General features: G+C 40.7%; 9 protein-coding genes and 1 pseudogene across 13 annotated transcripts in view; 1 reads left to right on the top strand and 9 right to left on the bottom strand.

Moving 5' to 3' along the window:
- The window catches only part of LOC307184744 (uncharacterized protein), a 49,608-nt gene extending 44,973 nt beyond the window's left edge, over positions 1-4,635 (bottom strand). For 2 of the 4 annotated variants that reach the window (XM_079918462.1, XM_079918459.1), the window contains exons 1-3: positions 4,495-4,635; positions 3,277-3,493; positions 673-717 (exon numbers count right to left, since the gene is read on the bottom strand). Coding sequence is in view for 2 of the 4 variants with exons in the window: in XM_079918459.1 (XP_079774585.1) it covers positions 673-690 (18 nt within the window). In the remaining 2 variants the exon portion in view is untranslated. The remainder of the gene's footprint in view (positions 1-672; positions 718-3,276; positions 3,494-4,494) is intronic. The other 2 variants (XM_079918463.1, XM_079918460.1) reach the window with 1 other exon arrangement.
- Positions 4,636-30,332: 25,697 nt separating this feature from the next.
- Positions 30,333-47,542, bottom strand: LOC307183606 (uncharacterized protein). The gene is made up of 4 exons (XM_079916327.1): positions 47,414-47,542; positions 34,404-34,530; positions 34,144-34,204; positions 30,333-33,762 (listed from the first exon to the last, which is right to left on the bottom strand). Exons 1-4 carry the CDS (start codon positions 47,414-47,416, stop codon positions 32,352-32,354), a joined length of 1,602 nt encoding a protein of 533 aa, XP_079772453.1. The 5' UTR covers positions 47,417-47,542; the 3' UTR covers positions 30,333-32,351.
- A 64,265-nt stretch (positions 47,543-111,807) lies between these two features.
- Positions 111,808-144,289, bottom strand: LOC307183228 (uncharacterized protein). Its single transcript, XM_079915446.1, has 4 exons — positions 144,248-144,289; positions 117,127-117,253; positions 116,862-116,922; positions 111,808-116,455 (listed from the first exon to the last, which is right to left on the bottom strand). The coding sequence occupies exons 1-4, from the start codon at positions 144,248-144,250 to the stop codon at positions 114,469-114,471; spliced, it is 2,178 nt and encodes a 725-aa protein (XP_079771572.1). The 5' UTR covers positions 144,251-144,289; the 3' UTR covers positions 111,808-114,468.
- Positions 144,290-147,649: 3,360 nt separating this feature from the next.
- LOC307184961 (uncharacterized protein) lies at positions 147,650-172,997 on the bottom strand (the record flags this gene model as incomplete). The annotated part of the gene is made up of 4 exons (XM_079918704.1): positions 172,796-172,997; positions 151,331-151,457; positions 151,055-151,115; positions 147,650-149,213 (listed from the first exon to the last, which is right to left on the bottom strand). The coding sequence occupies exons 1-4, from the start codon at positions 172,826-172,828 to the stop codon at positions 147,650-147,652; spliced, it is 1,785 nt and encodes a 594-aa protein (XP_079774830.1). The 5' UTR covers positions 172,829-172,997.
- A 113-nt stretch (positions 172,998-173,110) lies between these two features.
- Positions 173,111-185,289, bottom strand: LOC307184960 (uncharacterized protein; the record flags this gene model as incomplete). Its single annotated transcript, XM_079918703.1, has 5 exons — positions 184,626-185,289; positions 175,827-175,953; positions 175,562-175,622; positions 173,595-175,171; positions 173,111-173,172 (listed from the first exon to the last, which is right to left on the bottom strand). The coding sequence occupies exons 1-5, from the start codon at positions 184,626-184,628 to the stop codon at positions 173,111-173,113; spliced, it is 1,830 nt and encodes a 609-aa protein (XP_079774829.1). The 5' UTR covers positions 184,629-185,289.
- A 6,064-nt stretch (positions 185,290-191,353) lies between these two features.
- Positions 191,354-216,146, bottom strand: LOC307184959 (uncharacterized protein; the record flags this gene model as incomplete). The annotated part of the gene is made up of 5 exons (XM_079918702.1): positions 191,354-192,674; positions 193,059-193,119; positions 193,321-193,447; positions 205,694-206,023; positions 216,072-216,146. 5 exons carry the CDS (start codon positions 216,144-216,146, stop codon positions 191,354-191,356), a joined length of 1,914 nt encoding a protein of 637 aa, XP_079774828.1.
- Positions 216,147-223,761: 7,615 nt separating this feature from the next.
- On the bottom strand, positions 223,762-240,439 carry LOC307183232 (uncharacterized protein). The gene is made up of 4 exons (XM_079915456.1): positions 239,882-240,439; positions 229,775-229,901; positions 229,338-229,398; positions 223,762-228,951 (listed from the first exon to the last, which is right to left on the bottom strand). Exons 1-4 carry the CDS (start codon positions 239,882-239,884, stop codon positions 227,895-227,897), a joined length of 1,248 nt encoding a protein of 415 aa, XP_079771582.1. The 5' UTR covers positions 239,885-240,439; the 3' UTR covers positions 223,762-227,894.
- Positions 240,440-245,516: 5,077 nt separating this feature from the next.
- Positions 245,517-246,991, top strand: LOC307184957 (ETS domain-containing protein Elk-4-like; annotated as a pseudogene). The gene is made up of 2 exons: positions 245,517-245,626; positions 245,672-246,991. The product of its transcript is annotated as an ETS domain-containing protein Elk-4-like (transcript).
- A 13,594-nt stretch (positions 246,992-260,585) lies between these two features.
- Positions 260,586-272,700, bottom strand: LOC307183231 (uncharacterized protein). The gene is made up of 4 exons (XM_079915455.1): positions 272,573-272,700; positions 265,110-265,236; positions 264,844-264,904; positions 260,586-264,167 (listed from the first exon to the last, which is right to left on the bottom strand). The coding sequence occupies exons 1-4, from the start codon at positions 272,651-272,653 to the stop codon at positions 262,691-262,693; spliced, it is 1,746 nt and encodes a 581-aa protein (XP_079771581.1). The 5' UTR covers positions 272,654-272,700; the 3' UTR covers positions 260,586-262,690.
- Positions 272,701-273,662: 962 nt separating this feature from the next.
- LOC307184956 (ETS domain-containing protein Elk-4-like) lies at positions 273,663-282,776 on the bottom strand (the record flags this gene model as incomplete). The annotated part of the gene is given in 7 exon segments (XM_079918698.1): positions 273,663-273,720; positions 273,722-274,016; positions 274,019-274,647; positions 274,649-274,985; positions 279,275-279,421; positions 280,073-280,182; positions 282,475-282,776. Coding segments are annotated over 7 exon segments (1,878 nt in total).
- Positions 282,777-288,358: the final 5,582 nt, after the last annotated feature.

Genomic DNA, 288,358 nt, shown 5'->3' with positions numbered 1-288,358 from the left:
TGGCTTGTTTTTATATAAAGAAACATTAACAGGAAGCTCAAGAAATGATTAAAACTTTGTATTTGCAGTGGCTGGAGTAACAATGCTGGAGGGGACCAGGATAGGTGGGCAGTGACTTTGCTTAAGTTAGGCTTTTGTATCTCACAGGTTTCTTGAAAATAAGCAAAGTATATACACCCCGTGTTACTATTTAATAGTCTTTCTTTAATTTTAACTTTTGTACATAGGAAACTATTGTTAAGATCTAATTCCTTTGAACACTAATGGTTACAAAAGTATAAACCATAATTTTCAAATCCCTTGCTAACTAAAATGACAAGGTGTATCCTAGTTTGTCCCTTCCCTATATCTCACCTGGGGGAGGGTGGTATTTTCAGAAATCAATATAACATTATAATGCAACAGGGGTTTGGGTTTAGTTCTTTAAATGCAGTAGAATTTTCAAAGATGTATGTAAGCTTTGATTAGCTGTCCTCACATCAATTGCTTTAGCTTTTCTTTTTTCTTGGCTGTGCTGCACGGCTTGCAGGATCTTATTTCCTTGACCAGGGATTGAACCAGCAGTGAAAGCCATGAGTCCTAACCACTGGACTGCCAGGGAGCTCCCTGCCTTTTAAATTTCAATTTCCCCTAAGGACATGCACAAACACTGATGTAAAATGAAACACATACCTGAAAACGTAAACACATTCATCTCACATCTTGAGGTTCTCTTCCCTAAAAGGAACAAAAATTCTATTTAGTTCCACAATTTTCTTGTTACCAACATCGTATCTCTCAATCAACTGAGATTTTTCTTTAAGCCCAAGAAACTAAAAATGTTATTTCCCACACAGGGAATTAATTACAAAGTGCTAAGGGAAACTACAGCCAAAGGGCTGCACTATTCAATGGATGAAAGAATCCAGAGGAAAGAGACACAAATATTGGAATCAGCACAGATAAGCAGTCAGCCGTCTCACAGGACAGAAGGAGCCTGTTTGAAAGTTTAACACCCACTAGCCTCTCCTGGTTGAGATAGAACCGCTGGACCAGGTCAGTCCCTGGTGAAGGAGGGTGGCGGCACCTGAGCAGCCACAGGGATGGACTCTGGGAGCGTCACACGCCCTCCTCTCCCTGGGGAATAATGGAACCACTCCCTTTTTCAGGCTTCCATTCCCACAGTGAGAAAACTCTCAGTAGAATTCAATTTAAGATTCTGACCCAAAAGAACTCCCAAATTCATGACCCCTAACCCAGGACACAGAACTCCTGTCACAGACTTTCTCAATGTAAACAAATTACACTCTGAGCGCAGCTATACTGTGGATGTAAAAGTCCAACCTAGGGCTTCCCTGGTGGCGCAGTGGTCAAGAAACCACCTGCCAATGCAGGGGACAAGGGTTTGAGCCCTGGCCCGGGAAGATCCCACATGCCGTGGAGCAACTAAGCCCATGCGCCACAACTACTGAGCCTGCACTCTAGAGCCCGCAAGCCACAACTACTGAAGCCCACATGCCTAGAGCCCGTGCTCCACAACAAGAGAAGCCACTGCAATGAGAAGCCCGTGCACCACAACGAAGAGTAGCCCCTGCTTGCAGCAACTAGAGAAAGACCACACGCAGCAACAAAGACCCAACTCAGCCAAAAAATAAATAAATAAATTTATATTAAAAAAAAAAACCCAACAACTCCAGCCTATACCTAGAAACAGACCTGCGGGAACCACAGTTACAACCTCAAAAGGGGCATCACCATCCCATCTCCCCCAAAACCCTTTCTGCCATGTGCAGTTGTTATCCCCAGCTTTCCAGGGCTCTGTAGCTTCTCTCAGCTTAAAGGCTCCTTCCATGGTGGGTGTGAGCAGGTAGGACACCTGCTGGGCTCTCCAGGAAGAACCAGCTGGGCCTTCAAGTACTTCCCTTTGCAGCCTCAAGGGGGCCTCACCCTGAGTCACTGACCTCAGGCCTCTGCTCCCAGTCACATTGCTTTGGACCACAAGATGCTATTTTAAATGACCCCAGTGGCTGAAGAATCTAGCAAAATCACACAAACCTAGTGTTTATGTAGAAAGGAGGGGAAAATTGTAAGGCTTTTTTCTAGTTCAACAAGAAAACGCATAAGTATCTATTACTCTCAGAAAATAATGATATTAATTAATTATTTCCACAGCAAGAAATTGTTTTATAAAAACATAATTGGGGGGGTAAATTAGGAGTTTGGGATTAAAATATACACACTACTATATATAAAACAGATAACTAACAAGGACCTACTGTATAGCACAGGGAACTATACTCAATATCAATAACCTGTAATGGAAAAGCATCTAAAAAGTATATATACATATATTCACATATAAATATACACGTATATATGTATATATGTGACTGAATCACTTGACTGTACATCTGAAACTAACACATTGTAAATCAACTATATTTCAATAAAAATTTTTAAAAAACTGTACTTGAACACCTCAAGCCTAAGCCCTGGAATTGCATTTGAACAACCCCCCGCCCCCCCCAAAAAAAACCCAAAACAAAAAGAACAGACCTCAGGATATTACTACGCCTGCTCAGGGAGGGAAGAAAAAAGAAACAAGAATTTTTAATGCAATGTAATACAAGAATATTTTCTTTTTTCTGAAACTCACCTATTTCTTGCCTCTTTGGAAAATGCTATCGTTCAAGTTCCACTGCTTACATAAATTTTAATTTTTTGAATAACTGAGGCTTACATACATGAATAAATCTTTCCAGGGTGACAAACCCAGGGAGGGGAAGTGATTACAGGAGAGAACACCCAGGAACGATTCCAAAGAAGAAACTCTACCTAAAGGACTACCCATAGGATGTCTGTGCCCAAGAAAGATCCTCGAGGAGAGGCACAAGGATTTCATACAATGTAGTTCTGAAACAGGAGGGAAGGGGACACGGCACAACCTTTAAAAGAATGACATAGCCTGAGGACATGACATAAACTGATTAGAACAGAATAGGTCCAAGATGGCGGACAAGTTGACTTCCACTAGACCTTGAGCCTCAGTATACACTCATTGTAACACACTCACAGGTGCCATGACAGTTCCAAGGCCGAGCATAAAGGTCAAAAAGTGGGCAGTGGCCCAATTCCTGGAAATCCCCACCCCTTCTCCAAAATAGCTGGAATACCCCTCCCACTCATTAGCCTATGAAATTATCCACCCCTATAAAAATGGCCAACCCCACACCCTGGTGCCACTCTCACCTTCTGAGGTGGCCCACACTCTGTCTGTGGAGTGTGTCCACTTCTTACCTATCGCTTTGTCTCTCACTGAATTCTTTCTGCGATGAGACATCAAGGACTTGAGCTTCATTAAGTCCTGAGACCAGGTGTGAGATCTCAGTTAAAAGACCGTGGGTTCAAGCCCCAATCTGAGTTATACGGTTTCAGTTCCAGGTGGTTGGTTTCAGTTCCTGGTGGTTATTCTCAGATTTCCTCTCATGGAAAATATCCACAGCAAATATAAATCCTTAAAAAAGAGCCACCCATGACTCTTTAGAAAAAGGATAGTGGCGCAGCGGTTAAGAATCCTCCTGCCAATGCAGCGGACACGGGTTCGAGCCCTGGTCCGGGAAGATCCCACATGCCACGGAGCAACTAAGCCCGTGCGCCACAACTACTGAGCCTGTGCTCTAGAGCCGGCGATCGACAACTACTGAGCCCGTGAGCCACAACTGAAGCCCATGCGCCTAGAGCCCATGCTCCGCAACAAGAGAAGCCACTGCAATGAGAAGCCCGTGTGCCGCAACCAAGAGTAGCCCCTGCTCGCCGCAACTAGAGAAAGCCCGCGTGCAGCAATGAAGACCCAACACAGCCAAAAATAAATAATTTTTTAAACAAAGAAAAAGGATAAACAATTAAAATATTGGGTCTGTTTGAAATACACCAGGGAGAACGAAGAGTTGATAATGATGCTCTGAATTGAAGACGGAAAGTTGGCTGTGGGAATGAGGGAGGGATGTGGAAATTTAGGGATTTATTGCCAGTTTTAAGAAGAGCTAATCTGGAAATTAGTCTGGATCCTGGATTTGAGACCCTGCTCTCCAAACATTTGGAAAACTCAGGAGAAAACGGGTGCCCCCTGGGGAGAAAGGAGGGACTGGGACCCCACAGGCCACAGCTCCTCCCACGCACGAACCACGGAGACGGAATCACGATTGTCCCCTGATAACCCTCCCCATGGTCACCACACATTCTAGACGAGTCGCGGGGCTGTGGGCGAAGAGCTGCCCAGAGAGGCTCCAGGCTTAAGTCACCGCCTGCAGTGACGGGACAGGACGCCCGGGGTCCCGGCTGCCGACCCAGCCCCGCCACTGCGACAGCCGGAGGGAATGAGGTCTGAACGGCGCCCCCTGCGATTCTGGGTCCGCAGACTCCTGAGTTTATCGCGTCGGGAGGCCCACGTCCCGCCACGGCCAGTACAGACTGTCCCTCCTCCCTGTCCTGGGACACCTGGCCCAGCACACTCACCATTTCCCGGCTTTGGGCTCCTCCGGCGTCTTCCCATAGACTCCCGCGGCCCGTGCAGCACGTATTTACGTTGCAGCAGACACACCTGAGACAAGTAAACGCAGACGAGATTCCACGCAAATCGTGGCCACGAGCGTCCACGCAGTTTGCAGAGCGTGGCCCACCCACTTTCCCCTGCTGCGCCCCTGATTGGACAGTTCGCAAGCACCCGCCCCCCTTTCTCCTGGGTGACAACGGGTCAGGAGGTCACATGATTGAGCAGAACCAGTTTCCACAGGCGGGCAGGAGCTTGTCCCTTCCAAAGACTTTTTTTTTTTTTCGGTACGCGGGCCTCTCACTGTTGTGGCCTCTCCCGTTGCGGAGCACAGGCTCCGGACGCGCAGGCTCAGCGGCCGTGGCTCACGGGCCCAGCCACTCCGCGGCATGTGGGATCTTCCCGGACCGGGGCACGAACCCGTGTCCCCTGCATCGGCAGGCGGACTCTCAACCACTGCGCCACCAGGGAAGCCCCAGCGACGTTTGCCTTTAAACCACACTTGTCACTGGCCCTAGCGGGACAGTGGCGGCTTCCTCAAATCTTTCAGAATGTGGGGACACAGGTGTGCTCAGGGAATTCCCGAGTAAGATTCCGGAACAACCGATGTCCTTATCCAAAGCAAGAGGGGCGCCCTGGTCAGGCCAACTGGGAAAAGAGGGTTTGCGGACCTCCACAGGGCAATACTTGGCATAGACTGTGAGGCCACTCAGGATACTGTGACCCTTGTTTACAAACACACTGAAAAATGACCTCACCATGTGTAATAAAGAGTCTGGCTCCATTTTTATCTTTGTTGACAGCGTTGAGGCCGTCACTTTTACCTCTCCACACATGTGGTATTTTAGCTAGAGAATCCCCTGGCCTCCCAAGCACTTGACTCTGGTGGGAAGTTTGAACCCTGCAGCCCTTGCCTGGGAACAGGGACTCTTCTCCCACCAATCATAATTTGCGAGATGTGTTCAACAATACTCTCAGGTATACATTTTACACTAGAAGGAAATTTATTTTAGTTTCAGAGTGTGTGCCTAGAAATTTTGAAATGTAAACGGCTATGATATCCCTAAGGCAATCCAGTTACTATTTTTTTATAAATTTATTTATTTATTTTTGGCTGCATTGGGTCTTTGTCGCTGCGTGCAACTAGGGAAGCCCCTAGTTACTATTTTTACCAATATAACAAAAAACAGTAAGTTTTAGGGGCTTCCCTGGTGACACAGTGGTTAAGAATCCACCTGCCAATGCAGGGGACACGGGTTCGATCCCTGGTGCCGCGGAGCAACTAAGGCCCTGCGCCACAACTACTGAAGACTACCTGCCACAACTAGTGAAAACCGAGCGCATAGAGCACGTGCTCTGCAATGGGAGAAGACACCGCAGTGAGAAGCCCGTGCGCTGCAACTAGAGAAAGCCCGCGGGCAGCAAAGATGACCCAATGCAGCCAAAAATAAATTAAAAAACAAACAAACAAACAGGGGCTTCCCTGGTGGCACAGTGGTTGAGAGTCCGCCTGCCGATGTAGGGGACACGGGTTCGTGCCCCGGTCTGGGAAGATCCCACATGCCGCGGAGTGGCTGGGCCCGTGAGCCATGGCCGCTGAGCCTGCGCGTTCAGAGCCTGTGCTCGGCAACGGGAGAGGCCACAACAGTGAGAGGCCCGGTACCGCAAAACAAAAACAAAAACAAAACCAAAATAACCAAACGAGGTATAATTGACATCGAACATTATATATATATAAAACACAGTAAGTTTTGGAAATGTGGGATATACTTGAAAACTTTTAATATTCTTAACACATTGGTTCAAAACTTCTAATGCATTTATTTATCTGAATAGTTTTATTGAGGTAAAATACACATACCATACACTGCATCCCTTTAATGTGTACAAGTCAATGTTTTTCAGTACATTCACAGATATGTTCAATCAGCACCACAATTTTTGAACATTTTTGTCACCTCTAAAAGAAACCCCGGTACCCTTTAGGTATCACTTCCCTATCTTCCCATCTTCCTCCTCCAAGCCAGAGTTGTAGGCAACCTCTAATCTTTCTGTTTCTATAGATTTCCCTGTTCTGGAGTTATATACGAATGGAATCATATGAAGTATTATCTTTGTAATTAACTTCAGTTGCTTAGCATAACTTTTTCAAGGAACTTCTATGTGGTAGCATGTATGGATACCTCATTCATCTTTATGGCTGAATAATATTCCACTGTATGCGTAAAACACATTTTATTTACTCATTTCTTAATGGACATTTAGTTTGTTTCCACCTTTTGGCTATTATGAATAACGTTGCAATAAATTTTCGTGTACAAGTTTTTGTTTGGACATATTTTCATTTCTATTGGGCATATACCTAGGAATGAAGTGATGGGTCCTATGGTAATTCTAGGTTTAATTTCTGAGGAATTGCCAGATTTGTTTTCCAAAGTTGTTGCACCATTTTATATTCCCACCGGCAGTGGTTGAGGGTTCCAATTTTCCCATATCATCCACAAAAATTTTATTATCTCACTTTTTTAACTCTAGCTATCCTGGTGGTTGTGAAGTGGTATCTCATTTTTTAAAATATATTTATTTATTTGGTTGCACCGGCTCTTATCTGCGGCAGATGGGCTCCTTAGTTGTGGCATGCATGTGGGATCTAGTTCCCTGACCAGGGATTGAACCCCAGCCCCCTGCATTGGGAGCATGGAGTCTTAACCACTGCACCACCAGGGAAGTCCCTTTCATTGGGGTTTTGATTTGAATTTCTCTGATGGCTAGTGCAAGCATCTTTTAATGTGTTCTTGACCATTTGTACATTTTCCTTTAAAAATGTCTATTTACATTCTTTCATATTTTAAAATTGGGTTAGTTGACTTCTTACTGAGTTATTAGTGTTCTTTATATACCTTCAATACAAATCCCTTAGATATTTTATTTGCAAAACTTTCTTCCATTCTGTGGGCTGTGTTTTCCTTCTCTTGCTTTAAAATTTTAACTTTTAACACATACTATGAAGTTTACATCTTAAATGTCCAGTTCAGTAGTGAGAAGTACACTGACATTGGGAAATCAATCTCAGAAGTGTTTTCATCTTTCAAAACTGAAAATCTAAACATATTAAACAACATCTCCCACTTCCCTTTCCCCCAGGCCCTACCAACCACCATTCTACTTTCTGTCTCTATGAATTTCACTATTCTAAGCACTTCATACAAGTGGATTCATATAGTAGTTGTCCATTTTTGACTGGCTTATTTCACTTAGCATGATGTTCTCGTTTCACCCATGTTACAGCATATGTTAGAATTTCCTTTCTTTCTAAATCTGAATAAAATTCCATTCTATGTATATACTAAATTTTGTTATCCATTCATTTTTGATGGACATGTGTTGCTACCACCTTTTGGCTCATGAATAACATTCCTGTGAACATGGGTGTAGAAATATCTGAGTCCTGGGAGTACATACCCAGAAACAGTATTGCTGGATCACATGGTAACTTTGAATATAATTTTTGAGGAACTGCTATACTGTTTTTGTTTGTTTGTTTTTGTGGGGATTTTGTGTGTGTGTGTGTGTGTGTGTGTGTGTGTGTGTGCGCGTGTTTTGGTCGCATCGCCCGGCTTCCAGGATCTTAGTTCTTTGACCAGAGATAGAACCAGGCCCCGAGCAGTGAAAGCGTGGAGTCCTAACCACTGGACTTCCAGGGAATTCCCATGCCATACTGTTTTCTAAAGTGGCTGCACCGGGCTTCTCTGGTGGCGCAGTGGTTAAGAATCCACCTGCCAATGCAGGGGACACAGCTTCGAGCCCTGGTCCGGGAAGATTCCACATGCTGCGGAGCAACTAAGCCCGTGTGCCAGAACTACTGAACCCGAGTGCCACAACTACTGAAACCCGCGTGCCTAGAGCCCGGGCTCCACAACAAGAGAAGCCACCACAATGTGAAGACCACACACCGCAACGAAGAGTAGCCCCTGCTCGCTGCAACTAAAGAAAGCCCGCGAACAGCAAGGAAGACCCAATGCAGCCAAAAATAAGTAAGTAAATAAATTAATTAAAAATAAATAAATAAAGTGGCTGCACCATTCTATATTCCCACAATAGTAAACTTGGGTCCCAATGTGTGTTTTCACCTTTTTGATAGTATACTCTTAAGTACAAAAGTTAATAATTTTGATTAAATTCAAGTTGTCTTTTTTTTTTGGTGTCATCTTGAATAATTTTGTGCCAAATCCAAGGTCATGAATATTATCCTCCATATACATATATATTTTGGCCGCGCCACTGGTCATGCGAGGATCTTAGTTCAAGGACCAAGAATTGAACCTGTGGCCCCTGCAGTGGAAGTGCAGAGTCTTAACCACTGGACCTCCAGGGAAATCTCTACATTTTTTCTAAGAGTATTAAGTTTTAACCTCTTATGTTTAGGTCTTTGATCCATTTTGGTAAATTACTGTATGTGCTGTGATGTAAACATCCACTTCATTCTCTTGCATGTGGCTATCCACTCGTCCCAGTGCCAACTTTTAAGAATAATATTCTTTTCCCATTCTTGGCATTGTGTTTGAAAACCAGTTGACCACAGACGGATGGGTTTATTTATGAAATCTCATTCTATTCCAATGATTTATATGTCCATCCCTGTGTCATTACCACACTACCTTCATTACCACTGTTCAGCAGAAAGTTTTGAAATAAGGAAATGTGAGTCCTCCTACTTGATTTTTGCTTTCATTGTTTTGGTTATTCTGGATACCTTGCAATTCTATCTGAATTTTTGAAACAGTTTAACAATTTCTATAAAGAAGTCAGTTGGGATTCTGACAGAGATTGCACTCAATCTGTGGATCATTTGGAGGAGTATTGCCATCTCAAAATATTGTCTTCCAATGTACGTACATGGGAGGTTATACCATGTAATTAGATCTTTAACTTTGCTCAACGTTTTGTGGATTTTGGAGTTTTTGCTTGGTATTTCTTTTGTTAAATTTAGTCCTAACTATTTTATTCATTTTTATTGCGGTACAGTTGATTTACAATGTTGTGTTAGTTTCAGGTGTACAGCAAAGTGAATCAGTTATACATATACACATATCCACTCTTTTTTTAGATTATTTTCCCATATAGGCCATCACAGAGTATTGAGCAGAGTTTCCTGTGCTATACAGTAGGCTTTTATTAGCCATCTATTTTATACATAGTAGCATTTAAATGTCAATCCCAATCTCCCAATTTATCCCTCTCCCCTATTTTATTCATTTTTATGCTCTTGTGAATGGATTTGTTTTTTAAATTTCATTTTCAGATTTTTTGTTGCAAGTGATTAGAAATAGAATGTATTTTTATATATTGATCTTGTACCCTACAACCTTGCCAAACTCCATTATCATTTCTAATATTTTTTTTAAAAAAGTGGATTCCTTAGAGAGTTTTCTATTTACAGGATACATCATCTACATGTAGAGACAGCATTACTTTCTCTTATCCAACCTGGATTCATTTTATTTCCTTTTCATTCATTTATTCATTGCACAATTGTCCTGGCTAAAACCCCCAGGGTATTGTCAAATAGAAATGATAAGAGCAGATATCATTGTTTCCTTCCTGATATTCAGGGGAAAGCATCCAGTTTTTCACCAATTAAATATAATATCAGCTGTGATGTTTTTCATCGATGCTCATTTTCATGTGAAGGAAATTTCTATCAATACCTGGTTTGCTGAGGGTTTTTATCATGAGAGGGTGCTGTAGGTTGTCAACTACAGCTGACCCTTGAACAATGCAGGGGTTAGAGGTGGTGTCCCCAGGCAGTCAAAAATCTACTGACTATTGACTCCCCCAAAACTTTATTAATAGACTACTGTTGACCAGATAACATAAACAGCTGATTAGCACATATTTTGTATGTAATATGACTGTATACTGTATTATTACAAGAAAGTAAGCAAGAGAAAATAAAATATTAAGAAACTCATAAGGAAAATACATTTACAGTACTGTACTGTATTTATCAATACCATAAGTTTGTCTTCTGTTTACAAGATGAATTGTCTATCAGTACCTCCATCAATATTGTCTTATATGATACAAAACGCTGTGATGTTATATGTATTACTAACACGACATCAAAAATGAAAAGATAATGTGAAAAAGAAATTCATAATTATAATGATTCATGCACTGATAATGAAGAAATGGCAGTATGATTGCTTTATGGTAGCCTCGTGTAATGGATACAGTTGCTTCATGGTATCCTAGCCTATAACTAATGAATAAATCATTATAAAATTTTTATCATGTATTATGGTCATATTCATAATACAGTATTGAAAACATTGTTCCATTTTTTGAAAAAACCACTTACCTGTGATCATAGGCTGATATGCAGTTTCTCCAGTTACGAGAGAGAAGCATACTGTATGGTAACGTAATTCTTTGAAAGCAAAGTTATAAAACAGTAATAAAATTTACACATCACTAATTTTATATTAAATATCACTCACTTTATACCTAAGTAAGGATAGGCTTTCCACTTCCTTACAAGTCTTGCAGATGATAATAATTAAGAGATGATGACAATAATGACACAAAAACATCTCATAGAGTTCTTGCCACACAGTTATTAGATTTTCACATGAAGTCATTCACACACATATACAATAAAGTTGATTAACTGTACAGTATGATGAATATTTACTATTCATTAAGTAGAAGTGAATCATCATAAAGGGTCTTCATCCTTGTCTCCACATTGAATAGACTGAATAGGAGGGGGTGGTCTAGCTCTCTGAGGGATGGCAAAGGTGGAAGAGGTGGAGAAGGTGGAAGGAAAGGCAGGAGAGGTGTAATTTTATGGAAATACACTATAATTTCTGTCTGACTCTTTTGCTTATTCATTTCTCTAAAAATGTTTCATTTCTCTAAAAATATTTCATTCATTTCTAAAAAAATGTTTCTATAGTACCAATTCTTCTTCCACCATTTGCTTTAGTTTCAGTGCCTGTATTATAGAAGGGTCCATGTCAAAAAGAAGTCAAAAGCAGTCTTTTTTTTTTTTTTTGGCTGCATTGGGTCTTTGTTGCTGAGCGTGGGCTTTTCTCTGGTTGTGGCGAGCAGGGGCTACTCTTCAGTGCTGTGCGTGGGCTTCTCAATGCAATGGCTTCTCTTGTTTTGGAGCATGGGCTCTAGGCACGGGGGCTTCAGTAGTTGTGGCGTGCAGGCTTAGCTGCTCCGCAGCATGTGGGATCTTCCCAGACCAGGAATTGAATCCGTGCCCCCTGCACTGGCAGGAGGATTCTTAAGCACTGCGCCACCAAGGAAGTCCAAAAGTAGTCTTGAATAACGGAAACTCTTTGATTGTCATTAGACATTAGTTTTTTTCTGGCACTGCTTCTATATCTTCATCGTCTGGCAATGATTTGGAAGCACTCATCTCCATCAATTTATCTGTTAATTCCTCTGGTGTGGTGTCTACTAGATCACGAATTTCTCCAAAATCCGTATCTTGAAACCCTTCACCACCCCACCGAATTTTTTTTGCCATACCCACAATCTCTTTCATGATTTCCTTGATTTGCTCTGTCATAAATTTTGTGGGGTCATGCACAACATCTGGACACAGTTTTCTCCAGCAGGAATTTATTGTTTGGGATTTCACAGCTTTTTCTATAACAAAGATGGCATCTTTGATGGTGCAATACTTCCAAGCTTTCATGATGTTCTCTCTTTTGGAGTTCTCCTCCATAGCATTGACAATCCTTTTCGTAGAGTGGTGTGTATAATGAGACTTAAAGGTCCTTATGGGGACTTTCCTGGTGGTCCAGTGGCTAAGACTCCGTGCTCCCAATGCAGGGGGCCTGGGTTCGATCCCTGGTCAGGGAACTAGATCCCACATGCCACAGCTAAAGATCCTGCAGGCCGTAACTAAAAGACCCTGCATGCCGCTATGAAGATCCTGTGTGCCGGAACTAAGACCTGGCACAGCCAAATAAATAAATAGACATTAAAAAAAAAAGTCCTTATGACTGCCTGATCTAGAGGCTGAATTAGAGACCTTGTGTTTGGGGGCTAGTAGACCACTTTGATGCCTTCAGTGTTGAACTTGTGGGGTTCTGGGTCATCAGGGGCATTCTCCAATACCAAAAGAACTTTAAAAGGCAGTCTTGGGACTTCCCTGGTGGCACAGTGGTTAAGAATCCACCTGCCAATGCAGGGGACATGGGTTCGAGCCTTGGTCTGGGAAGATCTCACATGCTGCAGAGCAACTAACTCGTGTGCCACAACTACTGAGTCTGAGTGCCACAACTACTGAAGCCCACGTGCCTAGAGCCCGTGCTCTGCAACAAGAGAAGCTACTGCAGTGAGAAGCCCATGAACGGCAACAAAGAGTAGCCCCTGCTCGCCACAACCAGAGAAAAGCCCACGCGCAGCAACAGAGACCCAATGCAGCCAAAAAATAAAATAAAATACAATAATAAAATAAATTTTAAAAAAAGTATTTCATAAAACGTGCAAGATTTCCATACCTGCTGGCATAGTGGCAGCAATGGCTTAAGGAATACCCTTCTCTCTTTTTTTTTTACTATGATCCTTATGTTTTGTATTTTTTTTTGTATTACTAGTCTTTTTAAAAAAATTTATTGGAGTATGGTTGATTTACAATGTTGTGTTAGTTTCAGGCGTACTGCATAAGTTTTGATAAGTTTTAACATTTTATAATAGATGTGTGTATATTTTGTGGTAGTAAATGATAAAATAGACTAGTATCTACATTTAATAGATTCGTGACATATCTAGCTTTTCCTTAATTTTTTCAATATTTCCAGGCTACATGGTTCATCTGCAAGTTTTTTCAAATTGTTGCAAATCTCCAAAGTTTTTTCCAATATATTTTTTGGAAAAGATCTGCATATAAGTGGACCTGTGCAGTTCAAACTTATGTTGTTCAAGGGTCAACTGTACTTGCTATGAGTCTACTGAGGCGATCATGACATTTTTGCTTATTACTGTATTAATACATTATATTGCCTAAGTTGATTTTGAGATATTAACACAACCTAGCATCCCTGAAGTAAATCCAACTTAGTCACGCTGTATATTTGTGGTTAGATGATGCTGGATTAGGTTTTCTAGTATGGTTGATTTTTTTGGCATCCATTTACACAAGGAAAATTGGTTTCTTCATTTTTTAATAATACCTTTGGTTTTAAAGTAAGAGTAATACTGGTCTGATAGAATGAGTTTGAAGTGTTGTGTTGATTCTATTTGTGGGGAGGGTTTCTGAAGAATCATATTAAACCTATGAATGATATGGAGAATTCTATGGTGAAGCCATTTGGGCCTGGGCTTTCCTTTTGAGTAGTTTTTGCTTAGTAATTCAACCACGTCACTCGTATAGTCAGAAACTCTATTTTTTTCTTGAGTTATTTTCTGCAGGATGTATATTTCTAGGAGTTTGTCTATTTCATCTAAATTATCTAATTTGTTGCCATACTGTTCATTGAATTCCTTTATAATCCTTTTTATTGCTGTAAGGTTGGTGGAATAGTCTTTCCTTTTGTCCGATTTTCAGAATTTGAGTCTTCTTTTTCTTTCAGTCAGTTTAGCTAAAGATTTGTCAATTTTATTAATTTTTTTCAAACACCTCACTTTTGATTTCACTGATTTCTATATGCTGTTTCTATTCTCTATTTTCTGCTCTTTTTTATTTCCTTCATCTCATTGGGGGGTGTGTGTGTGTTGGTGCCCATCCTTTCAAGTGTAATAAGGTGGAAGGTGAGATTATTGGTTTGAGACATTTCCTCACTTCTGTATGGATTTCTTCTTTGACACATTGGTTATTTACGAGTATTTTTTTTCATATTTGAGATTTCTCCAGTTTTTCCTAAGTTATTGATTTCTAATTTCATTCCATTGTTGTCACAGACCATAAAAGTATTTATTCTTAGTATTTTAAATTTAGTGAAGTTTATGTCCTAGCATTTGTTCTACCCTGGAGGTTTCATATGCACTTCTGAAGAATATATATTCTGTTGTTGTTGGGTGCAGTGTTCTGCAGACATGTAAGGTGTACTTAATTTATAGTGTTTTACAAGTCTTTTATTTCTGTGTTGATATTTTGCCTAGTTGTGTATATAATATTCAAAGTGAGATACTGGAGTCTCCATTTACTGTTGTTTTTCCCTTCATTTCTCTTTTGCTTCATTTATTTTGGCACTCTGTTATTAAATGCACATATAAATGTTATAGCTTCCTGATGAATTGACTTTTTCATGATACAGCCTTCTATATCTCTAGCAATATTTTTTCTTTTAAAGTCTTTTTCCCTCCTGGTATTAGGAGAGTCTCTCCAGCTTTCTGGTGGGTATATTTACATATATATCTTTTTCTGATCCTTTTACTTTCTATCTTTTTGCATCTTTGAATTTAAAAGCATTTCCTATGGAGAGCATATAGTTGCCTCTTTTTTTTTTGTCTTAAACATACGGTGATAATTTCTGACTTTTTTTTTCTGACTCTTGATTGGATTATTTTACCCATTATATGAGTATTTATATTACACCTGCATTTTACCTTTTTTCCCCCAACAGTTCTCATGACATTTCAGTCCCAACTTCGCTTCTTTATTGATTTCTTTTCCATTAGGTTGAATATGTTGAATGTAGTATTTTACTTTTTAAAATAAATTTTTCGTAAACAAACAATAGGACAGGCTTCACATAGTCCCTGAGGCTTAGGCCAGTGAGTGGGGTTGCAAGGTCTGGAGAGGAGAGGTGAGGAGGTAGGTAAGCCAAGCCTGGGGAACAAGTCTAGAGACAGCCTTAGAGTCAAAGGCACTGCTTTGGAAAAGGTCCTTTATGAACACAGGAAAATGGACAGATTTAGTGCTGTAAACAAGGAGGAAAGAAGCTTAGGGCTTTGTGGCATTTTAGGGTCCAATGGGGTCTGTGCAGTCCTGTGGATTTTCCCCCATGTTTTATTATTGTGGTAAAACACACATAACATAAAATTTACCATCTTAACCATTTTCAAGTATATAGTTTATTGGCATTTACATTTATACTGCTGTACGACTATCACTACCGATCTCCAGAACTCTTTTCATCTTCCAAGATTGAAATTCTATGTCCAGTAAACAACTACCCCCTCCATTCTGCTCGCTCCCCTGCAAACCACCATTCTACTCTCAATCTCTATGCATTTGACTTCTTTAGGTACCTCATATAAGTGGTATCATACAGTATTTGTCTTCATATGAATGGCTTACTTCACTTAAAATAATGTCCTCAAGCTTTATCCATGTTGTAGCATATGTTGGAATTTCCTTATTTTTTAATGTTGAATAATATCCCATTGTATGTATATACTACCTTTGATTAGCCATTCATAAGTCTATGTACATTTGAGTTGCTTCCACCATTTGCCTAGTGTGAATAAATGATGCTAAAAAGATAGGTTTACAAGTATATCTTAGAGATTCTGCTTTCAACTGTTTTGGGTTGAAAGTGAAATTGCTAGATTATATGGTGATTCTGTTTTTAATTTTTTGAGGAACTACTTATCTTTTTCCATACTGATTGTACCATTTTTATATTCCTACCAACAGTGCACAAGTGTTCTAATTTCTCCACATTCTTTCCAACACTTCTTATTTTCTGTTTTAGTGTTTTCTTATATTACTTATCTTAATGTGTGTGAATATACCTTTATTTTAATAGGAATCATTACTGTTGCCCTCACAAATGCTGGATGCTGTCTGTATCACACCTACTATTTATATTCATACCTGAGCAATTCCTGAAACAGTGTTAATTTAATTTGTATTAGACGGTGGCAACATAAATAATTCCTGATGACATCCTTAATCATGGAGACCTCTACCCTCCATAGAGGAAATACACAACACACCTCTGGTTCCCCTGTTATCTTACATTCATTGTGAACTTTCCTTCAAAGCTCTTATTTCTGATTGACTGACTGATTGATTGGATGCTGTTTTTTTCTTTCCTTTATTATGCTTCCATGAAAGGGAGAGCAATAGATACAAATAAGGCCATGTCTATAAAGCTAAAGACAAATTGAACTGGCTCCAAAAATTCATTTTAATGACATTGCAACAGAGTCAGATGTTCAATGGGGCCATAACAGTCCATCTACATGTTTTCATAAGGTTTTTGCCCAGGGCTTGAAATGGGAGAAAGAAAATATCACTGGTTTTAACAATAAATCTCTTCCAAATGTAACTTCTTTTTTAAAAAATTAATTAATTAGGTTGCATCAGGCCTTAGTTACAGCAGGCGGGCTCCCTTGTTGCGGCTTGCCAGCTCTTTAGTTGTGGTATGCAAACTCTTAGTTGAGGCATGCATGTGGGATCTAGTTCTCTGACCAGGGATCAAACCCCAGCCCCCTGCGTTGGGAGCACGGAGTCTTAACCACTGTGCCACCAGGGAAGTCCCACAAATGCAAGCTCTAATTCCCTCTTTTTTTTTTTTTTTGGCGGTACGCGGGCCTCTCACTGTTGTGGCCTCTCCCGTTGCGGAGCACAGGCTTCGGACGCGCAGGCCCAGCGGCCATGGCCCATGGGCCTAGCCGCTCCACAGCATGTGGGATCTTCCCGGACTGGGGCATGGACCCGTGTCCCCTGCATCGGCAGGCAGACCCTCAACCACTGCGCCACCAGGGAAGCCCTAATTCCCTCTTTTAAGTAGCAAAAGGTATTATCTCCTTTTACTTTCTACTCCTAACCAAAAATATCTAAACAAGTTGTAATTACTGATAACCCCAACTGTATCATGCAGACAGACAATGCAATGACAAAATCCCAGCATCCACAGAAGCTTCTGAGCAAACCAGGTTCTTCCTCACCCTTAAATATGCACAGACCCTCACAAGATGTTGCCAAATGTCAAACGTTATATGGGAGTCAGAGTATTTTACTTTCAAATAGGAAAAGAGATGAGGCAAAATATTAAAAATGAATATTGTATGTGGGGATACTGAATCTTTTAATATCTTACTTCAGATTTATAAACCAAATTTTATTGTTTGTTAACAGTATTTCTTTCCCCACAAACCTAAAAGCACCAGAATTGTAAGAACTTGTTTCATGCTACTATATCCAGACCATAGAGTGCCTTGATTAATTTTGTGCTTAATTACATAAGTTTTGACGCTAGAGTGCTGGGTAGAAGAGGGATGGTCAAAAGTTAACACTAAAGACTAGGTCCCTCAGCACTGGACAGCTACATGTAAAACAATGAGATTAGAACATTTCCTCATACCATATACAAAAATAAACACAAAATGGATTAAAGACCTACATTTAAGATCTGAAACCATGAAACTCCTAGAAGAGAACATAGGCAGAACACTCTCTGACATAAATTGTAGATATATATATTTTTGGATTTGTCTCTCAAGGCAAAAGAAATAAAAACAAAAATAAACAAATGGAACCTAATTAAACTTAAAAGCTTTTGCACAGGAAAGGAAACCACCAACAAAATGAAAAGACAACCTACTGAATGGAAGAATATTTGCAAATGATATGACCAACAAGAGGTTAATATTCCAAATATATAAACAGCTCATACAACTCAGTATCAAAAAAACCCAAACAACCCAATCAAAAAATGGACAGAGGAACTAAATAGACATTTCTCCAAAGAAGACATACAGATGGCCAAAGGCACATGAAAATATGCTCAACACCAGTAATTATTAGAGAATGCAAATCAAAACTACAATGAGGTACCACCTCACACCAGTCAGAATGGCCATCATTAAAAAGTCTACAATAACAAATGATGGAGAGGGTGTGGAGAAAAGGGAACCCTCCTACACTGTTGGTGGGAATGTAAGTTGGTGCAGCCACTATGGAAAATAGTATGGAGGTTCCTTAAAAAACTAAAAAGAGAGCTACCATATGATTCAGCAATCCCACTCCTGGGCATATATCCAGAGAAAACTCTAATTTGAAATGACACACATACCCCAATGTTCATAGAAGCACTATTTACAATAGCCACGACATGGAAATAACCTACATATCCATCAACAGATGAATGGATAAAGAAGATGTGGTACATATATACAATGGAATACTACTCAGCCATAAAAAATGAAATAATGCCATTTGCAGCAACATGGGTGGACCTAGAGATTATCATACTATGTGAAGAAAGTCAGAAAGAGAAAAACAAATACCATATGATATCACTCATATGTGGAATCTAAAATATGACACAAATGAACTTACCTATGAAATAGAAACAGATTCACAGACATAGAGAAAAGACTTGTGGTTGCCAAGGGGGATGGGGGTGTGGAGGAGGGATGGATTGGGAGTTTGGGATTCGCAGATGCAAACTATTATATATAGAATGGATAAACAACAAGGTTCTACTGTATAGCACGGGGAACTATATTCAATATGCTATGATAAACCATAATGGAAAAGAATATATATATATATATATATATATATATATATATATATATATATATATATATAAAACTGATTCACTTTTGACTTTTGGTGATTTCAGCAGAAATTAACACAACATTGTAAATCAACTATACTTCAATTAAAAAACCCCCCAAAAAACAAAAAAACAAAACCCCCAAAGAAACAGCCTGCTTTCCTCAGCTACCGCTAAGGTGGCTCAGCCCTTCAGAGGAAGCTAAGGTCCACATTGGGGACCAGCAACTAGCATCACACCAGGCAGTACCACACCTAGCACTCACTTGCACTGTGGCCTCCACTGCCTTGTAGCCCACCTGCACCTACTCCTGCACCTACTCAGCCCTCATCCTGCATGACAATGAGGTGAAGATCACGGAGGATAAGATCAATGCCCTCATTAAAGCAGCCGATGTAAATGTTGAACCTTTCTGGCCAGGCTTGTTTGCACAGGTTCTGACCCATGTCAACATGGTGAGCCTCATCTGCAATGTAGGGGCTAGTGGACCTGCCCCCTCCACCACTGCCACCCCAGCTGAGGAGAAGAAAGTGGAAGCAAAGAAAGAATAATGTGAGGAGTCTGATGATGACATGGGCTTTGGTCTTTTTGACTAAACCTCTTTCGTAACATGCTCAATAAAAAGCTGAACTCTTAGAAAACAACAAAAACAGCACAATCAAAAAATGGGCAGAAGACCTGAACACACATTTTCCCAAAGACATACAGATGGCTAACAGGCACATGAAAAGATGCTCAGTATCCCTATTTATTAGATAAATGCAAATCAAAACCAAAATGAGATATCACATCATACCTGTCAGAATGGCTATTGTCAAAAAGTCTACAAATAACAAATAGGATGTAAAGAAAAGGGAACCCTTGTACACCGTTGGTGGGAATGTAAATTGGTGCAGCCATCATGGAAAACAGTATGGAGGTTCCTCAAAAAATTAAAAACAGAGTTGCTATATGATCCAACAATTCCACTCCTGGGTATATATCCAGAAAAGACAAAAACACTATTTTGAAAAGATACATGCACCCCAATGTTACAGTAGCACTGTTTAAAGTATGGAAGCAACCCAAGTGTCCATCAACAGACGTATGGATAAAAAAGATGTGAGATATATATATATATAGATAGATAGATAGATAGATAGATAGATATATATATATAAATGGAATATTACTCAGCCATAAAAAGAATGAAATTCTGCCATTTGCAGAAATATGGATGGACCTAGAGAATATTATGCTTAGTGAAATAAGTCAGATAAAGACATATACTGTATGATATCACTTATGTGTGGAATCTAAAAAATAATACAAATGAACGTATATAGCAAAACAGAAACAGACTCACAAATGTGGAAAAAAAACTAGTGGTTACCAGAGGGGGAGGAGAGGGGGGAGGGGCAACTTAGGGGTATGGAATTGAGAGATACAAACTACTATGTATAAAATAGATAAGCAAAAAGTATGTATTACATAGCAGAGGGAATTATAGACATTATCTTATAATAACTTTTAATGGAATATAAACTATAAAAATACTAAATCACGATGCTGTACACCTGACACTAATGTAATATTGTAAATCAACTATACCTTAAAAAAAAACACTGGTCCCTCAGCAAGAAAGGCCTGATTTGAACAGTGGTCAGTCTTTGTCCCTTGCTAGCACATATGTCTGACATTTAATCTAAACGCATACACCTCAGTTGACTAAATGTGTTAAAATAATCAAAGAGAACAGTTTAGTTGATCTAAGCAAATTTATTTCGTACATCATGAAGCAGGTGGTCTCTACTTTCAAGAGTCCAGAGAACTGCAAACCAAGGAACAGGGCTGCAAGCTTTTGTAGAGAAAGGCATTCAGGGAATAAGGAAAGAGTATGTGTGTTCAGTTCATTGGCGGAGGTTGCATATCTGAACTTATATGGAACAAAGTAATCGTTATAGATTCTTGGCAGTTAGAGATTGGCTGGCTGGCTGTACTGCATTTCCAGTCAGGTAGTGCATTTACAGGGACAGGAAAGTTATCTCAGTCTTGGTTTATGTTTTGAGGTGGCAGCTCCAAATTGGGCCTAGAAATTTACTTCCACAAAACATAATGAAAGCACTATGGAGTCTGCTAAGGAGTGAATTTGTATATTATGCCTAAGCTACTGTTTGGAAACAGTTAAAAAGCGTCAACTACACAGTAAGAAACGTCTAAATGTTTAGATAACATGTAAGGAAGGAAAAACAGCACTGGACTGGCCCACTCAACAGTAAACCAAGTCTTACTCTGTTGAAGGGAAAAAAGTCACAAACCTCCACCATCAGACAATGCTGTTGTGTGACCATGCTTGATGAAACAAGATCAAGGAAACTTTATAATCATTTCTCTAAAATGGTAAAAGAGAACATAGTATCTACAACAAAGATGACCAAATTCTCAACGATTATGATCACCAATCACAGAATTACATTTACCTTCTCACAGCATCCAATAGAGAGCAACGTCTTGCTTCATCAAACATCAAATCACTAACACTAGTCCAAATGCTATAAGGGTGCTCAAGGCACCCTCTTACCTGTAAGCCCAGTCATTTATTGGTTGTGGTCATGCCTATTACTACAAGTCAACACATAACTCTCTGTGACTACAGGTGTGTCCTGGTTTTCTTTGGCAAGAGGGTACTGACAGAAACGTGTCTGTGATATTATGAGTGAATGAGAAGTTAGGTTAATCACAAAAATTTAAACTATATAAGAACAAAAATAAATTTTCCTGAGAATAAATTTCCCGAACTTGTATTACATGCTAGTATTGACTCAGAATGTGTAATGATTAAATGAAGAAAATTAGAGTGGATCTTAAAATCCATAATTGAAGGGGGATATTTCAACATATGCTCCCAGTAAGTGAAAAATAAAGATAACATTTGTTAGTATACAGTAATTTGTAAACACAGCTAATAGAATATTTATAAGAAACATCCACATACGGTTTTGACCAAAAAATTTCATGTTGTTATTGGTGTTTTTTACAGTATGAGAGGTAAGTTGAATTATTCTTATGATTTTGAATTTTGTCCCAGGCTTTTTAAAAGTTTTTTCTTGCATTTTTACTTATTCATTTATTTACTTTTACTTTTTTTTGGCCACACTGTGTGGCATGTGGGATCTTAGTTCCCCAACCAGGGGTTGAACCCATGCCCCCTGCAGTGGAAGTGCAGGGTCCTAACCACTGGACCACCAGGGAAGTCCCTCAGGCTTTTATTTTTGCACCTTATCTGCTTATAACGTTTGAAGCAGATATACATTTTCTCTTCAAATGCAGATGTACATATAAAATGTCTATCTTTAATGCTCAGATCCAACACTTACCTGTCTTCTGGTTGAAATTCAAAGGTTCAGATAATGTCTGATCAGGGAACTTGAAATTTGAATACTGTTTATGTAAAATAAGATGAATATGGTTTATGGAAAAATGAAACCAAAACAATTTTAACAAAGTGAAACCAAAATGTTTATGGTTTATGTAAAAATGAAACCAAAACAATTTTAACAAAAAAGTGAAACCAGGGAGCACATGTTATTTAATTTCCACGTTTCTCAATTTTCACAAGATTTGAGGTAAATAGGCCTTCAGTGTGACATTCTTTTTTTTTTTAAATAAATTTATTTATTTATTTATTTATGGCTGCGTTGGGTCGTCATTGCTGCGTGCAGGCCCTCTCTAGTTGCAGCGAGCGGGGGCTACTCTTTGTTGCAGTGTGCAGGCTTCTCATTGCGGTGGTTTCTCTTGTTGTGGAGCACGGGCTTGGTTGCTCCATGGCATGTGGGATCTTCCCGGCTCAGGGCCCGAACCCATGTCCCCTGCATCGGCAGGCGGATTCTTAACCACTGCGCCACCAGGGAAGCCCCCAGTGTGACATTTCTTAAATAGGAATTTTAATGTTTGCCCTAGCTGTAGGTTGGGGTCTTTAATATCCTCCAGTGTCCTTGTGTTTTTCTCCCCTGCTGTGTCTGGGTATCTCTAGAAACTCATTAGTAAGTAGAGTCTGGGTTTTGCATCTGTTTTTTTAATCCACTGTTTTTCTACTGGAGCCTTGTTGATATGGTGGGAAGGTATGCGGGTGGGAAAAGGTTCTTTTATGTTAGGATTAAATCTGTAATGTTTTGGTGGGACAGAATCCCTGGACTATGAACTTCAGAACAGGCTCTTAGCATGTATTCCTCCTTTTTGTCAGAGAAGAAACCTGAAGGGTCAGGGAGTTGTCTGACTGCTCTTTCTCCAATCAGATTAGGCACTGGCAAATCAGTTTCCTTTGAGGAACCACATAAGTTACAGAGAATGGAACGCTTTGTGAGTATATCAAAATGCTTCCCTCCAATTCCTGCATGAGACAATTTTTGCCAATCTTCTCAGGAGAACCTATTTGGACTCCTGCAAGAAAAATTCACAAACTTTGTGTGGGGGGGAGTGGTCCCTTAACTTCCTCCTCTTAGAGCTCAAGCTAGTTCATATTGTGTCCAGCAATTTATCTATTACAGTTTATATGTTCCCAGAGGATGCTGGCTCCAGTGGCTTCTCTTCTCAGTAACATAATTCTCTATATCCACCAATCACTTGTTTTTGGAGCACTGGTTTGCCATATAACCTCAAATATCTCATGGATATATGAAGAGGTGTTGATTTTCAGTTTCTTCAGCATTTTTTCTTGTTCTAAAGATGAGAATGTTGACTCCAAGGTCTTTACTTATCAGAACAGAAACCATCCATTCACTTGTGTTGCTCTGTATTTTTCTCTTGTGAGATGATACCATTTTCACATAGACTGTACTGCAAGTGACCACATAGGTGGTTTCCTTTGTGAGCAATGCATTCAAAAACATTATCACACTGGGATCTCTGCATTTGGATGTCTTATCCTCATCTTCTCAAAATTCCCTCTCCTGTCACCTCTGCATCAATAAAGACATTTTCCATGGGTTACCTTCCGTTTTACCATTGCCCTTTTGGGGGTCAGGATTAATACCCTACTGAAAATGTCACCACATGCTGCCACATCTCATTTAAATGATTTTGAATCTGAATATTAATTAAAAGTACATTAATATGTACTTGTATAAAGCACAAGTACATATTACAATTAAGATGACAAAACTTCAAAAGAACATTTGAATCCAGTTGTCCCAGTGTACTGGAGAGATCCAGTAAAGTGTTCAAGTATGATTCCAGAACTACATTCAACTATTTTCATAAGGTTATTTAATTTGTCTCATTTGTTGTGTTATTAGTGGCACCTTGCCAGTGTAGCCAACATACACACTGCAAGCAGCCCTTTTAGGGCAACAGAATTCTCTGGCTAATAAACAGTCCAAAGCCAAGTGTTCATCAGCTACCATGGCTGCCAGAGAGCTGTCCTTCATGGAAAACATCTCAAACATTACCTGTATGCTACATGTATTTTGAATAAGTTTTGGACATTTCACGATTGGCATTAACAATGTATTTGATATCATGTGTGCATAGGTCAGTACCAGTGACTCCCATGACATTGAGCATGTGAGTACAAATGGTAGGAAAACAGCACATTTGTGTTGGATGGGCCAGAGTAGTTTTAAAGGAGTGTGCCCAAAATGAAATACTGACCTGCAGGGTACATGATACAGGTGATGCTGGGAGTGGGATATAAATGTGGTGGCCAGGGTGCACTATTACAATAAAACAAAGACAGAAATGTCTAGTATAGAAGGGCCTCTACTTCTCTACTTATAAGGTGCCAGTAGATTTAATGATCAGAATGAAGTAGTTGGCTCCAAAGACTTGGGATTGAATGTAACTAAAGCCTAGCGCAGCAGAAAGACCTATTTAGAAGTAAGATTTGTCTAGGTAAACTATTAGGCCATCTTCTGAGGGTTGTAGCTGGGGATCTTAAGAGAGGTACAAGGTCCACTGAATACTTTTTTCAAGAGCCCAGTGCTTTGTATTTTGAAAAAATGAGTTGATACTATCAGTATTTTCTAGAGTGTCTTGGTGAGTCCTTAGGTTTTGGCTTCAGCAGGTTATTTATAATAGAATGAATAATTTGTCTATATACAGTTTCTTAAATGGTCCCATCATAGCAAGTAGTCCAGCAGAGGGGGTAAGGGGCCCTACAGAGTCTATTTGCTGTCAGCTGTAGGGAACACTTCCTCAGCCTGGACAGTAGATGCATCAAAATTATATTAGCAGTGGTGCCTTTTCTTTTTTTTTATTGAAGTAGAGTTGATTTACAAGGCTCTGCCAATCTGCTGTACAGCAAAGTGTCAGCAGTGGTGACTTTTCCTACATCAGGTGCATTAGTCAGTCACTAAGTTAGCCATGGCAAAGGAGGGAAGTCCCTTGAATTTTTATTTATTTATTTATTTAATTTATTTATTTTTGGCTGCGTTGGGTCTTCACTGCTGCACAAAGGCTTTCTCTAGTTCTGGTGCGTGGGCTTCTCCTTGTGGTGGCTTCTCTTATTGCGGAGCATGGGCTCTAGGTACGCGGGCTTCCGTAGTTTTCACTCGCGGGCTCTAGGCGCACAGGCTCAGTAGCTGTGGTGCACAGGCTTAGTTGCTCCGCGGCATGTGGAATCTTCCCCGACCAGGGATCGAACCCACGTCCCCTGTACTGGCGGGCGGACTCCTAACTGCTGCGCCACTAGGGAAGTCCCGTCCCTTGAATCTTGCTTAAACTTTATGCTAGAGACCTCTAAATGGTTACTGATTACAGGAGCTCACAGGGCCAAGATTAATACCGTAAGATCTCAGGTGTAGGTATGTGTCTCAGAAATATGAGTCAATTTGTCATCCTGAACAATGAAATGAGCCTCTGCAGACTGAGGCAGTATGTGTAGCGTAAGCAGTGACCTTGATTTGTACTTAGGTATTTGAGGTGATATAGTCCCAGAGTTCTTTTGCTCAAAAGGGTGACCTTGGATAAGTTGTTGCTATTGGATGGATGAGACAGCTAGATCATTGTCAATGGCCAAAGAATCTGTAATAATGTGCAGATGAGTTTGATTCTTGGCCAGGGAATTCTCTAGTGCTAGTGCAATGGCCTGGAGCTTGACTAATCCATCTGATGCTTGGGTCCAGTTTTTGATCACAGGTGCCTCTTTGATCTAAAGACAGAACACAGCATCTCTGTAGTAGACTCCATCAGATTTGGTGGCAGCACAATGTCCATAAAAATATGAACTCCATGGTAACTCATGGGCTTCTGACTGATTCTCAAAGACACCAATATATCTAGAAAGGTGACATCTTCCAGAATGGATTACATCAATCAGAGGACAGGGGAACACACATCCTCTTCAGGTGGGATTATGTTGGAGGTGCCAATTTTGGCTCTGTTTTGTAAGTATCAGGTTATGTTCAGTGAAGAGGCTTCTGGTTAGAAAGCATGAGGGGTCCTGCATTTATGACCCAAGGACAAGTGAAAAGCTGACTTTGGAGGATCAACTCCGTTTACAAAAAGACTCTGTCAGTTGCTAGTAGTGGCTTCTGTACTTGTGTGCAGCACTGGCTGAGAATAGTTTCTGGTACAAGAATGCCTTTGGCAATTTAAATCCACCATGGGTGATTTAAAGACTCTTAGATGCATAACAGGAGGCTGCAAAAGCCTCTATGGTAAAGGAGTGTGGGGAGCGAGACAGGAATGAACTGTTAAGTTTGAAAAATACTAGAGCCATTTATTTCCCAACTGTAAGTGTTTGTGAACAAGTAAGCAAGCATATCTGATAAACATGCGATGCCTGTGGTCTCTGTGGCTGATGGAATGTGCCCATGACATGGGTTCTGCCAATTGCTTCTGTCACCCTCGCAACTCACAGCCCCAGGTATTGTCTCAGATAAATTTTCCAGAGTGGAATACGCATGGATTTCTAAAGATGTTTCCAAGTAAGCAGGCACAAGTAGGCTTGAGTTGGGAAACAATGATCTGGAAACGGTCTATGGATGGCCAAGGAAGGAAATCATGCTGGTTTACACGAATGAGGATGTCCCCAGGCAGATCCCACTTGGGACACACCTTTATGTTTCAGAACCACAGTATTTCCAAAGATCTGTCTGAGGAATCTGACTTACTCAAAGATAGATGTGGGAGCCCTCTCTCTTCACTCTTAGTTATGTGATGAGGTGATGAGAGGAGGATGGGTGCAGCCCTAGTGGGTGTTAAGACAGGGTTGTAAGAAAGGCCTGTTGTGGCCCATGTCCTTCTTCCCCAGCCCTTCAATTCTTCCTGGAAGGATCCCAGAATGGTGGGGAAAAAGGCTGAACACATAATCAAAGTTCAGGAGAGTTTAACCATCTCCTAGCATATGAAGGCATTTGTGTTATTCATTTCCTCCCTCCCTCCCATCTATCAATCTATCTATTTTACATATCACAGCTATTACTTTTTTAAAATTGAGGTATAGTTGATTTGCAACGCCATGCCATCTCTGCTGTACAGCAAAGTGACCCAGTTATACACATATAGACATTCTTTTCCATCATGGTTTATCACAGGATATTGAATATAGTTAGGACCTTGTTGTTTATCCATTCTAAATGTAATAGTTTGCCATCTGCGAACCCCAAACTCCCGGTCCATCCTCACAGCTATTACTTTTGTCTCCTACTCTTACACAACACATGCTGGAAGTCTAAGCATATGGAAATGAAACCTCTGAATAGCAAAATGGGCCAATGGATCACTGATACACAAGACTTCCAACCACTCCTGCAATAAAAAGACATTGGAAAATTTCTCATTTCTCCTTTTATACTAAATTAGGATATTACCCAAAATAATACCCCCTCTCTACAGCTCACCTCAATTATTCCTTGGATGACTGCCTCTAAACATCCACAGCTTTTTTTCATGTTTCCACTCTGAAACCACAGCAGACTTGCACAGTTATCACTCTACTCATAGGATAAAGTCAGGATGGGCTAGAACAGTGCAGATGAATGTGTTTCCCTAAATGGGAGGAACTCCATGATTTAATGGGGTAAACATTGTGTTGCTTAGTGTGTAAAGGAACAAAATGAAAATGCCAAATACTGTAACATTTTAGAAAATGTAAAGGTAAATGAAAATTCCCTCAAATGACGTGGCCCAAATCAATAGGAAGTCCCAAGATCCAGGTGACAATGTCCAAACTCATGAGCACATATTCTATAAACAAAATGTTTAACAGTTGCAAAAACAAAGATGAACCATGTCTGTATCTTTATCTTTATGGGGAATCTTTACTGTGAATCACAGGAATACAGGATTTCTATACTGGTGCAATCTATTTAATTACACAGCCAAGCAGTTCCTGAAAGAGTGTTTAAGATGTATTATATGGTAGAAATTCAGTGATCAATAATGACATCATCATTCACTGAGGCACCTACCCTCAGAGAAAAGATATATACACACCGCAGGTTCCCTATTTTCTCACATTATTGCCTTACATTCCATCAAAGCCCTTATTTCCATCTATAAACCAAAGCTTTACCATATCTCTTTTCCCACAAAAATATAAGCACCAGGAATGCAAGAACCTGTTTGTCTCATGCTGCTGTATCCAAATCCTACAGTGCCTTGATTATTTGTGCTAAATGGGGTATACTGACTCTAAAGTGCATGGCAATGAGGGATGTTGAAACATTAGCATTAAGAGTATAGTCGACCCAGCAATCCCACTACTGCACATATACCCTGAGAAAACCATAATTCAAAAAGACTCATGTACCACAATGTTCATTGCAGCTCTATTTACAATAGCCAGGATATGGAAGCAACCTAAGTGTCCATCAACAGATGAATGGATAAAGAAGATGTGGCACACATATACAATGGAATATTACTCAGCCATAAAAAGAAACGAAATTGAGTTATTTGTAGTGAGGTGGATGGACCTAGAGTCTGTCATACAGAGTGAAGTAAGTCAGAAAGAGAAAAACAAATACCGTATGCTAACACATATATATGGAATCTAAGAAAAAAAAAAAAGGTCATGAGGAACCTAGGGGAAAGACGGGAATAAAGACGCAGACCTACTGGAGAATGGACTTGAGGATATGGGGAGGGGGAAGGGTAAGCTGGGACTAAGTGAGAGAGTGGCATGGACATATATATGCTACCAAATGTAAAATAAATAGCTAGTGGGAAGCAGCCACATAGCACAGGGAGATCAGGTCGGTGGTTTGTGACCACCTAGAGGGGTGGGATAGGGAGGGTGGGAGAGAGGGAGATGCAAGAGGGAAGAGATATGGGGATATATGTATAGGTATAACTGATTCACTTTGTTATAAAGCAGAAACTAACACACCATTGTAAAGCAATTATACTCCAATAAAGATGTTAAAAAAAAAAGAGTATAGTCTCTGAGAAAAAAAGGCTTGATTGCAACAGTGGTCCTGTCTTTCTCTCTTGCTAGGTATGTGTTCTCTCACAAATTACCTAAATTTACAAAGTTGAGTCATAAATGAGATATTAAAAGAGACTTGAACTTTATAGTAAAGGGTGTCTAATACACTGTAGGAAGTACACCAGTGTTTGGATAACAAGTAGGAAACGAAAAGCTGTTCCAGAGGACAGGGAACTGGCCTGCATTCTTTGCAAGGCCAAGTCTTTTCCTGGTGAAGAGAAAAATGTCACACACCACCTCCATCAAAGGTATTCGTTGACTATGATGGACCAAGACAAAAATTAGGGTATTTTGTAACCATATCTCTAAAATTGATAAAAGATAAAGCTCCAAATAATAAAAATGACCAGTATAGCCCTCTTCTTTCTAATGTAACTGGGGCTTCTTACGAATTAAGTTTAGCTCCACTACACTGTTTTTGCCTTCTAGAAAACAAGGATTATGATAACCAACGAAAGAATAAAGTTACCCTCCTCACGGCATCCAATACAGAAAAACGTCTTGCTTTCTTGGGTAGAAGTCAAATCCTCTAAAGCCAAACTCCTATAAGAAGAAGTCCTTCTGAGCATCCTGTACTATTATACCTCACATCACTTAATGGTTTGTGCTCATTCTTATTAGAATTCATTACATTCCTCTCTTTGACTACAAGTGCAATCCTGTAGGTCACTGACAAGAGGGCGCTTAAAAAAAAAACATGATTTAAGTATCTGGTACTAAGAATAAATGAGAAATTAATTTCATAATAAATATCGTAACTACAAAAGAATAAAAAGTAAAATTTGCCTGAGGAAAACATACCTGAACTGTATGTACATAAAATTGACTTAAAATATAAATGATTAAGTGAAAGAAAATTGCAAAGTTTATCTGAAAATACATAATTATAAGGGTATATTTTAATATATCCTGTCAGGAAATGAAATGCACAATAATATTTGTTAGCATTGGACAGCTTAGAAAACAGTTAATAATATATTTCCATGAAAGAACTATAGAAGCATTCCTGTAACAAAAAAATATACATAGTTTAATCACATACAATCAAACAAAATTGAAAACACTGAGGTATTACATTGAGCTCCAAGAAACAAGAAAAACTCAGTCTCCTGACAGGAGAAAGGTTCTTATTCTCACATGGAAAGACCAAGTGAAGGCAGCCAGTGAACACTGCAGTAGAGAAAAAACTCCCATGTCATTCTTTTTGATTACACCATTGCAGATGTCATGGTGAATCAGGAAAACATACTCACTAGGACTGTTAACAGTACAAGGTGTTTCCTACACAAATCAGACCTTATATGGATATAATCTAGAGAAGAGGGGAATCAAAGAATACTCCCAATCACGACAATCTGATTAGTTTCCTGGTGGACAAGAGACCCTGGAGAAGCTGGATTTTTGATGTGGATCTTGGGAAGACATCAGTTGAAACCAGAGCTCTCAGAAAAATTGATATCATACAGTTATTTGTGGTTTTGAGGATACTCTTGACTGGAAGGGCAAAAAATATGGAAAATGGGCTGGAAGATGGTATACCTGAAGCTCCTGTGCATCTGTCTCTCTATATGTAAAATCTGACTACTGCCTTCCTCACTTCTGCCTTCCAAATCTCATGCAAGTCAGATGGATTCTAACAAGGAACCACAAAAGGGATGAGTTCTGGAAAATCTAGTTCCTAACATTACCTACAGGGGGAATAACTCCAGCTCTAGATTTTGTTGTCCTATCAGGCCTCTCTTCTTAATTCAAAGTCTATTCACCAAATTATAGTCAGAAGGAAGGACATAAAGCAAAGACCCAAATATGAAAATAATAATTCACATGGAAACTATATTCTTTTATAAGTGAGGCATACATAAATATTTATTCAACTGTTTATTAGTATGGAAGACGGAAAAAGGCTCTTATACTCTTCACCCCCAAAAAGGAGCTTTGTCGGTAAGAAAGATAAATATATATTCTGGACTAGGATATCCAAGAACTGCCACAAGGCCATTAGGAAAATCCAAATACCAAACTGTCATTTTTCAGTGGCCCCTTAACACAGAACAAATAAAACATTATAAAACAATGTTAACCTAATTGCATTATTAGAAATATGCTTCAATTCACCTATGATCCAACAGGTTTCAAACAGGAAAGAGAAAATATTATTAACTGATTTAAAGAAAAAGCACTACCTATTAATCTTATGTACTGCTGTGGAAACATATGACTTATAAAATCATCTCACCTTGTATTCATTTCTGAGAGTAATTACTAGAAATCCACCATCCAATGGTGCACTCTAAGAAAAGAGGCTTGATAAAGACAACATATTTACAACTTTAATAACAACTCTTTCCTATTTTCTGGAATGTTATACATAGATTAGTTTCCGTCAAGCTTTCTCATGTTACTTACATTTATATTCTTTTTCACATGTAAAGATGTGGGCTCACTGAAATCTTTCCCAGGCTGTTTAACTCAAGAGTTTTTGTCCAGTGAGTCCTTTCATCCTTTCAGAACTGGGATGACAAGGCTTTCCAACATTCTTTACACTTATATGGTGTCTCTCCAGTGTGTGTTCTCACACGTCTTCAAATGGTTTGTGACAAATGAAGGGTTTACCACATTCCCTCCACTCTGATCTTTTGCACATCTTCAAAAAAAAAAAACTCTGATAACATCTGAAGGCTTTTCCACATTCCTTACAGTCACAGGGTTTCTCTTCACTATGAGCTCTTTTGCGCGTTTCTAATGAAGTGTAATCTCTGCAGGATTTACCACACTGCTTACAAGGTTTCTCTTCTATGGGAGTCCTTTCATGTGTTTTCAAGCTTTGAAAATATCTGAAGGCTTTCCCGTCTTGTTTACACTGACAGGCTTTCTCTCCAGTGTGGCTTCTTTCATGTTTTCAAAGTGAAGTTGATCAACTAAAGGCTTTTCCATATTCCTATTCACAGAATTTCTTCTCAGTATGAACTCTTTTGTGCTTTTGGAAGGAAGTGTAATATCTGAAAGCTCTACCACATTGTTCACATTCATAGGGTTTCTCTCCAGTGTGCAGTCTCATGTGTACTCTTAAGGTCTGGTGATGGGAGAGGGCTTTCCCACATTCCTTGCATTCATAGGGTTTCTCTCCAGTATGAGTTCTTCCATGTGACTGTAAGGAATTGTAATAACTGAAGGCTTTACCACATTGTTCACATTCGAAGGGTTTCCCTCCAGTATGAATTTGTTTGTGTTTGTGAAAGGAAGGGTAGTATCTGAAGGCTTTACCACATTGTTTACATTCATAGGGTTTCTCTCCAGTGTGCAGTCTCATGTGTATTTTTAAGGTTTGGTGATGGGAGAGGGCCTTCCCACATTCCTTGCATTCATAGGGTTTCTCTCCAGTATGAGTTCTTCTGTGTGATTGTAAGGAATTATAGTAACTGAAGGCTTTACCACATTGTTTACATTCATAGGGTTTCTCTCCAGTGTGAATCCTTTGATGTATTCGAAAAGAACTAGGAGAAATGAAGGCTCTCTCACATTCCTTACATTTATAAGGTCCATCTCCAGTGTGAGTGATCATGTGTGCTCGAAGGCTTGAGAGACCTCTGAAGGCTCTCCCACATTCCTTACATTCATAAGGCTTTTCCCCAGTATGAATTCTTTCATGTTTTCGAAAAGAACTGGGACAACTGAAGGCTTTACCACACTGCTTACATTCATAGGGTTTCTCTCCTGTATGAGTCCTTTCATGTGTTCGAAAAGTATGATAATATCTAAGGAATTTCCCACATTGTTTACACTGATAGGGTTTCTCTTCACTGTGAGTTGTTTCATGTGTTCGCAATGAAGAGGAACAATTAAAAGCTTTCCCGCATTCCTTACATGTATATGGAGCATCTCCAGTGTGTGTTACCATGTGTCTTCGAAACGCTGTGCTCCACATGAAAGCTTCCCCACATTCCTTACATTCATAGGGTTTTTCTCCTGTGTGAATCCTTTCATGTGTTTGAAAGGATGCGCGGGAATGGAACGCTTTTCCACATTCCTTACATTTATATTTTTTCTCTCGATTGTGATTTTTTTCATGCGTCTCCAAAAACTGGAGATAGCTAAAGGCTTTACCACATTCCTTACATTTATATGGCTTCTCTCCATGTTTCTGATACTCATATGGTTTACGTTCAGTGTGACAGCTCATGTGTCTCTTAAGGGATGAATGACGCGTAAAGATTTTTCCACATATACTGCATTCACGTGGTTTCACTCCAGTAGTTTTCTTTTTCAGATTGAGATTTGGAATAAGGCTGAAGTTTTCTCCACATTGACTACCCTCTTTACTTTCACAGAGTCTCTCTACCACATGACTTCTGTAAAAAACAAGGAGTATATTATCAATGAGGTCTTTATTAACAATTTTATACTCAATAGTAGGATATTTGAAGTACATTTTTATCACTTATAGCAATAGTGTAGGTTTTATGCCTTGTCTGAATTGTTTCAAGTTAAATATAAGAAATGCTCTTGCAATCATCAAAACAGTGACATTCATATAGAGTTTATCTATAGTGTTGAACTATTTTGCAAACACTGAACATCTATGTCATATAAGAAAGTAATTTTGGTGAAAATTTTCTAAGAATAACTAAATTTGGAGCATGCATTATTTCTTTTATTTCCTTCTTTTAAAACTGCATAACATAACAGGATATTCACATGAGGCACTATTTTATATTGTGAGTGTGACTTACCTTAGTTTTCTCCCCTGGTTTTTGTACTGATCTTCAATGTCATGATCTTCCCATTTTTCTCCTAAATTGCAGACCAAGAAAAATGATTCCAAGATATTAGAAGTTATAGAAAAACTATCTAAGTCCATTGTTGGCTGTGACCATGCCTAGTTTATTTAGCAACATCCTGCATTTCCACATTCAACATCTTGGAACAATGTTAATGAGCAAGAGACATGTGTTCTCTAATTGACAAAGTAAAGGTAAGTTGTCATCCTCACCTACTGAGGCCAGGTTCCTCAACGTTTCCCGCATCACATCTCTGTAGAGTTTCTTCTGTGAAGGATCCAGTAAAGCCCACTCCTCCAGGGTGAAGCTCACAGCCACATCCTCAAAGGTCACTGAGTCCTAAAACATCCCAGATATGTGTATAGTAGGATGTGTGAGACTAACAGAACTGGACATCTGTACACCATTTATACGAAGGTTATGTATGATTCTGTCATCTCCAAACATTTATTCTATGACTTGGTCATCAGAAACTTACTCTCTGTCCACACTTCCTAATAAGTTTAACAGCATCGTGAAAACATGCAAATTATTTACACAGTTTTATTGTGATTTCGTCACATCTTATTTCTCTCTAATTGCAGGGTCCACAGCATGTTGGGAAATGACAGAAATGCTACACACATGAAACAAATATCATTTTAAGATCATGGATTCCTCGTGAGGAAAACTCTTTCCTTGCCCTTCTTATTACCCACCATTTACAGCACACCATGAACCAAAGGGTCAAATCTGCATAAGATTTTACTAAATAAAAACATAGTGAAAACTAAAAGCTTTTACTTCTATTCCTATCACCAAACATGAGAATCCAGAACACCTGTAGAAATCCAGCTTTTAATAAGGTCCAGCTGGCTATTTCGTCCCTAAGTACTCCAGGCCTTTAGAAGTAGTGTGGTATGATGTAGCTGGTGGAATGAAAATATCCTTGTCAGGAAGTATTGCTTTTAACTTGTGTAATACTTACCACAGGCTCAGTTTTCCCTTTCTCTCTCTGGTTTGATGGACTAGAAAGTTATTTGGAACTTAGAGTTCAGATACTAGGAAGAAGATGTCACAACTTAGACCACAAAGTCCCTATACTTGTGCACCTTGGGGCTGCTTAGAGGCACACAAAGTGCTGTAGTATGCCAGAAGAGCTCTTTATGGCAGAACCAGAACACTGGGCCCTGTGCCTTGTTGACCTTGAGGAACAGCTGCAGACTACAAGTGTGTTCACTGAAAATCACAATGGATTCATGGCTAATTTGCCCATAAAATATATGAAGGATTCAGCAGTGCTTTTCTCCAAACAACTCTAAAATCTCCATTTTCAAACAGCAGGAAGAAGTGTTTCCCGACCAGCCATTCTAGAGGTTCTTCTCCCAATTTCTCTAATTCCCAAGCTCCTTTCTGGTCTACAGAAGTATGATGGCTTGACCACTGAGCATACGAATTCCTTAGTTGATGACACCACATACTACCAATAGTGAATGAAAGGGTTTACTTCCATAATTGAGGTCTCTGGGGAAAGTAAGGCATACTTCTCCAGCTGCCATGAAATGGCTTGAGAGAGAAACAAAAGGTGCCTGGACTTTTTTTTTTTAATTGAGGTTAGGGGGTGGGTTTAGGTGAGGGTTCACACACAAGAACAGGATCTTATGAGGACTGACTGTTTTGCTACTGCCAAAGGAAGGAGCACCAAGGCACTCATCACTTTGTATAGATGTGGGTCAAAGAGAAATGAGGGGGGATGAGACTTTAAGGTTATCAGCAGCCAGTCATCAAAAACCGGAGTCAGAGAACTCTGGTTTCTCGTTTTGGATGCCATCATTCCCAACCACATAGAAAAAAGTGAAAACACTTGAAATCAACAACTCTTCTTAGTTCCATCAGAGCTCTGAAGTCACAGGAAACCACTGGTTTCAAAATTGGGAAACAGAAAATAAAGATACAAAGCCTATACTGAAAACAATCTATTTCACCAGAAGCTAGTTCAAAGACAAAAAAGAGCAAACAATGCAGAACACAATATCCATGAACTGTAGGACAATGACAGAATGTTTAAAATACACACAATGGAAATACCTGAAGGAAAAGAAAGACAGAAAGGAACAGAAGAAATAAGTGAAATAATAATAACAGATTTTTTTCAAAAATTAATCATTGATGGCAAACCACAGATCCAGGAAGCTCAGAGAACACAAAATGAAAATGCTGAAAAATGTACACCCACGATGCAGTGGTTAAGAATCTGCCTGCCAGTGCAGGGGACACGGGTTCAAGCCCTGGTCCAGGAAGATCCCATATGCTGCGGAGCAACTAAGCCCGTGCACCACAACTACTGAAGCCTGAGTGCCTAGAGCCCGTGCTCTGCAACTAGAGAAGCCACTGCAATGAGAAGCCCACGCACCGCAACGAAGAGTAGCCCCCACTCGCCACAGCTAGAGAAAGCCCACACAGAGCAACAAAGACCCAATGCAGCAAAAAAATAAATAAAATTAATTTAAAAAAAAGCACACCCAAGTATATCATATGCAAACTGAAGAAAAAGAATATATTGAAAAGAGCTAGCAGAAGAAACACCTTAGTGAGCTGAGAAAAAAAGATTAAAAAATTTTTTTATTTTATTGAAGTATAGTTGATTTACAATGTTGTGTTTTTTTTTAAAGACTAGTCCTTTGTTTTATAAATTTATTTATTTATTTTTTCTGTGTTGGGTCTTCATTTCTGTGCAAGGGCTTTCTCTAGTTGTGGCAAGCGGGGGCCACTCTTCATCGCGGTGCGTGGGCCTCTCACTATCATAGCCTCTCTTGTTGTGGAGCACAGGCTCCAGACAAGAAGACTCAGTAGTTGTGGTTCACGGGCCTAGTTGCTCCGCGGCATGTGGGATCCTTCCCAGACCAGGGCTCGAACCCGTGTCCCCTGCATTAGCAGGCAGATTCTCAACCACTGTGCCACCAGGGAAGCCCAATGTTGTGGTTTAAAATATATATATATATATTTATTATTTATTTTATTTATTTACTTATTTAGGCTGCACCGGGTTTTAGCTGTGGCATGCATGATCTAGTTCCCTGACAAGGGATCAAACCCGAGACACCTGCATTGGGAGCTCACAGTCTTACCCACTGGACCACCAGGGAAGTCCCTACAATGTTGTGTTAATTTCTGCTGTACAGCAAAGTGAATCAGTTATACATATATATTCTTTTTCATATTCCTTTCCATTATGGTTTATTACAGGATATTGACCATAGTTCTGTGCTATACAGTAGGACCTTGTTGTTTATCCATTCTATATATAATAGTTTGCATCTGCTAATCCCAAACTCCCAATCCATCCGTACCCCACTCCCTCTTGGTAGCACTAGTCTGTTCTCTATATCTGTGAGTCTGTTTCTGTTTCGTAGATAAGTTCATTTGTGTCATATTTTAGGTTCCACATATAAGTGATATCATATGGTATTTGTCTTTCTCGTTCTGACTTACTTCACTTAGTATGATAATCTTTAGGTCCATCCATGTTGCTGCACATGGCATTATTTTATTCTTTTTTATGACTGAGTAGTATTTCTGTTTGTTTTTTTGGTATGTGTGTGTGTATATATATATATGTATGTATGTGTATATATATATATATATATATACACCAATCTTCTTCATTCATCTATTGATGGACATTTAGATTGTGAATAGTGGCTTGGCTATTGTGAATAGTGCTGCTATGAACATAGGGGTGCATGTATCTTTTCTAATTATAGTTTTGTCTATATGTCCAGGACTGGGATTGCTGGCTCATATGGCAACTTTATTTTTAGTTTTTTAAGGAACCTCCATACTGTTTTCCATAGTGGCTGTATCAATTTACATTCCCACCAACAGTGTAGGAGGGTTCCCTTTTCTCCACACCCTTTCCAGCATTTGTTATTTGTAGACTCTTTAATGATGGCCATTCTGACCAGTGTCAGGTGGTACCTAATTGTAGTTTTGATTTGCATAGAGAAAAAAAGACTTGAATTAAATCAGACTTGTTTTCAGAAACAACACAAGGAAGAAGAGAGTGGAGTGAAATACTGTATAGGCAGGCGTACTTCATTTCACTGTGCTTCACTGTATTGTACTTTGCAGATTTTGTGTATTTTACATATTAAAAGTTTGTGGCAACCCTACATTGCCAGATGATAGTTAACACTTTTTAGCAATAAAGTTTTAAAATTGAGCTATGTAGATTGTTTTTTAGATATAATGCTATTGCATACTTAATAGACTACAATATAGTATAAACATAACTTTTATATACACTGGGAAACCAAAAATAAGTGTGACTCACTTTATTGTGGTGGTCCTGAACAGAAGCCCCAATCTCTGAGGTATCCCTGTATTTAAAGTTTTGGGGGAAAAAAAAACACTCTCTTGGGACTTCCCTGGTGGTGCAGTGGTTAAGAATCTGCCTGCCAATGCAGGGGACATGGGTTTGAGCCCTGGTCCGGGAGGATCCCATATGCCATGGAGCGACTAAGCCCATGCACCACAACTACTGAGCCTGCGCTCTAGAGCCCGCGAGCCACAATTACTGGGCCCGTGTGCCACAACTAATGAAGCCCGCACATCTAGAGCCCATGCTCCACAACAAGAGAGGCCACTGCAATGAGAAACCTGTGCACCACAACGAGGGGTAGCCCCTACTTGCTGCAACTAGAGAAGCCCACACGCAGCAACGAAGACCCAACATAGTGAACAATAAATAAATAAAATAAATAAATTTTAAAAAAGAAAGAATAAAGTATGGTTCTTTAAAAAAAAGACCCAAAACTCTTAGTTTTCAAATCCCAAAGCTAGTCCTTTGAAAATATTAATTTAATAAAATTGATAAACATCTAATCAAGACAACTGAGAAAAGAAGAAAAACGGAAATTACTAAATCAGAAATAAAAGGAGGAGGAAATAACCATGAAAAAAGATTTGACAACATCCAACATCCATTTATGATAACAAACTAGAAATTGAGCGGAAGGCTCTCTTAAAAAAGAACAACTACACAACACCTGTAGGTAAGATCATACTGAGTCGTGAGACGCTGGATGCTTTACTGTTAAGAGGGGAATAGGGCAAGGAAGTTTCCTTTCACTGCTCCTATTAAACAATGTACTGGAAGGCCTAGCCAATGCAGTAAGGTAAGAAAAAGAAATAAAAGGTATACATAGTGGGAAACAACAAATAAAACTTTGTTCCTTATGATACAATTGTTTATGCAAAACATCTGATAGCATCCACAACAACAGAGATAACCCCTGGAATTAGTAACAGTGTATAGCAAGGTTGAAGGATACACAAGTCAATTGGTTTCCTATAGACCCAAGCAAATACAGTCAATTGATCTTTGACAAAGGAGTAAAGGCAATTCAACAGAAAAAGTAAAGTCTTTTCAACAGTGCTATAAATAATGGATATTCACATAGAAACACACATGAGCATAAACAAAATGAAAGTCGACACACACCTTACACCTTTCACAAAAATTAACTTAAAACAAATCATATATCTAAATGTAAAATGAAAAAGCAAAAACATTCTAGAAGATAACATATGAGAAACTACAGGTGACCTTGGTTTCGGTAATAAATTTTTCAATAAGACACACACACAAAAATCCCCAAGAGAAAAAATGCTAAGTTTCACTTCATTAAAATGAAAAACTCCCGTTCTGGAAAAAGTGTTTAGAGAATGAAAAGGCAAGTCACACACCAGGAGAAAATCCTTTGTAAAACACTTATCTGATAAATGACTGATACCCAAAACAACTAAAGAACTCTTAAAGTACAACAATAAGATTACAGATACTCCAAATAAAAATGGGCAAAAGATGTGAACAGACAAGTCACCAAAGAAAGACAGATGGAAAATAAGGAATTTGAAAACATGCTCAACATACATCACTGGGGGATTACAAATAAAACAATGAGCTATCACTACATACTTATTAAACGCCAAAAATTTTGAAACACTCAGAACACCAGCCATTGGTGAAGACGTGAAGCTATAGATAATCCTTATTCATTGTTGGTGGGAATGAAATTTGATATGCCTGTATTGGAAGACAGAATTTTCTGTCAAAACTAAATACACTCTTACTTCTCATACTAAGATCCAACAATCACACTTGTTGGTATTGACCTAAATGAGTTGAACTCACGATCTCACATTTTCACAAAACCCTACATATGAATGTTTGTAGGAACTTTATTCATACTTGGCAAGGGTTAAGAGTTAAGCAAGATATCTTTCAAGAGTCAAATGGATAAATCAGTGGTATATCCTTACAATGAAACACTGTTCAGTGATAAAAGGAAATGAGGTATCAAGCCATGAAAACACATGGAGGAACCTTAAAAGTATACTGCTAAGTGAAAGAAGCCAATCTCACAAGGCCACACACTGTATGATTCCAAGTGAATAACACTCTGGAAAAGACAAAACTATGGGCCAGTAAAAAGACCTCAGGCTGTGAAGGATTTGAGGGTTGGAGGGAGGGATGAATGAATAGGTGGGGCATAAAAGATGTTTAGGGAAGTGAAACTACTGTATGTGATACAGAAATGAAGGACACAGGTCATTAAACATTTGCCAAACCCACAGATCTTATAATGCAGAGTCAATGCTAATGTAAACCATGCAATTTACTGTATCAGTGTTTGCTGAGCAATTTTAACAAATGTACCAGTTAAACAAGAAGTAAAAAATAGTGCAAACTGTGGACGCAGAGGGGTTATGTGGAAATTCTCTATACTTTCTGTAAACCTAAAACTACCCTAAAACAACTGAAGTGTATTAGAAAAAAAACAGATGAAGACAAACGAATTACAATTCACCCCTGATTTGACTGACTGATGACTGAAACAGGACACCTTTCATTCAACTGACTTGAACTTATTCAATAAGGCAGTATGGTGCTCCATGAGCCTGAGACCAGTAAGAGAGGTAAAACTTCCACTGAATGCCATGTTGAAGAGAACTGCACTGCATATTCTGAGAAGTGCCATGGTTACTATCAATAGTGTCTAGAACTCCAACATGGATGAGGATTGTTCTGGCAAGACCGTGTGTTCTGGACCTAGGGCATGTTAGACGAGATTTACCTTGATTTATATTTTTGGTATCTCTTGAGTTCAAAGGTTCCTAAAATTCTTCTACCACAAAGGGGCAACTCTTAGACAATCGTCCAAAAGTCTGTGAATACAAGTAGATGAGGCCAGTTTTGGTCAGTAGTAAGACGACTGCCTGATGTTTGGTTTGTGTGACCCTGGGGTTTGGTCATTCATCAGGGATATCACAATTAAGGGATGAAGAGCAGCAACTCTCCACAGAGCTCATCATGTAGGAATGCATATTGTCATCCTTAAAGTCTGTGCACTCCCAAAAGCTGTGCATTCTGTCAATCCCAGGGAAGCCTCCATCTGGGGAAGTGGTGACCTTTTCCAACACCAAAGCAACTTTCAAGGGACTGAATAGGGAAGAGGCCACCCTCCTGCAGGAGGCATAGGCCAGGACAAGTTTGACTCCATCATGTCACATGGAGGTGTTGGTAGGCATGCCGACCCGATGGGGTGCTATTTCCAAGGTTAAAGGCATAATGGGCAGCTCAGCAGAGGATCGCATGCTCAGCACTTGTGAGAGCCTCTATTTTCAACAGAGCCCGGTACATGGTGATAATTGAAGTTCTAAGGCAGTTCCTTGCACCAGAAGCCTATAGATAACTTAAGGCCATCATGGGTAATTCCAGGAGGCATTAGCCTCTATACTGAGGGAGACTCCAAAGGAACTAACAGGAATGCCTGTTGTATGGCCATTTAAACATAGTCCAGAGTCTTCTGTAGTAGAGTTGCCCTCAAGGTAGGGGCCAATTTCCAAGTAATAGTAAAAATGGGCTCAAGTAAAATTCATAAATAAGGAATATGCTGTCTCCCCAACACCAAAAGAACCTACTAGATCTTGTAGGTGCTGAGAGGGATTACAGATATTTCTTCACATTGTCAGGGAGGGAAAAGCTGTCTAATTACCAAAAAACATTCAGAAACTTAACCAAGGGCCTCACATATGTGTGGGGTCAATGGCCCATACACTTTTCGCAAGCTCCTTTTTTCAGTAATTTTATGTTCTGAATGAATGAGAAATGAATGTCCTCAGAGGAGGATGTCGTTAGCGTGATGTCATACCTGTGCTCCTGGAACAAAGTGCATGCAGTTCAGATCTTCCTGCAGAGACTGTGGGATGGCCAAGCTGCTGAGGTTCCCTGAGGGTAACCAGGTAAACGTGTATCATGTCCCTTCAGAGGTGAAGGCAACTGCAGCTGAGAGGGTGTTGAAATAGGCACTGAACGGAACAGACTTATCAAATCTGTGAGAGCAGGGTATTTACCAGCCGCTGATTGGATGGAGTAAGTAATTTCCATAATGTTGGAGACTAGGAATAAGGGCTAATTTGATGCAACCACAACTCGGGTTGCTGTAATCCACTATGAGGTGTCATTCATCCTTTCCAGGTTTAAGGGCAGACCAAATAAGGCTATTAAAGAAGAAAATTGGCGGTAAACACTTCTCCCTAAATACATTTCTTATAATGGTTTTCAATAATTCAAGGCCTTGTTTAATTTAAATCAGGCCATATTAACTAATTTAACTGATAGTTAAGGTCTCTCTCTGGGGTCTCATTTTGTCTAGCCAATTTGGAAGTAGAAGACAATTTAATTTTACTTAATGAACCATGGGTCCAGAGCTTTCCTGCTCACTATGGGATATTTTGGGACAATGGGCGATATGACTATGAGAAATTTAGGCAACATGAGAGTTCTGCTGCTGAAGGCAAATTATACCTATTTGTCCTTTATATTATATTCAGTAATTCTTCCTAAGATGATGAGGTAAATTGTTTAAACTTAGTGGGATCCCCAGGTATACCTGTAATTTGAAACCTAGTTTGATTAATTACATGAAGTTTTGTGAATTAGTGCAGTACAGGAGATGTTAATATTAAATCAAACCCATATTATAGAGGACCAAAAGCTAAGCAGGCCCCTTCCATCTTTTGCTATGCAAATTTTTTAGCATAATTGCAAATTATGCAAAAATGCAAATTTTTTTCACAGTTGAGTGAAATTGTGTTCTTTATTTCAGTACCTTTCTTCTCTTGTTCCCTCCCTCCAGTTCTTCCTTGTTTTGCATCTTAGGTCACTAGATATACTCTGGGGGAGAGGGTGTCCTCTCTTCTCTTGTATTGATAATTTTTTTCCTCCAGAGAGCCTCACTACAGTGCCATCAGGGTCAGAGGCCTCCTTCATGATAACTGGTTACTTTATAGAAATTAAGCACCACATGCCGCGGAGCGGCTAGGCCCGTGAGCCATGGCCGCTGAACCTGCGCGTCCGGAACCTGTTGCCCCCGCAACGGGAGAGGCCACAACAGTGGGAGGCCCGAAAAGAACAAACCCAGGTAAGAGAAACACGCATTCGCACTAGCTTCTTTTTATATAAAGAAACATTAACAGGATGATCAAGAAGTAATCAAAAACTGGTATTTTGAGAGTGGGTGGAGTAAGAGTACAGGAGTGGAGGCGGATATGTAGGTAGGGAGTCTTCTTAAGTTTCTTATTTTAGGAATATTTTTTAACCCTCTTGTGCATCATTTATTTAAAATCAGGAGAGAAATTGATATGCGTCATATTTTCCCATGCTTAATCATTATTTTAAATTAATTTTTGTTTTTTAAAATTAATTTTAACTTTTCTACATAGGAAATCACTCCAAGATTTAATCCTTTAAATGCTAACAGATATAAAACTGTACACCGTCAAAGATTTACAAATCCCCTTCTAACTGAAAGGACAAGAACATTATAGTTTGTCCCTCCACTACATTTCACGCTGGGGATATTTTCAAGAATGAGTGGCATAATGAAAAATATTAGGGGTTTGCAATTAAACCCTGAAATAGACTAGGAATTTAAAAGATGTATATAAGCTTTAAGGTGTTTTCTTCATATCAACAGAAATATAATATCATATATTATATCTTCATATCAACAGAAATTATAATTTTTTCCTCACATCCATTAAAATAAGACTTTATTTGCTTTAGGAATAGCATGACCTTTTTAAATGTCAAAGTTCCCTAGGGACAGGAGAGCATTATGCTAAATGAAATAAGTCAGAGAAAGATAAATACTTAATAACTGTAAATGGAGTATAACCTTTAAAAATTGTATAATAAATAAATAAATTTTTTTAATGGAAAAAGCACCTGAGCACTTAAATACACCCATCTCATGTTGAAGTTCTTTTTTTTTTTTCAAATGGATGCTTCTTTTATTTATTTATTTATTTGTTTGTTTATTTATTTTTGCGGTACGCGGGCCTCTCACTGTTGTGGCCTTTCCCGTTGTGGAGCACAGGCTCCGGAAGCACAGGCTCAGCAGCCATGGCTCACGCGCCTAGCCGCTCCGCGGCATGTGGGATCTTCCCGGACCAGGGCACGAACCTGTGTCCCCTGCATCGGCAGGCGGACTCTCAACCACTGCGCCACCAGGGAAGCCCCTGAAGTTCTTTTGTCTAAATGGAACAAAATTCTAATTGGTTCCACAATTTTCTTGCTTTACTCACATCGTATCTCTCAATCAACGTACACACTAAAAGCCCCAAAGCTAATGGAAACTAGAGTCAAAGAACTGCAATCTTCAGTTGAGAAAGAAATCCAAAGAAAGAAACACATATTTGAAATGACTGTGTGATTTTGAGGATTCCAGTATTTATGTGAAAAATTTAACAATTTTTGCAAAGTACTTGGAAATTGATATTGGCTTATTAAACCTCCTTAAGGTAGAATTTTAAAGCTTTGTACGCATTGGAACTCTACCTGGTTTTGGACCAACCCCAGAACAAAACAGAGCCACCTCTTACACACACACACACACATACACACACACACACACACACACACACACACACACACACACACGACTGCAATAAACCTGGAGAACTTGTATGAGGGAACTCACCTTAAAAGGAGAAATTGTATAGTTTTTAAAATTGTATAAAATAAAATCGTTTGCTCTGCTATAAACCACCATTAAAAATCACAGTGTTTCAATTTGGTACTCAAATACCATTTTTGGATTAAAAATTGTCACGGAAGTAATAAATGATTCCAACAACAACAACAACAAAAGAAACACAAATACTGGAATCAACACAGATAAGCAGCCTTCTAGCTACAGTTCAGAAGAAAAACCCACTTTCAGAAAGATGACCAAATTCCCAGACTTGGGGTCTAAGATATAACCCCTAGAGTGGGTTAGTCGCTGGAGAAGGAGGGTAGGGACAGCTGAGGAGCCACATGAATGAATTCTGGGAGCTCACACGCCCTCCCTCGTCCTGTAAGCATGGAAGTGCTACCTACACTAGGTTCTAGTCTCACAAGTGAGGAAACTCTCAGCCTCATTCAGTTTAAGGTTCTGACCCAAATTTATAAACCCTTTGTCCACAAGACAGAGGATGTGATCGTAACAGACTCTCTCAATGTGCACAAATTACACTGAGTGCACCTACACTGTGGATGTACAACTCAAACATGACGTCTAGAAATGTCTAGGCCTATGGAACCACAACTACAACCTCAGAAAGGGAATCAATCCCACCTCCTTGCAGGTGCACCCCCAGCTTTCCAGGGCTCTGTAGCTTCTCTCAGCATAAGTCTCCTTCTGTGATGGGTGTAAGCAGGTAGGACACCTGCAGGGGAAGCTCCCCAGGAAGAACAACTGGGCCTGCAAGTCCTTCTCTTTACAGGCTCAAGGAAGCGTGGATCACTGACTATAGGCCTCTGCTCTGCACTGGAGTTGCTTTGGAACATGGTTGATGTTTTAACTGACACAAACCTGGTGTTTGAACAATCCAGCAAAATAATTTAAACCCATCGTTTATGTGGAAAGGAGATAAGAAAATTGTAAGCCACTGTTACTAGTTCAACCAGAAAACACAAAATAGCTACTCGTTTCAGAAGAAAAGATGTCAGTTAATGATTATTTCCAAAGCAAGAAACCGGTTTGAAAATAATAAATCGCACTTGAACACTTGGTCTGCAAGTCTCAGCAGACAGCACACAATCTGAGAATTTCATTTGAAATCACCCAAAAGTAAAGAATAGTCCTCAGAAACTTACTACACACGCTTGGGGGAAGAAAAAAAGCAAAACAAGAATTTGTAAATGGAATGTAATCCTGGAATATTTTATTTTTTCTGAGATTCACCACTTCTGCTTCTTTGGAAATATTTTATACTACTGTCTTTGAAACTGTATTGATTAAATACATTTTATCTGATTGAAAAACGATGCTTAAATACATGAATAAATCTTTTAAAGGTGACAATCCCAGGGAGGGCCAACGCTGACAGCACATATCACCCAGGAAAGTTTTAAAGAGGAACCTCCACCCATAGGATGTCTGTGCCCAGGAATGAGGCTGGGAGGAGAGGCACAAGGATTTTGAACAACCTAATTCCAGGTTATTCTTTGCTTTCTTCTCATGGAAAACACCCACAGACAAAAGTAAACTGAAAAAAAGGGCCATCCAGGGCTCTGGGGGAAAATGATAAAGTTAAAATACTGGGTCTGTTTGAAAGGTACCACGGAGGACAAATAGTTGATAATGATGCTGTGAATCAGAGAAGGAAAGATGGCTTTGGGAATGTGGGGTGGATTGTGAAAATTTAGGGGTTTATTACCAGCCCTAGAAAGAACTAGGCTGAGGGGACAGGGTCGTGGACTTGAGACTCTGCTACCCAAATAATTGGAAAACTCAAAGAGAAAACGGGTGCCCCCTGGGAGAAAGTAAGGACTGGGGACCCCCCAGACCACAGCTCCTCTCACGCACGAACCACGGAGACCGAGTCACGATGGTCCCCTGATGACCCTCCCGGTGGTCACCACACAATCTGGGGCGGACGTGGGGCTGCGGGGCCGGGGCCGAAGCCGCGGCTTGCAGTGACGGGACAGGACACCGGGGTCCCGGCTGCCGGCCCCGCCCCCACGCGGCAGGACGGAGGGGACCGAGGTCCGAGCGGCGCCACTCGCGTCCTCAAGACTCCGGAGTTGACAGCGGGGAGGCCCGGTACCATCACAGCTGGTTCGGATCAATTCCAACCAACGCCTCCTTCCCTCCCGCTCCAACTCCGCACCCGGGTAACCCACACTCACCATTTCTAGGTTTCCTGGGTCTCTCTGAATCCTTCCTACGACTCCCACGACCACCGCAGGTCACAGCGCGACAGACTCTGAGGTACTGCCACCTCCGTCATTGAAGGATAGGAAACCGGATCGCTAGCCTGGCCTGAGGGAGTGAAAACGCCCGAGCTAGAGCAGTGCGTCGCCCCACCCACCTGCCCAAGCGGCGCCCCTGATTGGACAGTTTGCAAGGCCGCATCCCCCAGTGCTTGAGTGACAGCTGGGCGGGAGGACGTGTGACTCTTGGAAACTAGCTTCCGCCCCGCCCCTGCCCCGACCCGTGCTGAGGGCAGCGGGTGGGGCGGAAACCTGACCCAGCCTGATTCCTTTGCGTTGAAACAGAACTTTTTCGCCCAGCTCTATATGAACACATGAGCGCAGGGAATTTCTGACTGAGTTTCCCAATGGAGCAACTAAGCACAGAGCATGAGGGTAGCCCAGGCAGGTGTATGACCAGGCCACCCAAGATGGCTGTTCTCTTGCTCTCTGTACATCCCCTGCTCTACCATGCCCTGCTTCACCTACACCCTATTCACATGACTGATCCTCCCTCTTAATCTTAGAGCCTAATCAGTAAATGCTTAGGTACTTGCCCCTGGCTACTGATTGTTCTAATCTTCACATCAGACTATCTCCACTTTCATAGCTTATCAAAGGGGTGGTGAGGTTTCATGGTAACTGATGAGCCAATCTGAGGTCAGTTTCCTCCATTATTGGTAACTCCCACCCAACGAAGACCGTTCTGCCTGACATGTGCTGTCTACAGTGGGGTGCAGCTCCAGGGGCCTTCTGCTTCGGACATGTAAGATCCCCTATCCGTTAAACCATTGATTTCTCTACGGCTGATTCCGGGCTCTTTCTTTGGTCTTGAGACTGGGCAGTTAATGGGTTTGCAAACCTGCAGGGTGCAACCCAACACCTGGCCACACTGGAAAAGAGGGTCTTGTGTTCTCTAGGGGCCAAGGGTGTCGACCAAAAAAAAATTCACCACCTAAAAGTTGAGAGTTATGTTTTATTCGGCAGACATACTGAGGACTTCAAGCCTGGGAGGCAGCATTTTAAGCAACCCTGAGAAGATTGCTCTGAGGAGGTGAGGGGGTAGCTAGGATATATAGGAGTTTTGCAACAAAGGGCAGGTAGTAGGAACAAAAGATTACTGTTAATAAAAGAAAACTAGATATCTCAAGTTAAGGAATTTAGCACTTTTCTATCTATGGGAAGATGCAAGAGTGTGAACCCACTGAAATCATTCCTTTGATGTGTACCTCAGCTACAGTATCCTACGTTTTCACATCCTGAGTTTCTTCAGGGCTCACCACTGTTGGGAGTGGCTGCAGTCTGATGGCTGCTAGATGGCAGGTATTCTTTGTTTCCTTCCTGAGTTCCCGCAGGGTTCCCTGGCTCACTGCAGTTGCTGATAAATGTAACATCCTTTGTTTACTGACATGGCAGGCAGGCAGTATTTTATTTCTCAAGGGTTTGGTGTAAGGCTGGGAGGCCACTCATGGAACTGTGACCCTTTTTCAGAAACTGAAATGTGACCTCACCATCTGTAATAAAGAATCTGCCTTCATCTTAATCTTCAGTTTTAAGTTATTTTTTATTTTTTTAAAATTTGGCTGCGCTGCGCAGCTTGCGGGATCTTAGTTCCCTGACCAGGGATTGAACCTGCACCCTCGGCAGTGAAAGTATGGCGTCCTAACCACTGGACCGCCAGGGAATTCCATCCATTTTAATCTTTGATCCTTGACAGTGCTGAGCCTTCGTCCATCCATCCGTGGTCCAACCCCACTCATTTGGTACTTAAGAGACGGAATCCCAAGCACTTGGCTCTGGTGGGAAGTTTGAACCCTACAGTCCCAGTTGGGCTCAAGGACTCTTTTCAGTCTAAGCATAGGGTGTGAGATGTATCCATTAAATTCTCAGGTAAGGAAATTTATTTTAGATTAGTTTTTGCCTTTGTCCCTAGAGAACTTGAAATGTAAGTGACTATAATATCCCTAAGACAACTGATTCCTATTTCACTAATATAAGAAAACAATAAATCGTTATGTAAATTTGAGATGCACCTAGAACCTCTTCCCCCGCCCCCAGATTTGTTGAGGTATAATTGATTAATAAAATTGTCTATATTTAAAGATTACAATGTGATGATTTTCTGATCTACATATACTATATTGTACATTTGTTAAGACAGTGGATTAAGAATTCTCACCACACATACACACAAACAATGTGAGGTGATGGACGTGTTAACCTGGAAACTCCAAGATGCTGAAGAGACTGGATTGCAAAACTCTTGCATTGCAAAGTGCTTAATGCATTTATTTACTTATTTCAACGGCTTTATTATGATATAATGTACATACTATACACTGCACCACTTTAAAGTGTATAATTCAGTGGTTTTTGGTATATTTACAGATAAATGCAATCATCACCACAATTTTTGAACATTTGGGTCACATCAAAAAGAAAACTGTCTCCCCTTTATCTGTCACCCCCAATTGTCCCATCTTCCTCCTCCAAACCCCAGCCTTAGGCAATGCCTAATTTACGTTCTGTCTCTATAAATTTCCCTTTTCAGGGTTTTCATATGAAAAGAATCCTAGTATCTAGGGTTTTTGTGACTGACTTCATTGATGTAGCATAATTTTTTTAAAAGGGACAACCGTGTTGTAGCAGGTATCAATTGTTCATTCATTTTTGTGGCTGAAATATATTCCATTGGATGGATAAAACATGTTTTGTTTACATATTCGTCTGTTCATGGATATTTGGTATGTTTTCACCTTCTGGCTACTATGAATAACATTGCTATAAATTTCATGTACAAGTTTTTGTTCCAACATGTATTTTTCTTGGGCATATACCTAGGAGAGGAACTAATGGATCATATGATAATGCTAGGTTTAATATTTGAGGAACTCCAAGACTGCTTTACAGAGTGGCTACACCAGTTTATATTCACACCATCAGTTTATGAGGGTCAAATTTCCCCCCATAAACCTGAAATTTGTTATCTCACTTTTTGATTCCAGCCATCCTAGTGGGTTTTTTTGGTTTGTTTTTAATAAATTTATTTATTTATTTATTTATGGCTGCGTTGGGTCTTCGTTGCTGCACGCGGGCTTTCTCTAGTTGCGGCGCGCCGGCTTCTCATTGCGGTGGCTTCTCTTGTTGTGGAGCACAGGCTCTAGGTGCACGGGCTCTAGGTGCACGGGCTTCAGTATTTGTGGCGCGCGGGCTTAGTTGTTCCATGGCATGTGGGATCTTCCCGGACCAGGGCTCGAGCCCGTGTCTCCTGCATTGGCAGGTGGATTCTCAACCACTGTGCCAACAGGGAAGCCCCCTAGTGGTTTTGAAGTGGTATCTCCCTGGGGTTTTGATTTTCGTTTCCTTGATAACTAATGATGTCCAGCACCTTTTCATATACTCTGGGCCATCTTTGTATATCCTTCTTGGAAAAATGTGTGTATTCAATCCTTTGCCACTTTTAAATTGACTCATTTGACTTTTTATAATTAAGTTATAAGAGGTATTTAGATATTTTCGAGACAAGTTTCTTATCAGATATATGACTTGCAGACTTTTCCTCCATTCTGTGGGTTGTTTCCATTCTCCTGCTTTAAAATTTTTGCTTTTAATTCTGGTAATGTACACATGCCATAAAGTTTACATTTTCAACATTTTAAAACTGTACAGTTCAGTGGTGGGAAGTAAATTGACATTGTGAAACTAATCTCCAACTATTTTCATCTTGCAAAACTGAAACTCTTTTCCCATTAGAAAAAAACCCTCTTCATTATCCCGTTACCCGAGCCCCTGGTAGCGGCCGTGGCTCACGGGCCCAGCCACTCAGCGGCATGTGGGATCCTCCCAGACCGGGGCACGAACCCATGTCCCCTGCATCGGCAGGCGGACTCTCAACCACTGCGCCACCAGGGAAGCCCACAACCACTCTTTTTATTTCTATAAATCTGACGACTCTAGGTCCTCATACAAATGGAATCATACAGGGTTTAACCTTTTTTGACAGGCTGATTTCACTTAGCATAATGTTCGTAAGGTTCATCCATGTTGTAGCACGTCTGAATTTGCTTTCTTTTTAAAGCCAAGTAACACTCCATGGAATGTTAAGTGCCACATTTTTTTTTTTTTAATTTTTAAAAAATTTTACTTTCTTTAGGCTGTGTTGGTTCTTTGCTGTGGTGCGCGGGCTTCTCACCGCGGTGGCATCGTTTGTTGCAGAGCATGGACTCTAGGCATGCGGGCTGCAGTAGCTGTGGCACTTGGGCTCAGTAGTTGTGGTTCGTCGGTTCCAGAGCGCAGGCTCAGTAGTTGTGACGCACGGGCTTAGTTGCTCCGTGGCATGTGGGATCTTCCTGGACCAGGGCTCAAACCCATGTCCCCTGCATTTGGCAGGCGGATTCTTAACCACTGTGCCACCGGGGAAGCCCCAGTGCCAAGTTTTTTTTGATCCATTCATCTGTTGATGGACATTTGGGTTACTTCCACCTTTTGGCTATTGTGAATAATGCTAATAGACACACGAGTGGACATATATCTTTTTGAGTTACTGCTTTTAATTCTTTTGAGTACTTACCCAGAAGTAGAGTTGCTAGATCAAACGGTAACTCAGTTCCAAATTTTTGATGAACTGCCGTGTTGTTTTTCATCCTGGAGACACAATTTAATAGCCTTAGCAATAGCACACAAGGATTCCTAAGGATGTTTTCACTCTCTGGTGTCCTTTTTCTTTCTTTGGCCGAGCGGCATGCGGATCTTAGTTTCCCAACGAGGGATCAAACCTGTGCTCCCTGCAGTGGAAGATCGGAGTCCTAACCACTGGATGACCAGGGAATTCCTTGATGGTGTCCTTTGAAGCACAAAAGTCATTAATTTGATGAAGTCCAATTTACCTATTTTTCCTATTCCTACCTACTATTTCCTATTTCCTACCTATTATTGCTCTTGGTGTCATATCTAACAGTATTTTGCCAAATCCAAGGTCATAAAGTGTTCCCTATGTTTTATCAAAGTATTTTATATATTTATTTTTTAACATCTTTATTGGTATTATATTGTTTTATGTTTAGGTCTTTGATCTTTTTTGGTAAATGATTGATTATGGTATGATGTAATGGTACAACCTCTTTCTTTGCATATGGTTGTCTAGTTGGCCCAGCAGCAATTTATGAAAAGAATATTCTTTCCCCATTTTTGGTACCTTTGTCAAAGATCAGTTGACCACAGATATAGGGGCTTATTTCTCAGTTCTCAATCTGTTCCATAAATCTTTATGGTCTAGCCTTGTGTCAATTTCATACTATCTTGATTACTTTTGCTTAGTATAATGCTTTTGTAACAGGGGAGAGCCAAATCTGACTACACGTGGGATCTATTTCTTTTACTTTAACCTTTGTTTTCCTCTGCTTTTGTTCACTAAAAGGATACTGTCTTTTTCTTTCTGACTTACTTCACTCTGTATGACAGACTCTAGGTCTATCCACCTCATTACAAATAGCTCAATTTCATTTCTTTTTATGGCTGAGTAATATTCCATTGTATATATGTGCCACATCTTCTTTATCCATTCATCCGATGATGGGCACTTAGGTTGTTTCCATCTCCGGGCTATTGTAAATAGAGCTGCAATGAACATTTTGGTACATGACTCTTTTTGAATTTTGGTTTTCTCAGGGTATATGCCCAGTAGTGGGATTGCTGGGTCGAATTTAAGAAAAAAAAATGTCATGAAGAACCTAGGGGTAAAGCAGGAATAAAGACGCAGACCTCCTAGAGAACGGACTTGAGGTTATGGGGAGGGGGAAGGGTGAGCTGTGACAGGGCGAGAGAGAGTCATGGGCATATACACACTAACAAACGTAGTAAGGTAGATAGCTAGTGGGAAGCAGCCGCATGGCACAGGGATATTGGCTCGGTGCTTTGTGACAGCCTGGAGGGGTGGGATAGGGAGGGTGGGAGGGAGGCAGACGCAAGAGGGAAGACATATGGGAACATATGTTTATGTATGACTGATTCACTTTGTTATAAAGCAGAAACTAACACACCATTGTAAAGCAATTATACCCCAATAAAGATGTTAAAAAAAAAAAAAAAAGGATACTGTCTATACATAATGGCCTGCCTTGGGGAACCCTGCCCCTCTGCCTGAATGTTGAACCAAAGTGCCTTTGTTCAGGGAAACATCTGAAACCTGTCCACCTGTGGATGGCTACAAGAAAGAAGAAATTAACACATCCCCTCCGAGGCTGGCCATTCCAGGTGATATTTGCAAAACTTATGGCCTTTTTACTTTATTTCCTCATCTCCACCCCCTCTCTGTGTTATAAAAGAAACTGGCATCCAAACCCCAATAAAATGGTTATATTGAGACTTTGGTCTGCCATCTTCTCCATCGGCCGGCTTTCCTTGTCTCAACACCTCGTCTCCGATTCATTGGCTGTTGTGCGGCGAGCAGAGCGAGAGCTTGGGCTCGGTAACACTTTGATGTCAGGAAATGTTAATACTACTACTTGGTTTTTCTTTCTTTTTTTTTTTAGGCCGCACTGAGCAGCTTGCGGAATCTTATTTTCCTGATGAGGGATTGAACCCAGGCCCTTGGCAATGGAATCTCGGAGTCCTAACCATCGGACCACCAGGGAATTTCCTGTTTATCTTTCTCAAGATTGTTCTGGCTAATCTAGTTCCCTTGAAATTCCACATAAATTTATGAAACAGCTTGCCAATATCTATAAAGATTACAGCTGGGATTATGATAGGTATTGTGTTGAATCTCTAGATCATTTTGTGGAGTAGCAGCAATTCAACAATGTGAAGTCTTCTGAACCATGAAATTGGGAGTTTTCCCATTTATTTATACATTTCTTAATTTCTTTTACCATGTTTTGTAGTTTTCAGAGGATTTGTTTTGAGTTTGTTGTTCTTTTTCTAGTTCCCTGAGGTGTTAGGTTGTTAATTTGATATCTTTCTTTCTTAATATAGATGTTTATCACTATAAACTTCCCTTTTACTACTACTTATACTGCATACGAGTGTCCTGTTTGGGTATCCCTAGAAAGCCTATCTGAAGTAGCCTGTGTCTAGCAACTCTGTTTCAATTCACTCTTTATACTGGAGCCCCGTTGATATGGTGGGAAGGTATTTGGGTGGGAAAACGTTCTTTTATGTTATGATTAAACTTGTAATGTTTTGGTGGGACAAAATCCCTTGACTATAAACTTCAGAACAGTTTCTTAGCAAAAGATTTATTCCTTATCTTTTGTAGAGAGGAAATTTGAAGGGTCTGGGAGTTATCCTCTTTCCCCAATAAGATAAGGTTTTAGCAAATAAGTTTTCTTTAAGGAATGGTCTAAGTTACAGAGAACAGAATGCTTTGTGTGTTTATCATTTTCTGCATGAAGAATGAGGTCATTTTTTTCCATTCTTCAAGGTGAGAACCTGCTTCGGATCCTGCAGGAAAAATTGATGAGTTTGTGGGGTTCCTTAAGACTGAACTCACTAAAGCTTTTAACTCTCAAGCAAGTCCAATCTGGGTCTCCAGTAAATTCATTGTTAACAGTTTCTGTGCTCCTAGAGTTTGTGGACTCCAGTTGTTTCTCCTCCAGGTAAGTGGTTATTCTCTGTATTCACCTGTCTCTCATTTTTGGGAGCACTGTTATGCCATGTAATCTCAAATCTCTCTTAAATCTAAGAACAGGTATTGCTTTTCAGGTTCATCAGGTATTTTCTTGTTGTGAAGACAAGAATGATCGCTCTGAGTTTTTATATATTGGAACAGAAACCATCCATTCACTTGTGTTGCTCACTTGTGAGACTACAGCATTTTTACTTATTCATTCTACTGCCAGAACCACGTAGGAAGCTTCAAAGGTTTTCTTTTGTGACCAATGCATCTAAAAACATTATCATACGTGGATATCTGTATTTGGATTTCTTTTCCTCGTCTTATAAAAATCCCCTACCCTGAATGTGTGTTTATAACCCCAAAGACATGTTCCATTGTAACCACTTTCTCTTTTATCACTGCCCTTTGGAGGCAGGATCAACCCCCTACCTAAAATGAATCAGATGTTAAGACTGCTGTCGCCACATGCATCAAGCAAAGTTTTAAAAAATTATTACACAAAGGTACTTTCTAAGGAATGTAGGGTAAGTGGTTTGAGGTGGCTTGAGCAAAGGTGGCTTGAGCAAAAAATTATTACACAAAGGTACTTTCTAAGGAATGTAGGGTAAGTGGTTTCTAAGGAATGTAGGGTAAGTGGTTTGAGGTGGCTTGAGCAATGGGTTGGTCCTTTAATGTGTACAGGGGTAGAGGCTGTGGGTTTTCAAGTTTGGATCATATTACCTGCTGACACAAAAAAGACAGGGGCATATGTCAACCTTCCTAACTTGTTTACCCATTGTGGGCCAGGCAGGGTGAGCAGTTGTCTCAAGCAGATTGAGTCAGATATGAAAAATGAAGTCAGTGTCTTTTCTAATGTTTACTCCTTAGGTTTACTGACTGAATGACGACACATCTCTGTAAAAAATTAACAAATAGAAACCACAATTAAAATAGAGTTGAGAGACCAGAAGGGGGAGTTCTCACACTCTAGGACATAGCCAAGCCCAACAGGAAAAAAAAAGACTCCTCTTGGTTCCTGGCGAGGACTCATTCAATGAAAAGCCATGGACTCTTTGTTTCCTACAGCCCTCCCATCTTCCTTTCCCTCTCTCTGAAAGTGTTCTGTCCTTGCTGTGTGGGGACTTGCCTATGGCTTGCCATAGTTCCAGACCCTGAATTGTGGTCCTCTGCTGATCCCAAATAGACCCATCTTTGCTGCAGAAATATGTAGCACAAGCAACAGAATTCAGATGACAATGCCTGAAGAAAAGATTTGAATTCAGTCATCCCAGGGTGTTGGAGAGAGCCAGGAAAGTGTCAGTATACTTCCAGAATTTGTTCAAATATTTTAGTAATGTAATTACTTATTTTGTTTTTTGCCCTTTAAAAAATTTTTTTTATTTTACATTAGCATACAGTTGATTTACAATGTTGTGTTAGTTTCAGGTATCAGCAAAGTGATTCATTTATACATATACATATATCCATTATTTTTCAGATTATTTTCCCATATAAGCTATTACAGAATACTGAGTAGAGTTCCCTGTGCTATACAGTAGGTCCTTGTTGATTATTTTATATATAGCAGTGTGTATTTGTTAATCCCAAACCCCTAATTTATCCCTTCCCCCCCCGTTTCCACTTTAGTAACCATAAATTTGTTTTCAAAGTCTGTGAGTCTTTCTGTTTTGCAAATAAGTTCATTTGTATCACTTTTTAAAGATTTCACATATAAACGATATCATATGATGTTTGTTTTTGTCTGGTTTACTTCACTTAGTATGATAATCTCTAGGTCAATCCATGTTGCTTCAAATAGCATTATTTCATTCTTTTTTATGACTGATTAATATTCCATTGTATATATATATATATATATATATATATATATATATATATATATATATATATATATATATATATACCACATCTTCTTCCATTCCTCTGTCAATGGACATCTAGGTTGCTTCCGTGTCTTGGCTATTGTAGATAGTGCTGCAATGAACACTGGGGTGCATATATCATTTTGAAGTACGGTTTTCTCCGGATATATGCCCAGGAGTGGGATTGCTGGATAATACAGTATTTCTATTTTCAGTTTTTTAAGGAACCTCCATACTGTTCTCCATAGTGGTTGTACTAATTTACATTCCCACCAACAGTGTAAGACGGTTCCCTTTTCTCCACACCCTCTCCAGCATTTACTGTTTGTAGACTTTTTGATGATGGCCGTTCTGACCGGTGTGAGGTGATACCTCATTGTAGTTTTGATTTGCATTTCTCTAATAATTAGTGATGTTGAGGATCTCTTCATGTGCTTCTTGGCCATCTGTATGTCTTCTTTGGATTTAGATCTTCTGCCCATTTTTTGGTTGTTTTTTTTTTTTCGATATAGAGCTGCATGAGCTGTTTGTGTATTTTAGAGATTAACCTCTTGTCAGTTGCTTCGTTTTGCAATTACTTATCTTAATTTGTTGTCTCATTTGTTGTGTTCCTGGGGCACCTTGCTAGTGGAGCCTACCCACATGCAGCCAATAACGCTTTTAGGGGAACAGAACTCTCTCTGATGGCTAATAGTCAAAAGCCAAGTGGTCATCAGCTACCATGACTGCCAAGGAGTTTTCCTTCAAGGAAAACATCTGAAGTATTAGCTGTCTGCCACCTATAATTAGAGTGTTTTGGACATTTCACGATTGGTATTAATGGTGTGTTTGTTGAATGATATCATGTGTGACCAGGTCAGTGCCAGTGCCTTTCAGTACAACGAGCACCTGAGTGCAAATGGTAGGAAAACAGCACATTCATGTTGGATGAGCTGTAGGGATTTTGAAGGAGGGTGCCCAAAATGAAATACTGACGTGCAGGGTACACAGATTACAGGTGATGTTAGGAAGAAGAGCAGGGAGTGAGATAAAACAGTGGTGGCCAGGGTGCACCATGACCATCAACTGAAGACCTGCATGAGTGACCAGTCTGACAGAAATGTCTGGTATAGAAAGGCCTCTACTTATAAGGTGCCAGTAAGTTTGATGATCAGACCAAGTTATTGGTCCCAAAGACTGGGGGAGTGAATCCAAGTAATGCCTCAAGCAGCAGGAAGACCTAACTCTAAGAAAGCAAGGTTTAAGTGGGCATTAAGATAACCTATGAGGGTTGTATACTAGGGTTGTAAGAGAGGTACAAGGTCTACCAAATGCCTTTTTCAAGAACCCAGTGTTTTGTTTTTCATAATTCAGTTGATAATATCAATAATATATAGAGTGTCTTGGTGAGTCATTTCATTTCGGTTTCAGTAGGTTCACGTATGATAGAAAGAGTAATTACTCTATATAAGTATCTACCACAGTCAGAGCATAGCAAGTAGTCAGTAGAGGGGGTGAGGGGCCCTAGAAAGTCTGTTTGATTTTCTGACTTCCCTGGTGGCGCAGTGGTTAAGAATCCGCCTGCCAATGCAGGGGACATGGTTTCGAGCCCTGGTCCGGGAAGATCCCACAAGCTGCGGAGCAACTAAGCCTGTGCGCCACAACTACTGAGCCTGCCCTCTGGAGCCCGTGAGCCAAAACTACTGAGCCCACGCGTCACAACTACTGAAGCCCACACGCCTAGAGCCCGTGCTCCGCAACAAGAAGCCACCGCAATGAGAAGCCCGTGCACCGCAACGAAGAGTAGCCCCCGCTCGCCGCAACTAGAGAAAGCCCACGTGCAGCAATGAAGACCCAACGCAGCCAAAAGTAAATAAATAAAATAAATTTATAAAAACAAAACAAAAAAACAATGGATCTCCATTTCCTTAAAAAAAAAGAAAGTCTGTTTGCCATCAGCTGTAGGGACCCTTTCCTTGGTCAGGAAAGTTATGTCCCTTGATTATATTATCAGTGTTGTGTTTGTTCACATCAAGTGTATCATTGGTCGGTCACTAAGTTAGCCATGGCAGAAAAGGGAAGTCCTTTGCTTTTTTTGTTTTTTGTTTTTTTTTTTAACATCTTTATTGGGGTATAATTGCTTTACAATGGTGTGTTAGTTTCTGCTTTATAACAAAGTGAATCAGCTATACATATACATATGTTCCCATCTCTCTTCTCTCTTGCGTCTCCCTCCCTCCCATCCTCCCTATCCCACCCCTCCAGGTGGTCACAAGGGAAGTCCTTTGAATTTTGCTTAAACTTTAGAAGTCTCTACATGGTTATGGATTACAGGGGCTCACAGGGCCAAGGTTAATACCATCAGATCTCAGGTGTAATGATATGAGCCTCTGCAGACTGAGGTTTAATATGTGCAGTATAAGCAGTGGCATTTGATTTGTACTTCGGTATTGTGAGGCAAATTATTCTCAGAGTTCTTAATGCCAAAGGGGGCGACTTTGTTTTTATTGGTGAGACCAGACAGGTAGATCATGGGCAATGGCCAAGTGATCTGTAACACTGTGCAGGTGAGTTAGATTGATTCTTGGGCAGCGACTTATCTATTGCTAGCATAGTTGCCTGGATTGTGACCAGTCTCATGCCTGGGTCCAGTCTTAATCATGGATGGCCCGTTTGATCTCGGGACAGAATGCAGCATCTCTGCAATGGAACCCATCAGAATTGGTTATGGCACATTGTCCATAAAAAATATCAACTTCCTGGTCATTCATCTGCTCCCAAGTGACTCCCAAAGTGGATAATGTGCCTAGAAAGTTGGCCTCTTCCAGAATGGATTGCATCAGACAATACGGGAACACACTTTCTTGTCTCGGTGGGATATGCCAGAGGTGCCATTTTTGACTCTATTCTGTACGCACCAATGGATATTTAATGATGAGACCTTTGGTTGGAAAGTCTGAAGGGTCCTGCATTCATGACCAGCCCCAAGACCACTGCAGCCCCGCAGCCTTCTGTGGCAGGACACAGCCCACTCACTAGCAGGCTGGCACCAGCCCCAGGACTCCCTGGGCCCCGGCCCTGCCCACCAGAAGGCCAACACCAGCTTTGAGCCACTTTGGGCCCCTCAGCCAGCTGCCACGGGATCCAGTTCCACCCACCGGCAGGCTGACACAAGCTTTGGAGCACCCTGAGCCCTGCAGCCAGCTGTGTGAGGAACCAGCGCTGCCCATCAGCAGGCTAACACCAGCTCCAGGACCCTCAGAGCTCTGCAGGCAGAATTCCCAGGATAGGGCTCTACCCACCAGTGAGCCAGCACTGGCCCCAGAAACCCTTGGGCCTTGGCCCTACCCACCAATAGGCTGACACTAGCTCTGGGACCCCTGGACCCTTCAGCCAGAGACTCCAGGATGAGCTCTGCCTCCCAGTGGTCCAGCACCAGCCCTAGGACCTGACTTCACCCCCCAGTGGATGGGCACCAGCCCCAGGATCTCCTGGGCACTAACCCTGCCCACCAGCGGGTAGACACTAGCACAGAACTACCATAGTCCTACAACATGCTGTAGCAGGGCCCAGCCCACCCACCGGCAGGCCAGCACCAGCTCTGAGACACCTCAGGTCCCTAAGCCACCTGCCCAGGGATCTGGTCCCACCACAAGCTGGCTGACACAAGCTTTGGGAAACCCCAGACACTGCAGCCAGCTGTGCCACCAACTGGTCCTGCCTACCAGTGGGCCAACACCAGCTCTAGGATCCCCAGGGCCCTGCAACCAGAGATCCTGGGACCTGGCTCTACCCATCAGTGAGCCAGCAGTAGCCACGGGACACCCATAACTATATCTACTTGCTTTAGACTGTCGTATAAAGTCAAACATATTCTAAAAGATGTATTAATACATTTTTTACTGCCCTCCTCCACATTTAGTGATTTTGATGTCCTATTTTACATCTTCATGTTTACCCTTTTGCTGTTGACTGTAGTCATAATTGCTTTTACAAAAGTTTTTTGATTGTTTTTTAATCTACGTACTGGCTTATTAAATGACCTTCAATCCCTTTGTATATTTGCCTTTCCTATGGTGATTTTCCCTTTCCTATAGATTCATGCTACTTTTCTATTTAGAAAAGACCTTCAATATTTCTTTTAGGTTAGGTTTAGTGTTGCTGTATTCTTTTAGTTTTTGCTTGTCTAAGAAATTCTTTATTTCTCCTTCTATTCTAAATGGTAATCTTGCTGGGTAGAGTATCCTACGTTACAGGTTTTTCCTTTTCAGGATTTTGAATATATCATGCCACTCCTTCCTGGACTGCAAAGTGTCTGCAGAGAAATCAACTGATAGCCTTATGCAGGGTCCCTTGTAACTGACTCTTTGTTTTTCTCTTGCTGCCTTTAGAATCCTCTATCTTTAACTTTTGCCATTTTAATTATGATATGTCTTGGTATGGGTCTGTTTGGGTTCATCTTGTTTAGGACCCTCTGTGCTTCCTATACCTGGACATCTATTTCCTTCTTTAGGTTTGCGAAGTTGGCAGCCATAATTTCTTCAAATACATTTTTCAATCCCCGCTCTCTCTTTCTTCTGGAACCCCTATGATGCACAGGTCGGCATGCTTCATATTATCCCATAGATCTCATATGTTGCTTTCATTTTTTAAAATTTGTCTTTCTGTCTGCTGTTACGATTGGGTGATTTCCATTATTCCATCTTTCAGATCACTTATTCGTTCTACTGTGTTATTTACTCTGCTATTCATTGCTTCCAGATTGGTTTTTATCTCAGCAATTGAGTTGTCTAATTTTGACTGTTTCCTCTTTACAGTTTCTAGTTCCTTGCTACAGTTATCTGCATTTCTATAAGTAATCTTTCTTAATTCCTTTAGCATTTTTATTACCTCCTTTTTGAACTTGGGGTCTAGTAGACTAGTGAGATCTGTTTCATTCTTTTTTCTTTTTTTTCTTTTTTTTTTTTTTTTTGCGGTATGCGGGCCTCTCACTGTTGTGGCCTCTCCCGTTGCGGAGCACAGGCTCCAGACGCGCAGGCTCAGCGGCCATGGCCCACAGGCCCAGCCACTCTGCGGCACATGGGATCTTCTCAGGCCAGGGCACGAACCCGTGTCCCCTGCATCGGCAGGCGGACTCCCAGCCACTGCGACACCAGGGGAGCCCCATGTTTATTGTTTTTGCAGTTTATCTCTTTACAGTGTTTGAAGCATAAAGAAACCTATTTTTTATTCAATTACTCAGCCATAAAAAGGAACAAAATTGGGTCATTTGTAGAGATGTGGATGGACGTAGAGTCTGTCATACAGAGTGAAGTAAGCCAGAAAGAGAAAAACAAATATCTCATATTAACGCATATATGTGGAATCTAGAACAATGGTACAGATGAACCTATTTGAGGGCAGGAATAGAGACGTAGACATAGAGAACGGACATGTGGACACGGTGGGGAAGGGGAGGGTGGGATGCATTGGGAGATTAGGATGGACATATATACACTACCATGAATAAAATAGATAGCTAGTGGGAACAAGCTATAAAGCACAGGAAGCTCAGCTCCGTGCCCCGTGATGACCTAGATGGGTGGGATGGGGGTGGGGAGGGAGGTCCAAGAAGGAGGGGATATAGGTATCCATATAGCTGATTCACTTCATTGTACAGCAGAAGTTAACACAACATTGTAAAGCAATTATACTCCAATTAAAAAAAAACTATTTCATGTTGTCTTCAAATGTGCATGTACATGGAAAGATATCTATCTCTCCTGCTCTCAAATCCAACATTTACCTGTTTTCTGCTTGAAATTCCCGTTGGCTAATACCTGACCAGGGACCACGAGACTATGGAAAATATTCAAAATGCTTGCTTATGGAAAAATTAAACCAAAACAATTTTAGCCAAGAAATGAAACCAGGAAGCACATATGTTATATAAATTCCAGGACTTCCCTGGTGGCACAATGGTTAAGAATCCTCCTGCCAATGCAGGGGAAAGCCACAGCTACTGAGCCTGTGCTCTAGAGCCCGCGAGCCACAGCTACTGAAGCCTGCGTGCCTAGAGCCTGTGCTCCACAACAAGAGAAGCCACAGCAATAAGAAGCCCGCGCACCGCAACGAAGAGTAGCCCCCGCTCGCCGCAGCTAGAGAAAGCCTGTGTGCAGCAAAGAAGACCCAGCACAGCCAAAAATAAATTCCAAATATTATGAGTTTTCACAATAAGAGCTGAGGTAAATAGGCCTTTAGTGTGATGTTTCATGTTTCCTTGACTACGAATTAGACTGTTTTGTGTTTTTGCTTGTGTGTTTGTTTGCAGGATGTTCCCCAACCAGGGATTGAATCCAGGCCACAGCAGTGAGAGCACCGAGTTCTAACCACTAGGCCACCAGGGAAGTGCAGAATTAGACTATGTTTAATATTTGCTGTAGTGGTTAAGTGTCAGGGGCTTCAATATCCCCTAGTATCCTTGTATTTTTCCCTGCTACTGTGTTTGGGTATCCCTAGAAATTCATTTATAGGTAGAGTCTGTGTCTGGTATTTGTTTTAATCCACTCTTTTTATACTGGAACCCTGTTGATATGGTGGTCAGGTGTGTGATGGGAAAATGTTCTCATGTTATGATTAAACCTGTTATGTTTTGCGGGGAGAGAATCCCTGGACTATGTATGTCAGAGAGGTTCCTGGCTTTTATTCCTTACCTTTTGTTAGATCAGAAACCTGAAGGGTCAGGAAGTGGTCTGGCTGCCCTTCCCTCGTCAGATAAGACTTCGGCAAATTAGTTTTTCTTGAGGGATGACCTCAGTTACAGAGAACAGAATGCTTTGTGTGTGTATCAAAACGTTTTCCCCCCATTTCCTGCATGAAGCGTGAGTCCATTTTTCCCAATCTTCCCACTGAGAACTTGCTTGGGCTCCTGTAGGAAAAACTAATGAATTTTGGGGGGCTCCAGAAGACTGGCTCCTCTTAGAGCTTTTAACTCTCAAGCTAGTCTGTACTGTGTATCCAGCAATTCTTCTGTTAAACTTTATGACTTCCTAGAAGTTGCTGGCTCCAGTGGCTTCCGCTTTCAGTAATTCTCTATACTCAACCAACTCTCATTTGGGGGGCACTGGTTTACCATATAACCTCAAGTATCTTATGGAGGGAATTCCCTGGCGGTCCGGTGGTTAGGACTCCATGCTTCCACAGCTGGGGGCATGAGTTCGATCCCTGTCAGGGAACTAAGACCCCACATGCCATGCGGCATGGCCAAAAAAAAAAAAAAAATCTTATGGATCTAAGAAGGGGTGTGGATTTCTGGTTTGTTCAGTACTTTTTTGTTCTAAAAAGGAGAAGCATGAACAGAATCCATCTACTCACCTCTGTTGCTCTATACTTTTCCCTTTTGAGACTAAATCATTTTCACTTATTGATTCTACTGCTAGTGACCATGCGGTTGGTTTCAAAGTTTTTCTTTTGTGACCAATGACAAAACAATATCATTGGGATCTTTCTATTTGGGTTTCTCTCCTCATCTTATAAAAATTCCCTACACTAAACACCTGTTTGTCACCCAAAAGACATTATCCATTGGTTACTTTCTGTGTTACCACTGCAGTATTTGGGGGCAGGATTAACACCCTACCTGAACTGGGATCTGTTGTCCATAGTAATGTTGTCACATTCATCAGAAAACAGAAAAAGGTTTATTACTCGAGTACTTTCAAAGAAGAGTAGGGCAAGGGTAAGTGGGTGCAGATGGCTTGTGCAAAGGAGAATGGGCTGGCCCTTTAATGCGTGTAGGGGTAGAAGCTGCAGGTTTTCAATGTTTGGCCCGCCTACCGGCTGCCACAAAAATAAAAGGCTCATGTGTCAACCTTTGTAAATATTTAACTCACTGTGAGCCAGGCAGGGTGAGCAGGTATCTGAAGCAATTAAGACTCCAATATCAAGTTGAGGCCAATGTCTTTTATTAAAGTTCACTCCTGAGGTTTATTGACTGAATGATGAAACATCTCACTTAAATAAATTAGAATATTAATTGAAAAGCCATGTGTAAGGCACAAGAACATATTACAATTAAGATGACAAAGCCTCGGGAATTCCCTGGTGGTCCAGTGGTTTGGTCTCTGTGCTCTCAATGCTGAGAGCCTGGGTTTGATTCCTGGTTGGGGAACTAAGATCCCACAAGCCGTGTGGCGCGGCTAGAAAAAAAAAAAAAAAGATGACGAACCCTCAAAAAAAAAAAAATTGAGTCTAGTCATCGCAGGGTGTAGTAGAGATACAGGGATGTGTCAGTAGGACCCCAGAATTCTGTTCATATATTTTCAAAATGTTATTTTTTAATTTGTTGTCTCATTTGTTGTGTAATAGGTGGCACCTTGACAGTGTAGCCTACCCACGTGCAGCAAACAGCTCTTTTAAAGGAACAGAACTCTCCCTGGCTGGCTAATAAATAGTCCAAAGCCAAGTGAACATCAGCTACCATGGCTGCCAGGGAGTTGTTCTTCATGGAAAACATCTAAGACATTAGCTGTCTGCTACATGTATTTTGAGTGTCTTGGACATTTCATGATTGGCATTAATGATGTGCTCGTTGAATGACATCATGTGTGCACAGTTCGGTGTCTGTGTCTCCTATGATAATGAGCATGTGAGTGCAAATGGTAGAAAAACGGCACATTTGTGTTGGGTGGGCCAGGAGGGTTTTGAAGGAGGGTGCCCAAAATGAAATATTGACACACAGGTTGCACAGACTACGGGTGATGGTAGGAGGGGGACCAGGGAGTTGGATATAACAGTGGTGTCCAGAGTGCACTATGACAATAAACCAAAGACCTGTAGAGGTGACCATTCTGATAGAAATGGCTAGTATAGAAGGGCTTCTACTTATAAGGTGCCCGTAAGCCTGATGACCAGAACAAAGTAATAGGCTCCAAAGACTGGTGATTGAATCTAATTAATGGCTCCAACAGGAGGAAGACCTATCTATAAGAAAGCAAGGTGGGGGCTTCCCTGGTGGCACAGTGGTTAAGAATCCGCCTGCCAATGCAGAGGACATGGGTTCGAGCCCTGGTCTGGGAAGATCCCACATGCTGCGGAGCAACTAAGCCCGTGCACCACAACTACTGAGCCTGTGCTCTAGAGCCCACGAGCCACAACTACTGAGCCCGTGTGCCACAATTACTGAGCCCGCACGCCTAGAGCCCGTGCTCTGCAACAAGAGAGCCACTGCAATGAGAAGCCCGTGCACCGCAACAAAGAGTAGCCCCTGCTCGCCGCAACTAGAGAAAGCCCACACGCGGCAAAGAAGAACAAACGCAGCCAAAAATTAAAAAAGAAAGAAAGAAAGGTGGGACTTCATGGTGGTCCAGTGGTTAGGACTCCATGCTTCCACTGCAGGGGGCACGGGTTCAATCCCTGGTCGGGGAACTGAGATCCCACAGTGTGGCAGAAAAAAAAAAAAAAGAAAAAGAAGAAAGCAAGGTATAAGTAAGCCATTAGGCCACTATGAGTGTTATAACCTGAGGTCATTAGGGGAGGTCCTCTGAATGTCTTTTTCAAGAGCCCAGTGTTGTGTAGTCCCAGAATTCAGTTGATAATATCAATAATTTCTAGGGTGTCTTGGTGGCTCCTTGTATCTTGGGTCATGGTGACAGCATAACAAGTAGCCAACAGAGAGCATGAGGGTCTGTTTTTCAAAAGCTGTAGGAACCCCTTCCTTGCTCTGTAAAGTAAGTCCATCAGTTATATCACCAGTGGTATGTTTTTCCACCTCAGGTGCATTGGTCAGTCACTAAGTTAGCTGTGGTAGAGGAGGGAAGTCCCTTGAATTTTGCCTAACCTTTCGATTAGAGGCCACTTGGAACTTCCCTGGTGATCCAGTGGTTAAGACTGTGCACTTCCACTGCAGGGGGCACGGGTTCGATACCTGGTTGGGGAACTAAGATCTCGCATGCTGTGCAACGCAGCTGAAAAAAAAAAAAGATTAGAGACCACTAAATGGTTATAGATTACCATTTACTCACAGGTCAAATTTAATACCATTAGAGCTCAGGCACAAGTATGTGGTCTTAAAGTTGAGTAAATTTATTACCCTGAACAGCGAAATGAGCCTCTTCAGATTAGGGTTTAATATGTGAAGAGTAAGGATGCCACTGATTTGTACATGGATTTTGTGAGGCAAGTTAATCTCAGAGTTCTTTATGCCAAAGGGGGAAACCTTGGATAAGGAGTTGTTATTGGTGTAATCAAACAGGTGGATCATGGGCAATGGCCAAAGGATCTGTAACAATGTGCAGATGAGTTTGATTCTTGGCAAGGGAATCCTCTACTGCTAGCATGATTGCCTGGAGTTTGACTAATCCATCTGATGCCTGGGTCCAGTCTTCCGTCTAGGATGGCCTGTTTGACCTAGAGACAAAATGCAGCATCTCTGCAGTGGACCCCGTCAGGTGTGGTGACGGCACACTCTAGATAAAGTATGTGAGCTACCTGGTCACTAATGTGATCCCAAGTGACTCGCCCAATGGCCAATGTGTCTAGAAAAGAAGTGACCTACTTCAAAACAGATGGCATCCATCAGAGAACAGGGCAACACACTTCCTCCTCTGGATGGGATATGCCAGCAGCACCATGTTTGGCTCTATTCTGTAAATACCAATATAGGTTCAAAGAGAAGGCCTCTGGTTAGAAAGCCTGAGGGGCCCTGCATTTATGACCCAATGCCCAACGGGAAGCTGACTTTAAGCGATCATCAGCTCAGGCCCTGGGAGGTCCTCCATTACACAAAGACTCTCAGCTGCCGGCAGTGGGGTCTGTATTTGTGCGCAGTAACAGCTAAGAATAGTTTCTGGCATAAGAATGCCTTAGGTAACTTATGTCCACCATGGAATGTTTAAAGACTCTTGGATGCATAATAGTAGGCTGCTAACGCCTCTATAATAAAGCAATGTGGGGAGATAATGTTGAGCGTTATTTTGAAAAATACTACAGCTGCTTGTTTCCCACTTCGAGGCCAGTTAGTTTTTAGTGTTGTACGAATAAGTAAGCAAGCAGATCTGGTAAACATGTGATGCCTGTGGTCTCAGTGGCTGATGGAATGTGCCTGTGACATGGGTTCTGCCAATTGCTTCTGTCACCCTTGCAACTCACAGCTCCCTGGTGTTGCCTCAGAAGAATATTCCACAGTGAGACGTGTGTGAATTTCTAAAGATGTTTCCACGTAAGTAAGCACAGAGTAGGCTTGAGAGGGGGAAAGGGTCTCTGGATGGCCGTGAAGGAAATGATGCTGATGCATACAAATGAGGATGTCCCCAGGAAGATCCCACCTGGGATACACCTTTCTGTTTCAGAACCACAGTATTTCAACAGATTTGTCCAAGGAACCCGATTTAAACTCAAAAGAGATCTGGGAACCCTCCCACTTCACTCCTAGTTAAATGCATGAGGCGAGGCAGGTGTAGCCCTAGAGGGTGTTTTTTCAATTAACCAGGGTTGTAAGAAAGGCCTCTTGTGGCCCATGTCCTTTCTTCCTAAGCAAGATCCCACAGTGGTGGAAAAAAAGAGTTGAACACATAATCAAAGTTCAGGAGAGTTTAACATTCTCCTAGCATATGAAAACGTTTGTTATATAATTTTAAGTATACTTGTTGAGTTTTCACAAATGTATAGTAATGCTGTCATCAAAAGATGGAAAATATCCATCACCCCAGAAAGAACACTCTTGTGGTACCCATTTTAATGAAACCCCTTCAATACATAAGGTAACATTTTTTTTAAAAAAAGGAAAAGGTTGAATTTCCTTCACTGTTTTAAACTTCAAAGCTGTTACTGTTGTTTCCCACCTGTGAATAGCAAAACAGGCTATGGATTGTGGATCACTGAAACAAAAGAACCCGAGCCACCCGTGCGATGGAAAGACATTGAAAATTTCCCACTTCTCCTTTTAGACTCCTTTAGGGTATTACTTAAAATGATATGCTCTCTCCCTCTGCAGGTCATCTCAATTATACCTTGAATGATTTCCTCTAAAGAAGCACAGCTCTTTTTGGTGTTTCCACTGAGAAGTACAGTGGAAACCTACTCATAGAATAAACTCAGGATGGGCTACAATGGTGCAGAGAAATATAACTCTTTCTCCAATTGAGAAGAACTCCACAGCTTAATGGGGTATACACTGTGTTAGTCTGTACAGCAGTAAAAGGAAAATGCCAAATAGTACAATATTTTGAATATTTATATAAAAGTGAAAATCCTCTCAAATGATGTTAAACACAACCCTAACCCTAACCCTAACCTAGACTGAATGGTGGAAGTATCTGTGCCCAAATCAACAGGAAGTCTCCAGTCTCAGACAACAATGCCCACACTCATGACCACATATTATACAAACAAAATTTGTAATGACTGCAAAAATGAAAATGAACCACATCCATATCTTTATCTTTATGGGGAATCTTTATGTTAGTCAAGGAAAGCAGGATGTTCTATGTTGCCCCCTCTACTTCCACACTCAAGCAGTTCCTGAAGAGTGTTTAATATGTATTACACGGCAGAAACATAAGTGATCAGTAATGACATCTTCATTCACTGAGCCCCATACCAGGATAGAAGAGATACGTATACACCTCAGCCTTTTATACCACATGTCATTTTTCACTTTCCTTCAAAGCCCTTATTTCCATCTTATAAACCAAAGCTTTACCATTTGTTAACCATCTCTCTTTTCCCACAAAAATATAAGCAACGGGACTGCAAGAAGTTGTTTGTCTAACACAGCTATAACCAAATCATACAGTGCCTTGATTATCTATGCTAAATGAGGTACCTTGACTCTAAACTGCATGGCAATGAGGGATGTTGAAACATTAGCATCAAAAGTATAGTCTCTGAAAGAAAAATACCATATGATATCACTTATATGTAGAATCTAAAATATGACAAATGCACTTATCTACAAAACAGAAACAGACTCACAGATACAGAGAACAGACTTGTGGTTGCCAAGGGGGAGGGGGTCGGTGAGAAGGGAAGGATTGGTGTTTGGGATTAGCAGATGCAAACTATTATATATAGAATAGATAAACAACAAGGACCTACTGTATAGCACAGGGAACTATATTCAATAACCTGTAGAATAGATAAACAACAAGGACCTACTGTATAGCACAGGGAACTATATTCAATAACCTGTGATAAACTATAATGGAAAAGAATATGAAAAAGAATGTCTGTGTGTATACATATATATGTATATATGCAAATAACTTTCCTGTACAGCAGAAATTAACACACTGTAAATTAACTATACTTCAATAAAATAAATTCAAAAAGTAAAATTTCCTTAGTATATGAAAATAAAAAAAGAGTACAGTCTCTGAGAAAGAAAGACGCGATTGGAACAGAGGTCCTGTCTTTCTCACCTGCTAGGTTTATGTTCTCTCACAATTTAACTAAACTTATAGATCTTAGTTGAGTCATAAAGGAGATATTAAAAATATTATGTGGTATACTAAGAAGTGAATTCATGTGTTTTAACTGAGGTGCTTTATAGTAAATGGTGTGTAATACGCTGTGGGAAACACATCAATATTTAGATAACAAGTAGGAAAGGCAGAAGCTGTTCCATAGGACCGGGAGTTGGCCTGCATTCACTGCAAGGTCCAGTCTTATCCTGTTGAAGAGATAAGGTACACAGTGACCATGACAAATCAAGACAAGAATAAGGGGGTTTTGTAGCCATGTCTCTAAAAATGATAAAAGTGACAATTCCAAACTATAGAAATGACCAATATATCCCTCTTCTTACTAATATGACTAATTAGGGCTTCTCATGAATTAAGTTTAGTTCCACTACATTGTTTTTGTCTTCTAGAAAGGTTTACGATTACCAATGACAAAATAAGTTTACCTCCTCATAGCACTCAGTACACAAAAACATCTTGGTACCTTGAATAGCAATCGAATCATCCAATATGAGCCAAAATCCTTCAAAACTCCTAGCAACCTTTTATGTTACACCCTGCAGTCACGTGTACTTGTGGTCATTCTGCTTATTAGAATTCATTACACCCGCCTCTTTGACTTTAAGTATGATTCTGAGGATCAATGGAAGGATGATACCGAAAAAAACCATGATCTATGTTTTTGGTATTAAGAATGAATGAGAAATTAGTTTCATGATAAAATTAACTAGAAAAGAATAAAAAATAAAATTTGCCTGAGGGAAAAAATACCTGAACTTATATGTAAACAATAATATTGACTCAATGTATAATGATTAAATGAAGAAAACTGCAAAGATCATTTGAAAACCTATAATTAAAATGAGATATATTAATATATCCTCTCAGGAAATGAAAATTTGTTAGCATATTATGGTTTAGAAAAGTTTCATTTCCTGAGAGGATATATTAATATATCTCATTTTACATATGTTTGGCATTTGTTTGACAAAAAAATGTACATACTCTTAATCACATACAAACACAACTGAAAACATATTGAGGGATTATATTTAGCTATAAGTAACAGAAAACACCCAGTCTTCTCCATATGAGAAAGATGCTTATTCTCACACTGAAGGACTGAGTCAAGGCAGCCACTGCACAATGCAGCAGAGAAACAAACTCCCATGTTGCTCTTTTTGGCTGCACCATTGTGAATGTCATGGTGAATCAGGAAAATATACTCACTAGCACTGTTAACAACATAAGGTGTTTCCTATACAAGTTAGACTTTCCACAGACATAGTCTAGAGGACAGGGTAAATACTCCCAACCATGAAAGCCTAAATTAGTTTCCTGGTGGATACATGAGGCCTTACAAAAAAAATCCAAACTCTCATGAATCTTTGAGGTGGAACTAGTGAAGACATCAGTGGAAAGCTACACCTCTACGAAAATGGAAATGAAATAGCTGGTCATCGTTTTGAGTACACTCTTCACTGGAAGGAAAAAGAATCTGGAAAATGGGCTAGAAGATTGCTTTCTCAAAGCTCCTATGTATCTGCTCTCCCTCTGCTGGCTACAAAGTCTGAGTAATGCCTTCTTTGCTTCTGCCTTTCAAATCTCACATAGGTAAGGCTATTGGGAAATTCTGACAAGGAACCATTAAGAGGATGGATTCTGGAAAATCTAGTTCCTTAAATTACTCTGGATATCTCCAACTCCAGATTCTTTGTCCCATCACAGGCCCTCTTCTTTTTTTTTCTTTGCCATGCTGCATGGCTTGTGGGATCTTAGTTCCCTGACCAGGGATTGAACCCAGGACCATGCCTGGGTTCACTCAGTGAAAGTGCCGAGTCCTAACCACTGGAGCACCAGGGAATTCCCACAGGCTACTCTTCTTAATTCAAAGTCTATTCACCAAATTATAGTCAGAAGGAAAGATATAAAGCAAAGGCCCAAATATGAAAATAATAATTCACAGGAAGCTATATTCTTTCATAAATGAGGCATACATAAATATTTATTCAACTGTTTACTAGTATGGAAAATGGAAAAAGACTCTTATACGTGTCACCCTAAAAAAGGAGTTTTTCAGTAAGAAAGGTAGACTATACCCAATAAACTAGAGACATCAAGGAACTTTCACAAGGCCAGTAGGAAAATCCCAACAAATACCACACTGTCATTTTTCAGTGGCCACTTAACACAGAACAAATAAAATGTTATTAAAAAATTAAACCTAACTGCATATTGGAAATACACTTCAATTTACCCATCAGTTCAAGAGGCTTCAAAATACAAAGAGAAAATATCATTAACTCATTTAACAAAAAAGAACTACCTATTAATCTTATGTATTACTATTGAAAGGCAACTCACAGAATTACCTCACCTCAATCACCATTTCTAAAAGTAATTGGTAGGCAGGTATAAAATAAGCTACAAGGATATATGGTACAAACAAGGAATACAGTCAATATTTTATAGTAACTACAAATGAAGTATAACCTTTAAGAATTGTGAATAACTATATTGTATGCCTGTAACGTATAATATTGTACAGCAACTATACTTCAATAAAAATAAAATAATAAAAACAATAATTGGTAAAAATCCACAGTCCAATGATGTCCTTTAAGAAAGAGGCTTAGCAAACATATTTAAATTTTTATAATTCTTTCATATTGAAATTTTTCTTATGCTTTATACATAGATTAATTTCCAGCAAGTTTTCTAATGTTACCCACATTTTTTTTTCTTTTCCATGAGAGTTTTAACATGTAGGGATGGGGTCAAATGAAGTCTTTCCCACGTTGTTTACATTCAAGAGTATCCAGTGACTCCTTTCATGCCTTTGGGATGAACTGGGACCACTAGTCTTTCCCACATTCTTCACATCTGTATGGTTTCTCTCCAGTGTGAAGTCTCATATGTCTTTGAAAGTTTGTGTGATAAATGAAGGCTTTCCCACATTTATCACATTTAAAGGGTTTCTTTCAGGACTTCCCTGTTGGCACAGTGGTTAAGAATCCACCTGCCAATGCAGGGGACATGGGTTTGAGCCTTGGTCCAGGAAGATCCCACCTGCTGCAGAGCAACTAAGCCCGTGTGACACAGCTACTGAACCTGCACTCTAGAGCCCACGAGCCACAACTACTGAAGCCCACACACCTAGAGCCCATGCTCTGCAACAAGAGAAGCCACTGCAATGAGAAACCCGTGCACTGCAACGAAGAGTAGCCCCCGCTCGCCACAACTAGAGAAAGCCCACGTGCAGTAACAAAGACCCAATGCAGTCAAAAATAAAAGAATAAAAATGTTTTAAAAAATAAATAAATAAAGTAAAGGGTTTCTCTCCAGTATGAATTCTTTCATGTACTTGCACATAACTGGAACAACTGAAGCCTTTACCACATCTTTTACATTCATAGGGTTTCCCTCCAGTGTGTCTCCTTTCATGTATTTGAAATGAACTGGGAGAAAAGAATGTTTTCTCACATTCCTTACATTTATAAGGTCCATCTCCACTGTGAATGATCATGTGTGCTCAGAAGCTAGAAAGAGAAAGGCTTTCCCACACTGCTTACATTCATAGGGTTTCTCTCCTTTGTGAGTCCTCTTGTGTGTATGTAAGGAACTCTGGTATCTGTAGGCTTTCCCACATGCCTTACATTGATAGGGTTTCTCTCCAGTATGAATTCTTCCATGTCTTTGAAGAGAACTGGGGCAGCTGAATGCTTTGGTACATTTTTTACATTCATATGGTTTCTCGCCACTGTGATTTCTTTCATGTATTTTGAAACCTAGATGAGAATTGAAAGCTTTACCACATTCGTTACATTTGTAGGGTTTCTCTCCAGTATGATTTCTTTCATGTATTTTTAAACCTCAAAGGGAAATATAAGCCTTACTACATTGCTTACATTCATAGAACTGCTCTACTGTGCCAGTTCTGTCATGTGTTTGATATCTATAAGCTCTTCCAGAGTGTTTACAATGATAGGATTTCTCTTCAGTGTGAGTTCTTTCATGCACTCAAAGTGTAACTGGAGGGCTTCCCTGGTGGCGCAGTGGTTGAGAGTCCGCCTGCCGATGCAGGGGACACGGGTTCATGCCTCGGCCCGGGAGGATCCCACGTGCTGCGGAGTGGCTGGGCCTGTGAGCCATGGCCGCTGAGCCTGCGCGTCCGGAGCCTGTGCTCCGCAGCGGGAGAGGCCACAGCAGTGAGGGACCCGCATACCGCACAAAAAAAAAAAAAAAAAAAAAAAAAGTGTAACTGGAACAACTGAGGGCTTTCCAACATTCCTTACATTTATAAGGAGCATCTCCAGTATGCGTTATCATGTATCTTCGAAGGGTTTTGAGACACATAGTAAAAGCTTTCCCACAGTCTTTACATTTATACGTTTTCTCTCCATTGTGATTTTTCATGTTTTTTAAAACACTGCAGATAACTAAAGGCTTTCCCACATGCCTTACATTTATACGTCTTCTCTCCATATTTCTGATACTCATATGGTTTGTGTTCAGTGTGCCACCTCATATGTCTATTAAGGGATGAATGACATGTAAAGATTTTTCACATGCACCACATTCATGTGGTTTTACTCCAGTAGTTTTCTTGTTCAGACTGAGATTTGGAATAAGGCTGAAGTTTTCTCCACATGGACTACCCTCTTTATTTTCACAGAGTGCCTCAACCATATGACTTCTGTAAATAATGAGAAGCACACTGTTAATTATTTCTTTATTAATGATTTTATACTTATTATATTTATTATGATTTATAGGGATAGTGTAGAGTTTCTCCCTTGCCTGAATTGTTTGAAATTGAATATACTGAATGCTCTGCAAGAGAACTTCACCCTTGAGACTATTTAAACGGTAACATTCATAGGTAGGGTTTACTAATACTGTTTCCAAGAGAAATATTTTGCAAACACTCAATGACTATGTCACATTTCAGACAGTATTTTGGGGAAATTTTTTCTTTCTTTTGTTTTTGTTTTTGAAAAATTTCTAATAAATACATTTAAAGCAGGGATTTGTTGTTTGCTTCTATTTATTTATTTATTTAACATCTTTATTGGAGTATAATTGCTTTACAATCGTGTGTTAGTTTCTGTGTTTACTTTTTTAAAAAATATCATAACGTACTAGGATGCTCACATGAGATACTGCTTCTCATTGTGAGTGCAACTCAGCTTAGTTTTCTCTCCTGGTTTTTGTACTCATCTTCAATGACATGATCTTCCCATGTTTTCCCTAAAATGTAGACCCAGAAAAATAATTCCAAAGTATTAGAAGTTACAGAAAAACTATTAGAGTCTAGGTCCATGCCTAGAGCTGTGACCATGTCTAGTTTACTTACCAACATTCTTCCTTTTCCACGTTCCACATCTTGGAACAACGTCGGTGGGCAAGAAAACTCATTCTCAAACTGACAAAGTGAAGGAATGTTGTCATCCTTACCTATTGAGGCCAGGTTCCAGAAGATTTCCAGCATCACATCTCTGTAGTTTCTTCTGTGAAGGATCCAGTAAAGCCCACTCTTTCAGGGTGAAGTTCACAGCCACATCCTCAAAAGCTACTGAGTCCTAAAAATATCCCAAATAAATGTACAGTCAGATGCATGACACTGACAGCACTAGACATCTATACTCCATCTATAGGAGGGTTATGTGTGAGTCTGTCTTCTCCAAACATTTATCTATGACTTTTATCTAACTATGATCATCAAAATCTTACTCTCTGTCCACACTTACTCCTTCATAAGTTTTTTGGGTTTTTTTTTCCCGCCATGCTGTGCAGCATGCAGGATCTTGGTTCCCCGACCAGGGATCAAACCCAGGCCACCTGCAGTGGAAGCACAGGGTCCTAACCACTGGACCAATAGGGAAGTCCCACTCCTTTTTAGAGTTTAATGGCATCATGAGCACATGCAAATTATTTACACATTTTTACTGTGATCACATTTTTTTCTCTCTAACATCTCATTTCTCTCTAACAGCATGGTGCGCAGCATGTTGGGAAATGGTTGGGAAATGCTATAGGAATGAAACAAATATTATCACTTTAAGACCACTAATTCCTTGTGAGAAAGATTCTTTCATCTTCTTCCTTACCACCCCACCATTCACAGCACTCCATTAGGCAAAGGGTCAAATCTGCATGAGGTTTCAATAAATAAAAACACAGTGAAGAACTGGAAGCTTTTTCTTCTAGTCCCATGACCCAACATGTGAGTCCAGGAGGCCTGTAGAAATCAAACTTGTAAAAAAGCCCAGCTGGTCACACTGTCCTAAAGTCATCCAGGCCATTAGAAGTAATCAGAAACAGCTGCCTGAATGTAAATATTCCTGTGCGGAAGTGTTGCTTTTAACTTGTGTAATATTTGTCACAGACACAATTCTTCACTTTTTCCCCTGATTTGATAGGTTAAAACATTATTTGAAACTTAGAGCTCAGACATGAGGAAGAGGCATGACAACTTAGAATGAAAGAATCCCTAAACTCATGTGCCTCGGGGCTGCTTCCAGGCATTTTTTAGAACAGCTAATGAGATGATGTACCAAAAGGTCTCTTTCCAGTCAATCCTGAATGGTGCACCCTGGTCCTTGTTGCACTTGAGGAACAGGTTAAGAGCTGTAGATTGCAAGTTCACTGAAGTCCACAATGGCTTGATTGTAAATTAGCCCACGATTATAAAATATGTAAAAATGTCAGCAGTGCTTTCCTCCAAAAGAATATAAAATCTCCATCCTCCAATTTCAGGAAGAAGCTATTCCCAACCAGCCAATATTGATGGTGCCCTGCTAACTTCCAGTCTGGAATTTAGGGAACTTAGAATATGTCATTCTCGGTCTCACTAGAAGAAAATGAAAGACCTTGAAATGAACAACCCTTCTTAGATCCATGTGTGCATTGAGGTCAAAGGGCAAGCCAGTGTCTCCAAAATTGGGAAAGAGAAAAGGAAGATGGAATTTTGAAATGTGCCCAAATATTGTTCCTAATAAAGCCTATACTGACAAAAAAGTCTATTTATTTACTAGGCCACAATCTAATACAAAGACAAAAAAAAAAACCCCAAAAAAGACAGAATACAACATCCATGAACCCCAGGATAATGTTCTTGAACAGAATGCTTAAAATACACATAATGCTAATACCTGAAGGAAAAAACGGAAAGAAACAGAAAAAATAAGTGAATTAATAAACACCAAAATTTTGGACTTCCCTGTTGGTGCAGTGGTTAAGAAACTGCCTGCCAGTGCAGGGGACATGGGTTTGAGCCCTGGTCCGGGAAGATCCCACATGCAATGGAACAACTAAGCCAGTGTGCCACAACTACTGAGCCTGTGCTCTAGAGCCCGTGAACCACAACTACTGAGACTGCGTGCCATAACTACTAAAGCCCGGGGGCCTAGAGCCCGTGCTCCACAAGAGAAGCCGCCACAATGAGAAGTCCGTGCACTGCAACGAAGAGTAGCCCCCACTCCCCGCAACTAGAGAAAGCTCGAACTCAGCAACAAAGACCCAACGCAGCCAAAAAATTAATTAATTAATTAACCCAGAAAAAAACAACACCACCAAAATTTCCTAAAACTAATGACAGACTGCAAACTGTAGATACAGAAACACTAAATATGAAAACATCAGAAGTGCACACCCAAGTACAGTAGACCCTTGAACAACATGGGTATGAACTGTATGGGTCCACCTATATGTATATTTTTTCAATAAATATACAGTCAGCCCTCCATACTTATGGATGTGCATCCCATGAATACGGAAGGCCAACTATGGGACTTGAGCATTCATGGATTTCAGTATCCGTGGCAGATTCTGGAACCAATCCCTCAAGGGCACCAAGGGACGACTATATATCATATTCAAACTAGTGAAAAATCAAAGACAAAAAGGATGTATTGAAAGAAGCCAGAGGGGAAAACACTTCTTAGGTTCAGAGAAACAAAAATTTTAATTAATCAGACTTCTTTTCAGACGTTGTGCAAACAAGAACAGAATGGCACAAAATATTTAAAGTTTTGAAATTAAAAAAAACACTCTCCTAGAACTTTTAAAAATTAATTAATTAATTTCTGGCCGTGTTGGGTCTTCATTGCTGTGCGCGGGCTTTCTCTAGTTCCGGCAAGCAGGGGCTACTCTTCGTTGCGGTGCGCGGGCTTCTCATTGTGGTGGCTTCTCTTGTTGCGGAGCACAGCTCTAGGTGCATGGGCTTCAGTAGTTGTGGCACGCAGACTCAGTAGCTGTGGCTCGCAGGCTCTAGAGCGCAGGCTCAGTAGTTGTGGCACACTGGCTTAGTTGTTCCATGGCATGTGGGATCTTCCTGGACCAGGGCTCAAACCCATGTCCGCTGCATTGGCAGGTGGATTCTCAACCACTGCACCACCAGGGAAGCCCACTCTCGTAGAATTGTGTCAAGCAAAATCATTCTTCAAAAATAAAGAAGAAATAAGGGGGACTTCCCTGGTGGTCCAGTGGCTAAGACTCCATGCTCCCAATGCAGGGGGTTTGGGTTCAATCCCTGGTCAGGGAACTAGATCCCACATGCTGCAACTAAGAGTTTGTATGCTGCAACTAAAGATCCTGCATGCCGCAACTAAAGATCCTGTATGCTGCAATGAAGATCCCATGTGCCGCAACTAAGAACCGACGCAGCCAAGTAAATAAATATTTTTAAAAGAAAAATAAGGACCTTCTGAGACAAAAATTGAGGGAATTTGTCATTAGTACACCTATTTTGAATGAATGTTCAAAAATTCATCAGAAAAAATGTAAATGACAACAGTGGAGGATTATAAAAGGAATAAAGGATGGTAAAGTATCTTTGAGGTTTACTGTCATTAATGTAACAGATGGTACTTTGTTTAAAATAATATTAGCAACAATGTATTTGGTAATAATAAGCTTATAGATAAGTGAAATAAATGACAGCAATATGACAAGGGACAGGAGAGGGGGAATTGGGAACAATGTGGTATGAGCTACCTGTACAACCAGTGAAATGGTATAATGGTACAGACACACCTTGAAGTTATTTTGGGCGTGGTTCCAGACCACCGTGGTAAAATGAATATTGCAGTGAAGTCATTAACATGAATTTTTTGGTTTCCCAGTGCATATAAAAGTTATATAAACACTATACTGTAGGGAATTCCCTGTTGTCCAGTAGTTAGGACTTGGTGCTTTCACTGCCAAGGGCCCAGGTTTAATCCCTAGTCGGGTAACTAAGATCCCACAAGCTGCGTGGTGTAGCCAAACAAACGAACAAATGAAAAACTATACTGTAATCTGTTAAGTTGCAATAACATTATGCCTAGAAAAAATGAACATACCTTAATTAAAAGATAATGGTGTTAGGGCTTCCCTGGTGGCGCAGTGGTTGAGAATCTGCCTGCTAATGCAGGGGACACGGGTTCGAGCCCTGGTCTGGGAAGATCCCACATGCTGCGGAGCAACTATGCCCATGAGCCACAACTACTGAGCCCGTGCGTCTGGAGCCTGTGCTCCACAACAAGAGAGGCCGCGATAGTGAGAGGCCCGTGCACTGCGATGAAGAGTGGCCCCTGCTTGCCACAACTAGAGAAATCCCTCGCACAGAAACGAAGACCCAACACAGCCAAAAATAAAAAAAAAGAAAAAGAAAAAGATAATGCTGTTAGAAAAATGGTGCCAATAGCTTGCCTGCCAGAGTTGCTACAAACGCAATATCTGCAAAGTGTAATAAAGCAAAGCACAGTAAAATGAGGTATGCCTATACTTGACAGAGAATGTGGCTTAGTTGTAAATGTACACTGCAAACTCAAAGGCAACCACAAAAAATATTTTTAAAAAATGTGTTATTGATATGTTAAGAGCAGATAAAAAAAATGAATCATGTAAATTGCTCAATTAAAGCCAGAGAAGGCAGGAAAAAGGTGGAAGACAGAAACAAAAAACAGGGACTTCCCTGGTAGCGCAGTGGTTAAGAATCCACCTGCCAATGCAGGGGACACGGGTTTGAGCCCTGGTCCGGGAAGATCCCACATGCCATGGAGCAACTAAGCTTGTGCTCTAGAGCCTGCAGGCCACAACTGCTGAGCCTGTGTGCCAAAACTACTGAAGCCTGCATGCCTAAAGCCGGTGCTCCACAACAAGAGAAGCCACTGCAATGAGGAGCCTGTGCACCGCAACGAAGAGTAGCCCCTACTCGCCACAACTAGAGAAAGCCCGTGTGCAGAAGACCCAACACAGCCAAAAATAAATAAAAATTAAATGAACAAACAAACAAAAACAAGGGCAAGAAAGAGAAAACAGTAACAGGTGTGGTTAATATTCATCTGACCTGATCAACAACTTTAATCATCAATGCTCTCAATACAGTTGAAAGACAGATGCAGTAATATCAGATATAAAAAATCACAGTTATATGTTGCCTATAAGAAACCCACTTTAGGGATTTCCCTCATGGTCCAGTGACTAAGACTCCATGCTCACAATGCAGGGGGTCCGGGTTCGATCCCTGGTCAGGGAACTAGATCCAACATGCTGCAACTAAGAGTTTGCAGGCCACAACTAAAGGTTCCACATGCTGCAACTAAAAGATTTGGCATGCTGCAACTAAAAACTCTCACATGTTGCAACTAAAGACCCCACATCCCACAACTAAAGATCCCGCATGCTGCAATGAAGATCCCATGTGCCGTAACTAAGACCAGGCGCAGCCAAATAAATATTAAAAAAAAAGAAACCCACTTAATTTTATTTATTTATTAATTTTTTAATTTTTTATTTTTGGCTGCATTGGGTCTTCATTGCTGTGTGCGGGCTTTCTCTAGTTGTGGTGAGCAGGGGCCACTCTTCCTTGCAGTGTGTGGGCTCTAGGTGCGCAGGCTTCAGTAATTGTGGCATGTGGGCTTAGTAGTTGTGGCTCACAGGCTCTAGAGCGCAGGCTCAGTAGTTGTGGTGCACGGGCTTAATTGCTCTGCAGCATGTGGGATCTTCCTGGACCAGGGCTCGAACCCGTGTCCTCTTTATTGGCAGGGGGATTCTTAACCACTGCGCCACCAGGGAAGCCCAAGCAACCCACTTTAAATATATAAAGACTCAGATGAAAGGTAAAGGAATGGAGAAAAATGTCCCACGCCAACACTAATGAAGGAAAGCTGGTGTAGGCGTATGAATTTCAGGCAATGCAGATTTCAGACCAAGGAAAACTCACAGATGAAGAGGGCATTACATAAAGACAAAGGGGCCCATTCTCCATGAAGGCATAGCAATCCTTCATGTGTACATGCATAACAACAGAGGGGCATTAGAATGCAAGGAGAAAGGAGCTGATAGAATGCAAGGAGAAACAGATGAATCCACTACTATAGTGGAAGACTTCAATGCCCCCTTACCATAAATTATAATTTCCAACAGGAGAAAATCAGGACAGTTAAACTGATCAGCACAATAAAACAACTAGATTTAACTGTGATCTATGGAATACTTAAGGCAATAACAGCAGAATATACATTCTTTATAAGTTCACATGGAACGTTCACCAAGACAGACTACATTTTGTAACACAGAACACACCTTAATAAACTGAAAGAAAAGAAACCATATGAAATATGCTCTCAGTCCACATTGACATATTCTAGAGATAAATGACAGGAAGATAGCCGGAAACCCCTAATATACATGGCAATTCAATAACAGAATTCTAATAATATGTGGAATCACAGAAGAAGTCTCAAGAGAGACTATTTTGTGACTAAAGGAAATGAAAATACACCTTATTAAAGGCTGTGGGATGCAGCATAACTAATGTAAAGAGGGAAGTTTAGGCTATCAAGTTTCTAGGCTACACGAGAAGTTTCTAGGCTACACTAGAAAAATCCAAAGATCTATATTCAATAACGTAAGCATCTAACTGAGGAAGCAATAAAAATAACAGCAAATTAAAATGGGAGTAAGCAGAAGAAAAGAAACATTTAAAGTTAAAAGAGGAATCAGTGTAATTATGGGAAAGCAATAGAGAAAATTAACAAAACCAAAAGCTGGTTCTTTGAAAGATTAATTTAATAAAATTGATAAACATCTAGTCAAGATTACCAGGCAAAGAGGGAAGACAGAAATTATTAATATCAAAAATGAAAGGAGAGGGAAATAAAAAATGAAAAAAGATTTGATACAATCTAACATCCACTATGATAATAAACTAATAATAGAAGGGAATTCTCTGTTCTTAAAAAAAAAATCTACACAACACTTGTAGTTAATATTGTACTTAATGGTAAGAAACTGGATGCTTCACGGGGAATATAAGAACAGGGCAAGGAAGCATCTATCCAACATTGTACTGGAAGCTCTGGCCAATGCAGTAAGACATGAAAAGAAAATAAAAGGTACATAGACTGGTAAGCAAGAAATAAGACTGTCTTTGTTCTATATGACATGATTTTCTATGTAAAACATCTGATAGCATCCACAACAAACAGACTCTGGGAATTAATAAAAGTGTACAGCAAGGCTGAAGAATATAAATATCAATTGCTTTCCTGTAAACACACAAAAAATGTATTCAACTGATCTTTGACAAAGAAGTAAAGGCAATTCAACGGACACAAGAAAACTTAAAAAAATAGTTATGGAAATAACAGATAGCCACATACAAAGCACACACACACTCACATATGTACATACAAAAGGAAGGTAAACACAAGCCTTTCACAAAAATTAACTCAAAATAGATCAGAGATCTAAATGTGAAAAGCAAAAGTAAAAAATCCTAGATATAACATAAGAGAAAATCTAGGTGACCTTGTCTGTAGTGATGACTTTTCAGATACAACACCAAAAAAACAAAAAGTCCATAAAGAAAAAAAATGTTATACTTCTTTAATATGAAAAACTTGTGTCCTGGGAAAGTGTTAAGACAGGTCACAGACAAGGCTAAAATCTTTGTAAATATCTGATAAATGACTGGTATCCAAAATATACAAAGAACACAAACTCAACAGTAAAAATACCAACAACCCAGTTAAAAATGGGCTAAAGATCAGAACAGACACCTCACTAAAGAAAATACACAAATGGGAAATAAGCAGTATGAAAACATGCTCAACATATGTTCTTGGAGAATTACCAAAAAAGAGAGAGAAAGAGATGTCCCTACACACTTATACATGGCTAAAATGAAAAGACTCAGAACACCAGATACAGCCAAGACGTGAAGCTGCAGGTAATTCTCATTCACTGCTGGTGGGAACAGAATTTGGTATGCCTACGTTTGAAGTTAGGAATTTTATGTCAAAACTAATTATACTCTTATATAGTAAGATCCAGCAATCACACCTTGGTATTGACCTAAATGAGCTGAAACCTTATATTCACAAAAAACCTGCATATGAATGTTTGTATGTACTTTATATTCATAATTGCAAGAGTTAGAGGTAAGCAAGATATTCTTCAAGAGTCGAATGGATAAACAATCAGTGGCATATCCATACAATAAAATATTGTTCAGTTAAAAAAAAAAGAAATGAGGTATCAAGCCATGAAAACACATGGAGGAAACACAAAAGCATATTGCTAAGTGAAGGAAGACAATCTGACAAGGCTATATACTGTATGATTTCAAATGTAAGACATTCTGAAAAAGACAATTACAAGCTAGTAAAAAGATCTTTGGTTGACAAGGACTTGGGGGTTGGAGGGAGGAACGGATGAACCAACAGGTGGAGCTTAAGGGATTTGACGGAAATGAAACTACTCTATATACTACAGAAATGATGGATATATGTCATTAAACGTTTGCAACCCCAGAGAGCATATAACACAAATAGTCAAGAATAATGTAAACTGTGGACTTTAACACACGAATATGGGTTCAGTAATTGTAATAAATGTACTGTAGTAATACAAGATATAAAAAGTAGTGTGGATGCAGAGGGGTTATTTTTCTACTAAGGAAAAGAAGAATTACAGGAACACAATATTCAATAGATAAAGGAATCCAAAGGAAAGAAAGCAAATATTTGAATCAGCTGAGATAAGCACACCACTTCCCTACAGTTCAAAACAAAAACCCACATTCAGAAAGTTAAACATGTTCTTAAAATTGTGGTCCAGACACTCCTGACTGAGATAGAACCCCTAGAAGTGAGTCTGTCCCTGGTGAAGAAGGGTAGGGACCCAAAAATAAAACTGGCAGCAGTACATACTCTTCTCTTGCCTGGCGGTATGCAAGCCCTTCCTCCCCCAGGCTTCCATTCTCACAAGTGAGGATTTCTCAGCAGGTTCCAACCCAAATGAACTCCCAAATCCCTAAACACTTTGACAAGGAGACAGAACACCAACCTCCACAGACTACCCTGTGCACAAATTACACTGAATGCACCGACATTATGGATGCAACACTCAAAAAAAATAATGTCTAAAAATGTCTAGGTCTAAGGAAACCACAACTACAACCCCCTCGCCCCCATGTGCACTTGCTTTCCCAGATTTCCAGGGCTCTGTAGTTTCACTCCTTCCATGGTGGGTGCGACCAGGTAGGAGGTAGGCTCCCCAAGAAGAACCAACTGGACCTTCAAGTACTTCCCTTTGCAGACTTAAGGAGGCATTAACTTGGGTCGCTGACCACAGTCCTCTACACCCCACTGGAGTTGTTTGGGACCTACTTTTACATTTTAAACGACACAAACCCAGTGTTTGAACAATTCAGCAAAATCATTCAAACCCAGTATTTTTGCAGAAAGGAAGGAAGAAAATCATAAGGCACTTTTACTAGTTCAACCAGAAAACTCCAAATATCTATTTATTTGTAAAAGAAGATGTCAGTTATTATCATTTTCATGGTAATACACTGTTTTGTAAATAATTAACCACACTTGAACACTTCTGATTTTCAAGTCTAAGTCCTGGAATTCCTATTGAAATCATCCAAAAATAAAGTACGCACCTCAGAAACTTACTACCCATTCTCAGGGGAAGAAAAAAGTGAAACCACAATCCTTTCCTTTTTTGAGAAAAGAAAGCATAAAGCGCTTTTATTGCAATAATAAAACTTGAAACTCATATGTAGTGTAGGGGGTGGGGATAGGGGTGGAGGAGTAGGCAGAAATTTCTCTCACCAAATCGCTACACCGGACAGCAAAGGGGTGAGGGGGGGAAGGCAAAGCCAGGAAACTCTGAGATCAGCAGGCGGAGATGAGCATCAAAAAACAAGAGATGCTGAAGCTGTGATGACCAACATCATTTTCTTAAGACAACACTCAAGGATTTGTCATGATGTCTGGGGTTTCATGGGTGTTAAGTGTCTACAAACAGCAACTTCAATTTAACTTTCAATTAAAGTTCTTAAAATTTACAAGTGGAGCTTGGATAGCTATGAGATTACAAAAATCCTGAATATCCATTAGAAAAACTACAGGATGAAAAAAAAAAAGCCAGGCCATGAAGAAAGCTTCAGAGGTCCCTGCTGGCCCAGGGACAGACACCTGTAGTGTCCAACATCTCAGTGAAAATGATCTGCTTTCAAAAGGCAGAGGGTGTAAGGGGAGGGTGAAGGTGGGGCAGTGGAGGCAAAGACTCTCCCCCTTCCCACTTTAGTGAAACCACAATTCTTAACAAATGGAATGTAATCCTGGGATATTTTCTTTTGGCTTAAATTCACCTCGTTCTTGCCTCTTCGAAAATCTCTTACATTGTCTTTCAAGCTCTATAAATTAGATACATTTCACCTCTATTGAAAGAGAGACTTAAATAAGTGAATAAATCTTTTCAAGGTGACAAACTCAGAGGGGGTAGTTCTTACAGGACAGTTCGCCCAGGAAAGTTCTAAAGAAGAACCTCATCAAAGGATTTCCCATAGGATGTTTGTCCCTAGAAAATAAATTTGGAGAAAAGATTTCATACAACAAATTCCAGGTGGTTATTCTCTGCTTTCCTCTCACGTAAAATACCCACAGACAAAAAAAAAAAAAAAAGCCAACCATGGCTCAGTGTTAAAGGATATACAGTTAAAATATTGGACCTCTTTGAGATGAACCCCGAAAATGGACAGTTGGTAATGCTGTTGTGAGTCAGTGTGGTGAAGAGTGTTTTGGGAATGCGGGAAGCGATCTGGAAATTTAGGCACTTGTTGCCAGCTACTCTGGGGGGACAGCATCGTGGATTTGAAATCTTGCTTCCCAAACAGTTGGAAAACACAGGAGGAAAGTGGTCCCCGTGTCAAAAAGGAGAGGCTGGGAATCCACAGACCACAGATCCTTCCATGCACGAACCCCTGGAGACCTAGTCAGTACTGTCCCCTGATGACCCTCCCCGTGGTCACCGCACAATCTGAGGGATACGCGGGGCTGCGGGCACAGAGCTGCCCAGAGAAGCCCCGGGGTCAGGGCCCCAGTCGCCGCGCGCAGGCCCCGCTACCGGCCCCGCCCCCACGCTGCGAGCCGGAGGGAATGAGGTCTGAGCGGCGCCGCAGGGGTGGACTCGGTCCGCAGACTCGGGAGTTGACCGCGGGGAGGCCCGGGTCCCGCCACGGCCGGTTCCAACCAGCCTCTCCTCTCCGTCTCCGCACGCCAAGGGGCAGCACACTCACCATTTCTAGGTTTCCTGGGTCCCTCCTAACGACCAGTGCAGATCACTGCGCTACAGAGACTGTGGCAAAGGAACTAGCAACGGTGAAGGGCACAGAAGAGTCGACCCTGGGGTGGGCCAAAGCGAGTGGATAAAACCAAGTCGGGAAGCTGTGTAGCACCACTCACCTGGCCCACCGGCGCCCCTGATTGGATAGACGTATGCTGCACCCCTTGGAGAAAGCTTTGCTCTGCAGAATTCTCTGTGGCCTGTGGGGAGAGCCTGTCTCCACCTGGCACATTTGATTTTTTTTTTTAATTTATTTATTTGGCTGCCTGGGGTCTTAATTGCCGCATGCGGGATCTTCCGTTGTGGCATGTGGGCTCTTTCATTGCAGCTGCGTGGGCTCTGTGTTGCAGCGTGCGGGCTTCTCTCTAGTTGTGGTGCGGGGGCTCCAGAGCGTCTGGCCTCTGTAGTTGAAGCACGGGCTCTCTAGCTGTGGCATGCAGGCTCAGTTGCCACGCGGCATGTGGGATCTTAGTTCCCGGACCAGGGATGGAACCCGCGTCCCCTGCATTGGAAGGTGGATTCTTAACCATTGGACCACCAGGGAAGTGCGGGTACATTTGATTTCAAACCGAACTTTTATCTGGTCTGGGCTACTTTTGATTGTGGTAATATACATGCAATAAAAATTTACATTGTCATTATTTTTAAAGTATATGGGTAAACATTGTGAAATACATTAACATTGTGAAACCAACCTCCGGAACTATTTTCGTCTTCCAAAACCACAACTCCATACCCACTAGACAACAACTCCTCATTCTCCCCGTCACCCAGCCCCTGGCCAAAAGCCATTCTACTTTATGTCTTTATGAATTTGACTATGCCAGGTAACTCATACAAGTGGAATCATACTGTTTCAACTTTTTTGACAGGCTGATTACAATTAGCATAATGTCCTCAAGGTTCATCCATATTGCAGCAGGTGTCAGATTTGCTTTCTTTTAAAAGCCTAACAACACTCTGATGTGTGTATGTGCCTCATTTCTTTGATCCATTCAACCATTGATGGATGCTTGAGTTACCTCCACCTTTTGCTTATTGGGAATAATGCTGATATGAACACAATTGGATATGTATCTTTCAATTCTAGTCACTGTTTTCAATTCTATTTCAATTCCCTGAAGTAAATTTGCCAGATGGTAACTCAGTTGAAATTTTTTGAGGAATCGCCTTGTTGTTTTTCATACCATCAACAAGATTTTATATTCCCAATAACAGTGCACAAGGGTTCTGAAGGGTGTTTTCACTTTCTGGATGGTTATCTTTGAAGCACAAGAGTCATTAATTTTTTTCTTCCAGTTTCATTGAGATATAATTGATATACACCACTGTGTAAGTTTAAGGTGTACAGCATGATTTGACTTACATTCATCTTGAATCGATTATCACAATAAGTTTGGTAAACATCAATCATTACATGTAGATACAAAATTAAAGAAATAAATTTTTTTCTTTGTGATGAGAACTCTTGGATTTACCCTCTTAACAACTTTCATTATATATATCATATATTTATCTATTGTATATTACATTCCTAGTAATTACTTATAACTGGAAGTTTGTACCTTTTGACTACCTTCGTCCAATGACGCCTCCCCCATCCCTACACCCCTGCATCCCCCACCTATGGTAACCACAAATCTGATCTGTTTTTCTGTGAGTTTGTTTGTTTTTGAAGTATAATTTACCTACAACACTATGTTAGTTCCTGTTATGCAACATACTGATAGATATTTCTATACATTTCAAAAGGATCACTGTAAGTCTAATTACCAACTGTCGCCATGCAAAGATTTTACATAATTATTGGCTGTACATTTCATACCAGTGACATTTATTATTACTATTTTTTAAATTATCTCCCCTCTCTCTTTTTTTAAAGATTTTTCTTTTGTGATGTGGACCATTTTTTTTTTTAAAGTCTTTATTGAATTTGTTACAATACTGCTTCTGTTTTATGTTTTGTTTTCTTGGCTGAAAGGTATGTGGGATCCTAGCTCCCTGATCAGGGATCGAAACTGCACCCCCTGCATTGGAAGGTGAAGTCCCAACCACTGGACCGCCAGGGAAGTCCCTATACCAGTGATATTTATTTTGTAACTTAAAGTTTGTACCTCTTAATCTCCCTCACCTATTTCTCTCCTCCCCTCACTTCCCTCCCCTCTGGCAATCACCTGTTAGTACCTGTATCTATGACTCTGTTTTTGTTTAGTTATGTTTGTTCATTTGTTTTTTAGATTTCACATATAAGTGAAATCAGTATTTGTCTTTCTGTGTCTGACTAATTTCACTTAGCATAATACCCTCTAGGTCCATCCATGTTGTCTCAAATGACAAGATTTAATTCCCTTTTTGGCTGAGTATTATTTCATTTTACATATATATACAGTCTTCTTTATCCATTAATCTATTGATAAGTACTTAGGTTGCTTTCATATATTGGCTATTGTAAATAATGCTGCAATGAACATATGGGTGCAAATATCTTTTTGAATTAGTATTTTCACTTTCTTTGGATAAATACCCAGGAATGGAGTTGCTGCATTGTATGGTAATTCTATTTTTAATTTTTTGAGGAATCTTCATACTGTTTTCCATAGCAGCTACACCAATTTACACTCCCACCAACAGCACACAACAGTTCCGTTTTCTCCATGTCATCACCAACACTTGTTATTTGTCGTTTTGAAAATGGTCATTCTGAAAGGTGTGTGGTGATATCTCATTGTGGTTTTGATTTGCATTTCCATGATGATTAGTGATGTGGAGCATCTTTTCATGTGCCTGTCGGCCATGTGTATGTCTTCTTTGGAAAAATGTCTATTCAGATCGTCTGCCCACTTTTTAACTTTTTTTTATGTTGAGTTGATTGATTTATTTTTATATTCTGGATATCAATCCCTTATTGAACATATCATGTGCGAATATCCTCTCTCATTCTGTAGGCGGCCTTTATGTTTAGTGGATAGTTTCCTTCACTGTGCAAAAGCTTTTTAGTTTGATGTGGTCCTATATGATTATTTTTGCTTTTGTTTTCCTTGCCAGAGGAGATGTATCCAAAAAAAATATTGCTGAGACCAATGTAAAAGGTCAGAATGACTATATTTTCTTCTAGAAGTTTCATCATTTCAGGTCTTACATTTAAGTCTCTAATCCATTCTGAGTTTATCTTTGTATATGGTATGAGAAAGTAGTCCACTATGATTCTTTTTGCATGTAGCTGTCCAGTTTCCCCAACACCATTTTATTCCCCTATTATATATTCTTTCCTCCTTTGTCATAGCTTATTTGCCTATGTAAGCATAGGTCCACCTCTGGGCTATCTATTCTGACCCATTGATCTATGTGTCCGTTTTTCTGGCAGTACCATACTGTTTTGATTACTGTAGCTTTATAGTATAATTTGAAATCAAGACGCATAATACCTCCAGCTTTGTTCTTTTTTTTTAAGATTGTTTTGGCTCTTCAGGATCTTTTGTGTTTCTATACAAATTTTAGAATCATTTGTTCTAGTTCTGTGAAAAAATGTCATTGGTATTTTGATCGGAATTACATTGAATCTGTAGAATGCCTTCAGTGGTATGGTCATTTAAACACTGTTAATTTTTCCATTCCATGAGCACAGTATATCTTCAGTTTCTTTCATCAGTGTCTTATAGATCTGAGTCAGGGCTTTTCCTCCTTAGTTAGATTTATTCCGAGGTATTTTATTCTTTTTGATTCAGTTGTAAGTGGGATTGTTTTCTTAAATTCTCTTTTGGATACTTTGTTGTTAGTGCATAGAAGTGCAACAGATTTCTGTATATTAATTTTGTAGCCTGCAAATGTATGCATTTATTGATGAGTTCTAGTAGTTTTTTGGTGGTATCACTAGGGTTTCCTATGTGTAGTATTATGTCATCTGCAAACAGGGACAGTTTTATTTCTTCCTTTCCAGTTTGGATTCCTTTTGTTTCTTTTTCCTGTCTGATGTGGCCAGAACTTCCAATACTGTGTTGAATAAAAGTGGTGAGAGTGGGCATCTTTCTGTTCTTGATCTTAGGGGAAACTTTCAGCTTTTCACTGTTAAGTATTTAATATTAGCTCTGGGCTTGTCATATATGGCCTCTATTATGTTGAGGTATGTTCCATCTATACCTCCTTTGCAGAGAGTTTCTATCATAAATGGATGTTGAATTTTGTCAAAAGCCTTTTCTGCATTTGATGAGATGATCATATGGTTTTTATTCTTCAATTTGTTAATGTGGTGCATCACATTGATTGATTTATGATATTGAACCATCCTTGAATCCCTGGGATAAATCTCACTTGATCATGGTATATTATCTTTTTAATGTATTGTTGAATACTGTTTGCTAATATTTTATTGAGGATTTTTGCATCTGTGTTCCTCAATGATATTGGCATGTAATTTTCTTTTTTGTGATATCTTTGATCTGGTTTTGGTATCAGGGTGGTGCTGGTCCCATAGAATGAGTTTGGAAGCATTCATTCTTCTGAAATTTTTAGAAATAGTTTAAGAAGATTAGGTATTAACTCTTCACCTGTGAAGCTGTCTGGTCCTGGATTTTTTTAAATTAATTAACTAATTTATTTATTTTTGGCTGTGTTGGGTCTTTGTTTCTGTGCGAGGGCTTTCTCCAGTTGCGGCAAGTGGGGGCCACTCTTCATCGTGATGCGTGGGCCAATCACTGTCGTGGCCTCTCCCATTGCAGAGCACAGGCTCCAGATGTGCAGGCTCAGTAGTTGTGGCTCACGGGCCTAGCTGCTTTGTGGCATGTGGGATCTTCCGGACCAGGGCTTGAACCCGTGTCCCCTGCATTGGCAGGCAGATTCTTAACCACTGCACCACCAGGGAAGCCCTGGTCCTGGATTTTTGTTTGTTGGGATTTTTAAAAATCACTGATTCAATTTTTTTACTGGTAATGGGTCCATTCATACATTCTTGATTCAGTCTTGGGAGAATGTACATTTCTAGGAATTTGTCCATTTCTTATAAAAATTAGCTTATAATTGTTCATAGTAATCTCTTAGGATACTTCCTTTTTTTTCTGTGGTGTTGGTTATAACTTCTTTTTCATTTCTGATTTTATTGATTTGAGCCCTCTCTTTTTCTTTTCTTTCTTTTTTTAAATTTATTTTTGGCTGTGTTGGGTCTTCATTGTTGCACACGTGCTTTCTCTAGTTGTGGCAATTGGGTGCTACTCTTCGTTGTGGTGCACAGGCTTCTCATTGTAGTGGCTTTTCTTGTTGCAGAGTATGGACTCTAGGCATGCAGGCTTCAGTAGTTGTGGCACTCAGTCTCAGTAGTTGTGGCACATGAGCTCAGTAGTTGTGGTGCACAGGCTCTAGGGCATTCAGACTTCAATAGCTGTGGCACATGGGCTCAGTAGTTGTGGCATGTGGGTTCAGCAGTTGTGGCTCAGGGGATCTAGAGAGCAGGCTCAGTAGTTGTGTTGCATGGGCTTAGTTGCTCCATGGCATGTGGGATCTTCCTGGACCAGGGATTGAACCCGTGTCCCCTGCATTGGCAGGTGGATTCTTAACCACTGTGCCACGAGGGAAGTCCCACTCTTTTTTTCTTTATGAGTCTTCCTAAAGGTTTATTAACTTTTTATCTTTTCAAGAAACCAGCTGTTAGTTTCATTGATCTTTTCTATTGCTATTTTAGTCTCTATTTCATTTATTTCTGCTCTGGTCTTTATGATTCTTTTCCTTTTACTAACTTTCGGTTCTGTTTGTTCTTCTTTTTCTAGTTCCTTTAGGTGTAAGGTTAGGTTGCTTAGTTGAGATTTTTCTTGTTTCCTGAGGTAGGCCTCTATCACTATAAACTTCCCTCTCAGAACTTCTTTTGCTGCACCCCATAGATTTTGGATCTCTGTGTTTTCATTTTTACTTCTCTACAGGTATTTTTTGTTTCCCTCTTTGATTTATTCAGTGACCCACATGTTGTTTAGCCTCCACATGTTTGTGTTGTTTGCATTATTTTAATTGTAGTTGATTTCTAGTCTCATAGCTTTTTTTTTTTTTTTTTTTTTTTGTGGTACACAGGCCCCTCACTGTTGTGGCCTCTCCCGTTGCAGAGCACAGGCTCTAGATGTGCAGCTTCAGTGACCATGGCTCACGGGCCCAGCGCTCTGTGGCATGTGGGATCTTCCCGGACTGGGGCACGAACCCGTGTCCCCTCCATCGGCAGGCGGACTCTCAACCACTGCGCCACCAGGGAAGCCCTCTAGTCTCATAGCTTTGTGGTTGGAAAAGATGCTTGCTATGATCTCAGTCTTGTTAAATTTACTGAGACTTGTTTTGTGGCCTAGCCTGTCATATGTCCTGGAGAATGTTCCATGTGCACTTGAAAGGAATGTGTATTCTGTGGCTTTTGGATAGAACGTTCTAGATATAGCTATTAAGTTCACCTGCTCCAATGTGTCATTAAAGGTCAATGTTTCCTTATTGATTTTCTTTTTTTCTTTTAAAAATATTTATTTTGGCTGTGCTGGGTCTTAGTTGCAGCACATGGGATCTTTGTTGCAGCATGCGGGATCTTTAGTTACAGCATGTGGGATTTTTTTTTTAGTTGTGGCATGAAGGCTTCTTAGTTGTGGCACGAGGACTTCTTAGTTGCGGCATGTGGACTTCTTAGTTGTGGCATGCGGTCTTCTTAGTTGTGACGTGCAAAGTCTTAGTTGTGGCATGCATGTGGGATCTAGTTCCCCACCCAGGGATCGAACCTGGGCTCCCTGCATTGGGAATGTGGAGTCTTACTCACTGGACCACCAGGGAAGTCCCTTGATTTTCTTTTTGGATGATCTGTTCATTGATGTAAGTGGGGTGTTAAAGTTTCCTACTATGTTTGTGTTTCTGTCACTTTCTCCTTTTATGTCTGTTAATATATTTAAAAAATATATTTAGGTTCTTCTATGTCAGGTGCATATATATTTACAATTGTTATATCTTCTTGAATTGATCCCTTGATTGTTATGTAATGTCTTTCTTTGTCTTTTGTCCAGTCTTTGTTTTCACGTCTATTTTGTCTAAGTATTGCTACCCTTTTTTGTTTGTTTGTTTCCATTTGCATGTAATACTTTTCCATCCCCTCACTTTCAGTTCATGTGTGTATTTAGATCTGACGTGAGTCCCTTCGAGGCAGCATATATATGGGTCTTGTTTTTGTATCCATTCACCCATTCTATGTCTTTTTATTGGAGAATTTAGTCCATTTACATTTAAAGTAATTGATAGGTATGTACCTATTGCCATTTTGTTATTTATTTTTGGATTTTTTTGTAGTTCTTTTTTGTCCCTTGCTTCTTCCTTTGCTCTCTCCTCTTGTGCTTTGATGACTATCTTTAGTGTTATGTTTGAATTCCTTTATCCTTTTTGTGTGTGTATCTATTATAGATTTTTGGTTTGTGGTTGCCATGTGGTTTATATGTAGCCATATAAGACTATTTTAAGTTGCTGATCTCTTAAGTTCAAATGCATTTTAACAACCCTGCATTTTTACTGCCCCCATCAATGTTTACTGTTTTTGACATCATACTTTATATCTTTTGTTTTGTGTATCCCTCAACTACTTACTGTGAATATAGATGATTTTACTACTTTTGTCTTTTACACTTCCTACTGGCTTTATAAGTAGTTCATCTATTATCTTTACTGTATATTTGCCTTTGCCAATGAGATTTTTCCTCTTGTAACTTTCATATTTCTAATTGTGGTGTTTTCTTTTCCACTAGAGAAGTCCCTTTAACATTTCTTGTAAAGTTGATTTGGTGGTGTGTTGGGGAAGCTAGTAAAGTAGTCTTATTCAGGCTTCAGAGGTGGCACTACACCTCTCTCTGACCGGGCAACAAGCCTAAAAACTGGTTATGTGTCAAGCTACATGCAGGCCAGCAGGGGTGGTGCCAGCACACCTTGTAAATCATTAGATAAGATAGGGAGTAAGTCTGGAGGCTTCTTGAACGCTGAGGGCCTGGCCAGCCCCAGGGGATCAGAGAACACTCCAAGACTTTATGAGTTAAGACCAAGGCATTTATAACAATAACCAGAGCTGCAAATTTGCACGTAGGCCGATTGTTATCACTCTGGGCCTGGTGCCAGAAGTGGGACTCCTTTGAGTAACAAACTGAAGTTTCACCTGTGGGGTAGACACACTGCTTGGGGCTTTTTCCCACATGGGACTCCAGATTGCTCTTCCAGGGACTTCCCAGTGCTGCTTGGATCTGGATGTAGGTGCTTCACCAATTTGGTGATGTATAAACGTCTATTATTCTTTCTTAATTAGTTATAATACTCTTTTCTTAATTGATATACTGTATTCTTGTGTTAATCCAATAAACTCTTTAAATTTTTGCTTAACTTAGTGTGGAGTGGTTATTTGCCAGTGAATCCTATTAACCTGAAATGAAAGTAAAACTTTCAGCAAAACATGGTGCTAAACCCTTTTAGATTTTTCTTCTCTACAAAACTTTCGATCTCTTCATGAAATTTAAATGAAAGCCTTACCAGGTAGAGTATTCTTGGTTGTAGATTTTTCTCTTCAGCACCTTAAATATATTGTGGCACTCCCTTCTGTCCTGCAGAGATTCTGCTGAAAAGTCAGCTGATAGCCTTGTATGCAATTTAGAGCTTTGCCCTTACTGTTTTTAATATTCTTTTTAAGTTTTTCCATTTTAATTACAATATGTCTTGTGATCCTTTTTAGGTTAATCCTGTTTGGGACTCTCTGTGCTTCTTGAACCTGTATGTCTGTTTCCTGTCCCAGTTTATGGATGTTTTCAGCTACTATGTCTTTAAATACATTTCTGCCCCCTTTCACTCTCTTTTCCTTCTGGGACCCCTATAATGTGAACATTAGTAGGCTGTATGTTGTATCTTATACTGTCCTTATTTTAAAAGATTTTTTTGTTGTTTTTCTGTTCAGCTCTCTCTTCCAGTTTGCTAACCTGTTCCTCTGTATCAACTAAACTACTGTGCCTTCCTTCCAGTGTATTTTTTTTCCAGTTATTGTATTTTCAGCTCTTTTTGATTCTTTATATTTTTTTGCCTTTGTTAGAAAATTCTAACTTCTCACTGTGTTCACCCATTCTTCTCTGGAGTTCTTTGAGCACCATTATGATTATTACCTTGAACTTTTTATCAGGTAGATTGCTTATATGAACTTCACTTAGTTCTACTTCTGGGGTTTTATTTTGCTCCTTCATTTGGAAAATTTTCCTCCATTGCTGCATTTTGCTTAATTCACTGTTTTTATATCAATGAATTTGGTAGGTTGCTTATGTTTCCCAATCTTGGAGAAGTGGCCTTATGTAGAAGACATCCTGTGTTGCCCAGCAGCACACTCCCTTCTGGTCACTAGAGCTATAGGCTCTAGGGGTGCTATCCATGTGGGCTGTGTGGGTCTTTCTGTTTTAGTTGGATGACTACTATGGGCGTGTTGGTAGGTATGGCTGGCCCATGGTCTAGTTGGTTGCCAGGAAAGCCTTGTGCAGAGAGGTTGATAGCTGCTGACGGTTGAGGCCAGGTCATGGCACATCCAGGGGAGTCTTGGTCCTGGCCCATTGGTGGGCAGGGTCAGGTCATGACAAGACTGGCTGTGGAGCCCATGGGTTCTGGGGGCTAGTGCTGGCCCACTGGTTTGTGGAGTCATGTCCTGGGGTGCCTGGCTGCGGGGCCAGTGTTCTTGGAGCTAGTGTCAGCCTGAAGGTGGATGGGACTATGGCACAGAGAAGGGGTCCTGGGGCTGGTGTCAGCCTGCTAGTGGTTGGTGCTGGTTCCTGAAACAGCTGGCTGTGTGGTCCAGGGAGTCCCAGAGCAGGTCTTGGCCTTCCAGTGAGTGGGGCCATGGCCCAGGGAAACCCAGAGTGGTACTAGCCTGCTGATTGTAGGCCAGGTCTTCACACAGCTGGCTGCAGTGGTCCTGGGGTTTGTATCTGCCAATTGGTGGGTGTGGCTAGGGCTCAGGGTTTCTCAGTGCTGGTGCCCACCCTCTAGTGTGTGAAGTCAGGTCCTGGGGCTAGTATCAGCCCATTGGTGGGTGGAGCCAGGTCCAGAAATCTCTGGCTGTGAGCCTGTAGGAATCCTGGTACTATTTCCAGTTCACCGGTGCATGAGATTGGGTCTTGGACCCTCTGGTGGGTAGGGTCAGGTCTCAGGGCAGCTGGAGGTTCAGGGGGTCTTAGAGCACCTGGCCTGCTGGTTGGTGGGGCTGTGTCCCTGCTTGGCTAGCTGCTTGGCCTGGGGTGTGCTAGGACTGGTGCCAACCAGCTGGTATGTGGGGCCAGGTCCTGGCACTAATAAGCTAGAGGGAGGATTCCAAAATGGTGTTCGCCAACACCAGTGTCGTCATGCTAATATGAGCCCACCAAAATGGCTGCTGCCAGCGCCTTGTCCCCAGCATGAGTCCCAATTGCCTCCTGCCTCTCTGGGAGACTCTCCAATGTCAGTAAGTGGGTCTGACCCAGGTTCCTTTCAAATTACTGTGTCTACCCTGGGTCTTGGAGCATGTAAGATTTTGTATAAGCCCTTTAAGACTGGTCTCTCTTTCCCACAACCCTCTAGCTCTCCCCAAAGTAAGCCCCCATGACTTTCAAAGACAAATGTTCTGGGGGTTCTTCAACCTGGTGCAGTATCCCCGGGCTGGGGAGCCCAATGTGAGGATTGGACCCTTGCTCCTTGGGAAGAACCTCTGAAATTGTAATTATCTTCATGTTTGTGAGTCATCTATCTATGGGCATGGGTCTTGACTATACTGCATCTCTGCTCTTCCTACCCAACGTGTTGTGGTTTCTTCTTTATATCTTTAGTTTGTAGAAGATCTTTTTTGCTAGTCTTCAGGTTGTTCTCATCAATAGTTTCTCTGTAAATACTTGTAATTTTGGTGTGCCCATGGGAGGAGGTGAATTCAGGGTCTTCCTACTCTGCCATCTTTGCCAAACCCCAAAAGTCATTGATTTGATGAAGTCCAAACTACCTATTTTTCCCCCATTTTTGCTCCAGCACTGCTCCCCTTTGGGGCAAAAGTGCCAATACTGAGGGGGGGAGAGCACACACTTAGAGGGAATGGAACCAACTTGAACTGGACCCTGAGGGTTTCTGCTCCAGTACCTTTGGACGTGATCCCACCCTGATAGGGCAGTATTGTCTACTCAGCATATGAGAAGCCCTGGCTCACACTCAGCTCTGGCTTCAGCCCCTCTGCCTCTAGCCCCATTGACCACCAAGGTGATAGCTGCCAACACACCCTGAGGTGACGTGATGAGATAAAACTAGTGGTCACTTCAGGTCCAGCTCTCAAACCAAAGCCACTGGGCACACAAGAATGTATAGGGACTTTCCCACACAAGACACACATTTAACCTTGGGATAAGTAACTGTTTCACCCAATATCATAGAGACAGAGAAAGTTAAGCAAAATGAAAAGACAGAGAAATATGTTTCAAACAAAAGAACAACAACAGAAAAGAAACCCCTGAAAAAACAACTAATGAAACAGAGATGAATAATTTACCAGTTAAAGAGTTCAAAGCATTAGTAATAAGAATGCTAACTGGGGACCTCCCTGGTGGCACAGTGGATAAGACCCCATGCTCCCAATGCAGGGGGCCTGGGTTCAATTCTCACGTCACAACTAAGGAGCCTGTAAGCCACAACTAAGGAGCCCACTTGCCACAAATAAGACCCAGCACAACCAAAAAAAAAAAAAAAGAATGCTAACTGAACAAGGAAAAAGAATAGATGGACAGATGGACACAGTGACAATTTTAATAAGGAGCTAGAAAATATAAAAAAGAAGCAGTCAGAGCCAAAGAATACAATAACCAAAATGAAAAATACACTAGAAGGAATTAACAGCAGACCAGGTGATACAGAAGAATGGATAAGGGATCTGGAAGATAGAATAATGGAAATAATCCAGAACAGCAAAAAGAAAAACAAATTAAAAAAATAAGAACAGTAAAAGGGACCTCTGAGACAACAAAAAGCATACTAAAATTTGCATTATAAGAGTCCCAGAAGGAGAAAAGAGGGAGAAAATGGCCACATATGTATTTGATAAAATTATGGTTGAAAATATCCTGAACCTGAAGAAGGAAACAGATACCTAGGTACAGGAAGCACAAAGAGTCTCAAATCAGTTGAACCCAAACAGACCCGCACAAAGACATATCATAATTAAAATGGCAAAATTTAAAGATAAAGAGAGAATTCTAAAGGCAGCAAGAGAAAAACAAAGAGGGGACTTCCCTGGAAGTCCAGTGGTTAAGACTCCATGCTTCCACTGCAAGGGGTGTGGGTGCAAACCCTGGTCAGGGAACTAGGATCCTACATGCCACACAGCATGGCCAGAGAGAGAGAGAGAGAGAGAGAGAGAAACAAAGAGTCACATAAAAGGAAACCCCTGCAATGCTATCAGCTGATTTTTCTTCAGTAACTTTGCAGGCTAGAAGGGAGTAGCAAGATACATTTAAAGTACTGAAAGGAAAAAACCTACAACCTAGAATACTCTACCCAGCAAGATTATCATTCAAAATGAAAGGAGAGATAAAGAACTCAGACAAGAAAAAACTAAAAGATTCATCAATATTAGACTGATTCTAATAGAAATGTTAAAAGATCTCCTCTAAGTGGAAAAGAGAAGGCTGATATAAGAAGTAAGAATTCATAGAAAAGGAAAAATCTCTGCAGTAAAAACAAATATACAGTAAAGGCTGTGGATCAACCACTTAAATAAGCTAGTATGAAGATTAAAAGAACTTAAATGACTATCAGTTTAAAACAAGTAGATCTAGTTAGCAGTCAACATATATAAACTCCATGGTAACCACAAACCCAAAATCTACAAAACACAAAAGCTAAGGAGAAAGGAACACAAGTATACCACTAAAGAAAATCATCAAACCAAAAGAAAAAGAAAAGAACAGAGAAGAACTACAAAAACAACCAGAAAACAAGGAACAAATGGCAATAAGTACATACTAATCAATAATCATTTTAATAAAATAATGATTTAAACGTCAATGGACTAAGGCTTCAGTCAGAAGACATGTTATCTGATTGGATAAAAAAACAAGACCCATCTATATGATGCTTACAAGAGACTCACTTAAGATCAAAAGACACACAGGACTGAAAGTGAAGGGACAGAAAGATATTTCATGCAAATGGAGACAACAAGAGAGCTGGGGTAGCAATACTCATATCAGACAAAATATACCTGAAAACAAAGTCTATAACAAAAGACAAAGGAAGGCATTATATAATGATAAAGGGTTCGATACAAGAAGAGGATATAACACTGGTTAACATATATGCACCTAATATAGGAGCACCTAAATAAATATAGCAAATCTCAACAGTCATAAAAGGAAAAATTTACAGTCATACAATAATAGTAGGGGACTTTAACATCCCAGTTACATCAATGGACAGATCTTCCAGAGAGGAAATTAATATGGAAACAGTGGTCTTAAATGACACATTAGACCAATTGAACTTAATAGATATCTACAGGACACTACATCTCAAAATAGCAGAATACACATTCTTTTAAGTGCACATGGAATGTACTCCAGGATAGATCACATGCTAGGCCACAAAACAGATCTCAACAAATTTAAGAGAACAGAAATTATATCAAGCATTTTTTCCTGACCACATGGTATGAAACTAGAAATTATAGGAAGAAAAATGGGAAAAACACAAACACATGGAGACTAAACAACATGCTACTAAAAAAAACAATGAATCAATGAAGAAATCAAAGAGGAAATCAGAAAATACCTCAAGACAAATGAAAATAAAAAGACAACTTGGGAATTCCCTGGTGGTCCAGTGGTTAGGACTCCACGCTTTCACTGCAGGGGGCACGGGTTTTATCCCTGGTTGGGGAATTAAGATCCCACAAGCCATGTGGTGTGGCACCAAAAAAAAAAAAAAAAGAAAAGAAAAAAAAGACAACTTTCCAAAATCTATGGGAGCAGCAAAAAGAGTTTTAAGAGGGAAATTTATAGTGATATAGGCTTACCTCAAGAAACAAGAAAAATCTCAAATAAAAAACCTAACCTACCATCTAAAGGAATTAGGAAAAAAAAAAACCCAAAGTCAGCAGGAGGAGAGAAATGATAAAGATCAAAGAGGAAATACATAAAACAGAGAGAAAAAACAAGAGAAAGAAAAATCAAGCAAGAGTTGATTTTTTGAAAATATAAACAAAATTGATAAGCCTTTAGCCAGGCTCATCAAGAAGAAAAGAAAGGTGACCCAAATAAAATAAGTAATAGGGCTTTCCTGGTGGTGAAGTGGTAGAGAATCTGCCTGCCAATGCAGGGGACACAGGTTCAATCCCTGGTCTGGCAAGATCCCACATGCCGTTGAGCAACTAAGCCCATGCACTACAACTACTGAGCCTGCATTCTAGAACCCATGAGCCACAACTACTGAGCCCACGTGTCACAACTACTGAAGCCCACATGGCTAGAGCCTGTGCACTGTAACAATAGAAGTTACCACAATGAGAAGCCCACACACCACAATGAAGAGTAGCCCCCGCTCGTCGCAACTAGAGAAAGTCATGCGCAGCAACGAAGACTCAACACAGCCAAAAATAAATAAATTTATTTAAAAAATTAAGTAATAAAAGAAGAGAAATTACAACTGATATCACAGAGACACAAAAATATCATAAGAGAACACTACAAACAGTTATATGTCAAAAAATTGGACAACACAGAAGAAATGGATAAATTTCTAGAAACTTACAATCTTCCAAGACTGAATCAGGAAGAAACAGACAATCTGAACAGACTGATCACTAATTGTGAAATTGAATTAGTAATTTAAAAAACTCTCCTAAACCAAAGTCCAGGACTGTGCAGCTTTAAAGGGAAATTCTACCAAACATATGAAGAAAAGCTAATAACTATCCTTCTCAAACTATTCCAAAAAATTGAAAAGGTGGGAACACTCCCAAATTCATTCTGTGAGGGCACCATTACCCTGACACCAAAATCAGAAAAAGACATTACAAAAAAATTTACAGGTCAATATCACTGAGGAATATAGACACAAAAATCCTCAACATAATATTAGCAACTGAATTTAACAATGTATAAAAAGGATCAAACACCATGATTAAATGCAATTTATTCCAGGGATGCAAGGATGGTTCAATATCTGCAAATCAATCAGTCTGATACACCACATTAACAAAAGGAAGGATAAAAATCATGTGATCATCTCAATGGAAGCATAAAAAGCATTTAATAAAATTCAACATCCATTCATGATAAAAACTTTACCAGAGTTGGTATAGAAGGAAATATCTCAACATAATAAAGGCCATTTATGACAAACTCACAGCTAATATCAAACTCCGTGGTGAAAAGCTGAAACCTTTTCCTCTAAGATCAGGAACAAGACAAGGATGCTCACTCTCACTACTTTTATTCAACATAGTACTGGAAGTCCTTGCCACGAAAGTCAGAAAAGAAAAAGAAATAAAAGGCATCCACACTGAAAGGGAAGAAGTAAAACTGCTACTATTTGCTGATATGATACTTTACTTAGAATACATTAAAGTCTCCACCAAAATCTATTAAAACTAAGAAATAAATTTGTAAAGTTGCAGGATTCAAGATTAATATACAGAAATTTGTTGCATTTCCATACACTAATAATGAAATATCAGAAAGAGAATTTAAGAAAACAATACCATTTACAATTGCATCAAAAAGAACAAAATACTTGAGAATAAATTTAACCAAGGAGGTTAAAGACCTAGAGTCTGAAAATGATAAGACAGTGATGAAGGAAATTGAAGACAATACAAATAAATGGAAAGATACCACATGTTCAAGGATTGGAAGAATTAATATAGTTAAAATGTTCCTATTATGGCAAGCAATCTACAAATTTAACGCAACCCCTATCAAAATACCCATGACATTTTTCACAGAACTAGAACAAATAATCCTAAAATTTACTAAAATTAATAAACTATTAATAGAATAAACGTTAAAATCTAAATGATCATCTCATTAGATGCAAAAAGCTATTGACAAAGTTCAGTACCCCTTGACGAGGAAAATGCAATAAACTATGACTAGAAGAGAATTTCCTCGACATGAAAAAAGGCATCATTAGAAAGCTCAGAGGTAACAACATACTTCACAGTGAGCCTGAACACCTTCTCTGTAAGATCAGAAGCAAGACAAAGATGTCTGCTCTAACCAGTTCTATTTAACATTGTAAGGGAAGTGCTACCAGGGAAATTAGGCAAGAATATGAAATAAAAGCATTCCAGATTTCATAGGATATATACACATAACTCCACAGGCAGACACACAAAATCATACGGATGTTGTCAAGGCACATACAGGAGGACACACGCAGACACAGACCCAAAATCCTCAGAGTCAATGGCTCAGACACACAGATGCTCCCATAGACACATGGATCTCAAGCCCTCTGCACTCCTCCCCAGTTTTCTTTCTCTGTTTAGGACTAATCACAATCAGATATGCTATAATTTTACTTAGATATCTTCTTTCTTCTCTATTAGAATGTCAGCTTTTAAGCACACAGGGATATTTCTTTGGCTTTGTTCATCACACCACCTACTAGTAGGGCACCCACGCTTCTATAATCACTTCCAGAAAAGCACCGGTCACAATGTGACCGTTCCTCACTTTATTTTCCCATTGGAAGCTCACGAGGGCGACAAAGGTTTCTGTGTTCTCACTCGGCCTCCATGTCCTTGTCCTCTGAGAGGTCTCCTCCGTACGGTATCCATCACCCCCCAGGTCTCACCTGCCCACTGAGGTCGCTCCGGTCCGCCTCACAGGCCGTCCCCACCGAGCCCTTGATCGCTGTCCCCTACTTGAACTTCCACTGATGGGGAGAGAGGCGGCCTCCAGACCTCGGACCCCAGGTTTCCCAGCCACACAGAGAGCACTTTCTGGGACCCTGGAAAGCACTGAAAGCTGTTGCAAGAGCAGGTGGGGACATGGCTCCGCCCATTTCTGCCTCTTGAGAAACCTGGAGCTTGTCCTCCGATTAAGGAGGAGGCACCACCTCCTGCGCCTGTGCACTTCAGGGATCCCGGGCGTTTCGCGCATCTTATTTGGAGACAGTGTCGCGTTGCATTCTAGAGTTCTGGGAAGCAAAGGGGCCCCAGAGGCGGAGGGTCTGGCTGAGATCACCATTTCCCACAGGCCACGGGTCAGGAGTTCTGCAGAGATTTTCCTGCACCAGGAAAGGGTAGACACCAGCCTCAGCAGCAGAGAGCCAACTCTCTGTGGAGGCAGACACTGAGGTGAGGAAGCCGCGCGTGGTCGGTGCATACGCTGCCGAAAGCACGGGGTAGTATGTGCCAGAGAACAAAGGGAGGGTGGTTTGCTGACAGTGGGGTCTGCCTGAGTGATTACTTGACTTAGGACAAGGCAGGGTGTCCCTTTATGACATTATTGTTTTGAGACTATTGTGGAACCATGCTTGTTGGTGCAACGCTGTTGTTTATGTGACAACGGGGAATATTGTGTCTGAGGGCGCTGAGCTTCATGACATGGGTTCTGGGTTTTGTCACTGCTTCACCTCACAGTCACCTGGAGTTACAACAAAGAAAACTGCCAGAGTGAGACAGTGTTGCATCTAAACGTGTTTACTGGTAAGAAGGTGCAGAGTATGCTAGAGATGGGAAATATAAGCTGGAAATGGTCTCAAGACCAGCTCTGGGAACACGTGATGTTGATGTCCAAGGATTAGATTAGGACACACCCAGCCATATTCCACTTGGGGAGGTCTGTTACATGCACCTTTCTGTCAGGCCACAGCATTGCCAAGATATGACTCGAGAAACCTGGAGTCAACTCAGAGGTGGACTCCGAGAGCTCTATTACTTTCTCACCAGTTATGTGAATGACAGCGAGAGCAGACGTAGCCCTGGAGCGATTTTCCTAAATCAGATTTGGTACCAAGAAAAGTCCTGTTGTGGCCCATTCCTTTCCTAGTCCTTCCATTCTTCTGAAGAACGATCCCAGAGGGTAGAAGAAATTGTGGAACATGTAAAAATCATGGTTTCGGAGAGTTTAACATTCTCCTAGCACGTGAAAGCGTTTTTGTTGCTTTCTATTAGTTATTAAGTAGTATACACTGTTGGGGCCAAAATGTGCCTCAATTTTATATTGATTAATTTGGATTTTTTTTTTTTTTGGCCACACCATGCAGCATGCAGATCTTCCCCAGCCAGGGATCGAAGCTGTGCCCCCTGCATTGGGAGCAGGGAGTCTTAACCACTGGACCACCAGGGAAGTCCTAATTTGAATTAAAGTTACTTAAGAAATGGATAGGGGCCTCCCGGGTGGCACAGTGGTTAAGAATCTGCCCGCCAATGCTGGGGACACGGGTTCAGAGCCCTGGTCTGGGAAGATCCTGCATGCCGCGGAGCAACTAAGCCCATGTGCCACAACTACTGAGCCTGCGCTCTAGAGCCCGCAAGCCACAACTACTGAGCTCACGTGCCACGACTACTGAAGCTTGCGGGCCTAGAGCCCGTGCTCCGCAACGAGAAGCCACCACAATGAGAAGCCTGCGCACCACAACAAAGAGTAGCCCCCGCTTGCGCACAACCAGCCCCCCCCACAGCAACGAAAACCCAACGCAGCCAGAAATAAAAAATAAATTAATTAATTAAAAAAAAGAAAAAAGAAATGGATAACGCAAGAGGGATACTCTGACTCTTCCTGAAAGCAGGAAAGAAATCTCTTACGTGAAGGGTCTACTGCTTGCATATGGAGGTAGCAGGATACCCTTATGACCCAAGATAGAGAATTCTGGTGAAGAAGCCTATAGAAATGAACCCTGTTACTTCTTTAATTCCCTACCCCAAGCCCAAACTCTGTTTAGATTCTTCACTAATTGGGCACCCAAAACCTAAGTTTCTTTGTCCTGTCAATTCCACACAAGTTTATTATTTCTTTGTCCAAAAAGTATAAAAGCTGCCTGCTTTGGCTACTTCTTAGGTCCCATTTCTATGGGACTTCCATGCGCGTGAATTAAAATGTTTTCTTTTCTCATGTTAATCTGTCTGCTATCAATTTTATTATTAGTTTAGCCACAAGAACTCAACACAGGTAGAGGGAGAAATTTCCCCCTCCTAACAATATATATACTATGTTAAGTGTAGTTGTTAGTTTTCACAAATGTATAGTTATACCACCATCAAGATGGAGGACACTGTCACCCCAAAAGAACTCTCCTGTTTGTACTGAACCTTCCCACCCTTAACCACTGATCTGTTTTAGCTTCCTATACCTTTGCCTCTTCCAGAATGTCATACAAATTGACCAGCATATTGCCTTGAGTCTTAATGGAAAATTTGACTCTGTTATCTGTAAAACTGCATATTGATACAAACTTTGTGTTCTTCTGAGTTTGCGATTTTTGGCATTGCCCAGAAGAGTGGCACACATTATGCTTTCAAAACTGAGAGATTTCATTGTTATCAGCTATATGAATTAAGTTAAGACCCCATGCTTAACTTTCTTCATTTGTATGTGGGAGGAATGATGGGGACAGATCAAATGAGATACTAATAATTGTAAAGTCACATGTCAACACTGCTAAGAAAGCATAAATTAGTACTGAAAAATAAGGGGAGCAAGTTTGAACTTCCACCGCTGTCTAATGAAACCAAACTGTCACCTTTTACCCTACCTTCCATAACATGTGAAAATGTAAACACGGATATGATCCCTGAAAACAGAAAAAAAAATGAGCTTTGAGGGCTTTGTGCATAAACCTCCCAGCTACTCCTCTTATAAGAAGGCATAGAAAATATCCTAGTTTGAGGACGTCAAATATACCTCTTTTCCCACTCCATTCAGATATTACTCAAAATGATACCTCTGATTGCAGCTTACCTCATTTACTCCTTGGATAATTGCCCTCTAAACAGCCATAGCTATTTTTGGTGTTTCAAGGAGGAAATCATATTGGACTTGCACAGATATCACTCTACTCATAGGAAAACTAATGATGAGCTACAGCTGTGCAGATGACCTTTACTCAAACCCAAAGGAACTCGAAAGTTTCATGGGGTACAAATTGTGTCCGTCGGTCTAAATAGCAGCAAAATGATAATGCCAAATCAAAAGGCAATTTCAATTCCCTTCAAATGCTAATCAGAAGCATAAATACTATGAAAACTGATAGCCAAAAGCAAAGGGGAAACTCACATCCCAGATACCCATGTCCAAACTCATGATCAAACAGCACATGCACTAAAACTTTTAACCATGGCTAAAATGAAGATGAACCATGTCTATACCACCCATTGCTGCTAATCCCAAGAACGCAGGACTGAAGTATTGTTTACGTCCACATCCAAGCAGTTCCTCAGTATTTTAAGATGTTAGATGGTGGAAAAATGATCAGTGGTGACATCCTCACTCACTGAGGCCACTACCCTCCATAAAAAAGATATACAACATACCCTCCCTTCCCTATCATCTCACCTGTCATCCTTTCCTTTCCTTTCACACACTTATATTCTTTTATAAAAGCAAAGGTTTCTTATTTAACCATCTCTCTTTTCCCACAAAAATATAAGCACCCAGAAGTTCAAGAACTTCTTTTATACTTCCATATCCAGAGCCTAGAGTGCCTGGAAAATTTTTGCTAAACTGGATATGTTTTCAGTCTACACTGCCTGGCATAGGAGGATGTTGAAAAATTAGCATCAAGAGATTAGTCTCTGAGCAAGAAGGTTTCACTGGACCAGGTATCCTGACTTTTTCCTTTGCTTGGTTTGTGTTCTCTGAAAATTTGTAAGCTTCACTTGACTCATAACGGAAATAACAAAAGAAAATCTAATTTGCTAAGGAGTTTGTCATTACAAATATATATTTTAAGTGTGTACTTCTTTTAAAATCATCCAGTACACTGCAGGAAATATTTCAGTATTTAGACAAGAAAGGCAAAACCTGTTTCAGATGACTGGGAGCTGGCCTCACACTCCCCACAAGGCCTAGATATATCCTGTTGAAGAGAAAAATGTGACACACATCCATCATCAGACAAAGCTACTCTGTGACCATGATGGATCAAAATGAAAACCGTATCTCTATAAATAATAAAAGAGAACAGATTCTAAAGTTTTTGTTTTGTTTTTTGCTTTTTCTGGCCACACCAGAAAAACAGAATCTTAGTTGCAGCTTGCAGGATCTTAGTTCCCCAACCAGGGACTGAACCGGGGCCTTCTGCAGTGAAAGTGCGGAGTCATAACCACTGGACTGCCAGGGAATTCCCTAAAGATTTTAAATGACCCAAATTCCCCTCTTCTCACTAATGATGGGTACTTCTTAAAAATTAACTTCAGGGCTTCCCTGGTGGCACAGTGGTTGAGAGTCTGCCTGCCGATGCAGGGGACACGGGTTCGTGCCCTGTTCCGGGAAGATACCACATGCTGCAGAGCGGCTGGGCCCGTGAGCCATGGCCGCTGAGCCTGTGCGTCCAGAGCCTGTGCTCCGCAACGGGAGAGGCCACAACAGTGAGAGGCCCGCGTACCGCAAAAAAGAAAAAAAAAAAAATTAACTTCAGCATCACGCCATTCTTTCTGCCTTGTTAGATAATAACTATTATGATTACCAATGACAGAATTTGGCTCACTTCCTCACAGCATCCAATGTAGAATAATGCCTTGCTTCCTTGAATAGCAATCAAATCATCTGACACAAGTCAAAATCCAATAGGAAGTCCTCAAGTGCACAGTTACTGTTACACCCCCCATTTTGTGGTCATTCCTAGTATGAGAACTCATTACACCCCTCCTTCTCCTTGACAACAGACGTGATCATGGTGGTCTTGGCAAAACGGGACAGAAAACACCATGATTTAAGTGCTTGGTGTTATGAATGAATAAGAAACTAGTCTCATGACAGAAATTATAAGTATAAAAGAATAAAAAATAAAAAGTGCCTGAGGTAAAAATACCTGCCCTTGTATGCACAATAATATTGACTCAATGTATAATGATTAGGTGGAGAAAATTACAAGTTGATCTGAAATTCCATAATTACAACGGGATATTTAATATACCCTCTCAGGAAATGAAAAACACAGTTATTTCCTAGCAGATGAGTGCTTGTTTCTAATAAATATTTCTAAGAAAAAGCTACAAAAGCACTCATTACAGAAATTAATGCACATGCTTTGAATCATATACAATCAAAGAGAACTGAAAACATATTCAGGGATTACACTCAGATGTGAGTAAAAGGAAACACTGAGAATCTGCCTGATATGAGGAAGGTGCTGATTCTACATGGAAGGACTGGGTCTGAGCAGTCACTGCACAGTGAAGAACAGGAACAAACTCACAGGCAGTTCTTTTGGACTGCAACACAAAGGGGAATCAGGAGCACAAAGTCAACAGCAGTTATTAACAGACCAAGATGTTATTACAAATTAGAGCTTATATGAATACAGTCTAGAGAACAGTGTTCAGAGGATATTCTCAACCACGACAGTCTAAATTTCCTGCCAGACGGACACAGTGGGCTTGCAGGAAAATCCAAACTGTGCTGAATCTTCCATGTTGAACTTTGGAAAACGCTGTGGAAGCCTACAGCTCTGATCAAATGGAAGTCAAACTGTCTGTGGTGGTTTTGAGGATATTCTCTTTTTTTCCAGTTTTATTGAGAAATAATTGACATACAGCAGTGTATAAATTTAAAGTGTACAGTATGATTTAACTTATATACATCGTGAAAGGATTATCAGAATAAGGTTAGTGAACATCCTTCACTTCATATAGATACAAAATTTTAAAGAAATAGAAAAAATTATTTTCCTTTTGATGAGAACTCTTAGGATTTACTCTCTTTAACAACTTTCTCATGTTGTACATTACATCCCTAGTACTAATTATTTTATAACAAAGTGTGTACCTTTTGACTGTCTTCCTTCAATTTCCCCTTCCCCCCACACCCTGCCTCTGGTAATCAGAAATCTGATCTCTTTATGAGTTTGTTTTTGAAATATAAATGACCTACAACACTATTAGTTCCTGTTACACAACATGGTGTTTCGATATTCCTATACATTTCAATATGATCACTAATATAAGTTTAGTTACAATCTCTCACCATACAAAGATATAATTATTGACTATATTTCCCACACCTTACACTTCATACCTGTGACTCATTTTGCAACTCTAAGTTTGCACCTCTTCGTCTCCCTCACCTATTTCTATCCTCCCCTACCTCTTCTCCCTTTGCCAACTACCTGTTTGACACAGTATCTGTAACTCTGTTTCTGTTTTGCTATGTTTGTTCGTTTGTTTTGTTTTTTAGATTCCAAAAGTAAGTGAAATTATACAGTATTTGTCTTTCTCTGTCAGACTTATTTCACTTAGGATAATACCTTCTAGGCCCATGCACAATGTTGCAAATGGCAAAATTTCATTCTCTTTTATGGTTGAGTAATATTCCATGATATATTATAATATAAATATATACAATTAATATGGATTAGATTGGTCCTTTTGGGACTGTAATTCCTGAACCTGGATGTCTGTTTCCTTACCAGGTTACGGAAGTTCTTGGCTATTATGTCTTCAAATATGTCTTCCGCCCATTTTCTCTCCTTTCTTTCTGGGACTCCTATAATGAGAATGTTAGTATGCTTCTTGTTGTCTCAGAAGTCTCAAACTGTCATTTAAAAAAACTTCTTTTTCCTTATTTTCTGTTCAGATTGAGTGATTTCCACTACTCTGTCTTCCAGTTGCTGATTCATTCCTCTGTATCATCTAATCTACTACTGATTCTTTCTAGTGTATTTAAAAGTATCACTTATTGTATTCTTCAACTGTTTGGTTCTTTGTATTTTTTAAATTTTTGTTAAAAATGACAAATTTCTCACTCTGTTCACCCATTCTTCTCCCAAGTTCTTTGAGCATCTTTATGATCATTACCTTGAACAAGCAGATTGCTTATTTCTGCTTCCTTAGTTCTACTTCTGGGGTTTTATCTTGTTCCTTGTTTGGAACATATTCCTGTCACCTCACTTTGCCTAATTTGCTTTTTAAATTTCTATGTATTTGGCACATTGCTTGTTTCCAGACGTTGCAGAAGTGGCCTTTTGTAGGAGACGTCCTATGTGTGCCAGCAGTGCTCTCTCCTCTGGACACCAGAGGTATATGCTCTAGGTGTGCCCCCTACGTGGGTCCTTCTTGTGCAGTGGGCTGACTAGGTGTGGCTGCCCCTTGGTCCACTTGGTTGCCAGGTCCTGCCTTGTGGGGAGGTTGCTGACTGTTAGTAGGTAGGGTCAGGACATGAGGTGGCTGGCTATAGAGCCCCAGGGGGTCTGAGGGCCAGTGCTGGCCCACTGGTGGGTGGAGCTAGTTTCCAGGGTGGGAGGTCATGGGCTCGGGATCCCCAAATCTACTGTCAGCCTGGTGGTGACTGGGGCCAAATCCCAGGGTGGCTGGCTGAAGGGTCCAAGGTGTCTTAGAGTTGGTAGGTGGGGCTGAGGCCCAGGGGGTCCTGGGGTTAATGCCAGCTCACTGGTGGGTGGAGCCAGATCCTGAGGTCTTTGGCTACAGTAAGCTGGGGGTCTCAGAGTTGGTGTCAGCCCACTGGTGAGCAGGGCTTATTTCTGTCACAGACGGCTACAAGGTCTGGGGTGTCCCAAAGCTGGTACTGGCCCACTGGTGAATGGGGCTGGATCCTGGTGTAGGCCCACTGGTATATTGGGTTGGGCCCCAACAGCTGGCTGTGGGGCCTCAGGGGTCCCAGAGCCAGTGCCAGGGCAACTGGGGTCTCAATGTATCTTAAGGCAGCTGGCCATATGGTGAGTGGGCCAGCTGCATCCCCACCTGGCTAGCTGCTTGGCCTGAGGTATCCCAATACTGGTGCCAACAGGCTGGTGGGTAGCGCAGGTCTCTTGTGCTAATAAGCTAGAAGGACAATTCCAAAACCACACTTGTCAGAACCAGTATCCTTGTGGACAGCCCCAAAAGGGCTGTCACAGTGTCTATGTCCCAAGAGTAAACACCAGTTGCCTCCTGCTTTTCTAGGAGTCTCTCCAAGATCAGCAGGTGGGTCAAACCTAGGCTCCTTTCAAATTACTGCTTTTGCCCTGGATTTTGGAGCACATGAGATGTTATGTGCATCCCTGAAGAGTGGAGTCTCTATTTCCTACAGCCCTCTGACTATCCTGAAAGTAAGCCCTGCTGGTCTTCAAAGCCAAATGTTCTGGGGGCTTGTCTTTCCAGTGCAGGGCCCTTAGGCTGGGGAGCAAGATGTGGGGTTTGGACACCCTTGCTCCTTGGGACAACTTCTGCAATTGTAATTATCCTCCTGTTTGTGGGTAATGGGTCTTGACTGTAACATTTCTCCACACTTCCTACTGGTTTCATTGTGGGTCCTTCCTCCTATCTTTACTTGTAGAAGATCTTTTCTGCTAGTGTTCAGGTCTTTCTCATCAATAGTTGCTTGGTAAACAGTTGTAATTTTGATGTGCCCATGGGAGGAGGTGAGCTCAGTGTCTTCCTACTCCACTGTCTTGGACTCTCTTCAGTTTTGAGAATATTCCTGACTGGCAGAGCAAAAAATGAGGAAAATGAGCTGGAAGCAAGTGTCTGCAAAGGCCCTATGCTTCTTGTGTGTCTCTTTCCATACAAGTGGCTCCAAAATCTACCTAATCCTATTTCACATCTGCATTTCAAGTTACCTGTAAATTAGGCTTTGGTGAATTCTAACATGGGGCCATAAAAGCAACAGTCTAGAAAATGTAATTCACAACATTACTCACATTGACGTAACAGAGTCAAAAAGGGTCATCTCCAACTCTAAATTTTATTGTCCTCTCACAGGTCTCTCTCTCTTTTTTTTTTTCAGTACGTGGGCCTCTCACTGCCGTGGCCTCTCCCGTCACGGAGCACAGGCCCCGAACATGCAGGCCCAGTGGCCATTGCTCATGGGCCCAGCCGCTCCGTGGCATGTGGGACCCTCCTGGACGGGGGCACGAACCTGTGTCCCCTGCATTGGCAGGTGGACCCTCAACCACTGCGCCACCAGGGAAGCCCTCACAGGTCTCTCTTAATGCAAATTCCATAGCCCAAATCCCAGCCAGAAGGAATGACAAGTAACAAAGGACAAAAGATGAAAACAATAATTCACATGAGAGTATATGATGAACTTTGCATACTTACAAATATATGCCAACTCATTGTTAGCAAAGAAATGGAATAAAGCTCTTCAGGCCAATGAAAAGTTAGTTTTCTCTTAAGAAGTAAAGGTGGAATATGTATATAATGTATAAGGGATGTTGAGTACTTGCCGCAGGAGGCCAGTACAATAAACAAACAAGTACCAAAGTGTCATTTTTCAGTGTTCTCTTATTTGCAGAAGAGTATTATATAAAAATTAACCCCACTTACATATTAGAAGTGCACTTCAATTCACCCATGGATCAAAGAGTCTTCAAAATAAAAACAAAAATTTTACTGAGTAAAGGATAAAATTACCTATTAAACTTAGGAACAATTGCCTAAAGAGTACCTACAGAATTATCTTACCTCAATATTTACTTGCAGAAGTAAGTACTACTCCATACTACAGATAATAACTTTAAGAATGTGCCACTGATAAGGACAATGTATGTTTAAAGTTTATAACACTTCTTCCATACTGTAACTTTGAGTATTCTACATGAATTAATTTGTACCAGGCTTACCCATATTACTTACATTAACATGAGTTTTTTCCAGTGCAGTTTTCACATGACTACAAAAATATGTGTTTCAACTGAATAGTTTGTCTTACTTTTCAGTTACTTGGTATCTATCCAGTGTACATTCTCACATGGTTTTGTAAGGATGTAGGGCAAATGAAGGTTTTCATATATTGTTTATATTTAACAGAATTCTCTCTAGAGTGAGTTCTCTCCCAAGAAAATGGGACTGAAAACTTCCCCAATTCCTCATGCTTACATGGTGTGCACCGTCTTGTGTCCTTAAAATGTTGTGTGATAAAGGCTTTCCAATATTCCTTACGTTCAGTTTCTGGTAAGAGTTCTTTCACATATTTGAACATAATAGGAAGTGTTGAGGGCTTTACCATACATTTTGCATTCACAGGGTTTCTCTCCAGTGTGAATTCTTTTTTTGTATTCAAAATGAACTGGGACTACTGAAGGTTCTCCTACATTCCTGACATTCATAGGCCTACTTTCCATTATGAGGATTTTCATGGTTTTGAACAGAACTGGGACAATCGAAGGCTTTCGTATAATTTTCACATTCGTGTGGTTTCGCTCCAGTGTGAGTTCTTTCATGATTTCATAATGAACTGAAAAAAATCGAAGGCCTTCCCACATTCCTTACACTATTAGGTCCATCTCCAGTGTGCTTCACCACATGTCTTGGAATTTCAGTGACAGAACTGAAGGCTTTCCCAAGCGCTACTCTCCAATATGAGTTCTTTCATGGTTTCGTAAAGAACGGAGATGACTGAAGGCTTTACTACAATTCTTACATTCATACGGTTTCTCTCCAGTGTGAGTTCTTTCATGGTTTTGTAATGAACTGGGACAATCGAAGGGTTTCCCACATTTCTTACATGTATAAGATCCAACTCCAGTGTGCTTTATCATGTGTAAATGAAATTTTGAGAGAAAAATGAATGCTTTCCCACATTCCTTACATTCATAAGGTTTCTCTCCACTATGAGTCCTTTCATGACTTCGGAGGGAACTGAGATAACTGACGGCTTTACCACATTGTTTACATTGATAGGGTTTCTCCCCAGTATGACTTCTTTCATGTTTTTGAAGGAAACTGGGATAACTGAAGGCTTTACCACATTCCTTACATGCATGAGGTTTCTCTCCAGTATGAGTTCTTTCATGTCTTTGAAGGGACCTAGGAGTACTGAAGGTTTTACAACATCCCTTACATTCATAGGGCTTTTCTACACTGTGAATCCTTTCATGACTTTGAAAGTAATTGGGACAATCAAAGACTTTCCCACACTCCTTACATTTATAAGGTCCATCTCCAGTGTGCTTCATCACGTGTCTTTGAAATTTGATGAGAGAACTGAAGGCTTTCTCACATTCTTTACATTCATAAGGTTTCTCTCCACCATGACTTCTTTCATGTTTTTGACAGGAATTTGGACAACTGAAGGCTTTACCACATTTTTTACATTCATAAGGCTTTTCTCCACTGTGTCTCCTTTCATGGCTTTGAAAGGATCTGGGACAACTGAAGGCTTTACCACATTGCCTACACTCATAGGGTTTCTCTCCACTATGACTTTTTTCATGTCTGCGAATGGAAGTGGGCCAATTGAAAGTTTTCCCACATTGTTTACATTTATAAGGCTTCTCTCCTGTGTGAGTCCTTACATGTATTTGAAATGAACTGGGAGTAATGAATGCTTTCTTACATTCCTTACATTTATAAGGTCCATCTCCAGAGTGACTTATCATGTGTGCTCGAAGGCTTGAGAGAAAAATAAAACCTTTTCCACAATCCTTACATTCATAGGGTTTCTCTCCAGTATGATTTCTTTCATGTTTTCTAAGAGAACTGGAATAACTGAATGCTTTACTACATCTTTTACATTCATAGAATTTCTTTCCATTGTGATTTCTTTCATGGTTTTGTAATCCTACACGGGAAATAAAAGCTTTACCACATTGCTTACATTCATAGGGTTTCTCTCCTGTGTGAGTCCTTTCATGTGTTTGAAAAGTTCGACGATATCTAAAGGCTTTTCCACATTGTTTACATTGATAGGGTTTCTCTCCCATGTGGGTTTTTTCATGTATTTGTAGTGCACTTAAAAAAGTAAAGACTTTCCCACATTCCTTACATTTATAAGGAGCATCTCCAGTGTGTGTTATCATGTGTCTCCGAAAGGTTGTGAGCCACTTAAAGGGTTTCCCACATTCCTTACATTTATAAGGAGTATCTCCAGTGTGCGTTATCATGTGTCTTTGAAAGGTTGTAAGCCACATAAAGGATTTCCCACATTCTTTACATTCATAGGGCTTTTCTCCTGTATGAATCCTTTTATGTGTTTGAAAGGATGTGCGAAAACGAAAAGCTTTCCCACATTCCTTACATTTATAGTTCTCCTGTCCACTGTGTTTTCTTTCATGTTTTTCAAAACACTGAAGATAACTGAAGGCTTTACCACATTCCTTACATTTATATGGCTTCTCTTCATATTTCTGATACTCATACAGTTTGTGCCCACTATGACGGTTGATATGCCTATTAAGGGATGAATGATGCATAAAGACTTTTCCACATGCACTGCATTCATGTAGTTTCACTCCAGTAGTTTTCTTCTTCAGACTGAGTTTTGGAATAAGGCTGAAGTTTCCTGCACATTGACTACCCTCTTTACTTTCACAGAGTCTCTCTACAACATGACTTCTGTAAAAAATGAGAATCACGTTAGTAATGATTTCTTTACCAACAATTTAATATTAGTAGGATATTTGAACTACATTTTTATGATCTATAGCAAAACTGTAGGTTATCTCCCTTGTCTGAATTGTTTTTGATTGAATATAAGAAATGCCCTGCAAGAAGACTTCACTCTTGGAATTATCAAAACACTGATATTCACATACAGGGCTTGTTAATACTGTTTCCAAGAGAACTATTTTCCAAACACTAAATATCTATGTCACATATTAGAAAGTATTTGGGGGAAAGTTTTTCTGAGAATAAATAAATGTCAAGCAGGCATTATGTGTTTAGGTCCCTTCTTTTAAAATTTCATCACGTACCAGGACCCTCATATAAGGCACTACTTTCTGTTGTGAGTGTGACTTACCTTAGTTTTCTCCCCTGGTTTTTGTACTGATCTTCAATGTCATGATCCTCCCATTTTTCCCCTAAATTGCAGATGCAGAAAAACGATTTCAAAATATTAGAAATTATAGAACAATCATTAGATTCTATATTCATTGTTGGTTGCGACCAGGCCTAGTTTATATACCAACATCCTCCCTTCCACATAGGACATCTTAGAAGACCATCATTGAGCAAGAAACATTTGTTCCCTAATTGACAAAGTAAAGGAAAGCTGTCACCCTTACCTACTGAGGCCAGGTTTCTGAAGGTTTCCCGCATCACATCTCTGTAGAGTTTCTTCTGTGAAGGATTCAGTAAAGCCCACTCCTCCAGGGTGAAATTCACAGCCACATCTTCAAAGGCTACCGAGTCCTAAAATATCCCAAATATGTGTATAGTAGGATGAATGACACTGACAGGACTAGAAATCTATACACCATTTTTGTTTTGTTTTGTTTTGTGTTTATTTTTGGCTGCTTTGGGTCTTCCTCTAGTTGCAGCAAGCAGGGGCTACTCTTCATTGCAGCGTGCAGGCTTCCCATTGTGGTGGCTTCTCTTGTTGCAGAGTACAGGCTCTAGGCGCGTGGGCTTCAGTAGTCGTGGCACGCGGGCTCTAGAGTGCAGGCTCAGTAGTTGTGCCGCACAGGCTTAGTTGCTCCATGGCACGTGGGATCTTCCTGGGCCAGGGATCGAACCCGTGTCCCCTGAATTGGCAGGCAGTTTCTTAACTGCTGTGCCACAAGGGAAGCCATATACACTATTTATATGAAGGTTATGTATGATCCTGTCATATCCAAACATTTATTCTATGACTTGATCATCAGGAACTTACTCTGTCTCTACTTCCTCACAAATTTAGCAGCATAATGAACATGGAAATATTTACTCTGATCACATTACATCTCATTTCTCACTAACAGCAGGGTCCAGAACATGTTGGGAAATGACAGACATGATATACAAATGAAACGAATGTTACCATTTTAAGACCATCAATGCCTTGTGAGGAAAAACTCTTTCATCTCCTTCCTTTTTACATACCATTTATAGCACTTATGAGGCAGAGGGCCAAATCTGCACAAACTTTTATGAATAAGAACATAGTGCTGAACTGGAAGCTTTTTCTTCTATTCCCATCACCAAACAAGAGTCCAAGAAAACTGTAAAACTTTTAATAGGATCCAGCTGGCCAATTTGTCCGTAAAGTAATCCAGGCCTTTATAAGTAGTCAGATGTAGATGACAGAAAAAAAAATATTCTTGTGGGGAAATAGTGCTGTTAACTTGTGCAATATTTACCACAGATTCAGTTTTTCCTTTCTCTTTGTTTGATCTGATGCACTAGAAAGTTAATTGGCGCCTACAGTTAATTGGCGCAGACAGTAGGAAGACAGCATGAAAACACAGACCACAAAATTCCTATAGTCATGTGCCTCAGGGCTGCTTAAGAGGCATACATAGGCACACAGAGTGAGACAATATGCCAGAATAGCTCTTTATGGCAGATCTAAAACACAGTGCCCTGTGCCTTTCTAACCTTGAGGAACAGATTAAGAGTTGTAGATGGCAAGTGCATTCACTGAAAATCACAAGGGTTTGATGGTGAATCTGCCCAAAAGTATGAAATACACAAAGGATTCAACAGTGCTTTCCTCCTAAAGAACATAAAATCTCCATTTTCAAATTGCAGGAGGAAGTTATTTCCTGACCAGCCACTCTAGAGGCTGCCCTGCCAACTTCTCTAATTTCCAAGCTCCCACAAGGTTTACAGGAACATGACAGCTTGACCCCTGGGGATAGGAATCCCTTTGCTGATGACAGCACACGTTGCCAATAGTGTATGAAAGGTTTTATTACCTAAATAATTGAGGTATCTGAGGAAAGTAAGGCAGGCCTCTCCAGAGCTTTCAAGAAATGGCTTCACAAGCAAGGAAAGGTAATTGGACTTTTTAAAAACTGAAGTTAGGGGCTGGGTTAGGATGAGGGTTCACACACAAGAGCAGGATCTTAAGAGGATTGAATCTCTTGCCACTGCCAATGGAAGAAGGACTAAGGCTTTCTGATCACTTTGTATAGATGTGGGTAAAAGTGTAAAGAGGATGAATGAGGTTTTAAAGCAGTCAGCAATCACCAAAAATTGAAGACAGAGACTTACAGGTTCTAATCTGGCATTTAAGAAACTTAGAAGTCATCATTCCTGGCCTCAAAGAAAAAAAATGAAAAAAACTTGAACAAGTCTTCTTAGACCCATCAGAGCATTGAGGTCACAGGCAAAACACTCTCTCTAAAACTGGGAAAGAAGAAATAAAGATGGCATGTAAAAATAAGCACCAGGGACTTCCCTGGTGGTCCAGTGGTTAAGACTTCACCTTCCAATGTAGGGGGTGCAGGTTTGATCCCTGGTTGGGGAGCTAAGATCCCATGTGCCTCGCAGCCAAAAAAACCTAAACATAAAAATAGAAATAATATCGTAACAAAATTCAATAAAGACTTTAAAAAATGTCCACATCAAAAAAAGTAATAATAATAAAAAATACCAAATACTCTGTTCTTAACAAGGCCTGTACTGAAAACAATATATTTCACCAGAGGCTAACACAAAGCCAAAAAAACAAAAACAAAACAAACAAAATAGAACACAATATCCATGAACTGTACAATGACAGGTTTAAAATACACAAAATGGGAATATCTGAAAAAAAAAAAAGATACACAGAAAGGAACAGAAAAAATGAAGTAATAATTATTGAGATTTTCCTAAAATTAATCATAAATGGCATGCTGTAGATCCAAAAAGCTTAAAGAACACTAAACGTCAAAAATGCATACCAAGGCTTCCCTAGTGGTGCAGTGGTTGAGAGTCCGCCTGCCGATGCAGTGGACACGGGTTCGTGCCCCGGTCCAGGAAGATCCCACATGCTGTGGAGCGGCTAGGCCTGTGAGCCATGGCCTCTGAGCCTGCACGTCCGGAGTCTGCGCGTCCAGAGCCTGTGCTCCGCAAGGGGAGAGGCCACAACAGTGAGAGGCCCGCGTACCGCAAAAAAAAAAAAAAAAAAAAAAAAAATGCATACCAAGTATATCATATTCTAACTAGAGAAAAATCAAAGAGAAAGAGAATATAGTGAAAAAAAGCCAGAGGGGAAACCCACCTTACTTATAGAGAAAAACGATTAGAATTAAATCAGACTTCTTTTCAGAAACCATGCAAGCAGGAAGAGAGCAGAGTGAAATATTTAAATTTTTGAAAGAAAAAACTACTCTTCTACTTTTCAAAACCAAAAGCTGGTCCGCAGAAAATATTAATTATAATAAAATTGACTGACGTCTAGTCAAGATAACGGAGAAGAGAAGGCAAAACAGAAATAATATCAGAAATGAAAGAAGGGGGAAATGAACATAAAAAGATTTGATACAATTCAACATCCATTTATGGTAACAAACTAATAATAGAAGGGAACTCTCTGTCCTTGAGAAAAATATCTACAGGACACCTGCAGCTAACATCATACTTAGATACAACACCAAAAACAAACAAACAAACCATGAAGGGAAAAAATGATAAGTCTCACTTTATTAAAAGGAAAATTCCTGTGCTGGGAAAGTGTTAAGAGAATGAAAAGACAAGTCACAGACTAGGAGAATGTCTTTGTAACACACATATCTGATAAATGACTGGTATCCAGAATATACATAGAATTCTTGGGGACTTCCCTGGTGGTGCAGTGGATAAGACTCTGTGCTCCCAATGCAGGGGGCCCGAGTTTGATCCCTGGTCAGGGCACTAGATTCCAAATGCATGCCATAATTAAGAGTTCACATGCCACAACTAAGGAGCCCGTGTACCGCAACTAAGGAGCCCTGGAGCCACAACTAAGAAGTCCTGGAGCCACAACTAAGAAGCCCATGTGCCACAACTAAGGAGCCCATGAGCTGCAACTAAGACCCAGTGCAACCAAATAAATAAATAATTTTTTAAAAAACCCCAAACAAAATATATATATATATATATATATATATATATATATATATAATTCTTAAAACTCAACAGTAAGAAGACAAACAACTCAATTAAAAGTGGGAAAAAGATCTGAATAGACACCACACCAAACAAGATATACAGATGGGAAATAAGCAATATGAAAACATGCTCAACAAATGTCTTTGGGAAATTATAAAAAAAACAACAATGATATGTCACTACACACTTATCAAATGGCTAAATTCAAAACACTCAGAACACCAGATATTAGTGAAGATGTGAAGCTGCTGGTAATCCTCATTCCTTGGTGGTGGGAATGAAATTTGGTATGCCTACATTGGAAGATAAGAATTTTCCATCGATACTTAATATACTCTTATACATATAGTAAGATCCAGCAATCACATTCCTTGGTAGAGACCTAAATTAGACTCTACCAAGCCTACACATGAATGTTTCTAGGTGTTTTATTCATAATGGGCAAGAGTTAGAGTTAAGCATGATGTCCTTCAAGAGTCGAATGGCTAAACAATCAGTGTCATTCCCACTGTAATAAGATGAAATATTGTTCAGTGAAAAAATGAAATGAGGTATCAAGCCATGAAAACACATGAAGGAATCTTAAAAGTACATTGCTAAGTGAAAGAAGCCAATCTGACAAGGCAACACAAGATTCCAAGTATTGGACATTCCGGAAAAGACATTATTATGAGCCAGAAAAAGATCTTTGGTTCTGAAGGATTTGGGGGTTGAAGGGAGAGATGAATGAATAGATGAAGCATAAGGGACTTTGAGGGAACTGATACTACTCTACAGGACAGAGAAATGATGGATACGTTTCAATAAACATTTACCAAAACCCATAGATCCTATAACACAAAGAGTCATTGATAACAAAAACTGTGGACTTTAGTGCATCACTATTGGTTCAGTAATTGTTATAAATGTACTGTGGTAATACAAGATGTATAAAACAGTGCAAACTGTGTGGATGCAGAGGGGTTATGTGGGAACTACTAAGGAAAAGAATTACAGGACCACAATATTCAAGAGATAAAGGAATCCAAAGGAAAGAAAAGCAAATATTTGAATCAGCTGAGATAAGCACACTGCTTCCCTACCGTTCAAAACGAAAATCCACATTCAGAAAGTTAAATACATTCTTAAAATTGTGGTGCAGACACTCCCAACTGAGATAGAACCCCTAGAAGTGAGTCAGTCCCTGGTGAAGAAGGGTAGGGACCCAAAATAAACTCTGGCAGCTGCACATACTCTTCTCTTGCCTGGCCACGTGCGAGCCCTTCCTCTCCCAGGCTTCCATTCTCACAAGTGAGGAATTTCTCAGCAGGTTCCGACCCAAATGAACTCCCAAATTCATAAACCCTTTGTCAAGGAGACAGAACACCAACCTCCATAGACTTTCCTGTGCACAAATTACACTGAATGCGCCAACATTATGGATGCAACACTTAGGCATACATCTGCACCTGAAGAAACCACTATTACAACTGCAGAAAGAAATCACCGTGTCTCCTCCACCTACCCAGGTGCACTTGAACCCCCATCTTTCCAGGGCTCTGCACCTTCTCTCAGCATAAAGGCTCCTTCTGTAGTGGGTGTGAGCAGGTGAGAAAACCTACAAGGAGAGGTTCCCCAGGAAGAACCAATTGGCCTTCGCTTCTACCTCTCTGTGCACGCTCAGAGAGGGCCTTGGTTTGGCTCACCCACCACAGGCCATATTCAACACTGGAGTTACTTGGCACCACTATTACATTTTAATGACACAAACACACTGACCAATCCAGCAAATTCACTCAGACTCAGTGTTTATGTAGAAAGGAGGAAAGAAAACTGGAACGTACTTTACTAGTTCAACCAGAAAATCCCAAATATATATTCCTTTCAGCAAAGAAGATGTCAGTTAATTATTATTTCATGGCAAGACTTGTAATTAATTAATCATACTTGAACACTTCTGGTTTGCAAGTCTAAACCCTGGAATTTCATTTGAAATCATCCAAAAGTAATGAACAGCCCTCTGAAACAACTACAGTCAGGGTAAGAGGGAGTGAAACCAGTATCTTAAGAGAAATGCAATACTGGAACCTTTCTTTTCACCCCTGAAATTCACCACTTTTTTTTGCCTCTTTGGAAATGTTTTATGCTATCTTTCGAGCCTATTGATTAAATAAAAATGTATTTACCCCTACTGAAAACGAACACTTAAATAAAGCAATAAATCTTCTCAGGTCAACAAAAGCAGGGAGGGGCAAGGCTGACAGAACAGATCACCCAGGAAAGTTTCAAAAAGGAACCTCCAACCAAAGGATTTTCCGTAGGATGTCTGGGCCCAGGAAAGATCCTGTGACGAGAGGCACAAGGATTTCATACAACATAGTTCCAGGCGGTCATTCTCGGCTTTCCTTTCATGTAAAATACACACAAAAAAATAAAGCTTTCAAAATCAGCCCATCCGTGGCTCTACTTAAGAAGGATAAACAATTAAAATATTGAGGCTATTTGAAATGTAGCACGGCGGACAAACAGTAGAATATGTTGTGAATCAGAGAGAGGAAACTGGCGTTTGGGAATATGAAAGGGATTTGTAAATTTAGGGATTTATCGCCAACCCTAGGAAGAGCTACGCTGGTAAAACAGGGCTGTGGATTTGAGACCCCGCTCCCATCAAATCTGAAAAACTCAAGAGAAAACGTGTCGCGCTGGGGAGAAAGGAGGGAATGGGGACCTCACACACCACAGCTCCTCCCACGCATATAGCCCTGACCCCGAGTCTAACGACCCTCCCGCGGTCACCGCACAACCTGGGGGAGACGCGGGGCTGCGGGCGCAGAGCTGCGCAGACAGGCTCCGGGGTCAGGGCCGACGTCGCCGCGCACCAAGGGACGGGACAGGACGCCCGGGGTCCCGGCTGCCGGCCCCGCCCCGCCCCCACGCTGCGAGCCGGAGCGGACTGAGGTCCGAGCGGCGCCCCGGGTGGACTCGGGCCAGCGGACTCCGAAGTTGACCGCGGGGAGGCCCGGGTCCCGCCACGGCCGCTTCCGGCCGGTTCCCACCAGCCCCTCCTCTCCGTCTCCACATCCAGGGAAGCACACTCACCATTTCTAGGTTTCCTGGGTCTCCCCGAATCCTTCCTACGACTCCCACGACCCGTATAGATCACAGCACAACACAACCTGCGGCAGAGGAAGAAGACCACTAGGGGAAGATAAGCATCCGGAGCAAAGCCAGAGCGATTAGCTACAGCCCTTCCGTTGAGGGGCGTCACCCCACCCACAGGCCCCAGCGACCTCCCTGATTGGGCAGTTCCCAAGGCCTCGCCCCCTCGTGCCTGAGTGATAGCGGGGCGGGAGGACGCTTGGATCAGGCGAACAGGCTTCAGCCGATGGTGGGTGACCTGTCCCCGCGGGAATATTTGAATTTAAACAGAGCTTATTCCTGTCGTAAGGCTGACTCTGTAGTCTTCCCGCAGCTTGGTCGGAACGCGAGGTCACAGGTGTGCACAGGGAATTCCTCATTCAGTTTGAAGATGAAGCAAGTATAGACAAGAGGGCGCCCAGACCAGGACAAACTGCAACAAGAAGGCTTGGTGTAATTGGAACTGTGACCTTTGTTTAGAAACGTAGCCACTTCAGTGTGACATCACTATCTGTAATAAAGAGTCAGGCTCCGTTTTTTTTTTTTTTTTTTTTTTTTTTGCGGTACGCGGGCCTCTCACTGTTATGGCCTCTCCCGTTGCAGCGCACAGGCTCCGGACGCGCAGGCTCGGCCATGGCTCACGGTCCCAGCCGCTCCGCGGCATGTGGGATTCTCCCGGACCGGGGCACGAAACCGTGTCCTCTGCACCGGCAGGTGGACTGTCAACCACTGCGCCACGAGCGAAGCCCTCAGGCTCCGTTTTAATCTTTGAAATTTGACAGCCTTGAGACTTCTACCCATCTCTTCCCCACCCCCCACTCATTTGAGAAGAATCCCAGAGCGTTTGGCTCTAGTGGGGAGTTTGAACCCCACAGTCCTAGCTGGGGGAAGGGCCTCTTCTCTAAGCAGACGGTGTGAGATGTGTCATTAAACTACCAGCTTTCATTAGATTCACATTTTACACTAGAAGGAAATTTATTTTAGATCAGTGTTAGCTTGTGTCCCTAGAGAATTTTGAAATGTAAAAAGCTATAAGATCCCTAAGGCAACTGAATTCCTATTTTCACTAAAATAACAAAAACAACAATAACAAACCGTAATATAAATGTGAGATGCACCTGGGAAGTCTTTTTACCCCTCCAAGCTCTACTTTGAGGTATAACTGACTAATAAAATGGTCTAATTTGAGGATGACAATACGGTGATTTGAGATACTTATACTGTATTGTATAAATGAAATTTGCTAAGAGAGTGGATCTTAAGAGTTCTCAACACACACACACACACACACACACACACACACACACACGATAACAATTTGAGGTGATGGATGTGTTAAATAACCTGGAAACTCTTAGATGTCTAAGAGCCTGAATTGCTGGCATTGCAAAACCTGAATGCATTTATCCACTTATTTGAATGCTTTATTGAGATACAACACACATACTATACAATGGACCCCTTAATGTCTAAAACTCACTGGTTTTCAGTGAAACCGAATTCCCCTAAAACAAAGTTCCCTTACTGAGTTTATGATTAATCTCTTTATCCAAAACTTTATTCCCTTTCTTGTCCCCTCTGACCTAATCAACTAGAGTCAAATTGCTGTTGTAGATAACATCGTTAACGTACTAAAATTGTTATTACAGATATCATCATTAACGTACAAACAGAGGTTGTTTCTCCAGGGCAAGATAAGCTAACAGACCTCCAAGCCATGGACCACCTGGGCTGGGAATCATAAAGGAGAGACATCCTGACTCCTGAAGCTATCATTAAGAAATGTCACAGAAGTGTCACGAGATGATGATTAATCCCAGCCTCTTTATTCTTCCCCTTAAAAAAACCCTTAACTCAAAGACCAAGCTGGAGTGGATCTGAGACTTGCCTCCCACTCCCTTGCTTGGAACCCTGCAAATAAACCCTTACTTTGCTGCAAACACCCACTCTCAGAGCTTTCTGTGCTGTGGGCACATGAGCCCTTGTTCATAGCATCAGTATATTCACAGGTAGATTCAATAATCACCACTACAGCCAATTTCTGAACATTTTCCTCACCTTAAAAAGAAACTCCTCTTCTCCTATTCCCTAGTGGGAACAAATTAAACAGCTATCTATCCAGTGATTTATATACAGGAAGGGTCTCTGGGGAAAAAAGAATGCAGGTGACCAAGTGTAATCTCCTTGTAAATATACTGAAAACTGAGCTCTTGGTAAATAGACTAATAACCTTTGATAGAGAAGAGTCCTCACCAAAAGAATACTTTTATTAGGACATTTCTGGTTTAGTATTTTTATGGTAAATAAATCATAATCACAGATTTATAGAAGAGCATGACTACTTAGAAAATGCCACATAAACTACTCAACTGAGTGTAAAATGGAAATTTATAGTAACCTGAGTTAAATCAATCACATTTTCACTCTGGAAACTGGGCTCAAGGGACACACAAAAAAAGTTGACAATCAGATATAATTTCCCTGATCACTTGACTTAAAATTGCAACTCACTGCCAAACCCATTTCTGATTCACCCTAGTCTTCTCTAGTATTTTTCATAATGCTCACGATTTCCTTATGTAGTGTGTAATTTATTCTTCATTGTTTATTGTTTATTGCCTGTCTCTCTTCATTGGAATATAAGATGCATGAATAAAGGAATCTATTCTTGCTTCATTGATTTATACTAAACCCTTGAATAGTGACAAGTGTGCAACAAAGCGTTAACTGAATGCAGACTGGAGCTACTATGTGTCATGTGCAAAATGAAGCTATGGGAATTCAGATTGGGGTTAAGAGATTGCATTTGTATGAATTATAGAAGTTAAGAAGGAGAGAGAGGGTTTCCCTGGTGGCACAGTGGTTAAGAATCCATCTGCCAATGCAGGGGACACAGGTTCGAGCCCTGGTCCAGGAAGATCCCACATGCTGCGGAGCAACTAAGCCTGTGCGCCACAACTACTGAACCTACGCTCTAGAGCCCACGAGCCACAACTACTGAAGCCAACGCGCCTACAGCCTGTGCTTCCCAACAAGAGAAGCCACCGCAATGAGAAGCCTGCGCACTGCAACGAAGAGTAGCCCCCACTCACCACAACTAGAGAAAGTCCGTGTACAGCAATGAAGACCCAACACAGCCAAAAATAAATAAATTAATTAAAAAAAAAACCTCTGTGAAGAAGGAGAGGCGGGAGGAAGACAAGAAAAGAGATAAGACAATATGAAAGAAAAGGAAAAAGGAATTGATGGGAATGAGGAAAAGGAGAGGAAAGAGTAAAGAAGAGTATAGGATTAACTCATCTCTAGAGATCTTTTAGTTCTTGTCCTTATAATCATTGGTTGTTTATCTTCTTGGATCTCTAAGGAATTCTCTAAGAGACCCCTATACGTAACTACACTAAACCACATATTTCCCAAACATTTAAAAAGTGGATTTCCAGTTCCTGACACACAAAAAACTCTCATGAGAAAGAATGAATTCCCTGAAATCTACTACAAAATATTTTAATCTAATTCAATAGTAACATGAACAATAATCACAGTAAAATCATTTTGATGACAAACAAAAGTATTCTCATTTTTTAAAAAAATGAATGAAACCTTTTCTTTAAAATGAATGAATCTTTCTTTAAAGGTTGCATTCAAATTTTTATAAATCTGATACTTTTGGAGATATGTGTATTTTTTAAATTTTCAATAAAACTATGAAAATATAATTGAGAACACTAGTTCTTGGTAACACATTACTTCTAGTCCACAATAGCTATAATTAGAGTTGACTGCTCTCCTTTTGACCTTGCAGAAACAATAAATGTTAATGAGGCACTCATTTTTTGTGTGGAGTTGTTCAGCAAACAAACAAAACAAAACAAAAAACCATTAAAAATTCACCTGCTAACATCTGTGGTGCCCACAGACTTTACACAGAGAGTTGAATGCTTTACTCTCAATGATGCACAAAATATTCCTATGTTGACAAAATATAATCTTGTAGCTCCAACACCTTGTTATTAAAAACAAGATAATAAAAAGATTTTAAAAAAAACTCCTCTGCTCTTTAGCTTTCACTCCCAATTTCTTCCTCCAGTCCCCATGCCTAGACAACCACTAATCTTTGTATCTATATAGATTTCCCTACTCAAGGCTTTCAAATGAATGGAATTATATAATATATGGTCTTTGTGATTGACCTCACTCACTTAGCATGATTTTTTCAAGGTACTCCCACGTTGTAGCATGTATCAACACTTCATTTGTGTTTACGGCCAAAAAATATTCCACTGGATGAATAAAACACATTGCATTTATCTATTCATCCATTAATGTACATTTGGAATTTTTCTATCTTTGGCTACTATGAATAATGCTGCTATACAATTCATGTACAGGGACTTCCCTGGTGGTGCAGTGGTTAAGAATCCGCCTGCCAATGCAGGGGACACGGGTTCCAGCCCTGGTCCAGGAAGATCCCACATGCCACAGAGCAACTAAGCCCGTGCGCCACAACTACTGAGTCTGCACTCTAGAGCCCATGAGCCACAACTACTGAAGCCTGTGTGCCTACAGCCCATGCTACACAAGAGAAGCCACTGCAATGAGAAGCCTGCACACCGCAAAGAAGAGTAGCCCCCCGCTCACCACAACTGGAGAAAGTCCGTGCACAGCAATGAAGACCCAACACAGCCAAAAATAAATAAATAAACTTATTTTTAAAAAAATAAATAAAATTCATGGGAGACGCAAGAAGGAGGGGATATGTGGATATATGTATACGTATAGCCGATTCACTTTGTTATACAGCAGAAAATAACACAACATTGTAAAGCAATTATACTCCAATAAACATGTTAAAAAAATTCATGTACAAGTTTTTGTTTGAACATGTGTTGTTATTTCACTTGGGCATATAGGTAGAGAGAAATTGATGGATTATATGGTAATTCTAGGTTTAATATTTGAGGAACAGCCAGAATGTTTTCCAAAGTGACTGCACCAATTTTTATTTGCACCACTCAGTTATGAGGGTTCCAGTTTCTCCATATATCCTCAACAACAGTTGTTATGATTCTAGCTTTTTGATTCTAGCCATCCTAGTGGCTATGTAGTGATATTTCATTAGTGGTTTTTTTTTCCTTTTTTTTTTTTTTTTGGCCATACCACGCAGCATGTGGGATCTTAGTTCCCCAACCAGGGATTAAACATGCTCCCTGCAGTGGAAGTGCAGAGTCTTAACTGCTGGACAGCCAGGGAAGTCCCTCATTAGTGTTTTGATTTGCATTTCTTTGATGACTAATGATATGCAGCATTTTTTCATAGCTCCTGGTCATTTGTATATCTTTTTTGGACAAATATGTATGCAGATCCTTTGCCATTTTTAAACTGAGTTATTTGACTTTTATTATTAAGTAATAATCTTTATATTTTTCTATATAAGTCCCCTATCAGATATATGATATGCAAAGTTTTCTTCCATACTGTGGGCTGTGCTTTCACTCTCTTGCCTTAAAAACTTTATATTTAATTGTGGTAATATACACATATTATAAAATTTACTTTTTTTTTTTTTTTACTATATATAAAATAGATAAACAAGAAGGTCCCACTGTATAGCACAGGGAACTATATTCAATATCTTGTAATAAGCCAGAATGGAAGAGAATCTGAAAAAGAAAAATGAAAGCATGGGGTAAATCTATAAGCACTGATCTATATGTGCTGCAGAATGATGTAGCTATGTTAAAAATTTCCAATTTGCTGGGAATTCCTGGCGGTCCAGTGTTTAGGACTCCATGTTTTCACTGCCAAGGTCCTGCGTTCCATCACTGGTCAGGGAAAAGAAAATTTCCAATTTGCAGTTATATATATATATATGTTTCCATCATGGTTACCTCTACTGAGTAGGACTGAGGGTACTGAAGAATGGTTAACTTTCTCCACACTTTGAAATGTTTATTATGTATGACTTTTTACACTTAATTATTATTTTTTTAATTTTAATTTTTTAATTTATTCATCTTTTGGCTGTATTGGGTCTTTGTTGCTGCACGTGGGCTTTCTCTCTAGTTGCGGCGAGCGGGGGCTACTCTTCATTGCAGTGCGCGGGTTTCTCATTGCGGTGGCTTCTCTTGTTGCGGAGCATGGGCTCTAGGTGCGCAGGCTTCAGTAGTTGCAGCGCGTGGGCTTAGTTGCTCCGAGGCATGTGGGATCTACCCGGACCAGGGATTGAATCTGTGTCCCCTGCATTGGCAGGCAGATTCTTAGCCACTGCGCCACCAGGGAAGTCCCTACATTTAATTTTTAAATGTTTAATTAAGCAGGTAATTCATGACTACCAAAAATAAAAATAAAATAATAAATTAGTCATTTGACTATAAAGTATTAAAAATAAAATATGGGTACTTTTTTTGTTTAGCATGAGTTGTTTATTTTGTATATCAACTTTCAAAACCTCAGCCTGAGACATAGACGTATGCCTGAAGACTCACTCCTGGCATGTCTTCTACCATTGGCGACTAAATTCCCCATGCTCCTGTAGATAATGATGTGAGTTGTTGCTTATAAGTCTTTTCAGCACTTACGTAAAAAGAAGCTTAAATTGTTTCTTTTAAATTATTTAAATTATATATATTTTTGTTTCTTCCTCTTGAAATGCAAAGGCAATGTGGTTTACATTTTGAAATATGCTTGCTTTCTTGTTCATTTAAAATAAATCCTGGAAGTTCCCTGGTGGTCCAGTGGTTAGGACTCTGTGCTTTCACTGTCAAGGGCCTGGGTTCAATCTCTGGTCAGGGAACTAAGATCCCTCAAGCCAAGCAGCTCCACAAGCAAGCAAGCAAGCAAGAAATAAATAAATAGATAGATAGAGAAAAAAAATCCTAAATAAATAAATAGATAAATAAAATAAATCCTGTACATGTTTTCCTATCAATGGTGGTGTGCTACCAGCACATGTGAGCAAGAACACTGGAGAGTTGCTGCTACAATCCCTAACCAGGCCACTCCTAGTCTGCAATGGCACCCAATGGGCAGCAGGATTAGTTAATCTCCAGGCAATCATGCTAGAGGATGCCCTGGGCAACAGTTGACCTCATCAGCACATTTTTACAGACTTTTAGGCTATTATCATGGTGTAGGTGCTTGGTACCAAGAACAATGTTAACCAAATTTTTCTAAGTGGAGATCTGATTGAAATTAAAAACTGTTTATTTGGGGTTTGTTAGGACTGCAGCCCCGGAGACACGGATTCAAGAAGCACTTGAATTGTGTTTTGCCAGACTACAGAATAGGGGTGGTTTATAAAGGTAAAAAGCTGCAAAGCTACGGTCAGTTATATAAATTGTTTGTCAAGAATTATAATTGGAGCTGACAGAAAGTGAGGGTACTTGTTATGCAAGGATTGGTTTGGGATGTGAAATGGTTGCATAGTTACCAGGGGAGACCTTGAGACAATAAGGTTGTAGCTGGCAGGTGTTGTTCTGGATATGGCTGGTGGTCCCTGGGTCTGGTTCAGTTCAAAGAAAGTTCAAGTTCTCACTGGTAAAGAGATGTCTGAGATTAAATCCGCAGTGGCCATCTGACTCCGTTTTAGTATGCCTGAATTGTGATTACTCCATTATAATTTCAATTTGTCATCAACAACAACTCCTTATCCAAGGGCATCTCTTCGGGATAAAGCACTCTGGGATGATCTTGCCTCATAATCACACAAACACAAAGGTCACGTATCTCTGCACTTACTAAAAATCAAACTTCAGTGCTTCATTGCAATCCTCAGGCTGGTAAATTAGTTCAAATTTCTGAAACACATACTGACACCTCAGTTGCACTCAGGAACCCAGAGAACAACCTGGGTGAGGGAGGCAGACTTTGCACTGTCAAGAGGGTGAGGTGCCCTGTGTTCTCACGGGAGGATGTGAGTGACTTATTTGATTGCTTTTGTGGACAGACATGGAAATTATACTATACTACAGACTGATAAGACTGTAATACAGTCACCCCTAGGTAACCAGGGGGGATTGGTTCCAGGAGACACTGACTATACCACAATCCACCGTTGCTCAAGTCCCATAGTAGGCCCTCTATATGCCCAGGTTCTGCATCCACAGATTCATCCAACGTCCAATGGAAATTTCAGTATGAGTTTGGCTAAATTCTCCAACGCTAAACACAGGACTAGAGAGGACCGACTCTATATATGTTGAAAAAATCCGCATGTAAGTGGACCCTCGCAGTTCAAACTCATGTTTTGCGAGGGTCAACTGTATTATTCTGTAAAAGTACAATACTATACACTGTAAAGTAATTATGTATATGCTAATTATATATAATATATTCTATTTTCATATAGTATAAGCTAATTACATATAATGCTATGCTACATACTACCTATGCTATGTACAGGTAATACACTACATTTTACAGGTAATATACTACATTACAAAGTGTAATATACTACACTTTACTTTTTTTAGCTTTTTAAAATTTTTTTTAATTTTTATTTATTTAATTTTGGCTGCGTTGGGTCTTCATTGCTGCTCGCGGGCTTTCTCTAGTTGTGGCGAGCAGGGGTTACTCTTTGTTGCAGTGCGCGGGTTTCTCACTGCAGTGGCTTCTCTTGTTGCGGATCACGGACTCTAGGCGCACGGGCTTCAGTAGTTGTGGCTCGCAGGCTCTAGAGCGCAGGCTCAGTAGTTGTGGGGCAGGGGCTTACTTGCTCTGTGGCATGTGGGATCTTCACAGACCAGGGCTGGAACCCGTGTCCCCTGCGTTGGCAGGTGGATTCTTAACCACTGTGCCACCAGGGAAGTCCTACGCCATTTTATATAAGAAAAAATTCTCAGGAGCGTGAAGAGGTGAGGGTCAGGGTCTGCAACGCCAGGAGTTATCCTGTTCCAACCACTCACGCTGCTATAATCACTTTCAGAAAAGCACCCCTCACGATGTGACCCTTCCTCACTTTATTTTCCCATTGGAAGCTCAGTGAGGGCGACAAAGGTTTCTGTGTCCTCACTTGGCCTCCATGTCCTCTGGGAGGTCTCCTCCTTATGGTATCCATCACCCCCCAGGTCTCACCTGCGCACTGAGGTCGCTCCAGTCCGCCTCACAGGCTGTCCACACCGAGCCCTTGATCGCTGTCCCCTACTTGGACTTCCACTGACGGGGAGAGAGGCGGCCTCCAGACCTCGGACCCCAGGTTTCCCAGCCACAGAAAGAGTACTTTCTGGGACCCTGGAAAGCACTGAAAGCTGTTGCAAGAGCAGGTGGGGACATGGTTCCGCCCATTTCTGCCTCTTGAGAAACCTGGAGCTTGTCCTCCGATTAAGGAGGAGACACCACCTCCTGCGCCTGCGCACTTCAGGGACCCCGGGCGTTTCGCGCGTCTTATTTGGAGACGGTGTCGCGCGTTGCATTCTAGAGTTTTGGGAAGCAAAGGGGCCCTAGCGGCGGAGGGTCTGGCTGAGATCACCATTTCCCACAGGCCACGGGGCAGGAGATCTGCAGAGATTTTCCAGCACCAGGAAAGAGTTGTCACCAGCCTCGTTAGGGGAGCGCCAAACTCTGGAAGCGGTTGCCGAGGTGAGGGACCTCCCGGTGGTAGGCACATGTGCCACCGAAATCATAGCGTGCAGGGTTTTAGAACAAAAGGAGGATGATTTGGTAACAGTGGGGTCTGTCAGAGGGACTCTATAGCTAGGACAAGGCAGGGTGTCTCTTTTCGACATTATTGGTGGTTTTGAAAGTATTGTGAAACTGTGCTTGTTGGTACACAGCTGACCTTTATGAGACAGCGGGTAATAAATGTCTGAGGGGCCTGAGCCTCGCACTCATGACATGGGTTCTGGGTTCCATCACTGCTTCATCTCACAGTTACCTGAGGTCACAACAGAAAATTTCCAGAGTGGGATAGTGTTTGATTTAAACATGTTTCCTAACAAGCGGTCACAGAGTACACTAGAGATGGGAAATTTATAAGTTGGAAATGGTCTCAAGACCTTCTCTGGGAACACGTGATGTTGATGTGCAAGGATTAGATTAGGACACACCCAGCTGTATCCCATTGGGGAGGTCTGTGACATGCACCTTTGTGTCAGACCACAGCATTGCCAAGATATGACCCAAAAAACTTGGAGTCAACACAAAAGTGGACTCCAAGAGCCCTATCACTTTCTCACCAGTTATGTGAATGGCAACGAGAGCAGGTGTAGCCCTAGAAGGTACCTCTTTCCTAAGTCAGACTTGGTACCAAGAAAGTCCTGTTGTGACCCATGACATTCCTCCATTCTAGTCCTTCCATTTCTTCTTATGAAGGATCACAGAAGGTGGAAAGAAGGGTTACACGTGTAAAAATCAAGGTTTGGGAAAGTTTAACATTCTCCTAGCATGTGAAAGCAACTTTGTTGCTTTCTATTACTTTTTAGTATATACACATACTATTTGGAGTGTAGTTGTGAAATTTTACAAATGTATAGTTATACTACCATCAAGATAGAGTATACTTCATCATCTCAAAGGAACACTCTAGTGGTGCCTGGTTGTAGTGAACACTCCCTACCCTTAATCACTGATCTGTTTTAGCTTCTTATACCTTTGTCTCTTCCACAATGTCATATATATGTAACACCATGTTGTCTTATGTTCCCTGCTGGAAACTCTGATTCTGCATTTGTAAAAGTACGTAATTATACAAACCTTATAGTGTCCTTCTGAGTTTGCAATTTTTGACATTGCCCAGAAGAGTGGCACACATTATGCCTTCAAAACTGAGAGATTCCACTGTTATCAGCTATGGGAATTGAGGTAAGACCCAATGCTTAACTTTCTTCATTTGTATGTGGCAGGAATGATGGGGACAGGAGATCAAACGAGATACTAATAATTGTAAAGTCACATGTCAACACTGCTAAGAAAGCATAAATTAGTACTGAAAAAAAAGAGGGGAGCAAGTTTGGACTTATTTTGCTGTTTAATGAAACCCAAACTGTCACCTTTTACCCCATCTTCCCTAACATCTGCTGAAAGTGTAAACGTGGAAATGATCCCTGAAAACAGAAAAAATGAGCTTTCAGGGCTTTGTGCATAAACCTCCTAGCTGCTCCTCTTGTAAGAAGGCATAGGGACTTCCCTGATGGAGCAGTGGTTAAGAATCCGCCTGCCAATGCAGGGGACATGGGTTTAAGCTCTGGTCCAGGAAGATCCTACATGCCGCAGAGCAACTAAGCCCGTGTGCCACAACTACCGAGCCTGCGCTCTAGAGCCTGTGAGCCACAAATACTGAAGACCGTGCGTCTAGAGCCTGTGCTCCGCAACAAGAGAAGCCACTGCAGTGAGAAGCTCGCACACCACAACAAAGAGTAGCCCCCGCCTCGCCACAACTAGAGAAAGCCTGCGCACAGCAACGAAGACCCAACACAGCCATAAATAAATAAATAAATTTATAGAATAAAGTTAAAAAAAAAAAAAAGAAGGCATAGAATATTTCCTGCTCTGAGGAAATATACCTCCTTTGCCACCACATTCAGATATTACTCAAAATGATACCCTCTGTCTGCAGCTCACCTCAATTATTCCTTGGATAATTGCCCTCTAAACATCCATAGTTATTTTTGGTGTTTCAACCAGGAAATCATATTGGACTTGCACAGATATCACTCTACTCATAGGAAAGTGCATGATGAGATACAGTTGTGCAGATGACCTTTACTGAAACCCAAAGGAATACCTTTAAAAGATGTATTCACTTGATGTTAGTCTGTGTTCAATTAATACATTTTATTTAATCAATAAAACTTGAAGCACAGTATGAAATTATATCTAAGATACAATAAAGAGATAAATATCAGAAAGAAATAAAAATATTCCAATATAATACTCTATGTATTAAAAATTGTTTTTCATTTCCAGATCGTGTGCAGTAATAGTCATGAGGTGTGTTCTTTTATTTCAGGTGAGTTCAAATCGATTTCCAGGGCTTAGACTTGCACTCCAGAAGTGTTCAAGTATGATTATATTCAAAACAATTTTTTTTGCCATGGAAATAATAATTAACTTTTTTCTTTTTATGGAATGTAATATTCAACAGATACTTGTGGGTTTTCCTGTTGAGCTAGCAAAATTCCTATAATTTTCTTTTCTCTTTTCCACATAAACACTGGGTTTGAGTGAATTTGCTGGATTGTTCACTTGGTTTGTGTATTTAAAATAGCAGTGGTGGTCCTAGCAACTCCAGTGGGAGTAGAGGCCCTGAAGCCAGTGACTTCAAGCTAAGGCCCCCTTGAGCATGCGAAGGGAACTGCTTGAAGGCCTAGTTGGTTCCTCCCAGGGAGCCTCTCCCTGCAGGTGTCCTACCTGCTCACACCCACCCTGGAAGGAGCCTTTAGGCTGAGAGAAGCTACAGAGCCCTGGAAACTGGGGATGCACATGCACTTGCGGGGATGGGGGCTAGGGGGTGAGAGAGGAATGGAAAGGGAGGAGGTGCCCCTTCTGAGGTTTTAGCTGTAGTTCCCTTGGGCCTTCTTGTAGAAAAATGTTGGAGTTTTGCATCCAGTGTAGCTGCACTCAGAGTGTAACTTGTATACGTTAAGAAAGTCACGGGGGCTTCCCTGGTGGCGCAGTGGTTAAGAGTCCGCCCGCCAATGCAGGGGACATGGGTTCCAGCCCTGGTCCGGGAAGATCCCATATGCCACGGAGCAACTAAGCCTGTGCGCCACAACTACTGAGCCTGCACTCTAGAGCCCGCGAGCCACAACTACTGAGCCCACGTGCCACAACTACTGAAGCCCATGCACCTAGAGCCCATGCTCCGCAACAAGAAAAGCCACCGCAATGAGAAGCCCGCGCAACGCAACGAAGAGTAGCCCCTGCTCGCCACAACTAGAGAAAGCCCATGCGCAGCAACAAAGACCCAATGAAGCCAAATTAAAAAAACAAAAAAAAAAACCTTTAAAAGAAAAAGATTAGTAAATAGTAAAATATAGTCTATATAAATTTCTGTTTTACATACAGAGTTTAATTAAATCTGTAAGATAGTAAAGTCTAACTTAAGACCTTAACCCACATATCCTGGTCCCCTCCAGTGCTCTTCCTCCTGTCACCGCGAAATACAGTTTTGAAAATTTCTTGAGCATCCTGTGTTTCTTTTAAACCAAGCAATTGCGAATGCATATTTATCTTACCCAGGTTTGTCCGTGCAGTGAGCAGTCAAGACTCCACATTTTTAGATGTTTGACTGCTCACCCCTTAAGGCTTACCCCACCCTCTTCCCCTTGTGCCCCTACTTGGACAAGCTGAAGAGGAAGCCTGGGTGGTCTCTCCTCTAGAGCAGGCAAGAGATTCCAACCATAAGCCCTGCCAGTGCGCAGGGACTCTCGCCCTAGCCCCATGCCCAACCACAATGAACACCCAGGCCAGGCTCCTCACCTTGCTTTCTGAAGCCATTTCAGAGCTGCTTGAGAGGAGCCCTCCCTCCTCCCCCAAGACCTGAGTCAGAAGCTTTTTCCTACCTTCTTGGTGTGTGTGGGGGGGGGGGGCACTTTGGCATCAGCCTCAACAAGGAAACCACATCTCTGCAGGTGACAATAATAACTGTCATCGTGAGCAGCATATCCACACATGACCGCCACCTGTGGGTCTGTCTTCTCTTGCTCACCTGCTCTGCTGCCTGATGGTTGCCAGCGCTGTGGGCTGCTGGGCGCTGGGGAGCTTGTGCCGTGAGCTGTGCTGCCCTTGCACTGTTGACCCCACCAGGCCTCTGTTCTATGGTTGGCTGACCAGAATTGAAAGTTTCAAGAATTTCTAAGCCTTTGGGAGCAGGGGTGTGGGATTGGGGCTCTCCTTAAAGTAGTCCCGGGTTGATGTCTGTGCCAGGATTTATCTGTGTGTTATAGAGAAACTGTGACAGAGGCTGGGTTGACCCCAAAATGCCATGGGGATGGGGTTGGGAGAAAGGGACTACACCCTGTGAAAGAGGTAGCCTCATTGTGTGAGGGGGTAGTCCTGAAAAAGCAGTCACTTAAGAAGAAAAGGAGGGCTTCCCTGGTGGCACAGTGGTTAAGAATCCACCTGCCAACACAGGGGACATGGGTTCGAGCCTTGGTCCGGGAAGATCTCACGTGCGACGGAGCAACTAAGCCCGTGCAACAAAACTATTGAGCCTGCTTCTTAGAGCCCGTGAGCCACAACTACTGAGCCTGTGTGCCACAAGTACTGAAGCCCACGCACCTAGAGCCCATGCTCCACAACAAGAGAAGCCACTGCAATGAGAAGCCCGTGCACTGCAAGGAAGAGCAGCCCCCTCTCACCGCAACTGGAGAAAGCCCACGCACAGCAACGAAGACCCAACGCAGCCAAAAATAAAAATAAAAAAATAAAAAAAAGAAAGAAAAGAAAAGAGGAGAGGGGGAAAGGCAGCCACTAGGTTGCAGGCTGAGCTCACATTCCTAATACCAGAAGGCTCACCAGGACCCTTAAAGACTTCTGTTGCTGCACACCCATGGCATCCTTGTGGCACAGCCAAGGGATTAATTCAAAACTGACTTAAGCCTGGGTTCCTTAAACCCTATAATGCAACCAGTTGTCATGGGGAAGACTCCTAACCTTGATGGCACTGTTTTGAGGCTCTTGAGAGGAAAAAATATTATAAATACAAGGGTAGAGAGACACCCCTTCCCCAAAGTATATCCAGTGAAGAAGGACACGAAACAGAGTAGATCAGGAGGAAGGAAATAATAGATACAATACTAAAACAAAGGTCCACAATTTGATGCAACTGGAAATCCAAAATATACTAAAATAATTTATACAACAAAACAGATGAAAGTACATTGCTTAGCTTTTGGGCCTCTACAACATAGGTTCAGAATTAATTTTGCTCTCTGATATAAAGTACTAATTCAGATACCTTCAAGCAGTTAATAAATACTAGGTCTCAAAGTACAGATCTACCTGAGTTCTCACTAAATTTAAGCAAGATACCTCTGATAATCTTAGGAGCACTAATGAATATAGAGGACAAATAGGACAATGTTTCTCCTTAACCATCAGAACCACGGTTGTGCCTAAATTCTCCATGGTCACAACACCCATTGTCCTAAAATATCCCATAACGAGCTGGGAAGCTCTGAACCAATGATTCATAGATTAAAATTAAAGTTTTTGCCACTTAAAAATTGCCTTGGATTTCCCTAGTGCTCCAGTGGTTAAGACTCTGCACTTCCAGTGCATGGGTTGGATCCCTGGGTGGGGAAGTTCTGCATGCTGCGTGGCACGGCCAAAACAAAAAAAGAAGAAAAATTGGACCTCACAGACCTTACTCCCCAAATAAGTTAGTTAATATGGCCCAACATAAATTACACAGGGCCTTGATGGACTGAAAACTGTATATAAAACCTAGTTAGTGAAGGGTTAAATTATTCTCCATCCTCCTTCTAACAGCCCAGTTTATCCCATTAAACCAGGAAAGAATGACACCTTACAGTGAATTAAGGCAACCTCAAGGCTGTGGTCGTACCAAACAGAACCCTATTCCTAGTCTCCAACATTATAGAAATTACCGACTCCATCTAATAAGCAATTGATAAATATTCTGATATCACAGATTCGGCTAAGTCTGTTGTGTTCAGTGCCTAGTTCAATAGCCTCTCAGCTGCACTTGGCCTTCACCGCTGAAGGGATGTGTGATACACCTTCACTGGGTTATCCTCATGGATCATTAACAGCTTTGCCCTCCCACACAATCATTGCAGCCAAGATCTGAACAGCATGCTGGTTTCTCCAAGAACACAGGCAGAACATTATATTAATGACGTCTCCTCTAAGGACATTAAGGACACACAAATATTGAAAAAAGAAGCTCACAGAAAGCAGATGGGACAAGGCCATGCATATAATGTGAGTCCCTGATAACTCTGTTAAATTTCTGGAAATTATTTGATAAGCTGAGGCCAGCTCCCTCCCTGACACCATGAAGAAACGGCTATCGTTCCCCACAGCACCTACAACATCTACATGGTTCTTTTGATGTTCTGGAGGCAACATATTCCGTGTTTATAAATTTTACTTGAGCTCATTTTTTTTGTTATTTGCAAGTTTGCCACCTTGTATGGGTACCCTGCCACAAAAGGCTAAAGACTCTCTTCAATTACAAGTGGCACTCCAGTTAGTGCCCTTAGAGAATCCTTCACTAGAGGCAGTATGTGAATGACTTGCCTCTTTGCTCTCCTTCTCAGGCCTCCTCACAGGAAGATAGCAGCCACCTCCTAAAGCTTTTAGCCTTAAAGGAACATAAGGTCGCCAAAGAAAAACTGCAGTTTGCCCGAACCCAGGTTCAATATTTAGGGCATCTGATATCAGAACATGGGTGACACATAGATCCAGATAGACTTCATAGTTTCCTAAGTTTCATGGTTCCCAAAGTAAGCACCAATGGTGAGGTTTTCTCAGGCTAGTGGGTCACTGCCAAAACTGGATTCCAAATTTCTCTCTTATGGCTAAATCTCTGTATGTTTTACTCAACAGTAACAACCCTGACCCAATTTTATGGGAAGAACCGGACAACAAAGCTTTCAAGGCCTTAAAGAAGGGTTTGATGGGGACTTCCCTGGCGGTCCAGTGGTTAAGACTCTGTGCTTCCAATGCAGGGGGCAGAGGTTCAATCCCTGGTTGGGAAACTAAGATCCCACATGCCATGTGGCACAGCTAAAAAGAACAAAAAAGAAAAGAATTGCAAAGAATAGAGGTGTTTAATGAACACACCTACCCTTGGCATTCCAATTATCAGATTCCCTTCATCCTTTTGGTATATGAAAAGGAATGGAATGCCCTTGGGGAACTCACCCAAAAACATGTACCACCACCCACCCATAGCATAGGGTTTTATAGCCAGCCAACTGGACCCTGTGGCATGGGGACACACCCCTGCCTCAGCTTAGAGCCATTATGGCCACTGCCCTTTTGGTTATGGCCACGCATAAAATCATTGTGGGATCCCCTTTAGCCATTTTTGTACCTCATGCATTTGAAGCTCTCCTAAATTTTCATCACACTCAACATTTCTCAGGCAGCCGCCTCACCTCCTATGAAGTCCCTTGTTAACTGCCCCTCACATAACTCTTTTACACTGTAATAACTTTTAACTCTGCTACTCTTCTCCCTTCCATCACTGATGAAGTACTCACAACTGTTTTAACACTGACGGACCACCTCCTGACTTGTAATGATGTGCAGGAAATTCCATTGGGTAATGTTGACTTCTCATGGTTCACTGATGGTTCTTTTTTTTTTTTTTTTTTTGCGGTAAGCGGGCCTCTCACTGTTGTGGCCTCTCCTGTTGCGGAGCACAGGCTCTGGACGTGCAGGCCCAGTGGCCAAGGCTCACCGGCCCAGCCGCTCCGCGGCATGTGGGATCTTCCCGGACCAGGGCATGAACCCGTTTCCCCTGCATCGGCAGGCGGACTCTCAACCACTGCGCCACCAGGGAAGCCTTCACTGATGGTTCTTATTGAAAAGGTGACAATGACAAATACTGTGCTGGGTATGCTATTACAACTCCTTTTGATGTTGTTGAGGCAGCATCTTTACCTATGGCTGCTTTGACCCAACAGGCTGAATGAATTACGTGCTCTTACACAGGCTTGTACATTAGCCAAGGACAAAACTGCCAGTGTTGGTACTGATAATAGATACACTTTCACAGTAGCTCGTGATTTTGCAATGCTGTGGAAGCAACGTGTCTTCCTTACTTCCGATGGAAATAAAGTTAAAAATGGCCTCTATGTTCAGGAATTACTGAATGCGATAATTCCCCTTCCACATTAGCTATTAAGATTCTGAGGGTTTTTTTTTTTTCTTGGCTGTGATGCACGGCTTGTAGGATCTTAGTTCCCTGAACAGAGATTGAACCCATGCCCCCCAGCAGTGGAAGCGTGGAGTCCTAAACACGCCAGGGAATTCCCCAAAGGCATTTTAAATTTGACTCTCTGAAGCTAGGGAAAATCACCTTGCTGATATTTCTGCAAGGAATGCTGCCCTTAAAGGGATCTAGAGCAGCCAAATGTCTGTCATAGACCAAAGGGATATTTGCCCAAATAATTTAGAAAAACTGGCTAGACAAGCCCAACAATTGGTCTCAGAAAAGGAAAAACAAGATTGGAAATTCAACAACTTTTGGTTTGATAAAAAGAGAAAGCTCTTGTTTGGACCAAATACCAATCCATTCCTACCAGAGATTCTAAAATTCCCACTCCTTACCACTATCCATGCATTAAACCATTGGTCAACTGACCAAATGATATCCTTCATCACTCAACATTGGTGGGGAAGCATTAACAAGTCCACAAAAAGTGCCTACCTCACTTGTCCCACTTGTCCAAAGCATAGCCCAGTGAAGCCTGTCTGTTTCGCCAATAAACATTTAAAATTGCATAATAGGGATTTCCCTGGTGGCGTAGTGGTTAAGAATTCACCTGCCAATGCAGGGGACACGGGTTCAAGCCCTGGTCCGGGAAGATTCCACATGCTGCGGAGCAACTAAGCCCATTTGCCACAACTACTGAGCCTGTGCTCTAGAGCCCACGAGCCACAAGTACTGAGCCCGAGTGCCACAACTACTGAAGCCCACGTGCCTAGAGCCCGTGCTCCGCAACAAGAGAAGCCACTGCAATGAGAAGCCCGTGCACTGCAATGAATAGTAGCCCCGGCTCACCACAACTAGAGAAAGCCCACGTGCAGCAACGAAGACCCAATGCAGCCAAAAATAAATAAATAAATAAATTTATTAAAAAATAAAAATAAATAAAACTGCCTAATGAACCATTTGAGGCCAGCAAATAGATTTCATGCAACTTCCTGTCTAATGGATATAAATATGTTTAAGACATTGTCTGTTATGTTTTCATACTGGACTGAAGCCTTCCCTTACAGACATGCTACTGCCTCTACTGTGGCTAAAATCCTTTTGGAAAAGATTATCCCTACCAGGGGAACTCCTCAAATTTCACAGTGATTGAAGAACCCACTTTACTGGTTAGGTGCTTTGACAAGTCTCTGCTGTTTGACAGGCAACACTGTCACTGTGCTTACCACCTTCAATCGTCTGGTTTAGTCAAACACACTAATGGTATTAAGACTCAATTGGCAGAATTTGTTGAGGTCCTACAAATACCTTGACCAAACGCACTGCCGTTAGTTCTTCTAAATCTCAGACCCACCCCTTTTGGAACTCATAAACTCTCACCCTTTGAGACAGTCACAGAACACCCAACGCACTTGACCTACTGCTTCTTTTGACCCACAACTCATAAAAGGGGAGATGCTCCAACATTGCAAAGGCCTAATTTTTTCTATGAAAAGTAATCATGTTTTGGTAGAAGAGTCTTTTCACAGTGTACCCTTGGGAAACAAAGACCTTTAAGTATCACATCTTGCAACCTGGAGATTTCATTTATTCAAAAATACACCTCCAGAAGAACTCTCTTCAAGCTCATTGGAAATACCCCTATCAAGTACTGCTGACCAACCCTTGTGCCATCAGATTCCAAGGAATGGACTCTTGGATTCACGTGACACATCTATGACACACCTAAAGAAAACATCAAACCCTGACTGGAGCTGCACATCATCTGGTGACCTGCAAGTAAAGATCTCCCAGAATTGAAGCAGACAAGATTTGATGAGACAGCTTTCCCAAGATATCAGGACCAAGTCTGCTGGAAGTTTGTTGCCAAACCCTTGATGATGACATAACTCTTCAGATGATAGCCAATGCTTATTATCTTAATAACATATGGACTAGATAAAAAGTGCCTGAAGGTTCTCTCTCTTACCCTTTCTTGTTACTCAAATGTGACCTTAGTATCTGGTCACTTTCCCTTTGACATGAGATACTAAACCCAGGAAACCCTGACATTGAGGGAAAAAAGCTGCTGAAACTATATAGAAAACCTGACTCTTGATCAACGATGCTTTCAGAGAAAGATTTTCATCAAAAGGGGAAAATGGAAAAAATGAATACACAGAAACCTCAAATAGAGTGGGAAGACCACAAGGGGGAGCTCTCACATCCTGCAATGACAGTAGACCCCAACAGGAAAGAAGAAAGATACCTCTTCTTTCCTGGCAAGGACTCAGCCAATGAAAAGTCACTGATGCTCTGTTTATTACAGCCCTTCCAACTTTCTTTTCTGCTCTACACAAGTGTTCACCTTCCCTTGCTGTGCAGGAACCTGCAATGTGACTCACCATGTTGCAGACCACGAGTTGCAGTGCTCCGCTGATCCTGAATAAACTCACCTTGGCTAGAGTAGTATCTTGTAGTCTATTTGTTTCAGGTCAAGAAGGTAAAAGGTTAGGTTATTGATTTGCGATCTCTTGTTAACATAGGCATTAATGGCAAATAGAAACATTTCTATGTACTATTTTAGATGCAAACTATAAACTTTGACTCCTTAGGCATGATATAATTTTCCTCATTATCTCTAATTATATATTTTTTGCTTTAAAGTCTATTTTGGGGGCTTCCCTGGTGGGGCAGTGGTTACGAATCCCCTGCCAATGCAGGGGACATGGGTTCAAGCCCTGGTCTGAGAAGATCCCACATGCTGCGGAGCAACTAAGCCTGTGCACCACAACTACTGAGCCTGCGCTCTAGAGCCCGTGAGCCATAACTACTGAACCTGCGTGCCACAACTACTGAAGCCCGTGCGCCTAGAGCCCGTGCTCCACAAGAGAAGCCACCACAACGAGAAGCCTGTGCACCTCAACCAAGAGTAGCCCCACTTGCCGCAACTAGGGAAAGCCCGTGTGCAGCAACCAAGACCCAACACAGCCAAAAGTAAATAAATTAAATAAATAAATAAAAAATAAAATCGATTTTGCTAGATATTTTTATAATTTCTCCAGTTGTGGAATCATACTCCCCTAGACCTCATTGATTCCTCCCATGGTGGTTCCACCTTCTTAACTGAACACTTTCTCCTTGACATCAGTGTCTAATTTGCACCCATGAGATTTTAAATTGTGGAGATGACTGGCAACACTGCTGGTGGGTGGGCTGAGTCCTGACATGAAAATGTACACTTTTTTTTTTTTTTTTTTTTTTCAGTATGCAGGCCTCTCACTGTTGTGGCCTCTCCCGCCACAGAACACAGGCTCCGGATGCGCAGGCCCAGCAGCCATGGCCCACGGGCCCAGCCACCCCGTGGTACATGGGATCCCCATGGACCAGGGCACGAACCCGCGTCCCCTGCATCAGCAGGCAGACTCCCAACCACTGTGCCACCAGGGAAGCCCCACACTTTAAATTAAATACAATAAAACATGACTGAAGACATATTAGGGATTACACTCAGCTATGAATAACAGGAAACACACAGAACCTGCTGGATATGAGGAAGGTGCTGATGCTACACAGAAGGACTGCATCAGAGCAGTCACTGCACAGTGCAGTAGAGGAACAAACTCTCATGTAGTTCTTTTGGACTGTACCACTGTAACTGTCATAGTGGAATGGGGAGCACATAGTCAGGAGCAGTATAAACAGAACAAGGTGCTTACAAATTAGACCTTATACAAATAAGATCTAGAGAACAGGGCACTCAGTGCTTCAGAGAATATTCTTAACCATGACAGTCTAAATTTCTTACAAGGTGGACACATGAGAGCTTGCAGGAAAATCCAAACTGTATTGGATCTTTAATGTTGAATTTGGGGACAACTGTAGAAGCCTACAGCTCAGATCAAGTGGAAGTCAAGCAGTCTACGGTGGTTTTGAGGATATACTTGACTGATAGGGAAAATAATGTGGAAAACGGGCTGGAAGCAAGTGTCTACAAAGGCCCTATGCTTCTGTCTCCTTCCATACAGGTGACTTCAAAACCTGACTAAATCATACTTCATCTCTGCATTCCAAGTTTCATGTAAGTTAGGCTTTGGTGACTTCTCACATGGGATCATAAGGCAACACATTCTAGAAAATGTAGTTCATGTTACTCACATTAATATAACAGGATCAGGGACATTGCCAAATCTAAATTTTTTTGTCCTTTCACACGTCTCTCTTCTTTTTTTTTTTTTTTTCAGTATGCGGGCCTCTCATTGTTGTGGCCTCTCCCGTTGTGGAGCACAGACTCCGGACGCGCAGGCTCAGCGGCCATGGCTCACGGGCCTAGCCGCTCCGCGGCATGTGAGATCCTCCCAGACCGGGGCACGAACCCGTGTCCCCTGCATCGGCAGGTGGACTCTCAACCACTGTGCCACCAGGGAAGCCCCGTCTCTCTTCTTAATGTAAATTCCATAGTCCAAATCCCAACCAAAAGAAATGACAAAGTGTAAAGGACAAAAGATGAAGATAATTCACAAGAGACTGCACTATGATAAACTTTGCATACTTACAAGTATATAGCAATTATATATTCCATGGAAAATAGAATAAGGATCTTTAAGCAATAAAAAGGTAGTTTTCTGCTAAATAAGGTGGAATATATATATATATATATATATATATATATATATATATATATAAAATGAATAAGGCATATCCAGTACTTGCCACAGGAAGCCAGCAGGAAAAAAAAACCAAACCGGCATTTTTCAATGTTCTTTTCCTTACATATAACTTACAAAATTAGGTAAAAATTAAACCTACTTGCATACTAGAAATAAACTTCAATTCATGGTTCCAATAGACTTCAAAATAGACACACAAAAAATTACTAAATAACTAAAAGAAAAGACTACCTATTAATTTTTAAGAAATTCTTGCTTAATGAGTATCTACAAAATTATCTCACTTCAATGTGTACTTTGAAAACTAATTAGAAATCCATACTAGAGAGAATCACTTTAAGAATGAGTCAATTACAAAGAAAATTTATAACATTTCTGTCATGTTGTGAATTTTCAGACAGCGTACCCATAGTACTTACATGGAGATAATTTCTCTTCAGTGCAGTTTTCATATGACTTTGAAAATATTTGTTAAAATTGAAAAGTTTCCCTAATTTTTCAGTTACAAAGTTTCTAACGCGTGTACATTTTTTTTTTTTTGGTGGTACGCGGGCCTCTCACTGTTGTGGCCTCTCCCGTTGAGGAGCACAGGCTCCAGATGCGCAGGCTCAGTGGCCATGGCTCACAGGCCCAGCTGCTCCGCGGCATGTGGGATCTTCCCGCACCGGGGCATGAACCTGTGTCCCCTGCATAGGCAGGCGGACTCTCAACCACTGCGCCACCAGGGAAGCCCCGCATGTACATTTTCACGTAGTTTTGTAAGGATGTGGGGCAAGTGAAGGTTTTCCTACATAGTTTACATTCAATACAATTCTCTCCAGTGCAAGTTCTTTCGTGGCTTTCCAAGGAAATGGGACTGAAGGCTTTCCCACATTCCTTACATATATACTGTTTCTCTCCAGTGTGCACTCTCATGTGTCCTTGGAAACGTGTGATACATGAAGGCTTCCCCACATTCCTTACATTCAGTTTCTGTCTAGTACGAGTTCTTTCATGTATCTGAATATAACAGAGAGTGCTGAAAGCTTTGCCATACTGTTTGCAAAAATACGGTTTCTCTCCAGTGTGAGCTCTTTTATGTATTTGGAATGAACTGGGAAAAATAAAGGCTTTCACACATTCCTTACATTCATAGTGCTATTCTCCATTATGAGTTTTTTCATGGCTTTGAAAAGAACTGGGACAACTGAAGGCTTTACTACAAGTTTTACATTGATAGGGTTTCTCTCCAGTGTGAGTGTTTTTATGTGCTTGTAAAGAACTGGGACAATCAAAGGCTTTCCCACAATCCTTACATTTGCAAGGTCCATCACCAGTATGCATTATCATGTGTCTTTGAACATTTGAGGGATAAATAAAGGCCTTTCCACATTCCTTACATTCATAGGGTTTCTCTCCAGTATGAGTTCTTTCGTGTTTTCGAATGGAACTGAGATAAGTGAAGGCTTTACCACATTGCTTACATTCATAGGGCCTCTCCCCAGTATGACTTTTTTCATGTATTTGACGACAACATAGAAAACTGAAGGCCTTACCACATTCCTTACACTTATATGGCTTTTCTCCACTGTGAGTCCTTTCATGACAACGAAAGTAATTGGGACAATCAAAGACTTTCCCACAGTCTTTACATTTATAAGGTCCATCTCCAGTATGCTTCATCATGTGTCTTTGAAATTTGGCAAGATAACTGAAGGTTTTCCCACATTCCTTACATACATAGGGTTTCTGTCCAGAATGAGTCCTCTCATGTTTTCGACAGGAATTTGGACAACTGAAAGCTTTACCACAATTTTTACACGTATAGGGCTTTTCTCCACTGTGTCTCCTTTCATGACTTCGAAAGGATCTGGAATAACTGAAGGCTTTACCACATTGCTTACATTCATAGGGTTTCTCTCCAGTATGAGTTCTCTCATGTTTTCGAAAGGAACTTGAACAACTAAAGGTTTTACCACATTTTTTACATTCATAGGGCTTTTCTCCAGTATGTGTCCTTTCATGTCTTCGAATGTAACTGGCACAACTGAAGGCTTTACCACACTGCTTGCATTCATATGGTTTCAATCCACTATGAGTTCTCTCATGTTTTATAAAGTAACTGGGACAATTGAAAGCTTTACCACATTGCTTACATTTATAAGGTTTCTCTCCAGTGTGCGTTATTTCATGAATTCGACAGTATCTGAGAGAACTGAGAGCTTTACCACAGTGCTTACATCTATAGGGTTTCTCTCCAGTATGAGTTCGTTCATGTTTTTGAAAGTTGTGGTGATATCTGAAGGCTTTTCCACATCTTTTACACTCATAGGGTTTCTCTCCAGTGTGAATCCTTTCATGCCTTTGAATAGACTGGCGAAGCTTGAAGGCCTTCCCACATTTCTTACAATCATAGGGTTTCTCCCCAGTGTGAATCTTCTCATGGGTATGTCTGGACTGACGATGCTTGAAGGCTTTCCCACATTCCTTGCATTTATATGGCTTCTCCTCATATTCCTGATACTCACGTGGTTTGGGTGTAGTGCGAGATGTCATGTGCCTATTAAAGGATGAATGACGCATGAAGATTCGTCCACATACACTGAATTCACATAGTTTTATTCCAGTTTTCTTTTTCTGATTATGATTTGAAATTTGGTTAAATGTTTCCCCATACTGACTACCTTCATTATTTTTACAGAGTCTCTCTACCATATGACTGCTGTAAAAAATAAGAAGGATATTATTAATGAATTGTTTATTAATTATATTTAGTAATAGTTATGACAATGAAAATTTTACCATTTTAAAGGAAAGTGCACATTTTCTGCACATTCTGATTGAAAGTGAATTTACTAAAGTTCTGCAAGATAATCATAGCAATTATCAAAACAGTAATATTCATAAATGGTGATTCTGAATACTGATTCCAAGTGTACTATTTTTCAAACACTCAACATTTAGGACACATTTGAGAAAAAAGGTTTGATGCAAAAATTCTAAGATTCATTAATTTTAAGGCTGGAATGATTTATTTTATTTCTTTGTTTTACAATGTCATGGCATAAACAATCTTGAGAGAGAAGAAAGAAGCTAGAGGAATCAGGCTCCCTGACTTCAGACTATACTACAAAGCCACAGTAATCAAAACAGTATGGTGCTAGCACAAAAGCAGACCATAGATCAATGGAAAAGGATAGAAAGCCCAGAAATAAACTCATGCACTTATGGTCAATTAATCTATGACAAAAAAGGCAAGAATATACAATAGAGAAAAGACAGTGTCTTCAACATGTGGTGCTGGGAAAACTGGACAGCCACATGTAAAAGAATGAAACTAGAACATTCTCTAACACCATATACAAAAATAAACTCAAAATGGATTAAAGACCTAAATGTAAGACTGGATACTATAAAACTCCTAGAGAAAAACATAGGCAGAACACTCTTTGACATAAATCGCAGCAATATTTTTTTTGGATCTGTCTCCTAGAGTAATGGAAACAAAAGCAAAAATAAACAAATGGAATCTAATGAAATTTAAAAGCTTTTGCACAGCAAAGGAAACCATAAACAAAATGAAAAGACAACCTACTGAATAGGAGAGAGTATCTGCAAATGATGCAACTGACAAGGGATTAATTTCCAAAATATACAAATAGCTCATACAGCTCAATATCAAAACACCAAAGGACCCAATCAAAAAATGGGCAGAAGAATGAAACAGACATTTCTCCAAAGAAGACACACAGATGGCCAACAGGCACATGAGAAGATGCTCCACACCACTAATTATCAGAGAAATGCAAATCAAAACTACGAGGTATCACCTCACACCGGCCAGAATGGCCATATTAAAAAGTCTACAAATGCTGGAGGGGGTGTGGAGAAAAGGGAACCCTCCTACACTGCTGGTAGGAATGTTAATTGGTGCAGCCACTCTGGAGAACAGTATGGAGGTTCCATAAAAAAGTAAGAATAGAATTACCATATGATCCAGCAATCCCACTCCTGGGCATATATCTGGAAAAGACAAAAACTCTAATTCGAAAAGAAACATGCACCCAGTATTCATAGCAGCACTATTTACAACACCCAAGACATGGAAGTAACCTAAATGTCCATCACGGATGAATGGATAAAGAAAATGTGGTATCACTTACACGTGGAATCCAAAAAAATGATACAAATGAACTTATTTATAAAACAGAAATAGACTCACGGACATAGAAAACAAACTATGGTTACCAAAGGGGAAAGGGTGGGGGAGGGATAAATTGGGAATTTGAGATTAACAGATACACACTACTCTATATAAAACAGATAAACAACAAAGACTTGCTGTATAGCACAGGGAACTATATTCAATATCTTGGAATACCCTATAATGGAAAAGAATTGGAAAGAGAATGGATATATATATACGTATAACTGAATCACTTTGCTGTACACCTGAAACTAACACAACATTGTAAATCAACTGTACTTGAATAAAACAAAAAATATCATGGCATACTAACATTCTGTCATGGGACATTGCTTTCTCGTGTGAGTATAACTCACCTTAGATTTGTCCCATGATGTTCATACTGATCTTCAGTATCAGGGTCTTCCCATTTTTCTCCTAAAATGCAGACCAACAACAACAAAAATCATTATAAGTTATAAAATATCAGAGAAAAGTTGTTACATGACAGGTCCATGATGAACTATGACCATGCCTGGTTTATTTACTAATGTAGTCCCTTTCCACGTTTCACCTCTTGAAAATGTTGAAAAGCAAGCAACACTGGTTCTCTAATTGACTAAGTAATTAAGTAAGAATGTCATCATCCTTACCTATTGAGGTCAAGTTCTTAAAGGTTTCCTGCATCACATCTCTGTAGAGTTTCTTCTGGGATAGATCCAGCAGAGCCCACTCCTCTGTGGTGAACTTCACACTCACATCCTCAAAGGTCACTGAATCCTAAAACATCCCAAATACGTATGTGAGAGAATGGACAGAATGAAGAGCACCAGCAATCTATACTCAATTCATAGGAAGTTCACATATGACTCTGCGGTCTCCAAACATTTATTCTATAACTTTGTCATTAGAACTCTTACTCTATGGTGACACTCCCTCATGAATTCAAGAGCATCATGAACACAAGGAATTTACTGCTACATTTGTACTGTGATCACTTCAAGTCTTTATTCCTCTCTGTCAAGACATAGAGCACCTTGGAGAAATAAGAGAAACTTGCTATACAGATGAAAGAAATAATCCATTTTAAGCACACTGGTTCATTCTGATAAAAACTTTCTCATTCCCTCTTTAGTACCCACCATATCGTGCAGCACTATACGAGCACAGGTTCCCATCTGCATGAGGTTTTAACAAATAACAACACAGTGAAGAACTGGAAGGTTTTCTTTCTATTCTCATCATCAGACACGAGGCCAAAAGTCCTGTGGAAATCCAACCTGTAACAAGATCCAGCTAGTCATATTGTCCTGAAGTACTCCAGGCTAACAGAAGTAGTCAGATCCAGGTGGGTGAATGAAAATATTCTTGTGGAGGAGTATAAATTAAAATTTATATAATATTTATCACATACTCAGTTTTGCTTTCCTTTCTCTGTCTCATTTCATGGGGCTAGGAAGTTATTCAGAGTCAGAGCCGAGACATGAGGAGGAAAACAGGACAACTCACACCTCCACAAAATCCCTACATTCATGTGCCTTGGGATGGCTTCTGAACAATTTTTAGAACACCCATACTGAGATGATAAGATCACAGAAGACCTCATTTTGGCAGAATCATACAACTATAATCTGGGCCTTGATGACCTTGGGGAACAGGTTAAGACAAAGTTTGCAAGGGCTTCATTAAAAGCTTCAATGGTTTCATGGTGAATTTGCACAAATTATAAAAATACATAAAGAGTTCAACAGTGCTTTCTCAAAAAAAAACACAAAACCCTTTTCTCTTATATCAGCAAGTGATACCTGACCAGCCACTCTAGAGGCTGTCCTCCCACTTTCTCTCATTTCTGAGCTCCCAGGTGGGGCACAGCAGCATGACAGCCCATCCTAGGTATAGGAATTCCCCAGTGGCATAATTTCCTAAATGCTGGTCCCTGAAAGAGACCAATTACCCGTTGACGTCCATGTGAAGGGAACAGAAAAAAGGCTCCCATCCATCAATTCTGATGCTAGAATTAGCTTGTTTGGTAGAGCAACATCAATGAAGGAACATCTCTCTTGTTGTGGGTCCAGGGAGTAAGAGGAGCAGCCTAGGGCAGCCCTAATTACTCTTTCTTCACTGGAACAACAGCACTTGCTCATAACAAAATCCAACTACCTAGTGTGCAAAAGACAGTGAACATTAGCAGGCCCAAGAATGCTTAGCCTTAGAAATGCTTGCCCACAAATTTCATCTTTCACTAGTATCTGGGATCTGTGATTTTTGGGAGTAAGCTGACCAACCTTACAGATAAAAGTGCCTCAGTGAGCCTAAAGTGTATATGGTAAACTCCTGTTTTCCTTTGGAGAGTGGTAATTTTGTGTCATGTTCAGCAGAAGGTGCCTACCTGATCAGCACCCACCTCCCTAAACAACTATGGTCACTGAGTCTCTAATCTGTTACTTGGAGAACTGAGCCCATCCTACGTGGTAACACCAAGAGACAACATTTGAGAGCTTCCTTCTGGTTTCCTCCACACCAAATTTAATTCAATACTAAACAAGACTAATACAAAATATTTAATGATCCTCATGTAAAAAAATTTTTTTAAATTATTGGGTAATGTTAAAGTAGACTGAAGTAAGTAAAATGATGGCATGTGTTCTTAGAAAGAATTCAGCGTCGCCCAGATGTCATCTCTCCCAAATGATACATTTATTAAGTTTTGCAAATACCTAAAACAGTTTTTAGGACTCGATAAAAGCTACTCCTCCAAACCTAATACAAAGAAGGAATGTCCAAAAATGGACAAAGTCTTCTATGGAAAAACATGGCAGTCTACCTAACACACCTCTATGGTAATTCAGAGGATACAGGTATTAGCAGAAAGAAAAACAAACAGAACAAAGGAAAGGAAAAGTGTCTTCCATAGACCAGCATTTAATATGGAAAGTTGTTCAAGGACAGAATAGGAGAGTAGTGGCAAATATCATGAACACTTGACTACATAAGGGACAAACTATTATCCAGTTGGAAAAATGCAGCATATTTCCCTTCATTCCATAGACAATGGCCTCCTCATTGTAGATTTAAATGTGAAAGATAAAACTAGGCCACTTTTAAAAGTCACAGGTAAATGTTTTATTGATAGAAGAATAGAAAGAGTATCTCATATAAGCAAAAGAATGATCTATAAAGACAAAGACAAATTCAAATGTATTAAAATTAAGGTAGTTAAAAGATACATAGGGCTTCCCTGGTGGCGCAGTGGTTGAGAGTCCGCCTGCTGATGCAGGGGACACGGGTTCGTGCCCTGGTCCAGAAATATCCCACATGTCGTGGAGCGGCTGGGCCCGTGAGCCATGGCCGCTGAGCCTGTGCATCCGGAGCCTGTGCTCCACAACGGGAGAGGCCACAACAGTGAGAGGCCCGTGTACCGCAAAAAAAAAAAAAAAAAAAAAAAAAAAATTACATAAAAAGGAAAATATCTGCAATGCACACAGATATAAAAATAGAAAAGGGCTACTTTGTAGAGTTAAAATGAACAGAGACAATTTTAAAATGGAAAAAGAAGCAAAACATATTTAACAGATATGAAAAGGATAATATATGAAAAAATGTCTATCACCTTGGCAACTGGGTAATAGGACACTAATATGTCCAGTAAATCCCATTTCACAGTGATTAGAACAAAACTTAGTCAATTTAATAATCTCAAGTGTTGGGACTTCCCTGGTGGTGCAGTGGTTAAGAATCTGCCTGCCAGTGCAGGGGAACAGGTTCAATCCCTGGTCTGGGAAGATCCCACATGCCACGGAGCAACTAAGCCTGTGCTCCACAACTACTGAGCCTGCATGCCACAACTACTGAAGCCTGCGTGCCCTAGAGCCCATGCTCCACAAGAGAAGCCACTGCAATGAGAAGCCTGCGCACTGCAATGAAGAGTAGCCCCCACTTGCCACAACTACAGAAAGCCCGCGCGCAGCAACGAAGACCCAAAGCAGCCAAGAAAAAAAAAAAGAAGAAGAAGAAAAAGAAAATCCCAAGTGTTGAAGACCATTGGGGGAAAAAATCATTAAATTATGCACAAATGGAGGAATGGAATGGCCAAGTGATATACTCCATTGCTATTTCCTGTGAATATGAACTTGATCACTATTTACAGCCCAGCAATTCCCAACAATGTCCACAGAATTTATTGCATAGTTGCACTTGGAGAAATATACAAGGGTGGCATACACTAATATCAACAGATCTGAAGGTTTTATCAATAAAACAGTAAAACAAAGAGTACTGCAAAAAGTGCAGCATGTTACCTATTCTGTAACTGTTATGGTCTCCTGCAAAGACAGATGAAGCCTCGCCCGAGATTTAGTTCAGATGTCTGCACTGATGATAACACATACACACGTAAAGAGCATGAAAAGGGTTTCTTACTTCTATAATGGAAGTGTTTGAGAAAAGGAAAGGAAGCCTCTGAAGAAGATGAAAAATGCCTTGAGACATCAAGGAAAGAAGGAAAGGAGCCTGGCCTGGGTTTTTTATTGAGCTTAGGGGATGGTATAGGGTGAGAATTCAAGTACACGAGCAAGGCCTTCTGTGGATTCAATCACTTGCCAGAATCAAAGGAAGGGAGACTGAGGCTTTCTTATCACCATGTACAGATGTGGGCACAAGTAGATGAAAGAAAGAGGAAGTAAGGTTTAAAGCTGTTAGCAGTCAAACATCAAAAAAAGGAGTCAGAGACTTCTTATCTATGGTCTGGTATCTAAGGAGCTTGGAAGTCAGCTTCTGGTACCTTCTAGTCCTCAGAAGAAAAAAAGCCAAGAAACTTAAAAGCAACAACTCTTCCACCAGAGAACTGAGGTCACAGGGTAAACTGCTGTCTCCAAATTAGAAATAGAAACAAAAAAGTATACCCAGACACCTGAAACTAAAACAACATTGTAAATCAACTGTACTCCAATAAAAATTTTTAAATAAAACTGGAACAATACAGAGAAGATCAGCAGGATGACATGCAAATTAATGAAGTGTTCCATATTTTTATAAAAATACTGAATCACTGTGCTGTACACCTGAAACTAATATAATACTGTAAATCAACTGTAAAAATAAACAAATAAAAATAAATAAATAAATAAATAAAAATATACCCAGAATAGTTTCTTCTTTTTAACAAACCTGTCCTGAAAACAATCTATTTCACAAGCGCGCAACTAACTGGGATTTTGCTAGAGCCTAACTGACCTGTGGCTGTAGGGAAATAGCCAACGTGAGTCTCTTTTAGCATTTTCTGCTCTCAAAGGTGGGGGCACCTCTGAGGATAAAAGTGTTTTTTTCCCCTCCTAACAACAAATATGTGGTGTCCCAATGCCACTTCTCCAACTCTCTGTCACCAAATAGATGTCCAACAGTTCAATTCAATTCTAACACTAAATCACATATGTTACACTCTATAGATTTAAGCGCTCAGTACTAGACAATGCCTCTACTTCAAATGCCAGACACAAATGGCGTGCTTTGGTTACCAACGTTTCTACCCAGCCGTCTACAAATCATAGATTTCCTTGACACACCATCAGGTTTCATAATTTACTTAAAACAAAAGACACTCTATCACCCTTATTACTCAAGTCATTCCAAGGACTTCAAAAGTTTTTGCTAGGAATGCGGGACAAAGACCAAACGTCTTTCTCATTGTATCACAGAAAGTCAAACCCAGAGATACAGGATCACTAAAAGATTGAGATCAAATCAGTGTCCTAGAGAATGCTTCCCCTCTGCCCACATCTACTTCTACATCAACTGGCCTCTTGTTTAATATAAATGGACTATACAGAAAGACCTAGATGCTTTCCGGTAACATCAAGAAGAAGGCAAGGATGTCCCCTCTCACCATTCCTTTATCAATCTTATACTGGAATTTTTAGCTAATGCAATCAGACAGGAAAAGTAAATAAAAAGGATAAAAAATGAGAAGAAATAAAACTGCCTTGGCTGGCATATGACAAGACTGTCTTTGGAGAAAACCTCAAAGAATTCCAAGAGCAAAAAAAAAAGGACCTTGAACTACTAAGAGAGTAGAGGAAGGTTGAAGATTAAAACGTTAACATGCACAAGTCAAGTGCTTTCCTACAGATCCACACATAATACTGAACTCAACTTTGACGAAGGACCAAAGGCAATATTTAATTTAGAAAAAATTTAGTCTTTTCAACAAATAATGCTGGAAAAATTGGATATCCACATGCAGAATGAAGAAATGAATCTAGACAGAGATTTAAAACCTTTCATAAAAATTGGGCTTCCCTGGTGGTGCAGTGGTTGAGAGTCCGCCTGCCGATGCAGGGGACACGGGTTCGTGCCCCGGTCCGGGAAGATCCCACATGCCGCGGAGCGGCTGGGACCATGAGCCATGGCCGCTGAGCCTGCGCGTCCGGAGCCTGTGCTCCGCAATGGGAGAGGCCACAACAGTGAGAGACCCGCGTACCGCAAATAAATAAAAAATAATAATAATAAATAATAATTAAAAAAAAACACAAACCTTTCATAAAAATTAACCCAAAATGGGTCAGAGTAGTTAGTGTAAAATGTAAAGCTACAACATTCCAAAAAGATAACATATGAGAAAATCTAGGTGACCTTGGTTTTGGTGATTAATTTTTAGATACAAAAGCAAATGCAAGATCCAAAAGATAAAAATAACTTTGACTTCATTAAAACAAGAAACTCCTGCTCAGTGAAACACAGTGCTAAGAGAATGAAAACACAAGCCACAGACCGGCAGAAAATCCTTGGAAATCATCTATATGATAAAGCGCTGGTATCCAAAACATCCAAAGGACTCTTAAAACTGAACAAAAAGAAAACAACCTTAAAAGTGAGCAAAAGATCTGAACACACATTTTATTGACGATATACAGATGGTAAATGAGCACATGAAAAAATTCTTAATATATTACCAGGAAACTGAAAATAAAAGAATGAGATATCACCCGACACTTCCTACAATGGCTAAAATTACAAGCCTTCAGAACACCAAATAATGGCAAAGATGAAGAACTGGCGGTAATGGAAAATGGAAAGCTGGTGGAGTTTTGATGTGGATCTTGTGAAGCCATTAGTGGGAAACTAAACCTCTCAGGAAACAGAAATTAAACAGTTGGTGGTGCTTTTGAGGATAAGCTTGATTGGAAGATCAAAGAATGTGGAAATATTTAAAGGAGTAAAAAATCTGAAATTATTTAAAATATATTGGAAAAAAACACTCTTCTCTTTTCAACACCAAAAGCCGTCCTTTGATGAGATCAATTTAATAAAAGTGATAAGTATCTAGTCAACATAACAGAGAAAGGAGGGAAGACAGAAATTACTCATAACAGAAATGAAAGAAGGGGGAAATGAACATGAAAAAGGACTTGACACCATCCAATATCCATTTATGATGACAAACTAATAATAGAGGGGAACTCTCTCTTTTTGAGGAAGAACATTTACATGACACCTGGAGCTAACATCATACTTAGTGGTGGGAAACTAGATGCTTTACTGGTAAGACAGGAATGGAACAGAGCAAGAAGATCCCTCTCACCACTCCTATTCAACACTGTACTACAAACAACACACACACACACACACACAAAGAAAAAAATAAAACATATTGTACTAGAAGCCCTAGTCAATGCAGTAAGAAAAGAAAAGGAAATAAAAGATATACAGATTGGGAAGCAAGAAATAAAACTGTCTGTTCTATATGACATGATTGTCTATGTAAAAGATCTGAAAGAATCTACAACAGAGATTACTCTTGAAATTAATAAGAGCAGAGCAAGGTTGAAGGATACCAAAGGAAATAAGGTATCAAGCCATGAAAACACATGGAGGAACCCAAAAGGGACTTCCCTGGTGGTCCAGTGGTTAAGACTCCATGCTCCCAATGCAGGGGGCATGGGTTCGATCCCTGGTCGGGGAAGTATGATTCCCCATGCCGTGCAGCCGAATTAAAAAAAAAAAAAAGTATACTGCTAAGTGAAAGAAGCTAATCTCACAAAGATACACACTGTATGATTCCAAGTATGTGACAATCTGGAAAAGACAAAACTATGAGCCAAGAAAAAAATCTCTGATTGTGAAGGATTTGAGGGTTCAAGGGAAGAATGAATGAATAGGTTGGCCATATAGGATTTTTAGGGAAATGAAACTACGCTATAGGATACAGAAATGAAATGAAGGATATATGTCATTAAACATTTGCCAGGATCTATAGATCTTTTAACACAAGGAGTCAATGCTACTGTAAACTGTATACTTTAATGTATCAACATTCACTGAACAATTTTAAATGTTCCACACACAAGATTTAAAAATAGTGTAAACTGTGTGGATGCAGAGTGGTTATGTGGGAACTCTCTGTACTCTCTATTTTTCTTTTTCTGTAAGCCTAAAATTGCTCCAAAAGAAAACTGAAGTGAATTAGAAAAAAAAAAAAAGTCGAAGACAGACTCATTGCAATTCACCCCTGATGACTGATGACCAAAACGGGACACCTTTCATACAACTGATTTGAACTTATTTCAATAAGCCAGTATGGTGCTCCATGAGCCTGAGACCTGTTAACGGAAGTGAAACTTCAACTGAATGTCATGTTGGAGAGCAGCACTGTATTTTCTGAGAAGTGCCACGGTTACTACCAGTCATGTCTGGGACTCCAACATGGATAAGAATGTCCTGGTGAGTCCCTATATTGTGGACCTAGTATATGTACAGATGAGAATAACCCTGAATTCTATTTTGGGTATCTCTAAATCAAGAGATCCCAACATTTCTTTTAATACAAAGGGGCAATTCTTGGACATCGTCCAAAAGGCTGTGAATACATGCAGATGGGGCCAATTTTTGGCCAGTATCAAGATGACTCTCTGATGTTTGGTTAGTTGTGTGGTTTGGTCATTTATCAGGGATATCACAAGGGATGAAGAGCAGCAACTCTCCACTGAGCTCATCATGCACAAATGCATATTGTCATCCTTAATGTCTATGCACACCCCAGAGCTATGCATTCAGTTAATCCCAAGAAACTCCCGAGGGAAGTCTCCATCTGGGGGAGTAGTGACCTCTTCCAAGACCACAGCATCCTTTAATGGACTGAAGAGAGAACAGGCCACCCTCCTGCAGGAGGCATAAACCAGGACAGGTTTTGCTCCATCATTGCACACAGTGGTGCTGGTAGGCATGCCAACCCGATGGGGTGCTAGTTCTAGGGTCAAAGGCACAATGGGCAGCTCAGCAGAGGGTCACAAGCTCAGTGCTTATGAGACCCTTTCTTTTCTTTTTTTTTTTCTTTTTGGCTGCGTTGGGTCTTCATTGCTGTGTGCAGGCTTTCTCTGGTTGCAGCGAGCGGGGGCTACTCTTCGTTGTGGTGCACGGGCTTCTCATTGCGCTGGCTTCTCTTGTTGGGAGCACGGGCTCTAGGCGCACGGGCTTCAGTAGTTGTGGCTCGCGGGCTCTAGAGCGCACGCTCAGTAGTTGTGGCACACGGGCTTAGTTACTCTGCGGCATGTGGGATCTTCCCAGGCCAGGGCTTGAACCTGTGTCCCTTGCATTGGCAGGCAGATTCTTAACCACTGCGCCACCAGGGAAGCCCCAAGACCCTTTATTTTCAAGAGAGCTTAGTGTGTGACAGTCACTGCAGCTCTAATGGCAAACAGTGTGAGGCACAGGGCAGTTTCTTGCATCAGAAGCCTATGGACAATTTAAGGCCATCGTGGGTAACTCTAGGAGGTATGAAAGGTCACTGAAAACTCTACAGTGAAGGAGGCTAAGAGGACTCTAACACAAGTTAGTGTTATGTATGGCTGTTGTACGGCAATTTAAACACAGTCTAGAGCCTTCTGTGGTAGGGGTGACCTCAAGGTGGGCAAATTTCCAAGCAATAGCAAATATGGGCTCAAGTAAAATTAGTAAACAAGGAAAACGTTGCCTCCCAACACCAAAAGGACCCAGCAGATCTTGTGGGTACTGAAAAAGACTATGTAACCATTTCTTCACAGTGTCAGAGAGGGAGCAGCCATCTGATTATCAAAGAATTTTCAGGAACTTGACCAAGGCATGAGGGTCTTATCTTATGCATGGGTCAATGGCCCATCCATCTCGTATGAGCTCCCATTCCAATACTAGTTCTGAATGAGTGTGAAACGAATATCCTCAGAGGAGGACGTCATTAGTGTGATGTCATACCTGTGTTCCTGGAGCAAAGTGCACGCAATGCAGATCCTACCTGCAGAGACTGTGAAATGGCAAGGATGCTGAGGTTCCCTGAGGATAACCAGGTGAAGATGTATCATGTCTCTTCCTCCATGACATATAGTTTAAGTAACCCAAGCTTAAATCAGTTAAAGCTAATTCCTTTGCTGTGTCACAGTGAGGTTATGGTGTCGTCCCTAATAACTCAGAGGGTCAGGATCTTTGTTGCAGTAGAGGGAGAAGCAGCTGCAGCAGAGGTGCTGCCGATGAGCCCTCTGGTATTTGGAGAGTATACTCAGTCCACCAACTACTGGCTCCCTTCCTTCTCTTCTCTTCCTTTCTCTTTGAAATAACTGCTCTTTAAGAAGTAATCCCTAGGCTCACCTCATTCACGGGGTATAATAGTATTCATAACACCCTAATGTAACAGGGGCTATTTGCTCTCTTGCCTTGTTACAAAAGTCCTTTTACACACACACACACACACACGTGTGTATGTGTGCGTGTGTATGTGTGTGTGTGTGTGTGTATATATATATATATATATATATATATATATATATATATATTCCCCCCCACCCTTTGCCAAGCCAGTCAGCTTGCAGTATCTTAGCTTCCCGACCAGGGGCTGAACCTGGGCCACAGCAGTGAAAGCACCAAGTCCTAACCACTGGACCACCAGAGAATTCTCAGGCCTTCTATATTTTATTAACTGACCTGATTAAGCTGTACTAACTTCACAGAATGCACTAAAGTATTTTACTTTGTCCTCCTAAACTTCATCCCCTATAGCATGATAATCATTAACCAAACCCTAATTCCTAAGAATAACAGCACTTTTGACTAGCTGTTTTCCAGGGCTAGATGGTATCTACAGATAAGGGTGACTTAGGAGCTGGGACCTCCTGCCTCCTGGGAAAATGCCACAAGAAGATGAAAAACTGCCCTCTCACTTCTCCTCCTAGCATAAAAGAAACCTAAATTCTTTTCTGAATTAAGATGGTTCTTTAGGAAGTTAGTCCACCTTCTCGGTTTGCTGACTTTCAGAATAAAGTCACTACTTCTTGCCCCAACACCTCATGTCTCATTTTATTGGCCTGTCATGCAGCTGTAAGCAGGTAAGTTAGGGGAACCTCAGGAAAAAAGAACCCTGGCTTTCTTGACATAAGAGAAGCCATTTCTGGCCTAAGCCATTTTGTGATCTAAGCCTGGCCACAATGCTTGCCCTTGAACAGGTCTCAGTAATCAATGAGCTTAAGGAACAAAGGAATGAAAGAACAGAGAAAAAGTAGTCAAACAATAGTGCAGTGATACAGCAGAGTCCTAGTTCCTCCTCAAGGGATATAGATATATATACAAAATAATATATCTTTGAGTTCTGCAGGAACGAAGGCCCCCACCCGGGTGGAGGACAGAATGATGATGTTGACCCTCCTGACTTCATAAACCAAAGCTTGGACTCTGTCGACCTTTGCCCCAATTTTATGCTGAATTCTCCTCTGCTAAATCCCCTTCATGAATATGCATGTACCCTTAGCTTAAAACTTCCCCAATTTTGTTGTTCAGGGTGACAATGCTTTGGGAAATATCCCCAGTGTTCTCCTTACTTGCTGCAAGTAATAATAAATCCTTCCTTCTCCCGATCTTTGGCTTGGTTGTGTCTATTGGCTCAACACCCACCAAGAGGTGAACCCAGTTTTTGGGTGACACAGTGAGCAGTATGAGCTTGAACTTGGTAACACTAAACCCCTCCTAAAGTTGGGGAGACACCAGCCTCAGACACATCTTCACTCCAAACACATAGATGGGTTACACCCAAGACATCCACCCAGAAACACTGTAAGGAGGGCCCCATTCCCATACTCCTGCTCCCAAAGGACAAAGAATTACAGAAACTGCCAATTCAGAATCCTCTGTATATAGAACCCAGCGTTGCTGGGATCAACAGTGCCACACGGGGCAGGAGAGCGCACAGGAGGAGACCCCAACAAATAGCAGCTCATGGAGCAGGAGCTTCCAGGCTTTCTTATCAGCCTGCCCAGGTAAGAAGCGCTAGGGGAAAAGGGAGGGGTGAGGCTTAAGTTTTCAGTAGTCAAACATCAAATATGTGGATCCCCACCACCCTACCCAAGAACAAACAGAAGAAAAATGTGCATTCACATGACTTGGTTTTATATAAAGAAACAATAGCAGGATGATGGAAGTAATCAAAACCGGTTCTTTGCACAGAAGTGGAGTGGGATGTGTGGGCAGGGAGTTGCCTTAAGTTAGTTTCCTATCTTAGGGATTTTTTTAACCTTCCCATGAATTATTTATTTAAAAGAAGGAGAAAAAATTTTATACGCCATATTTTGCTATGCTTAATAATTATTTTATATTAACTTTTACATTTAAAAATTAATTTAATTTTAACTTTTCTACATAGGAAACCACACCAAGACTTAATCCTTTAAACAGTAAGGTGTATAAGACTGCAGACTGTAAATAATTTACAAATCCCTTTCTAACAAAAAGGACTAGGGGCCTTACAGTTTGTCCTTCCACTATATTTCACACTGGTGATGTTTTCAGGAACGAATGGCATACTCTAATACACTAGGACTTGCAAAGTAAGAGCTGAAGTAAACTAAGAATTTCAAATATTTACAGAGGCTTTGAGGATTTTCCTCATATCGATGAAAATAGAAATTCAATTGTTTTTGTCCTCACATTCATTAAAATAGGAACTCATTTACCTTAGGAATAGTATAACAGCTTTTAAATGTCAAATTTCTCTAGGGACAGGCACATACACTGATCTAAAAATGAAAAAAGCACCTGAGAACTTAAATATGCCCATCTCACATCTTGAGGTTCTCTTGCCTAAATGGAATAAAAATCCTATTTGGCTCCACAATTTTCTTGCCTTACATCGTATCTCTCGATCAACTTACATTTTAAAATCCCAAGTGCTGGTGCAAACTAGAGTTAAAGGGCTGCAGTATTTTGGATAAAAGAATCCAAATACTGAAATCAAAACAGATAAGCAGGCTGCTTCCCTCAAATTCAGAAGAAAACCCCATTTTCATAAAGTTGAACATATTCCAGACTTGGTGTCTAAACACTCCAGGTTGAGATGGAACCCCTAGAGTGGGTCAGTCCCTGGTGAAGGAGGGTAGGCACAGGTTAGCAGCCACACGAATCATCTCTGGGAGCTCTACATGTCCTCCCCTCTCCTGTAAGCATGGAAGCACTCCCTCCTCCAGGCTTCTCTTGTCACAAGTCAGGAAACTCTCAGGCTGATTCAGTTTAAGGCTCTGACCCAAAGGAACTCCCCAATTCATAAACCTTCTGTCCATGAGACAGAACACCTGATCTTCACAGACTCTCAGTGTGTACAAATTACACTAACTGCACGTACACTGTGGATGCAAAACTCAAACACTCTGTCTAAAAGTGGCTAGGCCTACGGAACTACAACTACAACCTAAAAAAGGCATCATCCCCACCCCCACGTGCAGGTGCACCGCCAGCTTTCCAAAGCTCTGCATCTTCTCTCACTATAAAGTTTCCTTCTGTGGTGGATGTGAACAGGGAGGACACCTGAAAGGGTAAGGCTTCCCAGGAAGAACCAACTAGATTTCGCAGTACTTCCCTTTCCAACCTCAAGGGGGCCTTAGTGAGGCTCACTGACCACAGGCCTCTACTCTCCCTGGACTTGCTTTGGATCCCTGAGATTTTAAATGACACAAAGCCAGTTTTTGAACAATACAGCAGAATAATTTAAATCCAGTGTTTATGTGGGAAGGAGGAAAGAAAATGCTAAGGCACTTTAGTAGTTCAAGCAGAAAACCCCAAATATCTATTCCATCCAGAATAAAAGATGTCAGTTAATTATTATTTCCATGGCAAGAAATTCATTTGTAAGTAATTAACTATACTTGAACACTTTTGGTCTAAGCCCTGCAATTTCATTTGAAAATATCCAAAAGTAAACACAGACCTCAGAAACTTACTACACACGTTCAGGGAAAGAAAGAGTGGAACCAAAACTCTTAACAAATGTAATGTAATACAAGAATATTTTATCTTCTCTCAGAGTCACCTCTTTCTTGCCTGTTTGGAACTATTTTATACTGTCCTTATAGCTCTATTGATTAAATACGTTTTTCCTTTATTGAAAAATGCAGACTAAGTGAGTAAATCTCTTTAAAGTTACAAACCCAGGGAGAGGCAGTGCTGACAGTTTCCACAAAAATAAACTCCACCCAAAAGCCTTCCCATAGGATGTATGTGTCCTGTAAGGATTCTGGGGGAGAGGCACAAGGTTTTCATACAATGAACATGGTTCCGTGTGGTTATTCGTCTTTCTTCACATGTAAAACATCCACAGATAAAAAAAATAAATCTTTAAGGGCCATCCATGGCTCTGTGGGAAAAGGATAAACAGTTAAAATATTCGGTCGCTTTGAAATGCACCACAGAGGACAAATAGTTGATAGTGATGCTGTGAATCGGAAAAGCGAAGCTGGCTTTGGGAATGGGAGGAGGTATTTATTGCCAGAGCTAGGCTGGGGAAACAAGAGCTGTGAATTTGAAACCCTGCTCTAAAAACCACAACACTCGTAAAACTCAGAAGAAAACGAGTCCCGCTGACGTGAAAGGAGAGACTGTGGACTCCATAGAGCACAGCTCCTCCCACGCACGATCCCCGGAGACCCAATCACAACTGTTCCCTGATGACCCTCCCTGTGGTCACCGCAGTCTCGGGGAGACGACAAACTGCGGGCGCAGAGCTGCCCAGAGAGGCTCCGGGGTCAGGGCCCAAGTCGCCGCGCGCAGTGACGGGACAGGACGCCCGGGGTTCCGGCTGCCGGCCCCGCCCCCACGCTGCCAGACCGAGGGGACTGAGGTCCGAGCGGAGACACACGCGGCTCGGGTCCGCATACCCCAGAGTTGACCGCGGTCAGACCCGGGTCCTGCCAGGGCCGGTTCCGACCAGACCCTGCACCGCATCTCCACATCGCTGGGCAGCGCACTTACCATTTCTAGGTTTCCCTGAGTCCCTCCTATGACTCCCACGACCGCTGCAAAGCACAGCGTGAGGGACACTGCGGCAAAGCCACAGAGACGATTAGGGGCGAGTTAGGGATGTCTGCGCCAATGCAGTGCATGTCCCCACCCACTTTCCCCAGCGGGGTTCTTGATTGGACAGTTTGAGAGGCCTCGCCCCCCACGCTTGAGTGACAGCGGGGCAGGAAGATGCATGTCTGCGGAACCAGACTCTGCGGGTGGGCGGCGACCTGATCCGGCAAAGGATGTTTGCATTTAAACGGAACTTGTTTCCGGCTTCGGGCGGCCTGTGTTGTTTTCGCCCAGTTCTTTATGAACGCGGGGGTACAGGGAAATGCTGATTAAATTCCCAAACGAATAAAGTAAGTACAGCACTGGAAGATGGCCCATATCAGGCGACACTGAAACAATAGGGTCTTACGTCCTATATGGGTCAGGGTCTTGGCTTAAGTCTGTCAGACCATTCTAAATTGTGACCCTTGTTTAGAAACAAAGACACTTAAGGTGACCCCGCCATCTGTAATAGTCTGGCTCCATTTTAATATTTGTCCTTTGACAGGATTGAGCCTTCCATCCATCCCTGCGTCTTCCCCACTCATATAAAATTATGAAACAACTTGCCAATCTTTCTTACAAAGATTATAGCTGGCATTATAATAGGTATTACATGGAATCTTCAGATCATTTTGTGAAGTAGTGCCAGTTCAGCAGTGTTAACTCTTCTGAACCATGAAATTGGAATGTTTCCTATTTACACTTGTCTTAATTTCTTTTCATCATGTTTTGTAGTTTGAAAAGTACTCATTCTATACTTTAGGTTTAGCTTGTTCTTTTTCTAGTTTTTGAGGTGTAAATTTACGTTGTTAATTTGATAGCTTTCTTTCTTAATATAGGTGTTTATAAGTTTCCCTTTTACTATAACTTATGCTGCATAAAAGTCTCCTTGTATTCATCTCCCCTGCTGTGTTTGGGTATCCCTAGAAACTCAATGTTAAATAGTCTGTGTCTTAAAACTCTGTTTTAATCCACTCCTTTTATACTGAGCCCTGTTGATATGGTAGGAAGGTACTGGTGTGGGAAAATGTTCTCTTATGATTGAACCTGTAATGTTTTGGCAGGACAGAATCCCTGGACTATGAGCCTCGGAACAGGTTCTTAGTATTCATTCCTTCCCTTTTGACACAGAGAAAACCTGAAGGGTCAGGGAGCTGTCTGACTGCTCTGCCCCATTTCAGATAAGGTTTTGGCAAGTTAATTTTCTTTGAGAGCCTGAGTTACAGGGAACAGAATGCTTTGTATGCTTATCAAAATTGTTTTCCTGATTCGTGCATGAAGCATGAGGCAGTGTTTTTCCATCATTCATGAGGAGAACCTGGTTGGGCTCCTGTAGGAAAAATTCATAAATTTGGGGGGTTCCCTCAGACTGGACTCCCTAAATGTTTTAAATCTCAAGGTAGTCCAATCTGTGTCTCCAGCAAATTCAAGTTACCAGTTTAAATGTTCCTAGAGGTTACTAGCTCCAGTTGCTTCACCTCCAGGTAACTGACAGTTCTATTTATCTGTCTCTGATTTGGGGAGCATTGATTGCCATGTACTCAAATCTTTCATGAATCTAAGAACAGGTGTTGCCTTTCAGGTTGTTTAGTTTTTCTTTCTTGTTGTGAAGATAACAGTGATCTCTCAGAACTCTTTACATATCCGAGCAGAAACCATCCATTCAGTTGTGCTGTTCTGTATTTTTCCTTTATAAGACTGTTTATCATTTCACTTATTCATTCCTCTGCTAGTGACCATGTAGGTGGTTTCAAAGTTTTCCTTCTGTGATCATATTTGGATCTCTGTATTTGAATATCTTTCCTCATGTTCTAAAATAGCTTACCCTGAATACATGTTTGTCACCCTAAAGACATTTTCCATGTGTTACCTTCTGTTTTATCATTGCCCTTTGGGGACAGAATTAACACCTTACCCAAAATGGGATCAGATGTGAACACTGATGTTCTCAAGTGCATCAAAAGAAAGATGTTGGACTTCCCTGGTGGCGCAGTGGTTAAGAATCCGCCTGCCAATGCAGGGGACATGGGTTCAAGCCCTGGTCCAGGAAGATCCCACATGTCACGGAGCAACTAAGCCCATGTGCTACAACAGCTGAGACTGCGCTCTAGAGCCTATGAGCCACAACTACTGAGCCTGCATGCCACAACTACTGAAGCCCGCACACCTAGAGCCCGTGCTCCGCAACAAGAGAAGCCACTGCAAGGAGCAGCCCGCTCACCTCAAAGAAGACTAGCCCCGTTTGCTGCAACTAGAGAAAGCCTGTGCGCCGCAATGAAGACCCAATGCAGCCAAAAATAAATAAATTTATTTAAAAAAATAGAAAGATGCTTATTACTCAAAGGTACTTTCTAAGGAGAGTCGGGCAAGGGTAAGCTACTTGAGGTGCCTTGTGTAAAGAATGGCTTGGCTATTTAATGTGTGTATAAGTGGAGGCTGCAGGTTTTCAAGTTTTGACCCTCCCACCTGCTGACACAAAAAGAAAAGGAGCAGGTGTCACCCTTCCTAACTTAGTTATGCACTGTAGGCCAGACAGGTGAGCAGATACCCGAAGCCTTAAGAGTCAGATATCAAAAATGAGGTCAGTTCTTTCACTCCTTAAGTTTACAGACTGAATGCTGCCACATCTCATTGAAATGAATTTGAATATCAATTGAAAAGCCATGTGACACAAGCGACATAATTAAGATGATGAAGCTTCGAAACAACATTGGAATCCTGTCATCCCCGGGTATTTAGAGGGATCCAGGAAAGTGTGTCAGTATGGTTCTGGAATTCTGTTCAAATATTTCAATAACGTTGTTGTTGTTTATTTTAATTTGCTGTCTCATTTGTGTTACTGGTGGCACTTTGCCAGTGTATTCCACCCACATGCAGCAAGCAGCCCTCCTAGGGGAACAGAACTCTCCCTCCCTGGCTCATAAATAGTGCAAAGCCAGGTGGTCATCAGCTACCATGTCCACTAGAGAGTTGTTCTTCATGGAAAACACCTGAGGCATTAGCTGACTACTATATGTATTTTGAAAGTTTTTGACATTTCTTGATTGGCATTAATGATATGTTTGTTGAATGACGTTATGTGTGCCCAGGTCAGTGCCAGGGGCTCTAACGATGATGAGTCTGTGATTGTAAACTGTAGGAAAAGAGCACATTTGTGTTGGATGGGCCAGAGGGGTTTGAAGGAGGGTGTCCCAAATGAAATACTGACATGTAGGTTACCCAGTCTATGGATGATGTTAGGAGGAAGAACTGGGAGTGGGATATACATGTGGTGGCCAGGATCTACTATGACAATAAACCAAAGACCTGTAGGAGTGACCAGAAATGTCACTGACAGAATGTCCAGTATAGAAAGGCTCTACTCGTAAGATAACAGTAAGCCTGATGACCAGAACAAAGTAACTGGCCTCAAAGACTGTGGATTAAATCTGAATAATGCCCTGAACAGCAGGAAGACGTATGTATAGAAGAAAGCAAGCTTTAAGTAAGCCATTAGAACATCCTATGAGGGTTGTAGACTGGGGTCCTGAGACTGTCAGTGAACGCCTTTTTCAACAGCCTGGTTTTTCAGAATTGAGTGGATATCAATAATTTCTACTGTGTGTCGGTGAGTGATTGCATTTTGGTTTCAGAAGGGTTATGTGTGATAGAATAAGTACTTTTTGTATATAAGTATCTACCAAGTTTAGAGCATAGCAAGTAGCCAGTAGAGGGGGTGAAGGGCCCTACAAAGTCTGTTTGCCATCAGCTGTAGGGACCCCTTCCTTGGTCAGGAAACTATGTCTATTGAGTTTACTACCAATGGTGTGTTTGTTCACATCAGATGCCTTGGTCAGTCACTAAGGCAGCCATGGCAGAGAAGGGATGTCCCATGAATATTGCCTAACATTGAGGTTAGAGGCCTCTAAGTGGTTACGGATTGTGGGGACTCACAGGACCAAGGTTAATACCATCAGATCCCAGGTGAGAGTGTGCCCAGAAGTCAATTTATCGCTCTGAACACAGCCTCTGCAGACTGAGGTTTAATATATGCACAGAGTAAGGACTGTCATTGATTTGGACTTGGATATTGTGAGGCGTTACTCTCAGACTTCTTAATGCCAAAGGGGGTAACTTTGGATAAGGAGCTGTGATTGGTGCTTGAGGCACCTAGATCATTGGCAGTGGCCAAAGGATCTGTAACAATGTACAGATGAGTTCCATTCTTGGCTGGGGAATTCTCTATTGCTAGCACGATTGCCTGGAATTTGACTAATCCATCTAATGCTTGGGTCCAATCTCTCATCTCAGATGGCCTGTTTGATTTAGGGACAGAACACAGCATCTCTGCAGTGGACCCCATCAGGTGTGGTGGCAGCACACTGTATATAAAGTATGTGGACTCCCTGGTCTCTCCTGGGATCCCAAGTGACTCCTCAGTGGCCATGTGTCCAGAAAGAAGTGACCTACTCTAGAACAAAAGACATTAACTGGGGGGGAACACAGTTCCTTCAGCAAGTGGGATGTGACAGAGGGGCCAATTTTTGCTTTATGCTGCAAGTACCAATGTCTTTTTAACGAGGAAGACTCTGGTTTGCAAAACTGAGGGGTCCTACATTCATGACCCAAGGCAAAACGGGAAATTGGCTGTGGAGGCTCAACTCTGGCCATGGGAGGGCCTCCATTTACAGAACAACTCTGTCAGCTGCCAGCAGAGCTGTTCTAATTGTGTGCAGTTAACAGCTGAGAATAGTTTCTGGTACAAGAATGCCTTGGATAACTTGTGTCCACCATGGGTGGTTTAGAGACACCTGGATGCATAAACAGAGGCTGCTAAAGCCTTTATGGTAAATGGGTGTGGGGAGGGAGACAATAATGGAGTAACCGTTACGTAGACAAATTCCAGAGTGTATGATTCCCCATTCAAACTCAGTAAAAACTGAAGTACTGTGTGAACAAGCAAGCAAACATATTTTACAAATATGAGACAGCCAGGATTACTGTGGCCGATGGAATGTGCCCATAACATAGGTTCTGCCAACTGTTTCTATTACCCTCTCAACTCACAGTCACTGGTGTTGCCTCAGGAAATTTTCCAGAGTGGGATACACATGGATTTCTAAAGATGTTTCCACATAAGCAGGCACAGAGTAGGCTTGAGAGCTGGAAATAGTCTACAGATGGTGATGGGAGGAAATGATGTGATTTATACAAACGAGGATGTCTCCAGGTAGATCCCACTTGGGATACACCATTAGGTTTCAGAACCACAGTATTCCTGATATGAGGAAGGAGCTTATTCTCACATGGAAACAATGGGTCAAGGCAGACACTACCCAGTGCAGCAGAGAAACAAACCCCCATGTTGACCTCTTTGGCTGCACCCTTCTGAATGTCATGGTGAATCAGGAAAACATACTCACTGACACTATTAATGGCATAAGGTGTTTCCTATACAAATTAGACATTATAAAGATATAAGCTACAGAAGGTGGTAATCAGACAATACTCCCAATGATGAAACATGAATTACTTTCCAAGTGGACATGAGGCCTTACAGAAAAATTCAAACTCTGATGGATTTTGATGTGGAACTAGTCAAGACATCAGGGAAAAACTAGACGTCTAATAAAATGGAAATCAAATATTTGTTGGTGGTGTTGGAGATACTCTTAACTACAGGGACACAGAATCTGGGAAATAAGCTGCAAGACATTGTCCTCAAACCTCCTATTCATCTGTCTCTTTCCCAGTGTGGTGGCTCCAAAATCTGAATAATACCCTCTTTGCATCTGCCTTTCAATCCAACTCAGGTAATGCAACTGAGGACTTCTAACACAGAGTCACAAAGGAGATGAATTCTGGTAAATCTAGCTCCTAACATTACTCACAGGCAATGTTAGCTCCAACTCTATAGATTTTTTGTCCTATCACAAGTCTCTCTTCTTTTTTTTAAATTTAATTTTAGTTTTATTTGTTTATTTTTGGCTTGGTTGGGTCTTCATTGCTGCGCACAGGCTTTCTCTAGTTGCAGCAAGCAGGGGCTACTCTTCGTTGTGGTGCGCGGGCTTCTCATTGTGGTGGCTTCTCTTGTTGCAGAGCATGGGCTCTAGGTGTGCGGGCTTCAGTAGTTGCAGCACATGGGCCCAGTAGTTGTGACTCATGGGCTCTAGCATGCAGGCTTAGTAGCACACAGGCTTAGTTGCTACACAGCATATGGGATCTTCCCGGACCAGGGATTGAACCCATGTCCCCTGCATTGGCAGGCGGATTCTCAACCACTGTGCCACTAGGGAAGCCCCCTCCCCTTATTTTCAGTATTTATTTATTCATTTGGCTGTGCTGGGTCTTAGTTGCAGCACACGGGACCTAGTTCCCTGACCAGGGATTGAACCTGGGCCCTCTTTATTGGGAGCACAGAGTCTTAACCACTGGACCACCAGGGAAGTCCCATAAGTCTCTCTTCTTAATTCAAATTCTATTCACCAACTACCAGTCAGAAGGAAAGACGAAAAGCAAAGAGGAAAATCATAATTTACGTAAAAGTATACTCTTTGACAACCTTCCCATACATAAAAATTTATTCCAAGCCTTTAATAGAATGGGAAACTGAAAAAGGCTCCTATACCCACCACCCCCCAAAAAGGATCTTTCTCAGTAAAAAAGGTGCAATATATATAATAGATTAGGGGTATACAGGAACTGTGACCCAAGGCCAGTAGAAAAATCCCAACAAATACCAAACTGCCATTTTCAATGACCCTTTAACAGAGAATGAACAGAATATTATAAAAATTTAAGCCTACCTGCATATTAGAAATACATTTTAATTCATCCATGGATCCAACAGACTTCAAAACAGAAAGAGAAAAAAACCATCTGATTAAACTCAAAATCACTACCTTTGAACCTTATGTACTACTGTTGAAAGACAACTTACAGAACTCACATTAATATTTATTTTTGAAATTCGTAGAGATCCTATGTCCAAGGATACACTTTAAGAAAGATCCTTGCTAAACACAGCATATTTAAAAACTTTTAAAACAACTCTTTCATACTGAAGGTTTTCTGGAACATTAGGCATGGATTACTTTCCATCAAGTTATCTCATGTTACCTTTATACCTCTTCATAGGAGTTTTCACGTCTAAGGATGTGGGCCAACTGAAGTGTTTCCCAAGCTGTTTACAAACAAGATGTTTTATCTAGTGAACCTTTTCATGCCTTCGTAAATTACTGTGATAAAGGAAGGCTTTTCCACATTCTTCACATTTATATGGTTTCTCTCCAGTGTGCAGTCTCATGTGCCGTCGAATGCTTGACAGAGAAATGTAGGCTTTCCCACATTCCTGACATTGATAGGGTTTCTCTCCAGTGTGAGTTCTTTCATGCACTTGAACATAGGTGGAACTGAACGTTTTCCTACATATTTTACATTCATAAGGGTTTTCTCCAATGTGGGTTCTTGCATGATTTTGAAGAGAACTGTGAGTACTAAATGCTTTAGAACATGTTTTACACACATATCGTTTCTCTCTAGTGTGAGTCTTTTCATGTCTTTGAGAAGAACTGGTAACAAACAATGCTTTCCCATATTCCTTACATTCATAGGGTTTTTCTCCAGTGTGATTTCTTTCATGATTTTGTAAACCTTTTTGAGAACTAAAACTTAAACCACATTGTTTACATTGATAGGGTTTCTCTCCAGTGTGACTCCATTCATGGATTTTAAGAGAACTGGGATTAATGAACACTTTCTCACATTCTTTACATTTATAAGGTCCATCTCTAGTGTGTGTTATCATGTGATATTGGAAGGTTTTGTACCATGTATAGGTTTTCCCACATATTTTACACTCATAGGGTTTTTCTCCAGTATGGGTTCTTTCATGCATTTGGAAACCTTTTTGAGAACTAAAACTTTTACCACATTGTTTACATTGATAGGGTTTCTCCCCAGTGTGACTCTTCTCATGTATTTTTAGAGAACTAGGATTAAGGAATACTTTCTCACACTCTTCACATTTATAAGGTCCATCTCTAGTATGTGTTATCATGTGATATTGGAAGGTTTTGTGCCAGGTGTAGGCTTTCCCACATTCCTTACACTCATAGGGCTTTTCACCAGTGTGGGTTCTTGCATGATTTCGAAGAGAAGTGGCACTACTCAATGCTTTAGAACATGTTTTACACACATACGGTTTCTCTCCAGTGTGATGCCATTTGTGTATTCGGAAGGAACTGAAATAACTGAAGCCTTTACCACACTGCTTACATTCATAGGGTTTCTCTCCTCCGTGACTCCTTTCATGTGCTCGAAAGGTTTGTTTACATCGAAAAGCTTTTCCACACTGTTTACACTGGTAAGGTTTCTCTCCAGTGTGACTCCTTTCATGGGTTCGAAGAGAACTGTGGTATCTGTAGGCTTTCTCACAGTGTTTACATTGATACGGTTTCTCTCCTGTGTGAATTCTTTCATGTGTTTGAATGCTTTCATGACAACTAAAGGCTTTTCCACACTGTTTACATTCATAGGGTTTCTCTCCAGTGTGAGTTCTTCCATGTACTCGTAAGGAACAGTAATAACTGAAGGCTTTGCCACATTGTTTACATTGATAGGGTTTCTCCCCAGTGTGACTCCTTTCATGTATTTTAAGAGAACTGGGATTAACAAATACCTTCTCACATTCTTTACATTTATAAGGTCCATCTCCACTGTGTGTTATCATGTGTTTTTGAAAGGTTATGAGCCATGTGAAGGCTTTCCCACATGCCTTACACTTATAGGGTTTTTCTCCAGTATGAGTTCTTTCATGTTTTCGAAGACAACTGAGAGTACTCAATGCTTTAGAACATATTTTACATTCATACAGTTTCTCTCCAGTGTGACTTCTTTTGTGCATTAGGAAGGAAGTGAAATGATTAAAGGCTTTACCACAGTGCTTACATTTATATAGCTTGTCACTGTATTTTTGAAACTTTCCCGGTTCACGTTCAATGTGACATTTCATGTGTCTAGTAAGGGATGAACGATCCATGAAGACTTTTCCACATGCACTGCACTCACATGGTTTTAGTCCAGTAGTTTTCTTCTTCAGACTGAGAGATGGAATAAGGCTGAAGTGTTCTCCACAGGAACTATTGTCTTTACGTTCAAAGAGTCTCTCTACCATAGGACTTCTGGGAAAAATGAAAAGCACATTTCTAATGATTTCTTTATTGATCTTATATTTCTTGTATTTATTATGATTTATAGGAATAGTATAGGTTTTCCACCTTGTGTGAATTGTTAGAAATTGAATATACTGAATGTACTGCAATGGGACTTCACCCTTCCTACTATTAAAAGTGATATTCAAATATAGGGTTTATTTATAATATTTGCAAGTGATCTATTTTGCAAACACCTAACATTTATGTCACATTTAAGAAAATGTTTTTGGTAGAAATTTTCTAAGAAGAACTAAATTTGAAGAAGGGGCTATTTGTTTTGTTTGCTTGTTTTAAAAATTTCATAATTTACCAGGATTCTCACTTGAGACAATGCTTTGTATTGCGAGTGTGACTTACCTTAGGTTTCCCCCCTGGTTTTTGTACTGATCTCCAATGTCATGATATTCCCATGTTTTTCCTAAAAGGCAGACCCAGAAAAATTATTCCAAAATATTAGAAATTAATAAGAATTATTTGATTCTATATCCATTGTTTAGGGTGACCAAGCCCAGCTGATATCCCAATATCCTCCCTTCCCCAATTCCACATCTTAGAACAATGTCAAGTAGCACAAAGCATTTGTTCTCTAACTGACTAGGTGAAAGAATGTCACCATCCTTACCTACTGAGGCCAGGTTCCAGAAGATTTCCTGCATCACATCTCTGTAGAGTTTCTTTTGTGAAGGATCCAGCAAAGCCCACTCCTCCAGGGTGAAGTTCACAACCACATCCTCAATAGCCAATGAGTCCTAAAACACCCAAAATATGTGTACAGTAAGATGCATGAGACTGACAGCACTAGGCATCTATATTCCATTTATAGTAAGGTTACTTATGAACCTGTTGTTTCCAAAGAGTTATTCTATGACTTGATCATGAGAAAAACTTATTCTCTCCATGCTTCCTCATAAATTTAATGGCATCATGAACATACGGAAATTATTTACACATTATTTCTGTGATCACATGATAACTTATACCTCATTAATGGTAGAGCCCAGAGATTGCTGGGAAACAACAGAAATGCTATACAAGTGAAACAAATATCATTTTAAAGACATTGATTTCGTGTGACAAAATTCTTTCATCTTCTCCCTTATTTTTTTTTACATCTTTATTAGAGTATAATTGCTTTACAATGGTGTGTTAGTTTCTGCTTTATAACAAAGTGAATCAGTTATATATATATATATATATATGTTCCCATATCTCTTCCCTCTTGTGTCTCCTTCCCTCCCACCCTCCTTATCCCACCCCTCCAGGCAGTCACAAAGCACCGAGCTGATCTCCCTGTGCTATGCGGCTGCTTCCCACTAGCTATCTACCTTACATTTAGTAGTGTATATATGTCCATGCCTCTCTCTTGCTTTGTCACAGCTTACCCTTCCCCCTCCCCATATCCTCAAGTCCTTTCTCTAGTAGGTCTGTGTCTTTATTCCTGTCTTACCCCTAGGTTCTTCATGACATATTTTTTCCTTAAATTCCATATATATGTGTTAGCATACGGTATTTGTCTTTCTCTTTCTGACTTACTTCACTCTGTATGACAGACTCTAGGTCTATCCACATCATTACAAATAGCTCAATTTCGTTTCTTTTTATGGCTGAGTAATATTCCATTGTATATATATGCCACATCTTCTTTATCCATTCATCTGATGATGGACACTTAGGTTGTTTCCATCTCCAGGCTATTGTAAATAGAGCTGCAATGAGCATTTTGGTACATGACTCTTTTTGAATTATGGTTTTCTCAGGGTATATGCCCAGTAGTGGGATTGCTGGGTCGTATGGTAGCTCTATTTGTAGTTTTTTAAGGAACCTCCATACTGCTCTCCATAGTGGCTGTACCAATTCACATTCTCACCAGCAGTGCAAGAGGGTTCCCTTTTCTCCACACCCTCTCCAGCATTTATTGTTTCTAGATTTTTTGATGATGGCCATTCTGACTGGTGTGAGATGATATCTCATTGTAGTTTTGAGTTGCATTTCTCTAATGAATAATGATGTTGAGCATTCTTTCATGTGTTTGTTGGCAGTCTGTATATCTTCTTTGGAGAAATGTCTATATAGGTCTTCTGCCCATTTTTGGATTGGGTTGTTTGTTTTTTTGTTATTGAGCTGCATGAGCTGCTTATAAATTTTGGAGATTAATCCTTTGTCAGTTGCTTCATTTGCAAATATTTTCTCCCATTCTGAGGGTTGTCTTTTGTTCTTGTTTATGGTTTCCTTTGCTGTACAAAAGCTTTGAAGTTTCATTAGGTCCCATTTGTTTATTTTTGTTTTTATTTCCATTTCTCTAGGAGGTGGGTCAAAAAGGATCTTGCTGTGATTTATGTCATAGAGTGTTCTGCCTATGTTTTCCTCTAAGAGTTTGATAGTTTCTGGCCTTAAATTTAGGTCTTTAATCCATGTTGAGCTTATTTTTGTGTATGGTGTTAGGGAGTGATCTAATCTCATACTCATCTTCTCCCTTATTATCCACCATTTATAGCACTCCATGAGGTAGAGGGTCAAATCTGCATGAGTTTTCAATGAATGAGTCTCCTGAGGAGAACTGGAAGCTTTTCCTCCTAGTCCTATCACCAAACATGAGAGTCCAGGGGGCCTGTAGAAATCAAACTTATACCAAAGCCCAGCTGGCCCCACTGTTCCAAAGTCTTCCAGCCCTTTAGAAGTAATTAGATGCACCTGACTGAATGTAAATCTTCTTGTGGGGAAGCACTGCTTTTAAGTTGTGTAATAATGATCATAGACTGTGTTCTTCCCTTCTCTCTATGTATAATTTCATACAGCTAGAAAGTTATTCTAAACTTAGAGCTCAGACCTGAGGAAAAAGGAATAACAACTTAGACCACAAAATCCCTCCACTCATGTGCCTCAGGGATTGTTCCAGCCAAACTGTAGAATACATACGGAGATAATAGCCAGAATAGCTCCTTCTGATCAAACCCTGTTCCCTTGAGGAAAAGGTTAAGAGCTACAGATTGCGAGTGAGTTCACTTAAGTTCCTATGGGTTGATGGTGAATTTGTCCATGATTATAAAATATGTAAAGGTTTCATCGGTGGTTTCCTCCAAAACAACATAAGGTCTCCATTCTGCAGTTGCAGGACCTAATGTTTCCTGAGCAGCCACGCTAGCTGCTGCCTGGCCAACTTACGTTCTGGAATTTATGAACCTAAAAGTTGTGATTTTCAATCTTACTAGAAGAGAATGAAAACATTTGAAAGTCTTCCTAGAGCCATGAGACAAATGTCTTCAAAAGACAAACTGGTGTCTCTGGAACTGGGAAAGAGAAAATAAAGACGTTTGAAAATATGCCACAAATATTCTGTTCTTAAGCGCTGTACTGAAAAAAAATGTTTCACCAGAGTGTAATGCAAAGACAAAAGGAACAAAACAGATAGAACACACTATCCATAAATCCTAGCATAACTTTTTCTAACAGAAGATTAAAAACACATATAATGAAAATAACTGAAGGAAAAGAGAGACAGAAAGAAACAGAAGATGTAAGTAACAATCACTGAGATTTTTCTAAAATTAATGATAGACAACAACTGTAGATCCATGAATCTCAGTGAACACTAAACATGAAAACACCTAAAAAGAAGACTAAAGTATATACTCTAACTAGAGAAAAATCAAATGCAAAAAGAACATATTTTAAGAAGCCAGAGGGGGAAACAGACCTCAGGTATAGAGAAATTAGAATTAAACTGGACACCTTTTCAGAAAACAAACAAGCAAGAACAGAGTGGATTGAAATGCTTAAAGTTCTGAAATTAAAACCACTCTAAGAATACTACATCAAGGATAATTATCCTTAAAAAACAAGGAAGAACTGAGGACTTTCTGAGACAAAAATTGAGGGAATTTGTCATTACTACATCTACTTTGAAACAAGTGTTCAAAATTCATAAGAAAGAATACAAATGATGAAGGTGGATTAGGAGGGGAATAAATAAACATCGTTAATATTATCATATATAACAGATAAGACTTTGTGTAAAATAATATTAACAACAATGACACTGGTAATGAAAGCCTTGTGGATAAGTAAGGTAAGACAGGAGGGAATTGAGAATAGTGTGGTATGAGATACTTGTACAACCAATGAAGAGATAGTATTACTTGACAGAAGATGTAGGCTAATTCTAAATATATACTGAAAACTCAAGGGCAACCACCAAAAATATTTTTTTTAAATGTGTAACTGATAGGCTAAGAGAGGATTAAAATGAACAATCAGGTAAAATGCTCAGTTAAAGCCAGAGAAGGTAGAAAAAAGGGGGAAGGCAAATGAAAGAAAGAACAAAGGCAACAAATAGAAACAGGAGAATGTACGGTAGATATTAATCCAACTGTATTAATCACCATTTCAATCATCAATGGTCTCAATACAAGTGAAAGACAAATACAGTAATATCAGATTTTAAAAACTGTAATTATATGTTGTCTGCAAAAAACCCATTTTAAATATGGAGACACAGGTAGATGAAAGGTAAAGGGATGGAGAAAAATGCACTATGCCAAAACTAATTTAAAAAAAAGGCTGGCATTGGTATATGAATTTCAGATAATGGAGATTTCAGCCCAAGGAAAACTCAGCGATAAAAAGGGGCTTTACATAGGGACAAAAAGGTCCATTCTCCAAGAAGGTATAACAATCCTTCATGTGTACATACATAGCAACAAAAGGGCAAAGTACTTAAGGAAAGACGTGAAGAATGCAGGGAAGAATACATGAATCCATTATTATAATTGTACATGAACACCCCCTTATCACAAGCTATAAATTTCAGCAGGCAGAAAATCAGGAAGGACAGAGTTGAACTGAACAAGCACCATGAAACAACTCAACTTAACTGTAACCTATGGAATGCTTTATGCAACAAGGGCAGAATACACATTCTTCTCAACTTTACATGGAACATTCACTAAGACAGAACACATTCGGGGATATGTAACATACCTTAACAAATCTGAAAGAAGAAAAATCATACAAACTATGCTCTTAGACCTCAAAGGCAATTAATCTAGATATCAATAACAGCAAGAGTTGGAGAACCTCTCAATGCCTGGAGATTCAACAACACCCTTAGAAATAATACAGAAGATCAAAGAAGTCTCAAGAAATATAAAATTTATTTTGAACTAAATGAAATGAAAACATAATGTGTCAAAGGATGTGGGATGCAGCAGAAGAAGTGCCTAGAGGGAAATTTATGCCATAAAACAAATACACTGGAAAAACACCAAGATGTGTAAACAATAACGTAAAAGCATGTACCTTAGGAAACGATAAAAAGAAGAGCATATGAAACGCAAAGTAAACAGAATAAAAGAAATAATAAAAATTAGAAAAAAGGTAACTGTGGGATATCGATGGAGAAAAAAAATTTTTAACTCTTGTTCTTTTTTTAAAAAAAAATATTTATTTATTTATTTGGCTGCACCCAGTCTTAGTTGCGGTTCATGGGGTCTTCATTGCAGCATACGGACTCTTAGCTGCAGCATGCATGTGGGATCTAGTTCCCTGACCAGGGATGGAACCCAGGCCTCGTGCATTGGGAGCGAGAAGCCTTAACCACTGGACCACCAGGGAAGTCCCTAACTCTAGTTCTTTACCAAGATTAATGACATTAATAAATATCTAGTCAAGATAACTAAGAAAATAGGGAAGAGAAAAAGTACAAATATCAGAAAGGGACAGAGGGTGAAATGAAAATGAAAAAGAATTTGATAAAATCCAACATCCATTTATGAAAACAAACTGCTAACAGAGGGAACTTTCACCTCCTGAGAATGAACATCTTCATGAATCCTGTAGCTAAATCTATAACATTTGTTTGTATAACATGATTATCCCTGTGAAACATCTGAAAGAATAAACAGTGAAAGAGATAGCTCCTGGAATCAATAAGAAACTGAGATTGAGGGTTAATCAGTTGCTTTCCTATAGACCCACACAAATGCATTCAACTGAACTTGGAGAAAGATGGCAAGGAAATTCAAATGAAAAGGGAATCTTTTAAACAAATAGCACTGGAAATAATGGATATCCACGTAAAACACATGGACACACACAGACATACAACAATGAATGTAGACACAGGCCTTACACATTTCACAAAAAATAACTCAAAACACATCATAGATCTCAATGTGAAATGCAAAAGTAATAAACTCCTAGAAAATAATACAGAAGGAAATGTAGGTGACTCTGGGCTTAGTGATGAATTTTGAAATATAACACCAAATGCAAGGTCTGTAAAAGAAAAAGGTATAATTTCACTTCACTGAAATGAAAACGTTCCTGCTCTGAGAAAGAAAAGTGTTAAGAAAATGAAAAGACAAGTCAGAGAGTAGGAGAAAATCTTTGCAAAACATTTATCTGATAAATGACTGGTATCCAACAGATGCAAAGAACTCTTAAAGCTCAACAGTAAGAAGAAAAACAACCTAATTAAAAATGGGCAAAAGATCTGAACAAACAGCTCCCCAAAGAAGATACACCAAAAAGAAATATGCTACATGAAAACATACTCCACATCAAATGTCAATGGGAAATTGAGTAAACAACAACGAGGTATCACGACACACTTATAAATGGTTATAATTCAAAATACTCAGAACGGCAAATATTGGTGAAGATGGGAAGATAATCCTCAGTCATTGCTGAGGTGGAAGGAAATTGGTACCCTAACAATGAAAGACAGGAGCTTTCTTTCAAAAAATATACTCTTATTATGTATAGTAAGATTCAGCAATTACACTCCTTGCTATTTGTCCAAATGAATTGAAATCTTATGTTCACAGAAAACCTGTATACAAAAATCTGTAGAGGTTTTATTCATAATTGGCAAGAGTTAGAGTTAAGCAAGATATACTTCAAGAGTCTAATAAATAAATGATCAGTGCAATGAAATACTCTTTGGTGATAAAAAGAAATGAGGTATCAAGCTTTGAAAATACATGGAGGAAGCTTAAAAGTATATTGCTAAGTGAAAGAAGCCAATCTAACAAGGTTATATACTGTACGGTGCCAAGTATACGAGGTTCTGGAAAAAACAAAAGCATGAGACCATAAAAATATCTTTGGCTGTGAAGATTTTTGGCTTTTGTTTTAAAGGAATTGAGGATTAGAGAAAGAGATGAATCAACAGGCTGAGCACAGAGTATTTTTACGTAAGTAAAATTACACTACATATGCATAAATGATGGACACATATTGTGTATTTGTCAAATCCATACATTACATAACACAATACAAAAGGTCCACACTAATACAACCTGTGCACTTTTAATGCATCAGTATTGGTTCAGCAATTCTAACAAATGTAGCAGTCCTACAAGATTTAAAAAACAGTGAATACTGTACGGATGGAGAAGGGTTATGTGAGAACTCTCTATAATTTCTGTTCAATTCTTCTCTAAACCTAAAACCGATCTAAAAACGCTGAAGTCTACACCAAAAGAAGAAGAAGACGATGACAGATCTGTACAGCTCACCCCTGAGGACTTTCTGATTTTTCCTTAGGTGTGGTGAACCATGGGTGTGCTTATCTACCAAGGCTGTCCCAATTGAGGGATGAAGGGCAGCAACTCTCCACCGAGTTCCAATACACCCTGACAATACCTCAGGGTGTACTGTCATCCTTAGTCTATGCACTTCCCCAGACCTGTGCATTCAGTTAATCCCAAGCAACTACCCAGGGAAACAAGGTGTTGGAGACAATGGCTCCTCCACCACCACAGCATGTTTCAAAGGACTGTAGAAAGAAATGTCATCTCTCCACCAGGAGGCATAAGCCAGAGGGCCAAGGTTTAGCTCCATTATATAACAAGTAGGTGTGAGTAGTCAGTCTGAGCTGACTGGGATGCTCTTTCCAGTACCAAAGCCATAACAGGCACCTCAGTGGAGCCCTCTATTTTTAAGAGATCCCAGTAGGTGGAGACAATTACAGCTTTAATGGCATATTAAGATGGGACCTGGGCAGTGCCTTGCATCAGAAGCCTATGGACAACTTAAGGCCCTCCTCCAGAGAGCCTCCCATCACTGACAGCGGGGTTAGAGGCCTCCTCATGACACTGATTGCTTTATAGAATTTAAGGAACTCACTTATGTTGGGTTTGAACTAATCTCTTTGCTGTGCCAAACTGAGACAGTGGGTGTTGTCCATCATAACCCAGAGGGTAAGGAGCCTTGTTGTAATAGATGAAGGGGTAACATTCTCTTAAAAGTTATTTTAAAAGTTTTGGTGAGCCTTCTGGAACCTCACCACCTACTAGCTGCTTTTCCCTGTCTCTTTTCTTTCACTTTCTTTGAAGTAATTGCTCTCTAAGTAGTGACTGTCTTTTGGGCTCACCTCATTCACAGGGTATAATCATCCTCCTACTCCCCCAGTCCTTCCCTCAACACTAATGTCTGGGCAAACCCAGCTTCAGTCACACCTTCACGCTAAACACAGATAGGTTCCAGCTCAGACATCAACCCAGGACCACTGGAAGGAGGGACCCATTCTCATATTCCTGCTCCCAAGGTACAAGGGATTAACAGAAACTGCCAACTCGGAGTTCTAAGTGAATACAACCCAGGCTTGGTGGGGTCAACAATGCAATACAGGGCAGCACAGCGCACAGGAGGAGACCCCAGCAAACAGCAGCTCACAGGGCAGGAGCCTCCAGGCTTTCTTACCAGCCCGTCCAGGTAAGAAGCACTAGGGGAAAAGGGAGGGGTGAGGCTTAACTTTCAGTAGTCAAACATCAAATACGCGGATCCCAAGTAATCATTCCAAGAACAAAAACTGTAAGGAAAACAGGCATTCGCACTGGATTGTTTGTGTATAAAGAAACGCTAAAAGGATGATGAAGTAGTAATCAAAACTAGTTATCTGAGGGTGGCTGGAGTTAACAGTGGAAGAGTGTAGGAGGATATGCGGGCAGGGAGTCCTGAGATACTTCCCTCCCTTAGGAGTTTTCTACAAAGGAAACTACTGCAAGATCTGATCCTTTAAACAGTAATGGATATAAACTTGTAATCCATAAAAAATGAAAACCTCCTTTCAAACTAAAAGGACAAGGGACATTATAGTTGGTCCCTCCACTATAGTAAACAGAATGGTCCCTTAATGACCCTCCCCGTGGTCAACGCACAATCTGGAAGAGACACGGGGCTGCGGGTGCAGAGTTGCCCAGAGAGGCTCCGGGGTCGGGCTGAAGACGCCACCCGCATGGACCGGATCCCGGCTGCCGGCTCAGCCCCCACGTTGCAAATCGGAGGGGACTGAGGTCCGCGCGGCGCTCCCGGTGGATTCGTGTCCGCAGACTCCGGAGTTGACCGCGAAGAGGCCGGTTCCGGACGCTTCCGACCACTCCCTCCGCCCCGTCTCCGCTCCCCGGGGCAGCACACTCACCATTGCGAGGTTTCCTAGGTCTTCCTGCGTCCTTCCCTCGACTCCAACCACCAGAGCAGGTCAGAGCGGAACAGAAGAGACGGAAGCTCTACCAGAGACCCTGAAGGGTAAGCCGCCAGCCCAACGCGGTGGGAAGAACCGACGTCCACGCCGGTGCGCCGCGTCGCCCCGCCCACCCGCCTCACCGGCCTCCTGATTGGACAGGTCCCAGTACCCCACCCCCTCATGCCTGAGTGACAGCCTGGGAGAGGAAGCCTGAGTCAGCGGAACCACTTTCCGCTGTTGGGATGGGACCTGTCCCGGCCTGGCACTTTTGGTTTGTGACAGAAATTTTTCCTGCCCCGGGATTGTCTCTGCTGTCTTTCGCAGCTCCTCGTGCACTGGGATTCCTGACTCAATTTTAAGACGGAGCTAGTACAGATAAGAGGATGGCTCAGGCCTGCCCTGCCTGGAACAAGGTTTTATGTCCTCCAGGGCTCAAGGGCTTGGTGTAAGGCTGGCTGTATGGCCATTCATGGAGCTGTGCTTCTTGTTAAGAAACGCAGACATTTAAATGTGAACTCATTATCTGTAGTAAAGGGCCGGCTCCATTTTCATCTTTGGTCCTTGACAGCGCTGAACCTTCCATCCCCACTCATTAAGTACTTAAGGTACCTAATCCCAGCGCACTTGGCTCTGGTAGGAGGTCTGAATCAGTCAGCTGGGTGCCAGGACAAATCTCAGTCAAACCACAGGCTGTGAGGTGTGTGCATTAACTTCTCAGGCGTACATTTTACACTGGAAGGAAATTTATTTTAGATCAGTGTTCCCTGTGTGCCTAGAAAACCTTGAAATGTCAACAGCTATAATATATATATATATATAAGGCAATTGTATTCCTATTTCCACTGACAGAAGAAAAACTATAAATTGTACTTAAAATTGGAATGCACCTAGAAACTCTTCCTGCCCCCATCTTTATTGAAATATAACTGACTAATAAAATTGCATCTAAAGATTAAAACATAATGATTCTGATACTTACACTGTATTGTATAATAGATATTTGCTGAGAAAGTGGATCTTAAGCATACTCACCATGCAAACAAAAATAAAGGTGACTAACTGAGGTGATGGATGTGTTTAACCTGGAAAGTCTTATATTCCCAAGAGATTGAAATGCAAACTGCTTTACATTGCAAAATACTTCATGCATTGATTTCTTTGAACAGCTTTATGGAGACATAATGCACATACTTTAGAAGGCATCTATTAAGTGTACATTTTAATGGTTTCCGTATATTTGCAGATACACACAATTATCACAATTTTTGAGGATTTTTGTTACTTCAAAAAGAAACTTTTCTGCCCTTTAGCTATCACTGCTAATCTTCTTATCCTCCTATTCCAATCCCCCAGCCTAGAAAACCACTACTCTACTTTCTATTTCCATATTCTGCTCTTTCATATTAAAAGAATTATATATGGCCTTTTGAAGGACTTCATTCACTCAGCATAATTTCTTCAAGAGACAACTATGTGTGAATATTGCCTTCGTTTTATGTCAGAATAATATTCTACTGATTGGATAAAACATGTTGTGTTTATCTATTCACCTGTTAATTGACATTTGGATGTTTCTCCCTTTTGGTCACTATGAATCACATTACTACAAAATTCATATATAAGTTTTGATCAAATATGTGTTTTCATTTTCTTGAGCATGTACCTAGGTGGGATTGATGGGTCATATGATAATTCTAGGTTTAATATTTAAGGATCTCCCAGACCTTTATCCAGAGCAGCTTCACCATTTTATCTTCATTCCACCCCATATGAGAGTTCAAATTTCTCCATGTATCCTCGATAAAACTTATTGCCTCACTTTTTAATTTTAGCCATCCTAATTGTTGTCAAGTGGAATCTCACTGTGGTTTTGATTTGCATGTCCTTGATGACTAATGATATCCAGAATCTTTTCATATGCCCTTGAACATTTGTGTAGTTTACTTGGAAAAATTTGTATTCAGATCCTTTGTCATATTTAAATTGAATTATTTGATTTTTATAAATTGTTATGTCTAGATATTTTCATTACAAGTTCCTTTTCAGATATAAGATTGGCAAAATTTTCTTCCACTCTGTGGGTTGTGTTTTCACTCTCTTGCCCTAAAAATTTTACTTATATTTGTAGTAATATACACATACCATAAAATGTACATGTTCACCACTTTTAAGTGTATAGTTCAGTACTATGTAATACACTGCCATTGTGAAACCAATCTCCAGACAATTTTCATCTTCCACAAACATGTTGAGATAAACAAATAGACTGCCAGTTATTTCTCCAGCAAAATATGGGTTTATCCAGGACGAGCAAAGAATTGTAATTTGGGATCTGCAACCTTGGCATGCAAGATCCCTGGAGCAAGGAGACGACTCTTTTAAAGAAGGGAAAAGGATGTTGGGAGGGCTATCATAAACAAAGAATGATCTGAGCAACTGAGGGTTCAAAGTACAGTGGCTTTTCATTGGCTGAGTTATGACAGTTTCTCACTGGCCAAGATCTTGAGGCAAGAAGAGAAAGCCCTCCTTCTTTCTGTTGGGCTCAGCTATCCTCATAGGGTGTGATAACTTCCCTTCTGGTCTCCTATTTAATTTAGGTTTCTGTTTATTAATTTTTTACATCCGTAAGACAACAAGTCCTCATTCTCCCATTGCCCAGCCCCTGGCAAAAACTATTCTACTTTTTGTCTCTAGGAATTCAACAACTCTAGGTACCTCATACCAATGAAACCACACAGTGCCATTTCAACAATGTTAAATATTCTGATCCAAGAAATTAGGATGTTTTCACATTTATCTTACATTCATTTATTTATGTTGACCATGCTTTGTAGTTTTCTGAGTATTCATTTTGTATTCCTTTTGCTAAATTTATTCCTAATTATTTTATTCCTTTTCATCTTATTAGAAGTGCATGTCTTAGCTTCATTATATCATTCCAAGTGTATAGAAATACACTAAAAATAATTATTATATTTTGATCTTGTATATTATCACTCTGCTGAACTCAATAATGAGCTCTAATACTTTAAAAAAATTCTTTAGTCTTTTCTGAATAGACGATATCTCATCTGGAAATGGAAATAGTTTTTCATCTTCCTAACCAATCTTTAAGCATTTTATTGCCTTTTCTTGTATAATAGTTTTGGCTAAAATCTCTAGTACATTCTCAAATAGAAGTGACAAGACCAGATATCCTTGTTTTGTTCCATATCTTCAGATGAAAGCATCCAATCTTTCATCATTAAAAATATTAGCTTTGGGTTTTCCACAGATGTTCATTATGAGGGTAAGAAATTTCTTTCTATTCTGAGTGTTTTAATCATGGTGTATATCATAGGTGTATATCACTACAACCTTCCCTTTTACTACTCCTTATGCTGCATACAACTGTCCTTGTATATTTCTCTCCTGGTTTTTACTTAATACTAAACACCATGGAAAATATTAAATTTCTTCTGCTCTTTAATAAAAATTGAAGTTGTTACTTTTATTTTCTAGGTTTCCAGAAAATGTGCTGGAAGTTTAAGCATATGGAAATGAAACCTGTGAATAGCAAAATGTGCTGTGGGCTTTGTGGATCATCGAAACGAGAGGCGTCCTGCTTAAAGGAAAAAACATTAAAAATTTCCCATATCTCCTTTTATACTCAATTATGATATTACATGAAATGACACAAATCACCAAAACTTATAGGCCTCACTTGAGTCATAAAGGAGATATTAAAAATATTACATAGTATACTAAACAGTAAATTTATATATTATAACTGAGGTACTGCTTGGTACCTCAGGAAATACATCAGTGTTTAGATAACAAGTAGGAAATGCAAAAGCTGTTCCAAAGGACCAGGAGCTGGCCTGTATTCTTTGTAAGGCCAAGTCTTTTCCTGTTGAAAAGAAAAATATCACACACCTCCTTCATCAAGGCACTCAGTGGCCATGAAGGACAAAGACATTTATATGGATATTTTGTAACACTATCTCTAAAAATGGTAAAAGATAAAACTCCAAATCATAAAAATGACCAGTACGTTCCTTTTCTTCCTAATGTGACTGACTGGGATGTCTTATGAAAAAACTTTCACTCTAATTCTCGTTTTTACCTTCTAGAAAACAACAATTATGATCACCAATGAGAGAAAAGTTTACCTCCTCACACCATTCAATACAGAAAAACATCTTGCTTGGTTAAATAGCAATCATATCCTCTAACAAGAGTCAAAATCCTATAAGAAGTCCATTTCAGCATCCTGTTGCTATTATACTTCACAGCCCTTTGCGGTCTGTGTTCATTCTTATTAAAATTCATTATACTCCTCCCCCTTTTTTTTTTTTTTTTGGTGGTACGTGGGCCTCTCACTGCTGTGGCCTCTCCCGTTGCAGAGCACAGGTTCCGGACACGCAGGCTCAGCGGCCATGGCTCACGGGTCCAGACGCTCCACGGCATGTGGGATCTTCCCGGACCGGGGCACGAACCCGTGTCCCCTGCATTGGCAGGCGGACTTTCAACCATTGCGCCACCAGAGAAGCCCCCTCTACTCCCCTCTTTGACTACAGGTGTGATCCTATGGGTCAGTGGCAGAGGGCACTGAAAAATTTTTACATTTTTGGTATTAAGAGTGAATGAGAAATGAATTTCAAATCAAAAATTTTAACTACAAAAAAGTAAAATTTTTCTGAGAAAAAAATACTTGAACATGATAACACTAATGCAAAAATATAATGATTAAATGAAGAAAAATGCAAATTTATCTGAATATCCATAATTATAATGGGTATTTTAAAATATATTCTGAGAAAAGATAAACCACAGTATTTGTTAGCATACGAAAGCTTAGGAAAGAGTTGATAAAATATCTATCCGAAACAACTACAGAATCATTTCTTTCACCAAAAAATGAACATACTTTTAATCATGTACAATCAAACATAACTGAAAACAAAGAGGGATTATATTCAGCTACAAGTAACAGAAAACACCCATATTTTTCTTGATATGAGGAAGGGGCTTATTCTCATATAGAAGGAGTGGGGTCAAGGCAGCCACTGCACAATGCAGCAAACTCCCATGTCATTGTTCATCGCTGCACCATTGTGAATGTCATGGTGAATCAGGAAAACATACTCACCAGCAATGTTAACAGCATAAGGTGTTTCCTACACAAGTTAGACATGATGAAGCTATAATCTACAGAAGAGGGTAATCAAACAATACTCCAAACCATGAAATTCTGAATTATTTTCCAAGTGGACACAGAAGGCTTCACAGAAAAATTCAAACTATAACAGATTTTGATGTAGAATTGTGAAGACATCAGAGGAAAACTACACTTCTGATAATAGAAATCAAACAGTTGGTGGTGGTTTTGAGGATACTCTTGAATACAAAGGCACAGAATCTGGAAAATAGGATGAAAGGTGGTGTCCTCAAACCTCCTAGATATCTGTCTCTCTCCCAGCGTGGTGGCTCCAAAATCTGAAGTATGCCTTCTTCTCATCTGCCTTTAAATTGTACACAGGTGATGCTATTGGTTAATTCTAACATTGAACCACAAAGGGGATAGATTGTGGAAAATCTAGGTCCTAATATTACTCACAGGCAGGATATCTCCAACTCTAGATTTTTTTATCCTATCACAAGTCTCTCTTCTTCAAAGTCTATTCACCAAATACCAGTCAGAAGGAATGAAGAAGCAAATGGAAAAACATAATTTACGTGAATGTACACCCTTTGACAACCTTGCCATACAGAAAAAATTATTCCAAGTGTTTAACAGTATGGAAAATGGAAAAAGGCTCCTATACTCACCACCACCCAGAAAAGATCTTCCTGTAAGAAAGGTACAGTATATATAACAGATTAAGGATATCCAAGAACTGCCACCCAAGGCCAGTAGGAAAATCTCAACAAATACCAAGCCTAATTGCCTATTAGAACTACACCTTATGGGGTATATGTATACGTATAGCTGATTCACTTTGTTATAAAGCGGAAACTAACACACCATTGTAAAGCAATTATACTCCAATAAAGATGTTAAAAAAAAAAACAAACTACACTTTAATCACCCATAGGTCCAACAGACTTAAAAATGGAAAAAGAAAATATCATTACCTGATTAAAGGAAAAATCACTACCTTGTAACCTTATGAATTATTATTAAAAGATGACTTCCAGAATTACCTCACCTAAATATTCATTTCTGAGGGTAACTTGTACAAATCCAACATCAAGAAAGGCACGTTCATAAAGATCCTTAGTAAACACATATATTCATAAATTTTTATAACAAGTCTTTTATATTGAAAATTTTCTGAAACATTATTCTTGGATTACTTTCCAACAAGTTACCTCATGTTACTGACATTTATATTTGTTTCTCATGGGAGTTTTCACATATAAGTATGTGGGCCCACTGAAGTCTTTCCTAGGCTCTTTAAAAACTATATTTTTTATCTAGTGAACCCTTTCATGCTTTTGCAAAGTAGAGAGATCAGAAAAGGTTTTCCTATATTCTTCATATTTACATGGTTTCTCTGTAGTATGCATGCGTCTCTGAATGCCTAAGACAGAAATGTAGGCTTTCCCACATTCCTACGTTCATAAGGCTTCTCTCCAGGGTGAGTTCTTTCATGCACTTGAACATTAGTGGAAGCGAAGTTTTCCCACATATTTTACAGTCATAGGGTTTTTCTAGTATGAGTTCTTTCATGTTTTTGAAGAGAACTGGAAAAACGAAATGCTTTAGAACATATTTTACACACACACGGTTTCTCGCCAGTGTGAGTCCTTTCATGTGTTTGAAGAAAACTGGGAATAATAAATGCTTTTCCACATTCTACACATTTATATGGTTTCTCTCCAGTGTGCAGGCTCATGTGTCTTTGAATGCCTGAGAGAGATATGTAGGCTTTCCCACATTCCTTACATTTATAGGGTCTCTCTCCAGTGTGAATTCTTTCATGCACTTGAACATAGGTGGAACTGAAGGTTTTCCCACATATTTTACATTCATAGGGTTTTTCTCCAGTATGGGTTTTCTCATGTTTTCGAAGATATCTGGGAATACTAAATGCTTTAGAACATGTTTTACACATATATGGTTTCTCTCCAGTGTGAGTCCTTTTGTGTATGTGAAGAGAACTGGGATTATTGAATGCTTTCCCACATTCTTCACATTTATATTTCTCGCCAGTGTGCAGTCTCATGTGCCTTCGAATGCCTGAGGGACAAACGAAGGCTTTCCCACATTCCTGACATTGATAGGGTTTCTGTCCAGTGTGAGCTCTTTCATGCACTTGAACGTAAGTGGAAGCAAAGGATTTCCCACATACTTTACATTCATAGGGTTTTTCTCCAGTATGGGTTCTTTCATGTTCTCGAAGGTATCTGGGAATACTAAATGCTTTACAACATGTTTTACACACATATGGTTTCTTTCCACTGTGACTCCTTTCATGTATTTGAAGAGAACTGGGGTTAATCAATGCTTCCTCACATGCCTTACATTCACAGGGTTTTTCTCCAGTGTGATCTCCTCCAAGTTTTTGGAAACCTTTTTGAGAACGTAAACCTTTACCCCATTGCTTACATTCATAGGCCTTCTCTCCAGAGTGAATTCTTTCATGTGTTTGGAAACCTTGATGATTACTGAAACTTTTACCACATTGCTGGAATTCATACAGTTTCTCTCCTGTGTGAGTTCTTTTGTGCCTCTGTAAGGAACTGTAATATTTGTAAACTTTCCCACATTCCTTACATTTATATGTATTATACAGTCCCTGATCATATTTTTTAAAATCTTGAGGTCTGTGTTCAATGTGACATTTCATGTGCCTATTAAGAGATGAATGATGCATGAAGACTTGTCCACATACACTGCATTCACATGGTTTTAATCCAGGAGTTTTCTTGTTCTGATCAAGAGGTGGAATAAGGCTGAAATTTCCTCCACATGGATTACGGTCTTTACGCTCAGAGAATCTCACTACTGTATGATTTCTGAAAATGTGAGAAGCACATTATTAATGATTTATTAATCATTTTATATGTATTGCATTTATTACAATTGATAGGAATAGTGTGGTTTTCTAATTTGTGTGAATTGTTAGGAATTGAATATACTGAATACTCCGCAACGGACTGCACCCTTTCTATTGAAAAGTAATATTCAAATACAGGGTTTATTAATATTGCTTGCAAGTGAATTATTTTGCAAATACTGGACATTTATATAACATTTAAGAAAATATTTTTGAAAGAAACTTTCTAAGAATAATTAAATTAGAAGAAAGGGCTATTTGTTTCGTTTGCACATTTTTAAAATTTCATAATATACCAGGATTCTCACGTGAGTCAAAGCTTTCTATTGTCAGTGTGACTTACCTTGGTTTTCCCCCCTGGTTTTTGTACTGCTCTTCAATGTCATCATCATCCCATTTTGTTCCTAAAATGCAGACCCAGTAAAATGATTCCAAAGATTGGAAATTAAAGAAATATTATTTGACTCTATGTACATTGTTAGCTGTGACCATGCCTGGTTTATATACCAACATCCTCCCTTCTCACATTACACAACTTAGAACATCAATGAGCAAGAAGCATTTGATCTCTACCTGAGTAACTGATGGAAAGTCCCCATCCTTACCTACTGAGGCCAGATTCCTAAAGGTTTCCTGCATCACATCTCTGTAGAGTTTCTTCTGTGTAGGATTCAGTAGAGCCCACTCCTCCAGGGTGAAGTTCACAGCCACATCCTCACAGGTCACTGAGTCCTAAAACATCCCAAGTATGTGTACAGTAGGATGAGTGACAGCACTGGACACCTATATTCCATTTATGGGAAGGTTATGTATGATTCTGTCCTTTACAAACATTTACTCACCCTCTGTCCATACCTTCTTCCTCATTAATTTATCAGTACCATAAAGACATGAAAATTATTTACACATTTTTACTGTGATCACATTACATTTTATTTCTCTCTAATGGCAGGGCTCAGAGAATACTGGGAAATGACAGAAATGCTATACAAATGAAACCAATATTATCATTTTAAGACCATCAATTCCTTATGAGAAAAATTATTTCATTTCCTTCCTTATTACCCACCAATTCCAGCACTCCAAGAGACAAGGGGTCAAATCTGTGTGAGGTTTCAATGCATAAACTACTGTGAATAACTACAAGCTTTTTCTTCTCTTCCCATTACCAGGCATGAGAGTCCAGGAGGCCTCTGGCATGTAACATTTAAAAAGGTCCAGCTAGTTACAGATCCTACAGTCCTCTAGAACATTAAAAGTGACAAGATACAACTGGCTGAATGAAAATATTCTTGGGGAGAAGCACTGCTTTTGCCCTGTGTCATATGTATTACAGATTCAGTACCTCCTTTGTCTCTCTGTCCAATTTAATGGACTAGAAAGTTATTTGGAACAGAATTCGGACATGACAAAGAAGGCATGACAACTTAAACCACAAAATCCCTACACTCCTGCACCTCAGGGCAGCTTCCTGCCAATTCTGGGAACACACAGGCATACACACTGAGATAATAATGTCAGAAGAGCCCATGTGGCACACCATGACAGTCGATCCTCATCCCTGCTGACATTAAAAAACAATTTAAGGAGAGGAGAACAAGATGGAGGAGTGGAGGGACATGGAACTCACCTCCTCCCGCCAGTACATCTACATGTGGAACAAATGTTTTAGAATACCTATTTAAAGCTTGCAGAAGATCTCATATAACCAAAGCTGCAAGAAAGATCCCCACATAACTGGGTAGGATGAAGGGAGAAGAGAGAAGAGGAACTGAGATGAGACCTGTGCCCCTGGGAGGGAGCTGTAAAAAAGGAAAGGTCCCCTAAGCCAGGGAACCTTCTTCACCAGCTGGGAGGTCCACCAGGATAGATAGGGAGCTTCAAAGGCTGAAAAGGAGAGTGTGGCAGCTGGCCTGTAGCCTGGCAGGGAAGAGAGAGATCTGAACTGAAGGTCCTGGTAACGTGCCCACACTTCTCAGCCCAAGACATGTGCCTGCTGGTGTGTGCAATGACTGGGTGCAGAAACGTGGCTTCAACGGACAGACCCAGGGAGAGGACTCAGTTTGCCTGCACAGACACAGCCCACTGGGGGCAACTGGGGGCATGAGCATGCAACTGGGGGCATGAGGACGGAGAGTGGGTCTGCCGTAGGAGCCCCATTGTCAACACGGGCAGGAGGGGAACAGGTCTGCCATAGCAGCCTCATTGTCAGCGTGCTCATAGAAGGGATCTAGCTGCAGTGGGTTCTTTGAACTTTGTGGGCCTGCACAAGCAGAGGCAGGGCTGAAATCTGAGCCAATTGCAGGCAGTCCTACTGCGGGTGCTGGGATGCAGCTCCAGCAGGTTCTTGTTCCAACAGATTTTGGGACCGGGACTGCTTGTGCTTGCCTGAGAGCCACCTGAGCCAACTATCTGCTGGCTCAAGGGGACATGACTCTGTGGGTTGAAACACGGGTGGCCCTGTGGGCACACATACACGCCTAAGGAATCTCTAACCTGATTACCAGAGCCCCCAAGGGAAGGTGGCCATCAAGGGCAGTGCCAGTAGCAGTGATCTTTGTGGGTACGCACACCAGGTGGCAAGTAGCATCACAGAATCACACACCCCACAGACATCTCCTGGGGATGAAGATGAAGCAGTTCCTCTCCCAGTGGGAGGCCTCCAGTGTCACCTACCTCACACCACAGCTTAGAACTGGATCTAGGAGCTTCTATTCCAACAACTAGAGAGCAGACCCTGCCCCCAACAGACCTGTGACAACCACAGAGCAAAGAGGAGGCCCGGCCAAACATCCAGTGCAGTCTCTGGTCACCACAAGGCCAAACACACCAACAAGGGCCAGCAGAACCTGATGAGACACATGGCAAGCATACATACTAAAAACAGCCCTTGCACCATGAATATTGGACTCAAGCAGTCTACACAGTGACACTCCCACAAAACATCAGCACTGCAAGACCACAGTAGATAACTGTTTCTCCTAAACTGACAGAGTCAGAGAAATATAAGAAAAATGCAATAGCAGAGGAACTACTCCCAATTAAAAGAACAAGAGAAATCCCCTTAAAGAACAAACAATGAAACAGACCTCTCCAGTCTACCAAACCCCAAGTTCAAAAAGGAGGTAATAAAAATGCTGAAGGTATTAAGAAAGGCTACCAATAAAAATGTGGATCACTGCAACAAGGAGCTAGAAACTATAAAGATGAGCCAATCAACATTAGACAACTCCATTGCCAATATGAATACTGAGTTAAACATAATAAATAGCAAACTTAATAATGCAGAACAATGAACAAGTGACCTGGAAGAAAGAATAATGGAAATCACCCAATCAGAACAGCAGCCAGAAAAACAAATGAAAAATATGAAAGTAACATATCAGATGTATGGAACAATATAAAGCATGCCAATTTACACATAATAGAATCCAAGAAGGAGAAGAAAGAGAAAAGGGGATTGAAAAAGTATTGAATAAATTATGGCTGAAAACACCCCAAACCTAAAGAAGGAAACAGAGATCCAGGTACAGGAAGCACAGAGGGTCCCAAACAAGATGAACCCAAACAGACCTGCTCTAAGATATATCATAATTAAAATGGGAAGAAGTAAAGATAAAGAGAGGATTCTAAAGGCAACAAGAGAAAACCAAAGAGTCAATCACAAGGGAATCCACATAAGGCTATCAGCTGATTTCTCTACAGAAGCTTTGCAGGGCAGAAGGAGTGGCAAGATACACTGAAAGTCCTGAAAGGGAAAAACCTGCAACCTAGGATACTCCACCCAGCAAGATTATCATTTAAACTAGAAGGAGAGATATAGAATTTCTCAGAAAAGCAAAAACTAAAAGAATACAGCAGTACTAAGCCTATCTTATGAGAAATATAGAAAGGTCCCCTCTAAATGGAAAAGCAAGAATCTATATGAATGGGAAAATCAAAATAGTAAAGGTAAATATATAAGAGGACTGAAGATCACTTAAATAAACCAGTACATAGATTAAAAAAGAATCAAAAGAATACTGTGAAAGCAATTATAACTATAAGGAACAGCAAAAGGGTAATAAACATGAAGATGTAAAATAAGACATCAAAATCACAAAACGTGTGGGAGGGGAGTAAGAATGTAGATCTTTTACAATGTGTTTGAGCTTATATGACTACCAGTCTAAAGCAAGTACATAAAGGTTAACAAACTTGAAAATCAGGCTAACCACAAACCAAAAACATACAATAGATTCACAAAACCCAAAATGAAAGAAACTCAAGCATAATACAAAGAAAACCATCAAACTACAAAGGGAAAAACAAAAAGAAGAAAGGAACAAATAAGAAATATAAAATCAAAAAAGAAAAAAAAAAGAAATATAAAATCAACTGGAAAACAAGGTGTTAAATGTCAATAAATACATACTTATCAATAACTACTTTATATGTCAATGGAATAAATGCTCCGATCAAAAGACAGAGTGGTAAATTGGACAATAAAACAAGAACTTCAATATGCTGCCTACAAGAGACCCGATTTACGGCAAAAGAAACATAAACATTGAAAGTAAGGGAATGGAAAAAAATATTTCATACAAATGGAAATTACAAGAAAGTAGGGGTAGCAATACTCATATCAGACAAAATAGACTTTAAAACAAAGGCAATAAAGAAAGACAAAGAAGGACACTAGATAATGATAAAAGGATCAATACAAGAAGAGGATATTGCACTCATTAACATACATGCACCCAATGTAGGAGCATCTAAATACATAAAACAAATATGAGCAGACATAAAAGGAGAAATTGATGGGAATACAGTAATAGTAGGAGAGTTTAACACCCCAGTGGCATCAATGGACAGATCTTCCAGACAGAAAATCAGTAAGGCAACAGAGATTCTGAATGACACAATAGTTAGACTTAATAGCTATATATAGGACACTACATCCAAAGAAACCAGAATACACATTCTTTTCAAGCGCACATGGAACATTCTCTAGGATAAACCACATAGTAGAACAAAAAACAAGGCTCAACAAATTTAAGAGGACAGAAATTATTTCAAGCATCTTTTCTGACCACAACAGCATGAAACCAAAAATGAAGCACAGAAAGAAAAATGAGAAAAAAATGATTACATGGAAACTAAAAACATGTCCCTAAAAAAACCAATGGGTCAACAATGAAATCCAAGAGGAAATTAAAGAATACCTCAAGAAAAATGAAAATGAAAACACAGCCATACATAATCTATGAGATGCAGCAAAAGCAGTTGTGAGGGAATGTCATAGTGATACAGGGCTTCTTTAAATAAAAACAACAAATCCCAAATAAATAACCTAACCTACCATTACAAAGATTAGAAAAAGAACAAACAAAACCTAAAGTCACAGAAAGAGGAAAATAATAAAGATCAGAGAGGAAGTAAATAGAGATTTTAAAAAAAAATAGCAAAGATCAATAAAACTGAGACCTGGTTTTTTGAAAAGATAAAAAAAAAAAATCAACAAACCTCTAGCCAAGCTCACCAAAAAGAAGAGAGGACCCAAAGAAACAAAATGAGAAATGAAAGGGGAAAAACAACAACCAATACCACAGCAATACAAAAAAATCATAAGAGAATACTATAAACAAGTATATGCCCACAAAATGGACAACCTAGAAGAAATGTACAAGTTCCTAGAAATATACAGCCTACCCAAATTGAGTCAAGAAGAAAGAGATAATTTGAACAGACCAAGCACTAGGAGTTAAATGGAAACTGTGCGAATCCCCTGGTGGTCCAGTGGTTAGGGCTCAACAATTTCACTGCTGTGGCCTGGGTTCAACCTCTGGTCGGGGAACTAAGATCCCACAAGCCATGTGGTGCGGCCAAAAATAAATAAATTAATTTAAGTTTAAAAAATTGAAGCTGCAATATAAAAACAAAAACAAAAAACTCCCTGCAAACAGAAGTCCAGGACCAGAGAGCTTCCCTGGGGAATTCTACCAAACATACAAAGAAGAACTTATACTGATCCTTATCAAACTATTCCAAAAGACTGAAGAGGCGGGTACACTCCCAAAGTCATTCTATGAAGCAACCATCACCCTGATGCCAAAACCAAAGACACTACATAAACAAGAAAATTACTGGCCAATACCTTTGATGAATACAGATGCAAAAATTCTCAACAAAGGGCTTCCCTGGTGGCGCAGTGGTTGAGAGTCCGCCTGCCGATGCAGGGGACACGGGTTGGTGCCCTGGTCCGGGAAGATCCCACATGCTGCAGAGTGGCTGGGCCCGTTAGCCATGGCCACTGAGCCTGCACGTCCGGAGCCTGTGCTCCACAACGGGAGAGGCCACAACAGTGAGAGGCCCGCATACCACAAAAAAAAAAAAAAAAAAAATTCTCAACAAAATGTGATCAAATCAAATCCAACTATACACAAAAAGCACGATACAACATGATCAAGTTGGATTCATCCCAGGCTCACAAGGATGGTTCAACACACACAAATCAATCAATGTGATACATGACATCAACAAAAGAAAAGACAAAAACCACATGATCATCTCAACAGGTGAAGACAAAGTATCTGATAAAATTTAACACACATTCATGATAAAAACTCTCACCAAAGTGGCTATAGAAAGGACATATCTCAACATAATAAAAGCCATTTTTGGCAAACCCACAGCCAACATAACACTCAATGGTGAAAAGCTGAAAGCATTCCCAGTAAATTCTGGAATGAGACAAGGATGCCCACTTCCACTACTTTTACTCAACAGAGTATTGGAAGTCCTAGCCACAGGAATCACAGAAGAAAAAGAAATGAAATCCAAATCAGAAGGGAAAAGGTAAAATTGTCATTATATGAAGATGACATGATACTCTATATAAAAACCCTAAAGACTCCACACAAAAACTACTAGAACTGACAAATGAATTCAGCAAGGCAGCAGAATATGAGATAAACATACAGAAATCTGTTGCATTTCTTTACACCAAGAAAGAAATATAAAAAAGAGAAAGTAAAAAGACAATCCCATTTAAAATCACATCAGGGACTTCCCTGGTGGTGCAGTGGTTAAGAATCCGTCTGCCAACGCAGGGCACACATGTTCAAACTCTGGTCCAGGAAGATCCCACATGCTGCAGAGCAACTAAGCCTGTGTGCCACAACTACTGAGCCTGCACTCTAGAGCCTGCAAGCCACAACTACTGAGCCCACATGCCACAACTACTGAAGCCCACGTGCATAGAGCCTGGGCTCCACAACAAGAGAAGCCACCGCAATGAGAAGCCCACACATTGCAACGAAGAGCAGCCCTCACTCGCCACAACTAGAGAAAGCCTGCGCAGCAATGAAGACCCAATGCAGCCAAAAATAAATAATAAATATATTAAAAAAAATTACATCAGGACTTCCTTGGTGGTGCTGTGGTTAAGAATCCACCTGCCAATGCAGGGGACATGGGTTCGATCCCTGGCCTGGGAAGACCTCACATGCCACAGAGCAACTAAGTCCGTGCACCAGAACTACTAAGCCTGCACTCTAGAGCCTACAAGCCACAACTACTGAAGCCCGCTTGCCACAAATACTGAAGCCCGCTTGCCTAGAGCCTGTGCTCCGCAACAAGAGAAGCCACCGCAATGAGAAGTCCATGCACTGCAACGAAGAGTAGCCCCTGCTCACCGCAACTAGAGAAAGCCCGTGCACAGCAACAAAGACCCAATGCAGCCAAAAATTAATTAATTAATTTAAAAAATAAATAAAATAAAATCACATCAAAAAATGAAATACCTAGCAATATGCCTAACCAAGGAGGTGAAAGACTTGTATGCTGAGAACTATAAAATATTGATAAAGGAAACCAAAGATGATTCAAGGAAATGGAAAGATATTCTGTGTTCTAGGATTGAAAGAATTATATTGTTAAAATGGCCACACTACCCAAAGCAATCTACAGATTTAATGCAATCCCCATCAAATTACTCATGACATTTTTCAAAGAACTAGAACAAATAATCCTAAAATTTATATGGAACCGTAAAAGACCCAGAATTGTCAAAGCAATTCTGAGGAAAAAGAACAAAGTTGGAGGAATAACCCTCCCAGCCTTCGGACAATATTACAAAGCTACAGTAATTAAAACAGTGTGGTACTGAACAAAAACAGACATAGAGATCAGTGCAACAGAATAGAGATCCCAGAAATAAACCCACACACCTATGATCAATTAATCTTTGACAAAGGAGGCAAGAATAAACAATGGAGAAAAGATATTCTCCTCAGCAAGTGGTGTTGGGAAAACAGGACAGCCGCATGTAAATCAATGAAGTTAGAACATTCCCACACACTATACACAAAAATAAACTCAAAATGGCTTAAAGACTTAAATATAACACCTAATACCGTAAAACCCCTAGAAGAAAATATAGGCAAAACATTCTTTTGCATAAATTGTAGCAGTGTTTTCTCAGGTCAACCTACCGAGGCAATAGAAATAAAAGCAAAAATAAACAAATGGGACCTAATCAAACTTATGAGCTTTTGCACAGCAAAGGAAACCATACACAAAACAAGATGACAACCTATGGACTGGGAGAAAATATCTGCAAAGGATGTGAGTGACAAGGGCTTAATTTCTAAAATATACAAACAGGGCTTCCCTGGTGGCGCAGTGGTTAAGAATCTGCCTGACAATGCAGGGGACACAGGTTCGAGCCCTGGTCCAGGAAGATCCCACATGCCATGGAGCAATTAAGTCTGTGGGCCACAACTACTGAGCCTGCGCTCTAGAGCCGGCAAGCCACAATTACTGAGCCCGTGTGCCACAACTACTGAAGCCCGTGCACGTAGAGCCCGTGCTCTGCAACAAAGAGAAGCCACCACAATAAGCCCGCGCACTGCAATGAAGAGTAGCCCCTGCTCACCGCAACTAGAAAAAAGCCCACGCACAGCAACAAAGACCCAACGCAGCCATAAATTAATTAATTAATTAATTAATTAATTATTTTTTTAAAAGGGACCTAAATAGACATTCCTCCAAAGAAGACATACAGATGACCAATAGGCACATGAAAAGATGCTCAACATCACAAATTATTAGTGAAATGCAAATCAAAACTACATTGAGGTAACACCTCACACCAGTCAGAATGGGCATCATCAGTCTACAAATAATAAATGCTGGAAAAGATGTGGAGAAAAGGGAACCCTCCTACATTGTTGGTAGGAATGTAAATTGGTACACTATGCAGGTTCCTTAAAAAACTAAAAAGAGTTACCATATGATCCAGCAATCCCACTCCTGGGCTTTTATCAAGAAAACAGGAAAGCTCTAATTTGAAAAGATACATGCATCCCAATGTTCACAGCGGCACAATTTACAATAGCCAAGACATGGAAACAACCTATGTGTCCATCAACAAATGAACGGATTCCAAAGATGTGTTTTATATATGCAATGTATTATTACTCGGCCATAAAAAAGAAGGAAATAATGCCATTTGCAGCAACATGGATGGACCTAGGGATTATTAGACTAAGTAAATCAGACATTGATAGACAAATATATAATATCTCCTATATGTGGAATCTAAAAAAGAGTACAAATGAACTTATTTACAAAACAGACAGGCTCACAGACATAGAAAGCAAACTTATGGTTACCAAAAGGGAAGGGGGGAAAAGGGATAAATGGGGAGTATGGGATTAACACATGCAGTTTACTACATATTAAATAGATAAACAACAAGGATTTGCGTATAGTATAAGGAATTTATAAATTGAAAAAAAAAATTTAAGAGCTGCAGATTGTAAGGGAGCTCACTGAAGTCCATGATGTTTTCATGGTGGATATTCCCATGATTATAAAATAAATAAATCTGTTCACAGTGTTTTCCTCCCAAAGAACATAAAATCACCATCCTCTAATCAGAAGGAAGTCCTCTGTGACCAGCCACTGTAGAGGTGTCCTTCCTTCCTCTGCCATTGTCAAGCTCCTCTAGGAAGAAAAGGAACATGCAGTTTAACCCCTAAGCATAAGAATCCCTTAGCTGAAGACAGCACACACTGCCAGTAGGCTATAAAAGGGTATATTCCTCCATAATTGAGGTCTCTGGCGAGTGTAAGGCAGGCCTCTCAAGCAGGCGTGAAATAGCTTGAGAGAGCAAGGAAACGTGTGTGGACTTTTTTATTTTGGTTTTGTGGTGGGATACAGTGAGAGTTTATACACAAGGGCAGAGCATGTGTGGATTCAATCTTTTCCTAAGCCAAAGGTAGGAGCAAAGCCTTTCTCACTGCCTTGGATACATGTGGGTCACAAGGGGAAGAAGGAGGGATGAGGCTCTAAAGCTGTCCACAGCCAACTGTCAAAAAATTGGAGTCAGGGCTTCCTTGGTGGCACAGTGGTTGAGAATCTGCCTGCTAATGCAGGGGACACGGGTTCGAGCCCTGGTCTGGGAGGATCGCACATGCCGCGGAGCAACTAGGGCCGTGAGCCACAACTACTGAGCCTGCGCGTCTGGAGCCTGTGCTCCGCAACAAGAGAGGCCGCGACAGTGAGAGGCCCGTGCACCGCGATGAAGAGTGGCCCCCGCTTGCCACAACTAGAGAAAGCCCTCGCACAGAAATGAAGACCCAACACAGACAAAAATAAATTAATTAATTAATAAACTCCTACCCCCAACATCTTCTTTAAAAAAAAATTGGAGTCAGAAGCTTCTACTTCCGGCTCTGGCATTTAATAACTTAGAAGCTATCATTCCCAACCTCGCAAGAAAAAAGCAAAATAACTTGAAATAAACTTCTCTTCTTAGATTCTTCACAGCATTTAGGTCACAGGGCAACCCATGATCTTTAAAATTGGGAAAGAGAAAATAAATACAACATTATTAATATTCCCCAAATATTCTGTTCTTACCATGGCCTGTCAAAAAATTCTATTTCAGCAGAGTTTAATGGAAACACAAAAAAGACAGAACAATATCTATGAACCCTAACATAAACTGTCAAATAGAAGATTTATAACCATCATGGGATTACGAAAGGAAAAGACAGAAAAGAACAGAAGAAATTAGTGTAGTAACAATCATTGAGATTTTCCTAAAGTTAATGATACACGACACACTGTAGATCCAGGAAGCTCAGAGGACACTAAACACATAAACAATAAAAATGCACAACCAAGTAGCCCGTATTCAAACTACACAAAAACCAAAGACAACGTGAATACATATGGAAAGAAGCCAGAGGGGAAAACACCTTAGTTATACAGAAACAAAGATTAGAATTAAATCAGACTTCTTTTCAGAAACCACGCAAGAAACAAGAGTGAACTATTTAACGTTTTGAAACAAAAAACAACTCTCCTAGAATTTTGTGTCAAGCGAAATTATCTTCCAAGAATAAAGGAGGAATAAAGACTTTCTCAGAAAAAAATTGAGACTTTGTCTTAATAGACCTACTTTGAAAGAAACATTCAGAAACTCATCAGAAAGAATGTAAATGATGAAGATGCAAGATTAGAAAAACAATATATGAAGGTAAAATATCTACTGTAATTCTTATAATTAATATGGCAGATAACCACTTTGTTTCAAATATGAACAAGAATGTATTTGGCAATTATAAACTTATGGATAAGTGAAATAAATGAGAGCCATGTGACAAGGGACCAGAGATGGGGGAAATGGGAATAACTTCATATGAGGTACTTGCATGCCCAATGAAGTGGTATCGTGGCACTTGACAAATGTGGCTTAGTTGTAAATGTATACTGAAAACTCAAGGGCAAGCACTAAAAAAGTGAAAAAATATGTGTAATTGATATACTAACAGAGGATTAAGAAAAACAATCAGGTAAAATGCTCAGTTAAAGCCAGAGACGGCAGAAAAAGTGGGAAGACAAAAAGAAACAAAGTACAAGGGTAACAAATAAAAACAATAAAAGGTGTGGTAGGTATTAATCCAACTGTATTAGCCACCACTTTAATCAAGGTCCCAATACAACTGAAAGACAAATACAGTAATGACAGATGTTTAAAATCACACTTAATCGTATGTTGTCCACAAGAAATCCACTTTAAACCTAAAGACACAGACAGACGAATGTTAAAAGGATGAAGAAAAATGTCCTATGACAAAGCCAGAGAGGGGCAAGGCTGACAGATCAACCAGGAAATCTTCCAAAGAGGACCACCACTGGCAGGATTTCGGATAGGATGTCTGTGCCCAGAAAAGATCCTGAGGGAGAGGCATGAGGATTCAAACAGTAGTTCCACGTAGTTATTCATGGCTGTCCTCTCATGTCAAATATCCACAACGAATATAAATCTATAAAAAGGAGTCATCCATGACTCTGTGGGGAAAAAAATTAAAACAAAAAAAAATTGGGTCTGCTTGAAATGCACCACGAAAGACAAATAGTTGATAATGATGCTGTGAATCGAAGAGGAGAAGCTGGAGTTTTAGAATTCGGGAAGGAATCTGGAAATTGAGGCATTTATTGCCACTCTAGGAAGAGCTAGGCTAGAGGGACAGGGTCGTGGATTTGAGACCCTGCTCCCCAACCATTTGGAAAACTCAGGAGAAAACGGGTCCCGCCCTGGGGAGAAAGGAGGGACCACACAGCTCCTCATACACAGGTACCCCGGGGACCGAGTCAGTATTGTTCCCTGATGATCCTCCTCGTGGTCACTGCACACCCTGGGGAAGACGCGGGCTGCGGGCGCGGAGCTGCCCAGAGAGGCTAGGAGGCGGGGCCGAAGTCGTGGCGCGCAGTGACGGGACAGGACGCCCGGGGTCCCGACTGCAGGCCCCGCCCCCACGCTGCGAGCCGGAGGGAATGAGGTCCCAGTGGCTGTCCAAGTGGACACGGGTTCGCAGACTCCGGAGTTGAACGCAGGGAGGCCCGGGTACCGCCTCGGCATGTTCCCGCCGGTTCCTACCAATTTCTCCGCTCCGTCTCCACACGCCGGGGAGGCACACTCACCATATCCAGCTTTTCCGGGTCTCCCCGAGTCCCTCCTACGCCTCCCACGACCACTGCAGAAACGACTGGGACCATTAAGGGCGGGGAACGCCAGATATCGTCCCTGGGACATCGGAGTCCGTGGCGACTTTCTTGCGGGTGCTGTGCGTCGCCCCGCCCACCTCCACCAGCGGCCCCCCTGATTGGACAGTTCGAAAGTCCCGCCACTTCGTGCCTGAGTGACTGCAGAACAGGAGGGCTGGGCTCCGCCCAAACATCTTCTCTAGGTGGTAACCTCACCAGCCAGCTCCATTTGCATTTAAACAGAAAGTTTTCCTGGCCTGAGGCTGCCTATGGTGTTTTCACCCAGCTTTTTGTGAAAGTGTGGGCTCAGATGTGCGCCGGGAATTCCCGATTCAGTCTCAGGTTGGAGAAATACAGAGCAAGAGGATGGCCCAGGCCAGGTCTGCTTGTAACAAATGGGCCATCTGTCCTCTGCAGGTCAAGAGCTTGGCGTAAGGCTGCGGCGAACCACTCATGGAACTGTGACCCTTATTTAGAATGTCAACCATAAGGACCACCAATTATAAAGAGGCAAAATGGCAGTCTATTGAGGGATCTTAGAATTGCAATTCAAGGGGTCACAGATTCTGGAGAGACCCAGAATGGCGTCCGACCCGAGGAAAATGGGTAAAAGTTTTTCTAGGAGAAAGGTGGTTGTTCATTCAGGCTTAAAAACTTCTTTACCAAGAATTTGGATTGGAGGGTGAATTCGTCTATACATACCATTGGGTTACGGAACACATCTCATCCGTTTCTAGGGAAAGGTGTGTTTTCTTTAGTCCAGAATAAGTCCAGTTATCATCATCATTATTTGGCAACTCAGCAATTATTCAGCCATTTTATTTAGAGAGCTCAGCAAAATTCCAACGCGGGAAGAAAGATGGGGGTCCTTTGGTCACATCTTACTCGTTCCTGACACAGTTCTTTTCATAAGAAACACACTTAAGTGTGACCTCACCGTCTGTAACAGAGGCTGGTCCATTTTAGTCTTTGATCTTAGCGAGCACTGAGATTTCCCTCATCCCTTTTCCGCCCCCACTCTTTTGGTACTTAAGGTAAAGAATCCCAGAACACTTGGCCCTGGTGAGAAATTTGAAGCCCGCAGTCCTAGGTGGGTGCAAGGACTCTGCTCAGTCTAACCATAGGCCTGTGAGATGTGTTCATTAAGTTCTCATGTCTGCATTTACACTGAAAGGAAATTTATTTTACATCAGTTTTTGCTGCAAACCCTAGTGAACTTTGAAATGTAAACGACTATGACATCCCTAAGGCAATTGATTCCTATTATTTCTGTTACAAGAAAAACAATAAATCATCCTGTAAACTTGGGATTCATCTGGAAACTCTTCCCCCACAGCTTTCTTGAGGTATCATTGACTAACAAAATTGTCTATCCTTCTGTTACTACCACATCTTGATTACCTTTGTTTAGTACAAAGTTTTGAAATCAAGAAATGTTAATCTACAATTTTTTTTTTCTTTTTCAAGAATGGTGTGGCTATTCTGGTTTCCTTACAATTCCCTATAAATTTATGAAAGAGATTGCCAATCAAATTACTGTTCAGATTATGATTATTGAATCTTAGATCATTTTGCAGAGAAGGGCCATTTCAACAATGTTAAGTCTTCTGATCCATGAAACTGGGATGTTTTCCCATTTGTTTATACATTAATTAATTTCTTTCAAACATGTTTGTAGTTTTCAGAGTATTTGTTTTATACTTCGTTATATTTATTCTGTTTTATTGCCTTTGATTCTATTGTAAATACATTTCTTTTCTGAACTTCATTATCAGAATGTTCATTGCAACTGTATAAAAATGCAGTTGTTTTTATTTTGATCTTGTATCATACAACCTTGTTAAATTCAATTACTAGTTCCTATAGTTTTTTTTTAGCAGACCCTAGAGTTTATTATATATAAGATACCTGACTGGAAGTAGAGACAGTTTTACATCTTTCTAACCAATATGCACGCATATTAATCCTTTTCTTGCCTAATGAGTTCTTGGCTAAAATCTCCAATAAACTGTCAAACAGAAGTGACAAGAGTAGACATCTTTTGTTAGTTATGGCTGGGGGTAAGCATTCACTGTTTCACCATTAAATATAATATTAGCTGTGGGTTTTCCATAGATGCTCAATATGAGGTTAGGACATTTCCTTCCATTTTATTTTATTTTTTTATTTTTGGCTGCGTTGGGTCTTCATTGCTGTGCGAGGGCTTTCTCCAGTTGCCGTGAGCAGGGGCTACTCTTCGTTGCAGTGCACAGGCTTCTCATTGCCGTGGCTTCTCTTGTTGTGGAGCACGGGCTCTAGGCACCCGGGCTTCAGTAGTTATGGTATGTGGGCTCAGTAGTTGTGGCTCACAGGCTCTAGAGCACAGGTTCAGTAGTTGTGGTGCACGGGCTTAGCTGCTCTGCAGCATGTGGGATCTTCCCGGACCAGGGCTCGAACATGTGTCCCCTGCGTTGGCAGGCAGATTCTTAACCACTGGGCCACCAGGGAAGCCCTCCTATTTTTGGTGAGTGTTTTAATCATGAAGGGGTATTATTTCTTTTGTCAATTATTTCTTTGAATCTATTTAGAAGACCTTGCATCTATTGACCTCACTCATTACATTAATGATTTTGAGATGTTAATCCAAACTTTCATCCCAGGAACAAATCCCACTTGGTCATGATGTATAATTCTTTTTATCTGTGGCTGTATTGAGTTTGCTAGTATTTGTTCGGTGTGTTTCCATCCATATTCACAAAAGAAATAGGTGTGTCTTTTTTTTTTTTTTTTTTTTGGTACTTCACGTGTTGGCTTTGGTATTAGAGTAGTTCTGGCCTCACAAAATGAGTGTGAAGTATTGTCTTCATTCTATTACTTACAAGACTTTGTGAAAATCAGTAATAAACCTGACACCCAGGGGAGAAACCCGACGGCCCCTAACCCACCATGCCTAAATTGTCTCTATAAACAAGTACACCTGTCTTAGGCAAGGAGGCAAGGAAGCCAACCGCCCCATCCTCCCATTCTAGTAAAAACCTCCCTCCTGGCAAACTTGCAGAAAACCAGAACTAACTGTATCTACTAGTTGTGTTTACATGACAGCAAAAAGAGGGCTTAACCATAAGAATCCAGGATAATCTGACTGAACTTCAAAAGTGGGACAAAGGTCACTCTACAGCCGATTGCCATCTCATCGTAATAATAAAATCTCCACCCCTCACCCCCCTGCCATATTGGTTCTACCTGCTTCTGACCCAGACCCAGAAGGGCCACCACACAGCAGCAGAAAAGAGAACTGAATTGCATTCCAGGAAACCTCCATCCATTTCCACGAGTCAGGATGACAAAAGACACTCGTCCCCTGTAACCTCCTTCACCATTTTCTATAAAAAGCTCATCCCTGCTTGTAATCAGAGAGAAGGTGTCTTTAGAGCATTAGCTCCCCTTCTCTTTCTCTGGCCATTGAAGAAAAGTCTGTCGTCCTTGCACCAAACTGTTTCCTTATTGGCAGCTCAAACCTGAGCAGGAAAGAACTCCTTGACCCAGCCAGGGGGTCTTTGGTTCAGCTAGGGGCCAGGAGGGGAGTCTCCAGTCTAATTCAGTAACAAATCTTCTTTAAAATTTTTGGAGAACTTTGTGTAGAAGCCATCTACGCAAAGGTAGAGTCTAGGTTTATTTTACGGGTGGATTTTGTTTACTAACTCAACCACTTCACTTTTTATAGTTCTATTCTGATTTTCTGGGTTTTTTTTCTTTTTCCGTTGTTTTTTTCTTTTTACTAATATGTATTTTTTAAACTTATTATTGAAATATAGCTGATTTACACTGTTGTGTTAGTTTCTGCTGTACAGCAAAGTGATTCAGTTATACATATACATTCTTTTCCTTTATGATTTATCACACGATATTGAATCTAGTTCCCTGTGCTATACAGTAGGACCTTATTGTTTATCCATTCTATATATAATAGTTTGCATCCGCTAATTCTCTACTAATATGTTTTGTTTTCTAGTCTATTTTGCCTGGTATTTATATAATCTCTCCAGTTTTCATGTTGGTGTACCTATCATACGCTTTTACTTTCAATCTGTTGGTGTCTTTGCATCTAACGTGTGCTTCCTCTCAGGTAGAAGGTAGTTGGGTCCCTGGGCTGAGCAGCTGGGAGTGTGTCAAGCAGAGTAGATTGGAGCTTTGTTTTCCTTAGACACACCAAGGACAAAGTTAATGGCAGGAGCTGAGCTCTGCTGGAGTAACGAGATAAGAGGACCACATCTATCAATCCTGAGGTCAAGGAAACCTCCCTATCTGCACATGTGCAGGAAGGCTCCTTGGAGGTCAAAAAGGGAGGGGGCACCACCCCACAAAAATTGTGGACATACTCCTGAAGTCCTCTTGGCAAAAAGTTGCGTACGCATATTGGGGAGAGCTCTAGGACAGGTCAAGTGTGGAAAACAAATGAGATAGCTGGCCAAACGTAAACAAAGATCCAGAAGAACTGCCCTGTATAAATGATGTAACCACCTCTTTAGGGAGGTTCTCCTCATTAGGAGAGGACCTAATGTGCTCCTCATTAGGGAGGACCCCACACCCCTTCTCTCCAGGTGTGTATTTCTGCCTTGCTTCTGTCTTAAACAAACTGTTTCTCTGTGTGCTCTCCCACATGATATGCTGTGTCTCTGATAATAAACTCTGTACCTGTTTTTACAGTTTTTGCCTCTTTGAGAAATCCATTTTTCAAATGGGGCAAGAGCCAGGGGAACTTTGCTTCTAGCCTGGTGGTCTAGCAGCTAGGATTCCTGGGTTTTCATCCAGGCTACCCAGGTTCAATTCCTGGGCAGGGAAATAAAACCTAGCTTCAAGACCACTTGCTGTTGTCTCTCTGAGATCACCTCTACACAGAATATAAATTTAGATCATCGTTTGTTTGTTTAATCTGGGGCGACAATCTCTTCCTCCTGTTTGGATCATGTAATCCATTCACATTTAGTATTTTTGACATAGTTGCAATTATACCTGCCATTTTACTTTTTGTTTTCTACAATTCCCATGTTGTTTTTAGTTCTTAGTCCTCCTTTACAAGTTTCTTTTGCATTAAGTGAATATTTTCAAGTGTAACACTTTCATTTTCAAATGACTTCTCCATTATATATTTATTTAAAAACATTTCAGAGGTTGCCGTTTTAACATAGATGTATTAAATTACTAAAATGAGACTCAGATTTTTACTAGCTTAATTCCAGTGATACATGGAAACGTTACTCATATAAAGCTCTATTCCCTTTTGCCATTTTTGTGTTACTATTGTTATGCAGATTACTTCAACTTATGAAATAACCCCCAAAGTATTATCTTACACTTATCTACCATCTGTAGTCATCTCCTTAGCCCAGTACAGCTTTACTCCCACCTTTGTGCTCTTTAATGGCAAATGCACTCACTACACAGATATTCTATGTTGCGCATTAGACTGTTACTGTTACAGTTACTAGACTGTGTGTTACGACACACAGTCTAGTAACACATTACATACATAGGATTTATACAGTTCCTTTGACATCAGTTGAAAGAAGAAAAGAGAAAATATGTATTGATTCTGCCTTTTCTAATTACAGAATTACCTGTATGAGTGTTTTTGTTTCTTTATGTTGATATGAATTACCTTCTGGAGTCCCTTGCTTACAGCCTGAAGAACTCCTCCAGTAATTCCTGTGGGGCAATTGACAGTCAATATATTCTTTGAGCTTTTGTTGATCTGAAAAATGAAGGGCAGCCTTCATTTTTTTCAGAAGGCAGTTTTGGTGAATATAGGATTGTTGGTTGACAGGTTTTTTTCCTAGTGCGCTTTGAATGTTTCCCTCTGCCTCTGGCCTCCCTGTTTTTTGCTGAGACATCACCTGGTTTTACTGGGGTCTCCTTGTAAGAGTTGGGTCATTTTTCAATTGCTCTTTATTCCCACCATCTGGTTCCTACCTTCCTATTTCTTTGCATGTCTCATATTTTGTTGTAAACTAGACATTTTAGGTAATATATTGCAGCAACTCTGGGTTCTGGACCCATTCCTTCTGGGGATTATTATGGTTATGTGCCTATTTATTTGTTCAGTGACTGCCTGGATTATTTTAATGCAGCCCGTTCCCACTGTACTGAGAAGCCAGAGCTGGTGTATTGAATTAAGAATATGCAGATTATGACCTGCTGAATAACGGGCACATCCTGTTCTTGACCTTAAAAATAGAAGTTATTTTACCAGTAAAAATGAGTTTATGCAGAAACAGCAAAGGATTGTGACTCTGGACAAGCAAGCTATAACAAAAGCCATAGTCAAGACCAACAAAGAAAGGAGAGGAATGTTGTTTTATTGAGATAAAGGAGGAAGGTGGGAGGAGCTTTTTTTTTTTTTTTTTTGGCTGTGCCGCACAGCATGCAGGATCCCAGTTCCCTGACCAGGGATCAAACCTGCACCCCCTGCATTGGAAGCACAGAGTCTTAACCACTGGACCACCAGGGAAGTCGGGAGAAGTTGCTTTGATGGAAAGTCCACTGGAGAAAAGTGAGAGTTCAGGGTGATGACAGTTTCTCATTGGCTGAGCTGCTGGGCAACTCAATTTTTTGTAGGAAATGCAATGTACATTCTTCTCTTTGTGACCTATAAAGGATGATTCTTTCCTGATGAAGATTCTACTGTTGAGGTGTGTAAATGACAATTCCTCCTACAACTGATGTGGAGAGGTACTGGGCTACAGGTCCCCATCATAGGCTCCCAACTCCATTTTAGTGAGGTTCTCTTTTATAAATTCTCATAACCATCCACATGGGGTGGGCAGGTATCTCCCTCAGCAAATGAGTTCCCACTTTGGGTAAGTGAAACCCATGGGGTTGTTTTGATTGAAGGTGCAGTTTCAATAAACCCAGAGAAAGCAAGTACAGCCAGGAGATCTATTACTTACACATCCCAGAAGTTGGGGGCTGAGGGGGGCGGTTACAATGACCCTGGGAAAAGGGCAGTCCTCAGTCCCAGGTCAGGAGCAAGCAGGAGAGAGAGTAGGCACCTACCAATTATAAGACGGATGGCGCTGTCAAGTAAAAAAACAGTGCACAACCTAAAAGTTGACAAATATGTTTTTTAAATTAATTAATTAATTATATTTTTGGCTGCGTTGGGTCTTCGTTGCTGCGCACAGGCTTTCTCTAGTTGTGGCGAGTGGGGGTTACTCTTCGTTGCAGTACGTGGGCTTCTCATTGTGGTGGCTTCTCTTGTTGTGGAGCATGGGCTCTAGGCGCATGGGCTTCAGTAGTTGTGGCTTGCGGGCTCTAGAGCACAGGCTCGGTAGTTGTGGCGAACGGGCTTAGTTGCTCCGTGGCATGTGGGATCTTCCCAGACCAGTGTTCGAACCTATGTCCCCTGCATTGGCAGGCGGATTCTTAACCACTGCACCACCAGGGAAGCCCGAGAAATATGTTTTATTTGGCAGAACTTCTGAGGACTCAAGCCCTGGAGACAGCCTCTCAGATAACTCTGAGGGACTGCTCTGAAGAGGTTAGGGAGGAGACAGAATACATAGGAATTTTTACAATAAAAACCAGGTAGTTGGAACATGAAAATCAGGTAGTCTGGTTAATTAAAGAAAACCAGATATCTCAGGTTAACGAATTTAGCACTTTTCCATGTACAGGAAGATGCAATAATCTGGGCTCACTGAAATCGTTCCTTTGATATGCACCTTAACTTACTATCCTTGATGGTCCTTACTATCTAGGACCAGTATCCTGCTCTTCTCCATCCTGAATCCCCTCAGGGAGCACCCTTGGGGGTGGCAGCAGCACTTGCTGGCTAGATGGCCCCAACATCCTTTGTTTACTGATACGGCAGATAACAGTCTTCATCCACAGTGCAAAGGTCACTAACTTTTCACAAGCATAACTCTTAAGTGGTTTTATTGTTTGTTTTTGTTGTCGTTTGCTTGTTTTTGGCCACGCCTGGCAGCACGTGGGATCTTACTTTCACAACCAGGAATGGAACCTGCGCCCCCTGCATTGGAAGCACGGAGTCTCAGCCACTGGACCGCCAGGGAAGTTCCCCTAAGTGGTTATTTTAATAAATGTCCTGAGAAAAACCTTAGCAGGAACTAAGAGTGGAATCCTAAACTCAAGTCTTTATCTAAGTGTCCAGATTCTGGGTGTGAGCAGGGTTATCATACTGTAAAATGCCTAGGCAGTTACTAGGAAAGACAAAAGCAGTTTTTTGAAAAGTGGTTTTTCTCACCACACCCGACATAGTGAAACTTCTAACACAGGTCCTCAGGTTGGGCGCAGCTTTGGGTAAACCCGCTGTATCCTGGGATGACAGGACCGTTGGTGAGGCTCTCCTGCTCTTTCACAGACCTCACCCACTGGTGAAATTAGATCAATCTGTGGCTGATGGCTTGACTGTTTTCACCGACACGGAGCAGAGAGGGGGAGGAGAGCAGGAAAGGGCATAATTTACTCTCCAATTTATTCAATGCAATTATGGTTCCTTTGTAGACATATCTCCCAAAATCAGTACGTGATATTTGTTTAACCCTTGGAATCCTCCTCTCAGCACTCTAAGTTCCCAACTCTACTCAGAAAACTAGGCAGTGTACAGGTAGGCTACTTTCATTAAATACAGAATCTACTCCTAACTGATTTTCACCTCATTTTCCACTTTTTTGCTAGGGTCCTTTGACTTCCACTTTTCATAATCTTTTGCCAGGCACTTTAATTCTTTGGAAAGGTAGTCAGAGCTCACTTCCCACCCACCCACCTACACCCCACCACCCCGTACTCAGGAAAAAACCTCTGTGCCACTCCTGGAGCTGTTTGGGGGTAATAGGAAGCCTCTCTGAACGACAATCCCATCCTAAGAGCTGAGTGCTCAATGGAGGGGAGACAGCAGCCAGTGGTCCTCTTGGTTGTATCTTCAGGCACCTCAGGAATGACTTATGATACAACCACCTCACCTGCTGGGAAAAGGGCAATCAACACCCTGTACTGTCAGTGCACACAAAGGCATCACCTCTGTTCCATGTGTAGGGAATAAAAGAATCGTGTCCCAAGTTTGTAAGAAGTCATCCAGCAAGTATTAACCCCCAGCAACAGGCAGTGGGGGCCGGTTTGAAAAGCTGAAGTCTGTTCTTTCTAGGAAAACAGTCCTCTTGAGTGGGAGCTGCGGTAACATTGTGCCATGTTTTCTAGGTCACAGTAGTCTGAAGTGGAATCTTCAGCAACCTAAGCTGAGAGGAGCTAGAGAGGGAGTGAAATAAAATGCGTGTTTTATGGCAAGTCAAGAAAAATTTAAACAAATTCTTCTCTGCCCTTTGGCTTCCTCTCTCCTCCCACTGTGCATTGTGTATCTGCATTATGCATCAGCTGGACCTCCCCCATCAGCAGGAATGTCTGCTCAACCATAAAGAGTAACATTTTTCTAGCATCAACAAGACAACTCCTTAAAAGATAACATTTCTTCTTGATCTTGTAAGGGGTCACATGACCCACCATGATCCTGCTTAGATCTGGATTATGTAAACTGTCAATAATATGTCATTTGATGTACAGCCCTCTACCTCAAAAACCTTATATAACTGTGCCTTGATTTCTTTTTTTTTTTTTTTTCCGAAGTGTAAGCTTTTACTACTCCAGCACAGCTTGGACTTCACCAATGCCTACCTTCGTGGGGCATGTAGTGTGACTCATGATTGCAGACACAGCCTGTGTTACAGCTCTGGGCTACTTTCAAAGACATTCAGTTACACGAACCGTGACTTGCTTCTAAAAATGTGAGTCCCATTTTCATTTTCCTTCCTCTCTGCCTTGCTCCCTACTTCCCGCCTTCTTGGGACTTCTCACTGTCTGGGTAACAAAGCTTGGGCCTAGTCAAACCTGGGGTAGAGAGACCCCTCTGTCACAAGCAGTGCCCGGGCCTGAGGCTGAGCCTGTGGCCTCTGGAGCCCAACCTAGCTTGGTGCAGCACCAAGGGGTGGCCTGTTAGGCTAGTTCCCGGCTCCCTGGGGAAGCCTGCGGACACTGGCCTGATGGGAGGCGCTACTGCACTCCCTGGGGCCTCTCAGAACTCCCACTTCTAGTTAGTGGACCGAACCACGGGACAGCCACACCTCACTTTTCCTTTTCCCAATTACAAGCAGCTGGGAGGGCCCCTGGCCTCATCAGCTCTGTCATCAGAGTGGCTGCTTTTCCCCAGGGCTTCAGCAAAGTCCGAAAAGAAGGGCTAAGGGCTGCTGCTGTAGGCCTGGGCTGCAGAGGCCCCGCCCAGCTCTCAGGGGAACTGGCACCCCGCTAGTCCCACTGGACCACTCACCTCTCCTCCTTGGCCTGTGTAGCCAGCAGCCTTCAGACCTGCCCTCCTCCCCGCCACCGGCCCCTCCAACGACATCGGCTTTCCTCTCCCGCGAATGCTGGCCTCAAGGCAGGCTGTTGAGAAGTCCTGCCCTACTGACAGCCAGCAGCAGTCAGCCCGGAGGGCTCTGAGCCCTGCCTGTGCCCACACCCCAAGAGCAGCAAGGCCACCACCTGCCCTCCTCCGTGAGGACGGAGCCCCCAACCCCCTGCCCACAGACTGCAGAGGGTTCGCAAGCTGTGAGAACTTCCAACCATGAGAATTTTGACCTCCGGGTTTAGGGATCTGACCAGATGGACAGTTCAGCTCTGAAACTCATCACTCTCTTTGGGGCCCTGCCTGTTCTGTTGTTCCAGGCCCAAGTCTGGGAAGGAGCTGGACGACAGCAGCTGCAGGCTGTCTAGGACCCCATCCTCGTGCAAGGCCAGCTTCTGCAGCATCTTCTGTTGTGCTGGCGTGATGACGTTCTGCGGGGGCTGTGACGACATCGAGCCGTCCAGGAGTGATCCTTCCATAGCTGTGGGCTGGAGCCCCGGGCCGCTCCCCCAGCTCGACTCTCGGGTGGTACCCCCTTGAGTGCAGCCAGCCTGCCTGAGGGGTGCTGGTGCACAAACGGCGGCCCCTGGGCCAGAGCTGCCTGGCTGGGCTGGGCCCAGGGGGCAGCTTGGGGTCAGCAATGCAGGGCAGCAGATAGGCCGGACATGCTCTTGTCTCTATCCACGGGCTGGCTGGCACCTTTCTGCGGCCTCTCTGGAGCCTGGGCCAGGCCTCCCGAGGGCGCTGCCAGGGGCTGCCATGGGCGGGCACCGCTCAGGGCACTGCTGGTGGTGGACACGTAGGAGTTCTCTTGCGGGAAAAGGGTTGGCGGCTGGCGGCCTCTGGCTCCAGAGACGGCCCTGCCACTGCTGCCTGCAGCTTCTCCAGCCTCTGGTACACCTGGTTCGTGGGAGGGGGGGTGGGGGCGGTCTCCTCTTGGCCCGGTGGTGCAGGCAGCAGCAAGCCAGATGGCCCAGGGCCAGGCCCAGCTCTGGTGGGCATGGCCCGGGCCTGCGTTCCAGGTGTTTCTTGTAGATTTGGGTGGAGATCGGGGCCGCTCAGGCATCTGCAGCCAGACCTGCTTGCAGTGTGGTCTGGGTGCTTTTCAGGGCCACCCCAGCCTCCTCGGCTTCCTCTTCAACCAGGTCTTTCAGATACTTGGTCTGGGCACCGTGCATCCTCACAGCCCTCCGGCCTGTGCCGTGACTTCTAACGAGCGAAACAGTTCTCAGAGCTTTCTGAGATGCTCTTCCCAGGTTACAATCCTCAAATTTGGCTCAAATAAAATTTTCCAATTCTTTCTTAGATTGACGGATTAATTTTTCATTCACAGGGAGTGCTCTTGGTTCAAATAACACAGACTCATATTTCATACAAATCTTTATGAGTTTTTCTCTTCTTCAAGTTTTATTGAGATATAATTGCATACATCACTGAAGGTGTACCACATAATAATTTGACCCACATACATCAATGCAATGCAAACTTATCACACTAAATTTAATGAGCATCCATCATCTCCTATAGATACAAAAATAAGAAATAGAAAATAAAGTTTTTCCTTGTGGTGAGAACTCTTAGAATTTATTCTCTCAGCTACTTTCATATACCACATACAGCAGTGCAAATTATATTTGCCATGTTGTACATTACATCCTTAGTACTTATTTATCTTTGAACTGGAAGTTTTGACCTTTTGACTGCATTTATTGAATTCCCCTCCCCCACCTCTGGTAACCACAAATCTGCTCTCTATTCCTATGAGTTTGTTTGCTTTTGAAATATAATTGACCTACAACACTATGTTAGTTCCTCTTACACAACACTGTGATTCAATATTTCTATACATTTCAAAATGATCACTGTGATAAATCTAGTTACAATATGCCACCTTACAAAGATACTACATGGTTATTGACTCTTCCTAGATTTACTTGAACAAATGTTCTTCATCTGTTGTTTGCCTTTAAGACTATTTCTGGCAGCTTGAAATATTTGTTATTAAAATAATTTTCACCAGTTTTATTGAGGAGTGAGTCTGAAGACCTCCTCACACTGTAAGGACATCCTAATACATTTAGTATGAAGCCCATTCCAGTCAATAGAGAATGAAAGTGATAGCTCTAAAATCACTTGTCATTTTATATGTGATCAAAATTGAGAAATTTTGTTTTTTATGATTTCCAAAACGATACTGAACACTTCACAAAATTTACTGTTTAGGAGATTACACAGAAAAAATGACTCCTCAATTATAAGGCACAATTTGATTTCTAATAGATAAAAATTAAAATACAATGTTAGTCATGATCCTTCACATAAACAGAACCATCATGATGCGTGTAAGTGTATGTGTTTATACACATATATTAATTTTCCTTTTCCTTTTTTTTCCTCTTTAAGAAAGTGGCTCATGTTCTTATGGAGGATTGGCTAAATAAAAAATATGCAATCGAGGGAATTCCCTGGAAGTCCAGTGATTAGGACTCTGCGCTTTCACTGTTAAGGGCCCAGGTTCAAACACTGGTCAGGGAACTAAGTTCCCACAAGCCATGTGGCGCAGCCAAAAAAAAAAAAAAAACAATCTAAATGGGCACGTTGGAAACCTAAGGGAAGAATTGTAGTTGAAGTCCAAACGCAGTCTAGTGGCAGAATACTTCTGGTTCAGGGAAGATCAGTTTTTGTTCTGTTAAGAACTACAGGGGCTTCCCTGGTGGTGCAGTGGTTAAGAATCTGCCTGCCAATGCAGGGGACACAGGTTCCAGCCCTGGTCCGGGAAGATCCCACATGTGGCAGAGTAACTAAGCCTGTGCACCACAACTACTGAGCCTGCACTCTAGAGCCCACGAGCGACAACTACTGAGCCCGCGTGCCACAACTACTGAAGCCCGCATGCCTAGAGCCCATGCTCCATGACAAGAGAAGCCACCACAATAAGTCTGCGCACAGCAATGAAGAGTAACCCCTTCGGGCTTCCCTGGTGGCGCAGTGGTTGAGAGTCCGCCTGCCGATGCAGGGGACATGGGTTTGTGCCCCGGTCTGGGAAGATCCCACATGCCGTGAAGCGGCTAGGCCCATGAGCCATGGCCGCTGAGCCTGCGTGTCCGGAGCCTGTGCTCTGCAACGGGAGAGGTCACAACAGTGAGAGGCCCGCGTACCACAAAAAAAAAAAAAAAAGAGTAGCTCCTGCTTGCCACAACTATGGAAGGCCTGCTCACAGCAACGAAGACCCAATGCAGCCAAAAAAAAAAAAAAAAAATCAGAGCAGAAATAAGTGAAATAGGGACTAAAAAAACAGAAAAGATCAATGAAACTAAGAGCTGGTTCTTCAATAAACCTTTAGCCAGACTCATCAAGAAAAAAAGAGGGCCAAAATCAATAAAATCAGAATGGAAAAAAGAAAAGTTACAACCAATACCACAGAAATACAAAATAACATAAGATACTAGTATGAACAATTACATGCCCATAAAATGGACAACCTGGAAGAAATGAAGAAATTCTTAGAAATGTACAAACACCCAAGATTTAATCAGGAAGAAACAGAAAAAAAAATTGCTAATTATCAGGGAAATGCAAATCAAAACTGCAATAAGGTACCACCTCACAGCAGTCAGACTGTCCATCATTAAAAAGTCTACAAATAACAAATGCTGGAGAAGGTGTGGAGAAAAGGGAACCTTCCTACATTGTTGGTAGGAATGTAAATTGGTGCATCCACTTTGGAACACAGTATGGAGGTTCCTCAAAAAACTAAAAATAAAGTTGCCATATGATCCAGCAATTCCACTCCTGGGCGTATATCCAGACAAAACTATAATTCAATAGATACATGCATCTCTATATTCAGAGCAGTGCTATTTACAATAGCCAAGACATGGAAACAACCTAAATGTCCATCGACAGATGAATGGACAAAGAAAATGTGGTACATATAAACAAGGGAATACTACTCAGCCAGAAAAAAGAAGGAAATAATGCCATTTTCAGCAACATGGATGGACCTAGAGATTATCACACTAAGTGGAGTAAGTCAGAAAGAGAGAGACAAATACTATATGATATCACTTATATGTGAAATCTAAAATATCACACAAATCAACATATCTACAAAATATTATATATATAGGATGGATAAAAAAATGGTCCTACTGTATAGCACAGGGAACTATATTCAATATCCTGTGATAAACCATAATGGAAAACAATATGGAAAAGAATATATACATATATATAACTGTGTCACTTTGCTATATGGCAGAAATTAACAAAACATTGTAAATAAACTATTCTTCAATAAAATTTTTTAAAAATTAAAAAAAAAACAGGAATAGGGGCCAAGGTGCTATGCCTATTTATATACACTGGTTACTCTATGCACATTAAAGGAATGGAGAAGGTGTAAAAAAAATGACACAACTGAATGTATTTAGGAAACAGAAATAGACTTACAGACATAGAGAACAGACTTGTGGTTGCCAAGGGGGAGAGGGGGTGGGGGGAGGGATGGATTGGGAGATTGGGATTAGTGGAGGCCAACTATTATACATAGAATAAACAACAAGGTCTTACTGTATAGCAAAGGGAACTATATTCAATATCTGTGATAAACAATAATGGAAAACAATATGAAAAAGAATGTGTATATGTATAACTGAACCACCCTGCTGCACAGCAGAAATTAACACAACATTGTAAATCAACTATACTTCAATAAGATAAACATAAAAAAAAAAAAGAGTATAGTGTTTCAGAAAGGGATCACTGGCAAAGTAGTCCTATCTTTCTCCCTTGCCAGCTTTGTATTGCCTCACAATTTACCTAAATTTATAGACCTCAGTTAAGTCACTAAAATGATTTCAAAAATATTACCTAGTATACTAAGAAGTGAATTTATGTATTTTATAACCCTATCTCTAACAATGATAAAAGATAAAATGCAAAACCATAAAAATGACCAATAGTCCCCTCTTCTTACTAATATAATTGAACGAAGCTTCTTACTAATTAAGTTTATCTCCACAACACTGTTTTTGCCTTCAGGAAAATGATTATGAACACCAACGATAAAATAAACTGCCTGAAAGCATTCAATAAAGAAAAATGTCTTGCTATCTTGTATAGCAATCAAATCCTCTAACACAAGTGAAAATGCTGTAAGAAGTCCTCTCAAGCACACTGTTACTATTATACACCACAGTCGTATAGGGTTTGTAATCATTTTTTTTAATTGAAGTATAGTTGCTTTACAATTTTGTGTTAACTTCTGCTGTACAGCAAAGTGATTCAGTTATACACATAGATATTCCTTTTAGTATTTTTTCCATTATAGTTTATTAAAGGATACTGAATACAGTTCCCTGTGCTATACACTGGGACCTTGTTGTTTGTCTATAATCATTCTGAATAGAATAGTTTTAATCACATACAATAAAATAAACACATTGAGGGATTATATTGAGCTAAAAGTAATACGAAACATGCATAGCCATCCTGACAGAAGGAAGGTGCTTATTCTCACATGGAAACAATGAGTCAAGGAAGCCACTGCACAATGAAGCAGAGAAACAAACTCCCATGTCATTCTTTCTGGCGGCACCATTGTGAATGCCGTGGTGAGTCAGGAACACATACTCACTAGCACTGTTAACAGCATAAACTGTTTTCAACACAAATTAGACATTATAAAGATATAATTCAGAGAAGAGTGGAATCAGAGAATATTCCCAACCATAAAACACTGAAATACTTTCATGGTGGATATAAGAAGACTTACAGAAAAAATTCAAACTCTGATGGATCTTTTATGTGGAAGGTGTGAAGACATCAGGGGAAACTACACATCTATAAAAATGGTAATCAAACACTTGTTGGTGGTGTTGACAATACTCTTGACTATAAAGACACAGAATCTGGAAAATAAGCTGGAAGATGGTGTCATTGAAGCTCCTATGTGTCTGCCTCTCTCCCAGTCTGGGGACTCCAATATCTAAAGAATGTCTTCTTTGCACCTGCTTTAAAATCACACAGGTGAATTATTGGTGAATGCTGATATGGAACCAAAAAAAGGATGGATTCTGGAAAGTCTAGGTCTTAATATTACTCACAGGCAAGATATCTCCAACTCCAGATTCTTTGTATTATCACAAGCCTCATAGTCTATTCAACTAATACGAGTGAGAAGAAAACACAAAAAGCAAATAGGAAAAATCATAATTTACATAACAGTATGCTCTTTGACATCCTAGCCATACATAAAATTTATTCCAAGTGTTCAAAAGAATGGAATGGAAAAAGGCTCCTATACGCACCACCACAAAAAAGGATCTTTCTCAGTAAAAAGGGTGAAATAGGGATTTCCCTGGTGGTGCAGCTGGTGCAGCGGTTAAGAATCCGCCTGCCAAAGCAGGGAGCACAGGTTTGAGCCCTGGTCTGGCAAGATCCCACAAGCCGCAGAGCAACTAAGCCCATGTGCCACAACTACTGAGCCTGCACTCTAGAGCCTGCGAGCCACAACTACTGAAGCCCACGTGCCTAGAGCCCATGCTCTGCAACAAAGAGAAGCCACTGCAACGAGAAGCCTGCGCACCTCAATGAAGAGTAGCCCCCACTCGCCACAACTAGAGAAAGCCCACGTGCAGCAACAAAGACCCAACGCAGCCAAAAATAAATAAATAAATATTTCTAAAAAGGGTGAAACATATATAATGGATTATGAATATCCAGGAACTGCCACACAATACTACTAGGAAAATTCCAACAAATACCAAACTGCCATTTTTCAATGTCCCATTAACAGAGAATGAATAGAACATTATAAAAATTTAAGCCTAATTGCATATTAGAAATACACGTAAATTCACCCATGGATCCAACAGGCTTCAAATGTAAAGAGAAAAAAATCATTGTCTGATTAAAGGAAAAATAAGTACCTTTGAAACTTATGATTATTGTTGAAAGACAACTTATGGAATTAACTCACATTAATATTCATTTCTGAAATTAGTATAAATCCATCATTCAAGGATACACATGAAGAAATACCCTTAGTAAAAACAAAATATTTATAAACTTTTAAAACAACTCTTTCATATTGAAGGTTTTCTGGAACATTAGGCACGGAGTACTTTCTATCTACTTATCTCATGTTACTACTATTTATACTTCTTTTCCATGGGAGTTTTCACATGTAATGATATGGGTCAAAGTGTTTCTCAGGTTTTTTTTAAATTAACATATTTATTGAGGTATAATTGCTTTACATTTTGTGTTAGTTGCTGCTATATAACAATGTGAATCAGCTATACATATACATATATCTCCATATCCCCTCCCTCTTGTGTCTCCCTCCCACCCTTTGTATCCCACACCTCTAAATGGTCACAGAGCACCAAGCTGACCTCCCTATACTATGCGGCTGCTTCCCACTAGCTATTTATTTTATATTTGGTAGTGTATATATGTCAATGTCACTCTCTCACTTCGTCTCAGCTTACCCTTCCCCCTCCCCGTGTCCTCAAGTCCATTCTCTCTGTCTGGTCAGGGAACTATGAGATGTGGCAACTACGAGTTCGCATACTGCAACCAAAGATCCAGCATGCCTCAATGAAGATTGAAGATCCTGCATGCCACAACTAAGACCCAGCACAGCAAAATAAATAAATAAATATTGGGTTGGCCAAAAACTTCCTTCGGTTTTTAAGTAAAAATGAAAGACACATTTTTCATTTTCACCAAAAACTTTATTGAACAGCATATTCACCATTTTGTTCCATTACCTTCTGCCATTTTTCTGGCAACTTCATAATTCCATCCTTCCAAAACTTTTTATCTTTTTGAGTAAAGAACTGTTCAAGGTGCCTTTTACAGTCTTCCAGGGAATTGAAATTTTTTCCAGTAAGAGAATTTTGTAAAGACCAAAATAAATGGAAATCCGAAGGTGCAATGTCTGGTGAATACGGCAGATGAATCAGAACTTCCCAGCCAAGCTGTAACAGTTTTTGCCTGGTCATCAGAGAAATATGTGGTCTTGCGTCATCCTGATGGAAGATTACGCATTTTCTGTTGACTAATTCTGGATGCTTTATGTTGAGTGCTGCTTTCAGTTGGTCTAACTGTGAGCAGTACTTGTTGGAATTGATCGTTTTGTTTTCCAGAAGGAGCTCATAATAGAGGACTCCCTTCCAATCCCCCCATATACACAACATCACCTTTTTTGGATGAAGACCAGCCTTTGGTGTGGTTTGTGGTGGCTTGTTTCACTTGCCCCACGATTTTTTCTGTTCCACATTATTGTACAGTATCCACTTTTCATCACCCGTCCCAATTTGTTTTAAAAACGGAACGTTTTCATTACATTTCAGTAGAGAATCGCACGCAGAAGTACGATCAAGAAGGTTTTTTTTTGCTTAACTTATGTGGAACTCAAACATCAAAGCGATTGACATAACCAAGCTGGTGCAAATGATTTTCAGCACTTGATTTGGATATTTTGAGTATGTAGGCTATCTCCCACGTGGTTTAATGTCGATTGCTCTCAATTAATGTCTCCATTTGATCACTATCAACTTCAACTGGTCTACCCCAATGTGGAGCATCGTCCAGCAAGAAATCTCTAGCATGAAACTTGGTAAATGAATTTTGACACGTTTGGTCAGTCACAGCACCTTCTCCATAAACTGCACAATTGTTTTTTGCTTTTCAGTTGCGTTTTTGCCTTTCTTGAAATAATAAAGCATAATATGCCGAAAATGTTACTTTTTCCCTTACATCACCAATATTAAAATGGCTACACAAAAATTCACCAATTTTGATTTTTTTTAAATGCTTACTGATATGAGAACTGCCACAATACAATCTAACAAAATTGTTTCAAATGAAGTTAAAGACAACTTAGTGCTACTAGACCATTTTTTTTAATTAAAAAAATTTTTTTTAAAATTTATTTATTTTTGGCTGCATTAGGTATTTGTTGCTGCATGCAGGCTTTCTCTAGTTGCAGCCAGCAGGGGTTGCTCTTCGTTGTGGTGCGTGGTCTTCTCATTGCAGTGGCCTCTTTTGTTGCAGAGCACAAGCTCTAGGCATGTGGGCTCAGTAGTTGTGGCTTGCAGGCTCTAGAGCACAAGCTCAGTAGTTGTGGCACATGGGCTTAGTTGCTCCACGGCATGTGAGATCTTCCCAGACCAGGGATTGAACCCTTGTCCCCTGCGTTGGCAGGCAGATTCTTACCCACTGTGCCACCAGGGAAGCTCTGCTAGACCATCTTACAGAAAAAAATGAACAAACCTTTTGGCCAACATAATATTTTTAAAAAACTTACATTGCATAATGATTAAATGAAGAAAGCTACAAGGTTTTTCTGAATATTCATACATAAAAAGGATACTTTAATATATTCTTTGAGGAAATGAAAAGTAACATTGTTAGCTAATGAAAGCTTCGAAAAGAGTTGGTAAAATATTTGAAAAGACTACAAAAACTACTGTTTCACAAAAAATTCAAACAGTTTCAATCATGTAAAATAAAAGACAATAAAAAACATGTTGGGGGATTATATTCAGCTACAAGTAACAGGAAACACCCATAGCCATCTTGACAGAAGGAGGTGCTTATTCTCACATGGAAACAATGGGTCACCAATGTCCCTGTGCAATGCAGTAGAGAAACAAACTCCCATGTCATTCGTTTTGGTGGCACCTTTGTGAATGTTGTGGTGAGTCAGGAACACATACTAGTATTACTAGTATTATTAACTACATAAAGTGTTTCCTACACATATTAGACACTATAAAGATATAATCCAGAGAGGAGTGTAATCAGAGACTATTACCAACCATAAAATACTGAAATAACTTTCAAAGTGGACACAAGAGGCCTTACAGAAAAAATTCAAACTCTGATGGATCTTTGATGTGTAAGCTGTGAAGATATCAGGGGAACCTACATGTCTATAAAAATGGAAATCAAGCATTTTTTGATGGTGTTGAGGACACTCTTGACTACAAGGACACAGAATCTGGAAAATAAGCTGGGAGATGGTGTCCTTGAAGCTCCTACATATCTGCCTCTCTCCCAGTGTGGGGAATCCACTATCTGAAGAACGTCTTCTCTGCATCTGCTTTAAAATCGCACACAGGTGAGCTGTCGGTGAATGCTAACATGGAACCACAAAAGGGATAGATTCTGGTCTATCCCTAGGACCTATTAGTCTAGGTCCTAATATGACTCATAGGCAAGATATCTCCAACTCCAGATTTTCTGTATTATCACAAGTCTCACAGTCTATCCAACAAATACCAGTCAGAAGGAAACACAAAAAGCAAATAGGAAAAATCATAATTTACATAACAGTATACTCTTTGACATATTAGTCATACATAAAATTTATTCCAAGTGTTTAATAGAATGGAAAATGGGAAAAGGCTCCTATACACACCACCACCAGAAAGGATCTTTCTCAGTAAAAAGGATACAATATATACAATATATTATATACCTAGGAACTGCCACACAAAACTACTAGGAAATCCCAACAAATACCAAACTGTCATTTTTCAATGGCCCATTAACAGAGGATGAATAGAACATTATAAAAATTTAAGTCTCACTGCATACTAGAAATACACTTAAATTCATCCATGAATCCAACAGGCTCCAGAAGTAAATAGAACAAAGTAACTATCCAAGTAAAGGAAAAATCACTACCTTTAAACGTTATGTACTATTGTTGAAAGACGAATTACAGAATGAATTCACATTAATATTCGTTCGTGAAATTAGTAGAAATCCACCATTGAAGGATACACTTGAAGAAAGATCCTGAGTAAACACAACATATTTATAAATTTTTGTTTGTTTGTTTGTTTGGCTGCATTGGGTCTTTGCTGCTGTACATGGGCTTTCTCTAGTTGTGGCGAGCGGGGGCTGCTTTTCGTTGCAGTGCACGGGCTTCTCATTGTGGCGGCTTCCCTTGTTGTGGAGAATGGGCTCTAGGTGCACAGGCTTCAGTAGTTGTGGCACGTGGGCTCAGTAGTTGTGGCTCATGGGCTCTAGAGCCCAGGCTCAGTAGTTGTGGCACATGGGCTTAGCTGCTCTGTGGCATCTTCCAGGACTAGGGCTCGAACCCATGTACCCTGTATTGGCAGGCAGATTCTTAACCACTGCACCACCAGGAAAGTCCTATAAACTTTTAAAACAACTCTTTCTGGACTTCACTGGCAGTCTAGTGGTTAAGACTCCGCACTTCCATTGCACGGGGCACAGGTTTGATCCCTGATTGGGGAACTAAGATGCCCCACATGCTGCACAGCCTGGCCAAAAAAAAAAAATAATAAATAAAATTTTTAAAAACTCTTTCATATTGAAGGTTTTTTGGAACATTAGGCATAGATTACTTTCCATCAAGTTATCTCATGTTACTTACATTTATACTTCTTTTCCATGGGAGTTTTTACATGTAATGATATCGACCAACAACCCAGGCTGTTTACAAATAAGGTTTTATCTAGTAAACCCTTTTATGGTTTCATAAACTACAAAGATCAGAAAAGCTATTCCCACATTCGTCATATTTTATATGATTTCTGTCCAGTGTGCAGTCTCAGGTCTTTGAACGACTGAGAGGCAAATGAAGGATTTCCCACATTCCTGTCATTGATAGGGTTTCTGTCCAGTGTGAATTCTTTCATGCACTTGAACATATGCAGAAGTGAAGGTTTTCCCTTCATTTTTACATTCATAGGGTTTTTCTCAAGTATGGGTCCTTCGATGTATTTTCAAAACTGCTAGATATCTATAACTTTTACCACATTGTTCACATTGATATGGTTTCTCTCCAGTGTGACTCCTTTCATGTGTTTTAAGAGAACTGGGATTAATGAATACTCTCTCACATTCTTTACATTTATAAGGTCCATCCCCAGTGTGTGTTATCATGTGTTTCTGAAGGGTTATTTTCCATGTGAAGGCTTTCCCACATTCCTTACATTCATAGGGTTTTTCTCCAGTGTGGATTCTTTCATGATTTCGAAGAGACCGGGCAGTATTCAATACTTTAGAACATGTTTTACACACATATGGTGTCTCTCCTGTGTGATGTCTTTTGTGTAGCTGTAAGGAACTGAAATGATTGAAGCCTTTTCCACACTGCTTACATTCATAGAGTTTCTCTCCCCTGTGAATTCTTTCATGGATTTGAATAGTTTCAGGACTTTTAAAGGCTTTTCCACATTGTTTACATTGATAGGGTTTCTCTCCGTTGTGACTGCTTTCATGCATTCGAAGACAACTGGGATAAATGAATGCTTTCTCACATTTCTGACATTTGTAAGGTAAATCCCCAGCGTGAGTTACCATGTGTTTTCGAAAAGTTGTTTCCCACATGAAGGCTTTCCCACATTCCTTACATTCATAGGGTTTCTCTCCTGTGTGAGTTCTTTTGTGTAGTCGGAAGGATTTTTGATATCGAAAGACTTTTCCACATTGTTCACATTCATAGGGCTTCTCTCCAGTGTGACTCCTTTCATGTGTTCTAAGAGAACTAGGAGAAATGAATGCTTTCCCACATTCTTTACATTTATATACCTTCTCATGGTACTTTTGATACTCTCTTCGTTTGTTTTCAATGTGACATTTCATGTGTCTATTAAAGGATGAATGATGCATGAAGACCTTTGCACATGCACTGCATTCCCATGGTTTTAAACCAGGAGTTTTCTTCTTCAGATTGAGAGTTGGAATAAGGGTGAAGTTTTCTCCACAGAAACTACTGCCTTTACTTTCAGAGAGTCTCTCTACCATAGAACTTCTGTAAACAATGAGAAGATTATCAATGATTTCTTTATTAAGAAATCATTTATTTATTGTATTTATTATGATTTATGGGAACAGTGAGGTTTTCTATCTTGTGTGAATTGTTAGAAGTTGAATAAACTGAATGCTCTGCAACAGGACTTCACCTCTTCTATTAAAAAGTGATATTCAAATATAGGGTTTATTGACTGCACATGAACTATATTGGAAACACAGAACATTTATATCACATTTAAGAAAATACTTTTTCGGAGACATTTTCTGAGAATAGAATAACTAAATTTGAAGACTGGGCTATTTGTTTTTGTTGACTTCTTTAAAATTTTCAGAATATACCATGATTCTCACAAGACAATGCTTTGAATTGCGGGTGTGACTCACCTTAATTTTCTCCCCTGGTTTTTGTACTGATCTTCAATGTCATGATCTTCCTGTTTTGTTTCTGAAATGCAGAACCAGAAAAATGATCCCAAAGTACTAGAAATGACAGAAAAATTATTGGACTTTAGGCCCATGATGAGCTCTGACTATGTCTAGTTTCCTTTCTTTCTTCTTCTCTTTATTTTGGGGGGGCGGGTGCTGTGCAGTATGGCCTACAGGATCTTAGTTTCCTGACTAGAGACTGAACTGAGGCCACAGCAGTGGTGAAAGTGCCGAGTCCTAACCACTGCACCGCTAGGGATTTCCCTTTGATCCCCACCTCCCCTAGTTTCTTTACCAAAGTTTTCCCTTTCCACATTCCACAACTTTGAACAATATTGACAGGTAAGAAACACTTGTTCTCTAATTGACAAAGGGAGGGAATTTTTCATTCTTACCTACTGAGACCAGGTTCTGGAAGTTTTCCCGCATCACATCTCTGTAGAGTTTCCTCTGTGAGGAATCCAGTAAAACCCACTCCTCCAGGGTGAAATTCACAGCCACATCCTCAAAGGCCAATGAGTCCTAAAACACCCAAAATAGGAGCACACTGAGATGCATGAGACTGACAGAACTAGACACGCACACTCGATTTATAGGAAGGTTACATACAATTCTGTTGTTTACAAAGAGTTATTCTATGACTTGATCATGATAAACTTATTCTCCATACTTCCTCAATAATTTAACAGCATCATGAACAAATGGAAATTATTTACACATAACTTTTGTGGTCACAGTATCGCTTATATCACAATAATGGCAGAGCCCAGAGAATGAGAAATACTTTACAAATGAAAGAAACGTCATTTTAAGAACAATGATTTCTGCTGAAAAAATTCTTTCATCTTCTTCTTATGATCCACAAGTTACAGTACTCCATGAGGCAGAGGATCAAGATTGCATGAGGTTTTAATAAATAGGCATACAGTGAAGAACTGGAAGCTTTTTTCTAATCCTATCACCTATCATCAGAGGCCAGGTGACCTGTAGAAATCAAACTTTTAACAAAGCCCAGCTGGCCACACTGTCCCAAAGTCCTCCAGGCCTTTAGAAGAAATCACAATCACACACAGTTGCCTGAATATAAATATTCTTCTGCAGATGCACTGCTTTTAAGTTGTATAATGATTAGCATAGACTCTGTTTTTCCTTCCTCTCTACATATAATTTGATGCAGGTAGAAAGTTACTTCAAATTTAGAGCTCAGACATGGGGAAGAAGCATTAATATGTTAGATCACAAAATCCCTATACTCAGGTGCCTCAAGGCGCTTCCAGCCAAATTCTAGAACACACAGTGCAATTACATGCCCAAAAAACTCTTTCTCTTCACACCATAACAGTATACTCTGGGTCTTACTGCCCTCAGGGAACATGTTAAGAGCTACAGTTTACAAGGGAGCTCACCAAAGTCCATAACACTTTGATGGTGAATTTTCCCATGATTATAAATTATGTAAGGGTTTCATCATTGGCTTCCTCCAAAAGAACATAAAGTCTCCATCCTGCTATTTCAGGAACAGGAGTTTCCCAAGCAGCCAGTATTGCAACTGCTAAGTGAAAATCTAGTCTGGGATTTATGAAATTAGAAGTTGTGATTCTCCATCTCACGAGAAGAGAATGAAAAATTTTGAAATAAACAAGTCCTCCCAGAGCCATGAGAGCACTGACTTCAAAGGGTAAACTGGTGCCCTAAAACTGGGAAAGAGAAAAGAAAGACTTTTTTTTTTTTTGCAGTATGCGGGCCTCTCACTGTTGTGGCCTCTCCTGTTGCGGAGCACAGGCTCCGGACGCGCAGGCTCAGCATCCATGGCTCACGGGCCCAGCCGCTCCGCAGCATGAGGGATCCTCCCGGACCAGGGCACAAACCCACGTCCCCTGCATCGGCAGGCGGACTCTCAACCACTGTGCCACCAGGGAAGCCCAGAAAGACATTTTTTAAATATGCCCCAAAGATTCTGTTCTTAAGGCTGGTACCCAAAAAAACTGTTTCACTGTAGTCTAACACAAAGACAAAAAGGATCAAAAAAGATAGAACACAGTATCCATGAACTCTGGCATGACCTTCTTTAACAGAAGATTTAAGATACATATAATGAAAATAATTGAAGGAAAAGAGAGACAGAAATAAGTAACGACCACTGAGATGTTCCTAATATTAATGATAGACAACACCCATAGATCCATGAGGCTCAGTGAACAATAAAAATGAAAACACCTAAAATGGAGACCAAAGTATATTATATTTAAAGTAGAGAGAAAAACAAAGGCAAAGAGAATATATATTGTAAGAAGCCAGAGGTATACTTTAGGTACAGAGAAATAAAGATTAGAATCAAACTGGACTTCTTTTCAGGAAAAAAAAACAATAATAATAATTATATACATACGTATATATAAAAGAACTAAGTGGATTGAAACATTTAAAGTTTTGAAATTAAAAAAAAAACAAACAGTGTCCTAGAATTCTGTTAGGAAGCACAATTATCCTTAAAAAATAGAAGGCCATTTTGAGACAAAAATTGATGGAACTTGTCATTAGTATGCCAACTTTGAAAGACATTAAAATTCATCAGAAAGAACGTAAATTATGTAGGAGAATTAAAAGAGGAATAAATAAAGGTAAACATCTTTTATATTTCTTTTATAATAGATGATACTTTGTCTAAAATCATATTAGCAAGAATGACATTGATAATGATAACCTTGTGGATAAGTGAAATAAATGACAGCCATATCAATAGGGACAGAGGAGGGGAAATGGGAATAGTGTGGTATGAGGTACCTGAACAACCACTGAAGAGGTACTGCGTTAAGTTGCAGACTGATGTGGGTTAGTTCTAAATGTATACTGAAAACTCAAGGGCAACCACTAAAAAAGTTCTTTACAAAGGTATAGGTTAAGAATGGAAAAAAGGAAGAATCAGACAAAATGCTCAGTTAAATCCAGAGAAGGTAGAAAAAAGAGAAAAGACAAATGAAAAAATAAGGGCAACAAATAGAAAGAGTAAAAAGTGTTAGATATTAATCCAACCATATTAGTCACCATTTCAATCAACAATGGTCTCAATACAAATGAAAGAAAATTACAGTAATATCAGATTTACTTATTCACTTTTATTGAAGTATAGATGATTTACAAAGTTGTGTTAGGTTCTGGTGTACAGAAAAGTGATTCAGATATAAATATACATATATATATATCTATCTATATATATATATTCATATATATATATTCTTTTTCATATTCTTTTCCATTAAGGTTTTCTACAGGATTTTACAGTACCTTGTGCTATACAATAGGACCTTGTTGTTTATCTATTTTATATATAATAGCTTGTTTCTGCTAATTCCAAACTCCTAATTTATCTCCCCCCACCCCCTTTCCCCTTTGGTAACCGTAACTTTCATTTTGATGTCTGTCTGTTTTTGTTTTGAAAATAAGTTCATTTGTGACATATTTTAGATATCACATATAAGTGATATCATATGGTATTTCTCTTTCTCCATCTGATTTACTTCATGTAGTATGATAATCTGTACATCTATCCATGTTGCTGCAAATGGCATTATTTCACCTTTAATGGCTGAGTAGTATTCCACTGAATATATATACTACATCTTTATCCATTCATCTGCCAATGGACATGTAGGTTGTTTCCATGTCTTGGTTGCTGTAAATAGTGCTGCTATGAACATTTGGGTGCCTGTATCATTTTGAATTAGAGTTTTCTCTGGATATATACCCAGGACTGGGATTTCTCGATGATATGGCAACTCTAGTGTTTTGGGGAACCTCCATACTGTTTTCCAAAGTAGATGCACCAATCTACATTGCTTCCAACAGTACAAAAGGGCTCCGTTTTCTCCACACCCTCTCTAGCATTTGTTATTTGCAGACTTTTAATGATGGCCATTCTGACCAATGTGAGGTGGGCACCTCACTGCAGTTTTGATTTGCATTTCTCTAACAATTAGCAATGCTGAACATCTTTTCATGTGCCTATTGGCCATATGTATGTCTTCTTTGGAGATATGTCTATTTAGGTCTTCTGCCCATTTTTTATTGGGTTGTCTGGTTTTTGTTATTGGATAGTATGTGCTATTTGTATATTTTAGAAATTAAGCCCCTGTTGGTGGCATCATTGACAAATATTTTCTCCTAGTACGAAGGTTGTGTTTTCATTTTGCTTATGGTTTCCTTTGTTGTACAAAAGCTTATACGTTGTTTGGGACCCATTTGTTTATTTTTACTTTTATTTCTATTGTCTTGAGAGACCAACCTGAGAAAACATTGGTATAATTTATATCAGAGAATGTTTTGTCTATGTTCTCTTCTATGAATTTTATGATGTCATGTCTTACATTTAAGTCTTTAAGCCATTTCGAGTATATTTTTGTATATGGTGTGAGGGTGTGTTCTAACTTCATTGATTTACATGAGGTGGTCCAACTTTCCCAACACCACTTGCTGAAGAGACCGTCTTTTCCCCATTGTATATTCTTGTCTATTTTGTCAAAGATTAATTGAGCATTGGTGTGTGGGTCTATTTCTGGCCTCTCTATTCTGTTCCATTGAGTCTATATTTCTGGTTTTGTGGCAGTATCACACTGTTTTGACAACTTTAACTTTGTATTATTGTCTGAAATCTGGGAGGGTTATGCCTTTAGCTTTTTTCTGTTTTCCTCAGAACTGCTTTGGCAATTCTGGGTCTTTTACAGTTCCATATATCTTTTAGGATTATTTGTTCTAGTTCTGTGAAAAATGTTATGAGTAATTTGATAGGGATCACATTAAATCTGTAGATTACTTTGGGTACTATGGCCATTTTAACAAAAATAATTCCTCCAATCCAAGAGTATGGGTTAGCTTTCCATTTTTTTAAAAATAAACTTATTTATTTATTTTTGGCTGTATTGGGTCTTCACTGCTGCACGCGAGCTTTCTTTAGTTGTGTCGAGTGGGGGCTACTCTTTCTTGTGGTGTGCAGGCTTCTCAGTGCAGTTGCTTCTCTTGTTGTGGAGCACGGGCTCTAGGCGTGCAGGCTCTAGAGTGCAGGCTTAGTAGTTGTGGCACATGGACTAAGTTGCTCCACGGCATGTGGGATCTTCCCGGACCAGGGCTCGAACCCATATCGGCAGACGGATTCTTAACCATTGTGCCACCAAGGAAGCCCAGCTTTCCATTTTTTGATTCAGTTCAATTTCCTTTATCAATGTTTTATGGTGCTCAACATATCTCTTTCACCTCCTTGGTCAGGTTTGTTCCAAAGTATTTTATTTTTTTCGGTGCATACTGTTTTTTTTTACTTTCCCTTTCTGATATCATAATATGTGATTTTTAAAATTACAATTATATGTAGTCTACCAAAAACTCATTTTAAATATGAAGGCACTGGCAGATGAGAAATAAAGCAATGGAGATAAATACACCATGCCAAAACTAACCAAAAGAATGCTGGCACTCATATATGAACTTTAGAGAATGCAGATTTCAGACCAAGGAAATCTCAGGGGTAGAAAGGACTTTACATAATGACAAAAAGGTCCATTCTGCAAGAGGCCATAACAATCCTTCATGTGTACATACATAGCAACAAAGCGGCAAAATACATAAGGCAAGACATGAAGAATGAAGGGAGGAATACATAAATCCATTATTATAGTCATACATCAACACCCCCTTATCATAAGCTGTATATAACAGCAGGCAGAAAATCAGGAAGGACAGACTTGCTTTGAGGAATACTATGAAATAACTAAATGTAATTGTAATCTAAAGAACACTTCATGCAACAAGAGCTGAATACACATTCTTCTAAAATTCATATGAAACATTCAACCAGACCGAACATTTTCTGGGACATAAAGCATACCTTAACAAATCTGAAAGAAGAAAAATCATACAAACCATGCTCCTAGAACTCAAAGGCATTCATCTAGCAATCAATACAAGCAAGAGATTTGGAAAAACCCCTAACACACAGAGGTTCAACAACATATTTCTAAGTAATACATGGGATCAAAGAAGAAGTCTCAAGAGAAATTAAGATTTGTTTTGAGCTAAATTGTGGCATGTAGCAAAAGCAGTGCCTACCGAGAAATTTATGTCATCATCAACTGGGAAAAAACAAAGGTCTGTAAACAACAACACAAGCATCTACCTTAAGAAACAATAAAGAGGGCTTCCCTGGTGGCGCAGTGGTTGAGAGTCCGCCTGCCGATGCAGGGGACATGGGTTCGTGCCCCGGTCCGGGAAGATCCCACATGCCGTGGAGTGGCTGGGCCCGTGAGCCGTGGCCACTGAGCCTGCGCGTCCAGAGCCTGTGCTCCACAATGGGAGAGGCCACAACAGTGAGAGGCCACAACAGTGAGAGGCCCGCGTACCACAAAAAAAAGAAACAATAAAGAGAAGACGATATAATCACAAAATAAAGTTATAAAAATCAGAAAGGAAATTAATGTAATTGTGGGTAATTGAAGGAGAAAAAAACTTTTAAGCTAGTTCTTTGACAAGATTAATAACACTGATAAACATCTAATCAATATGCCTATAAGGGAAGACAGAGGGTAAAAGGAAATATCAGAAAAGAACAAAGGGGGAAATGAAAATTTCAAAGGATTTGGTAAAATACAGCATCCATTTTTAATCACAAACAAGTAACAGAGGGAACTTCTACTTCCTGAAAAAGAATATATTCATGTATCCTGTAGGTAAATTCAAATATTTGGTCTCTAGGACATAATTATCTCTGTGAAACATCTTAAAGATTCTCCAACAACAGATAACTCTTGGAATTAAGAGGGCATATCCTGGGCTTCCCTGGTGGCGCAGTGGTTAAGAAGGTACCTGCCAATGCAGGGGACACGGGTTTGAGCCCAGGTCTGGGAAGATCCCACATTTCGTGGAGCAGCTAAGCCCGTGTGCCACAACTACTGAGCCTGCGCTCTAGAGCCTGTGAGCCACAACTACTGAGCCAACATGCCACAACTACTGAAACCTGCACATCTAGAGCCCGTGCTCCACAACAAGAGAAGTCACCGCAATGAGAAGACCACGCACCGCAACGAAGAGTAGCCCCCGCTCGCCACAACTAGGGAGAAGCCCACGCGCAGCAACGAAAACCCAAAGCAGCCAAATAAATAACATAAATAAATTTATTAAAAAAATAGAAGACATATCTCAAGATTGAAAGATAATCAACTGTTTTCCTGTAGACCCACACTGAACTTGGACAAAGAAGGAAAGGCAATTCAAATGAAAGGAAAATCTTTTAAACAAATAGTGCTGTAAATAATGGATATTCACAAACAAACACACACACAAACAAAGCAAATGTAAACATAGGACTTACACGTTTTACAAAAAAAGCCTCAAAACACATCACAGATCTAAATGTAAAATGCAAAAGTAATAAACTCCTCCAAAATATCATGGAAGGAAATCTAGGTCACTTTGGGTTTGGTGATGAATTTTCAAATATAACAACAAACACAAGGTCTGTAAAAGAAAAAAAGGATAATTTCACTTCATTAAAATAAAAAACGTCTCCTCTCAGAAAGGCAGTGTTAAGGGAATGAAAAGCTGAGTCACAGGATATGAAAAAATACTAATATTTGCAAAACACTTATGTGATAAATAACTGGTATTCAAAATATCCAGGAACTATTAAAACTCAACAGTAAGAAGACAAATAATCCAATTGAAAATGGGCAAAAGATCTGAACAAACAGCTCCCAAAAAAAGATATATAGAAGGGAAACAGGAAATATGAAAACATGCTCAATGTCAAATGTCAGTAGGAAATTGCAAATAAAACGAGCTATCACTACACACCTATTTAATAACTAAAATGCAAAACACCAAATAGATGTGAAGGTAATCCTCATTCATTGCTGGGGGGAATGGAACTTGGTACCCCTACAAAGGAAGACAGGAGCTCTCTTTCAAAACAAAATATACTCTTAGTATGTATATTAAGACCCAGCAATCACACTCCTTGTTATTTGTCCAAATGAGATCAACTCTTATATTCACACAAAACTCATACACAAATACCTGTAGGAGCTTTATTCATAACTGGCATGAGTCAACAGGTAAGCAAGATATCTTGCAAGAGTCAAATAATCAGTGGTATATCCATATGATGAAACAGTGTTCACTAATAAAAAGGAATAAAGTATCAAGCTATGAAAACACATGAAGCAAAGCTCAAAAGTATATTGCTACCAGAAAGAAGCCAATCTGGCAGAGCTATATACTATATGATTCCAAGTATAGGAGGGCCTTCAAGTACTTCCCCTCGCAGGCTCAAACGGGGCCTTGGCCTGAAGACACTGACCTCAGGCTCTGCTCCCAACTACAGGTGCTCTCCACCACCACTGATACTTTAAATACACAAACCCTGTTTGAACAATTCAGCAAAATCACTCAAATCCAGTGTTTATGTGGAAATGAGAGAAGAAAATTATAAGCCACTTCTACTAGTTCACCAGGAAACCCCAAATATCTATTCCTTTTCAGAAAAAAATGTCAGTCAATTACTTCCAAGGCAATTTCATTTACTACATAATTAATCACGCTTGAATACTTCTCCTCTACAAGTCTAAATCTTGGAACTTTATTTGAAATCCACCAAAAGTAAAGGAGAGGCCACAAAAATTTAACCACACTTCCTCAGGGATTGAATAAAAGCAAAAAATTCTTAACAAATGGAATGTAATACTGGAATTTTTTTCCCCCTGAAATTCACCTCTCTTACCTCTTTGGAAATATTTTATATGGACTTTGAAGCTCTATTTTACACTATTGAAGAAAGAAACTTAAATAAGCGAGTAAATCTTTTGAAGGGGACTAACCTAGGGATGGGCAGGGTAGATCGTCCATAAAAGTTCAAAAAAAACCTCCACGAAAGGACTTCCTATAGGATATCTGTTTCCAGTAAAAAATCAGAAGAAAGGACTTCATACAACCCACTTCCAAGTGGTCATTGTCGGCTTCTGCTCTTGTAAAATATCCACAGACCACCCCCCGCCCCCAAAATAATACCATCCACCTCACTACGGAACTAGGATAAACAATTAAAATATTTGTTTGAAATGCACTGCGGAGACGAATAGGTGATAGGTAATTTGAATCGGAGAGGCGAAACCGACTTTGGGAATGAGGGAAGCGATCTGGAAATTTAATGATTTATTGCCAGCCCTACAAAGAGCTCCTCTGGGGGGCTAAGGTCTTTGAAATTCTGCTTCCCAAACATTTGGAAAACTCAGAGAAAAAAATGAAACCGTGTAAGTCAGATGGGACTTGAACCCACGTGCCGGGACTCGAACCCTGCCTAAACCCAGATTGGGACTTGAACCTATGGTCTTTTAATTAGCATCACTCACCTGGTGTTGGACTTACTGAGGCTCGGGTTCTTTGTGTCACAGTGCAGAAGGAATTCAGCAAGAGGCGAAGAGATAGGCAAGATGTAGATTTATTAATATAGGACGCTTGCAAGAGACGCAAGCAGGCAGGGGGGCTCTGCCCTGAGGATTAAGTGGGCTATATTTTTATAGTCAAAGGAAAGTGGGGAAGGGGAAAAAGACTGCCTTCTTCCTCATTCTTCGAGTAGATGTCAGGCTTAGGTCACTAGCTCCTCCTTCCTATGGCATAGGAGAGTGTCTGACCCTATGAGGTCAAACTAGGACTGTCGTAGAGCTTATTCAAATCAGGAGAAAGGTGGTAACATACACTAAAGTATGTTGTTTCATCTCAAGTCTCCATATAATGAGGGTCTCCTACTTTGGAATGTCACATTTCTCTTAAAATTCCTGTCCTTGGTGTTAAGGATCATTACCTTGCTGAACTCGACCAGCAGAATGCAGGTCTCATTTTTTCTTTCACTTAATGATCTGGGGCATATCTCATGCTTTTATTTATGGCTTTATACTTAAGGAGGCCTGATTGGTTCCACAACATTTTCGATAGCTTTCTTGAGCGATCAATAAGTTACAGTGGTCTCCCAAAGTTCCCTAGGTTTCCCTCGCTATTTACAATCCCCTACTGGGACTTCTACAACTACCAGTGTAACTATCCTATTCTATCCCTATCAAAACGGGTGCCCCCTGGGGCAGAAAGGAAAGGCTGAGACCCCTCAGACCACAGCTAATCCCACGACCGAACCCTGGAGAACGAGTCCCAGTTGTCACCTGAAGGCCGTGCCTGAGGTCACCACACAATCTGGGGGGAGAAGAGGGGCTGCAGAGCAGCCGGGTGAGGCTCCGGGGCCAAAGTTCCTGCAGCGAAGTGACCGAACAGGACGCCCGGGGTCCGAGCTGCCGGGCCAACCCCGCCACTGAGACCCGGAGGGGACTGAGGTCCGAGCAGCGCCCCAGACCCCCGCGTATCCGCAGACTCCGGAGTTGACCGCGAAGTGACCGGGTCAAAAAAGATGGCCGGTTTCGGCCGGTTGCGACCAGTCCCTTCGCAGCGTCCACAGTCCGGCTCAGCACACTCACCATTTCGAGGTTTCCTGGGTCTGTCTGAGTCCCTCCTAACGACTCCAAGGACTAGTGCAGAACACAGGGCAACAGAAGGTACGTGAAAGTTAACAGGTTAGTGAACCCTGAACAGACGCGCGATCCCTCCGCTGTAGAAGGTAAGGAAGTCCACGCCTGAGTGGGGGACCGCTCCGCCCACCTGCCTCAGCGGCCGCCTGGTTGGACAGATCTCAATACCCCGCCCCCTAATGCCTCCCACCTGTGGGAGGTGGGATGGGACCTGTCCCCGCCTGGCACGTTTGCTTGGTAAAACAACATTTCCTGGCCTGGGATTGTCTCAGTTGTCTTCCGCAGCTCCTCCTGCACTGGGATTCCTGATTCTGTTTCAAGATGCAGCAAGTACAGATAAGAGGATGGCCCAGGTCAGTCCTGCCTGGAACAAGAGAGTCTTATGTCCTCCAGGGGTCAAGGGCTTGGTGTAAGTCTGTGTGGCCAGGCACGGAACTGTGCTTCTTGTTAAGAAACGCAGACACTTAAATGTGAATTCACCATCTATAATAAAGGGGTTGACTCCATTTTCATCTTTCGTCCTTGACAGCGCTGAGCCTTCCACCAATCCCTGTCCCATTCCCACTTATTAGGTACTTAAGCTAAAGAATCCCAGAGCACTTGGCTCTGGTAGGAAATTTGAATCAGTCAGCCTAGCTGGGTGCCAGGACAAATCTCAGTTAAACCACAGGCTATGATGTGTGTTCATTAACTTCTCAGGTGTACGTTTTACACTGGTAGGAAATTTTATAAATTAATTAATTAATTACTAATTTTTATTGGACTATAGCTGATCCACAATGCTGTAGTAGCCTCAGGTGCACAGCAAGGTGAATCAGCCACACATATACATACACCAGCTCTTTTCTTAGATTCCCCTCCTATATAGGCCATGACAGAGGACTGAGTAGAGTTCCCTGCGCTACACAGCAGGTCCCCATCAGTTATCCGTTCTACATATAGTAGTGTGTACACGTCAATCCCAACCTCTCAATTTATCCCTCCCTATTTATCCCCTGGTAACCATAAGTTTGCTTTCTACACCCTCGACTCTACCTCTGCCCTACAAACAAGTTCATTTGCACCCCCTTTCTAAACTCCATATATAAGCAACATCACATGACATCCAACCTTCTCTGTCTGACCCACAGCACTAAGCACAACAATCTCCAAGTCCATCCATGTCGCTGCAAATGGCATTATTTTGTTCTTTTGTATGGCTGAGTAATATTCCACTGTATTTATGTACCATATCTTCTTTATCCATTCCTCTGTTGATGGACATTTAGGTTTCTTCCAAGTCCTGGCTATTATAAATGTAAATAATGCTGCAATGAACATTGGGGTGCATGTATCCTTTCAAATTATGGTTTTCTCTGGATATATGCCTAGGAGTGGAATCGCTGGGTCATATGGTAGTTCTATTTTTAGATTTTTAAGGAACTTCCATACTGTTCTCCATAGTGGCTGTATCAATTTACATTCTCACCAACAGTGTAGGGGGTGTTCCCTTCTCTCCACACCCTCTCCAGCATTTACTGTTTGTAGATTTTTTGATGACGGGCATTCTGACCCATGTGAGGTGATACCTCCTCGTAGTTTTAACTTGCATTTCTCTAATAATTAGTGATGTTGAGCATCTTTTCATGTGCTTTTTGGCCAACTGTATGTCTTCTTTGGAGAAATGTCTATTTAGATCTTCCTCCCATTTTTTGATTGAGTTGTTTGTTTTTTTGATATTGAGCTGTATGTGCTGTTTGTATATTTGGGAGATTAATCCCTTGTCGGTTGCTTCATTTGCTAATCTTTTCTCCCATTCTGAGGGTTATATTTTGTGTTTGTTTATGGTTTCCTTTGCTGTGCAAAACTTTTAAGTTTAACTAGATCCCATTTGTTTATTTTTGTTTTTATTTTCATTACTCTAGGAGGTGGATCAAAAGAGATCTTGCTGGGATTTGTGTCAAAAAGTGTTCTGCCTATGAGTTTTATAGTATCCGGCCTTACCTTTAGGTCTTTAATCCATTCTGAGTTTATTTTTATGTATGGTGCTAGGGAGTGTTCTAATTTCATTCTTTTAGGTAATTTGGACAATTAATAATTTTGTGCTTCAAAGGAAACTATCAAGAAAGTGGAAATATCCTTTGGAATTCTTGTGTGATATTGCTTGGAATATAAAATTGTATTGATGGTATGAAAAGAAAAAGGCAATTCCTCAAAAAATTGCAAACTGAGTCACTATCTGATCTAGCAATCCGACTTCTGAAGTAGAATTGAAAGCAGTGACTCGAACAGATATGTCAAAACAGATATATGTGTTCATTTCACATTATTCATAGTAGCCATAGGTGGAAGTAACTCAAGTGTCCATCAACAGTTGAATAGACAAAAAAAACACGGTGCATACATACATCAGAGTATTATTTAGCTTTAAAAAGAAAGCAAATTTTACTCTTGCTACAACATAGATGAACCTTAGGACATTATGCTAGCTGAAATTAGCCTGACAAAAAAGGTCAAACACTGTATGATTCCATGGGTATGAGGTACCTACAGTAGCTAAATTCCTAGAGACAAAAAGTAGAATGGTTTTCTCCATTGTATATATGTACCACATCTTCTGTATCCATTCACCTGTCGATGGGCTTTTAGGTTGCTTCCATGTCATGGCTATTGTAAACAGCACTTCAGTGACCATTGGGGTGCATGTATCCTTTCAAAGCATGGTTTTCTCTGGATATATGCCCAGGAGTGTGATTGCTGGACCATATTGTAGCTATGTTTTTAGTTTTTTAAGGAACCTCCATACATACTGTTTTCCATAACAGGTACAGCAATTTACATTCCCACCAACAACCCCTTTTCTCCCCACCCTCTCCATCATTTATTGTTTTTTTGTTTGTTTTTTTCTCTAATGATGGAATACTCTCAAAAGGGAGAGCTTAAAGCACCTTGTGAATTATTTATTTTATTTATTTATTTTTTTCAAATTCTTTTCCCATTTAGGTTGTTACATAATATTGAGCAGAGTTCCCTGTGCTATACAGTAGGTCCTTGTTGTTAATCCATTTTATTTATTTATTTTTCAAATATTTATTTATTTATTTGTCTATGCCCGGTCTTAGTTGTGGCATGCGGGATCTTCAGTTCTGGTGTGCAGAACTTTTAGGTGCGGCGTGTGAACTCTTAGTTGCAGCATGTGGGATCTAGTTTCCTGACCAGGGATCAAACCCAGGCTTCTTGCACTGGGAGTGTGGAGTCTTAGCCACTGGACCACCAGGGAAGTCCCTGGTTATCTATTCTAAATATAGTAGTGTACATGTAAATCCCAAACTCCCTAAGTATCCCTCCCCCTCGCCCCTCTGGTAACCATAAGTTTGTTCTCTAAGTTTGTGATTCTGTTTCTGTTTTGTAAATAAGTTTATTGTATCTTTTTTTTTTTTTAGATTCCACATATAAGTGATATCATACGATATTTGTCTTTCTCTGACTTAGTTCACTCAGTATGACATCTAGGTCCATCCATGTTGCTACAAATGGCATTATTTCATTCTTTTTAATGGCTGAGTAATATTCCATTGTACATATGTACCACTTCTTTTTATCCATTCATCTGTCATCCATCATTTATTGTCTGTAGACTTTCTGATGGTGGCCATTCTGACTGGTGTGAGGTGATATCTCACTGTAGTTTTGATTTTCATTTCTCTAATATTAGCAATGTTAAGCATTTTTTCACATGTCTCTTGGCCATCTGTATGTCTTCTTTGGAGAATTGTCTATCTAGGTCTTCTGCCCATTTTTTGATTGGGTTGTTTGTTTTTTTAATATTGAGCTGCATGAGCTCTTTGTAGCTTTTGGAGATTAATTCCTTTTCAGTCACATCATTTGCAAATATTTCCTCCCATTCTGTGGATTGTCTTTTTGTTTTGTTTATGGTTTCTTTGCTGTGCAAAACTCTTTGCTTACTATAGACCTCCCAACTTCCTTTTCCCTTCTTTAAAAGAATACTCTCCTTGCTGCAGGGGAACTTGCATGCCAAGGTTGCTGACCCCAAATTACAATTCTTTGCTAATCCTGGATAAACACATATTTTGCTGGAAAAATAATTGGCATCCTATTTGTTTATGTCAACATGGGTATAGAGTTTGGTTTTGAAAGATGAAAATAGTTCTGCAGATTGGTTTCCCAATGTCAATGTATTTTGTACTACTGAACTATACACTTAAAATGATGAAAATGTAAATTTTATGGTATGTGTATATTATAAAAATTAAACTTTTAAGGCAAGACAGTGAATACAACCCTTAGAACGGAAGAAAATTTTGCAAATCATATATTTAAAACAGAACTTATATTGAAAATATCTAGAGACTTCTTATAAGTTAGTTATAAAAAGTCAATTAACTCAATATTAAATGTGACAAGCATCTGAAGTCACATTTTTCCAAGTAAAATATACAAATGATCAAGGGCATATGAAAAGATTCTGGCCATTATTAGTCATCAAGGAGATGCAAATCAAAACCACAATGAGCTTCCATGTCACAAAAACTAGGATGGCTAAAATCAAAAAGTGAGGTAATAAGTTTTATCCAGGATAGATGGAGAAATTTGAACTCTCATACAGGTTGGAATGAAGACAAAATAGCGAAGCCACTCTGGAAAAAGTTCTGGGAGTTCCTCAAATATTAAACCTAGAGTTATCATATGGCCCATCAATCCCACTCCTTGGTATATGCCCAAGAATATGAAAATACTTATTTGGCCAAAACTTATACATGAATTTTAGAGTAATGTGATTCATAGTAGCCAAAAGGTAGAAACATCTAAAGTTCCATTAACAGATGAATAGGTAAACAATGTGTTTTACCCAATCAATAAAATGTTATTCTGATGTAAAATGAAGGAAATATTGATTTATAATTTTCCCTTGAAAAAAATCATGCTGAGTCAATCAAAAGACCATATACTATAGAATTCTTTTCATATGAAAGACCAGGATGGAGAAAAAGAAAGCAGATTAGTGGTTTTCTAAGGCCGGGGATTGGAGGAGGAAGATGGGAAGATTAGCGGTGACAGCTAAAGAGTAGAAGAGTTTCTTTTTGAAGTGAGAAAATCTTCAAAAATTGACTGTAGTGATAAATGCATGTATCTACAAATATACTAAAAGCATGAAAATGTATACTTAATGGGTGCCTTCCACAGTATGTGCCATACATTTCAATAAAGTTGTTCAAATAAGTCAATGCATGAAGTGTTTTGCAATGTAAGAGTTTTGCAATTAAGTCTCCTGGGAGTATAAGAATTTCCAGGTTAATTAATATCCATCACTTCACTTAGTTATCATTTTGTTTTTTTTATTTCGCTGTGCTGGGTCTTAGTTGCAGCATGCGGGATCTTCCATCTTCCTTGCAGCATGCGGGCTCTTTTAGTTCCAGCATGCAAACTCTTAGTTGCGGCATGTGGTATCTATTTCCCTGACCAGGGACGGAAGCCGGGCCCCTGCGTTGGGAGTGCGGAGTTTTACCACTGGACCACCAGGGAAGTCCTAACTATATTTTTGTTTGTGTGGTCGGAATGCTTAAGATCCACTCTCTTAGCAGGCATGGAGCGACTGGCAGGCCTGGCTGCTGCAACGAATGGCTTGGCTGCCGCCGCCTTCTCCAGCTCCGCCACAGGGGTCACAGTGGCCGCGGTGCTGTCCTCGAGTTTCCAGTGTGAGGAGGTGGCCGGTGGAGAGAGGCATCATGTTTGAGGCAGAGACCCTGAGGCAGCCTCGCAAGTGGCCTCGTTCATTGCTCTTAACAATGCCATCACCCTGTGGCAGTTCCTCCTTCAGCTCCTAAAGGAGCCTCAGAACAATGACGGGGAGTTCAAGCATTTGCAGGCAGAAGAGGTGGCTCGTCTCTGAGGGATTCAAAAGAACAAGCCTAACATGAATTATGACAAACACAGCCGACCCCTCAGATACTATTATATGAAGAATATCATTGAAAACGTGAGGGGTCAGAAGTTTGTGTACAAGTTTGTCTCGCACCCAGAGATTTTGAATACGGTTCCTATGCCAGCGGGCAGGCTTGAGGGAAACTGAAGCTTTACGCATCAGTGAAGTCAGCAGCGAGAGCTCCATAGATGAAGAGAATGGAGGGAAAAAGAAGCCACCGCAGCCTGGTGCCAAGACCCCTAGCTGCAGTGACTACAGACACTCTGGCTTATATTCTCCATTTACCCTCAGATCTTTGAACTCCTCCAATAGGAAGCTTTTCAAATCTATAAAGGTTGAGAATCCAGCTGAGAAATTGGCAGAGAAAAAAATCCCCTCAGGAGCCAACACCATCTGTTACCAAATTTGTAACACCTTCTAAAAAGCCACCAGTTGAACTTCTCGCTGCCACCAGTTCAACTGACCCAAGTATTTCTCCATCTTCCAAAGAAACTGCCCAAGCGCTGGAGACTTTGTCTTCCCCCAAACTGCCTTCGCTAGAAGCACCAACTTCTGCATCCAGTGCAACTGCCACTTTTACCACCACACCTCCTATTTCGTCCATTTGCCCTTTTCAGGAACCTCCTAGAACACCTTCACTACCGCTGAGTTCCAACCCAGAGATGGACCCAGACATGGACGCAGACATGGAGCCTCAAGACCAGGATTCAGCTTTGCCAGATAAAGACAAAACAAGTAATTCATCAAGGTCCAAGAAACCCAAAGGGTTAGAACTAGTACCAACCATCATGATCACAGGCAGTGATCCAAGCCCACTGATTATTACGCTAGGATTATTTTCACAGACACCCTTCTCGACTCTGAGTGCCTTGGTCTCCAGTATCCACTTTTGGAGTACCCTCAGCCCTGTTATTCCCCTAAGTCCAGCCAGACTGCAAGGTACTAACACACTTTTCCAGTTTCCTTCTGTGCTGAACAGTCATGGGCTCTTCACTCTGTCTAGCCTGTATGGACCTTCCACCCCTGGCCCATTTTCCACAGATCTACAGAAAACAACCTATGCACTTGTGGAATGGGAGAAACAACGAATAAACAGAGAGACATTGAACATGAATATATTTAAAGTGTGCGATTAATACTTCCACAATGATGATAATAGTCTATTGTGATTTCTGCCATTCCCCATTAAAATGCATTTTTTAGGGTTCCCTTAAAAAAAAAGATCCACTCTTCATCAATTTCAATTATACAATACAGTATAAGTGTATCAGATCATCATGTTTTAATCTTTAAATGCAGTTTTATTAGTTAGTTATACTTCAATAAACCTGAGGGGAGGCAGGAAGACTTTTAAGGTATTTTCCAATTTTCAGTACAACTTACAGTTTTTCTTCTATCAGTGGAAATAGGAATACAATTGCCTTGAATGCTGACATTTCGAGGTTTTCTAGGCACACAGGGAACACTGATCTAAAATAAATTTCCTTCCGGTGTAAAATGTACAGCTGAAAAGTTAATGCACACACCTCACAGCTTGTGGTTTGACTGAGATTCGTCCTGGCACCCAGCTAGGACTGAGTGATTCAGACCTCCTACCAAAGCCAAGTGCTCTGGGATTCTTTAGCTTAAGTACCTAATGAGTGGGGATGGGGAGGGATGGGTGGAAAGTTCAGCGTTGTCAAGGCGCAAAGATGAAACTGGAGCCAGCCTCTTTATTACAAACGGTGAGTTCACATCTAAGTGTCTGCCTTTCTTAACAAGAAGCACAGTTCCATGCCGGGCAATCCCAGGCCAGGGAAAAGTTCTCTTTCAAACCTTAAGTGCCAGGCGGGGACAGATTCAATCCCAGCGGCGCTAAGTGATTCTGCTGAGTCAGGATTCCTCTCGCAGGTTGTCACTCAGGTACTTGGGGGCGGGGTATTGGGAATCTGTCCAAGCGGGAGGCCGCTGGGGCAGGTGGGTGGGGCGATGCTCTGCACAGGCGTGGATGTCCTTTTTTTCTCCAATTGCGCCTAGACAGAACTTTTCCCTGGCCTGGGATTGCCTGTGACAAGAGGATGGCCCAGGCCAGTCCTGCCTGGAAGAAGAGGGTCTTATGTCCTCCAGGGATCAAGGGCTTGGTGTAAGGCTGTGTGGCCAGGCATGGAACCGACCTGCAGAATAGCTCTTAGTAGGGCTGGCAAGAACTCATGAAATTTCCAGAGCGCTCCCCGCCTTCCCAAAGCCAGTTTCCCCTCTCCGATTCACATCATCTATTAACTATTCTTCTCCCGTGGTGTATTTAAACACACCCAGTATTTTAATTGTTTATCCTATTTGCGCAGAGTCGTGGATTGCACTGGGGAGGGGGGCGGTCTGTGGATGTTCTACACGAGGGGAAAGCCGAGAATAACCACTTGGAAGTAGGTGTATGAAATCCCTTCTCCTCCCAATTTTTTTTTCTTGGAAGAGACATCCTATGGGAAATCATTTTGTGGAGGGTTTTTTTTTTCAAACTTTTCTGGACGAGCTAACCTGTGACCACTGCCCATCTCTGGGTTAGTGCCCTTCAAAAGATTTACTCACTTATTTAAATTTCTTTTTTCAATAGTGTAAAATGTACTTAATTAATAGAGCTTGAAAGACCGTATAAAATATTTTCAAAGAGGCAAGAAGGGTAAATTTCAGGGGGGAAAAAAAATCCAGTGTTACATTCCAGTTTTTAAGAATTTTTATTTCACAGGCTTCCGTGGTGGCACAGTGGTTAAGAATCCATCTGCCAATGCAGGGGACATGGGTTCAAGTCCTGGTCCAGGAAAATCCCACATGCCGCGGGGCAACGAAGCCCGTGCACCATGACTACTGAGCCTGTGCTCTAGAGCCCACGAGCACAACTACTGAGCCCACGTGCCACAACTACTGAAGCCTGCACACCTAGAGCCTGGGCCCTACAGCAAGAGAAGCCACCAAAATAAGAAGGCTGCGCACTGCAACGAAGAGTAGCCCCCACTCGCCGCAACTAGAGAAAGCCCGCGCGCAGCCACGAAGACCCAACGCAGCCAAAATAAATAAATAAATAAATAAATAAATAAATACTGAGAAATGTCCTTTTGGGGGGCTTGTGGATACAGGAGCTTTTTTCAGTTTTCCATTCTATTAAACACTTGGAATAAATTTTAATGCATGGCAAGGTTGTCAAAGACTACACTTTTATGTAAATTATGATTTTCCTGTTTGCTTTTTGTCTTTCCTTCTGACTGGTATTTGTTGAATAGAATTTGAATTAAGAAGAGAGACTTGCGATAGGACAAGAAAAATCTAGAGTTGGAGATACCTTGCCTGTGAGTAACGTTAGGGCCTAGATTTTCCAGAATCGATCCTCTTTGTGGTTCCTTGTTAGAATTTACCAACAGCTCATCTGTGTGTGATTTTAAAGCAGATGCAGAGAAGGCATTCTTCCGATTTTGGAGCCACCACACTGGGAGAGAGACAGATACATAGAAGCTTCAAGGACACCATCTTCCAGCTTATTTTCCAGATTCAGTGCCCTTGTAGTCAAGAGCATCCCCCAAACCACCATCAACTTTTTGATTTTCATTTTCATAGAAGTGATTTTCCCCTCGTGTCCCACATGAAGATCCATGAGAGTCTTGATTTTTTTCTGGAAGGCTTCATGTCTCCACCGAGAAAGTATTTCAGAGTTTTACGATTGGGAGTATTTTCTGATTCCACTGTTCTCTAGATTATACCTTTATAATGTCTAATTTGTGTGGGAAGCACTTGATGCTGTTCACAGTGCTAGTGAGTATGTTTTCCTGATTCACCATGATATTTACAATGGTGCAGCCAAAAAGAATTACATGGGAGTTTGATATTTGACTTTTAATTGGATTTACATACCTAGTTACCCTTCCTGGCCCACAATGGATAAACAAGTTAGGAAGGTTTACTCATGTTCCTTTTTCTGTGCCAGTGTGTAAGAGGGTCAAACCTTTAAAACCTGTAGGCTCTACTCCTATACACCTTAAAGGGGCAACACATTAACTTTTGACAAGCCAGCTTAACCCACTTAACCTTGCCCTACTCTCCTTCAAAAGTATTTTTGTGGAATAATACTACTTCTATTAACTTAATGCATGTGTCAACAACAGTCTTAACATACGATCATATTTATTTTAGGTTGGGTGTTAATCCTGTCTTCAAAGGGCAATGATAAAATGGAAGATAACCCATGGAAAATACCTTTTAGGTATTGGACAGGTATTCAGCATAGGAAATTTTTAGAAGATGAGGATAAGAAATTCAAAAGTAGAAATCCCAGTATGATGTATTTAGGCACATTGGTCACAAAAGAAAAACTCTGAAACCAACTCCATGGGCACTAGCAGTAGAATCAATAATTGAAAGTGGTATAGTCTTAGAAAGGAAAAATAGAAAAAAAAAACCCGAATGGATGGTTTTTCTTCCAGTATGTAAACAGCTCTGAGTGATTATTCTTATCCTCACAACTGGAAAAAAACTGAACAACCAGAAGAGCAATATCTCTTCTTAGATCCACGACAGATTGGAGATTACACGTGTTAACTGAAAGAAAAACACATGATGTGAGATCTGTGACTTTGTTTTATTTATGGACTTACTGAGGACTGTAGCAGGAGACAGCTTCTCAGGTAGCTTTGAGGAACTGCTCCAAACAGTAAGTTTGAAGTTCCATATACTAGTGATTTAGAGAAGGGGTATGTGCACTCAAGCACACATTTTTGTAATAGAAGGTTACTTTTAGTCATGAGGAAGAGGTATCTTCATTGATGATTTTAGCGCTTTTCTAAGTATAGGAAAATGCAAAATTGGGGTTCATAAAGATTTTACTGACAATATCTAACTATCTAAAGTCCTGTTTTTCCACTTTTCCCAGAGCACAGGGTGCCTCATTCCTGATCTCATCCCTGAATTCATTTCATAGTGTGTGGGAAGTCAGCAACTGTATCAACTAATGGCTTACTTTTTGTAGAACTGGGTGGTGTTTGACATTATTTTTATTTATTTACTTGAAGTTTATTTTACTGAAGTATAGTTGATATATAGTATTATGTAAGTTACAGGTGTACAACATAGTGATTCACAATTTTATAGTCATAAAATACTGAATATATTCCCTATGTTGGACAATATATGCTTGTAGCTTATTTATCTTATACATAATAGTTTGTACCTCTTAATTCCCTACCCCTGTCTTGCCTCTCCCCCTTACCCTGTCCCTACAAGTATGCACTAGTTTGCTTTCTGTATCTATGAGTCTTTGTCTTTTTTGTTATATCCTCTTGGTTTTTTTTTTATTTTTTAGACTCCACATATAAGTGATATCATACAGTATTTGTCTTTCTCTGTGTGACTTATTTCACTTAGCTTAATACCCTCTAAGTCCATCTATGTTGTTTCAAATCACAAAATACATTCTTTTTTATGGCTGAGTAGTATTTCATTGCATATATATACCCCATCTTCTTTGTCCATTCTCCTGTTAATGGACACTTAGGTTGCTTCCATATCTTGGCAGTTGTAAATAATGCTGCTGTGAACATTGGGGTGCATGTATGTTTTTGAATTAGTGTTTCCAGTTTTTTCTGGATATACATACCCAGGAGTGGAATTGCTGGGTCATATGGCAGTTCTATTCTTAGTTTTCTGAGAACTCTCCATACTGTTTTTCAGAGTGCCTGCAACACTTTACATTTCCACCAACAGTGTAGGAGGGTTCACTTTCTCCACTTCCTCACCAACACTTGTTATTTGTTTTCTTTTTGGTGATAACCATCCTGACAGATGTGAGGTGACATCTAATTGTGGTTTTAATTTGCATTTCTCTGATGATTAATGACATTGAGCAACTTCTCATGTGCCTGTTGGCCATCTGAATGCCCTCTTTGGAAAAATGTCTATTCAGGTCTTTTGTCTAGTTTTAAATCGATTGTCCAGTCGTGTGAACTTTTTACGTGTTTTGGATATTATTAACGCCTTATCAGTCACACGATTTGGAAATATTTTCTCCTATTCAGTAGGTGTTCTTTGTGTTTTGTCCATGGTTTCCTTTGCTGTGTCACAGCTTTTAAGTTTAATTTGGTTCAATTTGTTTATTTTTGCTTTTATTTCCTTTGATTTCAAAGACATATCCAAAAAAATATTGCTATGATTTAGGTGCAAGTCTGCCTGTCTTTTCCTCTAGAAGATTTCTGGTTTCTTGTCTTATATTTATTTATTTTTATAATTAATTAATTAATTTTATTCTTGGCTGCTTTTGGGTCTTCGTTGCTGCGTGCCAGCTTTCTCTAGTCGCGGTAAGTGGGGGCTACTCTTCGTTGTAGTGCACAGGCTTTTCATTGCAGTGGCTTCTTTTGTGGAGCATGGGCTCTAGGCACACGGGATTCAGTAGTTGTGACATACGGGCTCAGTAGTTGTGGCTGGCGGGATCTAGAGCGCAGGCTCAGTAGTGTAGTTGCTCCATGGCATGTGGGATCTTCCGGGACCAGGGCTTGATCCCGTGTCCCCTGCATTGGTGGGCAGATTCTTAACCACTGTGCAACCAGGGAAGCACTATATTTAGATCTTTAATCCAGTTTATTTTTGTACATGGTGTTAGAGAATGTTCTAATTTCATTGTTTTACATGTAGCTGTCCAGTTTTCCCGGCACCACTTATTGAAGGGAGTTTCTTTTCTCCATTGTATATTCTTGTTCCTTTTTGTAGATTAACTGACCATAATTGGGTGGATTTTTTTCTGGACTCTTATTCTCTTCCATTGATCTTTGTGGATGTTTTGGTGCCAATGCTATAATGTTTGATTACAGTACATTTGTAGTTTGGTCTGAAGTCATGAAGCATGATTCCTCCAGCTCTGCTCTTGTTTCTCAAGATTGTTTCAGCTATTCAGAGTTTCCAAACAAATTTTAGAATTATTTGTTCCTGTTCTGTGATAAATGTCATTGATATTTTGAAAGGAATTGCATTGACTCTGTAGATTGCCTTGTGTGTTATGGTCATTTTAACAGTATTAATTCTTCCAGTCCATGAACACAGTATATCTTAACATCTGTTTGTGTTGTCTTCAGTTTCTTTCATCAGTGTCTTACAGTTTTCCAAGTACAGGTCTTCTTACCTACAACATAGGTTTATTCCTAGGTATTTTATTCTTTTTCATGGGATGGTAAATTGGATTGTTTCCTACATTTCTCTTTCTGATAGTTTGTTTTTACTGTATAGAAATGCAACAGATTTCTGTGTATTATTTTTTTATACTGCAACTTTACTGAATTCATTGTTGAGCTCTGGTAGTGTTTAGGTGGCATCTTTAGATTTGGTATGTATAGTATCATGTCATCTGAAAGCAGCAACATTTTTACTTCTTCCTTTTCTGTTTGGATTCTTTTTATTTCTTTTTTGTGTCTGATTGCTGTGGCTACAACTCCCAATGCTATTTTGAATAAATGTGATGAGAGTGGGCATCCTTGTATTTTTCCTGGTCTTAGAGGATATGCTTTCAGCTTTTCACCATTGAGTATATTAGCTGTGAGTTTGTCATGTATGGTCTGTATTATGTTGATGTACGTTCCCTGTGCACATCCATTTTGAAAAGTTTTTATCATAGACGGATGTTGAATGTTTTCAAAATCTTTTCCTACATCTATTGAGATGATCATGTGGTTTTTATTCTTCAATCTGTTAATCAGGGGAGCTCTAACCCAGATCTTCTCCACCTCAGTTACAGGAGGAATTGTCAGTTTAATTACACACCCCAGCAATAGAATCTGCATCACAAAAGAATGACCCATTATAGGCCACATAGAAAAAGAATGCACATTATATCTCCTACAATAAATCGACCCCTTCAACTACTCACCCAGTGAGCAACTGTCATCACCCTGAACTCTTGTTTTTCTCCAATGGAGTTTCAATTAAAATAACCCTTCCCAACTTCCTTCTTTTTCTCAGTGAAATAATGTTCCTCTGCTTTGTTTGTTGGTCTTGACTATGGCTTCTGTTGTAGCTTGCTTGCAACTCAGGAGCTGCAGTCCTTTTCTATTTCCCCATAAACCCATTTTTACTGGTAAAATAAATGACCATTTTATTTTTAAGGTCAATAACGGGGTGTGCCACCTTATTCAGCAGGTCGTAATCTGCATATCCTTAATTCAGTATTGGAATCTGTCCAACCAGGAGGCCTCTCAGGCAGGTGGGTGGGGCGACCCTCAGACCAGCTTAGAAGTCCTTTCTCCCACCACACATAAGGTAGCACGCTGTGTAAGCTTCCCAGGCTCTGGAGACCCTCACATATACGCACTAGTCATTGGAGTCGTTAGAAGGGACTCTGACCCAGGAAACCTCGAAATGGTGAGTGTGGTGCCCTGGGGTGCCGAGACGCAGAGAGGGGCTGGTCGGAACTGGACATCTTTTGAACTGGCCTCTTCATGGTCACCGTTGGAATCAGTGGATACTTGTGGGTTTGGGGTACCGCTCGGATCTCAGTCCCCTCCAGCTGTGGGAAGGGGGTTGGCCCCCAAAGCCAGGACCCTGGGCGTCCTGTCCCGTTACTTCTCATAGGAATTTCCACCCTGGAGCCTCTCCCCGCAGCTCTGCACCCGTAGCCCCTCTTCTTCCCCACAATGTGCCAGGCGAGTGTAGGTTAAATCCCAGCGCCTAAGCGTGGTTTTGCCGGGTCAGGCTTCCTCTCGCAGGTTGTCACTCAGGACAAGGGGGCGGGGTATTGCGATCTGTCCAACCCGGAGTCCCCTGAGGCAGGTTGGTGGGGCGTTGCTCCGCACCCACGTGAATGTCCTTTTTTTCTCCCAAGGCCTGGCAGAGGTCGAACGCTGTGTATGGTTCACTTGCTCTGGAGACTGTCACATATCATCTGTCGCCCTGTGATCTGTGCTGGTCATGGAGTCGTTAGTAGGGACTCAGACCCAGGAAACATTAATGATGAGAATCCAGAATAATCTGACTGAACTTCAAAATTGGGACAAATATCACCTTACAGCTCTTTACCATATCATTGTAATAATAATATCACCCTCCCCCTGCACCACAGACTGTCAGAATAGAGGCACGAATTGCATCCTGGGAAATCTCCACCCATTTCCATGAATCAGGAAGACAAAAGACTCCTGCCTCATATAAGCACATTCACCCATTTCTTTCTTTTTTTTTTTTTTTTTGATGTGGACCATTTTTAAAGTCTTTATTGAATTTGTTACAGTATTGCTTCTGTTTTATGTTTTGGTTTTTGGCTGTGAGGCATGTGGGATCTCAGCTCCTGGATCAGGGACTGAACCCACATCCCCTATCTTGGAGGTGAAGTCTTAACCACTGGCCTGCCAGGGAAGTCACCACCCACTTCTATAAAAAGCTTGTCCTCACTTGTAATCAGAGAGAAGGTGTCTTTAGAGCATTAGCTCCCCCTTCTCTTTCTCTGGCCATTGAATAAAAGCCTGTCTTGCTTGCACCAAACTCAGTTTCCTTATTGGCAGCTCAAACCTGAGCAGGAAAGAACTCCCTGACCCAGTGAGGGTTCGGGGGCAGGGGGGTGTTGGTTCAGCTAGGGGCCCAGGAGGGGAGTCTCCAGTCTAATGCAGTAACAAATCTTCTTTAAAATTTTTGGAGAACTTAGTGTTGAAGCCACTTACACAAAAGTAGAGCCTAGATTTATTTTATGGGTGTTTTTTGTTTACCAACTCAACCACTTCACTCTATAGTTCTATTCTGATTTTGCTTTTTGTCTTTAGTCTCAGTTGCTTGTTTCTCCTGAGGAATTTATGCATTTCTTCTAAGTTATCTTATATTTTGGCATACAGTTGTTCATTGAATTCCTTTATAATCCTTTTTATTTCTGTAATGTCCATAGTCATATCCCTCATTCTTTGTGATTCTATAAATGTGAATATACCCTCTTTCTCTCTAGATCTATCTAGCTAAAGATTTGTCAATTTGTAAGAACTTGTAAGAAGACAGGGTAAGGGGGTCCCTAGAGAAAGAGAACCAGGCATGACTTTCTTGACAGACAAGAAGCCATTTCTGGCCTAAGCCATTTTGTGATCTAAGCTTGGCCGGAATGCTTGCTCTTGAATAGATCTCAGTAATTAACCAAAATAAGGGAATGTAAGAACAAAAGAAAAGGATCAAGTAACCATAGGTCAGGGATAAAACAGCGTCCTAGTTCCTCAAGGGTACACATAAAAATCTGATACATGTCTTTGAGTTCTGCAGGACCTAAGGCCCCCAAGTGAAGGATGGAATGATGGTGTTGACCCTCCTGACTTCAGTCAACTAAAGCTTGGACTCTGTGAACCTTTGCCCAAATTCCTGGCTGAATTCTCCTCTTCTCAAGCCCCTTCAGAATATGCATGTACCCATAGCTTAGAAGTTCTCCAGTTTTGCTGTTCTGAGTGACACTGCTTTGGGAAAGATCCCTGTGTTCTCCTTACTTGCTGCAAATAAATCCTTTCCTCTCCACACCTTTGGCTTGGATGTGTCTTTTGCCGAACACCCACCAAGAGGCAAACCCAGCTTTTGGGTAACAAACTCACTTTTGGTTTCATTGGTTTTCTCTACAGTTTTACTATTCCCTGTTTCACTCATTTCTACTTTAATTTGTATTAATTCCTTTTCTCCTTGTGTTTAAGACCTCATCTTTACAGTCTCTTGAAGTACATACAGGGTACTGATTTGAGGTCTTCCTTCTCTGCTAGTAGAGATATTAATGGCTATAATAATTTTTTCAAGGTTCTGTTTTAGATACAAGCCATAAAGTTCGACCATGTTGGAATGATGTAATGTCCCTCAATATGCCTAATGATACCTTTTGTATTCAAGTCCATTTTGCCTAATATTTGTATAATCTCTCCAGTCTTCATGTTGGTGTTGTTCACAGATATATCTATCACAGGCTTTTATTTTCAATTTGTTGGTGTCTTTGAATCAAAAGTGTGCTTCCTCTACATAGCACATATTTAGATCATGGTTTCTTTGTTTAATCTGAGATGACAATCTCTTCCTCCTGTTTGGGCTATGTAAACCACTCACATTTAGTATTAATACATAGTGGCAATTACACCTGCCATTTTACTTTCTGTATCCTACAATTCTCATGTTGTTTTTAGTTCTTAAGGCCTTCTTTTACATTAAGTGAATATTTTCAAGTTTCCACTTTCTTTTTTTTTTTTTTTTTTTTTTTGCGATACGCGGGCCTCTCACTGCTGTGGCCTCTCCCGCTGCGGAGCACAGGCTCCAGACGCGCAGGCTCAGCGGCTATGGCTCACGGGCCCAGCCGCTCCGCGGCATGTGGGATCCTCCCGGACCGGGGCACGAACCCGTGTCCCCTGCATCAGCAGGCGGACTCTCAACCACTGCACCACCAGGAAAGCCCATCCACTTTCATTTTTAAATGACATCTCCATTATACATTTAAAATTTTTTTAGAGGTTGCTCATTTAACATATATGTATTAATTTTAAAAATGAGACTCAGATTTATGCTAGCATAATTCCAGTGATATATGGAAACATTACTCATATAAAGCTCTATTCCCTTTTGCCATTTTTATTACTGTTATGCAGATTATATCAACTTATGATATAACCCGGAAATATTTTCTCACACTTATGTACAATCTGTGGTCATCTCCTTAGCCTAGTACAGTTACTCCCACCTTTATGCTTTTTAATGGCAAACATACTACATAAATATTACACTGCTATATATAATGGCCTAGTAACACATTACATACATAGGATTTTACACAGTACTTTTGACATCTGCTAAAAGAGGAAATATGTATTGATTCTGCCTTTTCTGGCTACAGAATTACCTGTACAGGTGTTTTTGTTTCTTTATGTTGATATGAATTATCTTCTGGAGTCCCCTGCTATCAGCCTGAAGAACTCCAGTAATTCCCGTGAGGCAATTGACTATCAATATATTCTTTCACTTTTTGTTGATCTGAGAGAGTCCTTATTTTGCATCTTTTTTCAGAAGATAGTTTTGAATATAGGATTGTTGGTTGACAGCCTTTTTTCCTAGCGCACTTTGAATGTTTCCCTCTGCCTTCTGGCTTCCCTGTTTTCTGCTGAGACATCACCTGGCAATTTTACTGCAGTCTCCTTGTAAGAGTTGGGTCACTTTTCTATTGCTCTTTATTCTCACTGTATGGTTTACCTTCCTGTTTGTTTACATGTCTCATATTTTTGATATAAACTAGATAGTTTAGGAAATATAATGTAGCAACTTTGGGAACTGGACCCATTCCTTCTGGAGATTTTTATTGTTATGTGCTTATTTGTTCAGTGAGTGCCTGCATTATTACTTTATTTTTTCAATATTTATTTATTTGGTTGTGCTGGCTCTTAGTTGTGGCAGGCGGGCTCCTTAGTTGCAGCTCATGGGATCCTTAGTTGTGGCATGCGAACTCTTAGTTGCAGCATGCACATGGGATCTAGTTCCCTGACCAGGGATTGGACTCAGGCCCCTTGAATTGGAAGTGCAGAGTCCCAACCACTGTGCCACCAGGGAAATCTCAAGTGCTTGCATTAGTTTAATAAAACCTGTTCCCCCTATAGTGAGAAGCCAGAGCTGGTGTACTGAATTAAGAATATGTAGATGAGTGACTTCCCTGGTGGCGCAGTGGATAAAGACTCCATGCTCCCAATGCAGGGGGCCCAGGTTCGATCCCTGGTCAGGGAACTATATCCCACATGCATGCCACAACTAAGGAGTCTGCGAGCCGCAACTAAGGAGCCCGCCTGCCGCAACTAAGACCTGGCACAACCAAATAAATAAATATATTTTTAAAAAAAGAACATGCAGATTATATGATCCTGCAATCCCACTCCTAGGCTAATATCTGGAGAAAACTACAATTCTAAAAGATACATCTGGGGCTTCCCTGGTGGCACAGTGGTTAAGAATCCGCCTGCCAATGCAGGGGACATGGGTTCAAGCCCTGGTCTGGGAAGATCCCACATGCTGCAGAGCAACTAAGCCCGTGAGCCACAACTACTGAGCCCACGTGCCACAACTACTGAAGCCTGTGCACCTAGAGCCCGTGCTCCGCAACAAGAGAAGTCACTGTGATGAGAAGCCTGTGCATCACCGTGAAGAGTAGCCCCCACTCGCCACAACTAGAGAAAGCCTGCACGCAGCAACAAAGACCCAATGCAGCCAAAAATAAATAAATTAAAAAGATACATCCATCCCTATGCTCACAGCAGCACTATTCACAATAGCCAAGAGATGGAATCAGTTTAAACGTCCATCGACAGGTGAATGGATAAAGAAGATGTGGTTAATATATACAATGGACTACTACTTGGCCATAAAAAAGAATGAAATAATGCCATTTGCACAACATGGATGAACCTAGAGATTATCACACTAAGTGAAGTTAAGTCAGGGAGAGAAAGACAAATACCAAATGCTATCACTTACATGTGGAATCTAAAATATGACACAAATGAACTTATCTATGGAACAGAAACAGACTCACACACATAGAAAATAGACTTGTGGTTGCCAAGGGGGAGAGGAAATGGTGGAGGGATGAACTGGGAGTTTGGAATTAGCAGATGCAAAGTATTATACATTGAACAGATAAACAACAAGGTCTTACTTTATAGCACAGGGTACTGTATTCAACATCCTATTATAAACTGTAATAAACTGAAAAAATATAAATAAATAAATATATATGTATATATAACTGAATCACTTTGCTGTACAACAGAAGTTAATACAACATTGTAAATCAACTGTAGTTCAATAAAATTAATGTTTAAAGAAAAGAGTATAGTCCTTCAGAAGGGTTCACTGGCATAGCAGTCCTATCTTTCTCTCTTGCTAGCTTTTTATTGTCTCACAATTTGCCTAAATTTATAGGCCTTGGTTATGTCACAAAAGAGATTATAAAAATATTACCTAGCATACTAAGAAATGAATCTATATTTTATAACCTGTCTCTAATAGTGATAAAAGATAAAATTAAAAATCATAAAAATGACCAACAGCCCCCTCTTATAACATAATTGAATAAAGTTTCTTAGCAATTAAGTTTAGCTCCACGAGAATGTTCTTGCTTTCAAGAAAATGATTTATGATCACCAATGATAAAATAAAGTTAACCGCCTAAAAGCATTCAATACTTCTTGCTACCTTGAACAGCAATCAAATCCTCTAACACAAGTAAAATTCCTATAAGAAGTCCTTTTGAACACCGTTACTGTTACACACCACAGTCTTATAGGATTTGTAATCAGTCTCTTTTGTAATTTTTATTGTATAGTTAGTTTACAATATTGTGTTAATTTCTGCTGTACAGCAAAGTGATTCAGTTGTGTATGTACAGATTCTTTTTTTTTTAAATTTATTTTTGGCTGTGTTGGGTCTTCCTTGCTGCGTGCAGGCTTTCTCTAGTTGCGGCAAGCAGGGCTACTCTTCATTGTGGTGTGCGGGCTTCTCTTGTTGCTGAGCAGGGCTCTAGGTGCGTGGGCTCAGTAGTTGTGGCTCATGGGCTCTAGGGCGCAGGCTCAGTAGTTGTGGTGCACAGGCTTAGGTGCTCCACGGGATGTTGGATCTTCCCAGGTCAGGGCTCGAACCCATGTCCCCTGAATTGGCAGGCGGATTCTTAACCACTGCCCCACCAGGGAAGCCTGCCTGTAATAATTCTTAATTGAATTCGTTTTGCCCCCGTATTTGACTAGAGGTATGATCTTGTGATCACTGGCAAGACAGCACCGAAAAAAACCCAAGATTAAACTTTTGCAGATGAGTAGAAATTAGATCCAGGACAAAACTGTAACTAAAAATAAGAAATGGCCTGAGGATAAAGTAGCTGACCTTCTATTCACAGGATAAAAATTCACAGACTCATATTGTATAATGATCAAATGAAGAAAACTGCAAGTTTTTCTGAATATTTATAAAATGGGTACTTCAATATATTCTTTGAGGAAATGAAAAACAACATGTGTTAGCTAACGAAAGCATCAAAGAATTGGTAAAATATTTGAAACGACTACAAAAACTGTTTTACAAAAAAATTCAGTTTTAATTATATAAAATAAAATAAAAAACACATTGAGGGGTTATATTCAGCTACAATTAACAGGAAAAACCCACCATCTTCCTGACGGAAGGTGCTTATTCTCACATGTAAACAATGGGTCAAGGAAGCCACTGTACAACGCAGCAGAGAAACAAACTCCCATGTCATTCTTTTTAGTGGCACCATTGTAAATGCTATGGTGAGTCAGGAACACATACTCACTAGCACTATTAACAGCACAAAGTGTTTCCTACACAAATTAGACATTATGAAGATATAATCCAGAGAAGAGTGGAATCAGAGAATATTCCCAACCATAAAACACTGGAATACTTAGACAGTGGACACAAGAGCCCTTACAGAAAAAATTCAAACTCTGATGCATCTCTGATGTAGAAGGTATGAAGACAGCAGGGGAAACTATATATCCATAAAAATGGAAATCAAACATTTGTTGGTGGTGTTAACGACACTCTTGACTATAAGGACAGAGTCTGGAAAATAAGGTGGAAGATGGTGTCATTGAAGCTCCTATGAATCTGCCTCTCTACCAGTGTGGGGATTCCAGTATCTGAAGAGTATCTTCTTTGTACCTGCTTTTAAATCACACACAGGTGAGCTATTGGTGAATGCTGATATGGAACGAAAATGGGGATGGATTATGGAAAGTCTAGATCTTAATATTACTCACAGGCAAGATATCTCCAACTCCATAGATTTTTTTGTATTATCACAAGTCTCATAGTTTATTCACCAAATACCAGTCAGAAGGAAATACAAAGCATAACTTACATGAAACTATATTTTTTGACATCTTTCCCATACATAAAATTTATTCCAAGTGTTTAGTATAATGGAAAATGAAAAAAGGTTCCTATACTCACCACCACCAAAAAGTATCTTTCTCAGTGAAAAGGGTACTATATATAATAGATTATGAATATCCAGGAACTGCCACACAAAGCTACTAGGCATAACCCAACAAATACCAAACTGCCATTTTGCAATGGCTCATTAACTGAGAATGAATAGAACATTATAAAAATTTAAGACTAACTGCATATTAGAAATGCACTTGTGGACTTCCCTGGCAATCCAGTGGTTAAGACTCTGTGCTCCCACTGCAGGGGGTGCAGGTTTGATCACTGGTAAAGGGACTAAGATCCCACATGACGCATGGCACAGCCAAAAAAAAAAAAAAAAAGGAAAAAAAAGAAATACACTTAAGTTCACCCATGGATCCAACAGGGTTAAAATGGAAAGAAAAATAATCATTATCTGATTAAAGGAAAAATCACTACCTTTAAATCTTATGTACTATTGTTGAAAGACGATGTACACAATTACCTCACATTAATATTCATTTCTAAAATTAGGAGAAATCCACTGTTCAAGGATACACTTGAAGAAAGATCCTTACTAAACAACATATTTATAAAACTTAAAAAAAAACTCTTTCATATTGAAGGTTTTCTGGAACATTAGGCATGGAGTACTTTCCATTAAGTTATCTCATGTTATTTACATTTATACTTCTTCTTCATGGAAATTCTCATACATGATGTTGGCCAACTGAAGTTGTTACCCAGGCTGTTTACAAATGCAGTTTTATCTAGGGAATCCTTTCATCCTTTTAAACTACTGAGATCAGAGAAGCCTTTCCCATTCTCCACACTTTATATGTTTTCTATGCAGTGTGTAGTCTCATGTGTCTTCAAATGATTGAGAGATAAATGAAGGCCTTCCCACATTCCTGACATTGATAGGTTTTTTATCCAGTGTGAATTCTTTCATGCAGTTGAACATAAGTGGAACGGAAGGTTTTCCCACATATTTTACATTCATAGGGTTTTTCTCCAGTATGGGTTCTTTCATGAACTTTGAAACCTTTTTTTGAACTAAAACATTTACCACATTGTTTACATTGATAAGGTTTCTCTCCAGTGTGACTCCTTTCATGGGTTCGAAGAGAACTGTGGTATCTGTAGGCTTTCTCACAGTGTTTACATTGATACGGTTTCTCTCCTGTGTGAATTCTTTCATGTGTTTGAAGGCTTTCATTACAACTAAAGGCTTTTCCACATTGTTTACATACATAGGGTTTCTCTCCAGTGTGAGTTCTTCTGTGTACGCGTAAGGAACAGTAGTAACTAAAGGCTTTGCCACATTGTTTACATTGATATGGTTTCTCTCCACTGTGAATTCTTTCATGTATTTTAAGAGAACTGGGATTAATGAATACTCTCTCACATTTTTTACATTTATAAGGTCCATCTCTAGTGTGTGTTATCATATGTTTTCGAAAGGTTTTTTGCCATGTGAAGGCTTTCCCACATTCTTTACACTTATAGGGCTTTTCTCCAGTGTGGATTCTTTCATGATTTCGAAGAGAACTGGCAGTACTCAGTACTTTAGAACATGTTTTACATACATACAGTGTCTCTCCTGTGTGATTTCTTTTGTGTATTTGGAAGGAACTGAAATAATTAAAGGCTTTGCCACACTGCTTACATTCATAGGGTTTCTCTCCTCTGTGAATTCTTTCATGTATTTGAATAGTTTCAGGACTTTTAAAGGCTTTTCCACATTGTTTACATTGATAGGGTTTCTCTCCGTTGTGACTCCTTTCATGCATTCGAAGACAACTGGGATAAATGAATGCCTTCTCACATTTCTTACATTTATAAAATCCATCTCCAGTGTGTGTTACCATGTGTTGTCGAAAGCTTGTTTCCCACGTGAAGGCCTTCCCACATTCCTTACATTCATATGGTTTTTTCCCAGTGTGATTACTTTCATGTATTTGGAAACGTTTTTGAGCACTGAATCTTTTACCACATTGCTTGCATTCATAGGGTTTCTCTCCACTGTGAATTCTTTTATGTGTTCGGAAGGATTTCTGATATGGAAATGCTTTTCCACATTGCTTACATTCATAGGGTTTCTCTCCAGTGTGACTTCTTTCATGCATTCGAAGAGAACCAGGATAAATGAATGCTTTCCGACATTCTTTACATTTATATGGCTTTACACCATATTTTTGATACTCTCGTGTTTTGTGTTCAATGTGACATCTCATGTGTCTATTAAGGGATGAATGATCCATGAAGACTGTTCCACATGCACTGCATTCACATGGTTGTAATCCAGGAGTTTTCTTGTTCAGATTGATATTTGGAATAAGGTTGAAATTTTCTCCACATAAACTAATGTCTTTACTTTTACAGAATCTCTCTACCATAAAAGTTCTGTAATAAATGAGAATATTATTAATGACTTCTTCATTAATCATTTTACATTTATTATATTTATTATGAATTATAGGAACTGGTTTTCTATCATGTGTGAACTGTTAGAAATTGAATACACTGAATGTTCTCAATGCGACTTCACACCTTCTATTAAAAAGTGATATTCAAGTATAGGTTTCATTGTTAATGACTGCAAGTGAACTATTTTGCAAACACTAAATATTTATATCCCATTTAAGAAAATATTTTTGGGAAACATTTTCTAAGAATAACTCAATATGGGGCTTCCCTGGTGGTGCAGTGGTTAAGAATCCACCTCCCAATGCAGGGGACACAGGTTCAAGCGCTAGCCTGGTAAGATCCCACACGCCGTGCAGCAACTAAGCCCAGGTTCCACAACTACTGAAGCCCGTGAGCCTAGAGCCCATGCTCTGCAACAAGAGAAGCCACCACAGTGAGAAGCCCGCACAGCGCAACCAAGAGCAGCCCCTATTCGCTGCAACTAGAGAAAGCCTGCACATAGCAATGAAGACCCAACACAGCCAAAAATAAATTAAAACAAACAAACAAACCTCAATTTGAAGGCAGGGTTATTATGTTGCTTCTTTTAAATTTTTCATAATATTACTGCAATTCTCACGAGACAGTGCTTTGTATTTTAAGTGTGACTCACCTTAATTTTCTCCCCTGGTTTTTGTACTGATCTTCAATGTCATGATATTCCCGTTTTGCTCCTGAAATGCAGACCCAGAAAAATGATCCCAAAGTACTATAAATTATAGAAAAATTATTAGATTCTAGGTCCAGGATGAGCTCTGACCATTTCTAGTTTCTTTACCAATGTCTTCCCTTTCCACGTTCCACATCTTGGAACAATATTGACAGGTAAGAAATACCTCTTATCTAATTGACAAAGTTAGGGAATTTCTTCATTCTTACCGACTGCAGCCAGATTCCTTAAGGTTTCCTGCATCACATCTCTGTAGAGTTTCCTCTGTGAAGGACCCAATAAAGCCCACTCCTCCAGTGTGAAGTCCACAGCCACATCCTCTATGGTCACTGAGTCCTAAAATACCGAAAATATGTGTACACCGAGACGCATGAGATTGACAGAACTAGACATCCACACTTCATTTATAGGAAGTTTACGTACGATTCTGTTATTTACAAAGTTATTCTATGACTTGATCATGAGAAACTTACTCTCCACACTTCCTCAATAATTTAGCAGCATCATGAAAAAATGAAAATTATTTACACATTATCACTTATATCACAATGGCAGAGCCCAGAGAATGCAGGGAAATGACAGAAATACTGTACAAATAAAACAAATATCATTTTAAGAACATCAATTTCTTGTGAAAAAAATTCTTTCATCTTCTTCCTATGATGCTCCATTTACAGCATTTCATAAGGAAGAGGATCAAGACTCATGAGGCTTCAATGAATAGAAACACTGTCAAGAACTGGAAGCTTTTTCCTAGTCCCATCATCTAACATCAGAGTCCAGGTGCCTGGAGAAATCGAACTTTTAACAAATCCCAGCTGGCCACATTCTCTCAAAGTCCTCCAGGCCTTTAAAGAAATCAGACGCAGACGCCTGAATATATTCTTCTGGGGAACCATTGCCTTCTACTTGTGTAACAATTATCAAAGACTCTATTTTTCCTTTCTCTATATATATAATTTGATGCAGCTAGAAAATTTGAAACTTAGAGCTCACTCATGAGGAAGAAGCAATATTATATTAGACCACAAAATCCCTATACTCATGTGCCTCAGGGCTGCTTCCAGCCAAATTTTAGAACACACAGTGCAATTACATGCCAGAAAAACTCTTCTCATCACACCCTAACAGTATACCCTGGGCCTGTCCTTAAGGAACAGTTTAAGAGCTACAGTTTGCAAGGGGGTTCACTGAGGTCCATAATAGTGTGATGGTGAATTTTCCCATGATTAGAAAATATGTATAGGTTTCATCAGTGGTTTTCTCCAACACAACATAAAGTCTCCATTCTGCAATTTCAGCTACAAGTGTTGGGCATGCAGCCACACTGGCTACTGCCAGGTGAAAATCTAGTTCTGGGATTTATGAATTTAGAAGCTGTGATTCTTAATCTCACAAGAAGAGAATTTAAAAGCTTGAAATAAACAAGTCCTCCCAGAGACATAAGAGCACTGACTTCAAAGGGCAAACCAATGTCCTAAAACTGGAAAAAAGAAAAGATGTTTTTAAAATATGACCCGAATATTCAGTTCTTAACGCCTATACCCAAAAGAATCTGTTTCACCAGAGTCTAACAAAAAGACCAAAAAGAACTAAAAGATATAACACAATATTTATGAAGCCTGGCATAACCTTCTTTAACACAAAACTTAAGATACACATAATGAAATTAACTAAAGGAAAAGAAAGAAAGAAATAGAACATGTAAGTAACAACTAAGAGTTTTCTAAAATTAATGATAGACAATACCTATAGGTTCATGAAGCTCAGTGAACAGAAAACATGAAAACACAGAAATGGAGATCAAAGTATATCATATTCAAACTAGGGAAAAAACGAAGAGAATACATTGTAAGAAGCTAGAGAGAAAAACGTAAAATGCAAAAGTAATAAACTCTTGGAAAATATCACAGAACAAAATCTAGGTCACCTTGGGTTTGGTAACAAATTATCAAATATAACAACAATCACAAGATTTATAAAAGGAAAAAAAAGTATAATTTCACTTTATTAAAATGGAAAATGCCTCTTTCAAGAGAAAGTGTAAAGAGAGTGAAAATCACAGAATAGGAGAAAATCCTTATAAAATGCATACATGATAAATGACTGGTATTCAAAATATCTAAAGTATTATTGTCAAAGTAAGAAGACAAACCACCAATGAAAAACTGGCCGAATATCTAACAAACAGCTTCCCAAAGAAGACATACAGAAGGGAAACAGGAAATATGAAAATGTGCTCAACATCAAATGTCAATGGGAAATTGCAAATGAAACAATGAGATATCACTACACACTTATTTAATGGCTAAAATGCAAAACACTCAAAACAACAAATATTGGTGAAAAGGTGAAGAAAATCCTCATTCATTACTGGGGGAAATGGAATTTGGTAGCCCTACAGTGGAAAACAGGAGCTTCCTTTCAAAACACTACATACTGAGTAAGATCCAGCAATCACACTCCTTGCTATCTGTCCAAATGACTTCAACTCTTATAGCTCTTAGGTTCACATGAAACCCATACACGAACACCTGTAGGGGCTTTATTCATAACTGGCATAAGTCAGAGGTAAGCAAGATATCTTTCAAGAGTCAAATAAATAATGAGCGGTATAGCCATACGATGAAATACTGTTCACTGATGAAAAGAAATGAGGTAGAGCTATGAAAACACATGGAGGAAGCATAAAAGTATATTGCTAAGTGAAAGAACCCAATCTGACAAAGCTATATACAACATGATTCCAAGTATATGACATTCTGGAAAAGACAAAAGCATGAGACAGGAAAATGATCTTTGGTTCTGGAGGATTTCGGGATTAGAGGAAGAGATGAATCAATCTCTGAAGCAGAGAGGAAGTTTAGGAAAGTAAAATTACACTATATGTGCAGAAATGATTAATACATGTTATTATACATTTGCAAAATCCATACATTATGCAACACAAAAAGTCAACGCTAATGTCACCTGCCCACTTTAATGCATCAGTATTGGTTCAGTAATTGTAACAAATGGACCAGTCATACAAGATTTAAAGAATAATGACTACTGTGTGGATGCCGAGGCGTTATTTGGGAACTCTGTAATTTCTGATCAGCTTCCTAGTAAACCTAAAAAAAGCTGAAGTCTATTTTAAAAAAAGAGCACTGACTCATTACAACTCATCCTGATGACTGCTTGATGTTTGGTTAGGTGTGGCGACAGTTGGTTTTGGTCCTTCATCAAGGCTGTCTCAACTAAGGGATGAAGGGGAGCAACTCTCCACTGAGCTCCATCATGTTCCAGGGTGTACTGTCATCTTTAGTCTATTCACTCCCCAGAGCTGTGCATTCAGTGAATCCCAGGCAGCTACCCAGGGAACCAAGGAGTTGGAGAGGGTGGCTCCAACAGCAACACAGCATCTTTCAAAGGACTGAAGAAAGAAATGTCATCTCTCCAAGGGCGCATAAGCCCAACGGCCAAGGTTTGGCTCCATCGTATCACAAGTAGGTGTCAGTGGCCGAGCTGAGCTCCTGGGGTGCTGTTTCCAGTACCAAAGCCATAATAGGCACCTGAGTGGAGTCCTCTGTTTGTAAGAGATCCCAGTATGGGGGGATAATTGCAGCTTTAATGGCATATTAATGTGAGACCTAGGACAGTGCCTTGCATCAGAAGCCTATGGCCAACTTAAGGCCCTCCTCAGAGAGCCTCCCATCACTGCTCGCAGGGCTAGAGGCCTCCTCATGACACTGATTGCTTTATAGAGCTTAAGAAACCCGAGTTCAAGTTGGGTTTGAACAAATCCCCTTGCTGTGCCAAGCTGAGACGGTGAGTGTTGTCGACCGTAACCGAGAGGCTAAGGATCTTTGTTGCAACAGATGCAGGGGCAACAGCCTCAGAGTTACTTAAAAGTTTTGGTGAGCCTTCTGGAATCTCACCACTTACAGGCTGCCTTCCCCTGTCTCTTCTCTTTCACTTTCGCTGAAATAACGGCTCTTTTGAAAGTAGTGACTGTCTTTTGGGCTCACCTCATTCACAGGGTATAATCATCCTCCTACTCCCCCAGTCCTACCCTCAACACTAATGTCTGGGCAAACCCAGCCTCAGTCACACCTTCGCTCTAAACACAGATAGGTTCCATCTCAGACATCAACCCAGGACCACAGGAAGGAGGGCCCCATTCTCATATTCCTGTTCCCAAAGTACAAAAAACTGACAGAAACTTTCAACTCAGTATCCTCCCTGTATACAGCCCAGGCTTGGTGGGGTCAGCAGTGCAACACAGGGCAGCACAGGGCACAGGAAAATCTCCCCAGCAAACAGCAGCTCACAGAGCAGGAGCCTCCACACTTTCTTATCAGCCTGTCCAAGTAAGAGGCACGAGGGGAAAGGTAGGGGGTGAGGCTTAACTTTCAGTAGTGAAACAACAAATATGTGGGTCCCAAATAATCATTACTAGAATAAAAACTTTAAGAAAAACAGGCATTTGCACTGGATTGTTTTATATAAAAAAACACTAAAAAGATGATGAAGGCTTAATCAAAACTGGTTATCTGAGGGTGGCTGGCATTAAGAGCAGAGAAGTGCGGCAACATGTGGGCAGGGAGTCTTAATTTCTTCCCTTAGGAATTTAATTTTAACCATTCTATATAGAAAACCACTGCAAGATTTGATCCTTTAAACAGTAATGGATATAAAAGTGTAAACCACAAAAAAAAGAAAACTCCCTTTCTAACTAAAGGCACACAGGGTATTATAGGTTTTCTCTCCATTACAGTAAACGTTGGAGATATTTTCAGAAATAAGTGGCATATTACACTGTATTTTAGGTTTGCAATTAAGCCTTAAATGGACTAGGAATTTGAAAGATTGACATAAACTTTGAGGTGTTTTCCTCATATCAACTGAAATAGAATTTGTTTCTTCTTTTCTCCCACATCCATTAAAATAGAAATTCATTTGCTTTAGGAATACTAGAGGACTTTTAATTGTTAAAGTTCTCTAGGGACAGGCACTTACAAACACTGACCTAAAAATGGAAAAGCACCTGAGAACTTAAATGCACCCATTTCACGTCTTGAGGTTCTCTTGTCTAAATGAAACAAAAATTCTACTTGACCTCACAACTTTCTTGCCTTAGATGGTATCTGTTAATCAACATAGATTTTAAAAGCCCAAGTGTTAATGGAAAATAGAATCAAAGGGCTGTAATCTTGAATGGATAAAGGAATCCAAGAAAAGAAACACAAATATTGGAATCAAAACATACAAGCAGACTGTGTCCGTACAATTCGGAAGCCCATATTCAGAAAGTTGAACATCTTTACAGACTTGAGAGTCTAGATAAGCCCAGTTGAGATAAAACTCCTGTAAACGGTCAGTCCCTCAATGAGGGCAGGGACACCTGGGCAGCCACAGGAATAAACTCTGGGAGCTCCACAAACCCTCCCCAGTCCTGTAAGCAGGGAAGCTCTCCCTACCCCAGGCTTCCATTATCACAAGTCAGGAAACTCTAAGCCTGATTCAGGTTAAGGTTCTGATCCAAATGGACTCCCATATTCATAAACCCTTTGTCCACGAGACAGGACACCTCATCCTCACAGACTTCTCAATGGGCACAAATTACACTCTGAGTGCACCTATTATCATGGAGGGACCACTCAAATATAACATTTAAAATGCCTAGGCTAGGGCTTTCCTGGTGGCGCAGTGGCTGAGAGTCCGCCAGCCGATGCAGGGGACACGGATTCATGCCCCGGTCCGGGAAGATGCCACATGCCGCAGAGCAGCTGGGCCCGTGAGCCATAGCCGCTGAGCCAGCGCATCCGGAGCCTGTGCTCTGCAACGAGAGAGGCCACAACAGTGAGAGGCCCGAGTACCACAAAAAAAAAAAAAAAAAAAAAAAATGCCTAGGCTAAAGAAAATCACAAGTACCACCCTGAAAGGGCAACATCCCTATACCCTTGTGAACTTGCACCCCCAGATTTCAGGGCTCTGCAGCTTCTCACAGTATAAGGACTACCATTGGTGGGTGTGAGCAGGTAGGATTGGGCAGGAGGAGGATGTCCAGGAAGATCCACTTCCCTGTGCAGGCTCAAAGGGGGCCTTAGTTTGAAGATACTGACTTCAGGCTCTGCTCCCCACTACAGGCGCTCTCAACCACTACCGATATTTTATGTAAGATACCCAGAAAGGCAAATATATAGAATCAGAAAATAGATTAGTGATTTCCTAGGCCTCGGGATGAGAAGGGAGAGTTACTACTAATGGACATGAGGTTCATTTTGGGAGTGATGGAAATGTCTTAAAATTAGTGTGGTGACAGTAGAACAAGTCTTTAAATACGGTAAGCACCAGTGATCATTTAAATACAGAAACCCTGTTTGGACAATTCAGCAAAATCACTCAAACCCAGTGTGTATGTGGAAATGAGAGAAGAAAATTCTCAGCCACTTTTATTAATTCACCCAGAAAACCCCAAGTGATCTATTACTTTCTGGAAAAATATGTCAGTCATTTATTATTTCCAAGGCAAGTTTAGTACGTAAGTAATCACACTTGAATACTTTTTGTCTCCAAGTCTAAATCCTGACATTTCATTTGAAATCAACCAACAGTAAAAGAGACTCCAAAAGAACTCACCTTACTCAGGGAATTAAAAAAGTGAAACAAAAATTCTTAACAACTGGAATGTAATACTGAAAATTTTTTACCCCCTGAAATTCAACTCTCTTACCTCTTTGGAAATATTTTACATGGTCTTTCAAGCTCTGTTAATTAAATACATTTTACACTATTGAAAAGAAAAACTTAAATAAGTGAATAAATCTTTTGAAGGGGACTAACCCAGGGACGGGCAGTGGTCACAGCACAGATCGTCCAGAAAAGTTTCATAAAAAAACCTCGACAAAAGGACTTCCCATAGGATGTCTCTTCCCAGAAAAAAAAAACGGGGAGGAGAAAGAATTTCATACACCTACTTCCAAGTAGTTATTCTTGGCTTCCCGCTCCTGTAAAACATACACCGACCGCCCCCCTTCCCAATGCAATCCACGACTCTGCGCAAATAGTAAGAACAATTAAAATATTGGGTTTGTATGAAATGGACCACGGAAGATGAACAGTTGACAGACAATGTGAATCGGAGAGGGGAAACTGACGTTGTGAAGACGGGGAATAACATGGAAATGTAATGATTTACTACAAGCCCTACAAAGACCTACTCTGCTGGGGGGTCTTTGATTTGAGACTTTGCTTCCCAAACATTTGGAAAACTCAGAGGAAAACGGGTGCCCCCTGGGCAGCAAGGAGGGGCTGGGACCCGTCAGGGAACAGATAATCCCAGGACCGAATCCTGGAGAACGAGTCACGATTGTCACCTGAAGACGGCGCCCGAGTTCACAGCACAATCCGGGAGAGAAGAGGGGCTGCGGGCGCAGAGCCGCGCAAAGAGACGCCGGGACGGAAGTTCCTGCACGAAGTGACAGAACAGCACGCCTGGGGTCCCGGCTGCCGGGCCAATCCCCACGCTGCGAGCCAGAGGGGACAGAGGTACGAGCGGCGCCGCAGGCCCAGCGTATCCGTAGACTCCGGCGTGGAGCGCTAGGAGGCCGTGTCAAAAAGATGGCCGGCTTCGGCCGATTTCGACCAGTCCCTCCGCGGCGGCCGCAGCCTGGGGCACCACACTCACCATTTCGAGCTTTCCTGAGTCTGAGTCCTTCCTAACGACTCCAAAGACCCGTGCAGATACGTGACATGGAGGGCTCTCCATGGGTAGTGAACCGCACACAGCCAGCGGCTCTAGGCGCAATTGGAGAAAGAAATGACGTCCACGCCAGTGCAGAGCATCGCCCCACCCACCTGCCTCAGCAGCCTCCCGGTTGGACAGATTTCCAATACCCCGCCCCCTCGTGCCTGAGTGACAACCTGCGGGAGGCAGCCTGACTCAGTTGAATCATTTAGCGCCGCTGGGATTGAATCTGTCTTCGCCTGGCACTTAAAGTTTGTAACAGAACTTTTCCCTGGCCTGGGATTCCCTGGCATGGAACCGTGCTTCTTGTTAAGAAAGGCAGACACTTAGATGTGAACTCACCGTTTGTAATAAAGAGGCTGGCTCCAGTTTCATCTTTGCGCCTTGACAACGCTGAGCCTTCCACCCATCCCTCCCCATCCCCACTCATTAGGTACTTAAGCTGAAGAATCCCAGAGCACTTGGCTTTGGTAGGAGGTCTGAATCACTCAGTCCTAGCTGGGTGCCAGGACAAATCTCAGTCAAACCACAAGCTGTGAGGTGTGTGCATTAACTTCTCAGCTGTACATTTTACACTGGAAGGAAATTTATTTTAGATTAGTGTTCCCTGTGTGCCTATAAAACTTTGAAATGTCAACAGCTATAATATATATAAGGCAATTGTATTCCCATTTTCACTGATAGAAGAAAAACAGTAAGTTGTACTTAACATTGGAGTGTACCTGGAAACTCTTCCTGCCCCCCACCCGCAGCTGTACTGAGGGATAACTGACTAATAAAACTGCATTTAAAGATGACAACATGATGATCTGATACACTTATACTGTATAGTATAATTGAAATGTAGGAAGAGAGTGAATCTTTTTATTTTTTTGAGGGACTCCTAAATAAGCATTTTAATGGGAAATGGCAGAAATCACAATAGACTATTATCATTGTGGAAGTATCAATTGCGCACTTTAAAAGTATTCTTGTTCGATGTCTGTCTGTTTCTTTATTCCTTGGTTCTCTCATTCCACAAGTGCATAGGTTATTTTTTCCGTAGATCTGGGGAAAATGGGCCAGGGGCGGAAGGTCCATCCAGGCTAGACAGTGAACAGACCATGACTGTTCAGCACAGAAGGAAACTTGAAAAGTGTTTTAGCACCTTGAAGTCTGGCTGGACTTAGGGGAGCAACAGGACTGAGAATACTCCAAAAGTAGATACTGGAGAGCGAGGGACTCCAAGACAGTAAGATGGGTGTCTGTGAAAATAGTACTGGCCTAAGAAAAGCTCTAGGGAGAGATGGGCTTAATATTATCGGTGGGCTTGGATCACTACTTGTGATCATGAGGGTTGGTGCCAGCTCTAACCCTTTGGGTTTCTTGGACCTTGATGAATTATTTTGTCCTTTTCTGGCAAAGCTGAATCCTGGTCTTTAGGCTCCGGTGACAAGTTATCTGGAATTTCCATTGGCTGAGAAGCCACTAATTCCCTGTCTGCGTCCACGTCTGCGTCCATGTCTGGGTCCATGTCTGGGTTGGAACTCAGCGGTAGTGAAGGTGTTCTAGGAGGTTCCTGAAAAGGGCAAACGGACGAAATAGGAGGTGTGGTGGTAAAAGCAGCAGTTGTGCTGGATGCAGAAGTTGGTGTTTCTAGGGAAGGCAGTTTGGGGGAATATAAACTCTCCAACGCTTGGATAGTTTCCTTGGAAGATGGAGAAATACTTGGGTCAGTTGAATTGACGGCAGCAAGAGTTTCTGCTGGTGGCTTTTTGGAAGGTGTTACAAATTTGATAACAGAGGGGATTTTTTTCTCTGCAAATTTCTCAGCTGGATTCTCAACCTTTATAGATTTGAAAAGCTTCCTATTGGAGGAGTTCAAAGATTTGAGGGTAAATGAAGAATATAAGCCAGAGTGTCTGTAGTCACTGCAGCTAGGGGTCTTGGCACCAGGCTGCGGTGGCTTCTTTTTCCCTCCATTCTCCTCATCTATGGATCTCTCGCTGCTGACTTCACTGATGAGTAAAGCTTCAGTCTCCCTCAAGCCTGCCCGCTGGCATAGGAACCGTATTCAAAATCTCTGGGTGCGAGACAAACTTGTACACAAACTTCTGACCCCTCACGTTTTCAATGATATTCTTCATATAATAGTATCTGAGGGATCGGCTGTGTTTGTCATAATTCACGTTAGGCTTGTTCTTTTGAATCCCTCGGAGACGAGCCACCTCTTCTGCCTGCAAATGCTTGAACTCCCCGTCATTAGAGGTCCAGCAGATCATGTGATCGTTCTGAGGCTCCTTTAGGAGCTGAAGGAGGAACTGCCACAGGGTGATGGCATTGTTAACAGCAATGAAGGAGGCCACTTGCGAGGCTGCCTCAGGGTCTCTGCCTCAAACATCATGCTTCTCTCCACCGGCCACCTCCTAACATTGAGAACTCAAGGACAGTGAGGCAGCCACTGACACCCCCGTGGTGGAGCCAGATATAAGACTTTAATTTATTTAAGAAAATGAACATCCTCTTAAATGACATTAAACACACAAAAAAGCAGCATCACAAATATTTGTAGGCCATATCAGTTGGAAGTCTCAATCTCAGTTAACAATGTCAATACTCAAGCCCACATCATATATATATATATATATATATATATATATATATATATATATATAAAATTTGTAATGGTTACAAAACTGAAGATGAACCATATCCATATTTTATCTTTATGGTGAATCTTTACTGATAATCAAGGAAAGCAGGACTTTCTATATTGCTACCCTCTATTTACTTACACAAGAAAGCAGATCCTGAAACAGTGTTTAAGGTGTATTATGTGGTGGAAATACAAGTGATCAATAGTGACATCTTCATTTACTGAGGCAGACTTTGATCTAAGAAGAGGGATGTGACAGGACCATAAAATGTAGAGTTGGAGATATCCTCCCTGAAGGTTAAATCAGGAACTAGGTATTCCAGAATTCATCCCTTTTGTGGTTCCATGGTAGAATTCACCAATAGCCTCTTTTGCATGAGATTTGGAAAGCTGATGTGAAGAAGGCGTTAGTCAGATTTCTGAGCCATCATACAGATAGAGACAGATACATCGGAGTCAAGGACACCATCTTCCAGCTTATTTTTCAGATTCTTTGCTTTCCTAATTAAGAGTATTCTCAGGGGCTTACCTGGTGGCGCGTGGTTGAGAGTCCGCCTGCCGATGCAGGGGACACAGGTTCGTGCCCCGGTCTGGGAGGATCCCACATGCCGCGGAGCGGCTGGGCCCGTGAGCCATGGCCGCTGAGCCTGCGTGTCTGGAGCCCGTGCTCCGTAACAGGAGAGGCCACAGCAGTGAGAGGCCCGCGTACCGCCAAAAAAAAAAAAAAAGAGTATTCTCAAACCCACCAATGATTTATTTGACTCCATTTTCATAGAGGTGTAGCTTTCCACTGATGTCTTTATAAGATCCATATGAACAATCCATTGGGATTTAGATTTTTTTGTAAGGCCTTTGTGTCCAACAGGAAACTATTCAGACTTTACTGCTTGGGAATATTCTCCGATTCTCTTCTACTTTATATTCACATAAGTCTTAATTGCATAGGAAACACCTTATTCTGTCAATAGTGCTAATGAGCATGTTTTCTTTTTTTAAATTTATTTATTTAATTTATTTATTTTTGGTTGCATTGGGTCTTCGTTGATGTGCACGGGCTTTCTCTAGTTGAAGCCAGTGGGGACTACTCTTGGTTGCGGGCTTCTTGTTGCTGTGGCTTCTCTTGTTGCTAGGCGCGCGGGCTTCAGTAGTTGTGGCGTGCGGGCTCTAGAGCACAGGCTCAGTAGTTGTGGCACATGGGCTTAGTTACTCTGCAGCATGTGGGATCTTCCCAGACCAGGGCTCGAACCCGTGTCCCCTGCATTGGCAGGAAGATTCTTAACCACTGCGCCACCAGGCAAGTCCCTAAAGCTAATATTTTTAATGATGGAAGGTTGGATGCTTTCACCTGAAGATAAGGAACACAACAAGGATATCTGGTCTTGCCACTTCTACTTGAGAACGTACTGGAGATTTTAGCCAAAACCGTTATACAAGAAAAGGCAATAAAACACCTAAAGATTGGTTAGGAAGATGTAAAATTATTTCTACTTCCAGATTGGCTATCTTCTATTCAGATAAATGTAAAGAATCTAGTTTAAAAAAACAAAACAGGGGCTTCCCTGGTGGCGCAGTGGTTGAGAGTCTGCCTGCTGATGCAGGGGACACGGGTTCATGCCCCAGTCCGGGAAGATCCCACATGCCACGGAGCGGCTGGGCCCGTGAGCCATGGCTGCTGAGCCTGCGCGCCTGGAGCCTGTGCTCCGCAGCGGGAGAGACCACAACAGTGAGAGGCCCGTGTACCGCAAAATAAATAAATAAATAAATAATAATAAATTTTTTAAAAAATCAGTGGTGGTCAGTAGCAGTGTGCCTGGGAGCAGAGGCCTGAGGTCAGTGTCTCCAAGTACTGTGTCCTGGGTTAGAGCTTATGCATTTGGGAGCTTATTTTAGTCACAGCCTTAAACTGAGTCCTGATGAGTTTTCTCACTGTGGGAATGGAATTCTGAGAAAGGGAGTGGTTCCATTATTACCCAGAGAGAGGAGGGAGAGAGTTTATTCCTGTGGCTGCTCAGCTGGCCCCTACCCTCCTCCACCAGGGACTGACCTGGTCCAGCAGTTCTGTCTCAACCAGGAGAGCCTAGCGTGTGTTAAACTTTCTGAACGTGGCTCCTTTTGTCCTGTGGGTTGCTGGCTACTTATCTGTACTGATTCCAATATTTGTGTTTCCTTCTTTGGATTCTTTTATCCATTGAATAGTGCAGCCATTTGGCTCTAGTTTCCCTTAGTACTATATAATTAATTCCCCTGTGAGAAATAACATTTTTGGTTTGGGGGGGGCTTAAAAATCTAGGTTGATTGAGAGAAATGATGTCAGCAAGGCAAGAAAATTGTGGAACTAAATAGAATTTTTGTTCCTTTTAGGCAAGAGAACCTCAAGATGTGAGATGAATGTTTAAGTTTTCAGGTACGTTTGATTTTCAGATCAATGTTTGTATATGCATGTCCCTAGAGAACATTGAAATTTAAAAGCCTAAAGCAATTGATTTCCTTTTTTAATTGATGTGAGGAAAACTATTCAAAGCTTATGTAAATCTTTGAAAATCCTGCTACGTTTAAGGAGCTAAAGCCAAGCCTCTACTGCATTATAATATTCTACTTATTCCTGAAAATAACCCCCATGAAAGATAGAGTGGAAGGATAAGCCAGGATGTACCTTGTTGTTTTAGTTAGCAGAGATTTGAAATTTTTCCTTTCTTGAAAAATTTATGGTTTATACTTTAGTAATTGTGTTTAAAGGAATTAAATCTTTGAATGTTTTTTATATACAAAGGGTGAGAAATATTAGTAAATAATAAATGATTGTATATATAAATTTTTCTGTTTATTTCAAAGTAACCCTGTAAGATAGGAAATTCTATTTCTAAATTGTAACTCACCACCAACATACCCTGGTTTCCTTCAGCACTGTTACTCCAGCCACCCCGAACATACACTTGATTATTTATTGAGCTTCCTGTGTTTTTTTATATAAGAACAGGCAATTGGGAATGCATATATTTGTTGCCCACCTTTGTCTTTGTAATGAGTAGTTGGAATCTGCAGAGTTGATGTTTGCTGACAGCTTACCACCCCAATCCCCCCCACCCCCGCCACCCGTCTCTCCCTCTTCCCCTTGTGTCCCCACCTGGACAAGCTGTTAAGAAAGTCCTGGGGCTCCCTCCTCTGGCACTGGCTTCAGATACCAACTGCACAAGCAGAACTCTTTCCCTGCCCTCGCCCCCCCTCAAAGATTTTTTCCTTGCTCAAACTATTAAAGTTTGAGCCTGATTAACAGGCTCCTGAACCTCCTAGGCCTATTTGTGTAGTTCTTTGTAAATCCATTTTTAGTAAGAACCCTGCTTTGTCAGTTGAACCAGAATCCCCCTACCCCCCATATCTGATCGCATTTCCCCACTTTCATCACCCCTCAAGTGATGTGTGATCACCCTGGCCTGTCTTCAGTACAATCCTGTTAGGTCCGTTTAGTCAGAACCCCCTAACTCCTGACTATTTCTTTTAATATTCCATCCCCACCTTGACCTCTGGCCATGAATTCCCACTCGCCCATACTGTATTCAGTGTTGAGCCCAAACTCATTTTTCACCCCCTGTGAAATCCCATTGCAGTGGTCTCTATACCTGTCACAGTGGTTCTGGGTAAAATTTGCTTTACCCTCTTTGACAAGTGTCACTGAATATCTTTTCTTTAACACCCCCTAGCCATGATAAAAACCCAGGCCAGGATCCTTTCCTTGCTTGCTGAAGCCATTTCAGAGCTGCTTGAGAGGCGGTTCCTGCTCTCTTCTGAGACTCCAATTGTGTCATAAGCCTCATCCTACCCTGTGTGTGTGTGTGTGTGTGTGTGTGTGTGTGTGTGTGTGTGTGTATGTGTATGATATACCAGCATCAGTCTCAACATGGGAACCACACCTCTGCAGATAACCATAACAGTTGGTGCCGTAAGCAGCACGTTCAGACAAGACCACCACTCATGGGTCTGTCTGTCTTCTCTTGCTGTGACTCGCTCACCTGCTCTGCTGTCTGATGGCGGCTGGCACTGTGGGCTGCTGGGGAGCTTGTGCTGTGAGCTGTGCTGCCCTGTTCCATTGTTAACCCCACCAGGACTCAGTTCTATGATCAGCTGACCAGTGTTGAAAGTTTCAAGAATTCCTAAGCCTTTGGGAGCAGGAATATGGGATTGGGGCTCCTGAAGGAATCCTGGGTTGATGTCTGTGCCAGTGTATATCTGTGTGTTAGAGAGAAACTGTGACAGAGGCTGGGTTAGTCCCAGCGTACCCTGGAGGTGGTGGGAGAGAAGGACTATACCCTGTGCAAGAGGTGAGCCCATCAGGTCCTTGTTCCCGAAGCAGCTGTCATTTAAAATGAGAAAGAGGGGCTTCCCTGGTGGTGCAGTGGTTAAGAATCTGCCTGCCAATGCAGGGGACACGGGTTCGAGCTCTGATCTGGGAAGATCCCACGTGCCGCGGAGCAACTAAGCCCATGCGCCAAAACTACTGACCCTGCACTCTAGAGCCTGTGAGCCACAACTACTGAGCCCGCGCGCCACAACTACTGAAGCCCGAGCGCCTAGAGCCCATGCTCCACAACAAGAGAAACCACTGCAATGAGAAGCCTGCGCACCGCAACGAAGAGTAGCCCCCGCTTGCCGCAGCTAGAGAAAGCCCGTGCACAGCAATGAAGATCCAACACAGCCAAAAATAAATAAAATAAATAAATTTAAAAAAATAATAAATGAGAAAGAGAAGGGAGGGGAACGGCAGCCATTAGATGGCAGGCCAAGTCCATACTCCTTATACAGAGACTCACCAGGACCCTTCTCACCAGGACCAAGTTCTTCTGTTGCTACTGCCCCTGCCTCTACTGCAGCTAAGATCCTGACAGTCCAAGTTATATTGGGGACAACACTCATGGCACCCCTGTGGAACAGCAAAGGGATTAGTTCAAACCTGACTTAAGCCTGGGGTCCTTAAATTCTATAAAGCAACCAGTTGTCATGGGGAAAGCTTCTAATCCCGGTGGTGTTGATATGAGGCCCTCTAGAGGAGAAAAATATATAAATACCAGGGTAGAGAGGACACCCCTCCCCCAAGGTATATCCAGTGACACAAAAAACAAACAAGAGAGAGGGAATCAAAAAAAAAAAAAAAAAAAAGGAAAGGCCTGCAATTTGACCCATTGGAAATCCAAAATATACTAAAAGAATTTATACAACAAAAGAGATAAAGGGGTACTGTTTGTTTTCTGGGGCCTCTAAAACATAGGTTCTGAATTAAGTTTGCCATCTGCTGTAATGCACTAATTCACAAACCTTCATGCAACTAATCAATACCAGTTCTCAAATTACAGTCATATTGGGATCCTACTAAATTTAAGGAAGGTACCCCCGGTAATCTTAGGGGAATTACTGAATATAAGATAGGAAACAAATAGGCATGTCTCACCTTAACTATCAGCCAGCTCTTCTCTTGCCTAAATTCCTCATGGTCATAGCAAGCATTGTCCTAAAGTACAGGAAAACTCTGAACCAATGATTCAAAAATTAAAATTAAATTAAATCTTTGCCACTTCCAAATTGGCTTCACAGAATGGGACCCCACAGACCTTATCCTCCAAGTAAATTATGTAACATGGCCCAAGGTTAATTAAACAGAGCCTTGAAGGATTGGAAAACATTATACAAAAGTTATTTAGTGAAGAGGTGATTATCCCCTCTTAAAAGGAGAAGTAAAGGTACTTCTCCCTTTAACAGCCAATTTCACCTATTCTTAAACCTGGAAAAATGAATGACACCTCACAATGGATCACTGCAAACTTGAGGCTGTGGTTACATCAAATACGCACCTATTTTTTAGTTTCCAACATTATGGAAAGTACTAACTCCATCCAATCAGCAAGTGGTAAATATCCTGCTGTCATAGGATTGGATGGAGTTGGCTAAGTCTTTTCTGTTCAGTGCCTGTTTCCACAGCCTATCAGCTGCAGATAGCCTTCACCTCTAAAGGGACATGAACACCTTTACTGGTTACCCTCCAGTAACCTCAGTACCATTGCCACGGCACACAGTCTCTGCAGGTATAGTCTGACCTGCCTCCACCAGGCTCCATGAGCAGAGGTATAACATTACATTAATGACATCTCTTTGAGGAAGTTTATTTAACATTCATTCGGGACATACAGATATTGAAAAAGGGAACTCATGAAAAGTGGATGGGCCATTAGCTTACACATACTGTGAGGCCCTGACACCATGGTTAAGTTTCTAAAAATTATTTGGTAAATTCCCTCCCTGACACCATGAAGAAAGATCGTCCTTCTCAGCACCCACAGCATCTCCTAGGTTGTTATGATGTTTGAAGGCAACACATTCCTTGTTTACCAATTTTGTTTCTATTCAAGAAACTGCCCCGTCTTAGCTCACACTTTATGCCATTGAAGCTGTAATTTCCACCAGGTATAGGCTCTCCTAGAAATATAAGCTGTCCTAGGACGTGACCATCTGACCCTCCACGCAGCTGCTCGTTGTGGCTTGGGTCCTGGAAACAGCCCCCCATGAGCTCAGCATGTCTACTGAGATTTGAGACATGACGGCAGAGTGCAACCTGAGCCCTCTGGCATAGCCTACCTGCAGGAGGGGGCACCCTCCCCCTCAGTCCCTTTCTAGATGCCACAGTTCTGGAAGAGGTCTCTTCGCCGTTCACTATGATGTTACCTAGCATCTGAGAGGCCCAGGGGCCTGGTCTAGACTGTGGGGTTCATCCTCCCACCAGTACCAAGTGCCCCTGAGGTCCCACAGGAAATGATCAAAGATCAAAATGGAGCCAGACTCATTATTACATATGGGGAGATCACTTGTAAGTGTCCGTGTTTGTGAAGAAGTGGCACAGTTCCGTGAGGGCCTCTTGGCCTCATGGTTCAATGCAGTGTCTGTGGAGGGGACAGTTCCCGCCCACGGCCAGTACCAGCTCCGCTCTGAGACCTGACCTCCTGCTTGCTGTCACTCAGGCACGGGAGGGCGGGGCCTTGCAAACTGTCCAATCAGGGGAGTCACTGGTTACAGACGTGTGGGCGACGCTCCAATGACTACGTAGGGCGAGTGGTCTGCGTGCTCTGTTGCTCTTCAGTCGGGCCTCGACCTGGGTGCGTGATTTCTGCCCTTAAAGTCCTCAAGTGGCTCAGCGGCAGCCTCTGTTGCTGTGACCTGCACTTGCCACGAGAGTCGTGAGGTGGACAGCGCAGAACCAGAGAAACTGGGAAATGGTGAGTTGGGAAGACGGGTGTTGGAAGACGGGGGCGGAAGGACCAGTTGGAACTGGCCGTGGTGGGACCCGGGCCTCCCCACGGTCAACTCCGGAGTCTGCAGACCAGAGTCCACCCGGGGCGCGGCCGGCAGTCGGGACCCAGGGCGGCCTCTCCGCTCACTGCTGCGACCGTGTCTACTCCAGATTGTGTGGTGTCCACAGGGAGGGTGATCACTGGACAACCGGGGACTCGGTGTCAGGGCTTCATGCATAGGTGGAGCTGTGATCTGTGGGGTCCTTAGTCCCTCCTTTCTCCCTGGCGGGGGTGGGGACTCTTCTTCCCCTCACTTTTCCGAATGTTTGAGGAACAGGGTCACAAATCCACGACCCTGTTCTTGCACCCCAGCTCTTCCCAGAGCAGGCAGTAAATGCCTAAATTTCCAGATCTTTCCCCACGTTCCCAAACGCCATCTTCCCCTCTTCAGTTCATAGCTTCATTACCAATATTTGTCCTCCGTGGTGCATTTTGAAGTACGCAGTATTGTTTATCATTCCTCCACAGAGCCGTGGATGGTTCTTTTTAAAGATATATTTTTTGCCTGTGGATGTTTTTACATGAGAGGAAATCAGAGATTAACCACCTGGAACTATGTTGCTTAAAAGCCTAGTGTCTATGTCCCCAGAATCTCCCTGGGCACAGACATTCTATGGGAATCCTTTGGGTCGAGTTTCCTCTTTGGTGACTTTCCTGGGTGATCTGTCCTTTCCTCACTGTTCCAGGTCAGAACTGCCCCTGCGTGAGTTTGCCCCTTATTCACTTTTTAAACTCTGTTTTGAAGTAAACATTTAAACATTTAATCATAGATCTTGATAGAAAATATAAAATATTTCCAAAGAAGCAAGAGAGTCGTGAAGATAAGAAAAAATAAATATTTTATTATTACATTCCATTTGTTTACACCTTTGTTTCTTTCCCCCCCCCCCCCCTTTAGCAGTGTAGGAACATTCTGAATTCTGCCCATTTCTTTTGGGTGATTTCAAATTACAGTATCAGGGCTTAGGCTTGCAACACCTAGAAGTGTGTTCAATGTGATTGTTTTCCGAACAATTTCTTTTTTTCACCTTTTTCTTTTTCTAATTGAAGTATAATTGACTTACAATGTTATATTGGTTTCAGGTTTACAACATAGAGATTTGATGCTTTTTTTTTTTCTTTTTTGCGGTACGCGGGCCTCTCACTGTTGTGGCCTCTCCCGTTGCGGAGCACAGGCTCCGGACGCGCAGGCTCAGCAGCCATGGCTCACGGGCCTAGCCGCTCCGCGGCATGTGGGATCTTCCCGGAGCGGGGCACGAACCCGTGTCCCCTGCATCGGCAGGTGGACTCTCAACCACTGCGCCACCAGGAAAGCCCCGAGATTTGATACTTTTATACATTACAAAATGATTAGGGTAAGTCTAATTACCATCTGTCATCATATAGAGTCATTCTAGCATTATCGACTATATTCCCTCTGCTGTACATTACATTCCCGTGACTTATTTATTTTATAACTGTAAGTTTGTACCTCTTCATCTCCCTCACCTACTTCACTCATTTCCCACCCCCTTCCCCTCTGGCAACCACTAGTTTGCTCTCTGTATCCATGGATCTGTTTCTGTTTTGTTTGTTTTGTTTTTTACATCCCACATATAAGTGAAATCATACAATGTTTCCAAACAACTTCTTATCATAGAAATAATTATTAACTGACATTTACTTTCTGAAAGGAATAGATATTTGTGGGGTGTTTTTGAACTAGAAAATTGCCTAAAAATTTCCTTCCATGCTTTACACATAAACACTGGATTGAATGATTTTTCTGTATTGTTCAAACCCTGGGTTTCTGTATTTAAAGTATCAGTGGTGGTCCAGATCAACTATGTGCGAAGAGAAGCCCAAGGTCAGTTTCTCTAAGCTAAGGCCCCCTTGAGCCTGCAAAGGGAAGTACTTGAAGGCCCAGTTTCTTCCTGGGGAGCCCCCCTCTGCACGTGTCCTACCTGCTCACACTCAGCACAGAAGGAACTTTTCTACCGAGAGAAGCTACAGAGACCTGGAAAGCTGGGGATGAGCATGGGATAGTGGGTAGGGGGATGGGGAGGTGATGCCCTTTCTGAGGTTCTAACTGTGGCTGTAGAGGTAGGCTTGAGCTTTGCATCCACAGTGTAGGTGCATTTAGTAATCTGAGTACATTGAGAAAGTCTGTGAAGGTCAGGAGTTCTGTCTTCTAGACAAAGGGTTTATGAGGTGGGGAGTTCATTTGAATCACAACATTAAATTGAATCCAGCCAAGAGTTTTCTCACTTGTGAGAACTGAAGCCTTAGAGAGGGAGTATTTTCATTATGCCCTGAGAAGAGGGTGTGCAGAGCTCCCAGGGTTCTTTCCTGTGGTTGGTCAGGTGTCCCCCCATCCTCCATCACCAGGGATTGACTCTAGGGGTTGTATTCCAGCAGGCAGAGACTGGACTGCAAGCTTGGGAATCTGGGTTTTCTTCTGAACTATAGGGAAACACCTGATTCAAACATTTGCATTTCTTTCCTTGTATACCTTTATATATTGAATATTGCAGCTCTTAACTTTGTTTTCCTTTGGTAATTTGTGATATTATTTCCTGTGAATGTATGAGATTTTTCTTCGTTGGGCTTTGAAAATGTAGGCTGACTGAGAGATACAATGGAGGTAAGGCAAGAAATTCTGGAACCAAACAGAATTTTATTTTTATTTTAATTGCTATGAGAAAAACTACTTAAAACTTATATAAATCTTTGAGAGGTCTAATACATTTTATGGATTAGTCCCAAATCCTGTTACCAACCAGGGTTCTTAGCCTCCTTAACCAATAGAAATTGATAAGAGGCCAGACAGGAAATCCAGGCAAGGCTTTATTGGGGCCTCTGCTGTAGCAGGAGGGAGCAAAAACAAGTAACAGACTCCCTTGCTCGCTCCCTGGGGGTTGGGGGAGTGGGCAGCTGGTACCTTATATGGGGTCGTTCTGGATGGGTGGCTTAGGTGGTCTGCCTTCTCCTTTGGTGGTACTGTGTGGGTTTTGGTCTTTTTGTATCTTATTGTTCAGAATTTGCCCCAACTTCACATACATGCATTTATGTTAGTTCCTTAAGTTTCTCTGTATTTTGTTGCTTGTCCCTTACAGTTTGTATTTTGTTGCTAGAGGTTTGTCCAGATGCAAGCACTGCAGCAAAGGGTCCCAGGTCCCAGCCTGTCTCAATCCTTAGTGCATTATATTACTCATAATAATAATGCATAATAATAATCCCCCAGAGTAAGATATAAGGAGAAACTATAAAGCTTCTTATGGTTTATAATGTTTATAGAGTTTGTAGTTTATAGTGCTTCTTAGTTAGAAAGAGATTTGAAATTTTTCTCTTTTTTATGGTTAAAACTTTTATAAGAGTTAGTGTTTAAAGGATTAAATCTTAGAATGGTGTCCTTATAGAAAAGTAAAAATTAAATGAATTAAAAATTGTTTTAAAAAGCAAAAACAAGTTAATTAAAAATAAAGTCTATTGAATAGACAAATATGGTTTATATAAATTACTCCGCTTATTTTAAATAATCGTGCAACAGTTAGCAGAATTCTGTAAGATAAGAAGGTCTAAATTAGACTCAGTGTCTGAACATTTTGTTTTCCTCCAGTCTTGTTGCTTCAGCCACCCCAAAAAAACTAGTGGTGATCATTTCTTGAGTATCCTGTGTTTCTTTATCTAAAAAGAAGCATTTGCGAATGCATATTTTACTTACCCATCTTTGTACTTGTAATGAGCCCACACTTTTTGATATTTGACTGCTCTCAGCTTAAGCCTCATTCCCCAACACCCCCCCGAACCCCACCCTGTGCTGCTTCAGAGACCTGCCCTGCCCTCACCTGAAACTTCAATTCTGTGATTCATAAGCCTTTTCCTACCCTCCGTGTGTGTGTGTGTGTGTGTGTGTGTGTGTGTGTGTGTGTATTTATGCCACACTGGCATCACTCAACATGCGAACCACCCCTCTGCAGGTGACCATACAGTTGGTGCAGTGAGCAGCAGCATGTCCAGACATGACCACCACCCGTGGGTCTGTCTTCTCCTGCTCTGACTCTCTAATCTGCTCTGCTGCTTGATGGGGACTGGTATTGTGGGCTGCTTCTTGCTGGGGAGCTCGAGTTGTGAGCTGCACTGCCCTGTGTTGCATTATTGACCATACCAAGTCTCAGTTCTAGGTTAAGTGGACCAGAATTGACAGTCGAGAATTCCTAGGCATCTGGGAGCAGGAGTATGGGATTTAGTCATCCTTAAGTTAATTCTAAATCATTTTCTTTGCCCGAATTATCAGTGTGTTAGAGTGAATTTGTGACAGAGAATAGGTTGGCCCTAACCCATCATATCATTGATGAGAGAGGGCAACTATACCCTGTGCAAGAGATGAGCACATTGGATAATTGCTCTGAAAGAACAATTATTTAAAAAAAGAAAGAAAGAAAGAAAACATGGGGGAAAGGCAGCCATTTAGATGGTGGGCTGAATCCACACTCCTAATACCAGAGGACCTCCCAGGACGCTTTAGTACCTCTGCTGCTGCTGCCTCTGTGGTAACAAAGATCCCCACCATCAGGTTTATAGGGGACAACAACCATGGCCTCACTGTGGCACAGCAAAGCTTAAGCAATCCTTAAGCTTTATACTAAACAAAATTCAACTGATAAATTAAAAATATCTTATTGGCTTTATTCAGTGATTCATGCATCAGTCAGCATCTCATCTAGCAGAAAGGAACTTCGAAGAGCTGCACAAAATGGAAGGCTCAGGTAGGCAGAAGGGAGTGGGGACAAAGAACTTTAATACTATGGAAAAGTGGATTAGTCTGGCAAGGTATCAATACTATTCCTTTAGGGGATAGTAGCGGTCTCTGTGGCAGATTACTTAACTAGTGCTGAACGGGTAATTCCTGATTGATGGTTTAAGATTCCATTTTGGGGACAGCTGAAACTATAATTAACTTGGTTTGGTGACATGCTGCTTAGTATAAGTGATCTCATTTTGAGTGTGTTATCTTGTTTTTAACATTTACAAGGGAACAGTTGTCATGGGGGATTGGCACTTTTTTGTGGCTCTCTAGATGAAAAAATTTACAAATACCAGGGTAGAGAGCATACCACCTCCCCGGTAGTATATCCAGTGACCAAAAAAACCCTGGAAAGATAGGAGGAAGAGAACAAAGGAAGAAGAATACGGAAACAAATGTCTACACTTTGACCCAATTGGAAATTCAAAATATCCTAAAAGAATTTACACAACAAAAAGGTTGAAAGGAAAGACAAATAAAAAAAAAATTTTTTTTTAAGAAAAAAGATATGAAAGGACACTATTCTGCTTTTGGGCCTCTACATCACAGGTTCTGAATTAATTTTACCTTTTGTTGTAATGCACTCATTCACAAACCTTCATGCAAATAATCAATACTAGGGCTCAAATGTGGGATACCTGGGAATCCCACAAAATTTAAGCAGGGTATCCTGGATAATTTTAGGGGAGTTAACTATCATAGAGAGGACAAATGGATATGTTTCACCTTGACCATGAGGACTAAATTCCTCTTGGTCATAGCACCCATTGTCTTAAGATATCCCACACTGAGCAAAGGAAGGTCTGAACCATTGAGTTATAAATGAAATTTTAATTTAGTCTTTGACACTTTCAAATTATATAGGGAAAATGGAACACCACAGGCCTTACCTCCCAGTTAAATTACTTAGTCTGTCCCACTATAAATTAAACCTTATATTGGGCCTTGAAGGATTGAAAACCATTGTGTAACAC

Source organism: Stenella coeruleoalba (genome assembly GCF_951394435.1).
Source record: "Stenella coeruleoalba genome assembly, chromosome: 3".
Lineage (NCBI taxonomy): Eukaryota > Metazoa > Chordata > Mammalia > Artiodactyla > Delphinidae > Stenella > Stenella coeruleoalba.
Note: the sequence above shows the minus strand (reverse complement) of the source record. Positions and strands in the feature narration are given on the sequence as shown.

What these genes read in the sequence shown, in the direction of transcription:
- LOC307183606 (XM_079916327.1), bottom strand. An exon ending in GAGGAACCTGGCCTCAGTAG is followed by an intron (nt 34,205 to 34,403) that starts GTGAGGATGACA and finishes TCTGCAATTTAG; the next exon opens with GAGAAAAATGGGAAGATCAT. An exon ending in AACCAGGGGAGAAAACTAAG is followed by an intron (nt 33,763 to 34,143) that starts GTAAGTCACACT and finishes TGTTTTTTACAG; the next exon opens with AAGTCATGTGGTAGAGAGAC.
- LOC307183228 (XM_079915446.1), bottom strand. An exon ending in CAGAAACCTGGCCTCAGTAG is followed by an intron (nt 116,923 to 117,126) that starts GTAAGGGTGACA and finishes TCTGCAATTTAG; the next exon opens with GGGAAAAATGGGAGGATCAT. An exon ending in AACCAGGGGAGAAAACTAAG is followed by an intron (nt 116,456 to 116,861) that starts GTAAGTCACACT and finishes CATTTTTTACAG; the next exon opens with AAGTCATGTTGTAGAGAGAC.
- LOC307183232 (XM_079915456.1), bottom strand. An exon ending in CCAGAACCTGGTCTCAGTAG is followed by an intron (nt 229,399 to 229,774) that starts GTAAGAATGAAA and finishes TCTGCATTTCAG; the next exon opens with AAACAAAACAGGAAGATCAT. An exon ending in AACCAGGGGAGAAAATTAAG is followed by an intron (nt 228,952 to 229,337) that starts GTGAGTCACACC and finishes CATTGTTTACAG; the next exon opens with AAGTTCTATGGTAGAGAGAC.
- LOC307183231 (XM_079915455.1), bottom strand. Translation starts at nt 272,653, where the DNA reads ATGGAGAGCCCTCCATGTCACGTATCTGCACGGGTCTTTGGAGTCGTT. An exon ending in ACTCAGGAAAGCTCGAAATG is followed by an intron (nt 265,237 to 272,572) that starts GTGAGTGTGGTG and finishes TCGGTATTTTAG; the next exon opens with GACTCAGTGACCATAGAGGA. An exon ending in AACCAGGGGAGAAAATTAAG is followed by an intron (nt 264,168 to 264,843) that starts GTGAGTCACACT and finishes CATTTATTACAG; the next exon opens with AACTTTTATGGTAGAGAGAT.